Genomic DNA, 288,358 nt, shown 5'->3' with positions numbered 1-288,358 from the left:
TCATTTATGGTCGAACCTACGGTAATTGGTGGCAGTCAAACCGACATTTTGTGATAACTAGGACGAAGTTAACTGAGGCACGGTTAATTAACGTAGAGTTATTACGAACCCACGAACTTTGGTGGGAGTCGAACCCACGACCATTTGCGTTATTAAAACAAAGTTAATTAAGACATAATTAATTAAGACACTCGAGCCCACGACCTTTGGTGGGACTGGAAGCCACGGCGCTTTGTGGAAGTCGAACCCTCGACTTTTGGTGGGACCAAAATTCAATGGCACCAAAATTGATGGGGCCACCATTCATGGCCTAACCCATGACCAATAGGGGAGGGGGGGGAGGTAGAATCCCCGACCTTCGATGATAAGGCGAAGATAATTCAGGCCCAGTTAAATAAGGCACGCGAACTCACGACCTCTGTTGGGACCAAAATTCGATGGCACCATAATTGATGGGGAAACCATTGATGGTCTAACCCACGACCAAAGGGGGGAGGGGGGCGAAGGAGGGTAGAATCGCCGACCTTCGATGATAATAAAGGCGAAGATAATTATGGCCCACTTAAATAAGGCACTCGAACCCACGACTTTTGGTGGCAGAAAACAAGTAATAGGAAGTAACAAAGCGTATGCTAAAGTGACTGTCGACGTTTTATCATTCCTCTAATTTAATTAAGTGCTACAACTAATTTCCCCTATACTGTGTGCGTGTATAATATTATATATATATATATATATATATATATATATATATATATATATATATATATATATATATATATATGTTCTGCTTTGACGCACCTAATGCTGACGCATTAAATATAAGAAGGAGAACGGCGATTGCTTAGCATCCAGCTCCGAGTGCGCGCGTCTACCTCGCTGGGCAACATTGAAATCTCGCGCGGGTGCTGAACGTTGCTCCACCGGAAAGCACGGGGATAACGCGCGTGAAACGGCGCAGTCTGCCGTCTGCGCCATAATCAGAGAAATAAATGCTACTTCGGAAGACAGCTGGCTCGCGAAGAGCGAACCTATTCAATAAGAGTTCTTTGTCTTCAGACGGAAAACGAATGGTTTCTCGTTAAGAGAAAGAAAACAATTAATTATTCAAATAGATGCTCGTTTGAGAGACAGCCGCTCATGATGAACTGGCGTTTCCATGAAAGGCTGTTTCTCTTTTGGCCGACAACTGTTCCTCCTTAAAAGGAAAACAATAATCAATTATTTCGCCGTGTCTTCAGTAGTGTATGGGCACCTCTGTTCTTTTACGACGAACGTGAAATCCATAACTTTGCCGTTAGAGCACCAGGTTAGGAATCGAGAACTGCGTTCGATTGTGTTGCGTTTCGCCTGCGACACGTGGTTTTGCCGGCGCGACTGCGGCGGGGCGGCAGACATTTTGGCCCGATCATCGTCGCCGCAACGCTCATCGGCAGGTGTTTCCAGGCGCGACTGCGGCGATGCGACCGCAAAGGATCACCCTCTCATTCCAGTCATTGTGCCCGAACCAGGCGAAGCGAAAGCAGGGATCATCCTCTCATTACAGTCATTGTGCCCGACCGGCAGCGCTACGACAGGGTGCTACGAGATCGTGCTCGACATGGTGCTACGGCAGCGCTACGACAGGGTGCTACGAGATCGTGCTCGACATGGTGCTACGGCAGCGCTACGACAGTGTGCGTCACCATTAGCCCATTGTACATTCACGTGCTCGTCTTTTGAGGGGTTCCTTCTTGCCCTCAACTGCGAGAGTATAAAAACAGCTGCCCCCGGACGCCAAAAAGGAGGGCTCCGATTTCTTCTGTTGAGTGAAGTGCTCTCCCGTCTCTCTACTTCGGTCAAACCTGACCGCCAACTCTTTGCGATGTTAAAATAAACAAGTTGTTTCGTTGTTACCAGTCGACTCATGCTTTGCCGGGACCTTCGGATGCTTCGAGTTGTACCCCAGGCCGCCAGGCCAACGCTACCCTTGGGGCTTGCGACCCAGGTACAGCCACGGGCGTCAGCGCCGAGTTCCCAACAGATCGTACCAGCGGTGCGATCCAAACATCTGGTTGGCAGCGGTGAGATCGCCTCCGACTTCAAACAACTGTCTGCCAGCGGTGAGATCGCGACAACGGAGGCCAGCAGCGAAGAGATGCAGTTGACTGTATGCTGAGCAGCTCAACGACGATCCGGGAGCAGTGCAACGAGCCCTGTGTGACGACTGTTTGCCTGCAGCGGAACGACTGCGCGGAATTCCTGCCTGCGAGGTTTGGTGAGTGCGGGACTGTCTTCTTCTGAGCTTTGCCAGGCTTTTGTTAGTGTTAGAAACAGAGCTGGTAATTGTGGTTGTCGTTGCTGCCGGGTTAGTTTGCGGCAAGACAATAGTAAGCAGTAGAGAAAGCAGCATTCAGAGCAGCCATGGATTTGAAGTCGTTGCGCAAACCGAAATTGTTGGAGCTTGCAAGAGAGTTGGGTCTGGATGTCTCGGACAAACTCAGAAAACCAGAACTGCTAAAGGCTATTCTTGAGTTAGAGGCTGAGGATGACGAGCTGTCGGAATGCCTTGAGACTATTGAGGAGAGGTCAAAAAGACAGGAGCGCGAACTTAAAGAGCAAAAAGAGAAACAGGAGCGCGAACTTAAAGAGCAAAAAGAGAAACAGGAGCGCGAACTTAAAGAGCAGAAAGAAAAAGAAGAGCGCGACCACGCTTTGGAAATGAAGCGTCTCGAGGTAGAGATGGAACGCGCTCGTAATGGAAGTCAGGCACACGGTGCAGGAGAACGAGTATTGTTCAAAATGACTGACCTGATGCGGCCGTTTAAGCTTGGAGAGGACATTGGTTTGTTCCTGGTTAACTTTGAGCGAACGTGCGAGAAGCAGGGGTTCTCTCGGGAAACGTGGCCACAGCGCTTGCTCACTTTGTTACCCGGCGAGGCGGCCGACGTAGTCGCTCGCTTGGATAGAGAGGAGGCAGAGGATTTCGACAAAGTAAAATCGAGTCTGCTAAAAAAGTACCGGCTGTCTGCGGAGGCGTTCCGTCGGAAGTTTCGGGAAAATGAGAAAGGCAGAAGTGAGTCATATACAGAGTTTGCGTATAGGCTTATGTCGAACATGCAGGAGTGGCTCAAAGAAGAGAAAGCGTTCGGTGACCACGATAAAGTTCTGCAGTGTTTCGGGCTAGAACAGTTTTATAGTCGGTTACCGGAGAACGTGCGATACTGGGTCTTGGATAGGCCAGACGTTTGTACGGTGGCTAAAGCCGCTGAGCTAGCCGAGGAGTTTGTGACGCGTCGGGCTCACGGAGCTAAGGACGGTCAAAAGGGTGAATTTGGCTCGAAGTTTGAGAGGCCGAAGTTCACACCCATGAGATTAAAGGGGGACACGCGTAGTGCGGATGCGAGTGAAAGCAGTCCGACCAAACGTAAAGAGACGGCGGCAGCCAAACGCAGAAAGCGGTTCGAGATGAGGCGTGCGGGCGTTTGTTATACGTGCCAGAAGCCGGGTCACTTTTCGGCGCAGTGTCCGGAAACAACACCAAAAGTTGTGTTTTTTTCAATAGGCAGCACTGACGAGAACATGAAGCTTCTCGAGCCTTACATGCGAGACCTCCTCGTGAACGGGAAAGAGTGCCGAGTGCTTCACGATTCCGCAGCTACGATGGATGTAGTTCACCCGTCTTACGTAGAACCCCATATGTTCACGGGCGAGTGCGCGTGGATCAAGCAAGCCGTGGAAGCTCATAGCGTGTGTCTGCCAGTAGCAAAGGTGCTTATTGAAGGACCTTTCGGAGCGCTTGAGACGGAGGCGGCAGTGTCATCTATGCTGCCACAACAGTACCCGTACCTATTTTCAAACAGGTCCGATCACCTCCTGCGCGAGAAGGGGCTTTTGTTTGGTGAAGCTAGTGTTCAGGCCTTAACCAGGTCGAAGGTTCGGGAGCTCGCTGCAAAGGCGGTAGTTGCGGGGCCGACGTTATCAAACAACGAAAAAGGGTCAGAGGCGCAGCAAGCTGATATTCAGAGCACGCCGGAACTGAATAAACTTGAGTCTGTAACGTTAAAGGCGCCAGATACTGGAGAGGAAACGCCCGACACGGGAAAGTTAGAAGAGCTATCTACTGATTTGCTCATCGCGCCTACGTCAGACGGACTTGATAGGTTGCTAAAAGTCAGCCGGTCGGCTTTGATAGCCGAGCAAAAAAAGGATGGCAGCCTGGAAAACATGCGCTGCAATGTCAAAGAAGGTATCGCCAGGAAAACTGCGCGTTTTGTGGAAAGAGGTGGAGTCCTGTACCGGAAGTATCTAGACCGCCGAGGAGTGGAGTTCGATCAGCTGATCGTGCCTCAATGCTATCGTCAGGATCTGTTGCGCTTGTCACACGGGGGTTCGTGGTCCGGACACCTAGGAGTTAAGAAAACTAAGGACCGTCTCTTGCAAGAGTACTATTGGCCAGGGTGTTTTCGGGACGCAGACCATTTCGTGAGGACATGTGACACTTGTCAGCGGGTGGGCAAACCAGGGGACAAATCAAGGGCGCCGTTGAAATTGGTACCTATCATAACGGAGCCTTTTAGACGGCTCGTTATTGATACAGTGGGACCTCTGCCGGTAACAGCCACGGGGTACAGACACATTTTGACTGTGATCTGCCCAGCGACAAAGTTCCCTGAAGCAGTGCCGCTTAAAGAACTCAGCTCAGTTGAGATAGTTAATGCACTACTGTCCATATTTGCGCGAGTTGGTTTTCCTGCAGAAATTCAATCAGATCAGGGCACAGTGTTTACTAGCGCTTTGACGACAACTTTTCTCGAAAGGTGTGGGGTAAAGCTGTTACACAGCTCAGTGTACCACCCACAGTCGAATTCCGTTGAGAAGCTCCACTCCGTCATGAAGCGCGTGTTGAGAGCGTTGTGTTTTGAACATCAAACTGACTGGGAGCTGTGTCTGCCTGGGGTGATGTTTGCGTTAAGAACCGCGCCGCATGCAGCTACGGGGTTTTCGCCAGCTGAACTGGTGTACGGTCGCTCGCTTCGATCTCCGCTTCGCATGCTTCGAGAATCGTGGGAAGGTAGGGGCGACGACCCAGTCGTGGTGGAGTACGTACTTAAGCTCCTCGAACGCTTAAGAAGGGCACAGGAGTTGTCAGGTGAAGCAATGACAAAGGCCCAGCAGAGGGCCAAGGTTTATTATGATCGGACAGCCAGGGCCCGTCGTTTTGAGGTTGGCGATGAGGTCATGATATTGCGCACATCGCTAAACAACAAACTAGACGTGCAGTGGGAGGGCCCAGCACGAATTGTTCAGAAACTGTCGGACGTTAACTACGTGGTAAGTCTGCCAGGAAAGCGGAAAGCACAGCAAGTTTACCACTGTAATCTGCTCAAACCTTATAGACAAAGGGAAGCAGTGGTGTGCATGATGGTAAACGTTCCTGAAGAGCTTCCGGTCGAGCTTCCGGGACTAGGCTCAGTGACGAACAGGGAAGACACCGGTCAAGTCATTAGTGACCTTATCAGTAAAGCACCGCTGTCGCCCGAGCAGAAAACCGAACTACACCAGCTATTACAAGAGTTTCAAGGTCTGTTCTCTGAGAGGCCTGGTAGGACTTCTGTACTTACTCATGATATAGAACTTACCTCCCCAGAGCCAGTACGATCCAAGGCGTATCGGGTGTCACCCCGCCAGAGCGATATTATGGAGGCTGAGGTAAAGAAAATGCTACAGCTCGGTGTTATTGAGGCAGGTGAGAGTGATTATACCTCCCCTTTGATTTTAGTTGAGGTACCGGGCAAGGAACCTCGTCCTTGCGTCGACTACCGCAGGCTTAATTCCATCACTAAGGATCAAATTTATCCGATCCCTAACATCGAGGAGCGCCTTGAGAAAGTTAGTAGCGCTCAGTTTATTTCCACCCTAGATCTTGTCAGGGGTTATTGGCAGGTTCCACTTACAGAAGAGGCTAGTAGGTATGCGGCGTTCATTTCACCGATGGGAACATTCCGTCCTAAAGTGTTGAGTTTTGGTTTGAAGAACGCGCCATACTGTTTTTCAAGTCTCATGGATAAAGTGTTGCGGGGACAGCAAGAATTCGCTTTACCGTATCTAGACGACGTAGCGATATTCTCCGCATCCTGGTCTGAGCATATGGCACACTTGCGGGCAGTGCTAACCCGCCTGCGCGAAGCGGGCTTGACAGTCAAGGCTCCTAAGTGCCAGTTAGCACAGGCCGAGGTTGTCTACCTCGGTCACGTGATTGGTCAGGGTCGTCGCCGCCCCTCTGAAATAAAAGTGGCCGCTGTGCGAGACTTTCCGCAACCGCGCACCAAGACCGATATTCGGTCGTTCTTGGGTGTCGCCGGCTACTATCAGAGGTACATCCCTAGGTACTCTGATATCGCGGCTCCCCCGACGGATGCTCTAAGAAAAACAGAGCCTCAAACAGTCGTCTGGGACGAGACAAAGGAAAGAGCTTTTAGCGCCCTAAAGAGTGCCCTAACAAGCCAGCCTGTGCTACGATCACCAGACTATACAAAAGGGTTCGTTGTTCAGTGCGATGCTAGTGAGCGAGGCATGGGCGTTGTACTGTGCCAACGGGAAAATGGAGAAGTAGAACACCCCGTCCTGTATGCTAGTCGTAAGCTGACCAGTCGTGAGCAGGCGTATAGCGCCACCGAGAAAGAGTGTGCGTGTCTCGTGTGGGCCGTTCAGAAATTGTCATGCTATCTAGCCGGCTCGAGGTTTATCATTGAGACGGATCACTGCCCTCTCCAATGGCTGCAGACCATCTCTCCCAAAAATGGCCGCCTCCTGCGCTGGAGCCTCGCTTTGCAACAATATTCCTTTGAGGTGCGTTACAAAAAGGGGAGTCTCAACGGTAACGCCGATGGCTTAAGTCGAAGCCCCTAACGTAGGAATCAGCCTCAAAATTGTTTGTTACTGATGTTTTTCTTCCTGAGGCAGGATTTTTTTTTAACATATTGCTTTTGTTTAGTGTTTCAAAGTGATGATATGCTTTCTAGTGCAATTTTTCAATTTGTGGACGCGTTCTGAGTGATGCTAGACTACTGTAAGGAACTAGGCAGTGGTATAAAAAAGGGAAAGAGCCTGGCAGGGCTTAGTGAGGGTTGTGCCGTGCTTGCTGACTGAGCGGTTGAGTTTCAGCGTAGTTCTAACGCTTGCCGGGAACGAGAACAAAAATGTGAACTCTCCCGAAGTCACTTTGCAGTGTCCCGTGCGAACCTGAACGAGAGAACGAGGCCTTCTCTGTGCGCTGCGCTCAAGAAACGTCGAGGGACGCCCGACTTCGGTTATGAGCATCATCGAGCGACATCCCTCCGGACAGCGGATGCAGTCCCCTGTCCATCGGGATCTCCTTCCCCCGGCGGGGCGGTCTGTTGCGTTTCGCCTGCGACACGTGGTTTTGCCGGCGCGACTGCGGCGGGGCGGCAGACATTTTGGCCCGATCATCGTCGCCGCAACGCTCATCGGCAGGTGTTTCCAGGCGCGACTGCGGCGATGCGACCGCAAAGGATCACCCTCTCATTCCAGTCATTGTGCCCGAACCAGGCGAAGCGAAAGCAGGGATCATCCTCTCATTACAGTCATTGTGCCCGACCGGCAGCGCTACGACAGGGTGCTACGAGATCGTGCTCGACATGGTGCTACGGCAGCGCTACGACAGGGTGCTACGAGATCGTGCTCGACATGGTGCTACGGCAGCGCTACGACAGTGTGCGTCACCATTAGCCCATTGTACATTCACGTGCTCGTCTTTTGAGGGGTTCCTTCTTGCCCTCAACTGCGAGAGTATAAAAACAGCTGCCCCCGGACGCCAAAAAGGAGGGCTCCGATTTCTTCTGTTGAGTGAAGTGCTCTCCCGTCTCTCTACTTCGGTCAAACCTGACCGCCAACTCTTTGCGATGTTAAAATAAACAAGTTGTTTCGTTGTTACCAGTCGACTCATGCTTTGCCGGGACCTTCGGATGCTTCGAGTTGTACCCCAGGCCGCCAGGCCAACGCTACCCTTGGGGCTTGCGACCCAGGTACAGCCACGGGCGTCAGCGCCGAGTTCCCAACAGATCGTACCAGCGGTGCGATCCAAACAATTGCCTACTAGACCTGTGGGACAAAACGCTTCTCTTTGTCTCGTACCTGATGATCAGTAACGAACAGTGCTTTGTCAAGATTCTCTCTGCCACGCGAAATCAGGGAAACTGTGCAAGGGTTTTGCTCTTCCAGAGTGGTTTCGCTAACTTCGACAAAGACTGTACGCGAAGCGTTAACCCTTAACTTTCAAAACATCAGAGCTGTAAACGCTGTCCCATATGTCAATGTATACCGATATGGTGAAGGACGAGCCCTGCTTGTGCATTGCATTTTTTTTTTCTCATTACTTGCCGAAAACGTACACACGACATTCATCAACTGATTGCACATTGTGGAGTTAAGCTTAGACGTTAATGCATTTCTTTTATAAAGCTTTACATATCTTCCGATGATGATGATGATGATTTTTATTGGTATTTCCTTCAAAACGGGGCGGTGACAAATAGTCACCTAGCCCGCTTGAGCTAACCAAAGTTGACTACATATATTACCAGCCTTGAATTTTTCCCTATCTCTCCTTCATCTTTGCTCGCTTCGTTAAAACCTCTGTATCTATTTTGTACACTTACTTATGCCTGTAACGACACTGGCTCAATAGATCTCTTCCCCGATTTTTTTTCCACCAGTACTCTGAAGGCGATTTTGTGCTTCTTAAGGACGACGGGCTTGTGCGACCATCTGTGACTATTAATGCAATTTCTGTAAGACCACACACGTCAGCGAACACGGTGCAATTTCCCTCTTTCCTTCCCTCCTCTCTCCCCCTTTCCCATTCCCCCAGGGTAGGGAGCCAACCGGACGTTATTCTGGTTAACCTCCCTGCCTTCTACTTATCTCTTTTCCTCCTCCTGTTTATTTCGACTGCTTAACGGTTAATGTTTCTAAACCGCTTTCATTTGCACCCACTTAAGGAAGTTGTATTTGAAACTCACCGTGGCGTTCAGTGCAAGCTTGTTTTTCAAGCAAGTGTCTTTCATTGACATATTTTCGTCGAGCAGCGCAGGTTTGTGCTGGAGGATGCAGCCGTCAACCTATTACGAAGACTGAATCTCGCCCAGAAGCAATGAAGCCACGAGGGGGGCGTTGGCGCTCCCCTGGTAACCCCGGGAGTCTGGATCTCTCTCTCCATCGCATACGAGGAACTTCTTCCTGCTGCATACACAGCGCCAGCCTTCTTTCTCTGTCCCCTTACCTACCTCCATTTTCTTAGAGAGACCACGTGACATAATCTCCGAAATTCGATCAGTCATTCAATCAATAACATGTCGGGAGAATACAAAGGTGAACCACACATTTATGTATACTTAGTTTTTCCTTTCCGTTCCAAGAAATGAATGGAAATTAAAGGACTTGTCGTTTCAGGAAACCAACCGAGACCTACAGTGTTGACACACGAAGAGGAAAAGGAAGAAAAATCGCCGATAGCTTTTAAGCTCAGCGCCTAAGATGTTTAGTGACAAAACAAATTGATACAGAATTGAGCGGTCAATAAATTTAAATGAAGCCGCGCGAGAATAGCGAGTGGGCGAGAAGGCACACGAGCACCAGTGATTACTCTGCTGCAAGCAGCGCGCCTGGGAACAGGAATGATGTTTACTAACTCTGCAATAAAAATGTCACTCAAGCAGTCGTTGCAGCGCCGATTATTTAAAAAAAACATTCACGTAGTTCTGCTCTACAGGAACAAGAAAGAATACCCAGTGTCGGTTAAAGCATTGGTGCTCACTGTCAACAATACATAATCGAGCGGTCAGCGAGCAAGCTCGTAAAGAAAGCGGTGTTGGAACATTACGGAGCGAAGAACGCGTACGAGGCGCAAACACGGACGAAGGTTAAAAAATTAAAAACGAAAGACAAAACCCCTTGAAGACAAAGAGAAAAGGGAGAGTGCGACCTCGTGAGACGTGGGTCCCGGGAGTGTAATGGTCTTTTATACGCCTCATAAAAAAGGCCCAGACAAGGACGAAACGGCGAGTAGAAAGAAAGTAACTAGGAGGAGGTCGTAAGGAAGCACGGACTGTGTGCACCGCCGAGCAGCAGAAACCATCTTGTAAACTGCCGCTGCTGCTGCTGCTGCCGCCGCTTGCTCCTCGCGGGAGAGGGCGGTTCTCTCGCCTTATACCAACTGAGGTCGGTGGTAGGGTAGTGCAGGGCTGCAAGTTCTGCGGCCGGTCGGCAGCATGCGCCCGAGGCGGAGACGCGGACGGGGCACCCAGGTATAATGGCCCTAATGACAGCGATAACAAGGACGTGGGAGGAAAAGCTCCGTCGACGCTCGGACCCCGAGAGACGGCTACTCAGGGAGAGGGAGTGAACGAGAGAAAGCGAGTGTACCGGGGATACCAAAGCCTTTCGACTACTTATATTATCTCCAGTATACCCACAGATACATTATTTTTTTCTGTCTGTTGTCATTCGGGTCCCTTGGCGTCCTCCGCGGTTAAAGATGGATCGACTAACGTGGTGAAGCGCAGAAATAAGAAGATGAACCGCTCAATAACACTCGTCTAAGTGGGCGCCTCTCTCTCTCTCTCTCTCTCTCTCTCTCTCTCTCTCTCTCTCTCTCTCTCTCTCTCTCTCTCTCTCTCTCTCTCTCTCTCTTTCTTGTCTCTCCTAGGAGTGTCTTTCGTTTGCTTTGATTTTACCTGGTTGCCGGCGTCTTCGCTTCCAAGTAAACCTTCCGACATAACTCGGCGCTGTTCTTCTCGTCCACGTCGCCTATCCTCAACGTCCTAAGATTTCTTTTCAATAGCGCTGGAGTGGTTAGCTACGGTTGCAGCATCAGCAAATCAGGAACGAGTGATCACGCCGCGATGCACTGGTTCTTGCGCAGCGTGCCACACCAGAGAGGTATTCGGAGCACCACAGCACGCTTCGCAGCCTTCTCCACCCCATCTCTCCCCCCTCATTCGACATGTTGCGATTATAGTTGCTCTCCCGTGTTCTTGCCCATACCTTCAGCGTCATTCCTGAAGTACAAAGTGACGTTACATTTGATCTTCCCCCTCGCTCTTTATCTGGTTCTCGAAACGTCCTCTCGCTACCATCTGCGCACTTTTAATTTTCTTTTTTTATTCATTCGCAGTTTCTGCTCCCAAACTCCCGCCGTGTGCGTCGACTACGATAGGTCGGGCAGCTTACCTGTCATATACGTTTCCCATTTTGTATTTCTGTCGTGGTATTACTTCCACAACGTTCCTTCTCATCATGACTGCCCCCCGCGTCTATATTTAGTATTTATACTTTCTTTCGTGCCCTCGTTTTCTTATAGACAGCAGTCAAGGGACAGCCTATAGGACCGAAACCTGCTATTAGGTCGGTGGGCTGCGGAGATGACGCCGGCGAAGACAGCTAAACCAGCAACTGCTCTCTCTCTCTCTCTCTGCCCTCCACAATCCGCTGGTCTCCGTCGGGTGCACGGCGGGTCTTTCCCGGGCACCACCACCACGCCCTTGCCTCCTATTCTTCCACCGTGCGGTCATTTTCGACGTTTTTGTCTCAGGCCTCGCAGTCCTGCGTAGCCTTGCCCATATGCTGTATGCCCCGCGTCGGAATGGCGTCTTTCCTGTAACGCGTGGGGGCGCGTTCGCAGGTAATCACCGCGCATCGCTAGTCCCTCGTTCTGCCATTTTTACTTCGTGCTCGCAGTAATTGTTTGCTTTGGAACAGATCGAAGAGAAGCAGATAGACCTGAAAGGGGTGGTATTCAAATTTTCTTACTTTTGTTCCTAACGTATATACGACCTCACCACTTTGATTCACTTTCTTACGTAGATGCCCTGTATTTTTCTTTTGTTAGCATTTCGGGCGCTTGCCGCACTGCGAAATGCTAACTATCCAAACATCGATCTAATGCATATAATACAGTACACGGTCCATTGTTAAAGGGAGCACCTACCTAACAATGAAGCCACTGTAACTGGGACATTTCTTCACTTTTATTGGAAATGTGGGACTGCATAATGTGCCGAACGCACATTTACACATTGAAAGTTAGTACGTGGGCTCTCTATGCCATATCTCAGCCGCAATCGACGACAGAGTACTAACGGCGTGTTTCCTTTTTTAACTATGGTACACTGCACATTCTAGTGCAGAATAAATACTCATTATTTTCTTCTTTAGATCTAGAGAAGAGCTTACACAGTGCTAACGAGAAGCGGCCAGTGGCAATCGGAGCGCGCGTGTGCAGCAGGGGTCACGAAACCATAGATACTAGCCCGCTCCCCCCCCTTTGGTTTTGCAATGACCCGAGTGAACGAGGCAAGCATTAACCCCCATAATCGCCCGTAAATCAAACACGCTTTCCAGGGATCCTTCGCCTTAGTTGTCTCTCGTATCTGATCATCGCTAAACTGCACCCTTATCTTCGTTTCTATCGACGCCTACGCGGCAACAGACGCAAGCCAGAGAGAGCGGAGCAGGGCCACTTCGCGATCGAGCACGCGCATATGGCAGACCACCCACCTATAACGCATACGGCAGCGCGTACATGAACACCGCATTGATACTCGCTCACATGTACATATGTAAAAGCTCGAGGTCGCCGAAACCGCAGCTCCACTTCATGCAGTTCACGCAGAGACGTGTACGTGCGTGCGCGCACTTAAGCACGTGCAGTGCACAGATTCACGCACGCACAAAGGTCCGCGGCTAAACGGGCGATCAAAACAAATTGCGGGCACGAAATATGGCTGCGCGAAGGCTACGCTGTGGGTCGTCGCCGCGGAAAGATGCAGTGCGCCGGTAAGGGTGGACGAAGGCACTTTGAAGTCGTGCGGGCGAACGAGTACAGATTGCATCGAGACTGCGTTGGCGCTGGCTGCAGCGCCAGAGCGGAGCACGTGCCGGCTTGCGGGGCGAACTGTGTTTGGCGACAGTGCACGTAGCGTACACATAACCGAACGCTCTATACCGCAGGAGCGAAGCGCTTCGTCGGCGAGGGAACGGTGCTTGCGATAAGGAAACACGTGCAAGCGGGCCGAGTCGCCCCTCGGTTTCGAAAGCACGTCCCCCGCTGACATTTTGAAGTATTGCCTCGGATTAGTGTCGTTTTCATCGCACCGCACTGAAGGAGGCAGTCGGCGTCACCGTTATCGTAATTGTCGCAACCCCCACCACCACCATTATCATTATCGCCACAACAACAATAATAATAGTAATAATAGTAATAATAATAATAATAATAATAACAATAATAATAATAATAATAATAATAATAATAATAATAATAATAATAATAATAATAATAATAATAATAATAATAATAATAATAATAATAATAATAATAATAATAATAATAATAATAATAATAATAATAATAATAATTGTGCAGTGAAATCCGCAGAAAACACCTCTGCCAGAGATCTCCAATCATTCCACTTCGCTCGAACCGAACATGTGCCCTCAAATTTCCTAATCTAGATACTCCATAACTTGTTGCCAAGTGCTACTAGTCTTCTTTCCCTTGATAATTATTGTGCAACACTAATATGCCGCTGGCTATCTTTAGTGTCCTTCCGAGCGCGGCACGGTGGCTTTCTGGCTATCGAGTTCCGCTGCTGAGTCCGTGTGGTCGCGGGTTCAATCCTCGACCCGATTCACGGCGCCAACATGGCCATATGTAGGTATAATAGAAGAACCCTCATGTAGTCTGCTTCGTGTGCGCGCTGAAAAAAAAAATACTATATGTGGTCAAAACTAATTCAAAACTATCCCTCCACTACGGCATCTCTCGTAGCCCGACATGCAGCTCCGGAACGTTAAACCCCACAATGTTTAATGTCCTTGCGAGCTTCGTTTGACCCGCTTAATTTCAACTAAGTACATGATTTGCTCGCGTTTGACATTTCGTATTGTTCGTTTAGTGACACTTCCAATACCTGTCCAGGAATTCACCAGTAGCCGACACTGATCCCAAGCTCTCCACAATGGCCTCCCGCAATGTACATCTGCAGCATCGGTACGTAAACTTCCCCTTGAAGCTATCTCGTGGAAGCAGCATCGGAGTCTTCGGCACCTCAGTCTAGCAAAACACCTGGTGTCCCAGGTAACTTGAGCCAGACTTTCAAAATATACAAATGCCACGTAGCTGGACAGAACCAAGGTGATGTTGTTTGCCGTCGCTTGGAGATACTCAGGTTATCTTATTTTTTACATTCCGCCTAATGAGATTACTCGTATTAATTAGTCATCTTCTGAAATATTATAATTAGATTAAAAGTGTCAATGAGAAAATTGTAGAGCAACATAAAAAAAAAAAACTCCCGATAAAGCTTCCTGGTGCTCAATACGGGCTACATAAAAGTGTTTTTCTAAGCATGAAAGAAGCCCGCGAATACACGCAAAATACCTCGAGCGGCCAGTCGCGCGGCAATTTTGAGCGTATTCGCGCGCTGCTTTCATGCTTGGAAAAACACTTTTGAGTAGCATGTATTGAGCAACAGAAAGATGTATCGGAGAGTTTTCCATGTTGCTCTACAATTTCGTCCCTGATACTTCTCATCTAATTACAATATTAAAGAAGTTCATTAATTAATTAAGGCTAATTATGTAGTAAGGCGGAATGTAAATAATAATCTGAGTATCTCCAAGCGACGGCGAGCAACGTTACCTTGATTCCGTCCAGCTACGTGACCTTTGCATACCTTTAATGTTTGGCTAAAGTTACGTGGGACAACCTATATATCTCCCGCCGGAATTATGAGCATCAAAACGTAAGAAAACAAGGAACTACTAAGCGTGTACAGGCGTTCAGCAATCACATTATCTATGAAGGTTATAGTCATTACTATCTGTATCGCGTCACATTACAGCAGGTAAACAAAATTTACATGTAAGTGAACATTTTCAACGCGGAAGTGTTGTATATCGCTGGCGGATCCAGAATCTCGCCTTGGACGCACCATTTCACCTGCCACGTGCCTACCCCCGACGCAACTCGTTCCCGCACTTCTGACACATTACTTGGTTGGTCTTGGTCTTTGCATAAATGTTGGGCAGAAAAATCCGCGTTATGATAAAATTGAGCCTGCAGTGAGACATCCTTCTTCCCCCCATTCCATACTTCTACATTTCTCGATGCTACTCTGGGTCCGCCTCTGAACTAGTAAAACGAAATAACCAACAATAACGTACAAATTATTGTCGTCGTAGCAAAATGAACCCTAGGTCGCCGAAGTGCGTGTAACGTGTCCAGTGAAGAGTGAAAACTTTACAGCACACACAACAGGTTATATAACTGGTTCTTGCGGTACAGTACGAAAACTGCGAAGAGCGGACTGTCTAGACCAACGAGAAGAAAGGGTATATTCCCTCTAATTGGAAGCCTGAGCAAGATGACTGGGTTAAAGACACACAGAAGAGATGATTTGCGCGGGTAGAAGGAGCCCTCACGATGGCCTAAACCGTGTTATCGGAACACGAAATCGAGAAGACAGTCGATCCCTTCGTGGTACAAGCGAGCAGCCACTCTAAATAGCAAATACGTTTTCAGTTCGCGTACGCTGCCAACGGTTCTGCAATGTAGCACATGTAATAAAGGATCGCCATGCTATCGCCTAGTATTTATCCCTCACGGCGCAATTTATTTTCGTGCCTGCCTTCAAGAAGCTGCGATACTGTCTGACGCGTATAATTTAGCCAGTCGATGGGGGTCTCGTCTTTCCGCAATTTCTAGCCTCAAAAAGCAGAACCTGAGACTGTTTGCCCATGAACTGAGAACAAGTACGCGCACGTCACAGAACTTCCCAGTCGCGGCGGAATCTCTTTGACTCCTATAGGAGGCCCACTCTGAGGTTCCCGATCATCTCGATAAGGTTCGCTCTGCTCCGGTGGCTTCCACAGTATTTTTGGGGTGCTCGTTAGACAAAATCGGAGAGAATTCTGATGCATCCTACTCGCATAAATACGTTCCACCCTCCTTCTCTCTGTCTCTCTTCCGGAGTTGTACACGTAATAACACCAATATCCTCCATCCTCCCGATTCAAAGCACGAAACCTCGCTCCTCTGCTACAACACCGCCATACTCCAGTGAAGCACCGAAGAACAATACATCCTTCCCGGGGTCAAACATGAAGGCATCCCAAGCGGTGCATCCTGTTCTCTTCCCTGTGCCGCGAAAGCAAACAACCGGGCATCAAGAAATTGCCGGGGGTTGCCTGCCCTTCGCAATGCGAGAGTCCAAACCCGAACGAACGCATCGCTCCCGCGAGCGGCGGTCTGATCAGCGCGGCGGATCCGAAGGCCGATCTTCCCAACGACGGGGTTCTTGCACGAAGAAAAGGCCGCCGCCGTCACCAGCGCTAGCCGTCACGGAAGAAGCCAAGTCCGAAGCAATAGCCCGCCTGTCGACGCCGCCAAGAGTGCGGGTAATAGCGAGCAATTGGGAAGAAGAGAGCGAGAGATGAGGGGAGAGAGAGAGCATGAGCGCGCGCGTGTGTGCGTGCGTGCGTGCTTGCGATGCTACGAAGTGATGGCGAGATGGTGGTGGGGAAGCGGCCATCCGCTGCCGCCGTACACTCTGTGTATGTGCGCGTACGAGCTGGGCCCCGATGAGAGCCGCCGATAAGACCCGGCCGCTGCACGACGACCGAAACCCGAGAACGTTCCCCGCGTTCTTCTTGCCAACGCCGCCGGTCCCCTCGAGACGAGCGTAGAAGAGAGAGCCCGTTCCAGATTTTAATCGGCGCAAAAGGCACAGAAGAAGGCAGCACACCGCGCGCAACAGGGTTCCCTCCATATTCCGCACGTTCTCGCGCGCTCACTTTGTTGAGTTATTGCTCGCTTTTGTCTTATGCGCCCAGCGCGTGCGCGTTCACGTTATGTAGCCTTGAGAAGCGAAGGCGCGCCAATTACTAGGCAAACATGACGCTCTCTTTGTTTTTTGTTACTGCCGCCCGCTGCCGATGCAGTTGGCTTCTCTCTAAGGTTCCAGAGGCAGCTGTCGGGTAGTTCTATATACCTCGAGCACCGCGGTATTTGCTCTGCCGGGGATGAGGATAAATCCGTGGCCGGCCCGAGTGTCGCAAGCTGATGAGCCGCACTTTTCGTGACCGGCACCATCTGCTCCTCCTCGCGTTCGTAATGTTGAGGTGTGGCCGTCCCGGTAACCCTAAACAGGAGTGAGAGATGCTCGGCCATTCCACAAATCAGGAAGTGAGCCGGTTTGTGCAAATGGCGCATTAATGGCTACAACGATAAGTGGGAGCGCAGAGGTCCGAGATCAGAAGCATGTGCATCGGTTGAGGAGAGAGCTCGTTCGATACTTCGCGCTGGACCAGAAAACCGGCGCAAGACGAACAAGACATCTGTGGTTCGTTCGGTCTCTCTGTTTCACGTCTATTTTGCGCCAGTATTATTTCTGACAGAAATAGCCCCGTTTCTCGACCACTATGGGAGATTTCTACAATGACAATAACCGTTTACAAAATTTTCCTCTTGGTGAAAAAACAACAATAATGGGCCCTCAATAAGAGTCTGGAAGTTCGTCCTTTCGGTAAAGTAGGCTATAGATTAATACGCAGATGCGGAGGACTATGCTGCTATGAGCTGATTTCTCTGAAAACAACCCTATACGCCATTGCTGCAGTGACGCACGGCTTTTGTATAATGAGTTATAGATATACTGAACCATATCTGCGTAAACGTGAAGAATGGAACATCTGTTGTGCACTTAATTACCATCAATACGACGCCCATCGCATCTATTTACAAACCACACTAAACCGATTGGGCTATAGCGGACTGGGCAAGAGACTTTGAAGAGTCTTGGACCTTGCAAGTTTTCCTCCACCATCTTCATCCTCCATAATCAACGTGTTCTCTATTCTATCTTTCTACACCCATTCCCCCTTCCCCCAACGCCGAATAGTGGGCCATAACATCGATACATGCCGACCTCTCAGCTTTCCGCTCCATAATAAATATATCTCTCTGAAACGAAAATTCTTGAGCCCTGGCCGCATCCGTCGCTGGCGCAGAAATATATTCGTGCCCTGGTAGTTTTCGGAACCCACCGTATGTTGGGCTGCTATGCAAGAGGTAGTGGGATCGCATCCCGGCCGCGGCGTCCGCATTTCAATGGGGGCGAAGTGCGAAAACACCCGTGTACTCAGATTTGGGTGCACGTAAAAGAACCCCAGGTAGTCAAAATTATTCCCGAGTCCCCCATTACGGCGTTCCTCGTAATCAGATGGCGGTTTCGGCACGTAAAACCCAACAATTTAATTTTCTTTTTTTCTTTTACAGTTTTGAAGAACATCTGCCTGAGGTACCGATTGCAGTCTTGTTGTGCGTCTTACTTTGCGCCCGCAGTGGTCACTTTCTCCCTCTGTTCCTCTTTCTATTACCCTTATACCCCTGTGTAAGGCAGCAAGCCGGACGCTCGTCTGGTTCACTTCCCTATACCTTTCATATCTTGGGGTTGACGGCCGTGCCAATCGGCCGAACATCGGTGTGCGCCGCTGACCGATGAACGCCATTATTGAAACAATAAGCTGATGCGTCTCACGCGTCGCAAGATTTTTTTTTTTTTTTTTGCTACAGAAGATAGCTAGGCTTAGAGATTAGGCCTAGTAAGCCTGCTGCTAAATCCTCATTCTGTTGGCGGCTGAATATTCATTCGCGTAACAAACAACATTTCACTGTAGTCAAGGCTATTAGCTCATCCCTATCGATGTCTGCGAAGGTTCGTCTCATAATGTTTTACGATTGCCTTCACGCGGGACGTTAAAGCATCGACGGTTAGATTTAACCTTGTAAGCGAACATGTTCGAGTTGGGGTTAATTCACACGTTTAAGAGAACAGACTGGTGGGCTAGTTGGTACTGCATAACTTGAGGCAAAGCGCACAACAGCACGTAGGACAACAGAAGGGAACGAAGACACAGCGCTATTAACCACTGAATATTTATTGCACATGGTTACCCCATATAGAGCATAGTACGACAGGAAGAAAAATAAAAGGTCACTGTCGCAACATAGATTTCTTTCCGCCAAAAACATCCACCATAAGCCGCTACCGTGATAGGAACATGATTTCTTTTTTTGAAAGTGCAACATACGGGCAACTTACAGGGTTATCGTTTCTAATCACTTCGAATGCCTCAATGATCTCCCTAGTCACTTCATCTGGGCTTCTTATTTATCAAATAAGGGTTTACAGTGACTGCTCGCACTGTGTCTCTAAACCCTGCAAGTTGCCCATCTGTTTCACATGAAAAAAAAAAGTTCATATCGTGGTATCGCGGCCTATGGTGGATGGTTTTTCCGGAAATAAATCTATGTTGCGACGGTGGCCTTTTTTTCTTCCTGTAGTACTATGGTATATGTGTGGTAACCACGTGCAATAAAAATTCAGTTGTCAGTAGCGCTGTGTATTCGTTCCCCTCTGTTGTCCTTCTGTTGCTGTTTTGCGCTTTGCCTCAAGTCATATGCTTAGTGGTGCCCGTCAGCGTTTCGGTGGTCGACGCGGCCATAGTGATAAGGTGGCCCGCAGCTTATATTCGCTCATGTAAGCTATTCGTTGCGAGGGAGGACGATGACGTTTAGTGCGACACCTTTCGTCCATGAAAGAAACAACTGGAAACGGCGCAGTCGTTTTCAAGAGCGCAAAACAATGTAATGCAGCAAATTTATGGCTGTGCGTCTCATCACGTTTTGGATAGTTTTTTTCCAAGTTTACTCTAAACTAAGTACTCAATTACAGCTGGACCCACCGACCATAGAGGAGCGAGGGCCTCGAGATCGAGGTGGGACGCTGATGTTCTGTTTTACGGGATTGAGTAATCTATGGTGAGCGCGTGTTTGCTTACAGTTACGATTTGCGCCATCGGATATGAAGCAGGCATTTCTTGTCAGAAAGCTCTCATCGCCAGAAATATGTCACATTTACATATGTTCTGGTTAATGTGCCATGCCGGTCTTATATAGGCGCATAGATATCGAGATTGCCTACCTTCCCATTTTAGAGCGCAGCTCTTATAGGCTACCGTTCCTGAGTTGAACGTCGGCGTAACCGCTCGAACTCGCGAGCGCCACTGCTCACACTTTTGTCCTCGTCTTCTTCCACAGCTGGATCCGATGCCGCTCATCATGACAGCGTACCCATACTCCATGCCTCTCCCTCTGCGAATACGCTGACGGCACTCGCCCACTGCCAGTCGGTGCGGTGATTTCGGTCTGAAATGCTTTGCCTCGATATATCGCGAAATGAAAACACGTAGAAAACTGCGCTCAAATTTCGCGTTAGGGAGTTTCGTAATCATCGGATTTTCTTTTTCCTTCGAAAGCCTGTGGTAGCCAGAGTGATTTACTCAGACAAATAACGACGAAACATTCGCTGCTATCCCAATTACTGTAACTATATGTGGCGGGCATTTCCTTTCCGACAGTGCGGGAGCTAGTAAAACGTAAACTGAAACACATCCGTGCTTGATAGTGCAGAGATGGCAGTGTCGTCTGATTCCGACGACGACCATAAGCAGCCGCCTCGTCTTTGGGTAATCATGGTAAGATGCATTTAGCGTCAGGGTGCTGCCGCCACGCCTTGGAGTGACCTCCGCAGCGTCCTTTGCCTGTGCAGGTTGATGCGAAGAAAAGCGAAGGGTCACCGCGTACGTATTCGGTAGCATGCGGCCCTGTGCGGATTTCCCGTGCGAAAGATGGCGCCTACGCAGTTCGAATAATTCGGCTTAAACATATGCACTGCTCTCGGGACTTCGAACGAGTTAGCGATATTTCGTATAAAGCGATATCGTTGTACCGATAGTTTTGCTGCAGTCCAAATCATAATCACATGACAGACAATACATTTTAAGTGCCTTTCTCTTTCGTAGCTCATTTAAAAGTGGTAGTGTTGAATAATTTATTCTTGCTAAGGAAAATGAGCATGATAAAGATCACAGGGATACCTGCGGCAGACTGGCGACTATAGCTGGAGCTACTTCGCGCTTCCGTTCCTCCCGTTCCTCGCATCGGCCTGCGTTCACCTCGACAACTGCAGGATGCCCCTGATACTTTTCACCCCCACACTTCCTACTCCCCCCCCCCTCCCCCGCCTATCGGAGATTGGACGTACGCCCTACGCGCTGAGAAACAGAGGAAATGGGAGCGGCGCTCTCCGGCAATCTTCTCGTAGCCGCCCCTCTGCTCTCGCTTCTTGGGCGAATGTCACCTGGCCGACCGACGGCCGCGCGCGCTCTCCTCGCGGCCTTGGCAATCCATCATCCTCGCGGCGCGCCAGCCGTGGCTGCTGCGCCGTCGCCTCGCTTCGAGGGATGCCACAAGCCAGCGAACCGAGCCAGCTAGAGCACACGTGAGCGCGGCGGCTGCCGACACACACACACGCGCTGCGTCACGCCGAGGCACCCAAACAAAACAATAAAGAGAGAGAGAGAGAGAGAGAGAGAGAGAGAGCAAGAAAGAGAGAGAGACAACCTGGCTAGCGGAGGGCTGAATTTCGATGAGAGAGCGAGAGAGAGTGGGGATGCCTCTGGGCGATGTCGTTCGCTCGCGGGTCTCTCCTGCGCTTCTTCAGGGCTCTCCGCGCGGGCGCTCGCTGAAATGGATACGGAACGCGAGCGGGCGCGACAGGCGCGCAGATTGTGTCTCCTCTCTCGCCTCCTCCTCCGAGCGCCAGGGGCGAGTCCGTCAGTCTGCTGCGCACGCGATGGAGACGCCTTTGACGCGCGTTGATCGAGGCGGAATTTTCTTTTCACGGGACGGATCGGTCTCGTTCCGATTGGAATGAAATTGCGGGACGGCGACGCGTTGTCTAGACAGGTTCCTTCATCCACTCTTATTTTTGCTTTCTTCCTCTCGCTGAGGGCAGCTTCCTCTCCTCCATTCCGGTGACTCAATCCATAATTATTCGATTTAGCTATTATAAAAAAAAAGAAATCTTGGTATTCCTGGAACGTTTTAGTTGACTGAGAACGTTCGGACCATGGCAGTGCGACTTACACGCTTCACCTGCAGCTCAGGAACAGCTGGTCACCCACCTACGCAACACGCGAGGTTGTGCATGCGTAGCGAAGCGCGCGAGCACGATACGGCAATAGTTAGCCGTATGCAAAAGTTGAGAAGGTGAGTCCTGACTTGCTCGCGTAGGAACCAGTAGTGTGCTACTCAGCGCCACCATATGCCACCTTCTGAAACTGTGTAGCCAATGTCAGCCGCCGCAAAGTCAAACCACAAGCCGGAGTCATATCTTCAGCAAGAGCGATATCGAAAAATGCGCTCTCGTGGAGACGCGAGAACGTCCCGCAAAGCACGCTGAGTCCGCAGCGGACGCTACGCAACTTTTGAAAAACTGCGGGCGCGCGCAAGATACCGCGCGTGTTCCAGCGTACTGCGCATGCGCACTGAGGCCTCCGCGGGTTTGCTGCGCACGCAGAGCTGCTGCGGACGCCCATCTAAAAATTTCTGTTGACATCTTGAACTTATTAAGTACCGAAACAGGCGTGAAAGCTCACATCCATAATCTGGCGACAGCACTGATAGTGAGTATAGGGACTGTAAATTTTGGAAAAGCGTGCTAGAAATGCAACCCTTGCACGCATTCCCCGCAAATCAACATTTAATGTCTGCAGAAACGCGATCGGAAGAGGCACCGGCGCGCAAATTCCATTTTAAGTTTTCGGCAGTGTCCAAACATTACATGGCGCACGTGAATATCTTGTGGTTTAATATGTATACGTCTGGCTGCCCTGTGCAAAAAAATATGATAGTTCATATGGTGCAGTTGACATTGAATATGATTCACTATGTACATAATCAGTGTATTTGTCTTGTCACCGATCACGGAGAGGTGAAACACGTTACACTGCCCAGAATTTGTCGAAACTCTCTTTCAGGGGTCGAAACGTACGCAGAGTGGCTTCGTGCGCGACCAGGAATGGCTTGGTCTTCCTGTAGCGACACCGGGTTTTCAGAAGTCATTGTCATTACGCTTCTCTCTCCTGTACCTGCGTCGAAATTGTCTACGGGCGTGCAAACTGCTATCAAACGCCATCAACCTTGTAGCACAGTATTTAAGATGCCGTTCACCAGTCTAGCGAGTTTTTCTCAGACCATCCTGAAAGAGAGACCGAGACGACGACTGTGGTGAACCCTGGGTTTGCGCGTGCGTCTCGCCAGCTGTCCCACGGCGTTGACAGCTATTCCAGGGTCCTGGTGACAGAGCTGGGCTGCGGCGCCGCAATCACACTCGATGCCGGCGGCGTTTATGGGTTGCGCGACGCATCCGGAAATGAGAGGCACTCGTCGCCGGCGGCTGCCGCACACAACACGCACGCTGAAGCCTTTAAGGGCACCGCCCCCAGAAGTTCTGGTGACACGCGCGCCATCCGCGCGCAGCTCTCTCTCTCTCTCTCTCTCTCTCTCAGCCATAACGCCATAACTCTCAGAAGCTTCGCGCTCTCCTGCCGCTTTTGAAGAAACGCAGACCCAATTTGCCGCAAGCAGCGGGCAGGATACACACATATATAGAACATACGCGCGGTGACGATGTTTTCTCTTTCTTTCTTTCTTTCTTTCTTTCTTTCTTTCTTTCTTTCTTTCTTCTTATTTTTTTTACGGGTGGCGTCATTTGGCTCGTAAACTCTCGCCTGAAGCGTTCACCGGAACGGGTGATTGGGCTGAGAGGGTAGAGCGTAAGAGAGAGAGCGGCACGTTCTTGACACGGTTTCAAGCTGTGGTTAGCGAAGGAGAGAGGAAGGAAAAGGCGCGAAATTTAGAGAGAAGGAAAGCAGCACAGTGCGGCTTCCGTCCTTATACAAAGCGGCACGTTTTCACGCCTTCGTGAGCTCGTGGTAATGAGCAACTATAAAAACGCAGTAATGAGGAAAGGATGCGGCGGAACGATATTAGTCTGGTGTGCTGCGTAATTTTTTTTTTGGCTCCCGGTATATAGCTTCGCCTTGAAGTTCAACTTCTCCTTTTTAGTCTTTGGTCCCAGAGCGAACTACAAATTGCAAGGTCAAGAGACAGGGAAAGCGATGACAAGTTAAGGAAACGCCCCCCCCCCCCCACCCCCCGACTCACGTTCTTACTTTCATCTTGAATAAAGAAAAGAATTGCATAATATGCATATATGCGGTGCGTTTTTACAAAAACTGACGTAAAAGCGTCACAAGCTTAACTTCTGCTACATGAGCCTAATAAAACGAGAAAGTCATATACTCGTACTATACTATTCATCATATGTGCCCTTTAGCATACTGCGATTGGAGCGAAGTAGTTGATGCGATTCCGTGAGACCTCGAAAAAGAAAAGCAGTGATTAGTTCGAACTATTATAAGATCCTGGCGAACTGCTCGGAGCTAGCAAATACAATGTCTCGCAATGGAAATTAAACGCGAACGCTTTATGGAAATACTGTTACGTACCAGTGTTGATTCCATCAGGATGGTCGCCTTTGGGGAACGTGTGAGTGCTGATCCAAGTTCCTGGTTCACCTCACAAAAGCAGTTTTGCAGCTGTCCTTACATGAGCACACCATTGGCGATCAGTTTCCGTGTAGCTATTTTTTTTCTGAGCGCCAACAAGGTTGCGTTCTTTTGACGCACTGGCAAGAATATCTGAAAGGAAAATCACACATGGCCGCATCCGACTGGGTGTGGGCGGCTTCGCATGAATTCTGTCACGTGGTATAGAGGGTGAGGAGGCGCGTAGGCAGACGCGTAGGCAGGCAAGCAGGCAGAGCACATAAAGTCAGAATTAAACTGTTAGTTAGGTGAAGTTGAAGACGTAAAACAGAGACTGGACTTGAAGCCGGTGGTAAGCGGCTCATGCGGTACGTACAAAGCAGTAGTCGAATCGGATGACCGATGGGTGACGGCTCCTATATACGTGGCGTCATTCGCCATTCAAAATGAACTTGTGGTCGCGATAAGTTGCATGACAGAATGATAGAATCGTCGCGGCCAACTTGTTGTCTGATAAGACGGGCCCGTCTTGCGCCGTGACAAGCGTGCGAACGCGGCTGGGCACTCGCGGAAAACTTTAGAATGATAAAATTGAGGGAGCCTATACCTCTAACTTTGATTGATTGATTGATTGATTGATTGATTGATTGATTGATTGATTGATTGATTGATTGAGGATGTCGCATAATGTTTCTGACCTCTTGTGAGTCTAATGCGAAGTCAAGCACGCAAATTCTGTGTTCCTTTCGGACATGATAAATAAATAAATAAATAAATCATAGGCCGACAACACAAGATAAGGGTGACCGTTTGCCTCTGCTGAGATCATCGGCTTGGTAAGGTGACTTCAAATCTGGTAGGGACGAAACGGGGAAGCTTTAGTATATGATCAACTACAGAAAATCGCTACAGCGGCTATCAAAACTTGCGCGGAGGACGAAAAAAAAAAGAACATGTTTGCATAGTGATGCAGTCTCAATATAAATTCTACAAACCTTATGCTGAAAACAATCCATAAGTACTGTTTCGTAGGATTGGTCACGTGCCACTATTACGTACGCTATTACCATTATTACCACTATTATTATTACCACTATTAGTCTTGTACGCTGTAAAGAACGGTAGGAACATGATCTTAGATGAAGTTATTAAAGAGCGGCGGTCAGCAAAAATTTCTGTTTAGACCATTATTATAGTTTCTGTAGCGTCTTGAAGGCGTCAATATCGAGTGGCTGTCTTAAACTTAGACACAACAGAATTGTTACAGTAGTATGAGGCTAAAATAAGAGATTGGATGAGTTATTCACTGTTGGCTCGAAACAACCCCCACGGAGCCCGAAGAAACGAGTTACTGCAATTGAGAAATAGAACACGTAAAATTAATGCATTATGGATGTGGTTCGTTAGGCAGAGTTTATTTTCCCATATGTACACAACATCATTACACTGATTGTCTACTCAACTACACTGCTTCTCACCACAATATCATTTTTCATAACATATGTGAACACATTAAACAAGATGCACTTGGTCACAATTCTTTCTCTCTATCTTTATTCGTGACCCTGCTGCGCGTTTGACATAGTGCGAACTCCGCACATGAGTCACCCTTCAACAGTGGTCAACAGTGGTCAAACGTGAAGACACCCTTCCTGCACGTTTGCTAAAATAAACACACAAACAGCTAAGCGACCGCGGCCACCCGCTAGCTATAGCGTGAATCTCAAACCCGGAACACAATGGCGCTGCACGGAAGCTCCGGAAGGCGAACAGAAGTGTGCTCCCCCCAGCTCGCAATAAAATGAAATATACGATAAAAAATAATAAAAACGCGCGTCATACACACTCACGCCCGCCCGCGCTATTCATCGAAGACGCGCACGCATTTCTCCTCTCCGCGAGAACCGTCGCTGTCTCGCGCCTCGCCCGCTATTCAGCGAACCGCGCAGGTCGCGCTAAACCAAACATATTCGAGCGCGCCGGAGGCACATACACACATCGCGCTGTCAGTCAACGGCCCTTCTTTGCTTCCGATTCGCGCCGAGAGAGAGAGAGAGAGAGAGAGAGAGAGAGCAGAGCACGGAGACACGAAAAGGAGCAGGCGAGAATAGACGAGCGAAGAGCTGGTAGCCTGTCAAATATTTCTTAGCGCACCGGAGCGCTCTTTCTTTCCCCCTTAACCACAGCCGGGAGTTCTTTTCTGCGGCGATAGCAAACCACGCGCGTTGGCAGACAGCCTCTGGAGGGCGACGCGGGAGAACCCAGGAAGCAGCGTCGCTGCCTCGACGCAACGCGAACGTTCACAGCGCGTTCTTCAGTTTCGCGCACGCGTCACCACACACTCGCTTCGACGCGTGTGAACGTCACGCGCCATCTGGCTCACACGGGGATCGCGTCTCCCCCCCCGCGCATCGGCCGCCTAGTCATGCGCCTGGAATGGATGCCGCGCCGACGACGTCCCGGACCTTGCGATTTGCTCACGTGACTCGCGCGCGAGAATCCGCACGTAGGAACGCGCGCACGCACATGGTCCCACAAACACATTTGAAAACGCGTGTTCTGTTTGCCTTCATTACACGGTAACTGTCTATGACTCCACCATTGCCGGTGTTGGCCCGGTGGGGGAAGTCAAGCTGAGAGGTCTGCCGTGACACAGTGTACACCTTCGTCGGCGGGCCGTCATGTACGGTCCGCTTCCTCCAAAGGAGCTTGACTGTCGTCTTTTCATGCACCATGCACAGTGTAGCCATCATAGGTGGCCACATGGATGTCGTGGGGAATGACTGAAGAGGAGCTTCAGTGCTGGTGTAAACACGGGGAGCTGTCATACCGGGTACCCCCCCTGATTTTTTTTAACGCGACAACGTTAAGCGGCCGTGTCGCAAAAAATCCGGCGTCAAAAAGGATTTCAAGCCAAATACCGAACCACGCATACTCAACCATTCTCCTACCACCAAAGTTGCTCATGCCTTGTCTTTCATTGTTTAAACGTTATTCCTCGGTTGAGAGCGGCAGCCCACAAACAACTCTAATGGGAAAAAACACCGAAAGCGGCATATCTTTTATGTTAGCTCTTCTCAGACTGAAATATTAAAACTGCGGCACAATAACAGGAGATCGACTCACGCAAGAGGCCGCGTTTCCACCAGAAAGCTTGCCTTCGTGCATATATCGTTCGCTGCCAGCGTTTTCCGGTAAACGTTGCGGTTACATAAGCTGCAGTTGCCGGGAAGCATGAAAAGCAGTCAGGGTCTTTGAATGCTATCGCGTTCCACTCTTGAAGGCAAAGCTTAATCAAGCGTCCTCCAAATTCTTCTTTCTTATTCTTCCGGCTGCGCCAGATTTTAAAGGATTGCCGAGCCCGATAGCACAATTCTTATCGTGGAGCTTAAATACTCGATGAGGCGGCCATTAATTGTACGATAAATCAAAATGTTTAATTGACTAATAACGTAATTTTATTAATTGCATATTTACGAGTTGTAGCCGGTGAGTTCGCAAGGCGTATCTACCACTTATTGTAACGAATTCTAAGAACAACGCTAGTTTCGAGATAATAATCTTTAAATGTTCCGGCGAAATGCATTGGTGTTCCAGTTACTTTCGCGCTTCAATGCATAAAACAACGTTCTCGTTAAAGAGTAAGTGGAACAAAAGTTCATTTTTAGCTCAAGTTTGACGGCGCATATCTCGAAATTGGTGCTATTCTCAGATATGTCAAGTCGATATGCCTTGCAAGCTTGCTAGCTACAATTCGTAGACTGGAATATGTGCCGTAAAGCAAACAATGAAAACGTTAATTAGTGTAATTATGTTAATTATTCAATTGGGCATTTTGATTTCTTGTACACGTAATGGTCGCCTTATCGAGTAATTTAGCTCAAGAATTAGCATTGTGCCATTTTCTACAGGAAATCTTTAAAAAATTTGGCACAGCTAAAAGTAATGAAAATAACCTCCTATACACGAGTAGCACTACCGGCATCGGTGACACTTGCCTCCGGCAAGGCCGTCCCCGTAAAACTTGCTACGCAAAGCTGACGACATCGATGGAAGTATGAGCAGCGACACGGTACATGAGGGCCCGAACGCGCTGATGTCAGAGGAATAATAATAATAATAATAATAATAATAATAATAATAATAATAATAATAATAATAATAATAATAATATTAATAATAATAATAATAATAATAATAATAATAATAATAATAATAATAATAATAATAATAAAAACTCTAATGCGTTGTGTGCACTTTGTTTTGTGCGAACTTGTTAGTGTCAGTGTGCGTGCATGCGTCTGCTAGGCCTGCCGCCCGACCATATAGTTTCTCATGTTTCCATGAAAAACACCTCTCTGCCTCCCAGAGATTCGTTACCGTTGCGATCATAAGTCCAGACCACTTCTTCCAGTCTAAAGTAAGCAGGAAAGAAAAGTACTTCCACAAAGCATGCAATGCTGCGATTATATACACGTTGAATGAAAGTTTCACCGCAACTCTCGGGGCGTTGCCTCCCCCTTACACACATATTGCCCCCCACACGCATATCCTTCTGTAATTTCTTGTATTGAAGTGGAGACCCTTCGCGCACTTCAATGTCGGTCATTTTTTGAAATGATTGGCCAGTGTATCCACTAAGCAAGATGAAACTCACGTCCGAATACCACCACAAGACTATAGATGACGCTCACACCATCGACGCAAGTATACTTTCGGCGACTTTTCGACAGTTTGGTGTGCCTTGTTTCTTTTTTTACTTTTCTTTAATATCTATGCGCGGCCACTCTGCAGCGATTGACACTATTAACCACAATAAAGAACTCAAATGTGATAAGCCCGGTACGGGCAGCCATATTGCGGAGTTATCCTGTAAATGTTCCTTTATCTTTTCTTCCCAACTACAACATTCATCGATGCCAATCATAGCAGACACCAAAATACCGCAGCGAAAAGCTGTATATGGCTAGCTGATTCGTCCGTCCATCTGTCGCCTGTACACCGAAAACTACTCCGGCGCAAAACCGTGCGCATGCTCGAAAGCGAGAGAGAGAGAGAGAGAGAGAGAGGCGCGCGATTGGTTGCGCCAGTAGTGACGTCGTTGCTCTCCGTCGCAGCCGAGCGCGTGCGCAGCAGTTTCTCTCCGGCTCCGAAATGGGCAGGCTAACGCGTCATACTTACGCCTGAGGAGCAGGCAGCCTTCGATCAGCAACGCCGCGAGCAGAACCGGGAAGGAGCTTGTCTACGATGTACCTATGCAGCAGCCCGGACACAAGAACAGGCTCGTGCAGCCGAGCGCAAGCAGCAACTGCGTACCGAGGATCCGGCAGCCTACTAAGCCGTCGTTTAATGAACCATCGGGATTAGCCCAGTGATAAACACCGGGGCCGCACGTTCCAGCTTCGCTGGTTAACCATCTGTAAGGATTGCTTGGGCGATGATCTTTTTTTCTGTTGGGCTAGTGGGTGCATGGTCGTATAAAAAAACGAACGCTGTCCTCTGGATCACTTTGTTGTTTAGGAGTGCACGGCTTTCTTCCCAAATGATGTAGTAAACACCTTTCACAAGGTGTTCCGCGTCTTCCGTGTTCATCTGGGGACAGCCGAAGGACGGGAAACCGCAAAGCAAGCTATACCCACGGCGGGTAAACAACAAAAGGGCATCGCTGCTTGCGTCGAACAGAACAGGTGAGCGTAATAAGCTTGGATACGGATACGCCGGCGTGGGTGGGAGAGCTGCACGACAGCGCCTGCCCGTCTACGGTTTCCCGAGGCACAATCGGCCGATAACGCGCAGTTGCCGCGGCGGCTAAAATGTCACGTATACTTCGCACGCGATGCTATGGCGGAGTTTGCGATGGTACGCGCGCGCATGCCTCTGTGCTGGAGCAGAGGCGCACTTTCTCAGCTTCCGAAGAACAGCGGTAAACAACATTCGAGAACAGTTCGCATACGAAAGCGGTTGTTTACCAATTATTTCTGCTTTATAAGAGCACTTCGAAGGACAGACAACCTGCTTCCAATCGTCCACAGCCGCGTAAATTTCTGGGAACACTATCCGTCTTGTTTATTTGCTCATTTGTTCTTTTCTATTTCTTTCTAAATTTTTTTTTGTAGAGGGGTCGTTTTATAAACAGACTTTTCAGAAACGTTTCAAGGAAACCGATGCCAAATTAGACGCTTGAATCGTTGTGGAAAATGTTAAGAAACAAAATGCATTCTGCCTGAGGCAGTTATTCATTCGATGCATAAGTTTCCGTATTCTTGCGATGGCACTCATAACCGAATTCCTGTTGTTATTTCTATTTCTCCCAGGGAAATAGGGCAACCCTCTTTATAGGTGGGAGATCAAGAATCGGGTGGTTTAGACATAACAGTAACACTTACAGATGCCAACGGAAATTAAGTTTAACAGAACGATAAAACGAAATGCGCAATTTGTTCAGGTATGATCAGGATAAAAAATTGTTTAAACAAAAATATAAAACAACTTGCAGAGTATCCTGCTTGCTTATCCTCGCCGCAGGACATTCTGCTCGTTTCCTCTTCTCCAACTGTTGCTGTTGCTGTTGTTGTCGTTGTTGTTGTTGTTGTTGTTGTTGTTGTTGTTGTTGTTGTTGTTGTTGTTGTTGTTGTTGTTGTTGTTGTTGTTGTTGTTGTTGTTGGTGGTGGTGGTGGTGGTGGTGGTGGTGGTGGTGGTGGTGGTGGTGGTGGTGGTGGTGGTGGTGGTGGTGGTGGTGGTGGTGGTGTCGTCGTCGTCGTCGCCCAGACAGCATATGGTTCATACTTACTATCTGGGACTGGAGAACAATGCGTTAGATTTTTTACGTGACAAACGTAAATAAACTTCCGGAACTGATATACAGCAAGCTATGCGTAAAGGCGAAATCGCGTGTTAGCGTGAAAAGGACAATAATGACAATTGAGCATAATTAACTCAGAAGAACAAGAAACAAGACAAAGTGACGAGATGCAAATTTAATAGGGCAGTTGGTGGGACTCGAAAAGAAATGTCTGGATGGCCGAGGTAACGTCGCTGTGGCTGAATCCTGGAGTGGAGGCTCTAAAAAAGAAAAGGAGTGCACGATCTGTCAAGTTCAGTCCAAGACTTCAAGGGGTAGTTCCAAGATTTTTTTTCTTAAATTTGTGAGGCCGCTATTCGACAGAAAAGAAGTGGCTAGTTCTTTCGTCCTCACCACGAATATAGCACATAGCGGAAGTCGCCAGACAAGACGTTATAGTGTGGTAAACCCTAAAACTTCCCATAGCGTCTCCGGCAACGCGATTTCGTGAGGGATGCGTCAAGCTTCCGTGTATTGCAGAAATTCCTACATGCCAAGGAAAATAACATGTGCCGGTACCCATTCTTGTGTTACTTGTTGCGCACAGTCATATCATGAGAAGCCAACAAAAACTGACACCAAGGACAACATAAGGGAAATTACTTCTGCTGAATAAATGAAATAAAGAAACGATAAATTAGTGGAATTAAAGTGAATGAAAAAACAACTTGCCGCAGGTGGGAGCCGAACCCACAATTTTCGCGAAATGCAAAATGCAAAATGATCTCAGGCTGGATCCTTTTACCACACCAAGGCTTTATGGCTAGGTAAGGCGGCAACTTATTGTCAAACAACGCGCCAACCAGAACTTTGAACAGTTTTCTAAAACTCGGAACGACAACAGAAACTTTGAACACCCGAGCTACTTCGGGAGATGTCCTAAAGAACGCTAATCAGGGTCAATCTTCATCTTCACGTTCACTTCTGTTGTGAAGCGAACCCATCGTTCACTATTTTTCGGCGATCTTGATGCCTTTGTCTTAACAATGAAGACAGTCCGTCTCTATATATATATATATATATATATATATATCTGTGTGTGTGTGTGTGTGTGTGTGTGTGTAAATATATACATACCACGTGACCAGCTTTCCACACTTTCCAACTTTGACTCTCCTAATGCTAACGCATTAACAATCGGACGAGGCAAATAGCACGTCTGTGATGACAGCAACACGCATACACAGCCGCAGTTGCATTTTTTCCCCCGAAAGCAGGAGTGGTTATGCTATACGAGCTGAAGGGGCCCTAGTAGTGCAATATTTTCAAATGCTTAGAACAAAGTGAAAAAAAAAAATCTAAATGGGGCAGGTAAGACGGCGACATCTCTCCTGTCTGACTTATATTTTACTCAAGCAGAATTTTTTGTAGGGATAGTTGGTGCATGGTATAGGTCCTTTGGCCCTATACACCCCCTCACCCCAAGTTGAATAGGGCGCAAGCCGTTTCGCTTAGGCTTCTACAGACCAGCACATATCCGCGTCTGTCCGTTCTGCGCGAGGCTTACCCCGACGTGTATCGCGGCGACGCCTGCCCCTCCTGCGGGCAGACCTCCACTCTAGCGCACATGCGCTGGGAGTGCGGGTTGACATACCCAAAGTTCATCAAGGAGGAGTGTGACTCGCTTCTGCGTAGCCCCGCTCTAGAAAAGCAAATCCTGGCCGTCCGGCGTACCCGCGACCGGGCCGGTGGGCTAGACCTGCCGGTCCCGACGTGGGACTAGCCGGGTGCGCGACGAGTTCGCGTCCTCGCCGGACCTGCAATAAAGTTTATTCACTCACTCACTATACACCACGTGTCATTGTCGAGTTTCGTCCTCTTTTACAATCGTTTTATCCCCTTCTTGCCTGGTTGCCATGTGAATTTCGATAACGTGCGAGTTGCGTTGCCAGATTTGCGTATACATATTGTGTGTTTATTCTGTGTTATTGTGTATTGCGTGTATATATATTTGTGTATATACATATTGTGAGGTGCAGCGGTGGCGTAGAGGTAGAACAATCGCCTCGCGTGCAAGAGGACCGTGGTTCGAACCCCGGTGCCGCGCAATTTACCACCGGATTAAAAAAAAATCCGCGTGTTGATAAAATTGCACAAAAAGGCTTGGAGTGCGACCTGATCCGGGTGACCAGAACTGGCAACGCACTCCCTCACCAGAGCAAGATTCCCCACCCTAGTGCAGTACTTGGCCACAACCTCCTATATGAATACAACAATCAAACCCCGGCCCTCAGTCCCCAGCAGCCGCGAAGCAACTCACCACAGTGGCGGTCAGATTTGTGACGCAGCAGAGGGTACTAAGAATCCCTGGCTCCGGACAGGCCGCCATTGGAATCTGAACTTCGCAACGCTTAACGCTAGAACGTTATCTAGTGAGGCAAGCCTAGCAGTGCTATTGGAGGAATTAGAGGACAGTAAATGGGATATAATAGGGCTCAGTTGAAGTTAGGAGAACAAACGAAGCATATACAGTGCTAAAAAGCGGGCACGTCCTGTGATACCGGGGCTTAGCGGAGAGACCAGAACTAGGACTCGGATTCCTGATTAATAAGGATATAGCTGGTAACATACAGGAACTCTGTAGCATTAACGAGAGGGTGGCGGGTCTTGTTGTGAAACTTAATAAGAGGTACAAAATGAAGGTCTACGCCCCTACATCCAGTCATGATGACCAGGAAGTCGAAAGCTTCTATGAAGACATGGAATCGGCGATGGGTAAAGTCAAAACAAAATACACTATACTGATGGGCGACTTCAATGCCACGGTAGGCAAGAAGCAGAATAGAGACAAGTCATTGGGGGAATATGGCATAGGCTCTAGGAATAGCAGGGGAGAGTTATTAGTAGAGCTTGCAGACCAGGCTAATATGCGAATAATGAATACCTTCTTCCGCAAGCGGGATAGGCGAAAGTGGACATGGAGAAGCCCGAATGGCGAGACTAGATATGAAATAGACCGTATACTCTGTGCTAAACCTGGTATCATACAAGATGTGGACGTGCTCGGCAAGGTGCGCTGCAGTGACCATAGGATGGTAAGAACTCGAATTAGCCTAGACTTGAGGAAGGAACGGAAGAAACTGGTGCATAAGAAGTCGATCAATGAGTTAGTGGTAAGAGGGAAAATAGAGAAATTCGCAATCAAGCTACAGAATAGGTATTCGGCTTTAACTCAAGAAGAGGACCTTAGTGTTGAAGATATGAACGATAATCTTATGGGCATCATTAAGGAGTGAGCAATAGAAGTCGGCGGTAGCTCCATTAGACAGGATGCCAGTAAGCTATCGCAGGAGACAAAAGATCTGATCAAGAAACGCCAATGTATGAAAGCCTCTAACCATACAGCTAGAATAGAACTGGCAGAACTTTCGAAGTTAATGAACAAGCGTAAGACAGCTGACATAAGGAAGTATTATATGCATAGAATTGAACATGCTCTCAGGAACGGAGGAAGCCTAAAAGCAGTGAAGAAGAAACTAGGAATAGGAAAGAGTCAGATGTACGCATTAAGAGACAAAGCTGGCAATACCATTACTGATATGGACGAGATAGTTCAAGTGGCTGAGCAGTTCTATAGAGATTTATACAGTGGCACCCCCGAGGATAATGGAAGAGAGAATAGTCTAGAGGAATATGAAATCCCACTAGGAACGCCGGAAGAAGTAAAGAAAGCCTTGGGAGCTATGCAAAGGTGGAAGGCAGCTGGGGAAGATCAGGTAACAGCTGATTTGTTGAAGGATGGTGGGCAGATTGTTCTAGAAAAACTGGCCATCCTGTATACGCAATGCCTCATGACTTCGAGCGTACCGCAATCTTGGAAGAACGCTAACATAATCCTAATCCATAAGAAAGGGGACGCCAAAGACTTGAAAAATTATAGACCGATCTGCTTATTGTCCGTTGCCTACAAATTATTTTCTAAGGTAATCGCAAATGTAATCAGGAACACATTAGACTTCTGTCAACCAAAGAACCAGACAGGATCCCGTAAAGGCTACTCAACAATAGACCATACTCACATTATCAATCAGGTGATAGAGAAATGTGCGGAATATAACCAACCCTTATATATAGCTTTCATTCATTACGAGAAAGCGTTTGATTTCAGTAGAAACCTCAGCAGTCATGGAGGCAATACGGAATCAGGGTGTAGACGAGCCGTATGTAAAAATACTGAAATATATCTATAGCGGCTCCACAGCCACCGTTGTCCTCCATAAAGAAAGCAACAAACTTCCAATAAAGAAAGACGTCAGGCAGGGAAGTACGATCTCTTCAATACTATTCACAGCGTGTTTACAGGAGGTATTCAGAGAGCTGGATTGGGAAGAATTGGGGATAGGAGTTAATGGTGAATACCTTAGTAACTTGCGATTCGCTTATGATATTGCCTTGCTTAGTAACTCAGGGGACCAATTGCAATGCATGCTCACTGACCTGGAGAGGCAAATCAGAAGGGTGGGTCTAAAAATTAATCTGCAGGAAACTAAAGTAATGTTTAACAGTATCGGAAGAGAATGGCAGTTTACGATAGGTAGAGGGGCACTGGAAGTGGTAAAGGGATACATCTACTTAGGACAGGTAGTGACCGCGGATCCGGATCATGAGACTGAAATAATCAGAAGAATAAGAATGGGCTGGGGTGCGTTTGGCAGGCATTCTCAGATCATGAACAGCGGATTGCCATTATCCCTCAAGAGAAAACCATATAACAGCTGTGTCTAACCAGTACTCAGGTACGGGGCAGAAACCTGGAGGCTTACGAAAGGGCTTCTACTCAAATTGAGGACGACGCAACGAGCTATGTAAAGAAGAAGAATGGGTGTAACGTTGAGGGATAAGAAATGAGCAGAGTGGGTTAGGGAACAAACGCGAGTTAATGACATCTTAGTTGAAATCAAGAAAAAGAAATGGGCATGGGCAGGACATGTAATGAGGAGGGAAGATAACCTATGGTAATTAAGGGTTAAGGACTGGATTCCAAGAGAAAGGAACCGTAGCAGGGGGTGGCATAAAGTTAGGTGGGCGGATGAGATTAAGAAGTTCGCAGTGACAACATGGCCACAATTAGTACATGACCGGGGTAGTTGGAGAAGTATGGGAGAGTCCTTTGCACTGCAGTGAACGTAACCAGGCTGATGATGATGATGATGATGATGATGATGATGATGATTGTGTGTTCCTGTCAATAAAGCATCAGTTGTTAGTAAGCGCTTGTCCGTGTCTCTTCTTGTGTCGTCTGTTTGGCGCTTGAGTACTTCAGTTATATGTTACATTCGCGTTCTTTTACCACTACAAAGCAAGGTACATAAACTAACTATAGCCTTCCTTTCACCTAAGGTCATATGCTAAGGCCCTGCTAAATTATTTGCTGCATTCATGAAAGGGCGCACCGACCCAAACATTTGTAGGATCGCAAACAGGACGCGCGAGTCTGACTGACCTGCTTACCTTTGGTTCACCTTCTTACCTTTGTTCTCTCGCTCTGTCGCTCTCTGTTCTTTCTCTTGCTCGATAGGACCGACAGCACTGAACACATTTGTATATTTTAATTTGAATTGCAGCTTCCTTTTCTTTTACTCGTAGTGCGTCCGTCACATTCATTTACCTTTATACATCCATCTAACTAGCAATTCTTAAAACAGCGATTTAAAGCTGACAGGGTAAGTTTTCATTAATAAACTCGCGTCCCATGTCCCTCTAAAGCACCAATTGATGGCAAAAATGCGCCAGCAAGGCTTCCTTAATTTCCAGCCACTTTCCGTGCGTTGCTGAGCTCTTCTACAAATGATTGTCAGAAGGAACGTCTCTGAGCTTACACACTTTATCGTGTTTTTTTCCTACTCTCCGCAATGACAGAGCTGTCGTGACAGACCTGCTTATACTAGCACATCCAACGCATGAGGTCTTGCGTTTAGCTTCCGGCTGCGAAGGCAGCAATTCGATGTGATATGAAAGCAGAAAATTTCGAACGCGCTGTATCAAAACTTGGAAGCACGAGGATGAGCTTCGGGTTGCCGAAATGAAGTCCTACCCCCTCCTCCCGCAATTCCTGTGCGTCGGTGCAGCGCCCTTTGAAGCACACGCGTATATTTAGGGTGCAACGAAGAAACAGCGAGGTATTGTGTAAATGAGGCGTTTAACCAAACAATTAATCAATCAGTACATCAACCAATCAGCCATTCAATCAATTAATCAAATTATTCCTTCCTAAATGCGCGCGAACACTAAACAATAAAGCTGCATGCCAGAAGTTGGGCCCGTAGCATCGCTCTCTCTCTCTCTCTCTCTCTCTCTCTCTCTCTCTCTCTCTCTGCCTCGCGTTCTTGCTAACCTGCGCCGCATGAGGGTGATGCACGAGAATACGCAAGAACAGCGCCCTCGCACTACACACAAAGAAATACAGTTTCCGCGGCTCATTTCGCGCCCGGTGGACACACGCATGTACGAGGCGACGCTGAATAGCGCGAGCGCCCGAATACCGGCGTCCATCCATCAGGACCCCTTCATCGATCGAGAAGTAACGATGCAAGGTGCCTCGAGACGAGGGGGGAGAGAGATGGCTACAGTGACGGGCCTCCGATACAGCGAATCTACTTCCCCTGCCTGCCAGTTGCTCGCGTGTAAACGTACGCGCGTATATACGCGCCTACAGACGCAAAACCGACGCCGAGACGGCTCGAGCTTGGCTCATGCCAGCACGCAAACGGCAGCGCCTGCGTGAGGGCGGCACGTCGTCATGGCTAGCTAGCGGGGCACACGCTGCCTCAATTTCCTCGTATGTTTCATTTCACGGAGATGGAAACGGGAGGTGGGGGAAGGGGGGAGGGGGGAGTGGGGCGTAGCAGGTCAGGCCGGACGAAACAAACACGCCACCGACCCAAGGAAGCTTGCGGGGGGAAGTAGCGTGCGCCGAAAACGAGCAAAGAAGGAGCGCTTCATGGGGAGCTTCGCACGGATTCACTAGTCTATAGGGGGGGGGGGGGATGACTTGAGGGGGGTAGAGACGAAGTGAGGAGGAAGTAGAAGAAGCAAACGTTTGGGAGAGAGGAAAGCAGGGGAGTCCCCCAGTGACGGTGCACGCAGCCGCCCGATGCCCCGTCCCGCCAAGCTTGACTGGAAGCGGCACGGCATCTCGTTTCTCCGGCGCTTTTCGCCTGTGTGTGGTGCTTGTTGTTGTTGCTGCTGCTGGCGCTGATGATGTCTCGCCTCCTGTCGAAAAGAGCAGAGAACGACTCTCGGAGGCGAGGTGCAGTTTGGGGAAGGAGGTGGGCTCCAGTTGCATCCCCTCCACCGCCTCCTGCGAGCGTGGCTGTTTCCATCTCTCCGCGGGATAGCCCATCTGGGAATCGTCCTGCAAACGCTTCCTAGAGGAGACGCACGCGCGATGCTTTGGAGTGAGGGTAGCTGAAGGCCCTTACTGCGCAGGGCGGAATCAAAACACGACGCAAAAGTGGAAACGGCGCTACCGTCGGCATTGATTGAACCTGCTAACGCGGAGAAGAAACGAAGGTCAAACTGGGCTGTGAATTCTTTCTTTCAGCTTTTGTCGTGGGCAAAAAGTAATGAAGGCAACATAAGATTACAGATTTATGTGAGATGTATTGTAGTGTGATATCAGTAACATTTTTTTCTGGGCTGTCTCGAAATTATTTCTGCTGTGATATTATCCCTGTCGGTATAATCCTACTCGCAAGACTGGCAGGTGCTAAAGTCCAAAGAACAATTCGCTTCTAAGGATTAGAGAACGACTTCAGCGTAACGCATTTGCGTTTGTCGATTTCTCGCATCACCACGATGCCTAGAATCTTCTAAAGTTCACAGAACCACCTGTTGAGACATAACCGCCAGCTAATCCGCTTTGGCTGGTCGCTGCTCAATATTATATATCTCTTCAGGCTACGGGCAGACCAAACAACCCTCTGAGCCTTTCGCGTGAGCCCTCGTTCGGTGGGCCCCCCGAAAGAAGAGCAGCGAGGCCCCGGGGACTCTCTTCGCAGCCGATTACGCACCATCCGGCGGACACGATCCGTGACAAAAAGCAGATCCTTCCCGCTTAGACCCCTCTTCCTTCTCGGGCCCTGGCTCGTCCAACGCCGTCCCTCGCTCCAGTTCCGCGCAAACTGCCTTTTCCCCCTCGCCCGCACATCGTCCACGCCAACGTCCGCACACACCCTCAGTCCCCACCCCTGCCGTCAATGCGAGCACTCGCGCACCCGGGCCGCCGCGCCACTCGAACTCAGAAACAGTCCCCCTCGAGAACTGCCCGGCTTCCATGTCTGTCTCGAAGGAGGCACTGCGGCCAAGAGAGCAGCACCGTTCTCGTTTGCCCCCCTCTGGAAGCAAAACAGGCGGCCAGCGGACCTGCTGCCGCCGCCGCCGGTCGGCCCAGGGGAGCGAAGGATGGGGGGGGGGGGGGGGGGGGGTCCTCTCGAACTTTGAACGACCCTCGTATATCATCCGCTGCTGCTCTTCCCAACTGCGGCAGCCGCTCTCCTTCGCCTATCCGACCGCGCCGCCCCGCGGCACCGAGCCCGACGCTACGAGACTGATGGTACGTTCCTCAGCTCTTGCCTCCTCCGGAGTCCCTCCGTTGCACTCACGACGCTGCAGCCACGGCCGCTGCTGATAAGGCTGCCACGCTTTCTCCGCATTTTACGGCCCAAAAATAAAGCAGCCGTGGTCGCCCGAGCCTCCTTTAATTTTTTTTTTATCTGCTTCGCTTCTACAGGGCCTCGCAATGCGCGCCGTGCAGCACTGATCGAGGGGGCCGCGGTTGAGCGTATAACCGTTTGGGGCATGATGGGAAATCATTGCTATAGCGAGGGCGTATATCGTACCTGTTGGCAAGGCCGTGCTCCGTGAGTGGTACTGTGAGTGACGATCACTTGAGCGACTCCAGTGTGGCCAGGACTAACACGGGCGGGCATTTATTTCTCTCGAGTAACGAAGTCATGCTCCGGGACAGTGAGTAAGATGCAGCCGTACAAGGGACAGCACAGCCTATCACGATTAAAAAAAGGAAAGAAAGAAAGTAAAAGCAAGACACTCACAAACAACTGGAAACCACAAATCAGCAGACGAACACGCCTGCAAGTGAGAAGGTGGTCCTTCGACAGCAGGGTTTAGTCGCATGTGTAGCCCTCTCACCACGCCTGAGCTTATGTTTTAGCGACGCGGAGTCGTGTCACAGCACGTCCGACGACTAGTCCATGCAGCGCCACGAAGGAATGCGGTGTGAAAGGCGCGACAATTTCTTTGGCGTTATGATTCCGCGAACACTATTTCCGGAAACACTATTTGCTGCTCCCAGGGTTAAAAAAAGAAGAACAAAACCTAATCACAGCCAATCACTACTGAGCGCCTTACATGCGCTTCGACTGCGCACTGCAGAAGTCTACAGACCACGATAGAGTGAGTTTTAACGGAAGTGACTAGGTCCGTGCCCTCCGAGACTGGGTGGCGTGCGACAAAGCGAGCGCACAAAGCCCGATCCTCGGAGGCCGTTCTAGATTACAGCAAATGAACCTATATGTCAGTTGCTGCGGAGCGTGTTTGGGAAACTTTCGAATACCGAATCGAATAGTCTCCTATTCAATTAGGTCTTCGAACTGAACGGTCGCTATTTGTAATAACGAATAGATTTCGATTAGTTTCCGAACGTTTCAGTTAGTCAGCTGTGTGAGATAAGTCTCAAAATTGGAACAGAGAAGCGACAAGTTTCATCGCTGCGGACATAGTATAGGCAGAAAACATGTTAACTTACGTAGTGGAACAGTCTGCGTTGCTCGGGGAGACAGGCTTTACCGGATATCAGGCGAACATTGGCACTCTCCGAGGAGACCAATGTATGCGAATGAGTTTCGTATTCGTTTCCTACGCTCCGTTCGTGCTTATAATAAACAATGCTTCATAATATTCAATGTAATGATAGATACTTGTTAACATTATGTATACGATATATGAATAGAGTTTTATATTAATCCTTAAAACGGTTGTTCATTAATCGAAAGCAATTCGAAAAAGTATTCGATGTTCGATTCTATTCGATTTGTATTCGGTCTCAAAAATTACTCTTCGCACTCCCTCGTCAATTTAAATACGCGTTTCTCGCTGCACACGCCAGCAGAGTAAGTAAATTGTATCTGGAATCGCTATGAGCGAACAAAGTCGTCCATCAAGAGATGGACTCATACGTACTTTGAATTTTAATTATTCAAGAAACAAACAGGCCAGTACAACAGATTCGTTGCAACACTCATACCTGTACACTATTGCACTTTCTGAAGGCCAGTAAAATAGATTCGTTGAAACACTCATTAGACATACCTGGACACTAATGCGCTGTCTGATACACATTCCTTTCGTAATCTTTTTTTTTCCCTCTTGTTCCCAGCCAGACGCCCAGAGAGATATAAAACCCTTCGGGCCCCTTTGGTAACGTTTCTTTTCGTTCGAACCATAATACATAGTACGCCGACAGAAAGTCCCGCTTTCTCCGTACACCGTCATACGTACGCTGTTTGCACAACCATACATTCTTCTAAGAATTCCGGCCAGACCTTTTCCCTTGCGTCTCGAGTCGCTAAAACCAGAAATGCCGTCGCAACTTCTATGCGTGCCGCCCCACAAGCGCAAGGCGACCCATCGCTGACACCCTCTGCCTTCTTTTATTCACTCGACTTCTTCATCGCGCGCCTTTGCTGCAAAGTAATAAAAAAAGAATGTGTGTGTGTAAGGGGGGGGGGGAGGCTACAACAACGGTGTACATAACAGGTGAGCGAGAGTTATTTACACGGTGTGTGGCGCCCGAAGAACACGCGAAGCGAGGCCGTTGTTCCGGATCACGTAGCTCCAATAACTCTTCCGCTTCGAAATCAAAGCGTGTCCCAGTTCGTATAACGACCGGCTGGAGAAGGAGCGAAGGTGCTTTCGAGGTGAGAGGGAGTCGACGCAAGAAGAAACACTTCGGTCGCCATCCGCAACCGCTGAACTTGAACGGCGCGAACCAGTCTATTTCGTTTTTTTTTTTCTTTGTATCGGTTTTCCGATAGGTGCACAGGTGCCTGGCTTGCGATCGTGCGGTCGTGTTTCACCTAGCATTCTTTGCGCGTAGCTTTCCCAGAAGGCCTTCGATCGGTCATACGTACGATTCGATCGAGAAACAAGTTGCGTTAGTGGCTGGCCGTACCTAGAAACCGACGAGCACGTCAAGGACGCTCGTCGAAGAGTTTATGTGTATCCAATTTGTTCTTCGGTGTAACAGAGCTTGTTGGTTTCGAAAGCCTCGCTCGTTTGAAAGAAAACCAGTGAGCAAGAATTAAGCGAGATAGAGAGACAGAAAAATTAATGACTATTGGGCAGGAGACCACCGACGGTTTCTAAACCAATTTAGAGTACTGGAGCGCTCAGTTGTCGCTCGCTGTTAGTGAACACCAAGAGTGTATATATATATATATATATATATATATATATATATATATATATATATATATATATATATATATATATATATATAGAAACGCCCTCGTAGCGACGAGACTATATACAGCTCAACACAGGTATGTATCGGAAACCAGTTTTAAAACTTCGGGTGCAGGTAATTTATTTGTTCGCTTTCGAAATACACACTCCCCCCCCCACCCGTCTTTCTATTCAGAAGCTGACCCTTTCGAGCAACGCGTGCAGCCACCAAAGCCACTGACCCGCAAACGCGGGTGAGAGTTAACGGAATAAAAAAAAATCGCTTATAGACCAAACTAACAAAAACAGAAAAGAAATAAGAAAGAAAGAAATAACCAACGAATCAATGCCGCGTGAAAGAGACGGACCAGTCTGCGGAAGAAACGGCCGGCATCGGGATCGAAAAACCGCCGAGCGGAAACACCCGGTAAGCAGAGTCAACAAAGATCTCGCGGGCCGCACCAGAACAACGGTGCCTCGGCCCCCACACTCTTCTAACGTAGTACATGGGCACCTCAGCCTCCTCTCGCCGTTGCACGCTGTCCGGCCAACTCTCCTCCTCGTCCAAACTTCCCACCCGCGAGGCAGCCCTGCCCGCAGAAAGCGCGCGCGCGCACACAAGGTGCCCAGGGTGCTCGGACTCGAGGCAGGCCGTAAATCTTCTATCTTTAGGGTTTGCCATGTTTTGCAAACGCGCCCTCTCCTCCGCCCTCTCAACCGTGGTCCGTCCGGCCGCCCTCTCTTCGCGCTTTCACTCGCTCCGTCGGCCGCAGCGCGCTGCTGCTGCTGCAGCTCTTCTGCACGTATAGGAAAACGTGCAGCGGTATGTATATATCCTCCCCCCCGCCACCACTGGTCTGTTTTACCGTTTCGCTCCTACCGCGGCAGTATACGTTCCGTGGTTTTTGTTGGCGCGAACGTCTGCGTTCCGGCGATGCCTACGTGGCCCTTGCTCGAAAGCGAGACGCAAATACAGCGCTCTGCCGAAACTCGAAGTACCGATGGCGAACGCCGATCTGCAGGTAGAATGATGAACGAATAGCTTAGAAACGAGCTAATAACTGACCGAGTGATAAAAGGAGAAAGGAACGCGAAGAAATGAAGTGATAAGAGCTGAGAGAAAAGTGTGTGTGTGTGTGTGTGTGTGTGTGTGTGTGTGTGTGTGTGTGTGTGTGTGTGTGTGTGTGTGTGTGTGTGTGTGTGTGTGTGTGTGTGTGTGTGTGTATGTGTGTGTGTGAGAGAGAGAGAGAGAGTGCTGTACGGGTGATGTGAAAACTGTATTGAGTATCGATCGAAGGGGGAAAGAAGGAAACATTGCGACTGACAGCCAACCGCAGAGCTCCTCCTCATATTCTGGTCGGTACTTCGACGCGGAGTGAATGCGGAGGGAGAGCGAGAGAGAGAGAGAGAGAAAGGGAAAATAAAGGAGGCACTAAATGAAAGGCACGTCTCTCTATATTGGCAGCCTGTTGTAGGAAAGATATGAGACTGGGAGAAAGAGCATAATGAAGCTTAATGAAACAAGAGAACGTACAAAGGAATCGCGACAAAGAAATAAAAGAAAAATAAGTATATATTGAAGGATAAAGAAAGAAAGCTTGTACAGAGGCGTGTATACGTACAACAGAACGACAGCGTTACAATGAAGACGATCGCAAATGAACCGCTCGAAGGGACCGTGATTCGTGCTAACGGGGAGCCAGTCCACAACCGCGAGACCGCGTCACACGCGCGCTCTCCAGCGCTGTCCGTGCAGCAGAAAGTGGAGCGGCCCCAGCTGGTGTTCGAGGCGCAGCGGGAACGTCGTTCTGCCGAATGTCTCCTCTTTTTCCTTCTTTCTTTATTTGAGAGGACCGTATATGCGCGCCGAGGCCTCCGCCGGGCGCACGCCGCCTTCGCATATACGCGTCGGTCGTGGGGATCGCTCGCTCGCGCACCTCTTTTAGAGGAACGGGAGGGAGCTGCGTGAAAGGCTTCCTCCCGACGCGTATATTGCAGGCACGCAGGCAGCTGCGACCCCGACACCTTGTCACGGAGAAACGCGTCCGCCACACCACAGCGCCAAAAAAGACGAGCGTTTTGTATATATAATATACTATACGCAGAGACAGGAAGAGAGTGTCCGCGTGCGTGTGTGCGGTGGCGCAAGCGGTCGTAAAACTTCAAGCACGGGCGGAACATGAACGCATACGTGAGGCCGGCGTGCGTGTAGTTTTAACGGAGGCGGGGCGCTGAAAGGCGCCGAGAACCGCGGGAGCTTTCTTTCTCGCGCTGCCTTTGGCTCCCGTTGGATACGCGATGCCGCGTTCGCTATATATACATGTTACGACGAACCGACAGTCCAGGCAGGGAGGGAATCAAAAGCGGTGAAGAAGGAACACAGCTCGTCGATGCCACTTCCAACTATAGGTGTCTGCTCAAAACGCTGCATACGTGTATACGGTATACGCACCTGCTCATAAACGTCTTCGGAATGAGTAAACTGGCGAAAGTGCTTGAACGTACTGCGCGGAGTAGACGAGGAGCCTCGAATCAAATGAAACGCTCGCTGCACGGGTACCCATATGATGAAGTTCGCCTTAACGTTTATATGCCGCGATGCGCTGGAGCTTCGTCGCAATTCCCGCACACTGAAACCTTTTGTCAGCAGGCGTACTTATAGTGTTTAGCTTGTTAAATTCTGAGGAACGCCGACAAGGCCTGCCAATAGATTCAGTGTTTTGTTTCTTTTTGCCTTCTCTCTCTCATGCGGCTTGTGTTTCGTATCTTTTGTGTTCCAGTCATGCGGCACGCCGTCCACGATGAAGTATAATAGAGGATCGTTCGATTCACCGCTACTCTCGCCTCCGTTACTGTGCCACACTGACAAGCTAGCCGAATGCATATAATGCCGGCAGGCACGCTCGAAAGCGACTCGGCAAACAACCTGTTGCGCGCGTGCTTCGCGTGTGTAATGCAACACGGCGTGTGCATAGAACGCTGTATAATATGTGCCCCCGAAGCCGAGATGCGCGGCTTGTGAGACGCAGAGTCAGCAACGTGATAACGTTTCACCTCATTGCGAGTGCGATGGCAGAGCGGCGGTCCTTTCGCTGCAGGCCTCATTTTGAGAGAGTTGACCCATTGTATACACATGCACTCTTGATGCAGTTATATCTCATTTCGTTGTGTCAAGAATTTTCTATATGGAGGTTGTTTCCATAGGCCGCGTGCATCCGTTTACATAGGGCGGCAGAAGACGATCTCAATGATGGAAATACGTAGGCTGCACATCTGCTACATGTGCAGCAATTTTGTTGCAGTATGTGCGCTATATTACCGAAGCAAAATGCAAAATTTACTTATTTTGTTATACCGAAAGTTTGCTATATGGAGGTTGTATCACGTAAACTAACGACGATATACAGTCCCAACGCTCGCTGCACCTAGACTTCACCTCGTCGTTTCATTATCAGCATTTTTAGCTGTATATTAGGCTACTGGTAACCGACTATCTAAACGAAACGCTTCATGCCAACACATCATCGACATTTGAAGGGAAAACGCGCGAGAAAGTTATCAGGCGTAGCTACGCTTTCGCTTCTCAATCGCTCCGCTATAGGACCTGATTCAACGCAGCTCAGTTATATCGGCCCTTTCTTTTTCTCGTCGTATGGCAGTTTTGTTTTGTGGAAACTCAACTCGCAGCTGACGATGCGGCGTCACGGTTCTCCTTTTTTCTCACAGCGCTCTCGCAGACACACGTGGCCCATTTAACACGCGCCATTCCAGTTCTGCCAGAAGTCCCTTTAAAGAAACGGGTCTGGGCAGAGTCGTTAAAGCGTTGAAAAAATGTCACCCTTCAAGTATGCACACTATATAACAGCCACCACAGCGCAGTGCATGCATGCACGGCCGCCGCTGCGAGCGAGACGGCACGCAATTTCCGGAACTCGGTCGTTTGTTTCTCGCGTTATCATTCTCCGTATCGTATGCGCGGGGGTAATTCTTTCTCTCTCTCCTATAGTTCGCACTTGCACCCGAGCGACCGCGGCCTCAAGCGTGAACACATGCGCGCTGCCAGAAAAAAAAAGAAAAGAAAGGAAAATGGAAGGGAGTTGCGAACTCGTAAAATCCACGCACGCAGCGGCGGTGGACTGTTAATCAAAAAAGCAGCCTGCGTGGCGCACGCGGGGCGTACTAATGAGTTCGCCAGTTCTGAAACGTCATAAAAAAAAGCATATATATATACATTAAGACCGATGCCTCCGAGACAGCAAGAAAAAGAACGTTTATCTCCGTCTTTGTTTAGGACGGCAAACAGCTGCCGCTATGGAGCTGCCGTTTCTCTATACGTGGATACTCGAGCGTCGGCAACTTGCCCTTCGTCAGTCCCGCGTGTGGCTTCGGAAAGAGACTCGAATTTGGAGAGGGCGGAGCAAAAGTGAACGACTATTTGAATGCGGAATCAAAACGTAACGTAACTTTACCTAACGTCAGGTGAAGATAAGACACGCGCCTGGCAAGCGTCGTGGGGGCACCGTGGTGCGTAATTTGAGGGTAACGTAAGTTACGTTGAATATGAAAGCAACCGTGCAAACAGGTGACAAAACGAAAAAAAATTATGAGCGTAACGTTAAGATACAGGAAGACGGTGGCATGCATGGATCAAAGAATAAACGGGTGTATCTGGTATTATAGTTGAGAAGGGACGTTAGACAGGTCATGTAATGCGCAGAGCAGGTTATAGTATAATCCGTTAAGTAATAGACTCGGTGGCAAGGGAAGGAAAACGCGGTCAACGATGGCGAATGATTGGGTGGCGTAGTGGGGTTAGGAAATTGGCAGGCATAGGGTGGAGTCGTTCGACACAGAACACGGGTAATTGTAAATCACAGGGAAAGGCCTTCATTCTGGCAGTGAATGCAAAAAAAAAAAAAATTTGCTAACGGTAAGAGTTAAATATGTAAACGCAGTTTTTAAAGCGCTGCTGTTATACTGCAGTGAGAACACTGACTATGATGAGCGACTGAGAAGCACCATGGAGAATATTCCAGTTAATTGTTTCTCTCGCTTACGTTTTGCATGAACCCGTAACTATCCACTGGCTAAGAATCCTTGTACTACTGTCTGCATAATGTGTATGTGTATAATAAAGCATTACTATCTCTAAAACAAAATAAGCTTATAGATTTATGCACACTTGTGTACCTCACAGCTGTGCTTTTTTTGCAGATATGTGGTAGTGAGTTTATTCACAGGGCAAGTGAGTAGCTTGCACATCGAGTTGTGAAGTATTCATATGACGAAAAGTTCCGGGTGCAAAGACAATGTGAAAGCTACAAGAACACGACGATTCGGATGTGTACCGAAGGTTGATGGACTTATGTTCAAAGAACCTCCTAAGTTAAGCGCTTCGTTAGGACAGCCTCCGGGTGGTCGTGACTGCGAAGACAATGTTAGCGAAAACAGCTATCCGATTGTGGTGAAGACGAAGACGAAGAAGGCGCTCTTGTGTCGGCTGTGCGCGTGATCAGTTTTCGGCTACTGCCAGCGCTACTAGACTGGGCCTAGTGCCTCATAATAAATCATCTTATTACATTTGGTGGAAGGTGCTGCACTCCCCGACCTCACCCTGGAACTTCGCAGCCGAACTTTAACATCTGCTCCAGCCGCTACTATGAACGACGCTCCCAATAATCCGCTTGGCGCATCTGCCGTTCCTGTCATGTGCGGCGCCGTGCAACGGCAGCGGGACCCTCCTGTTTATAGCGGATCGTAGAAGATTGGCTCTCTACCTACGAGCGCGTCAGTGAACACAAGTGGGATGACCCGACGAAGCTCCGTAGCGTCATCTTCTATCTTGCTGACGTTGCGAACCTCTGGTTCCACAATCACGAACGGGAACTCCAAACTTGGTCCGCTTTCAAAACTGCATTCGCGGAAGTCTTCGGTCGCCCAGCCTTGCGAAAACTCCGTGCTGAACAACGCCTCCGCCAGCGCGCTCAACAGCCCGGCGAGACTTATACTAGTTACATAGAGGATGTCGTTGATATTTGCGCCCGCGTCGATTCCACCATGCCTGAAGAGGACAAGGTGAAGCACATCCTCAAGGGCATCGAGGACGACGCATTTCAAATGCTCCTGGCGCGGAACCCTACTTCTGTCGCAGCTGTCGTCACTCTTTGCCGGAGCTTCGATGAGCTGCGTCGACAGAGGGTCCTTGCGCGCAGCGCTCTCGCACCTGGCGACTCTCTCTCGGGCCTCACGCTTCGCTCACACACCACGCCAGCAGCATCGCTCTCTGTTGAGATTAAGGATTTCATTCGTGAGGAGGTGGCGCGCCAATTGTCTATGCTGCCTCTCAACGATGGACCTCCCCAGCCTGACACATCTTTGGCTGCTCCCATTAGGCGGGTCATTCGCGAGGAACTTGCTGGGTCTTTACCTTTCGCCCAACCCTGCCCTCCCGTGGCTGCACCTCTGACCTATGCCGAAGTCGCCGCGCGACCTGCGCCGCCGACGTTCTCGTTTCCGGCGCCAATGCGACTTCAAGCTGCACCTCCTCCCGCGTCGCCTGCCGTTCCATCTCGACGCCCAGTTCAGACCCCTTGGCGCACACGCGACAACCGACCCATATGCTTCGCTTGCGGTGTCGCCGGCCACGTTGCGCGCTTCTGCCATCGTCGTATGCCAGCTGCTAACGCTACTGTCGCACCACCTGGATATGCCTATTCCCACGATACCACCGGGCATGCGATGCTTCCCGACCACGAGTTTTCGCCGCCTCCTCGACGCCCTGTCGGCACCCATCGTTCGCCATCACCACGTCGTCGCTCAATTTCCCCCTTACGTCGCCGCCAGTCACCTAGCGAGGGAAACTAGTTGCTGCAGTTCCGCAGGCACGAACTGCAAGCTTCGCGACTTCTACAAGGCCTGCACAGTCGCCACGCAATTTATTGGACGTTTTGGTCGAAGGAACCGCCGCAATTGCGCTTATTGATACTGGGGCTGCAGTTTCTGTTATCGACGTAAAGCTTTGTCGCCGCCTCCTAAGGTCACAATGCCGTTGTCTGGTATGCTTCTAAGCACCGCGACTGCGCAGCATATAGCCCCGCTCGCTCAATGTACTGCAAGGGTGGTCATCGACGGCATTGTCTATGTTGTTGAATTTCTCGTGTTGTCATCATGTTCGCATGACATTATTCTCGGCTGGGACTTCTTGTCTCACCATCGTGCCATCATCGACTGTGCCCGGGCCGAAGTAGCGCTTTTCCCGCTTGCCGATGCCCCGCTGCCTGACCCCTCTGAACAAACAGCCTCCAAGCTCACTATTGTGTCCGATACGGACATACCACCCGACATGTGTGTGCTTGTGCCCGTCTCTTGCTCTACCGCGCCAGACGCTACAGTACTTTTTACACCATCGCCGATTTTTCTACGTCGCAAGGCCCTACCTCTCCCATTTGCCGTACTCACCACTGAGTCTGGATTATCCTCAATGCTTGTGTGTAACCCGTCTCACTACCATGTGACGTTACTGCGCGGCGAATCACTCGGTCGTGTTCAGCCCCTTGACCCGCTTCACATTCTCGATGTTTCCGACGACACGGCCTGTTATGAACTCGACGCCCTCACTTCTCCCGTGCCGTGCACATCATCATCATCATTGTCGTCGTCAGACGTTCTTGAATCTGTCGTAGACGCCGATCTGCCGCCTCCATATCGCCAACAAGTCTTCGCGCTTCTTCAGATTTTTCGCTCGTCGTTTGACTGTGACCAACTTTCTCTGGGGCGTACGGCAACCGTCACTCACAGCGTCCACACTGGTTCCCATCCTCCTTTACGCCAGCGACCATACCGCGTGTCGGCAGCCGAGCGACAGATCATCAACGAGCAGGTCGACGACATGCTGCACCGTGGCGTCATTCGCCCTTCCCACAGTCCTTGGGCGTCTCCTGTAGTATTAGTACGCAAGAAGGACGGGTCAATACGCTTCTGTGTGGATTACCGTCGACTCAATAAGATCACTCGTAAAGATGTCTATCCGCTGCCTCGGATAGATGACGCCCTCGACTCCTTGCAAGGCGCGGAGTACTTCTCATCTTTGGATCTTCGCTCCGGCTATTGGCAAGTGCCGATGGCAGATGATGACTGTGAGAAGACAGCTTTCATCACGCCCGATGGCTTGTACGAATTTACCGTAATGCCATTCGGGCTCTGCAACGCGCCCGCTACTTTCGAGCGTATGATGGACACCATCCTTCGCAACTACAAGTGGAAAACATGTCTGTGCTACCTTGATGATATCGTGGTGTTTTCGCCAGATTTCCAGACGCACCTCGTTCGCTTGCATGAGATACTGACCTGCCTCACCTCTGCTGGCCTCCAACTTAACATCAAAAAGTGCCGTTTTGCTGCTCGCAAGTTAACAATATTGGGTCACGTTGTATCGAAGGACGGCGCGCTTCCTGACCCAGCCAAGCTTCGCGCGGTCGCAGAGTTTCCGACGCCCACTACTCTTAAGGCGCTCCGCAGCTTTATAGGGCTCTGCTCTTACTTTCGGCGTTTTGTGCGCAATTTCGCGACTATCATCGCACCACTGACCAATTTGCTTACCGCTACCAACGGCATCTCCGCGTGGTCAACTTCCTGTGACGAAGCCTTCCAGCAACTACGTCGCCTACTTACTTCGCCACCGATTCTTCGACACTACGATCCCACAGCGCCTACAGAGGTACATACGGACGCCAGCGGTATCGGACTTGGTGCAGTCCTCGCACAACGGAAAGACGGCTATGACGAGTACGTCGTCGCGTATGCGAGCCGCACTTTAAAGAAGGCAGAAGCCAACTACTCAGTAACAGAAAAGGAGTGCTTGGCCATTATTTGGGCGCTCGTCAAATTTCGTCCATACCTATATGGTCGCCCTTTTGACATTGTCACCGACCACCATTCACTTTGCTGGCTGTCCTCGTTGAAGGATCCGTCAGGTCGCCTAGGGCGATGGGCACTCCGCTTACAAGAATATGATATCCGCGTTGTCTACCGATCGGGCAGAAAGCACTCTGACGCCGATGCGCTTTCCCGATCGCCGCTACCTTGTGATGTGGCTTCAGTGTCTCCGCTCTTCGCATCCATGTCAGCCTTCAACGTCGCTGATATGCCGGACGAGCAGCGTAAGGATCCCCTGCTTTCAACTATGCTGTATTTCCTCCACGACCCATCCGCCACACCCTCTTCTCGAACACTTCGTCGCCAAGCCGCTCACTTTACTGTCCGCGACAACGTTCTTTACCGCAGAAATTATTTGCCTGATGGTCACAAATGGCTCCTGGTGATACCACGACACATGCGTTCTGACATATGCGCTTATTTTCATGCTGCTCCTCATAATGGTCACGCCGGTGTTCTGAAAACGTATACTCGGCTAAGGCAGCGTTTCTACTGGCACGGCATGTATCACTTCGTGCGCCAGTACGTACGCGCTTGCACGGCGTGCCAACGGCGTAAAATTCCACAGCGCCCTTCTGGTGAGCTACAGCCGCTGCCCTGCCCGGCTCGGCCCTTCGATCGCGTCGGCATAGACCTATTCGGGCCACTTCCCTGCAGTTCCTCGGGTAACCGATGGATAATTGTAGGTGTCGACCACCTGACGCGCTACGCCGAGACTGCCGCACTCCCGGCAGCCTCTGCGCGCGAAGTTGCGTTCTTCATCTTGCGGAACTTCGTTCTTCGACATGGCGCACCACGCGAACTGCTCAGCGACAGGGGACGTGTCTTCTTGTCCGAAGTCGTCCAAGCCCTTCTCGCTGCATGCAGCATCGTTCACCGCAAGTCTACAGCCTACCACCCGCAAACGAACGGCTTGACAGAGAGGTTCAACCGCACACTCGGTGACATGTTGACTATGTACGTCGCCTCGGATCACAGTAACTGGGACACTGTTTTGCCTTTCGTCACGTATGCCTATAATACGGCCACACAAGCTACCACTGGCTTTTCGCCCTTTTTTCTGCTGTATGGACGAGAGCCCTCGTGTACTATGGACACAATGCTCCCATACCGACCCGACGCTTCCGAATGCACGACTGTGTCTGCAGCCGCCAAATACGCCGAGGACTGTAGGCAGCTCGCGCGAACCCTTACGACCGCTGCTCAAGGTCGTCAAAAGCTGCGGTGTGACAGTGACGCGCTTACACCAGTTTTCCCGACTGGTTCCCTTGTTTGGTTGTGGGTCCCGCCTCACAGCCCTGGCCTTTCGACCAAACTCCTTGCACGCTATGATGGCCCCTACCGCGTCATAGACCGTACCTCCGCTGTCACCTATGTTGTGGAACCTGTGACACCTTCACCCGACCATAGGCATCGCGGGCGTGACACGGTTCATGTCAACCGACTTAAGCCGTACTATGACCCCCTCATCCTACCTACGCCGTAAGTCGCCAGGATGGCTCCTCTTCTCTCCCGGGGGCCATTGTGGTGAAGACGAAGACGAAGAAGGCGCTCTTGTGTCGGCTGTGCGCGTGATCAGTTTTCGGCTACTGCCAGCGCTACTAGACTGGGCCTAGTGCCTCATAATAAATCATCTTATTACACGATGATAAAACAGTCCTTACGAACGAATATAGTCCGATGACATTTCTGGCAAGCTGGTAGGAGGACTTAGCCGTTAATTGCCTTCAAAGTGACGAGTGCTCGAGTTTTGAAGGAAGGTAGATGACAGTAGCTACTACGGCTGGTTAGCGTTCTTGTAGGAGCATTCCTAGATAAAAAAACCTTCGTACGTGTAGAATCCCGATGCGTCATGTTAAAAGAAAGAAAAAAAAAGAATATGACAGTTAATCAAAACATTGACAGTTCGCCATCCAATCAGTTACATATATTTGCTTGATGTATGTATGTATGTATGTATGTATGTATGTATGTATGTATGTATGTATGTATGTATGTATGTATGTATGTATGTATGTATGTATGTATGTATGTATGTATGTATGTATGTATGTATGTATGTATGTATGTATGTATGTATGTATGTATGTATGTATGTATGTATGTATGTATTTGGTTTAGCGTCCCCAAGGAATACTGCGACTATAAGAGACGCAGCTGTGGTGTCCTCCACATGATTGCGACTACCTGTGGCTCCTTTAAGGTACGCCCTTAAATCAAACTGCACCAGCGTTATTGAATTTCACCCCCAACGAAATACGGCCGGCCCAGCCAGCAATCGGGCCCACGAACCTTGCGCTCAGTAGCCAATCGCCGCAGCCGCGGAGCCACCGTTGCGGAGTAAATAGAAGTTTGACATTAATTTCCACCCCTGGTTATCAAAGGCGTTTCGTCCAATGTACTTAAGCTCCCACCACTTTTCTGATCATCATCATCCATCCCAGTAATTTCACTTCCCTTTTCTCTTCCCCAGTGCAGAGTAGGAGACTAGGCCAGACTAGCTCAGGCCGACCTGTCTTGCCATTATTATAATATATATATATATATATATATATATATATATATATATATATATATATATATATATATGTATGGTCAAATTAATGAAAGGAGATCTTAGAAATAATAGTTTAGCAGTCGAAGCCTAAGTTAGTGCTGATATTTAGTGTCACTCTAAAAAGGATAGCGAGAATGCTAGCCTCTGAACAGGTTAGAACGTGCAAACTGAAAAAAAAAAAAAGGAGGGCGGAGGGAGGGAGTAGGCTGACAAAACCAATTCGCAACCGCGTAAGCGCAAAATAAAGTCGGGTGACGTATTTAGGGCATACATGATGGGGGAGGGGGGAGGGAAGGGGCTCAGAGAAGAGATGCTTACATGCGCAGCAGGTAAAATACTGCCACGCGCGACTCGTGCGCGTGTATCACTCGTCGGCCAATCGCCTCAATTTTCGCAGCACCTCATTTGCATATCCGCGAAGCGGAAACAGAATGCGATGGCAGGATGAGAAACAATGGGAGACCGAACGAACACAGACAGACAGAGAGAGGGGCGCGAATGCCTTCGACAGGTGGAACGTAAGGAAAATTGTTGACGTTGCACGTCTGCTGACTGGGGTGTACGAGGAGCGCGCACGCAGAGAAGTCGGGGGCACGGAGGGAGGGGGGCGGGGGGTATAGATGGTATACCTGCCACATCATTAGCCGAACGCGATGAACGCTGCGAGAGTTATTTGACGCGTAACGCAATGACTCATGCCGAAAGCCGCCAGAGAAACAAAACCGAAGCCAAATTTGTGAGGACGAGCACGTATATTGTTTAATACAAGCAGCGGCCGAAGCGAGCGCGGAAATACGAGGCAAGGCGAAACAAGCGAATAGCTATGGGAGGCGGAAGAAGCGATCCGAAGGCGCGGTTCGGCTTCTGCGGCCCAGTAACGAAACGCTTATGCGTGAGCAGTCCCGGTTCGCTCCCCAGAAGCGCCAAAACAAAGGGACGGGACAAAACAATCGAGCATTCAGAGAAACAAACGAAGTACTATAGTATAGAAACGCCTTTTCCGCGGGCAGGGAGGCAGGATGCTGGCTCCTTGACGCGCGGGGCAAGTGAAACAAAGAAACAAACAATCAAAGAAAAAAAAGAAGAGAGAGATAGACGCACCGCGCTCTGGAGAACGCGAGCAGAAAACAAACAGGTCTGCCGGGCGTGGAAGTCTGGCAGCAGGAGCCATCATTCAAAGGCAAAGGCGGCCCTGGAAAATCGTGCGGCTGTACATCACGGGGCCGTAATGAAGGGACACCTGCTTGCTCGCTCGCCTCCTCCTCCCCCTCCTTACCCTGGCCGCCGTCGTCGCTGGAACACGCGTATGCGCGGCAGCATAGCAGCAGCAACTTATAGGAAGGGTCCTTGCTAGCTAGGCCTGCTTTCTTTTCGTTTGGCTGTTATTAGTTGCCGCCAAGGGTGTACACGTCGGCCCGGCGAGGCCCCCGTGTTCCTGCAAATTGCGAGACAGAGCAAGCGCTGCTGCGCCGTGACAGCGGCGAAATGAACCGAGACACAAGGGTTGTACACAAGCCACACAAGAGACCGGGGGCTCCCGCCTCGCCCTTCCATTCTGTTCGGGGCTTGTGTCTTGTGTGCGCAGATGCGCCCCGACCCATGCAGTCCGGGAGAGCGCTCGGCAACTTGGCCGCGCGATATGATGAAGGAATCAGGATCACTGCACGCGCGCAGGGTGTCGCATAAAACCGAGGTATGTAGGAAGAGCCGCTTACTGAACGCAAGACGTATTTTCGCCGGGAATTCGCTGCATTGCAGCGTCCCCTACGTGACAGTTTGCCTGAAAGCTCAAGGCAAGTGACGTCGCAGCAGTGGGCCGACACCGGATTTCGGCGCCGGATGAGCCCTGTGCACCAGCAGCACTCTCAAACACCTGTAAAGAATGAATTAATGGCTTATGCGAAACATGGCCGAAGTTCTTTCGCTCGAGCGACATCTTTACCGTCAACAACAATCCCAGTGTCCGGCTTCGAATAACACATACCATGTTTCCTTTTTCTGCCCTGATGAGCATTTCACCGAAGCCAACCGATGTTTCACCTGCTTATAACGTAGAGAATAAAGTACAAATGCTACAAGCGGCTTCTACCCCCCCCCCCCTTCTTTTTTTATGCCATCATTCTTGTGGGAATTATTGACATGTCAGAGCATTAACGAGACCTCAGGGCTACCAGCATCGGCGGCCCATGTGATGGCGTTGATACGTGCTACTCGGGTGCAGGAGAGGGACGGAATCGAGATAAATGGCGGGAGGACGAAAGCAGCATAAATTAAATATAAAGATAAAGGGGCCAAGATGGTACTGATCCTGCTGATTTCATCGCAGGTGTTACCAAAGCGAACGAATTTCTAATGGAAAGACATTCATTTTAAATGCATTACGCGGAGAGGAAGGGAAGGGTATGGATGATGTGCAGGTGCGTATCTGTGCACATCAAGTTAAACAGAAAGAAAAACTGGTGTGAGGAACGCAAGGTAACAGTGAAACATATGCGAGGCCGCTCGTGCTGCGTCGAGCAGCGCGATGACATTACATACCTGAGACCACCTGCATTCCTGTGGTATACTGATGGCATTACCTATGACGGGATCAATATTCTGCACACAAGCTAAGCATCGTGTCCCAGGTTCCGTAGATATTCGCTCAATAAGCAGAAAGCGTAACCTCACCTTGTCTAATCCTGCACCGCACATTTAGGAAAGTGATTTTCTTCTTCTCTAGAGTACCATTCTCGGACAAGCTTACTTACAAACCTCAACGGGCCGGCACTATTTCAAAGTTGGCAGGAGTAACAATACATCGTCGGAGCTTTCTGCTTGACCGCTGCATCCCGTATAGCTTTGAACTATCTCTGCACACGCAGTCTGCGTGTTAGCGTTACTGACCGGAAAACACGTGATTTCTCAGTCAGCCACGATGTCTCAGTAGCTATATGACGCTCTGTTGATTAACAGTAAGTCGCAGGTTCGACTCCCGGGCGGGGCGACCACGTTTCAATGAGTGCGGAATGCAAAAAAAAAAATAAAGAAATGAAAAACGTTCGTGTACTTCTATTTATGCGCACGTTAACGAAGCGCGGGTGGTATAAATTACCCTGGAGCCCTCCACTAAGGCGTCTCTGGCAGCCCCTGTATTGCTTCGGCACTGTAAACGCTATAAATCAACTGCGTTAGCAGAGGCGAGGCTTGTGCAGATGCACAGAAAGAAAGAAACTGATATACTAGTTGTTTCTTTCTTTTTTCTTTTTCAGCAGCTATTATCTTATGCACGTGTCTTCAACACTTCAGCAGTCATCTTAACACAACACGTATTCCATCGCAATGTAATCCGCGACCGCGATCCTTCCCCTCTAAGATCAAGGTCAACCTCTTCTCCCTGTCACGCGAGAACTTCAGGCTTTTTTTTTATTTTTAGTATTATTTTTTTAACTGCATCACGGTGTACGAGATGCAGTCGTAAACCAGCAACGACACGAAACAAGTTAGGTGATACCGGCTGCTGTCCTTTCTGTGTAGCTGCTGCAAACTTCGCTGAACAACCCAATAACCCCCCTCCCCCCCCCCCCCCGCCACCCTCTCGTTTACTCTCTTTGACCGAGTAGGAGCCGATACCATTCTGTTAACCAAGGATTGTACTGTTCCTGAAGTTATTACCAAGGACAAAATAAAATCAGGTTTTGGGACTTGACTACCCGAAGGCCGCAGCGTGGTTTGTGAGGAATACAGCAGTGGAAGTTGTGAAATAAACTTCACCACCTGTAGTTCCTTAGCGTGCATCCGAATCACGGTATACACGAGCGTTTTTGCATTCTGCCTCGGTAGAAATGTGACCGCAGAATAAAATCCGCTACCTCGTGCTCAACAACACAGCGTCACAGTCAGTGAGAAATCGCGATGGTATCGGAAGCGCAGTTCATGCGTGAAAGAGATGACCAGCAGCATATTAGTGTGGCAAAGCAACGTGACAAAGCTTCACCTCATTGCGATGTGCAAGAAACAGTGGTGGTCATTTAGTTGCCTTCAGCGCTTCACGAGAGCTACGCTATCGAAGGAAAGTACTTTTAGTGGAGTTGTATATCTTGTTTCGTTATATCGAGCATTTGCTATATGGAGGTTCTGTCCTGTACGTCCATATCCGTTTTAGATAAACCGGCAGAAGACAGGATGGGACACGCGAACTCGCGCACTGCACCAGAACGCCATAGCCACTGGGCCAACACTGAGGGTGCGTACAAGGCTATGAATCTGTGCGTACAGTTTACGTACGGCAAGGGCGTCACTAGTACGCGAGGGACGTCGCTATGCCGAATAGCGTGCATTGTGCTTAGCAACAGCGTACATTATTACAATGTGCACTTCTGAAGAAACAACCTTATGCCTTTCTAGCTGCGAAATGACTCGGGGAGTTTCTTGTTGAATATGGTTGCACAACTATATGCATCTCGGGTGGTTGTGTAAAGACTGTTTTACTAGAGCCATAAATTGGTATTGATGAGGAGTACAAGCCAAGAAGTCCTGAATTACCATTTTGCCTCTCGGCCAATGGATTTGCATACCCGCCGCGGTATAGTTCATTGTCCATGGCATTGCGCTGCCAAGCTCAAGGTCGAGGGTTCGAGCAGCAGCAGCCGAATTTCGATTTAGGCGGTATGCAAATACGCTTGTGTATCGTGCATTCGGTGCACGTTAAAGAACCTCAGGTGCATGGTGGAGATTAATACGGAGTACTCCACTACGGCGTGCCGGTTTGTGGATTTGGCACGCAAAACCCCCGAATTTAAGTTTTCATACATGGCTATGCATGTTCGTGGTACATTATACATTACGTTGAAACAATAAACAGTATCCTCAATAGATCGTTTTCAGGTAACAAAACAGACCCCACACATGGTGTCCCACTCTCTCTCTCAGACATTTACATTGTGCTGACTAAAACTAGATGAGTAGGTAAAGGCATTAGCTTTTAAGTGCGAGAGAGGCCCTCCAGTACTGCGTCCATGATGACGTCGGCGCCAATCAGTACAGAAGCTGCAGGGTGCGGCGTCATGTGGATGTACGCACAGTTGGTTACGGCGCATGCAAAAGCAAAGCCACTTGGCACGAGTGCGAAAAACAGCACTGCCCCGAGCATTACCTAAAGGTGATGCGAATATTGCGCGAAAAATTTCCGTATTTTCAGCGGGAGATGTTTGCTAAAGCAATCCTCAATCTATAAATGTCAAGTGATTCGCGTTTTCATTCGTTTAAAAAAAACCCGGCAAGCATTCATTTCAGGCACCAACGAGGATCGAAAAAAAAAAAAAGTTTCTTGTATACAAGAACCGACAGTATACGGGTATGCCAACGCAACGTGATGCCACGGATGGCTTAACCGTTGTACGTTTGTAGAAAGCTGCCAGATTAAAAAAAAAAAAAAATGCCACACAAGGAGTTATGCGCACAACGAACACAAAAATGCGGGAGTAAAAGCGCGCGACGAGCTGTGCGGCGTCGAGGGACAGAGGAGCAGGCTATGACGTCACGGGCAGCTCCTTACGCGGGAAATTCAAAAACGCATAACATGTTCCCACGCATATCGGTTCTAATTACGCTCCTATGACGCCATTCTTTGATCAGTCAAGGTCTGCCGAAAGCGACATGTCATAGGACGTCCCCCCTCCCTCCCCCCCTTTTTTTTTCAAAGTTAATGTTCTGGACGACCACTTTAAGAAGGTTAAGCAGCGAAAAGTAGCGGACTACCTACGTCCGCCCTTATTCCCTCACCACATACATCAACCCACGGCGCAGCGCTCCTCTTGATAATACACATGATTTTTGTCATCAGTGGTAGAAATTAAACAGCCGTGGTCGACAATACAATTCGCACAAGCAATAAGACGACGCCTTGAAAGCAACTACAAGGCTTTTAACGACGGCGAGGAGCTTTTCTATGCAAGCTCACAAATGGGACTGCAATAGTTGGTGATTGAAAACACAGAAGAAACGCATCAGTTATATCAAACAGCATATATTTCGTCACAGCTAAACGGCTCTGTACAAATACGTGCTCGGATCGGGCGCAGCCCAGGTGCTCTGTGCGTTAAGCACCCTACGAGGACTTTTAGAACGCAGCTATGCTATGTATCTATGAAACAGTATGTACAAAATGACGGCTATTTACACTATGTACAAGGGAGGATCGCACGCGACCCTGATGGGCAGATATTCACTGGGGAGCCTTTTGTCGGCAAGTTCTAAATGCAATAAAGGAAGGGTTCTCGCCGCAGCTGCTGTCCTTGTTCCAGAGTCTCTCGACGTAGCGCAGGCAAGAGATGAGTCCGACATGGTGATGATGATGTGTAATCCAAATGGTGTGTGCTAGGCACGTCACATATGGAGAAAGAAAAAAAAAAGAGTGCACTGGCAGGACGATGTCTCATTGTTCGAGGATGATGCAGTTCGCGGCGAGTTTCCACTACCGTCAGACGGTCGTTTCAGAACCGCCTTTCACCCTGAACACACGCTTGTACTGCTGCTTGTCCGCCGACACAGTTCGTTTCAGCATGGGCTTCTGCTGTTGCTGCTGCTGGTAGACGTGAGCGGCGGTGAACACGACCTTGTGCTGCGGCGGCTTGTGCTCCACGTACTGCGGCGACGTGGGCCGCCGGCAGGCGTTGAGCGACGCGCGGCTCGACCAGGTCCAGACGCCCGTCGTGATGCCCACCACGAGCGCCATGAAGATGCGGAGCGTGAACACTTCCACGTTAGGCCTAAGCGCCGAAGACGCGGCCTGCCAGGCGTCGCGGTACGTGTACTCGTAGATGTACGACGCCAGGACGCAGGTGGCCGGAATCATGTACAGGACGGCGAAGATGCCGACGCGGATCATGATCAGTTCCAGCTTGTCGGCCTTCGGCGCGTGGCCCATCGCGATGGCGTCCCGCGTTCGCAGCATGACTATGAATCCCCAGAGGAGAAACAGGGCGCCGACGAAGAGGTAAACGCTGGACGGCAGCACGACGAATCCGAGCAGGGCGGCGGTGTTTTGGTTGCCGACGAAGCAAGTGCCCGTGAGTTCGTCGGCGTCCACGACGCGCATGACCAGGATGACGATGGTCTGCACGGCCGGCAAGACCCAGGCGAAGAAATGGAAAGCGGTCATGTGCTTCTGGACGCGCTCGTGGCTCCAGCGCAGGCCGGCCGACAGGAACCAGGTGACGGTCAGAACGACCCACCAAGTGGCACTGGCCATTCCGAAGTAGTACAGGAGCATGAACACCACCGTGCAGTTGATGTTGTCGAGGCCCTCCTGGATTAGGATGGACACCTCGTGCTGGCTGTCCATGTGACAAGACACGGTCGAGCGGCCCAGCAGCAAACGCACGAAGTACGCCAAGCTGTAGACGTTGTAGCAGCCGCTCAGGTAAATGATGCAGCGCTCCGGGTAGTGGAAGCGGCTCGGGTCTATCAGGAAGCTGATGAGCGTGAAGAGAGTGGAGAAGAAGCAGAAGCAGGCCCACAGCGTGGTCCAGATCTCGGCGAAACGTTTGTTCTCCTGCGTGAACAGGATGTCTCGATCACACAGGTGAGCGCAGCGCTGCGTGCTGTTGATGTAGTAGAAGTAGCGTTCGCCGTAGTGGTATGCGTCGCACAATCCGCGCTGCCGGGGCCTCTCAGGCGGCGGCTTTCGGTTGAGCCGTGGGGGCTTAGGCCGCAGTCCCGGTCTGTAGCGGTCACTTTCGTCCGGCGCAGGGCCGTCCATGCACATGTGCCGATGGTTGTTCTGTGGCGGGAACTTGGAACAGTTCAGCGCCGCGGGCCAAGGAAATCCGAACTCCTGGAGCACGGGTTGACACCGGGAGCGCACGCTTTCGCACAGCGGCCGGCACGGACCGATGGGTTGGGGCACCTTCTCAGTGCACATGGGGACGTACACGGAGCAGAGGAAGAACTTGAGCTGAGATGCGCAGCCGTACTGGACGAGGGGTTTGAAGGTTTGCAGTTGCAGTTGCGCGTCCTGCTGTAGCTCGTGGCCGACCAGGTTGGGCATGCCAGTAACGTTGTATCCGATATCCTTGCACATTTCGATGCGGATGGGTTCGCATATCCGTCCGGTATCGGTGACCGCGCGGCACACGGGCAGGAGTAGAACCACCACCACCGCCGCCACGGCCGCCGCTCGACGCCACGGACTGCAGCAGACGGCGGCGGAGGCCGAGCGCCTCGGAGCAGACGACGTCGCCATGACCGCGCCTCGGAGCAAACTACTGTCGCGATTCACTGCGCTTGCACTGATGAGTTCGGCTATGATACCCGTCCGGGGGCCATCACAGTCGACACGCGGCACACGAATGACGGCACTAACAAGCAGACAGCACCTATATGACGGAGGCCCGGGCGCATTCTTTCTCGAAACTCGAGGGTTCCCCGCCGCGCGTTATCCTCGAGCAAGTACAAAGCTGGGCGGACCAATGAGCGCGTTCCTCAGGAGAGGCTGCGAGAGTGGCGGCGCCAGTGCCCCGCCTCGCCTCCTCTCCACGCGCGCGCCTCCTCGCCTCTGCGTTCGAGATTAACGAGGTGCGTGCGCGAGCGCGCCCTTTTCAGTATCGTCATTCCGTCGATAGATGGCGCCACGCAACAAACAACCTGCTGCTGCCCAAGCGAATGCAGCGCTCCGCAGCGGCCATCCTTCTCACCAGCCCCTCGGGCACGTGCTGCCCCTTACCCCTCCAGGCCCGGTTTGGCGCGAACGAGCGAATGAGTATTTTCGCGGAGAGGAGGGAGCGTTGACAGGCGTGGCGGAATGGAGCTGCACGGTGTTTGCACACGTAACAAAGTGGCGCCGCCGCACACAACGACCAACTCTTGTTACCCCTGGGGGCAGTGTCTGCGTTTTATTTTTTCCCCTGTCTCCTCGGACGAGTGACGCCCTGTCGGAATAATCATGATGTGATAATCACATTCTTGTCGAATATGTACGCTTTGTCATTTCTTAAGCAGCATCCGTGAACAAAGAAGAATGAAAGGGAGGGAGGAGGCAGCGGAACGAATATGTTTCAAGCTACCTGTTGGGGGATTGTCTGTGGTGTCGCGAAAAAAAGAAAAAAAGAGAGATCTGAGAAGTTCAGTCAAGGAAATGCAACGCCTGAGGATTTTACGGCTCAACGTCATGAACTACTATCGCACTTTGCAAATATGTACTCCTTTTGAAACAGAGTATACAACTTTTCAAGAGTAAAGGATGGCTATACGAGTGTAGATTGAAAGTACACTTCCTATACACCCATTATGCACTACATTATCACTTAAAGTATACGTGCTTGTTTTAACCGTATTCACATTTTAGAGAGTAGGGGTAGAGATGCACCTTTTCTGCACCCGTCATCAACTACATTCCCCTTTGGCTAAAGCGCTCGTTTCGAATTGGAGTGTACACTCTTTTCAGAGTAAAATGCCGTAACAGTTTGGAGAGGCAGCGCACACTTTTCTTGTATTCTCCGGTGAAACCTTCTTCTTCTTCTAAATCTCTTCTTTATGAACAGATTTAGCTGGGTACACAGGGCTGCAAGTAGACATCTGTAGAGTTCCTATTTCAGCAAGGATAGAGAGAGTGTCGCACTAGCATGTAGACGAAATGTCGAGCTACACTTGGTGCTCAGAAAAGCAACACTAGTATTAACTAACCTGGAGAAAAGAAACATAGCAGGCTGACTTGCAGGTAGAAATAGAAGCGGAAGTAAAATATGTACTAGTTGTAGCAGCACGCGTTTGCGCATTGTAAAGAAGACAAATTCCAGGGAAAGCAATCTTTGTTTTTCGCAGTTAGGCTTCGATGAAGTACGCCTCTATTATATATCAAGCACTGCAAGGCCTGAACATATCAGGCGCAGGAGGCAACCGATGTGCTTGCCTCAACCGCCATTAAAATCGAAGCAGGGCACGTCCGTGTGCTTATCTGCATCATAAATACATGCGAGCGCTTTAATGCTTGCCGCAAAGGCAACATCCAGCGTCCGTTGCTACGTACACGACCGCTTGTGTAATAATCGCTGACAGGGTTCGCGAACTAGCCACGAAAAATGGTCCAGCAGCGTTCCCGAACTAGGCTGCACGAAAGAAAGAAGAACGGTCTAATGCAACCACTACAGAGAAAAAGAAATAAATATGCAAGCAAGTTGCTTGATGGTTCAACCAGAAAGAAGTTAGCTAAGGAGAGGGTCATTCCTGTACTACGCAGCGCTCTCTCTAGGCGCAACAAAACGCCAAAGGAATAAAGAAAAAGAGAAAAATAGAGCGACAAGAAAAGAATGAAGGCACAAGAAGGGCAAATTTGATGGCCACATTGCTGAAGAGGAAGGAGCCCTTATCGTGGGCATAATTTTCCCGAAGCAGAACAAATACAGGGAGAAAGCATGTCATCATATCGTCCCTGACACTCTAATTATAGGGCAGCGTCACGTAATGACGGCGCCACGATGGGCACAGAGGACGGGGAGAAGAGGTGGAGCAGTTTTGGCCCGGGCGCCGAGAAAACGACGGCGCGACTGCAACAGGACGAGCAACAAGCCTGGGAGCGAAGGATAGAACTAGAGAGAGGAATGAACAAAAAGAGTACGGTGCTGTGGGCGGGGGAAGGTTGCTATCGGGGAGCGACCACCACTGCCAAAGCAACAGCCCTAAACGCAAACACACACGCACACATCGCAAAGTATGCGGCCGGCATCCAGGCGGCAACAAACGGCCGTAGCGCCACCAGCGGCTCGACGTTCGTCAGTGGCGCCATCCATCGAGGAACGTCCGAATCCGCACAACGCCGTCACCTTGACAACACGGCGCCGCCCTCATACAAAGCGTCGGTGGCGCCCTCGCCTCTATCGTACCCTTTCCCTCTTTCCTTCCAATTTCGCGTCCTCGCTGCACCTTTTTTCGAATATCGGCTCGCGTGGTCTCAAAAGTGCGACGCCTCGCTTCTCTCCGAAGGTCTATCCCCACCTGCGATGTTCTGGGAACGCTTGGAGGAGATCACCCAAGAAGTTTGCGAGGGAGAAACAAGCGAGGGCAAGCGGTAATGCTGATGCATGCAGCCACACTAATGCGGGCAGGAGTCATGCGAAAGACTGCCTACCTGCCAGCGCATGGTATCGGCCAGTGCAATGACATAAAATTAGGCCGTACATTAATTTGCACTGCCAGAAAAAAATAAAGAAGAACACTGAAACAGAAACCCGCAGACAATTTGGTGGCTCATTTCGTGACGCTATGCATGCATGTGGATAACAAGGGTATGGCGATCCACTGTCGCAGACATTCTAAATCTGAGCTCAATGCGAACTAGCATTCTGCGGCCAGCCATATGCAGTCGTCGTTTCACCTTGGAGGAGAGTCGTTTTCTACGCAGCCGCTCGCGACGCTAGAGAGAACACACCTGTATGTAACGAATCGGTTTGTGCATGCTACCATTACAGCTGTGCTGGCGACCGGCTCTTTTCTCTATGGAATTGCACAATTAAAAAAGAAAAGGCTGCCTAAATATCCTAAATGGACTTGACTGATTGCAAGGCCCTTTGCTGCGTGCACATACAGTGTTCCCTCTATCCCGCTTTCCTTTTTCTGTTCCCCGTTTCCCTCCCCCACTGTAGGGTAGCAAACCGGACGCTCGTCTGGTTGACCTCCCTGCCTTTCCTCTCTTTGCCATCTCTTTCTCTCTCTACGTCTCTAGGAAGCACGATAGCTTCCTAGAAGCTTTGCCATGAGCTCGCCGACGAGCAGGCAAATATGGCGAACAATAATGACGTGCAAATTGTGTCCATCCCGTTTTCTCGACCAGACACTATAATGCTCTAGTGTATACACTATTGCACGAAAATACTGGAACATATTGGGCGCTGCCGAGTCACCGTCATCGCCGTCTTCACGGACTCGACCCAGACGTACAAGTGGGACGGAGTACGGGACGGAGTGCTACGCGTAGACTGCTCACAATTTTTCGTCGGTGCTGGGTAAAGGCTGTGCGCTCCTATGCGACGTGGAAGACGTCGGCTCGCTTTCCGACGTTGCACCTCAAGCATTAATCTATAGATGTGCCTGGCAAGCTATGACAAGAAGTCAAGAGCGCTTTCCTATTAAAAAAAAAAAAAAAAAAGGAGTACCAGCTTCAAAACTGTCCAGAGCCGTGCCCTTCCTTACTCTCCAATTCAGCAAACTTTGGCTGCTCGACCATGTTCCTGGCGAATTAGATGCGCGGACCGAACGCACGAAACGTTTGTTTCGCGAGTACTCCCTGCCATTGGCTGCCCGCCTTTGTTAATAGGTCCAGCATCAGGATTGGCTGAAATTTTCTCAAGCGAACAATTATAACGTAAGAGATTTTTGTGAGCACAGGTGGCCATGGCCGGTATTCACAAAGCCTATTAGCGCCAATTAGTAAGACACACTCGAGCAAAAAAAAAAAAAAAAAGATACAGAAAGAATGTTACTGGTCCCATGACCGAACATTGATTCTGTTAACGAAGCGAGTCATCGAGGCTCACTCAGATATTTTTTTTTTAGTTTAACGCCGGCTTATATGAATGGGCCATTCAGACAAGAGCGCGTATATAACGAATTTTTACTGCCTATCCTCATCATCCCTTCGCATAGCCCTCTTTTCTTAATATTTCATTTCCCTCTGCAGAGAAGAGTAGAAGGCTAGTGGACTATCTGCGTTTCCTTAGTGTACTCTCTATCTCTCTAACTAAAGCTTCGCTTCACATAGATTTCAGCATGGCTGTTGAACCTGCTTAATTGTTTTGTAGCTACTACGTGTGGCCTGAAAAACAACACGCATAATCTTTAAACACGCACAAGCTTAGAAGAGCGTGTATGTACGTTATATATATATATATATATATATATATATATATATATATATATATATATATATATAACGTACATATATATAACGTACATATATATATATATATATATATATATATATATATATATATATATATATATATATATATATACGTGAGGGAAAGGGAAAACCGAGGAGTTCCATTTTGGTAATCATGATCACATAAAGCCAAGGAAAGCATCGGGGGATATTAACTGTGGTCGAAATTGGAATGTAGAAAATAATAAGGGGGAAACGGGAAATGAAAGTGGGCGAATATATATCTTGCTGCCAGAAAACGTACTTCTCATGTCTCAAAGACGTAACAAATAATGTTACGTATACAATTTTTTCGCACAAGAAACATGTTCGCGGCCTTTTATCTCTATATCGCGTTGTTGCCTGTCATCTTTCCAATGTATTCTGCTTTAAAGTGAAGCTTTTTGGGCGAACCCTTCCGAAATTTCCCGACCACAGCTGGGTGCTGCTGTCTTGCCGAATAGCTCATATGAAAAAAGAGAAAGAAAGAGAGAGAGAGAGAGAGAGAGAGAGAGAGAGAGAGAGAGAGAGAGAGAGAGAGAGAGAGAGCTGAATTACGAGCCTGATGCTGGGATCGAATATCAGTCGGGGGTACCAGGGTCCGGTACCCTCAGCAACCCGACGCTCTAGCCATTAGGTCACAATCGCACGTACAGTCAACCAGAAAAGTTTACGGACCACGGGATCTCAGAAAAACGTTCAATTTCTGAGAAACCTGTAACAGTAGTCAGTAAAAACCCAACACCGCAATGTTGTTTACACATACTGGTTAGGCTGAAATAGCGAAATAGTAAGCTAAATTGTGAGGCTGCGCAGATACTCAGCTTTTTTTCTCAGATCTCGCGTTTCGTAAAAACTCTGCGGTTGACTGCACACTTCTATCGTGCCAATGCCGACTACCTCTTTGAGATTATCGCCGCGGGGGTCACACTGCGTATAGCGCGGGTGAGCGGGAGCAGAGGCGCACGAAACAATTTCCCTTACGCCAAACATGTAGGAATGAAATGGACAAACTTATTAGCATTTCAATAATCCTTTCACGGAAAGCACTGCTTCACATAGATTCCAAGATGTGCGTTGCACCAGCGTAACTTTTTTTAAAAGAAGCCTTTTATGAAGTTTGGTTCCTCTGCCTATATGTGCCGTGAAAAGGATCACCAGCCCTCAAAATAAGCATTGCGCGAGCACTCGGATGGTAGAGCACATGCCTGGCCAATACAGTACCCATGCATAGGAAACCTTATTTCACAAACACGTCTACAAGATGCGTACTCAATACCGATGCACGTGTAATATGACTAGACAGGAAAATACATAACACATTATTACATAAATTTTATTTTCTTGCTTATCAAACAGCGCCAACCAACAGGTTGGTTTTGCGGGGTAGAGGCCACGAATATGTGACGCGATTGCAAAAAAGATTCAGATCTTGCGATCAAAACATCTCCAAAACATTCCAATTTGGGACGACCGCCTGAAGTGCGGTCAATCTTTCCGAAGCGCACCCCTCCAGTTACACCGAAAAATGTGAAGAGACAGAGAGAAGGCTCAATTTCAGGGCTTCTTCACAACCGTAATTTCAAAAATTGTCTATAATAATCGAAGCCTTCATAAGTGAAATGATGTCTCGTCATGTTTACTTGATTTTTCTTTAATTTAGGATTAAGCCATATACCTGACACCAATTTCAAACATCATGGTACACTGATTTTTCAAGCACTGTAGTATACACCTGCCAACTTGTGATCGCTGAAGTTAGCTTCATTTTAACTGCCACGTGTTAGGCGTTTCACGAACACATCACATGTGGCGACACAAGCAAGGCTTTCGTGTTAAATAGGATTCACCATTTCCACAAATATGTAATTCGTTCGAAACTGAATCGCGTAAGGCAAAGTAGAAAATAATCTTACATCGTTGTGTATGTCATGTAATCAGCCAGATTATTTTGCCGCTTTGAAGACTAACATAAGAGTATTGGTATCTTTTGCTGGGCATCGATTTTCCAAGGAAACTTCTTCGACTTCCTGTTGTCACTCCTCTTGGATAATCGACAGTGTGCTAAAGAAACGTCGCAGTTTCACCCGAAAGGCGAAGCATCGATTGCGATAGCAAATTATTAGACAGCTTTACAAAGTAAGGATAGCAGATTCATCTGCCTTATAATCTTGTATATATAAGCATTCATTTACTAACTAAATTAACATGCACGGTGTCACGCGCGCACAGGAAAACACGCAAAAAACTCACCGGATGACCGCGGACACTCGCTATCAAAACGCTGGCGTGAGCAAGCGCGGCAGCAGCAGCGAGCGAATTGACCTTCGTGCTGCCTCTCGCTTCAACGCGAACTAAGCGGCGAGAACACAGCGCACACTAAGCTATCAGCCCTCGGTGAAGCTCGACTCTGTCTCCAATCGCAGATCACTTTTCATACAGGGCCCGCGCGGCCGTGGTCATCGTCGCCGCACCCTCCTCTCAGATTGTTCGTTCGCTCGGTTACGCCGCCGCCGCCTCTCGCCGAGAGCTGCGCTCTAAAACAATCGCAAACCATGAAAATCTAAACAAGCGCGAACGAGACCAAACCAAACAAACTAAACAAGCGCGAGCGAGAGCTGACGCTAGCAGACGATACTACGAAACGAGCGGTCCAGCTGAGGCCAGATACGAGTACGCATCTAGCGGTCGGGCTTACCGCGCGCACGTCACTAAAGAGGCCGCTCCCATTGGTCTTCGCCGTTCGCGGCTGGCTCCGCGTTCTCTCTTTCATCTTTCGCAGTGCTCGTTCACTCGATTACGCCACCGACGCCACCGAGGCTCGCAGCAGGAACGGGCGCCTAAGAGCTACGCTTTAAAGAAAAAAAAAAAGAAAAAGAAAACAGCTCTCTGTATTCACACTGTATTCCGCCCACGGGCCGACGAATCGTGACCGGCATGAGCCGCCATGATGGCATTTCTGCCACAATCTTTTTACTTCGTACGTTATCCGAATCTTCGGCCATGCTGGAAGCGTGATGTCGGTTATATTATTTGGGACATCTCAACCGGCAGGAATGTCTAGAGGGGAGGTGGGAGGGGCATCACGGGAGGGACTTATTATAATAATTCGTTATGTCACTACGAAACGTCGTTATAGTGCTAGGGAAGATAAAGATGTAAACACGAACTGCAGAGGACGCGCAGCGGGTTTTTGTCTCCATTGACTTCCCTAGCGCTGTAACCATGTTTCACAACAGCCGCAAATAACTATCTTAACTTTCAACATTAGTAGCACTATTTTTTGTCTGTTGTAATGTCTACTTCCTTCAACAATCACCATTTACACGTGTCCTGTTTTTCCAAATAGGCCTCGAGCCACCATCTAAATACATTGTTCCGATTCATTCTTGCATCAGCCCAACCCATCGCATGCTTGCAAGTTAGCTATTCTAATCACTTCACCTAATGTTCTGCATTCCTCTTCATTTGACACCCGTTTTGTATACTGCAATAGACAACCGGTTATGTGGTAACCTTCGCCTATTCGTAGTTTTTGAACTAGAATATCAACTAAACGTCCTTTACCTGCCATCATTACTAATGTCTTTCTCTACCTTAGCATTGTGCCTACAATTATCAGCTCCATCCCTTTCGTTGTGTGGTCAATAGTTTTCTTAGCCTGCTTAGTGGTTTTCAACACAGAAAGGGGAAGAATAACCCTAAAATATCTGCTAGCCACACCGCAGTTGCGCAGCCCCATTAAGGCCGGCATGTGGATTCCAGTCAGCAGAAAGTTGTGGGTAAAAGAATACAGAAGGCAAGTCTGGAAAAAAGTACAACGGAGATAATTACGACATGTACCTTATTTATAATGTGTCGTGATTTGGGATATGGCGCGCAAAGATGGCCGGCATCGTACGCATAAACTTGTGCTCAAGATGCTATACGGGCCTTCGGATGTTTCACACGTGCTCCCGCCCTAAAATCAACCCCCATCATAAAATAAAAACATGCATGCACGCATGTACCCCCTACCCAACGCGCGCATGCACCAATGCACGCACGCACCAATGCACGCACGCACCCATACACGCGCGCGCTACACTACAACGCAGAGGATTTGGCAAGCAGCAGGCTTCACCTCTTATAGAGGCTTAGTGTGGAAAAGCCTGATTTACAGAACCCTTTCGAGTGCGTTACGGCAGTAACGCATTGTAAGAACTTCTTTAATTGAATTTGATGCCCTTCACCGGTCAGATATCGGCTATCACCCGGTAAAGAAGAATGAATGAATGAATGAATGAATGAATGAATGAATGAATGAATGAATGAATGAATGAATGAATGAATGAATGGTGGAAATCGCAGTGGAGCAAATAACAATTTTCGTACAACTTCGCGATTTCATTCAAGTGTGATGATGTATTTATATATTAATATTTTATTTAGACATATATTTAGACGCTTGCGCATGCGCGGTTGCGTAAATGGTATTTACCACTAAAACTGTGTTCGGCGATTCACCGCTAGTACGACTATGTATTCTTGTCGCACGCTGCCGCACACTATTCACCCGTGCCAAGCGATTTGCGAGTCGCCCTTCCCTTCCCGCCAGTTCTTCCGCCAGTGTCAGCGTCTGCTTGGGCAGAATCGTTGCGCGCATGTTTGCATATACGCGGCTGCGTACTTTGTATCTATGCAGCATTTGTATAGAAAGAACAGTATAGGACTTCTACACAGGGCTTGTACCGAGGCCTAGCTACCTGCCAGGGCGCGGAAACCGACCAGTCTCCATCTACGTCTAGACCACGCAGAACATTGCACTGGCGAGCACTAGCGACGAACAAATCGCTAAGGAGCTCAGCACGATGACGTATATCGATGACGATGACGTAGTGCCCGGTGTCCCCGGACAATTCGTGTACAGGAATAATAATCATGAAACCGGACAAAATAGCCTCTTCGATAGAGTTCTTAGACCATTTCAGCACGTCGAGTCACAAAATTACCCACGCCAGGACGGTGGGGCTCCTAACACTGTCCCCCATCGCATTAGCCGGCTTACGGTTAGTTGCCCCACTAGGCGATATATTACGGAAGGAAGCGTACATACTTACATACCCCGAGACTCCAAGCCTGTGTAGCATAAGCTTCGGCACGGGCCACCGGGCGGACGTCTGCCCGCAGATTCCCTACCTGTGGCACAGAGAGGATCCAACCCCTGAATACCTAATTGAACCCAGCCGCCTCACGTGCAAACTTTCCCGTTCGACGAACGATCCCAGCAGCGCGGATTAGTCCGCGAACCACTCAACAAATAACGGGTACGGCAAGCCCTTCAACGGAAACAGCAGCAGCCCCACCAGCGACTCTCCCGAGTAGAGAAAAACTAAGGTCCCAGTCCCGTTCCAGACACTGACCCTGGGAAATAACACCAGCAGCCGCCTTCAACGCCGACTTCATAACGAAGGCAAGAAAGGGGGCCGTTTCAAAATCAGCGAGGGGGGGACGTCGCCACCAGTAGTTTCTTCTGGCACCAATTAAGAAAGAGCAAGGAACAGCAGCTTTTCGTCTAGGCCCACGCATGCTAGGGCGAATATGATTGTTTGGCAAGTGGTCTCTGCAATTAACTCCGAAGGTTTACTTACGATTTCCAAACATTCGCTTCAAAAACAACGGAATTTGAGCTTTTTGTAGATCGAACTTCCTACACACGGGAATGTGGGTCACTTTTACACAGGACTACTTTACTGACAACACTACCATGTTTAGCGGGAAGTAAGACGCCCCACGTTTCGTCTGCAAAAGCGCAAGGATAGTTTTATCACAGGTTTCCTGTGGTTTTACACTGACGGAAATTTACGGACACTCGAGGGGCGTCCGCGTCGTCCGCGTGTGGATAGGTTTACAGGGTTGTCCGTAAAGTAATGAGACCGGGTCTGGCAAAAATAATTTATTGATACCAATCGGTTCATATTATTAAAATTCTTCAATACAGCCTCCTTGGGCGTCGATACACCGGTGCCCCCAACGCGATTCCCACGCTTAAAAAGCTCCCTAGAAGTCAGCTGCCGCTGCTTCTTTCAGAGAGGCTGTGACAGCCCCTTGGATGGCGGGAACATCGGTGAAACGGTGACCTTCCAGGCTTCTCTTGAGTTCTGGGAACAGGAAGAGGTCTGCCGCGCTCACATCGGGGCTGTACGGTGGCTGCGGCAAGGATGCAACCCTATCCGGGCGAGGTATTGTTACAAGCACGGGGAAAAGGGGTTTATTTAGGCGTGCGAGAGCAGGAACGGCAGGCTACGAACAACAGGAATGGCCGCTGCACAGTCTTCGTTCTCCTCTTTCTTCCTCTTCTTGATCCACGCGTCCCTTTTACGCGCTTGGACGTAACATATACCTCTCCTCGCAGACAAAGCCCACTGGGCGAGTCAACAAGCTTGTCGTGGCGTGCATGATTTCAACCGTGCTACATGCGCGACTTGTGTCCTAGCAGAACGTCTACCATTGTTCGTGAGGCGCGCGAGAGTATAGTTCACTTCGCTGACTTTGTCGATGACAACATACGGTCCATCGTAGTTTGCCAGCAGCTTTTGGCACAAACCGCGCTTCCTTGTAGGAGTCCAAAGCCAAACGAGATCACCAGGGTGATATGCAACAGGCCGATGTCGTGCGTCGTAGCGGGCTTTGGAGTTTTCTTGTGATGCCAAAGTCCGCAGACGCGCAAGTCTCCGAGCCTCTTCAGCAAGGCATAGCGTATCGGCGACCGTAGGATTGTCGTGGTGGTAAAAAGGGAGGACAGTGTCGAGCGTATACCGGGGCGGCCGAGCATATAGAAGGAAGAAGGGGCTGTAGCCGGTTGTCTCGTGCTTGGCGGTGTTGTAGGCGTAAGTAATAAACGGTAGAACTTCATCCCAATTCTTGTGATCGGACGCAACATACATAGAAAGCATATTTGTGATTGTCCGATTAGTGCGCTCAGTGAGGCCGTTCGTTTGCGGATGATACGGCGTCGAGTGCCTGAGGTGCGAGTTACATAAACGCACAAGCTCTTCCACGATATCCGCCGTGAATTGACGTCTCCGGTCGCTTATAATCACACCAGGCGGTCCATGTCGCAGAACAATAGCGTGAAGTAAGAAGAGCGATACTTCGGTGGCGGTGGCTGATGGTATAGCCGCTGTCTCGCAATAGCGCGTGAAATAGTCGGCGCAGACAATTATCCAGCGGTTCCCCTTAGATGACTTTGGAAAAGGGCCTAGCAGATCAATTCCAACTTGCCGAAAGGGTGAACTGGGAGGTGGCACAGGTTGAAGCAGACCAGATGGGGCAGTGGTTGGGCGTTTCCGACGTTGGCACTGTATGCAGCTGGCGACATACAACTCAACTGAATGTCGCATCCGGGGCCAGTAAAAGCGTTCTTGAATGCGATAAAGGGTGCGCACAGTGCCTAAGTGACCGGAGGTAGGGTCATCGTGCATAGCCTGAAGGATTGCTGGCCGGAGACGCTCCGGCACCACTAGAAGGAAGCGTGCACCCGTGCTTGAGTAGTTCCTTTTGTACAGGAGCCCGTCACGTAGACAGTAGCTGCTTGTTGCACTTGAATGGGCAGAAGTGAAGAGTGGCTCCAATTTGGAGTCTGTCCGTTGTTCTGCTTTGAACGCATCGATTTCTGGAAACGCGGATGTCACAGAAGCGACGAGATGATCAAAATCGTCTGCGTCGCAGTCCGTCGTAGTAAGCGGCATACGGGAAAGGCAGTCTGCGTCAGCATGTTTTCGGCCACTCTTGTAGGCAACAGTGAAGTTATATTCCTGCAACCTCAAAGCCCAGCGCGCAAGGCGACCACAAGGGTCGCGAAGATTCACGAGCCAGCACAGGGAATGGTGGTCTGTGACGACTAGGAATGGGCGTCCGTACAAGTACGAGCGAAATCGCTGAACTGCAAAGATTACAGCGAGGCATTCTTGCTCTGTCACCGTGTAATTTCGTTCAGGTTTGCTTAATGAGCGGCTTGCATAAGCAATCACGTGCTGACGGTCGTCATAACGTTGGACCAAGACGGCACCCAAACCGACGCCACTAGCATCTGTGTGGATTTCTGTCGGCGCAGTAGGATTGAAGTGGCGAAGGATAGGTCGGGAGGTCAGCAGGAACTTCAGCTGACGAAATGCAGACTCGCACTCGGGTGTCCACTCAAACCGTGCGTCTTTATGTAGCAGATTTGTCAGAGGATAAGCGACGTCAGCAAAACCAGGAATAAATCGGCGAAAGTAAGAGCAAAGACCCAGAAAACTACGAAGTTGCTTCACTGACTGCGGCGCACTGAATGCCTCAACAGCTGCCGTCTTGAGGGGATCAGGCCGGATACCGTCTTTGTCAACAAGATGACCCAGCACAAGGGTTTGACGGTCACCAAATTTACATTTCTTGGAGTTCAGAACCAGGCCGGCGTTTTTGATGCAGTCGAGGACAATATCCAGGCGCGTATTGTGCTCATTGAATGTGCGCCCGAATATAACAACGTCGTCAAGATAGCACATACAGATGTTCCATTTTAACCCACGCAGAATGGTGTCCATGAACCTTTCAAAGGTTGCTGGAGCGTTGCACAACCCAAATGGCATCACATTGAATTCGAATAATCCATCCGGGGTTATGAAGGCTGTTTTCTCTCTGTCTGTCGGGTGTATCGGGATTTGCCAATATCCTGAGCGCAGGTCCACTGAAGAAAAATAAGAGGCCGAATGAAGACAATCAATTGCATCATCAATCCGGGGCAGCGGGTAGACATCCTTCTTAGTCACGGCGTTTAATCTTCGATAATCGACGCAAAATCTCCAGTTACCATCTTTCTTTCTGACGAGTATGACCGGAGCTGCCCAAGGACTCGAGGACTCTTGTATTATTCCATTTTTCATCATGTCACTCACTTGTTCCCCGATTATCTTGCGCTCGTTAGGCGACACGCGATAAGGTTTTTGCCTGATCGGGCGCGCAGATCCCGTATCGATAGTATGGCGCGTTCGTGACTCGGGAATCGCGAACGCTTTGTCCGGCTGCGCAAAGTCAAACACTGACAGATGCTTAGAAAGCGTATCCACCAAGGTATGGCGCTCCCTTGTGCTGAGCGACTTGTTTATCATCGACAGAAGCTTTTTGTCTGAGACTTGGCGAGCGTCAGCAGGTTCACACGGCGAGTCTGTTAGTACGGCTACGGACGAAGACGTGTATTCTGTAAAGTAGGCGAGTTTCAAGCCGTCTGGAAGCAGGACGGGTTCTGCCGAGCAGTTGGCCGTCCACAAGCCAGCACGCCCGTTGTCGATGGATACCACACAATGAGGGACAAAAACGTTCTTCTTCACACAATTTAGATGCATTGGCTCTACGGAGGCATCGAAACTGCCTGGAACTTCACCGCGACATACAACCGGCACGCACACCGAGGTGGACGCAGGCACAACAGTATCTGCAGACACACAAAGTTCACCTTGACTGCAAGTCTCCTCTAAGAGCCCGGACGAAACACAACGCTATGGTAACGTGGAATCGCCCGATCGACGATTCCACGTTGTTGGGCGACGATTGCAAAATCTCGCTATGTGGCCCGCGACACCGCATTGGAAACACACCGGCAGATGCTGCAAATTTCGATGTTCTTGCACGTTGTCACGCATGTTGCTGTCGACTGCATAGCCAGCAGGTGGGTCCCAATCATCATGGCTAGGCATCGGCCGCCCGGAGGCGTGCGTGCGGCGAGGGCGTTGGTCGTAGTCATGATCTTGATAGCTTCGGGTCCCTCTCGTTTGTGGGGTAGACCTATACTCGACGGTCGCTGAGTGAACCGTGGGTTGCCATGTGGTCGAAACGGCCGTGTTTCGCATCTCGTGTGGTGAGTACGCACCAGCGATGCCGGGAGTGCAACGGTACAACTCTTCCCGATGGAGCAACTCTTCGCGAACAATCTGCCGTATTGTTGAAGGAAGGTCAACACACGAACTCGGGTCTACACTTGCCACCGTTGTGACATTAGCCAGGCGACCAAACTTCGGTATTATCCGTCGCATCTTCAGCGTCTCAAAGGTCCTGCAGTGGCGAATGACGTCAGACACGGAATCCAAGCTTTCTTTGCCGATCAAAAAATTGTAGACGTCTTCGGCTATCCCTTTCAACAAATGTCCAACTTTGTCCTCTTCAGACATTTGAGAGTTCACTATTTTGCACAGTTTCAGCACTTCTTCGATATAAGTCGTACAGGTCTCGCCGGGAATCTGAGCTCTTTGCGAAAGCGTCTGTTCGGCGCGTTTCTTTTTTGCGCTAGAGTCTCCAAAACACGCTCTGAGCTCCTCTACGAAAAGCTCCCATGACGTGAGCGTGTCTTCGTGATTCTCATACCAGACGAGTGCTGTGTCGGTAAGGGAAAACACAACATTTGACAACTGTGCGGTCGAGTTCCAACCGTTAGATCGGCTCACCCTTCGGTAGTTTTTGAGCCACTCGTCGACATCTTCTCCGGCTTTTCCTCCGAAAGTGAGTGGCACCCGGTAGTATTGCCACGGAACGCCAGGTGCTGGCCTTGAAGCCGCGTCAGAACCTTCGGGAATCTGGCAGGCGTATTCAGTCATGTCAGGTGATGGTGGCGGAAGTCCGGCAAGTCGACGGCTTCGGCGAAGTTGTAGCAGCGTAGGCTCCGTGGTTACGAGGTGTACCCCGCACCGTCCACCAATTTGTTACAAGCACGGGGAAAAGGGGTTTATTTAGGCGTGCGAGAGCAGGAACGGCAGGCTACGAACAACAGGAATGGCCGCTGCACAGTCTTCGTTCTCCTCTTTCTTCCTCTTCTTGATCCACGCGTCCCTTTTACGCGCTTGGACGTAACAGTATATAGCAGTCACGACGAAGGCGGCGTGGGCTGGAGCGTTGTCGTGGTGGAGCTTCCAGCGATCGGCAACCTCCGGGAGCTTCCGTTTCACGGCTCTGTGAAGGCGCTCAAGGACTTCTTTGTAGAACACGGCGTTCGCGGTTCGCCCCGGAGGTACAACTTCTTTGTGTACCACTTGCTTGCCAAAAAAGACAATGAATATTGTATTTACCTTGGACTTCGACATTTTCGCTTTCTTGGGGCGCGGGGAGTTCGTGGTGCGCCACTCCAAACTTTGGCGCTTGGTTTCGGGGTCTTACTGGAACATCCATTCGTCGCCTGTTATTATGCCGTCCAGAGAGTCCCGTTCACTTTCTAACTGCACCAATATCTCACGGTACATTTATTCATCATAACACTTGGCACCAATTTCGAACAAACCTCCCGCATGTTCAAATTTCCAGAAATACTTTTGTGATCCCTTGTTTTGCACATGTTGAGGTCTTCGGCAATTAATCTGATACTCAAACGACGGTTGGAGTCTAGGAGATATTTTTTTTTTTACTTTGGCCGCATTTTCGTCCAAACCACTCGTTGAAGGGCGTCCAGACCGCTCCATGTCTTCAACGATCTCCCGTGAGTTCTTGAACTCACTTAACCACTGGAAAACCTGGACCCTTGAGAGGAAGTCGTTTTTGTAAGCCTCCTTAACTAAGGCAAGCGCCTCGGAAGCTGTTTTGCCCAGGTGAAAGCAAGATTTAATCACGGACTGCTGCTCCAACGAACGCTTCATTTTTCTCACCTTTTCTGCCGTGAAAAAAACTCGAAAGCAACTTTAGCGCCACTTCGGATCCTCACTGCGTCAGAGCTCGGACGCGACCGCCTCCCGCGATGTGTCGACTTAGCTTAGTACCCCCACCAAAAATCGTCAGCAGTCCCCAGCTCGTTAGCTTAGTCCCCACCAAAAAGTCGCCAGCAGTAGCGCGCTCCCCGCCTCCGGGGAGCGCGCTACTGCTGGCGACTGCAACGCCGCGCGGCAGGCAGTCTCATTACTACAGACGACATTATGTAGGATTCACGGGCACCGCCACCTTGGGCAGTTAAACAAACAATTTCTATCTTTTATCAGACGCAAAGTTACGTAACATGGTCGTGAAACGCTGAACGCATTTATACAACTATATTCATGCTTGCGAATCGACTGTATAGTAACGCACACGTAGTCGTTAAAGACAGGGAACAGCAGCGTCAACAGCCCAAGATGGCGGCGCCTAAACGCTTCCGTAATATAGTCTATACGGACAAACCCTTCAGAGGCGCGCAGTGCGTTCGGCTGCAAAAACGACGAAGCCAAGTGGACACGGTGGACACACCCGCACGCTCCACTCTATGGGCTGTAAGATTTGGTGTCGGGCTTGTAGGACGATCGGAGGAACTTGGGGCGACAGGACTAGGCGAGCAGGGTTTATTTACATTATTTACAGTTTAAACAAGACATACATCGACAGTCTAGCGTGACTCCCAAATGGGGCCCGCAAGACAAAGCATACAGCAAACGAGCACACAGCTCACGAGTGCATTTCGAGCACAGAGTACGACGACGAGCACACACTAGCAGCCGGCAACAGCCGCTTATAAGCACTCCGTTCGACGTCATCGTTCGACGTCATCGCAGACTACACGTCTTTTTGGAGGGGGAGGGCTCACACACACGTTCCGCACAGGTTTCAGTACTCTCTCGCGGGCAGACGACCTTTGCAGGGCAGTCGTCGTGGTATCCATTGTCTGGCGTCCCCGAAGTCAGGTGGTCACGCCCGAATCCAGCCGGCGCCCCTAAATTCCAGCGCTGCCGTAGTCCGCAGTTCTCCAAAGGAAGTTCACGGTTGGTTAGCGCTGTCCTCGCTGGTTCTCTGAAGGGCGCCCCCATGCACCCCGGATCGATCGACGCACCTGCAGCGGGCTGAAATAGCTGCAGGCCGATCCTAATAGGGCTCTGCAACAGCGCGGAGGCAGCGTTCCTCCGATTTCCGCTGCCGGCATGAACGTTGAGCGCACACACCGTGGTGCCTACACTGGTGTGGGCGGAAAGAACCATATACGTCAGGCTAAACTATCTCATCATTTCACCGGGCGCCGACAAACGTTGGTACTTTTCCCGTCGGTCTCGCCTCGTCGCGCCGGCGTTGCGAGACACCTGGTACAAGTCGGTGCGCTGTTACGGCGGCGGTGCAGCTGTTGTCTCGGGTGCTGCGTCGGGCTCCGTCGCCTCCGCGTAGCGCTATAAACCGCCCGAGCTCTGGCGCATCGCGGAACCTTGCTAACGCATGAATGCTTCGCATTTGGTCGACACTGCCATTTAAACACCGGAGCTGCTTAGGCTTTCGTTCCGCCGTGGAGCGTTACCAGAAAACTCAGCCCAGCTGTGCGCCGCCTCGCGTTGCCTAGCAACCACCTGCGAGAGCACCGAGCCACGTAACCCCCTCGCAGCCTACACGCGTAGGGGGGAGTTGTGACATCGCAGGCGAGTAAAAGCTCGGGCCGCGGCGTCACGCCTCTCGCCTCCTCTACTCCGTGATGTATCCTGGGAAGACCCAAGAAAGTCAGGACGCCCGAAGCGGCGGCTTGCCAGGAAGAGCGCCGTACTGCCAAGCGATAAGGGATGCGTCGCCGCCGAGCTGATCCGGAACACCGCACCGAAGCTGCGGCGGAGAAGAGGCGACGCAGAGTCGAGGATCCCGAGTTTCAGTCCAGGGAACGTGAGAGTCGGCGACTGAATGCTCGGCGTCACCGAGAAAGCGATCCCGGCCTGCGACTGCTTGAAAATTTCCAGCGTTAAAAGCACGCCGAGATACGAGGGGTGCGAACGGCCGATTCCAGCGCAAATTTCTGGGCATAGAGTTTGGGCACAGCTGTCGCGTCTGTGACCTACAAAGAAGCTCGGTGAGCAGCTCAGCGGGACTACGATCGACGAAGGATAGCCGACCCTGCACATCGCGCCTTGCCGACATACCGCCGACAAAGCGCGCATGCAAAATACTCAAGTCAGAGTATTGGAGGCAAGTCAGATTGTTTCAAGATTCGCTGCGTGTGCTTGTTCTCGGGAAAGAACCGGAAAGCAAAAACAAAGAGATATGATTCCTAAGTAGTCGATGGATTGCTGTATTGTACTTCTAACGTTTCGTGTGTGATTCGGCTTGTTTGACCTACATAAGGCAGACTTGCTGCGGAAGTAACTTAGTTGTGAGTGGCGCCGGTCCTGTCGTTTGTGTCCTTCTTCAGTCCTTGTCTTTTGCGCCTTGCCTTTACTCATTCAAGCATGAACCGACTAGCCCAAGCAAGTTTTACTTGGACAAACTCCATCGCCTGGCCGAGGATACCGATTTTCGGGCCACAGACAACGAACGCTGCCGGCGAATGCTCGGCGCCGCCGGGATTCGGCTCCGGGCCTGCGCGTCGCCGAGAACTTCCAACGCCAAGCCCGTAAATCCATGGGAGGTGCGAACGGCCGCTTCCAGCGCGAATTCCTCGGCATAAGAGGTCGGGCACACCTGCCGCGTCTGTGACCGGCTCTGGTTCGACGTGAATCTCTCCACGGTGAGCTTGGTGCGGAACTTTGAAAAGAAGAGCTCTGCCTTGCTAGTACTTCGTGAAGCCTCCCCGACGCCACCGACCATGACGACGGTCGGACGTCGAGCATGAGGACCGGATCGACGACGATGACGACTGGTACAAAAGCACTGTGCATAATAAATTGTGATGCAGATACTGTGGCTTGTATGCGTGCGACTTAAGTCACACAAGCCTCAGCTTGTGTGACTTACCGGCCTGGCCGTGTATGTCCTCGCAAAAACTTGGCAAAACTTCGCAAATCTGTGAGCATAGTTAAGTCATGCATAACCTCGCAAGACTTAGCAAAAACTAGCAACGCTTGGTACGAGTCTAGCCAAGCCATGCATAACCACGAAAAATGTAGCAAAACCTAGCAATACTTAGCAAACCGGAATGAACTAGCTCTGCTGCGACCCAGCCTTGCACCACTAGTGCAAACTGCCTACATATTTTTATTAGGACGACAGTCTTAGATGGCTCATGGGTCGAAAAAGCCGATGGTCATCCGGCTTTATGGCACCAAAATTCAAGTGCATGCGCCAGTAAACCATCAATTTCGCTATCAATGGCTTATCTCTATTCACATTGAATGGACACCCTTGCAAATTACCAGTGTGGCCAGAAGCGTCTGCGTGTGGTTACCTCAGTTTTGCTCATATTTGCTGAGCAATGTACACATGTCGTATGACGTATTGAGGAGTGAAGTACGCCTGCGGAACTGGAAATAAAGCTGTTGTTGAAAGTTAGCGCTCTATATTTTTAAATTGTGGGGCTTTACGTGTCAATACCACTTGCCGATTATCTGTAGTAAGGGGGCTCCGGAAATTTAGACCACCTGGGGTTCTTTAACATGTACCTAAATCTAAGTACACAGGCATTTTTGCACTTCGTCCCCATTTGAGTGCGGCTGCCATGGCCGGGATTCAATCTTGCAACCTTGTGCTTAGCAGTACTTAAATGATATTGCGCGACAAAAAAACGACACGGACGTGAGAGAAGACACACCTAGCGCAAGTGTGTCACGCAATATCATTTAAGTAATGGATTACCAACTTGCCCGGAATGCGAGAGAGAGAGAGAGGGCTCTTTATTGGAAAAACAGAGAATTTTGCCGGCGCGTATATAACTGCTGGCATGCTACTCTGTATAGGGATGGGGAATGGGATTAAAAGATTCCAGAAAAGAGTTCGAGAAAAAAAGGATAAAAGTAAATATGAAATGTCCGAGTGGACCTGATACTAATATTTACAGGTGACATGGCGGGTAAACTTAAGCTTTTGTATAGGAAGGATGCAATTTTTAAAGCTTTCCTATTTGACCAATTTCTGTCAGGTAATTGAACAATAAATCCAAAACCCGTCGCTGGTTTGAAGGGCCGGGCATTGGACCTAAGATGCTCGGTAACGTTAACGGTTCGTGGCAAATCATGTCCATTTGGTGCTCAAAAAATTGTCTCTCGTCGCGGTACGCGGGGCATTCTAGTAATATGTGCTCAATTGTCTCTAAGTTGCGACAGTTATCACAGTATGGGTTAGTGGTAAGTCCTATGCTGTACAGATAATTGTTCGTGTATGCCACATTCAGTCGAAGACGATGGTACAATGTCTCTAAGTGTCGAGGAAGTGGTCGTGGAATTTTCGGTCTCATTTCTGGGTCAATGTAACGTAGGAAGTTATCTTGAAGCGGCAGATTCAAGATGCGGTCTTTTTCTTGATAGGCATATTTTTTTGCCATGTTTGAAGCATCGGCTTTTGTAAAATATGTTCTTTTGAACTTGCGGTAATGGAGTCCATTTCTGGCGGCTTCGTCCGCTCTTTCATTTCCCGAAATGCCGGCATGGCCAGGTATCCACTGGAACTTTATGCAATGCCCAGCAATCTTAGCCCTGTGGTGAAGATAAGCAATGTCAAATGCTGCTGGTTGATTATTGCAACGCTTGTGCCTGTTCCAGATACTTTGTAGGGCTCCTTTTGAGTCTGTGAAAATCACCCATGTCCTTGGCGGCTGCTGTCGAAGTACATACACAAGGGCCTCCTTAATGCCATATAGCTCCGCTGAAGTAGATGATGTCGCTCGCTCAAGACGAAACGAGAATCGTTGCCCTGTAGAGGGTACAAAAAGTCCGCATGATGAACGATGTGGAGTTGTAGAGCCATCTGTGAAAATGTGCGTTGCGGCTGCGTATTCTTTGTGCATATATTCTAAAGCTATCTGATAAGTCGCTGCCTGAGGCATTTTCTTTTTCGCACTGATTCCAGGTATATATGGCACGATTTCCAGTGGGGACAGTGTCCATGGTGAAATGTTGCGCGGCATAATTTGTGACGCCTGAGCAGGAATCGAAATAGATATGCTTCCGACGGCCTGCCCAAAGCTAGATGTAGCACGGGTTCTGGAAATATCCTTTAAAAAGTGAGTCTTCGTATGAATGACGTGGCGGAGGTGTATCCGAAGTGTCTCCTGCGAACATAGCACTTCCAGAGGCAGGCATCCAGCTTCTGCTACAGTCCCTGACCGGGACGACCCCTTCGGAAGGCCAAGACATACGCGAAGGCAGTTGTTTCGTGCTGCCTCGAGTTTTCTCTTGCTTGTGGGAGATATTTTGTGCAGGATCGGGAGGTAATATCGTAGTGTTCCGTCGACGTAGGCCTTATGGAGGAGCACCATTGATCTACAGTTGCTGCCCCACTGTGTTCCGGCTAAAAATCGGAATACGTGCGACCATGTGAGGTTCCTATCGATCGTCACTCCAAGAAACCTTTGCGTCTTGACGTATGGAAGGGCACGACCACCCAACACTAGTGGGTATTTGTCCATACACCTCCGCGTGAAAGCCATGGCAACGCTTTTGTCGGGGGACAATTTCAGACCCCTTGGATTTAGGTAGGCCGATATATTTGCTAGCGCTCTCTGGAGGCGTTGTTGGGTGGTACTGCGGGAACGCGCCGCACTCCAAATGCAGATGTCGTCCGCATACAGTGAGATTTTGACGCCAGGGGGCAGGTTTCTTTTCAGATGGAATGCTGCTTTGATTAAGTGCTTAGCAGCCCAACACCATAGCCACTAAGCAACCATGGCGGGTAGTTAGTGCTGCATGTTTGTGTAATTTGCCTTTCTGCACCCCTCTCACTCTGCCTGCACAACAAGGAATTAGAAGGCACCATATATGCAAGCTCATATAGCTACCCTAGTCGAATAAAGTGTTAAAGTAAAAATTCATTCAGTGAACCTGCATACGTCTCTAAATGGTTTTCAAAGATTTGCCACAACCGTCCTAATGTGCCATTAACCACAAAGAACCAGTGGCCATGTCTAGGTGACCGGAAAAAAAGAAAAACAAGTAAAGAGAAAACAGTAGGAAGTAACAACGCATTCTAATGAGAATGTCACAGTAATTTAATGAATGTCTTGCAAGCGTGCAGGCTTTGCCTTCATCCTCTTTAGCGCAGGCTAAAGTGACCGTCAACTTCTTCCCGTCATGTAGTGCTAGCAACCAATAATGCTTATGTGTTTTGTGCACGCAACTGCATCTATTTATGATGAAAGCGTGGTACGACTAACTGTAAAGTAAATCAATATTGCATTACGTTGGATATTTTTGAGCAAGTATTCATAATCGCAAAGCATCCTCCTACTACCTTGACTTTCTTGCAGTGGTGTCTGCAGTCAACAGTCCTCCATAAACCATGATCGACACAACCGCTTATAAACCACTACCAGGCACAGCACATTTCATTTACACCTACTACTACACTGATATAAAAAGGAGCCTGGCACAGCCCTGAGGTGCAAGACGGTTCCACAGTGAACAATGCAGCATGGGCATGAACAACTTTTTTTTTTTATTTCCACACCTTGGCTCCACAACCACAGACACAATCGCAATTGCTTTTTATGCGCGAGATCATTACTGGGCTCTCGTTAGCTTTGCACGAATATATTTTGGCGTGTAGAAAAGACCGTCAGCGGGCGTGTAGTGGTGTTCACCTGAAACACTAACAAGATTTGCACACTACTCAATCTGTCTGCAGCCGAGACGTTCTTAGCAGACAGACAGGCTCAACAATGCACTCAAATTATCAAGCCCCGCTAAGGAGAGAAAATAAAATGGCGGGGCCATTGACAATCTCGAGAAAACAAAGACACAGGACACCTGCAACAACCTCCAAACAATGTCGAGCAAGTGTCTGCATGAACACTATGAAAAATATTTGCTTCTAAAACAACTTCCTCGGGGTGGCTGGCCGCTCAAGAAGCACAAAATGGCTTCACGCGATGCCGTTTTCAGCTGGAGGAAAATGTGGCAGTGGCCATAAAAAATTACACTCGAAGTACTTTGGCATTGGCTTCAAGTCTGCTTTCTGTTTCTTCAAATCCCAGATCCACTACATTTCGTGTCAGTGCCAAAACGTATGGCTACTGCCAACATTTTCCTCCGGATGCTTTACAAGTGCAGGGGGTGGCCCCTGCATGCATGATAAGCTGCCAGAAGGATATGACAACGGGATAACACGCCATTTCAACATATGCCATGTGTGAATGAAAATATTTATACACGCATTCACACATATGTATATATATATATACCACTTTACAACCTATATGCACATCAAGACAGTTGCATATATGCCAGACAGGATGGAGGCTCTCGGGTTGCTATCTCTTCTTCCACTTTCCCTTGCTTTGTACAAGACTAAATTATGTACATATCACTACTCTCTCTCTAGGGAGCCCCCATTTCCAGACCTGGCGCACGGCCAAGGAAAAACCTTACTGCGTGACAAAAACACAGTTCCGACATGGCACGCCTTGGTCTACCATTGTACACAGGTGCCAAATGAAAATGAGGAGGCCCCGGCGCACAAAGCCGACAGCTGTCTGTGGCTTTCGTGTAACCAGTGCTACAAAACGAGTGCTATGCACTGACCGATCACAAGCGGCTTGACGCCTCAACAGCTTGTAACTAAAGCAGATAGGTGTAAAGTACAAAGGTGCACACGGAAGAGTCACATTCAGACTTGCCTTAACCCCATTGTTAAAAATAAAATGATATCATCCATCTTTACCAATGCAACTGTAATCGACTACACAGCGAAATTGGCAGCTTCAACTCATACGGTTGCAGAAGTTGCACTTGTGCTTAGTGTGCAAGACCCCATGCGTGGAACTGCTGATGTTGCTTTACTTCTACTAAACACCCTTGGCACGACACCACAATCCGTATCAAACTCGCAATGAGAACATAAAATGCTTCGACGACTGCCCAAGGACAACTGGACAAGCCACACACGCTGAATGCGGCAGGTCAATGAATGTACTGCTGATTACTTTCAGCCTCAAAAAAATGCTCGATTAAAAAAGATAGGCCACACCCATGTTCAATAAATAACATGCTTAAAATTCATCCAGTAACAAGCCTCAACACTGAGAGAAAGAGCAAGAGTACCCACCAAGGGCTGTCTATTGTAACAATTATTTTCCTTCGACTGCTTCTCATATGTCATCACCCATCACGTGGAGTGGCCAATCCAACAGACAAGAGCAGTTTGCGGGTCAATGACCAAGAAAGAAAAGAACTGCGAAGGACAAACATTGTACCAATAGCTGTACTGCGACGAAAAGCAGAAGTGCCACAATGTATGCAAACAACTCGTCAGACTATACAAGATGTGCAAAGCTCTCTCACAACTGTAACAGCAAACAACTGGCAAATTCTTTTAAGACCACAGAAGCAAGAACACCAAATTTATCACCTGGAGATAATCTTACAAGAGTCTTCCAAAACACAGAGCCAAGTCTGGCAATGAAGCAGTGAAGCATTGATGAATGTTACTCAAAGCAGCCACCAACGTCATAACCAGCAACTAACTGTTCAACTCACCAATACAATAAAAATACGGGGACTTGCACATGTAGCCAACAGATTTAACTTTCTGTGCATATCCAAATTTGTTCTCGCCCAAGGTTTTGCACAGAAATGGATTTAAGAGTGTTCTACAGCCCGCTTCCGTCACTTCGATCCCAGCCGAAGGTCCCGACCAGTTGGCCTTCACAGGATAATTTGAATTTGACCAGTTAGCACGCATGCGCCTGACCCTTTCAGTGACCCAGATAGTGATCCAATTAGTAGCAGTGTCCGTCTCGGCAGAGCTTAGGGGATAGGAAATGTGTTAAGCACATGTCATTTCTCGTTGAAAATGCCTATTTTCGCCGTGCCCTAGGAAGATTTTCAAGCGATAACCACAGCTCACAAAGCTTGACTACTGTATTTACCCAATTCTAATGCTTGCCTTTTTTTTTCTAAAAGAAAATTGGACCGAACATTGCCCGCGCAGTGCACTCGGACAAGAAATCAAAACCATCTTCGCAACATTTGCATGCTTTACCGCACGATACTGTAAAGCGGCGAAGCTGACTTTAAAATACCGTGCGACAAAGCTAAAAATTTTTCTCGCAAAAGATAGTGTGCGCACTAGGTTTATGTTTTGTTAAGGAGCTTTAATACTATTTCTACGTCAGTTTACTACTTTGGACGCATTGAAAGTGTGTGCGCGTTTGATTCGGGGGCATGTTAGCATCAGGCAAATACTGCCAAATGAATTAGCGCGTTTTTGCGTTATTTCTGCATATCGTTTAATATGACCAGCCAGATAATTCAATCAATTTAGTCGGTCCCGTCAGGGTCGAATTATTGGAAGTCTACTGTATTTAGTAGAATGCTTTGGTTTGCTTGTATCCATATTATTGTTTAATGAAGAATTCTGGGGCACCTGAGAGGCAGCCAGCAGCAACTATGCCAGTAAATGGCATCCTGTGGCACTCCGTTCAGCCATAATGCATTTCAAGTCTTGTGTTCCATGACTGATCTCATCGAAGGAGAAAAGAAGAACTACGATATTTTAATACTTGGGCAAGACACTAGGTAGCACAGACTAAAGTTGCAATAAGTGCTCAGTGCACTGTGGCTGAACTCTGTATCGGATGCTGGTTTCACTGATGCCAGTAATCGATTATATTACACAGAGAGCCTAAAGCTCTCCAATAAAACATTTGCCGCCGGCAGCTGCCTCGTTTAACCAAATTCCACAGGCAATTACTGCCGTTAATAAACCTAGCCGTGGACGGAGAACAAATTAGTCTAATGCACAGCTGTTACCATCTACTAGGAAAGGAGAGGCAACGGAGCAGAGAATTTGCAGTTCAGTCGCTCCACCTTATCAGATTTTAAGGTGGAAACGGCAGTTAAGTTATGTGAAAGCGCCCCAATGCTACACCAGCTGCAAAGTACAGTGACAGCCTAAAAACAAGAAAACTGGGCAAATTAGTGGGAAGTATTGCAAAACATTGGTGGCAAATTTGGATGGTATGAAGAAGAGTATATCAGCAGCAAGATAACACCAAAATCCAGTATCCTTAATGTAAATGGCTTACATCATGCACAAATCATACTGTTATGAATTACCTATCTTTTATTGTCATCCAAGTGTTCTACGTAATATGAGATATCATTGTACACCCAACAAGTTATGCGTACACCCTTATCTCCACGCCCCCCCCCCCCCCCCCCATGCCCATTACCATGCCTACATACTGGGTCAAAGTAGCACTCAAGTCGCATAATCCAACCTGATTTCAGGAAACAAAGGCTAAAAAGTGTAATAGCTTGCGTTGAATGGTTTGAAATTTACGCCTTCCAAGTACTCTCTGAAACAATTCGGGCTTTTTGCAAGAAGAATGCTACAGGTATCCCACTATATTGGTTCAATTTGTTGATGTGTACCGCAACACATTCTAAAGATTCTTCATGCAGCTGCGCAAGTTGGACAATTCCAGTTACTTTTGCATGACCTAGTTTTCACAAGTGAGTTGAATTTATTTTTTCTGTGTTCAGATGAGTCGAGAAAACACCTACACATCCATTTAATCCCAGTGTAGAAATGAAAATGCGGTTTCAGCTCACCGTGTGGGTGGGAGCAAGACAGAGGCAAGAAAACTTTACTCGGTTTTTGGACAGATAATGTGACAACTCGTCCTAACCATACCTCCTAAAGCCACTAGGTGGTAACAAAAGTAGCCATACGTGAACAAGCAAAACCTGTAAGCCTGCTGTAAGCCTGTAAGCACTGCTGAACTTTGATGAATCTCTAGTCCCAGGTACAATGTTTGCAAGGAGTGCTTTAGAAGAGATGTGCATTTGGGTTTGGGTAAACAGGGTGCCAAACGCACAAAGAGTGCAAACTGGCTGGTACGACTCGACATGTCTTCTGTCAACTGCCATCGAAAAGTTGCCCAGTGGACAGAAAGGACTCGTATGCACTTGGACACCATTACCACAATGTTTTGCACAAAATAGACAGGCCCCACGCAAATAAGCATTTTAGGAGGCGAATGCCCATCATGCATGCAAGCATAGATGCACATATTGAGTTTCAAACATGGCATGAAAATGCTAAAGCAGCACAATATATGTAAGCAAACTTGCAATAACCTACTGTTTCAGTGAATTAAAACAATTACATACTATAGTTTGCCCACTATATGTTCAAAACATTTCTGAACAACCAGACTCAAACTAAAAGGACAATATGCCTGTAGTCCCCAGAAATTCAAGTCATCGCAAGTCAGTTGTACTTGCATGACCATCCACAAAAGCTGAATCAAGGTCAGACTTGGCAAATTTGCTGTTTTTGCAAATCAAGACTTTGCTTGCCTAATTTTTTATGTTCTTAGGTATGCAGCAGAAACAATTATCCTAAGCCATTGAACCAATTAACGCACAACAGTTCTGAAGTAGCTGCAAGTGACAATCCTTAAGAACACCACACCTCTTCTCACTGGCATTCCCAGCTATGTGTTGAAGCGGCATTTGAATGGCATTGGTGAACAATGGCTCTGCTTAGTCAGAGTCATGATTTTGCTCTTGTGTTGCGTCACAATAAAGGTTTCAATGTGGCCTAAGAGTCATAACTTCGTAAACACTGACAGTGAAGCTAATTCTCCAAATACCCCAATCACGTGGGAACATTTAACATCGTTTTCAGCAAATGACATTTGATACTTCAAATCATGTCAAGTTCCACAGGGTGCTAAATGGCAAAAGTGATGTCTGCTATGCGAAGTGGTGACATTGTGCCAGAATATAAGACACAAAGGTCACATGTGAAAAAAAAATGCATGCAAATTTTGATTAGCCTTAGTTTTAGAGTATTATAAGTGATCAAGCTGTACATATTACATTGAAAGTTAAAACAAGACTCAAGCACAACATGGATCCAGTAAGTTGTCAACAACGTGGCTGAAATGGCAAAGCACGATTAATGCGAGGAAGCTTATCAGTGAATGACCAGGTAAAATGAACAGCAGTTTTGTATTCAAGGAAGTAAAACACCCTTTTAAAAATTAGAAGATCATCATTTGCGTCTTCTTTATTTCTTTTCATTAGTGTACTTCTTTTCTACTGGACGCATCAAGTTAAACACATTCGAATGTGTTATCCCCACATGTATCGATTGTGAATGTTTTTTTTTGTCTTATGTACACCCGTGCAGGAGAGACCTGGTAACATTAAACACAAATGTTACTGACTACAAATGACACCAAATTTTCCCACATGAAAGGGGCAAAACGGCATTCGTGCTATGCAAAACAGCAAACATATATTTACCTTTACATTAAGCTGACATTGCATACAGAGATGTGCACCACACAATGCCAAGCAGGAGGTCAAAAGGCATGACTAAATAAGCAATTGCAATCCAGAAGCAGCCGTAGAGTGAGCCACTTGGCTCACAATAAATTATACATACACAGTTCTGCTTCTTGTAACCACAGCAATGCTAGCATTATGCGACACGAAATGCGCATGACAGTGAAACCTCTTCAGAGCTTTACATAGCAAGGTGGCGTGAATGCCTTTGAAATTATACGCTCACAAGAACTGACAAATGAAAGATTAAATGCCAGATTATTTAGCAGGAGCATGCTGTTTCTCTTCAAAGGGCAAATGCAATGCAATTATGGGCAGACTAAAAAGCTTAGTTTCAGTAGCGCCAATATAAAGCAGCCTCCGTGCACAATTTTACAAGTCAAGCATCAGTGGATGCCCCAAACTGTTAGCAAACTGGAATGTTTTTGACACCAGAAGGACAGACAATGCCATATATGCTTCCCAAAAACAATGCTGGCAGACAATGCTTGGAACCAGTGTGGTGCCACCTCAGTGATTGGGGAGCACTTGCAGCATGCTGAAGGCCTCGGAGGCCATGTGGCATTTGCTAAACCACTGTGTCATCAGCTAAGAGGCTATTTAAAGGCTGTTAATAATAATAATAATAACAATAATAATAACAATAATAATAATATGGTAGACAATTACCAGTCCTGCAGCTTTGCCAAGATTGCTTTGACACTGTGTACTACTGTCGTGTGAAAGTGGCACACAAAGGAAAATTTCGTGTGAAAAACAAAGTGAAATTTTGTTGCAGTTGGCCTTTCATAAAAAAAAAAAAGGAAAAAAGAAAGAGTGAACACAGGTGAAAAAGCAATGGGGTAATAAGACAGGAAAAAGAAAAAAGAAAGCAGACGGCAGTAACACCCGCCCAGGTCTGCTAACAGGCACAAATTGACAGCTGTGACCAGCTGCAGCGGCGACGGGCTTTATTTAACCGCGATTGGCTAACACATGCTTCACGGAACTTTTGTTACCTTGCTGGCCCTCTCTCACTCTCTCTCGACACCAAATTTCAATTTGTTATCCTTTTTTTTTTAAACCTTCCAGTAAAGTAAAAGGAGAGGATTTTAAAACCAGGAGAGGGGGGAGGGATTCTGACAAATTGAGCGGTCCTCCAGCAGTGTTAGGAGCGCCGAGGGGGAAGGTGTAGAAATGGGAGTGATGGGGCATTCTCTTCAAATGCTGCTGCTTGCATCAGCAAGAGAAGGGCTTGAGGTTCTCCAGCTGTAGCTCGAGTGAGAGTCTTTCCTCAGTGGCCTCCACCAACTCCTGGTTCAGCTCGGTGTTCAGGAGCATGAGCATGTTGTTCCGCTCGCGGTGGGCCCGCACTGCCTGTTGCAAGCCATACTTCTCGTTTGGAATGGTCCTGCGGCATGGGAATGTAATATTAGAAAGCCACCTTCCTAGACCAGATGTCCAGCACGCAGTCCACTATTTCTCGCACTACATTGTAGTTGCTAGTAGATGCACCAAGGAAGTTGCACGTGACAAACTCTTCAGTCACATGAACATGTCCAACCTCTGCTGGATTTGTGGCGAGTTTTAAGCCAATGGTGGTGGCTAAGCTACTGGAATGTGGTGGTATTTTATGCATTTTAATTTGCAGAAAATGCATTTGTGCACTTTCTGGACTCTGTTAGCCTTGCATAGGTTGACAATATGGGGACTAAAAAGGTTCCAAAAAATTCTGTTAATGTACGATTGTAGTTTAATGATGTTTAATTGTCAAGAGATACGAAAGTATCTTATTGCGGCAAGAATTTCACTGTCTCAGGCTTTTGTTATTGCAGGGTTTGACTGTATTCTGTTGTGTCAGCTTTTTCTTTAGAAAGACTCGTGCATTTTTATGTAAATGACTTCCAAACAGTACTCCTGGTCTCAATGTGCGAAAATGAGTATGCAAGTGCAGAAAAAAAAAAGGGGGGGGGGGACATGAACAAGAGGGCCTTTCAAAACAGACATAGCCACAAGGCTTGGCAGTGGCAAATGCAACGCCTTTCACTTCTAAGGGTTTCATGTTTTCATTCTACCGACACCTAAACGCATGTTCCTAGAACTTCTTAAGCTATCTAGAATTGCTATTTCCTGTGCACTGCAGAGCCGAAATAGTTTCGCTCAGTAATGAATTGGGGCTTATCGACTCACTTCATTTCAGTGGCTGCCATGGCTGGCGGTGCCTTGCGTCGTTTCTTTTTCTCGCTGGCATCATCAGTCTGGTCGACTAGTAGCATTGCACTGTCATCAGTGGGAGCTGGACTAGAGTCCTAAAGGAGGGAGACGAAGCAAGAACATGGCACACTGTTGAAGACTAGAAAGGTAGAACAAAAGCTGATGTCAACAAATCAACGAATATTATAGATGTAACACTGAAATGTAGAAAGATGTCAGTACATGTTAGAGATCACACACAGGCAGAAAACAGCTTTTTTTTGTTAAGATTAGTAAAAACCAGCAGAGCTCACCCCATTGTATAATACACCCAACACATAACCAGTGGTCCATTAGAGTAAAAGAACAGGTGTCAAGGTGCAGTAGAGTTTAGACAGTAGCGGCAGTAGACAGATAGCGATGAAAACAAGGAAATTTGGAGCCATAGGATGTGGTTGGCTTATGCAGGACAGGGATAATAGTGGCCTCTGGGTGAGGCCTTTGGCCTGTAGTGGACTTGACATTGGCTAATGATAATAATGATCATGCCGTTGCTGGCAACAATCAACCAGTCTTTGCGTCTTCCCTATAGATTGCACATCTTTGCAATGCAACTAGGGATTATTCGACAAGAAAATAAGGCTAAGGGAAAGTACATGCCACTACTTTGTAGAATGGCCCCTAGGCGAAAATTCGGCGTACCATCCATGCAAGTCTTTCAAATGGTTTTGCGATACTATGAGAACGCTGGGATAAGTTCAGCGTGTGTTGAACGTGGCTGGACACCTGGCGCAACTGGTCATGAATGAGCAAATATTACCTTTTATGAATTGAGCCTTCTTATGAAATCCTGGTTCTCAGGTAACACATCCAGCGTTACTAAATGCTTGCATGTATTAAACAACATATCAGCTTATTGGCCACCCTACACACAGATGCCAATAAGTTAATTAGCAATACTGAGTCAATAGCAAACCCTGCATTATGCAAATGCAAGCACACATGCACACACACAAAAAATTAGGGTTTCATTACCAAGTCATCGAGGAACTGAAAGTCAGAAAGGAAAAAAAACTCAGTCAGAATATAGCACACACAATCTGCGTTAAAACAGGTTACAAATTTGCATGCTATAACGAAAAGCATTTGCAACATAATGCTATCATCAAAAGAAACGTTTTTTTAATGAGTAAATTGCCAGTGGTGCAATTGACAAGTTGGTGGTCTGATTGGCAAGAAATGTGACAAGTGCAATAAATCAACCATCTATGCCACACAGCACCCAACATTTCAAAATAGCGGTGCTTCATGCCTTAAAATTAACACACAGGTGAATAGATCCTGTCCACATTCGTGGACACCAACTTGAAGGGCCTCTACTATAAAATTTGCAACTAAAGAAAGCAGTCTGGAGTGAGTGAAAACTTTACTGAAAGCAGTCTACAAAATTATGGGAAATGCTCCTTCGGTTTGTCAAACAGATAAGAAGTGGCAATCTCGTGAGGCTAAAAAAACACACACACTTTGAAGAAGTGTGGGAAAGTTAATGTTGCAATGTCTTATGAAATGTACAGCAAGTACCTCTTCCTTCTTTTTTTAATGGTGTCTCTCGTAACAAAAAATGCGAAGCAAAATATTCACATTTACTTACTAAAATAAGGTTAAATAATAGCTTATTTCATTCATGTGACAAGCAGAATGATGCAGGCTATGCCAAAGTTTGGCATCCATGTTTATGAACCTTAAAGCAGCCTCGGCAAAGAGACGCGGTGTCCTTCAACCTGCCATTATTGAAATTTCTCGCTTTCCCAAAGATTCTGAAGTATGAAGCTGAACAATGAATGTTTGATGACAATAGTACCACCAAAGATATTTTGTGCTAAATTTCAAATTATACCTTTTCTGAGGCAGACATATCTGATGTTGGGTGCACTTTACATGGAGTTTCTAAGGTACAGTTACTTTAGAAATGGTTTCGTACAGAATGCTGCTACAAGTATCACTCTGCAGAGTTTTGAAAAATTCACTGACAATTACGATACTCCCTAACACGAAATTTCAGTGCAGCTCTATGTGCAGCTCATTTTGAGATTTAATGAGGCCAAGAATTCAGAGAGACATGTAGCATTGTCGGCGATTGGCGAAAATCTGATCTGCAGGTCAAGCACGTCGGCTTTTATACATGACTCGTCGAAGGTTCCAGTGTAACACCTGGTGCCGCATGGCTTCCGGAAAGTACTACCCAATTTGTGTTGCGCATACAATCAGATCATAATTGCAAACCATGACAATCGAAATGAGCGCGAATGAGACCAAACCACACTATTATCGTCTGCTCGCGTCAGCGCGACCGAGAGCTGACGCGAGCAGACGACAATAGTACGAAACGAGCGATTGGGCAGGCCCGCATGATCCCATTCTCCAACACGCATGTCACTGAAGGGACTGCTCTCCACTATTGGTGGTTTGCGTCTTTCATATCCTGCTCCGTGCTCACTCATTCATCTTTTGCTGTGCTTGTTCACACGACTGTGCCACCGACGCTCGCCGCAGGAACAAGCGCCTAAGACCTGCGCTCGAAAATGTTCCAGGAGTTTGGGGAGCACATGGCACGCAGCTGCCAGAAGTGTTACTGAAGAAGGCAGCGAAGTGTGTGGCATGAGCTTTCCGCCCGATGACACTGAACAAAGCCGTCAAACTCGAGGAGTATCACAGCATGATGAAGTCATCTTGCAGTACAAATGCTTCAACGGACAAAACACCACTTCGTGTCATACTACTCCCTATGAGTCAGAACAGTGAAACGATCGTTAGTATGATTCTTCAATTCTTATCTCTGGTAGTTTGCAACAGCTTGTAAAAACACCTGAGATGCAGGCTGGGGAGCACTTCCAGAAAACCACTCTGGAAGAGTACCATACATAGCCTGATCATATCTGGCAAAACAGCGCCAAGAAAACAATCAGCTAAGCACTGAAAACCGAGAGCCACCATATTACAAAAATGCACCACATCCAATAAGTTGGAATGTATATACAGCAAAGCTTTGTGTGAGTGCATAAAGAGCCGGAACATGTGTGTGTTTGTTGAATATGCCTGCACAAAGTGACACAGAAGGCCTTGTTCAAGAACTGCAGAGAGAGACAGAGAGAGATGAGATATTTCAGCATTTAACTTTCCAAAAATTCGAATGGCGTTTTATCAGTGCTTACATTTTAAAATAAACTTGGAATTTATTGCCCCCTGACTTTCACCACTTATCGTATGTGTGTGTGTGTCTATATTATATATATATATATATATATATATATATATATATATATATATATATATATATATATATATATATACCAAACACAAATTATAACATGTCATTGATTTCCACAAGCTGCTTATGACATCTGCAGCCTAATCTTCCAGGTAACAATGTCTATCACCCAACCTAAAACTTTAGAACTGCATTTAAAGTTAAAGGAGTACTGACACATATTTTCGAAGTTGTAGCAACTCTACAACATGATGCTCACACAAAAAAGGATATCACATATAGTAAAAGGTTGTACTTATGGGATACAATAATTTGACAATAAAGTTGGTCTCGAAACTCCAGCACTGGTGTCCACTGTGACGTCATCGTTATGACAAAGTGCAGAATATTACTGGGACAGAGCGAGCCAGTGTGTGACCACATCAAGATGCACCCCTTTTCCCAATATCAAAACCAGTTCATCGAACAAGTATTGAACCAAATTAATTTGGGCACTCTGATTTATTCCACTTTCTTTTACGGCTTGGAGCGCTTGGACCCCCATTTTAATTAAAAAAAAAAAATGTCTGGGTACTTAAAAGAGTAAAAAACAAAATGAAAGAGGGGATCGTACCTCATCAGAATACTCAGACTCCGACGAATATGGTGATGGCAACACTGAAAAAGAGAAGGGAAGCCAAGATGCATCGCACTTTCTCATCTTGCAAGGAGAGAGCACTTACAAAATGTGACAAACTAATCAGTCGTAAAATATTACAAAGTATACTAGAACTGCAGCAAAGAAGCCTGCTTCTATAGAAGTTTGCTACGCTAGAAGGCTCTGAACTAATGCAACATGTGGCTACTCACTGTATTCAGCCGAAGGCTTCTTGTAGACCTCAAATGCACCAGGCTGATGGAAAAAACAAAAAAACAAACATGCTTTGAATCAAGCTACCAATTGAAAGTACCTAGACAAAAAAAGAAATATGTACAGTAGAGAACCTTGTCGATATGTTTTTTTAAGGGACCACAGAAAAAAAAAAAAATCACCGGCAATTATGATACTCACTAATGCGAAATTTGAGCGCAGCTCTATACGCGTTTTCATTTCACGATATATTAGCTGCCGCAGACAATCTGTCTCATGCGGCACGTTGAAAAGTGAAGCGCGGCGCAACTGCCTTGCTGATCTGGAGATTGTGAGAGCCAGTGTGTGGGTGACGCATGGGCGCGATTCCCAGCAACCGCCGCCAGACGACGCGCACTACTCTAGCGCCATCTTGTAGCCGTCGTCACTGCACTACACTTTTCTTCTCATGCTTTCGCCGTGCCCTCTTCAGCTTTCTGCCTCACGGTTCCACTGCACCCTCCTCTCCGCTTTCCTCCTTGCGTTTTTCATGCCCCGTGGGGCTCCGCGCTCACTTTCATCTTTCGCTGTGCCCGCTTGCTTGGCCCCTGATGCTAATTGTAGGAATGGGCACCTAACTAAGAGCTGTGTTCTAAAAAAACGTAACGGCTGGGAAAACATAACCAGTGACGAAGGACCCATATGGCCACAGCACCTGAGACATACCATGTTTCGTGACTGCAGCATCTTCTAAAATGCTTCACCACATAACATAGCTGCATTGTGGCGAAGCTGACCCTACGGAGCCAACAAGAACAACCATGCTGTGCCTTGCGTACCTGGGACTCACGATCGCATACTTCTGGTGATTTGTACATCCGAATTTGCCTCTGCACTGCTACATTTATGTGATGATGTATTTGAGTGCAATGTAACATGTGGAAATGTTACAGAATGGTGATGTATCAAACGGGAACATAATACATAGGAGTCAATGAGCTTTAGGTGGGTACTGCCAAAACATGACATAGCAGCTGGGACAATGCAACAGCGAGGGATGTATCAACGGGATTAAACTGTATAAAGAAAGAAAAAGAAAGAAAGGAGCAGCAGTTTACAAGGCTACATAAATTGCAACAAGATTAGAAACACTAAGAAAGAAATAGGGATGAGTACTGTGCCTACCAAAAAATAAATATGGTAGCCCACTGTGACCATGACAGAAGTTGCCATAAGGCCTTGTGGCCATGCTGCAGTGGCTTGCACCAACTTGCTTTGAAGAACCCTACAGAACTTTTAGTAACACGGTAAATAAACCTACCCATTTGCACAATCATTTCGGCCAATTACTTCAATGCACGCAGATGGGAGCTTAAAATTTCTGAAGACCTCTTACTGAAGACCTCTTACTAACCCCGTCACTGCTCGACATCCCTGCCACTTCCTGCACTAATTATGGCACACTGATAATCACAACAACAAATTGGCCAAATTTCTCTAGGCTTCATAATTATGCACTGCTTACCCGCGATACCAAAACCAGAGAAATCAGATAAGGCAGTGGCGTCACTTTGTGGCGGAGAACAGTACCACTGCGATAATGCTACGGTCTTCCAAGATGAAGTGGCATGACATATCGATCTTAGAGGTCATGCCGATACCGGTGTTCAGCACCATGATGGTTGGTGCAATGTAGGCATCGCTCCACATTGCCCGAGTGCAGCAAGGCGTTGAGTGGAGTACAGATGACAAACAGGAGGGAGATGATTGCGTAGGTTTGGCAGGGACAGCTCACTCATACAAGACACATTCAAATAGCTTACGTTAGAAAAGACTCATGAGGTAATTCCTTATCATGCCAAAGACCCCCTTGAAGAGTACCAAGGATTTTACGAGGTCTGAACTTTTTGCGATACCAGAACAGGCAAGTGGCCAATACTACAGAGGCGTAGTGGTAAGCAGTGGGCTATAGTACTACAGTAAAAACTCGTTAATTTCAATTCCGAAGGGATGCTACAAAAATTCAAAGTATACAAATTCGAACTAACAAAAGTCAGAAAAATCCGACAAGGCGTCAGCACATTGGCGTGAATAACAAGGTCTATACTTTGAAGCATTGGCACAGCCAGCATAACTGGATGCAGCTAACGCGGTCCAATTTATCCGACGTCGAGATGGCTCTTGCTCCATCAGCACATTCGTCACGCCGACTGGCGCGGAGAAAAAAAACAACTGCCGCAGTTTCGCCTGAAAAGCGAAGCATCGATTGCGATATCAAATTAGTAGATAGCTATATGAAGTAAGGATAGTAGTTTTATAGGCTTTATAAGCTTGTAAACATTCGCTTACTAACTAAATTAACAAGTACGGTGTCATGCGCGCACAGGTAGACATGACATCTCGCTCTATGACCGCAGAAGTTAGCTGAAAAATGTTGGAGTGAGGAATCGTGGTAGTGGCAGTGAGTGAATTGACCTTCGTACAGCTCTCACTTAATGCAAACGGCAATACGCGCCCTCTGCAAACATCGCAGATCCCTTTGAAGATGAGGCCCACACGGGCACGCACTTGGGCCACGTCGCTGATCACTTTCAAGATTGCTTTCAAGCAGAACTACCTTCTAACATGTTTCCATGGATAACCCGACAAAGCTTGACATATCAGATTTGATAACCCCAAGTTTGATACCTTGAAATGCTGACTTAAGCATCGGAAACGTAATGCAAAGCCAGGGAGCGAGCGAGCCGCTCCGTAAACATGCTGGTCGCCCCAGCGTACTGCACGTGCACAGTGATGTCTTCACTCGACCGCTGGGCCCGCTGGCCCATAAAGCTGCTGAGCTATAACTATGTAATAACTAAAGCTTTAAATCTCTGCTAAGTTGCAGACAAGGTGCACAAGGCAATAAAGAAAACCTAAATCAGTATTAGTTGCAACAGAGAATAAATATGGTCACATGATCGCAAATACTTTGGGCATATTGAGATTAAACATTCAAGACACAAAGAGATTGTTACCTGAAGTTGCTGAACCGGACCGCTTGCAACATCACTGCGCGATTCAGCAAACTGGTCAAAGTCTGCAAAGTCTAGTGCTCGAGGTATATCTCCCGTGAAGCTCTTTGTAGCCTGCAAGTGCATACACTCGTTGACACATCACAATGCACAGCGTTTGGAAGGGAAGCAAACACTATAGCAATTTCACCACGAGATGAAGACGACAACTCCCGTTGTCCCTGCTGAGTTATACTGCATAAGACTGCTGCATTAGAGCAATGGCTACAACAAGTGCTAGGAAATCAGGAGCACGATAACCCCATGTTCACATTACAGCACGTGTATGTCTTCCCGTGCATATAGGTCAAATGTGCAAGTTTGTGTGCCATCCAAAACATGACTAGTCGCTGCAACAACCACAGCCAACCATGTTCTAATATTTTCGCACAGATAACCCGACAAAGCTTGACATACCAGATTTGATAACCCAAGTTTGATACCTTGATATGCTGATTTAAGCATCAGAAACTTAATGCAAAGCCCATAGTTGCGGGGCAATTCAGAAAAGCGATCACTAATTTAACTCGCAAAAGATTTCATTATATTTTTGAAACAAATGTACACTTCACAATCATAAATAGAGGCAAAAAAGTTGTTCTAATTTTCCTTGATGTGGAATGGTGTTTGGTCTTTACGGGGTTAGGTGACAGCCGCACTAGCAAAATGAAATTTTTGCCCATAACGGCAAAGCAGTCATGCGATAGCTGGCAAAATATGCCCAGTGAGTCATTAAACTGATGCAGCGTTTGTTGAAGTGACTATTCGCAAGCCAGCAATATCCTGACGAGAAGTGCGAGTCACATTTGTTCGTGGAAGTTGCACTAGGCAGTAGTGAAGTGGAAAGACTCAGCTTTTTTTCCTCCTCCTACCTATCCATACTTATCTACTCCTTTCTACTAAAACAACTCTTACATTTCTTATTACCGAATTCGTTTGGCTTTTCTCAAATTTATGTTTCAGTTACCAATTAATAGGCCTCACGCTATCCTTGAAGAAAACAAGACGATGGCGCCGTCCAGTAAACATGAGAAAAAAAAAGAAGAAAGCTGAGCACTAGACGAAGACGATGAGAAGGAGATGAAGCAGACGTGCCCAATCAAGTCTGGCACTTACAGCTGACAGCACTTGGTGTTTTTAGCACTCTCGCATGGTGCTGCACACTCATGTGAGCACCATGCATGTAGTGGTATCCATTCGGCTCAGACAAGCACGATACATGTGCTTGCGATCCTGTCGTGCAACGCGTGCCAGCAGATGACAAAGAGCGGGCCATTCAGTTCGGGCGCCATATTGCGGCAGACGATTACGGTGGAAGCCGTGTCTTGGACAAAGCTACTTTTACTGCTAGAATCTGGTTGCTCATCAGGCAGCAAGGACGGCTCAACTGATCATCGACCCCAAAGCAGCGAGGCAGCAACGTATGTGAACGATACTGCGCATGTCTTCCCACTAGTGCGACTGTACCTTTGCAGCACAATAACCAGACTACCACATAAATCTACTGCAAAATTGTAAAATACCGCATATAAGAGCTTCAATATAATACAATGGGCTAATTTTTGGAGCGGTGAAATTTGTCTACATACAACCCAACAAAAATACTTCCTTTTCTTGGAGGATGGGGGGGAGAGAGGGTTATGTTGTTACAACATAACACAAGAAGTAAATTTGATGGGTCAAAATACAGAAGACCAGAATTCTACTACCACATTTATATCATTCACTTGCAACCTTAAAACGTATCTATTTCAGGTCACAACACTTGCAGAGTCCATAGCAAAACACAACATCAAGCAAAGGTAAGTAAAGTAAGCAGTGAAACAGCCTCTGCAAGCCTGAGCACTTACAACCTCCTCATTGTCTTCATTCTCCTGTTCCTGAGAGTCAAAAACAAGTAAATCAGGACAAAGACGGCCCTGTGTTGACAATTTGATTGAGGCCACCAGTTCTATCTGCATCTCCGGCAATGTTCAGACTATGTACGAATTGCACAGATATTTTGATGGAAGCACAGACTCAAAAAGCCCGACTATTTTGTTCAATGGAGCTTCAACAGCATGATCTTCACAATAGACAAACTACCTGTTGAGAGGCCTCCTACTTTGTCAGATCCAGATGCAACGCTTCACATGTGGGTAATGAGCGCCACAGTTTTGGTTTTCTTTTTTAGATGCCTTTGTGCATCCCTGCTTAGAGCAACAGAGGGCCAGCAGAAGTAGTGCTTCTGCTTGCCTAGTATTTTTTGTGTATGCGCTGTGTTGGCACTAATTTTTTTTTTTGTGGCTACCATGACTGAGCAGATGATGATCGACAACCTTGTAATGTCATTGGCCAGTCATCCATACTGTGAGACAAGAGCAAATGTGAACGACCAGCAGTGTTCACAATCGTAGCTTTACTAACACCCACTACAGGCAATGTGACAAATGAACATTGTGTGGACATTGCGAACAAAGTCTAAACATGGCTTCAGAATCAAGTGCAGTAATAAAAAATGGCAACGAAGTGTGCATACATTTCCTGGAGAGATCCTTGGGGGAACAGCAGGTGGGGCTCCCAAACCCTGTGGGTTTGCCTTGCCTGCAATGCAAGTGAGGCAGAAAATGTATTCTCTTTTTAACCAGTGTGCATGTTAACATATGCTTTACACATTGTTAGCTGTCACACCGCAAATTTCTCACTAAATTGTACCCCCATATGTGAAGCCTAGGAGAGGTTACCAACCTCGCAGTGAATTTTGATACGCCATAGCTGCCACATTCGGTACTGCTCGGTGCTAATATCATCAGGTTCTTGTGCCATCATCAGTCGCCTTTGTAACCACCCTGACTTCGCAACGGCCACGCTTTGCACGATGTCGGAATTACGAAAGCAGCGTTCGGCTATTTTTAAAAGAAAAGTGATCGTAGCTTTTGAAACCATCGGCAACTATGCTGCAGGGCAGCTGTGATTTGAGGTGTTCTACAAAACCCTTACTGCATGAATTTTTATTTTCATGAGAAAAAGCGAAGCCTTTGGCTAGGGCAGATATACCTAACCAGACTCATTTTTCAAACTCTCAGTTGCAAATTTGTGATTGCAATTTTATTAAAATTCCGTGAAGCTATCTTTGATTGACTATTCGTACTTTCAATATCTAGGCTGAATCATTTACACACTTTGGCTTTAAGTTATTTTTTTTTTGCACAGCTTTTATGAGCTGGGCAGAAAATCAAAAGAAGATGTTCCTCTTCTTCCAAGCTATTTGTTGCTTCTACAGTGAAAACTAGTTAAACCGTAGTTGGCCGGAGCTTGGAAAGTGTACATACTAAACGGTAGTACTGCTTAACTGAAATAGCACGAGATCGGCCCCTTACCTGTCAAAAACAGAACTCTGAGAGAGTGCGATGAAAGGGGAAAAACATGCAGTCTTTATTTACTTTGCACTACAAACGTGTTATTTTTGTTTGATGCCGTGGCGGCCTAGCAGCAACGACAGCAGCCTCAAACTTGCTGAAGCTGTGAGCCAGCTTTTCAGCCAGCCCCCTCTTCTCGGCGAACACTCGCATGGCAGATTACTCATTGCCGCTGCATATTCTCCGTGCACAGGCGCGGTAGCATTGCAGAAGTCGCGGGTCACTTTTTCATTGCGGGGTGCTGTTCTAGTCGCGACGATTGCATTCATGAGGCTGACGTAACGCGCAGCTTCTGCCACTGTCGGGCCTGAATCGCCTGTGCGGTCGCTTTCCGTGTCGTCCTTATCACTGTTGCTAGGCGACACTTCAGCAACAACAGAGGCAACGATGCCGAGAAGTCGAACCTTGTAGTCGACATCTCTTTGCGGTCTCAGCAGCGCTGCTGAGCAACTTCTTTGCATTTCAAATGCCACACACCGTAGTCAACAGCAGACCCACGTGTGCCAGCGCCGACTTTTCATGTCACTTCGATAGCATGAACAATGTCTAATTTTTCTTCTATGCTGAGCACCCGGCGTCTTCTTTATCAGAGTTTCGGCGTGATGTGAATTCTCGCTTGCACGACGCCACAATGCTCTCTGGCATGGCGCCGAAATGATGTTCATGTGGTTTCATGCGCAAATGCACAGGGCGTTTGGAGGCCGTTGTGCTGATCTCTGAGGCTTGTTGTTCTGCCAGGCCGCCTGATGGAGACGACGCAATACGGTGTTTGCGCAACGAAAAGTGGAAACACTACGTGTTAAACGATACGCACGCAATAAGCTGGTACGGTTTATGCGGATATAAAATGCATTATGTTCAATGGCGGCTGAGTCGGGGATTTGACTTTACTACTTTTAAAACGAAACTACTGTTTAAGTGGGTACGGTTTAACGAGGTTTTACTGTATTATTATTAGCACTTGCAACCGAGCAGACTCCATGCTATCTTCTTTATTGTAAATACTGTTGGCATTTTTGTTTTCTTAACTATTTTGCACCGATAATGGTTAGAAGAAAATGTATAGCTCATGCAAACAATAAATCTTGCTGCCAGATGTGTTCTTTTCTGAGGAAACGTATCTCTACCGTCCTCCACAAAACAACACATAACTGCATGCTGTGTCATACATGATACAGCAATTAATGCTTGCCTCACGTAACAACCTAACTGTGTTTCTTGATCGAAACAACACAATCACAGTAGGCTTATAAAAAGTAAAACGGCCTTATATTTTTTGTGAGCTGATTTGAAGTGTATATATAGCGAAAATAACCTCTTTTATTTATGAAATTCTTGCACATTATGTGAGAGTTGCTGCCATAAATTTTGTAAAAGAAAAAATAACACAAACATTATTTCCAGCGCTAAAGTTGCAATGTATTTCATTGCTAGGAAAAACAAATACAGGGTGAATACCATATTTTTGTGTGTATGTTAATAAACCTTAATATAACAAAGTACCGTATTTACTCAAATCTAGGCCGACCCCGATTCTAAGTCAACCCCCTAAAGTCCGAAGGCGAAAAAAAAAGGAAGAGAAAATATATATATATTAGCTCGAATGTAGGCCGAACAAAAAAAGTGAGGACAGCGTTCACAAAATGCAAACAGCATTTATTGAATCGGAACGTGCAGAGCTCATTCAACGTCGTCATCGCTGTGTTCCTTGTCACTGTCACCTTCAGTCTTCAAACAAACTATCTTCTGTACCGTCAAGAGCATTAGATATGCTCCCCTTTTTAAAGGTGCGCATGATCGAAGTACCTGGGATGTCGTCCCATGCTGCAGCTACCCAGCTCGCCAGCTGCAATAGCGAAGGTTCGACAATGCCTCTGCGGCTATCACAACTTTTCGTTTGAAAGCGGCACTGTAGTGGCATCTCCTGCTTGGTGCCATCGCAATAACACCCTGCCACACGCCGATAGGGCTGACAGGACACAGGTCAAAATAGCGACCTCGCTTGTGTACGGTTGGCTACTGGCACGGCTAGTAGCTGCGATACTGACTTTTCTAGATGGCGCTAGCTATGCGCCATATTTAGCAGTTTCAATTAAAAACTGGTGCGTTTCTTAAAATCCTCTTTGAATGTGGAAAAAAAAAAAAACTATCGGCCTAGATTCGAATAAATACGGTAAGTAAAACTGGCAATTTGCTTCATTATATCGCAAGTACAGTTGACGATTGATTTTTCTTACAGAAGAAGGGGCCGCAGAATTTTCCAAATTATCGGGCAATCAAAAAAAGCGCATTTGAAAGAGAAGACTTATTTACTTGTATTTTTTAAACTAATTTTGAGAAATTTGGGAGTCGGCAACAAATGATACAGTTTCCTGCCACGTACATCGACAACACCTTCTTGGCAGTACGAATTAAGTGAAGCCAGCCACGCTTTCGTGTGCACTTTGCCCCCGCAGCTGATAGCGTTGCCCACACTAGCAGTATCATAAAAAATGCCGACAGCGGGGAGCAAGTGCTTCATCTGCCTCTTGCTCCAACAAGTCACCGAAACACGAGATTACGCAGCCTCCAATACTAAACATGCGATAAGGCAGCTTAAATGGTGCCACGCCGTCTATGCACGTCCGCTGTTTTGCACACGCAGCATATTACATCTAAAGCAGGGTGTGCAGATGTGTATGCGCTCAGCTGCACTTAAGGGGGCAATACACTCCTACGTAACGCGCGCGCTCGTCATGGCGACGTTACGTTGGCGAAAACACGACCCTCTACAGTCCGGCGGCATCTGGCGCCGACGCGACCGGCGGCATTCAGCGCGCTCGGACGTCGTTCGGTGCCGAATGCAACCGACTGCATTTCACGCCGACCGCGCCGAGCAAGTTAACGCCTAGCGCTGTCTCTCGTCGAGGTAGAGACTCACTACTCGGCAGGCTGAGCCAGAACGAGATGGCCTCTTCGCAAGGAAGCGTGCCCGACCTGTGCGGCTCCAAAACCGAAATGTTTCTGGACGTCGTCCAGCAACACCCTTGTGTCTACGACACCAAAAGAATGGACTACTGGGATGCGGAGCGGGAAAACAACGTGCGGGAGCAGATACACACGTACTCCGGCCTCTCAAGACTACGCACGTGTGTGTATACGTCTCCGGATATGCTATACAGTCAGCGCCTGTTTGTTTGTCTTGTTTTCCCTGTTTCAGTCGAAGAGTGCCTGAAACTATGGAAGCAGCTGAGGGACCGCTATACTCGTGAACTGAAAGCTATTGAAGCGACGAAAAGGAGTGGCAGCGGCTACGTGTCTGTGTTATGTAGAGAAACCTGTTCCTCTTGCGACGCAGACGACGCGACACACGGTCCGATTCGGTGTCCGATCCGGCGTTCGACGCGCTGGAATCGAAGTGTTTTGCCGTGTTGAAGTGCCGGATCGGACGTCCAGCGTGCGACAAACCGGGCAGATTTTCATAGTCCGACGCGTCCGACAACCGCACTGTCGTTTGGCCGCAGCCAATGACAGCGTGGCTGGCATGTGACGTTCTCTGACGTTCCCTCCACGGAGGCGGTGCCAGCTGGCCGGTTTCTCGCAGTCTTTTTTTTTCTTCCTTGCCTGCTGCAGTTTGTTTCCGAAACGAAATAGTTACTGGTTCAGTAAAATTATCTCGAATGTGTGCCTGTTATGCAAAGCAGCGCCTAGTACACTAGCACCAAGCTACTGGTGCGATCGGGAGCCGCGACGCGAGGGCATTTCGCGGGCAGACAGCACACACCGACTGTCTGAGCGAGGCTGCTCGCTTCGCTTGTACGTTTGCCCTTCGCAACGACTGCGCCGAGTAAACCAATTGTATTTAATTACGGGCAACCTAAGTGTACAGTGTTAATTGTTTTGGCAAAAATAAGCGCTTTTTGACGAGCTCGCGTTGGATCGCCATCGCCGTCGGCCGCAGCGTCCGCCTAGCTAAGCCTACCGGCCCTATCACTGGTTGTTGGCGGAGCCGTCGGTAGACAACGTGCCGTCGTGAAGTGTTCAGTCACTCGCAGCGGCATAATTTTATTGACAGTATTCGCGTAAAGCGAAGCAGTGTTGTGCAGAGTTGTTTGTATTGTGTTTCTCGACGTGGATATGAAGTCAAGCTGGGGGGCTGTATCTGGGCGGAGCTTACGCGCCGCTCGATCTTTCGGATGCACGCACCGTGTGCCCCGAATCGTCGTATGCCGCATGCTGGAGCATGTGGCGCCACACGTCGGATCGGACGCCGAATCGTACCGTGTGTCTCCTGCTTAATGTTTCGTCTTTCGGAATGTGTCTGCATCCGTGCCATCAATGAGCAACAGTCTGGTTCGCGGTCGCAATTGCTACCGACAGAGGAAGCGCGCGAAAGATTTGTTTCGATGTTCCACGACAGGCGCCACGGAGTGGCGCGGTGTTCTGCGCATGCACTACTCCAGCTGCGGCAGGAGCGCGGCGTTGTACTGTAGAGGGACGGATTTACGCCTGACGCGGCGTAGCCGACCTGGTGTGACGTAGCGCAACCACTGCGCGCACATGCGCCGGGTCACGTCGAAGTGTATTGGCGCCCTTAGACATGTGCAGCCACGGCTGAGACGGGCGCCAGAAATCGAGACGCGGGCTACTACAACTCGTTACTGCACAGTGCAATAATTAAACTCATTACTGCACACACAGTAAATAAGTTCTGTAAATACATTTGATATGCCAGAAAACATCAGGTGACTATAACAACACAAAATATAACAAGATTATTCATTGTGCGATGCAACAAATACAAATGTTGGTTAGCGCTCATGTAGCAACATTCCTTGTCACTGTAAGCATTTTTTTTTTTGCTTTGTTTTTCAAGTCTTCCAATAAACAGCTTCAGCCTAGCATCGCTTATGGTCCACTCTGCTCATCATTCTAAGCGCTGATCTTGGCTGCAAACGACAAAGAAGCCAAGTAAATGCAACAGCATACTGCGCTCAGTCGGCTTTGCAGCAGAGCCAGGGCAGCGCTCTACTCGTCCCTGCCCGCAGGAGCTTCGTGCGCGTATGCAATAGCAATCCCGCCGAGCGGCTACATGCAACTTGTTAGGATACCCCACTATGAGTGGAGTGCACCGCGAATGCTCAGCTAAGGCTAACAGAGAAACCTCCCGAGGCAATGAGACATGAAATAAATGACACTGTCGAGATGATTCAAGGCATCTGAAAAGTGTGCACGCACCCAGGTGGTTGAGGTCGAGCGAGGAGCTGCGGGTGTGGTTGCGCTTGGGCCTTGGAGGTGGCGGCGGAGGGGGCTCCTTCTTGGGCGGCAGTTGGCCCTGGGAGCCGACTGGCACCGCACCCGTTGCCCCCGAGAACGAGCTGTGTTGGATACACACAGATGTGCACAGGTGAGGGCTGCTTTCCCAACCATTCCTGCTCAGCATCTTCACTGAGTACTGCCTTAACATAATGCAAGCCAGCGATTTTTACATCCCAGAGCCTACCCCCAGCTTGTGTGAATGGTAGTCATGCAACAATAAATAAAAAAAAAATGCAAATGGTAGCCACATGCTTTCCTTGCCGTGCTTGCAATGAGAATTCAAGGCTATTGACCACGAGACTCTTTTAATTAGTGACCATGTTTTCATCAAAGGAAAAAAAAAAAAATAAAATAAGGATCTTTGTGAACAAGGGACGACCATGCAGACAAAATATGCACATTAATTTCAGGTACTGCTGGTTGCTACCATGATTGGGTGCTTTTGTCTTCGAGATCTACCTGAAATTTCGAAAGACCACACGGCATGTGACCTCTACAAGGTCTTACAATGCCACTGAAAATTTTCTGAGGTTCCTTCTAAGCAAACCTACCAATAATCGTTTGCAGCGCTTCAAATGCCACAGGGTGACTGCAACTTTCCAGTAACCAACAGGTAGTGGGAAATTGTGTGTACTGTATTTTCACTTGAATAATCCTTGCCAAAAATTAAGGAAATTTCGGGAAACGCATACAGAAACTTTGCCTTCAACTGTGCCTTCACAGCAACGCTAGTGCCTTGCCCTGAAGCCATCATTAAAAGGCAACATTTACATAAACATGCGCTTCAAGCCACAAAGATGCAGCACTACGCATCAACAGATAGCAGCAATGGAAGGGGGCAGTCAGAACACACAACGCAAAATCGTTTACGAATATGCGTGGATTTCCTTTTCTTTCCTTCTCCAAGGTTTGTGAATGATGGTGCAAGTTATTTAAAGTGGCAAATCAAATGGGCAGGAAATATGGTAACTAAGAGTGCTTGCCAAACTAAAGCCAAGACTTCTTACCTTCGTCTCAGATCCCTTGTTAGCATAAACAGTTAAAAAGAAGTGCACAGTCAATTTCTCACTTCGGTAACAGTAAATCTTCTCCGGGCTTGTCGCACGCGGCAATCACAGCTATCCCTGCCAATCCTATTGCGACAAGCATTTTTGCCCACCTGTTTAACCACACGTGGTGCCATCGGAAGCGTAGCGTATGCATTTATAGGTGGTAACCGAAACGCGCCGCAGTCCCCTGCTGCAGACTGCGATCATATACATTTTCCAGCCGCTAGATACCATGCAAAAAGGAAAGGCGTGAGGCGCTTGCGATCGAGAGCAATGTACAGCAGCCCATCACGCGTGAAAACGACGGCGCAAAGTTTTTAATTCTGGTACCAGCAAACCTCGGTCGCACCGAGGTTTGCTGCCCGAATTCTGGTCGCGGTCCCGGTCGCACCAGCCTTTGGGCCGACTGTCAGAACAGGGCAGAGACTCTCGGCATGAGCCGCGTTCCCCGAGCAAAAGCGCTGGAGAGGCGGACTCACGATAGCGTTCCTCTTCTTTGCTACATGATAAGCATAAATAGCCCAGAAAGTGGATCGGAAAACGGAGCCATGGTAGCTCAATTGGTAAGAGCATCGCACACGTAATGCTAAGATATGGGTTTGTACCCCATCTGTGACCAGTTGTTTTTTTCATCCACTTTCATTTACATTGGTTAAGGCGAAAGCCTTGAGTGGCTTATACCCCCAATGGCCTTGGAAAAAAAAAAAAAACATGTTGCCCGGTCCAATGGTACAAAAACCATCATCACCAATGGATCATAGCCTCCCTAAGCAAGCAAAAAAATGCAATGCCTTATCCCTTTCATAATGCAGAGGCTGCAAGCAATCAGCAAAGAAGCATACAGTGCATACATTCACGCAATCATGCAAACAGTGCATACCAAAATGCAGCATCTAGTTCAGTTGTAAAAAAAAAAAAAAAAAATGTCCTATGACCTCCATAGCTCATATCCCCCTAAGCAAGCAAAAAATGCAATGGCTCATACCCCCGTAAGACTAAGGCTAAAAGTTCTCAATAAAGCAAAGTAAACAGCCCATACATTCATTAAAAAACACATAGAACAGCATACGTTTAAATACCCTGCTAAGAGGATGCAACGTAAAGTTGAAGAGAAACGTTGTTGGTGCGAGTCTTATCCCGTTGTACACGCATGCAAAGCTGCAGCTAAGTGTTGAAAATGAGCTGAAGAAGCCGAACTGCGAAAGCAGCAACGCAACGATGCGAGAAGGCGCAATCGAAGTGTGAAGCAGGCTTTCGCTTTCACGTGTTACAGAAGTGTAACATGCTGCCAAACTTATAGTAATTTCTTTAATAAAATTAAGAAATAAAAGTAATTTCCCCTATGCTGTCCTTGTTTGTTGGCTTGTTATATGACTAATAAAAATCGGGCCCATCAGTTTCCTTCATTCTCGTTCGTAAATAAATGTGTGTGTGTGTATCTATATATATATATATATATATATATTTTTTTTTTTTCCAGTAACAAACAGTCAACATGCTACGATGCTCAAGTTAACAGCTTCTGGGAATACTGCAGAAGTGGAAAAGGTGTGGCATAAAGCATTGCAAGAGATGGTCAACTTACTTTGCAGCATTGTCTCCCGAGACTTCAGTTGTGACAACATAAGCCAATGTCTGCTGAGGAGCTGTAGGCACAACAGGGCCTTCAAAAGAAAAAAAGAAATGTTTAAAAACATGAAGAGGCTTCCTTGCCATGTTCTGCTAATGAATGTCCTTAGATGGCATTGAAAATGAAGAAAAAGAAAGCCAGTATTTTAGGTAAAAAAAGAAGGCGACGACATGAAAAAGGAATTACTGCCCACTAAATTTAACCCCAAGAAACACATCATAAGTTACCTCTTGTCGAAGTGCGCTCGTTTTTGAAGCGTCTGGCCCCAATGCTAGCAACCGACAGCTGAACCCTGTTACAGCATAATAGTCAACTCTAAATACAGCAAAAATTTGCTTATATTATTGAACAAATGAGCACAAACACACACTGCTCCCAAAAGATATTGTACACTTTTGAAGGTAAGAAACGTGAAGTATGCAACGGTCAAGCCAAAAGAGAAACAGTTATAGTAAACACCAAGCAGCCTTGGAGGTTAGTAGCCATACACGATCTTGCACACTGACCACCGGCCTGAAGTCAGAGCTGTGGGCGTTAGCTAGTAACAAAACCCCAAAAAATGCAGCAGTCTTCTGCAAACTTTTCTTTTAACTGACATCATTAACTGAACTTACTTATACATGTGTAGAACTGATGTTAGCTTCAGACAACCACCCCTAAACAAGCAGCAGTTCTCTGTTAGCGGCCACTGCCAGTTAAGTTAAAAATTTGCACCACTGCAGTTTTTAAGAATGCAATGATGCAAACTGCTGGCTATTCTGTCGACTGAAATATGGGTTTGAAGTAACTCCTCCTAAAGTGAAGCTCCTGATATACAGGGCAAACACTTTGCTCAGTCCCAACTAGTTTACTATTCAGGATTCTACGGTATGCGTCAGCCAACACACAATATGAGTCAACACACAATATGACTAGCTGTAATTCCAGTCCCAAGTGTGAAATGGATTGCCCACACAAGTGTAGACCGTAAGCCAAAAGGAAATTGACAGTCAATGTTTTAAAGGAAGTTGTCATGTTCTCTCAGTTTTGCACAACCCAGCGAGAGAGGTTCTTGTCTTATTTTACTTCTTTTTGCTTGTATCTATTAGCCTTACCGTCTGTGACTACGTGGGCCACAATGACAGTTGCGTACTCGCAGTCGTTCTGCTAGGGGAAAGTGGTAAAGTGCTCCACGTGACCAGCAGATTAAAATTAGATTTAATGTGCGACTATACTTACCCTGATAGCATTGCATTAGCACAAATGCACTCTCACCCGATCGCATGTAAACACGAGCCAGGAGCATTGCATTCACAAGCTTTCTTGACCACTTGTTAAATAAATTTTTCTTTTGTTCTGGTAAATTCGTTTCTTTAGGGCTTTTTATCATTGAGTATTTCGGGCAATGAGTGAATAATATGTCAGCTACTGTATATTGCCTTATATTAATGTGCATTCGTACTTTCTTTTCTTGAGTCTCCAAACTGTGTCCTAGCTGTATAATCAAATAAATAAGATATGTTGAACTGCCTATGACAGAAACAGAAAAAAAAAAGAACCACTCCCCCAGATCTGCGCAATTATTTAGCAAAGCACACATCTTAGAAAGCCAATAGCCTGCCTTTGCATTCCTTCCATCATTTCTTCGCTTGCCCCAACCAGTCAATTTTTCAAAGACATTTCTATATTCAATGCAGCAATGATGAGGAGAGACTTGAGTCTATTTTCGTGTGGCCCTAAAATATGCAACACCGTGGCGACACGCAGTGATTGCAACATAGCTCACAAGTGCAAATGTAGGCGCTTCCAGGATTCATAGTGTGGAACAACATGCCGCACCAGAGATCTTGCTTGTAATATTGAAGCTAGCTATAACAATTTCCAAGGGACTTTATGATCTGTGGGATTAATTCCACAGCACAGTGCTGGGCCCAAAGTGGCAGACCCAGGTTCGAGCGCTGGCTGACGAGAGGTATCTTATATCATGCAGCTGATATCGTGCACATATCCATGTTTCCGTCATACGAAAATTGAGCAACACTGCACAAACAAGTTTGTAATGAAGTAAACATATCTCCAACCCCGCTTAAATGAGGTTAACTGCATCCCTACTTACCAGAAAGCCTTTTCACTATGTTCTTTGGTGCTGCTCCCGACCTGCAGTCACCACATGCATCTGCAACGAAAAAAAAAAAAAAAAAAAGTGGCTATCAGCTGATATTATGATAATTAGAAAGCACTAGAAAGCAACGTTACAAAGCATTCTTCCACTGCTCGCATTCGCTATGAAAGAAATAGTGCATCACAAGTGAAAAGAAAGGTGCAGTATGCTTCACATAATTTGATGTACCATTAAATGCACACTTTCATGTCGCAAAATATGATGCGATTATTACACAAAAGGTGCTGCATATTTGATTTTACTTGCCACCAAACGAGCGGAGTAACATGTTTTTGTGACAAGCGGCGAGAGTGCACCACTCGTGCTTGTGACCAAAACATAGTACACATATCACATATTGCAAGCACAAAGGGGCACAAAACAACGCGATCTGACGTTGCAAGTTGTCCACAAGTTTTAATTGTAATGCACGAAATAATTATTCGGTAAAAAGCCTTGCAAATCAAGAACAATCGCACAGTTAAGTGCATGAAGCGAGACCTCTATGGTAGCACTATTGGCGCCGAGGAGTTACGGAGTCGCCATCTATTGGAAGCGCCTCGCTGGCGTAGTATGAGGGATCACGCGGCGCGACCCTCATAGGTTTTGCTGCCGGCGCTCACTGAAAACACCACGCGGGAGCTCTCCCGGACATTTCTGTAAATACTTTCGAAACGAGAGAAGTTTTTTACTATCTAAATATTAATCTTGGTCAAACTGAAAGCACAGAATCATTTACAGACGCTATCTCTTTACCGAATACGTACAGTGAATGCCACTGCGCGCGCGTGGTCGCCGCGATGGAGTCCCCCGAACCGGCTTCTTAAGTGAAAGGTAGGCAAACGCCGAGAGCAAACCATATGAAATATGTTCATATAGTGTTTGTATAACAAAATGGAGCGTAATAGAATGAAGCCTCAATGCAGCGATCGCACAGGTTCGCAGCGACCGACTGCGTGTCTGCATGCTTGTCCGCGCACTGTTTTGCTTTCGCCGCATGCGCGTTTTCGCACCATGCCATGAACTTTAGGCCACAGAATATGAGCATTGGACAGTATACAAGCAATCATCTTTGCGTGGGTGATATCAGAGCTGTTCAAAAATAATTTCATTGTAGAGACTTCGACGCCTACTCCCCCAGGGGACTGTGATGTGCCGTCACGAAGATTCAATCTTTTTTTTTTCTTCTAAATTCTTGGATGTTTCAATATTATTTCTCGAGTTGCGTCGCACTTTATGTTTATCGGTGTTCTCAGCGTGCGATTTCCCGCTGCTTCTTTTGTAATCCAGTGCATTAATTCATAACACAAACATGACCATATGCCATGCTTTTTTTAAAATGTGCTTCTTACCGCTCCCTTTCCACTCCAGTGAACTTGCCAGTATCTATAGCATCGACAAGTTCATAGGCCAAACCGTCATCACATTAGTCGGGCAGCGGACTCGTGCGAGCGTCTCAGTGCGCGTTTTCCGAACAGTGCAGACCCGGCGCCGTAGCAGAGATCTTTCTCGCGTCTGTGCTTGCTGCATACCCGAGTTGTAGGCAATGACTGTTTGCCGGTTTTCTGTATCGCGAGCCAAGCTTCACGCAGATTGTCTTGTGGCTACGTGTAAATAAGGCTGACACCTAGCTTCGTTGCGTGCGTCCGGCAATGCGGCACCGAGCAGTAGCCTACCATGTTGCGCGCCTTCAAAGGCAGCCACTACCTATTGCAGTGTTTTCAAGCGTTATAAAGGAGACACTCGAAACGAGAAAATCTCGCCACTAATTGAGGACCGCAGTGTTTGAGGGAATTTGAACTCTCGTTTTCAGCTCGCTTCGGCGCTCCCGAAGCAGCCAACGCGGTCGCTATGTCCACGTGATCCCTAATAGCATGTCGCACCGACGGTGGCGCCAGCTTTTCCAGTGGTGGAGCTCGAGGCCAATTTGCATAGCTTATGCAGCATTGTCTGGAGTCTGACACATTACAATTATGGGGTTTTATGTGCCAAAACCACTTTCTGATTATGAGGCATGCCGTAGTGGAGGACTCCAGAAATTTTGACCCCCTGGGTTTCTTTAATGTGCACCTAAATCTAAGTACACGGGTGTTTTCGCATTTCGCCTCTATCGAAATGCGGCCGCCACGGCAGGGATTCAATCTCTCAACCTCGTGCTAAGCAGCCCAACACCATAGCCACTGAGCAACCACGGCGGGTGGAATCTGACACATGGTTTATTTGGTTTAACAGCTACGTCATAGGCCTTGCACTAGCAGTTAAACTAAGCCAGACAAAACATGAACGTTAACAAGACTTACACAATGGAAAGCGAACTTGACTACGATGCCCACCATTCACAAAATTTGCTAGAAAGGAGGGTGAATGATAAACGACGGCAGCAAAGTTCTGATCATAGTCTCACTTTGAGTTACTTTGTATTTTACCATCCAAGTCTTTCGTCCAGGTTCGTGTTCTTAGTTCTATTTAGCATAACTGCTGGTGCAAGGACCATGGAAGTTTAACTACAACAACAACTTTCATGCCATGTATACCACGCAGACAGCATTCAGTTCTCGGATTACAGTGTTAAATATCTAAGCAAAAGTAAATACAAACCAAGGCATGTACTATCATGGTCAAATGAAGTGTGAAATAAAGTAGAACACCCATTATAGGTAAGAACTGAAGAGCAAAATCTTGCACCGCAACTGATCAGGTCAAAGGTTACTAATGATAGTGCAGGACCCAAAGTAAGCGCGGAAACTAAAATCACGCTGATATCACTAAATGTTGTGGAATTGGAAATGGAGAAATGCATTAAGCCAGCTTTAAGTTATTTAGGAATAGCTTGGGGTCATAATCACTTTACAGTGATCTGTTATTACCCAAAGTATGGCACCAACATGAAAAACCAATGTTTTGTTTAACTGGCAAGGTTAGATGCAGATGACAGCGGCACAATGTACATGGATGAAGCAAACATCTCCCCATGTTTGTCCTGCTAAAAACCAGTTTTCTTTGCCTGAACACAACGAAGAAGATGTTAGAATTGTGTAGGGGGTTCGCATGTTGATGCAACATCCTGGATATTCGTCATCTTGTGGTACTTGAAATGCACTGACATTTCTCGTCCTCTGTGGCGACTCAACGGTCGAGTAGACTGAATCAGTGTCAGTTTTCTCAAAGGCTGATGGAATGAAAACAGTTAAACCTCGCAATAGCAAAACAGCGGGGATTGCGAAAAGATTTGCTTTTGCAAGAACTTAGTTGTTGCGAAATGAGACAGCACAGATAGATAAAGCATCGCATAACAAAACTTTACAGTCAAAATTCCGTTGGCCTACTTTACCAAGCTTCCTTGAGGATATTGTCACGTAGTAGTGATGGTGAAAAGCACAGCAGCAAAAGTGTTAATAGCTTAACTAACTTTTTATTGGGTGAACCTGTGCCCACAAAAGCGAATTACACTCAAAGCACAACGATAGCGGCGAACACAGTCGTCAATCGTCGAAATATGATCAGCAAGTCAAGCGTGTCAGCTTTTATAACTCGCCGAAGGTCCAAGTGTAATTGCTGGGGCCCGGGTGTGTAGCAGAAAGTACTACACAATTTTTGTTCCACCATCAGATTATACAAGGTTCCGTGACGACAGACAACGGTTAGTACCATCGATAACATTCAAGAAACTTTCGATACATGCAGGCACGTCTTGCGCTGAGCGATAACATTTAACATTTGAAAGCTGGTCAACCGAGAATGATATACAAATGTACGTGTCAATATGGAACCACATCGCCGACAGTACATAGTGCGCCGTAAGCGCTTTTGGAGATGCGATAACTTTTGCGAGATGTTGCATAACTCGGCACAGGACGCAGAGCAACAGCGCTCCGCGCATGCAGTAGCATTTCTCCAGCGTATGTTGTCGCCTGTAGGCGCCGACGCCTCCGGTGCCGAGCGTGAAAGTGATCGTATCTCGTATACCCGAAGGCAATCGATCGAGATTACGGCCCCTGCGTGCAAATCTACGTCCGGCGCCGAATCTGCATGCGACACCTGTCAGGTGGCACCAAAACCAGCATTCTCGAAGCGAGGGATGCATATTCCTGGACGATAGCTCAATAACGGCTTGATGTGTGCCACTCCATGTTGCAACAGCCACCTCAAGTGCCATAAACAATTCCACATCGGTGGGATGTGTATTTCCTTGTTATTGCTGCATTTTTTCTGATCGAGGCACACATTACGCACTGCACTAGGTGTGCAGAAACTGTCGTCGCATGTTGTAGCGAGACACTTCAAACGGGTGATCAACAAACAAGATGCCGACCATGACGTATTTCCAGTGCATGCGATTGCTTTCGGTGCTTGGTTGTTTTTTGTAAACAAAAACGACGGTGCCCATGCAAATGTAATGTGGTGGTATGTTATGCTATTTTGGTGCAAAGCAATCGCATTTGAGCACATTTCGGAGCCTGCTAACCTATCACAAGTGGGTAATATGAGGGGTTACGTTCAGGCAAATTTCGTTGGTGTGGAATTGCAGTAAAGCGTCATTTTGTTGTCAAGAGGTACGAAATGCCTTGAATCCTACGGCCGTTCACCGGGGATACGAAAACATTTCGTCGTCTCGAGAATTTCGCTGTCGCGGGTTTCGAGTGTACCATTAAACCACTTGCATACAGTTGCACATGCATCATACATCATATCCACTATGAATATCTTACATAACTATTTCTGATACGTATTGTGCCGCCATCACACCACTTGTACAGCGAATCACGTGTGAAGAAGCCTGGTCACGTGTCCATTACAATATGCTGTTTAAATTAAATGGCCAATTTTCATACATGGACAACAAGCCAGGTGGACTACTGTTGTGTCAAGTTTCAGAACAGACTTCCAGTTGGAACCAGTTGTCCTCTCTTCTTGAATACCCTAAAAAGTAAGTGTGCCTCAGTGCTCAGATGCTTCGCGGTCGCTACATGCCTTCGTTCCCGGCCCTCTCCCTTCAGCCCCTGCGTCAGTGACTGCCAACACTACACACAGGCTGCTAGTTTTGAAAGTGGCTACCAGCTTGCAGAACATCCGAGTTCATTTCTAAATACGTGTAACTGTGCGATTACGGATGAATCTCATTCAGCGCAGACCCACAAATCCCACAGCGATATTGTGTGCAACTGTCGCCATGGTCTTTCCACGAAGTGCAGATGTGGCGTGTGGTGGTTTAAGGAGGGATGGGAGTCTTTAGGTTAAAAATTACCAAAAAATAAATTTGTAGGTCATTTTTACAATCTGCTTCTTTTATTTTCTTCATCTGCCAAGTTTCTTATCTCATGCGTTAATATTTCCGCCATAATATATTAATCTTAAAGCTAGGTGATTTTTTTGTTTTCTTCATTTTCACAAAATAATTATTTTGTGCACCCAGCAAACGTTTTACTGTGATACACCAGTACTTATCACAGATACAAGAATATTTTTTTTGCAGCATGGAGCTAGATGTTTGGGGCATACAACATACGGAGCAAATTAAAAATAATTTTGGTATATGTTCTTAAAGTTAATCTTTTGTGAGACTACTTTGAGAACATGTTCGAAACACTGGAGTTCAGGGTGTTATAACAAGAAATAATGACCCAATCATAAAAGTGCTTCTATGATTGCATGTCTTATGCTTTCTAGTATTGATCCATGGGCTATATGTATAATTTTGTGCAGTGGTTATTCGTCCATTGCTCAATTTTGTCTCTTGAAACAATAAACCTACAGAAAAATATAATTTCATTTTTAGAAGCAGGAGAAGAAACTATACAAGCATGGCAAATTTTATAAACTTTGATTCTAAAGCAATTAAAGATAGCTTTAAAACCCGTGTCCGCATTTACATTCCAACTGTAAAGATCCGTACAAGCAGACGTCAGAACCGGGATTCGGATGCCGTTTGTGGAAAGCCCTTGTCTACAAGGCAAACCTGGCCACGTAATATCTCCAGTGTTGCATTCTATGCCCAGCGGCACTCCATGAAAAAGATTGAGTGCCATTCATACTTTCTTCTGGAACATGTGGAACTTGCCAGTATCTTTTTTAGAATTAGGACGGTGTGGACCTCCAGCCAGCGTAAGAAAATGACAAGTAAAAAAATGTCACACCAGCAGCTCTAACAATAAACTGCCTAAGTATAATTTTTGATACACCCAACTTGACATTGCGAAACTCTTATTTAAGCGTGGGAGAGTTAACGCAAACCTAATAAGTAATATCATTTTTTTGTTTCATATGCTAGATCGAGCTTTCAGTATTGGGAAGTTCAGAAAACTAATTATACTAATTATTTACTCAAAAACATTTTTGTTTTGTTTTTTGGTACAGATGTACTCTACATGGCAAGAAACAGAGGCAAGAAGTTTTTAAAATTTTCTTTCATGCAAGATATGCTTAGGGTTCGTGGGGTTAAGTAAACTCCACACAAGGCGAATGTGTACATACCCGCAGACAGGCCTGCCTTGTCCTGCTCATTGTAGGGGAGGGCATGCCCGTCGGGCGACACGCGACGAGCAACTGGGTGCAGTATCCTGGGATCCTGCATGCACAAGCACCCAGAGAGGGAGAGGGAACGGGCAGGGTCACCCACCATAACTGCAAGTGCAGCTGAGAAGGGTTTTTGAATGACCAGAGCTGGTACATAAATATCAACACATTATGCAATTGATGAACATTTTTTCAAAGGTCTTCAAAGTGCCTGCCTTCCGTCATTTTTTTTAAAAAGGCACAGGGAGCAAATTAAGCCACGCAGAACTGACTGCTATGGGCCCTATTCATAGAAATATACTACTGCGTTTTCTGTAAAAGGCAATTTTCAAAATCGAGTCATTTACTTGCTGGGTGTTGTGTACTTGTGCTAAAATATGCAGGTTTAATGACAAAATGTCATTAAAGACTGGTATGACAAACATTACTGTTAATAATTGAATAATAATTTAGTCTGCTATTTGCTCTTTATTAAGATTAGTTTGCTAACAATCCACCCTTATTTAGTTACATTTAATGCTTGCTTCAGCAACAGTACTCATGTCTGCCTCCACATCAATGCTGCAGGTACTATTGTCTCACATTAAATATGGGTATGATGCTGGTCAGGTATACAAAGCACATACATTTCTGCAAAATTCATGACCTAAATTCTATGTTTTTGAGCACGCTGACATAAGAACTCCACTTTGTTTGCACTGTTTACATTCACAGCCCCTGGTTTTCACTGAGCTTCTTCTATGAGGTTTTTCTGCTGCGCTGGTCATAGCTAGTTAAGTACAGCAAAAGAAGAAAAAAAGTTTTGTGCGAAATTCTTTTCCACAAAATCAACCAACTTCACGGCCACATGGCATAGCATATAGGCACTTCGTATATTCAGTCACTTCACAGAACTGCAGCCTCGGTACACAAACGCATACTGCGGCATCGCCAACAAAAGCTAACCCAACAAATGCTAATTTGCAATGACTAGCTCCCTTCACCAGTAGGCATGCAAGTGCAAACATTCCTCTGAATAGAGAAACCACTGTGCCTTATGCACCAATATACCACACATTTATGCAGCAGGCTTCCCAAGAAGAATCAGCAAAAAGGTAGGATAGGCTGCTCAGTTAACAGAAACAGACCCTTCCCAAAGTTCCAAGCTTGCTTTCCCGCAAATGTTTTATGCCAGCCAAATGACGGTAGAGACAAATCAGCAGGCATGCACACAGTGAAATTTAACAGGGTGAAAAATGTTCACACGGTTCCCGTGACGACACCCACAAGCATGCATGGCTGCCAGGCATTTGTGTTCTTCTGCGAATCAAGTCAATTGCCACGCGGCAAAGTGAACTGAGCAGTCGTGGAGAGGGCCCGTCGTATGTGCAATGCTTAAAAGCATGATGCAATATACCAAAAGAAAGACATAAAAAGCAAATGAACAAATACAAAAGTTGACAAATTTGGCTGTTGGTTAAATGTTTGTTACTTGGATTACTGAGGAGTCAAATTTCGTAAACTATCTTGCCTACAACTGTATTGCGAGGCAGTTATTCCTTTAAGCCCATGCAGTTTTCCAGTGTCCTGATGGTCCTGCTGTTTGGGTACCAGATCTTAAAATACAATGTCTGAAGATGGAAAGCAAGCGACTAAATTCCTGTTTTACTACTAATTTGTCAGTAAGTGGCCACATTTAGGTGCCAATAATTTCTGACCAATAAAAATTTAGTTTCATCACATTTCTTCTGCCTTCAGTATCATGAAAAGTGTACTGCTGCAGAATGAATTAAAAATTTTCAATTCTTCAGCAAGTTTTGTCAAATTTACAGAATGTGGACAATGTACATTCGTGAAAAAAAAAAGAAAATGTCGCCTGTATCTACAAAGCAGTTTGTAAGCTATACTGTATATTTAAGAACAGGCACTGGCCAATCCTGATACTAACACATTATTAGGGAGAATCTGGCGAGCCAACTAAAAACCTATGAACTAGGCCCCAGATCTTCTTTTTCACATTAGTTCTCAATGTACAGTCACGAGCAAAAGTTTGGAGATCAATGGTGACATGAAATTTGTTTTTCTCTTTGCAGCCTCGGCCTGCGGTCTGAAATAATGTGGCACATGTAGTACAGCCTGTTCAATCAATGCCATGTATTGAAGCCATTCCAGTGCTATAAGAGATTAATTTTTATTGTTTTTTGCCAACGTTTGCTCATGAGTGTGTTTCCTTTCACAAACCAGCAACCAAGTTTACAGCAAGAGCTTTAACAAAGAAGACAAAAGAGACAAACATGCATGATTTGCAATGCTTGCTGCACTATTTGCATGCGCACACGCTACAAGCACAGACCAAATGATGGCGGTATCGCACAGTGCACCCCCTCACCCCTTCTAAATGCCAATAAGAAGCACAGAAGCTGCAACCTGTTCAACAGAGGCCGTGGAGAAATCGAAATTCACCGGCTTCATGCTGGGAGATGACACAGTGCTAGTAGGGGAGTCGCTGAACTTGGTCCACTGCCGAGGGAGGGGGAAAAGGAAAAAAAAAAAGCACTGTCGCCATGCTAACCAACACACACACACACACGCATATTAAAGGCAGTTAATAAAAACTAAATGCTACTGCATGGATGCAAGTTAAAAGAATGCTAATGGCACACGCTAGGTTTAGCTAGGCTGATACATTGCACTGATCAAAAGCTTTAAAAAGCCCACATGAAAGCCACTGGAGCACACTGAAACAAACACCCACCAAAAGGGTTCATAGCAGCCTTTTTGTGTAAAAAACAATTTTGGAGAGGATTCTTAAGGACTTGCAAGGCCCGGCAAAGCAATTTCAAGCATTAAAGCACCTAGTGCCTGAAGGATTGAAAACAAAACACTAGACAGTTAATCATCCAGCAGCATACGTATGTTAAACGCAAGCATTTTTTGGGACAGTCGAAACAAAGAAACTGCTAGAAGACAGGGTGGCATCTGGTTCCCAGTGTCAAACCTGCCCAAGAGGAGACAATCCTCAAACGCACCTCCTGCTGTTTCTATGCCAAAGCGTCTCAAGAGTACAAATGTCAGAATCAACCAAAGATCTCGCAAACTGGGTGCTTTAGGCACTCACAAATAGCGCTTCAGGTGAGCCGAGAGAAAGTGAAGCCCAATTTTCCCATTTACAGTATAACCCTATTCATATGTTATGGGGGGGGGGGGGGAAAGAGCCAGAAAAACGTACTAACCGGGAGAATGTACCATCCACCGTAACCAAAAATATTGACAGACTCAACTGTGGTTGACATCTACTTAATGCGAAGCATTGTGCGAATTGTTGCGACACGAGGCACGAGACGCCGACGTGCGTTGAGCTGGTGGGGGCTTCGCTGGCCCGCGCCAAGTTCTGTTTTCTTATTGTGTAATGTTTTAAGACTGCGACAGGAATGCAAAACGAAATCGAGCTGTTGGGCCATGCTTGATGCCACTGGAGTGAAACATGACACTATCATCGTGCCTCCTGAAGAAGGAAATGGCAGCGCATTAGGGCTATGGCCTACTAAAAGCATGCAGTACGCTTCCAATGGCACTGTGCCCTATGTACTGTGAAACAGATAGGTGAAGATGCTTATTGCAATAGGGGTGGCAGCGATAGCTGTGAACGTGGCGTGCGATGACCTGGACGGAGATGTGCAGGTGCTGGAACAAGAAACAGAGAGTGTGCCGGCGTTTTCACGTGACACGGGTGGGTGGATGGACACTATTCTCGAGTGCGCAAGTCTCGCGCCTCTTCTTGTTTACGTGGGATCTAACGGCTGGAAAATGTATCATGTGACTGCAGTTCAGCAATGTAGCGAACGATGGCGCTGAGAGATCGTGTTTTTCGGGAACATATGAACCGGTAAAAAATAAGCATAACTCAAGTGGGTCATCTTTTTCTGTTATTGATTGGGAACGTTGGTGCCGGGAAATTGTATGTAGTGGGATCACATCAATGATGTTCTACAGTATTGCCAACCTATACAGTAGAGAGAGCGTAGCCATCAGAACAATTCGATCTGAAGTGGGAGCCATTTTTGCCACCATCAATTTTGCTAAGCGGAAGCACAAGTTCTACTGATTGCTTAGCAGCTCTGAAGGTTTGTCATTGCGCTATGTCATTAACACCCCTTTTACAAATTAGCAACCTTGAAGGAGCCCCAGATATAGCACACACAATTAGTAGTAATGGTTGACCTAATGTACTAATACAATGCATAAAGACTGCAAATGTTAAAATAGTTCAGACTTGCAATGGAAAAGGCGTCTGCAACAAATTTAGCAAGGTTTGTTTCGCTACAACACTACAATTACAACAGATCTTATGCAGCTAAGCTTACAGTCACTACAGCTATAGAGCTCACAAAGAGAGATCCCACTGGGACAATGGCGGAGTTATATACGAACTCAGGAGGAAAAGCTGGGCGAAAAAAGTGGCAACCGTAACGCCGCCGCCATGTTGGTACCTCACAGTCTTGCAACATTACAAATACTAAAAAGTTTATATAAAACCAAATATTTACACATAGCACGTACATGTAAACAAAGAGAAAAACTCATTCTGGATAATTTTCAGAAAGGTCTGATGGCTACTTATAAAATTTCTATGAAAAATTTATGTGTTTAAAGGTGCCTGACCTAGGTGGCGCCACCATACAGAGAGGCACTCGGGATTGCATTGATTGCACATCTCATCTGAATAACATCTCATTGGCTGTGCCTGCATGCCTGCCCAGTGTAGTACCGTACGTAGTAATGTGGGGGCTCCCTTGTGGTTACCAATTTCGATGCATGGGCTCTACGGGGCGCTTTGCCTCTGGATCTAGTTATATTAACTCTATGGACCATAGTTTAGCAATAGAAATGTTAAAAGAAAAACAATTTGACCTCCAAACATTTGCTTCGCTTCAGTTTTACGCACAAGGATACCATGCAAGTTACATGTCATCTTGCACTTTTAAACTAAATTTTCGATTAGTGGCCGCAAAGGTAATTCTTAACTATTACTCAAATAAGTAGCATAATCTGTTAATAACCAAGCTGTACAATAGCGGTTACATGCTTCGTTTTATTAACGTGGTTGCAACAATCACAAAAGCAAAGGGAAAGTGCACAATGCAATGGTAATGACAGGCAAAGCAAAAAAAACTACGCTAAGTTGGCACAGACGACACATGACGTACAGTAGCATGAAGGGACCAGGAATGTTTTTCCGTCTGTGCCCTCCTTACTCAAGGTTATTCTTCTCATGCTTAACATCACCATCAACCTTTTTTTAAGTTCACAGCAAAACGAAGGTCTCTTTTCCATCGATTTCCAATTACCTCTGTACTGCACAAGCTGACAGCATCCTATGCTCAAAAAATTTCCCAATTTGATCACACCGCCTCATTCTCCACCATGCTTAATTGTGTTTTCTTTTAGCAACCATCCTGTTCCAGTAATGGATATACGCCCTTACCAGCTCTACACAATGCACAACTTACCCCCAATATCACTTCTTTTCCTCCTTAGTCTCTACTGCAACATCCGATAATATGAGTCTGCTCTCTAATCCATACTGCCCTACTTCAGCCTTTCAAGAAAGTCAACTGGAATTAAATTCCACTTTGGCCAAATTTGTTATAAGCAAATAGTATAAACCACTGAATCAATCTTGGTAAAGCCACAGAGCTGTCAATTGCATAATTTTTTTTTGTTAGCAGCATTAAAATAGCTACTAAGCGGACAATTCATGCACCTGGTGGCGTCACTGTGATGCAAGGCCCGGCGCTAGAGCTGGCTCGTACAGCCACGGCTGGAGAACCACAGAGACCAATCGGAGCATGCAGTAGCCTGAGTGTCTTACACTGATAGAGGGCTCGAGGTGGCCGTGGTATCTATGCTACGCAGCACTGTGGCTTCCAAGATTGTGGGATCATGACAAGGAACCACGCTTAGGTCATGAGTCCCTTCCAGCAAGCGGTAATCACAGCTTTTTTTCTTTTTCTGTTTGAGTATTTTCTGTTGAGTATTTTAGCAGGCTTTTCGTGGCGTTCATATTTTAAACATCAAATTTTGTACGGAAGCGCCTCTATATTTAGATTACCTTAAACTAGGCTTTCTATGCGGTCCAAAATTTAGTTGTAACTGGCCTTTACCTTTACACCTACTGTTTTTCGTTCCACCGCATGTTGCACAGTCCAGAGCTGCTTCCGAATCCTCTGCTATGCTCAAAGTTTGAGCCCAAAGTGTCAGTACTGACGCAATGCACTCATTGCATACATCTCTTTTAAAGGATAACAGTAACCTGCCATTCATAACTAGAGAGTGCCTGCCACGAGAGTGCTTGCCTGCCACGAGAGTGCTTGCCTGCCACGAGAGTGCTTGCCTGCCACGAGAGTGCTTGCCTGCCACGAGAGTGCTTGCCTGTTAATTTATTCTTGTCTGCCTGGGTATTTCATTCTCACGATTCAGATCTTCACCTACGTGGCCTAGGTAAACATGCTCATTGAAGGCTTCAGAAGGTTGACTAACAATCTATTCATGCTACTTTAGCTTCTTTCTGGTACTCGCCATGCGTATGTCAAAGAATTCTTTAAAAGTGTAGATACAGTCCTTTCCAGACTTTTTTGGTACATGGCACGACGCATGGCAATCACAGAAGGCAAAACGTTGTTTTTTTCTCTTGTTACATGCTGTTGATGAAATAATGACAAAACCCAGGCTCACTTCTTTGTTCTGTGGCGAGAGAGGTTCTTTAGAAGGGGGCGGTGTGTGGCCTTTGGGGCTGGCTATGTGCAAAGGCTGGGTGACAGGATGCGGTGGAACCTGGTAGGCAGTTGCATCCACAGCTACAATGTGCAATAAAGAAAAAGTCAGAACTTTCCACGATGTACGTTGTGACATTGTAGAAGTGACGTTGAAAGCTAGCACATTATTACTCATGCCAGCGCTTTTTCGTGCAGCACCAGTTCTAGAAGGTACAGCCACAAGGCAGTGACAGACACACGACCACAGTCACGCTACAAAGATCTTCAAAGATTAAAAAAAATGCGCAAAAAATTATGCAGGTCCCATTCACTGTGGGAATCTAGGTTATGCAAAGCATTTTGCAGGTACAGTAGAAGCTCGTTAATTTGAATTATACGAAATTCGAACTAATGAAAGTAGGAAAAGAATAGCTCGGTTAACGCACATATATAGTCCGATGTAGCATGCGCACGCGCACGCATGTACATTGGCAAGAGCAACAATGTTTGTAGCTCTGAGCACTGGTGCAGCCAACGTAAACGGATGTGGCCAATTCGGTCCGATGTGCCCGTTGTCGAGATGGCTCCTGCTCCATCTGCTCGTCTGTCGCACCGACTGTGCTGACCCACAATGCACCGCACAGAGAAAAAAAGGTGCCCATGCCACTTTGCTGACAGTCACAGAGAGCTGTTCAAAGTGGCGTGTGGGCCGGGGATACTTCTGCACATGCTCCGAAGAGAGCAGCCGACAGATCGCGTGTCGAAGTCTAGAGGGGACGGCATTTTGACTGGTCACAAGCGACGTGCGCCGAAAATGTCGCACTATAAATGAGCCTTTACGTCGTCGGTGGTCACTGCAGGAACAAGAGCTGTGCTCTAAAATGCGCTCGCGAAACACACCACAGCCTGCTGCGACACTGGTTTCCGTTATATTTTCGTAGCTGCACCGGTTGCACACTGCCGAGTTCCGCTATACATATAGGCAGCATCCAAACGTGTATCCCAGCGATGCTTTCCTTTGAGTAGTAGCCATGAATCTCAAAGGCTATGGTTTTTGGTACTGCGAGCGCCGATAAATGGCACGGACGCCATGTTTTAGACATTACCTGGTGCCGCTTCTCAGCAGAACACCTCGTACAGAAAGAGCATAGCCTCCAAGATGTAACATGATTAAAAGAGAGAGCGAGAGACAGAAAAAAAAAAAAACGAAACCATGTAGCACCGCGTCCGTGTTTTTATCTTTAAGGTCTTGAGAAAGGGAGAGAACAGACCTGCAACAGAGGCATTGGCCGTGCCTGGCCAGGCGCAAACGCATCTCTCTCCAGTCAGGTCTAAACAAAGGACTGCAAATGGAAAGAGCAAAGCTGCGTGGCTTTTGCTCGTGCACGTGCTCTCACGCACTAGCGCTCTCCCCAACCACGATGGCGCGAAGTTAGAATTACCGGAGGCGGTGCGGATTTCAGTGTGAATTAGCGGGATGTGTTACATATTGCTTTCTACATTCTGAAGCCCCAAAGAATTTTCATGCAAGATGTTCATGTTTCTACCTAGTCAATGTTTAGGCATACATGGTTTAAAGGGTTCGACGGTGTGAAGCATGCATTTGTAATTGAACATTGTTCACCTGCCTCGTATCAACCAAGCAACCTGCTGACGGGTCATCAAAATCGACAGAAGATCCTTTCCAGGCCAGCTAGAGCCACCATGTTTGCATTTTTTTCACACAAACCAAACAAACTTTTTCCTTCATTGACGTCCGCGTGTCAGCTTATAACACATCAAATATAACAAAGGTATCTTCATGTCAAATGCGATCTGTATAATGAGGTGAAACTGTATTAAGGAAGAAAACAGTTGGGCAAGTGCCTTACCATCCACACCCTTTGGAGGCATCTTAGGGACCAGACAAGGCGGCAGGGTGTCCGGAAGCTCTATGTTGTTCCTCCGCAGCACCACCAGGTGCATCGCTGTGCAGAACTCCTCGATGCTCAGAGCACCGTCCTTGTCTACATCCGACAGTTGCCTGCACACAGACACGGTTTCTCAAGTCATGCACAATCCACACAATTCTACGCAGGGGCTAACAATGCAGTCGAATCTCGTTAATTTGAACACGCTTAATTCGAACTTCCGGTTTATTCGAACTGACGCCGTGGTCCCGTCGAAGTTATACACATTCTAATGGGTGAAAACGCACGGTAATTTGAACGCTCAAGCATTTGCGACGGTTAATCCGAACATACCGCACTCCGAAGATGCTCTCAACAGTGCACCAAATCAGGTGGCAGCGCCTTCGAACAGCATTGCTCTGACCCTGCCACAGAGGAAAGGCTTAGGAGAAATCCCTCAACGCCGTGTGCTAAAAAACTGTGGCAGAAACTTTACCCTCTTTTAAATGGCAAGGTCGCCGTTTCTGCGCCACGCTGCGATGCTTCAGCCATACTAGCAGCAAAACGTGCGCCATGGGAGCAGATGTTTAATGGCTCACCACGGCAGCAAGCAAGTCGCAACTGGAGGAGACCAATAACAGTGGCCCCTACAGTGACGTATGCGCGGTAAACTGGTATCATGCAGACCTGCCTAACCATTCTATTCATACTCTCGTCTGTTTCAGCCGGACCACTTGTTTCGCACTATCGTCTGCTCATGTCAGCCCTCGCTCGTGCTCGTTTTTTTACAATGACGCGTGTAAACCGAGATGTCCCACTGGAAAGGTTGTCGGAGACAGTGCGCCACATCCGATTCTGTATGACGAGACAGACCCTGAATACAAAGACGTGAAGGCAACACCCAGTACGTCATTCTCCTTTAATGCGGTGATGCAGCAACAGAAGGGAGCACACCAACATGATTAGCTATGATCAGCAGCAACTTCATCATCATCTTGATAAGACAGGACCCGTGTTGAGAATGCAGGACGAAGAAGGTAAACACAGCGCTGATCTGTAACCAGATGAGGGAAAAAACACGCGATCATGCAGAGGGAAGCAACAGCAGAGGCCCAGCCTTGGTCTCGGCAACTCCACTGCTCAGCGCCATCCAGCAAGCTGGTAGGAAAGCAAATTTGCTTCCCTCTCGCCCTTCCTCGCAACTACGCTCCCCACGCCCTCCTTCTGAACTCCCTCATCTTCGACGGTCTCCGTGCATTTTCACCTCTGCATCACCACCGGCGCCGCTAGCCCCGCCGGCGTGGGCAGTTTCGTGGTCCTCACCAGCTGTACGCTTGCGCACTGTTATATTTCCAACTCACACTGTTCGTGCATCGTGCTATGGTGCACAAATACTTCAAAAACAAGTCCTTCTAATTCGAACTTCTTTTAATTCCAACGAATTTTCATGCCCCTTCAAGCTTGAATTATCGAGATTCAACTGCGTTATGATATGGAGACCAGCGATGTCTTGCACGGTGCAACTTTGCACTTGCTTCATACAGACTTGGAAAGCAGATTACTGATGCAGAAGTAGTGCCCATTCTACTTGTCAACGTGAATAGTTTGGCTGCATGCGTACGCTTCTAATTTAATGTCGTAGGTGTAAGCAAGTGTGCTGCCACAGAGGTGAAAAACATTCTCAAGTTCCTTGTGCTAATACAGTGAGCTCTTTAAACGGAACCTGAAGGGACCAGGGAAATTGGTTCCACTTATCAGGAATTCCACTTACTGAGAGACAAAGCTGAATACAACTGCATGAATACAAAACCAACCATGAAGATGGTGTTCCGTTTAAGAGGCAGTTCCGTTTAGGTGATTTCCATTTATCGAGATTCCACTGTACTCAACTAAGCAGGTTTTCATGTGTTCGATCATTACATGAAACAATTGTGCAACATTGGTGCAATTTAATGCCACATATATGATCTCAAATGTAATAATGCAAAAGCTCATTAATTCACAATTTTGGATAATTCGAAGAAGCCGCCAAGGTCCGTCCAACAATGTACATTGAAAGCAATATGCAACTCATCCTGCTAATTCACACTGAAATTCGCACTGCCACCAATAATTTGAACTGCATGGCATCATGGATGGGGAGAGTGCTAGAAAGCATGTTAGCGATGCTGGCGTCGCCGCGCGAGCTGTGCAGATTTGCTCTTTTAATCTGCGGCCCTTTGTTTAGGCCTCATTGGAGAGAGACGACTTTGGCCAGGCATGGCCAACGCCTCTATTGCAGGTCAGTTCTCTCCCTCTGTCAGGACCTTCAAAATAAGAATGCGGACGCAGAGCTACGCATGTTTTTTTTTTTCTTATGCTACATCTTGGAGGCTATGCTCTTTCTCTACGATACGTTTTGCCAAGAAGTGGCACCAGGTAATGTCTCAAACATAATGGCCGTGACGTTTATGGGCGCTCACAGTACCAAAAAGCTTAGCCTTTAAGATTTTTGGCTATTACGCAAAGGAAAGCATCGCAGGGTTACGTGCTTGGATGCCACCTATAGGTATACAGTGCAGTCCATTTATAACGATACCACATATAACGATATATCGGTTATAACGATGGGTCGACATGAGAGTCATTTTATGCATTAGGTCTATGGGGAAAAAAACCATTTATAACGATAGGTTATTCACCGCATATCGGATATAACGATCAAAATTTTGCAGTCTGGACAGCGTTTTCCGTGCCAAATAATCGTAACACTTGCGCTGCTTAGTTTCCTGAAACGAACGATGTCGAGACGAGGCGATGTTTACCTCCGTAAGTTCGTATCTGCCGCCATTACCGCGCAACGCGTCTCGCCCCGCCCGCGCACCGGAGAATAGCTGAGTAGGTGCAGCGTGCCACAAGATGGCGCTAGCTGCTTCATGCGCGTCGGCCACAGTCGCTCCGAAAGAGAGAGAAAGAAAAAAAAAAAGCGACAAGCAAAGCGGCGCGGTGGCGCCCGTCCCACGTCTCTTTCGCGATAGCAGGCTGACGCCACCGGAGCAGCGTGCAACCAACGGTTCAAATGGTTCAACCCAGTTAGAAGATGGCGCCGACAAAGCGCAAAGCTGTGTCGCTTGACACGAAGATGGATATTTTGCAGGACTCTCGATGCGGCTTCAAGGTGAGCGCCCTCGTGAAGTATGAGCTCGTCCAGTTAACGATATCAACCATCTTGAAAACCGGGAGCACCGCGATTGTGAAGGCAGGAGCTATCACGGCCATGCCGATCAGCGGAAAAGGGTTAGAGACCCGTTGTACGCCGATGTTGAAGAGGCGCTTTACCAGTGGTTCATCACCAATTGCTTCAAGAAGGCGGGCTTTGTGCGTAAGGACGAACTTCCCCAACCCGCTGAGACCGACCCGGTGGAAGTCGCTGACATACCGAGCTCTGGGAGCTCGTTCCTACTGGTGACACAGGTGTTGTGTCGAAGGAGGAGTTTTTGACTGCAGACAGTGCTGCCTCGTTCTGCGATGAAGTCACCGATGAGGCGATCGCCGAAGATGTGCTGTCTCGACAGACGGCAAAGTTGTGCGACGGTGGCGACGGCATCAGTGACAGTGACAACGAGATCGACAGTGGCTCCTTGACCCTGACCACGATGTCCACGCAAAGTGCACTGTCGTCGATCGACTCCTTAATTGATGTTATGCATGCTAAAGGATTGCCGCCAGTGTTCGCGCAGCAACTGGAATCCATGCACACCGCGGTTGTGAATCTGAAGCTGCCGCAAAAGCAAGTGCAGATTTCGGACTATTTCGGTGCGCCTAACCATTGACACGGTCATTGGCGCTAGAAATAAAGTTTGTTTTTTACGGCCTACTGTCTACATCATATATTCTTTAGAGTAAGTAGTGAATTGGAGTTCGGAGCTGCGAAGGTATGTTCCTTGTTTAAAAAAAAAAATTTTTTTTATAACTGCAGTCCAGATATAGCGATCATCGGTTATAACGATCATATTTTCCGTCTTTCTCGATATCGTTATAAGTGGACTGCACTGTAGTAGAACTCAGCAGTGTGCAATCGGTGCAGCTATGAAAGTACAACGGAAACGAACGTCGCAGCAGGTTCTGGTGCGTTTCGTGAGTGCATTTCAGATTGCAGCTCTTGTTCCTGCATTGAGTGTCAGTGTCGCAAAGGTGTGTTTATAGTTTGACGTTTTCGGTGCGCGTCCAGTCACGCTAGGCCACTTGTGGTGCACCAGCTGAAATGATGTCTCCTGCTCTCTTTGGAGCATGTGTACGATGATCCCTAACCGGCGCGATGCTTTGAACGGCTGTCAGCGACTGTTGGCAAAGTGGCATGGGCACCTTTTTTCTCAGCGCCACACATTGTGGGTTGGTGCGACAAACGCGTGGATGGAGCAAGAGCCATCTCGAATCGGGCACATCAGACGGCGTTGGCTGAGCCAGTGCGCCGAATTATACATGTTGTTCTCGCCAATGTGACATAGTGTGTGCGCACGCATGCTCAGGCGACGACGGATTATATATGTGCGTTAACTGAGCTATTTTTTCTGCGACTTTCATTAGTTCGAATTTCGTAGAACTTAAACTTTCGTAGCATCCCTGCAGAATTCAAATTAACAGGCTTTTACAGTAAATTATCTTGTGCACGCACACTAGAGTGTGCCTGCCATTAAAGAAAATATTTTTTTGTTGTTGCTGAGGCACCTCTGTCATTTTACCAAAAACTATCAAGAGATTGCCTGACAGTACTTCACAAGTACAGTCGACGACCGTTTATTCGGACCTCACGGGGACTGCGGAAATGTCCGAATAAACAGGTGTCTGAAAAAGCAGATTGAGGAAAAAAAAAAAATGAAATCCTTTATTTCGACGCACTTATTCGGGCTCGGCAGAAGGCTTGGAGAAATCGTGAATGCGGCGCTGCACGCTGTTCCGTTTACGTGCAATCAGATAAGCCTGAATCTCGGAGAGGGTCGTACGGTCACTATAGGCGGCTGAAAGCACAGTCACTGCTTGTACACGCTCCGCATGCGACGGCAACGTAGCACATGGTGCGTCACCTTCTGACTCAGAGTAATCGCCCGGCGGTGCAGCAGAAACCTGGCGAATGATCTCGCCGTCGTCGAGTTCTGTGCATGTCAGTAAAGTAGTGTCAGCACCTGTGAAACTGTCAAATGAGATGGTGTCCGGAATCGCAATGCAACCACTGCGCAGGCCTCGGCAGAACATTTTCCGCGTCAGTAGGGAGCACATCGGAAGGCGACAAATCTTAGGCCTCCCGGCATTCCCCAGCGCAGTCTGCGTGGGCACTGTCGGTGCCACTAGACACTTGACGATATGTTTCCGTATGCCGCGTTGGATCACCAGAATGTCGACACAGCATACAAAGCAAACACCACCATGCCGACACCAGTCACACAAACTAAAAACGTGGCATACCCGCAGCGTTGTGCGCGAAAAAACGAACCAGCTGCTGGATTGTCTTGACCATGACCTACTGAACTACAGACCTGCACAGATCTCCCTGCTCCAGCACGCCCCTTTTGCCGCTAGGGACAAAATGTACGAGCAGAGTGGCGCTAGTTATAACTTGTTCGCTGTCGTCTGCTTCTGCGATTTGTTCAGCGCTTGTCTTGCCATTTCGGCAAGCACAAAGCGCTTGTATTGGCGGTAAATGAATTAATTCACAAATATACAAAAGAAAACATATTTGCGAATGCTTTGCGTTTGAATAGTGAAACTAGAAGAGGAGGAGCGGTGCAAGAAATGTAAACAACGAGCGTAGGTGGTAGCTGCAATGCTAGATCGACGGCATAAATTTCCCTTTCCTAGCCTCCGTAAGAGACTGGAAAAATTGTTTAAAAAGATTCATAGGATAATCTAGCTTTCTTTAGTTTATTACAGATAGCCTAGTGTCGTAGATGACATTAGGATTTACTGCTGTGTGCTGTAGTGAAAAGCAGATGATCTGGTAAAAGTATAGTAAAAGTATTCACGAGTAAGTCCTCCGCCCGAGATGTACAATAGGTTGATCGATTCTATTTCAAGGAAAGGTGAGCATATCTTGTTTTTATTGTCGTTGGATGTATAGCTCAGTAGAAAGCCTGCAAAAGTGATCCCAGTGCTTTAATACGTGCTGCTCTGCAGGCCTTAAATGGTGTCACGGAACACTTTTCAAACTGTAAAGCTAGCTTTTCTGCATGGTACGGCGGCAGCATAACAATGGTGCTTAAGATACGTATGCAGTGAAGCTGTGTGCGTAATTCACTTTTTGAACTCACGACACATTCACGGACAACTTTTAAGAGTTAAAATGAGTGGTAATCGTTTTGTCATCGAACATTGCGGTGGTTTCAAGTTTCTAAAGAGAGCAGAAGCGAATTTTACAACACATACAATGAAACTGTTGTGTACTTTACGAACTATATAAGCAATTTGATTTATAATAATCTGCTTGAAAAAGGCAATAGGAGTGGCTATTTAACGCTTTTTTAGAGAGCAGCGGACTACACGCTCCGACATTTTTTAGGTTCGGGCAGTCAACTTTTGGAGCCAAGTGACCGATCAAAGCCTTGTAACATCACTGTCACTGTGTTAGCAAAACTCGTCAACTACACACAACACAACACAACAGCCTTCGTACCAATTACAACGCTGCACCAGTCAACCATAGAGTAGCGGACGAACAGGTTACAAAAGCGACACCAACGGCCAATGGTTGAACGAGAGTGGGTGCAATTGGCTCCCACAGAAACCGGATACCTGTGCAGGTCTGGAGTTCCAGTAGGTTGTGTCTTGACATGGCTTATTAAGCTGAAACCGGAACTGCTGTAGAGCCACTCTATCGAACAAGGCCGAAATGATGATGATGAGCGGGGATTTGCAGTAGCGCCACTTCGTGGGGCAGTAAGGAGGCTCCATTCAAAACAAAAATGTTGTTCAGCAAGTTGAACCATGCACCGGTCAGAGTCGGTGCATGGTGCTCTCGATCGAGTTAGCTCAAGGAGTGTCCGCAAAATCAGACGAGAGGTTGCAAGGTGTCCAAACTTTCGGCAGTTATTATACATTATGGTCTATGGGGAGAATGACGGTGCCGTGAAGCAGACTGAATAATCGAGCATGTCCGAATTTTTGGAGTCTGGAAAATCAGTCGGTGACTGTAATAGTGTTTCACAACAACAAGGAATTCACTTACCATATTTTGGATAGCTCGTGAACAGGAAGCTTTGACTTCTCAAAGAACTCCTTGGCAACTGCACCTGAAAACGTTTAGAAGTCATAAGACTTCAAGAGACTGGTAAGGAAACCAAATCTAATAAAAAAATTATTACATTTCAGCAAGCATACATAAACTTTTGATGTCTTTGCAATTGAAGTGGGCAACGTTTCAGTAAGGCAATATCTCCAAGGCTTCCCAAATGCTGTGACGTGCACTGAGCGTCAGCATTTATCGAACTGTGTATAAATTGCTTGAAACAGTTTAGGAATGAAGAAACTGTGACACGGTTAGTTGCCAATAAATGCATAGAGCAGAGCATAGGTACAATCGGCCCAAACTGTAATGCAATCAGTAGATGGCATGTTTCTTGCACAGCCTAGCAAGTGTGCGTGAGGAGTCACGATCGGCCCATGAGACGTCAAACATGGCTCGTGACACATTGAGTTGTTTGCAAATCCTGCTGCCCGTTTTCAGTTAGCTAGGCTGCGCAATAACTAAGTGGTCTGCGGCTTGCATTTCAAGTAGTGCGATAACACATCTGCTACAGAATGCGGAAGCTTTGCTGTTGACAGTGCCTCAACGTTTTCCTACTGGTAGCACGGCAAATGCAAGTTGCTAACTGCAAAAATGAACAAAGGAACCTTGCAGAAATCACCGACAAAATTGCCCTCAGTTTGGGCACTGACCAGTGATCTTCCCCCGCAGGTCCGGTTGCATGAGCTGAAACTGGTTAGTGTAGTAGTCGCGCTGGTCGTCTGCGATGCTCCAGACGTCGTGGTCATCGTCGCTTGAATGCCGGTCGCTGCTGTCCTCCTCATTTCCCAGTAGCTGCCGGTGCTCTTCAAAGTGGCTCCAGTTTAGCTGCCCATCACCTGCACCGTACAGAGGGGATCATTCAGAGGAGTACTGACAGATGCTTTCGTAACTGTAGATACTGTACCACACACTTCACAGCTTCAAATGTAACCATCAACATGACACCGGGAGTGGAAGTGGATAAGTGTACTTTCAACTTATTTAAAAGAAAGAAAAAATAAACATGGTTATAACCCCAACTAGGGATGTGTAGCCAAACCTCGATATCAAACCTCGGTATAATGAAGTTATAATTGCAGAGTAAAACTTGGTTAAATCGCAAATTTCATTAATTCGAGGTATCAAAGTTTCAGCAGTAGAACCAACTTCACCAGTTCCCAGAGCATTCCTGGTGGATAGTACCTTGTTAGCAAGCACTTGTAGGCAAATCGCAAGAAGCTCAGGGCATAATAATGCGGTAATCAGCGCCAGTGTGTGCAATGCAGATCGCATGAAGAGCAATGCATCGATGTGGCTCACGGCGTCTCAGATTTGCATGTGCTGCACAAATCTTCGACACCATGGGTGATGGTGCTTGTGTGCCCACAGCCGGTGCCCACAAATGAAAAAGTAAAAAGATACGAATATTCATGCTGAGCAAAACGGAAAAGGTCACAGTTTTGCTAGAAAGGCGGAGCATTGATGGCGACAGCAAAGAGGCAACTTCACGACGTAGGGTTTGTAGTTTTATCAGTGTCACGCATGCTCAGGCAAACATGAACAGATCTCACTAGATGACCACGAACTTGCTGTCACAACGCCAGTGAATGCTTGGCACCATGTCTCAGAAACTTGAGATTATGCGACCACAAACACTACATGGCGCAGAAGAATCACGAAAGTAGGCTAATGAAATTTTGACAATAAAGTTTCATTTTCCATTTGCTGTCTGTGTGGTCTCATTTCACAACAATGAAATTCCTGCGAAAGCTAATTTTTTTCCCTTTCCCCGCCGATTTTGTTAGCACAGGGTTAAACTGCAGACCCTTTTAGCATAGGGTGATGCGTGCAGGCATTGCGGCAATGCCGATCAGGAATTGCCCATCGCTCTATGCTAAATTAACAGGTGTGCGCTGCTTCGCACTGAAGGGCCAGATGAGTGCATGGCAAGCAGCTGACACACTAGCAGCGCAAAGGTGCATGGATGGACATTACTGTTGTGAATAGAAGAACTTCAGTTTGGCCTAGTTGGTGTTTACTGTATATCATATTGACCGCAAATAAAGATGGGGACAGTGGGAGAGAACACATAGGCCCATAGGACCTATACGTATTTCCCAGAAAAGCATTCTTATTGCAGTTGGACTCCTTTTTTCACAATCACTCAAATTCCTTTTCGTTGCACTATACTAAGTCCTTGCTGCTTGCAGACCTGTGCCCCTTGCCACCGAGAGGTTGGCTTTCTCGCAGAGCTCAGCTGACCAGTGGCTGAGCTGACCTTATGCACTAGATTCTGTCATGACAGGAGCAGGTCAAGTGGCCTAAAACTAGGCACACGGGTTAGATAAAACAAACACAGAGAATCACATCTGCTCTTGCTCGGCCAGCCATATATTCAATTTGTTTTGCACATTCACATCATATTGAATGTTTCGGCAATTTTGAATACTTGGTTTTCAAATCAAGAGCAAGTCAAGAGCAAGCCTGAGAGACCACAGATAACAGAATAAATTTTCTTTTTTTCACAGCCTAGAAATGCTGCAAGAAAATGGGTAGCCCATGTCTACACGCATCGCTAATGCAATGTACTGAAAGAATTTTACTTTGCACAGCTGTGGCATATGATAGTCAAAGTTTTTCATGGTCTCTATATCTTTTGCTCCTGAGGTTGCACTGAAAATTCTAGCAGTCCATGCCACAGTTATTTGCTTCGCAATTGCGCTATCTTCACAATCGTCTAACTAGGTGCTACCAAGAGCTTTTGAAAAGCAAGGGCAGAAATAAAACCGCACCTGTCTGGTTAAATTTGGTCCACGTCTTGTCGGAGCTTGAGTGCACTTCGGGAGAAGAGTCCCGTGATTCCCTAGGGGGCACCTGGGGGTAGCCAGCCACAGCTGGGCCATACGGCTGCACCACAGAGGAAGCTTTGTTATGCACTTGCACTAACAGGCAGTGAACAGCTAAACAAACTTAATGAACAGCAAAATTTTGTTAATAATATCTCGGGACCAAAATATAATTGTACAATCCAAAATTGATATAGTCCATAACAAACCAAAATCAAAGCACCAAAATGAAGGCAAGACCTTCTTTATTTACATCGATTACATTAGGCTCAACAAGTCTTTGTTGACTTTCTGGACCTATATTGCCTTTAGAGGAAGCTTTAGTTCAGAGCAAACTCCAATTTTCCTATTTGAACATTGCAAAACGCAGAAATGCTTTTATGAGGCGGCCGCTGGACCAGTTTGGGTAAAATTTGTTGTACTTGAGAGGAAGTTTAAATTTTAGAGGGTCTAAAAAGCAGAATTTTAACTTAAAGCCTAACATTTCTTGCAAAAAGTTCCACAAATCCATAAGTTAAAAAAGAAAATTAAGCACTAGGTTTACAAATACGCAACTCTGCACCAAAAGCAAATACATATTGCAGTTCTGTAAAGTGCATCTGTTAAAGCATCTAAAGCAGACAAACGTGATATATATGAACTTACAGCTTACGTTAACAGTTTACAAGGCTTTTACCAAAGTACTAGAGCTCTGAAATTAGCAGTCTACAGCATAGACCGCTTACAGAATAAGTCGCTGGAGTCACATGTGGACACAAAGCCTAAAACTCCGAACTAAATTTGCGGAGCACCGCTTAAACTGACAGCAGCCAAGGTTGCAAGCGCGATATCTGCACTTCACGACGATGCACATAGTGGCAGACGCACACAAACTGAAGAGCCAATGCCACCAAAAAGCGACAATGAGAACACATTCAGTGTGGAGGGTGCACCACTGATCGGCAACCCCTGTGCACCCGCATCATGCTGCAGTCTTTTTTTTTCCCCTCTCCTTGTTTGTTCGCTCCGTATCTCCTCTTCCTCCTCCGCATCACCCTCATTGCTCTGCTCTACTATCAGCTGGTTGAGAAGCGCAATAGCGCGCGCAGATTTGTCCCACAGAAGGCGCATCATAACCGCTATTTCGTATCGCGCAACTGCACTATAAGCAGTATGCATATAGATGGAGTTCTGCAGAGAGAGTAAGTGGGAGTCAGAAAAGGCCACATTATGGCTGGTTATCCACTACAAGCAGTTACATTATAAGTGGTCTAAGCTGTACTTCAAAATGGTGTATAATACTACAATTTTGTCTGTTTTAGATGCATTATAAGGTGCAGTTTACAGAACTGTGACATTGTTTATTATTGCCAAGTTTCTAACACAACAGGGTTAAAGGCCCCTCATCAGGCCCCATAGCAAATTTTGGTTATATGCTGGAAGCTCTTACTGTCTTCTAAGGAGCGTTGTGCCGCAAAAATTTTTCAAATTGGCTCATTAATAGCCGAAATAGAAATATTTCAGTGCCGCCAACCCGTGGTTTCAAGAGGCGAGCTCCACTACCAAGTGAGACACTCTCTCCACTTGCCCTGCATTCTCCCATACCAGACCTTGAGGATTGCGTGACATATACGTTACGGGCCCTGCCTTCATGTCTTTTTTTTCTCCTTGCCTTCTCGCGGCGCGGCCCACTTCTGCTGACGGCGTCGCGTGTGAGCAGTTGTGATTGTCTCGTTTCTCACAGCACACGATTTTGCGAGCCGTGCAGCAGGATAGCTGACTGGTGGTAAAAGTCAGTACTAGAGGAATACCGAGGCAGACACAAGCGGATCACAGAGCATGATCTTGCACTGGAACACGGTAGAAATTGACCTAGTTTAAGTGGCTGCTCGCGCGACTGCACAATGTGGGAACAAGCCGACGAAACGGAAGCACATGTCTCTTGCTGCAGTGCGAAAACAGAAACATGCAAACATTCAGTTTGTGTGTTTTATTATTTCTCTGAGCTTTAATTCGTCTACTGTATTCAAGTGACATATTACACAAATAACAGATGTTGCCTTGAATAATTCTCGAAGTCACGTGTCACCACGAGCGACGTCACAGCACAAACACGTGTATGCAGGCACACTAGCACGTGTATGTCATCCTCCAGCTTGTAATGTGGCGGCCATGAGGAGAAGGGAAAACAGCGTTCGGTTTGAAATTTCAGATCTTTCTGTGGCGCATAGCGATTTAATACTTTGCAGACACAATCGTTATCGTCCAATGTATGCTTTGCACTTGTCAGCTCAAAATGGCCAGACCTAGTAAGGGGCCCTTTAAGGGCCCTGTGTAGCAGAAAATCCAGCATTAGGCGTTCGGCGTCATTTACGCAAAGAGATTTTCGGACCACCCATACCAAGGTCCTCCATGTGGCACAAGGAAGTTACTGAACAAACTGAATTTCTTAAGCTAAAATACGTAGAATGTTAGTTAGTCTTACTAACACACAACCTACAGACATGATATCGTGGGATTGTCATTTCAATATACGAGAAAATTCTGTTATGCGACAACTGAAAGAAACTCCTTTTCCAGTGTTTCCACCATACATAGACCGGCCATGGCGTCCGCCACTTGCGGGCATCGGCGTGCACATGTATTGGAGGCCACGGAGCGGCGCGCCCTGTTTCTCGCACCACCTCCAGATGGCCCTCGCCTCCGCTGCATCGCAACGAATACAGTCGCCGATTGATTTTTCGAACTCCAAAAATTCGGACATGCTAGATTATTCGGACGCACCGACTCTGGCCGGTGCATGGGTTCAACTTGCTGAACACCATTTTTGTTTTGAACGGAGTCTCCTTGCTGCCCCACTCGCTACTGCAAATCCCCGATCATCATCGTTTCTGCCTGGTTCGATAGAGTGGCTACAGCTGTTCCAGTCTCAGCTTAGTAAGCCATGTCAAGACAATCCAGCAGCTGATTTGTTTCTTTCTTCTTGCACGACACTGCGAGTAGGCCAAGTTTTTTGTTTGTGCGACTGGTGTCAGCGTGACGGCATGGTGGTGTTTACTTAGTGTGCTGTGTCGACGTTACGGAAACATCGCGTCAAGTGCCTAATGGCGCCGACAGTGCCTGCACAGACTGCACTGGGGAATGCTGGCAAGCGGGTGCCGGGAGGGCTAGGATTTGTCGCCTTCCGATGTGCTCCCTACTGACGTGGAAAATGTTCTGCAGAGACCTGAGCAGTGGTTGCATTGCGATTCCGGACACAGTCTCATTTGACAGTTTCACAGGTGCTGACACTGCTGTACTGAAATGCACAGAACTCGACGACGGTGAGATCATTCGCCAGGTTTCTGCTGCACCGCGGGGCGATTACTCTGAGTCGGAAGATGACGCACCATGTGCTACGCTGCCGTCGCATGCAGTGTGTGTGCAAGCAGTGACTGTGCTTTCAGCCGCCTGTAGTGACTGTGTGACCTTCTCTGAGATTCAGGCTTATCTGATTGCGCGTAAACAGAACAGCGTGCGACGGCGCATTCACGATTTCTTCAAGCCTACTGCCGAGCCCAAATAAGTGCATGGAAATAAAGGATTTCTTTCTTTTTTCTTAATCTGCTTTTTCAGACACCTGTTTATTTGGACATTTCCGCAGTCCCCTTGAGGTCCGAATAAATGGTCGCTGACTGTACCAGACAAATACTACACATTTGGCGACAAAGTAGAATGAATTTATAAAGGTAATGGGGAGAAAGACAGGATTCACTCGTATAGACCGCTGACTATTACATCAGTAATATACAGGTTAGCAATGCAGGCAACCAAATTAAAGCTGCAAGCATGGGTACAGAATAATGGCATTTTGGGAGAACTTCAGGATGGCTTCAGAATAGGTAGGCGATTGAGTGATAACTTATTTGTTCTTACTCAGTGTATTGAAATATCAAGAGTAGAAAGCAGACTATTATACGTGGCGTTTTTAGACATTACAGGACCGTATGACAACGTAGACTGCAACATTTTGTGGGATATTCTGTAAGGGGAAGGCTTAGGCGATGATTGTCTATAGCTTTTGAGAGAGATTTACCTAGAAAATACCATTTGTGTTAAATAGGAAGAAATGCGGAGCGAGGAGAAAGTTGATATCAACAAGGGACTAAGGCAGGGGTGCCCTTTATCCCTACTGCTGTTTATGACGTACATGGTGAGGATGGAGATGGCGCTAGAAGTAAATATCGGGTTTAATCTCTCATACAAACAGACAGGTACAGTAGCAGAGCAGCAGCTTCCAGGTTTATTTTATGTGGATAACATTGTGTTGCTAGCTAACAAGTAAAGTGATTTGCAATGTCTGGCTAATACTGTATTTACTCGCATAATGATCACACTTTTTGTCAAAAAAAAATTGACGCAAATTCAGGAGTGCAATCACTACGCGGGCGAAATTTTCCGCGAAAATAAAAGAACTTTTTTTTCATCCCACCTTTGCTGTGGGATGATAAAATGTCAATAAACAGGCGGCTGACGCTGTAACAGTGCAGGGGCCGTATAACGTAAAACTATTCCAACATATTTTTATTCCAATCTCCTGACGTCAAATTTGCGAAACAGCCGTCGCAAGCATCGGGCGGTCACCCACAGGGTTGTCTGAACAAACCAACCAAATGCTCCCTTCATTCATAGGAGATCACTTTTGTTTGCTTGAAAAACGAATAACATTGCCTGTACTGAGCGGCTTGTCTTACCTAATTGGCTCACAAGAGGCGAAGAGCACGCTCAAGTGTAGAGGGATTTGATGGGGCCGAGCTTCTGCACCGAATATCGATAACCGGATGAAGAGGGTGGTGCCGGCATTTGCGACTGGTACGCTTTCTCTTACTTAGCTTGCGGTGGCTCGTCGAGAATCGCGGCGGCATGCAACGGAAGCTTAAGAATGATGCTAAAACGGACGCTATGCAAAGAAGAGTTGGCAGGACGAGGTCGTAAATGTGCCGACAGTTCTCGGAAACATTACATGGCCATGCAAAAAGTTTAATTACACGCAAATAAACCCATGCTCTTCGGCTGGGATGAGTAGCCAGTAACGGTGCGATCAGTGGCAGCTGTCTTTTATTCCTTTCGGAACGGGGCAGCCTGCAGCTATTCAGGGGAAAATTCAGTTTTGTTCGGCATATTAAAGCACTTTAACGTGTACGCATCGCTTTGAAGAGGTAAGTTTTTGTGGTTTTGTGATGTTGCATGAGAGGCAGGTGAAGTGGGTGCAGCCATAAAAATGTTTGACCAACAGCCGAGGGCTAATGGCAAAAAGCCGTCGAATCAGAAATAACTGTGTTTTGCTCGGTCAAATTATGCATAATCAGTGTGTACACGTCATATCAGATGGGGAGCTATCGCGGTTTTCGCGACGTCGCGTGACAGACAGGTGAAGTGGAGGTGGTCCAAAAACGCTTTTGACCAATCGCGGTGGGCTGATTGCAGAATTGGAATAGAAAAGTTTGGAATAGTTTTACGCTATAGTGCCCCAGGACACCAAAACAAAAATGGTGGCTGGTGGAGCAAGCCGAATCTGCTGAATGCAATTTTTTTTCTTCTCGTGAGTACATTTCATGCATTGAAACAGTTTCTTCCGTATCAGTAAACAATAATATTAATATCAGCAAGTTTGCGGCACTAACGTAGCAATTTCCAATTTGAGGGGACAGAAACAGATGGGCGCGCTTGGCTGCCAGTGACATAGAAACCACGGTGGGCATGCTGCGAAAACTGAGCCATTTGTCTTCACTACTATCCTAATATGGCACATTTCCGCTAAGGGTGGGCGAATATCCTAGCTGTGTTACAAGCGTCAGTGTATAAAAAGAGTATACTTCTAACGTATCAGTGTAAACATGGCTACTATCGTTGCCACTTGCGATTTGTTGCGTGCCCACAAGTGCGGACGAGAGGAATCGAAAGGTGCCTTTTTTTTTGTTGTTGTTGACCACAACCATTATAGAGCCTACAAATATTAAAGCCAAAGCAAGTTTGACTGTAGCATTTTTTTTTTTCATGGGAGTGCTGAAAGTTATGAAAGGAACGAGATGGGGCATCTGCTCAAGAATATGGTTGGTGCATACAAACCGCTTGGTATGTCTTGAGTTGTTCGCGTAGCATTCAAAGTTGTAAGCGCAATCATCATTAGCTCGATTCTGCACACGACATAACGCTGCGGCAAGTTCGAGATGAGTTCATTACGAGGGAAAGAAAAAGAAATCGAATTTTAAAGTCAAAATTTAGGGGTGTGATCATTACGCGAGCATGATTATTATGCATCGTATCTGTGGACAGGAAGGCAAGAATTTAGGTTTGAAATTTAGCGTTAGAAAATCGGGTGTTATAGTATTCAATGAAAACAGTGAACAGACAGTGGCAATACAGGGTCAGGAAATAGACCTCGGGTAAAAGAATATAAATACCATAGTATAGGGATAAACGAAGGCAATATATATATGGAAACACAGGAACATACAATAACAGTAAAGGGGATGAGAAATGTAGCCATAATGAAACGCAGAGTGCTATGGGGACACAATAGGTACAAGGTGTTCTGAGGTATGTGGAAAGGTGTAATGGTTCTAGGACTTATATTTGGAAATGCGGTTGTTTGCTTAAAATCAGGGATACAATCAGGACTCGATGGCAACCAAAGGTCAGTGGGACGCCTCGCATTGAGCACTCACGGGAAGACTACAAATGAAGCTGTGCAGGGTGACATGGGCTGGACAAGTTTTGAAGTGAGGGAAGCTCTCAGTAAAATTGATTATGAAGAACGAATGAGGAATACGGAAGAAAGTAAATGGGCTGGGAGAGTGTTGAGATATCTATACCGGAAAAACATTGATTCACAGTGCAGGAAAAGAACTAGGAAACTTACTAGCAAGTATGCGGCCTGTATGGTGAGCAACACAGCAACAAAGAAAATCAAGCGGAAAGCCAGAGATGCTGAAATAATCTCATCGGGGGTGGCAATGGGAAATAAACTTGCCATGAGTAACTACTAAAGAGGGAAAAACGAAATCAGGAAAGAAACAATTTATGATAACTCGAAGGGAAGCTCGTTAGTTTTCGAAGCAAGATCAGGATGTCTTAGAGCACACACCTATAAAGTGAGCTATAAGAAGGAAGAAAAAGCATGTGCTTACGGCGGGGTAAAGCTAGGGAAACAGTGGAGCATGTTTTATTAGAATGTGAAGATATCTGCCCAGCAGTCGATTTAGGCACCACTGGCCTCCTTGAAGCCCTTGGGTTTAGAGAGAGCAGGAGGAAAGTAAACATGTCCGCAATAGAGATTAGTAAGAGGCTATTGAAGATTGGCGGAAGAAAAGCAGGGAAACAACAAAAAACGGAGACGTACAAAAACAAAGTTCACAATAGGGGGTCAGAAGTTTGGTTATGGAAATTCATCTTTTTTTTTTCTAACCTAGGCAGGAAATTAGGCAGTATAATAGCAAGAGTTTGGTGGCGCAACCCACCGCCCCATTCGAAAAGGGACGCTCATAAAATCCATCTATCCATCCATCGCGGCCCACGCAGGAGACCGTGGTTCTACCAGAAAGCCCGTATTCGTGCATAGTGTTTGTCGCCGTTTCCCAGTAAACGTTACAGTTATGTACGCTCCAGTTGCCAGGAAGCGTGAGATGCATCCAGGGATCTTTCAATGCTATCACATTCCACTCTTAAAGGCAAAGCTTAAGCGTCCTCCAAATTTTTTGCTAATTTATAAACTTAATATACGAGTTTTTGAACCCTTATGTGATGTAGTCGAGGGTTCTACGAAAGTTTGTCTAGTCAGCTAACATGACGCTGAAGTTGCATTCGCTGACCAAGCCAAGGTAAAAAACAGACATTTTGGAGCCCGTACAGGTTCCTTGGTCCCAGCCAACTGTGAGCAAGAACCCGTGAATTGTGAACAAGGAACCATGTGGGTCCTGAAATACAGTATGTTTTTCAGCTTGACTTGGTCAGTGACTGCAACTTCATCACAAGTTTTTGAAGATTTTCTACTTTCTAGAACTTTTCTACAAAATTTGCAGCCGAAATAGAAAAGAAATATTTCCTGGAGTCACTAGATTGTAACTTTATGCTCGAAGAAAAAAATTAATAAATTAAAGTGCCCCACAGAAAATCCAGCTTCACAATTAGCAATAAAGGTCCAGTAACGGCCAATGACAGGTGCACCCAGACAGTGTTCTACTATAGGAAGGCTCTATTTCTGGGGTGCACAAAGCTGCGAGCTAGGCATAGTGCACTTAACTGGTGTCCACTGGTGCTAGGCCTGATGATGTTGCAACGTCCCTCCCTCACTCATACAAGCATGTAGGCCACTATTTTACACAAAACAAGCACCTGATGTTGCGGTGACAGTTCAAGGTCCTTGAGGCTTGGCTGCCTGGTTGCCTTGTTGTGGCTTTTTGATGGTGGTGGCGGCAGCTGAGTTGGGTGGCCAGCTAGACAACAAAGGAAAGTCAAAATCAAATCAAGCTATGCAGTTTTGTTTATTCTACTTATTGGTTACTGCCGTCCCGAGTGCCAGGCATCAAGAAGGAGTAGTTTAGAATACATCATGTAATCAATTGAAGACCAAAGAAAAAAGAACACAGACACATAAAAAATGGGTAACCACATTCTCGCCATGAAATCAATACATCAATCAATCTCGCCATGAGATCAATAACATGGTACTGAGTACAATGTACAGCAGTTCAAGAAACAGCATGAATAGAAAGAATAAAATGCAGTACATATCTTTGTACTAAAGCAACAAACTAGCCAATCCTAGTGCACGAGCATTTTCACATTCTGCCCTCATTAGAATGCCACTGCGGTGGCCAAGAATCAAACCTTTGATCTTGTGCTCAGAAGCAGGCCACCCGCAGCCTCTCAGCCACCATGGCGGTCAGGAAAATGAAATACTAAAGTGTAGGCCTACACAAGCTGGTGGTACTAATTGATTTCTTTGTTGGGCACCAAGAAGAGAGGACAACATAGGTTGAGAGCCCCATGTGGACAAGGCGCCACCTGGTTCTCATCTGTCCTCGACTACATTTTTCTTCCCTTGGTGACTATTCTGCAACTCTAACAGAACACTGGTTATATGCTTCCTGCATTACACGGGCTTCCCAACGCCATTTCTTTCCCAATTACAACTAGAATATCAGCCACCCCTGCGTACTCTCTAATCCGTGCCTCTGTTCTCTTTTCTGTTAATGTAAAATATCAGTGCATGTGGGCATTTCCACATACTGAATTCATAAAATTGCAGGCACAATGGCCAGGGTTTGAACATACTACATCATACTTACTGGCACAATGCAACAAGCCATCTAACCATAGGGATAGGACCCCAATGACAAAAAAGAGAGAGAGAGAGAGAGAGGAAGCTACTTTGTGTCATCATTATTTCAACTCACCGTGGTCAGTGGTCCGATGGAACCTTGGGAGGGGAACTTCTACACCTGAAATGGAAAGAATGAAATGTGCACACAAGTCAAGGTGTAACAGCTGCTCATGAAATGCCAGCAGGTCATTTTTTTAAACATACTGCCTTTCTCATACTGACACAGTGGTGCACCATGATGCTGAATCTTTTTACTTCGATACCCAAAAATGGCACAAGGGTCGCTCAAGGGTACTCTCGGGTGCTACGTAAAAATGGTGCTTGCTGACTTAAAGGGGCCCGAACCCCCCTTTGGGCTAGTGAAATAACGCAGCGGCGGGTAGCATACACTGCTGTGAACATCTCAGCCAAGTTTTGATGTCGTGCCCATAAAAGGGTCCCATGAAAGGTACTCTATAAAAGGGTCCTTAACCACCTTTCTTTCCAAGCCTCAAAAACTCCTTAGGATGAGTATCGTGCCTCTTAGGAATATATTACTGTTACATTTTCAATAAGAACTAGTACAAGCGTAGATACAAGTACGATAGTCGTCTTTCTTATTCCTCCTCAACGTCCTTAGTTCTGACAGAGCGGGGCGGTGGTGCCCCGTCTACGGTGTTGCATCACCTGGCTTCAATGTGTCTTCTTTCAGTAGAAACTGACGAGCGCTGTTGGCAACACATACTTCTGGCCACTGTTTTTGACGACCTCACCTTGCCACAAGCTTTTTCTGCTTTTTGGTTAATGACAAGCCCACCTCATCATAGGTATAGACCACAGTATTGTACACATACGTCACGAAAGGGAGAACTTGGTCCCAATTTGAATTATCAGAGGCAACATACATTGAGAGCATATCGCCAAGAGTATGGTTCAAGTGCTCTATCATGGCGTTAGTTTGAAGATGGTATGCTGTACTGGTGCGGCAGACGATTCGGCATTCGTCGAGTAGTGCCTTCAAAGCACTGGAAAGAAAGGCGCGGCCTCTATCGCTCAGAAATTCGCAAGAGGCACCGTGGCACAGAATGAAATGTCATAACTGATATGATGCAACGTCGCAGGCAGTGGCAGTCGGCAGAGCGGCCGTTTCAGCACAGCGGGTCAAGTGATCCACTGCAACAATAATCCAGCGGTTGCCTGTAGGAGTGGATGGTAGCGGTCCATATACATATATATCAACATTAATACCAACACGATCAAAGGGTCAACTAGGGTAGGGGAGGAGTTGTGACGGGTAGCCTTGTTCGGGAGGTAATTTTCGGTGTTGGCACTGAGCACACGAGCGAATGAACTTTCAGATGTAGTTATACATGCCACGCCAATAAAATCGGAGGCTATGTCAAGCGCAGGTCATGAAGAGGCCGGCATGCATGCACTGAGAGTCTGTGTGGAAAGCGTTGCAGATAAAGTCACGGAGATGGCAGGGTATCACAAGAAGCCACTTGCAAACGTCAGAAAGGTCGCAAGCGGCTGGATGCAGCTGTACGAGCGAGGAGGAGACGAGCAGCCCCAGCCAATCAACAGCAGCTGAAATGGACAGTACCCTAGGTGGACTCCTACAGAATACTGCCCCTTGTTCCAGCTCAGACTGACCCAATTAGACAACAACAACAACAACAACAACAACAACAACAACAACAACAACAACAACAACAACAACAACAACAACAACAATAATAAGAAGAAAATGAAGTTGGATTATTACTTCCAGCTCTCTCATCCTATCTTTACTTATTATCTCTACTTTATCACCCCATGAATGATTCACCAATACACTCCCTTTTCTTTAAAATTTTAAATGGGGTTTTATGTGCCAAAACCACTTTCTGATTACGAGGCACGCCGTAGTGGAGGACTCTGGAAATTTTGACAACCTGGGGTTTTTTAACGTGCACCTATATCTAAGTGCACGGGTGTTTTCGCATTTCGCCCCCATCAAAATGCGGCCGCCGTGGCCGGGATTCGATCCCGCGACCTCGTGCTTAGCACTTAGCAGCCCAACAGCATAGCCACTAATACACTTCCCTATAAATTTCTGATAGGACAGTGCTGAACATCGGTAGCCTACTGCAGCAAAAAGAAATAAAAAGAAGGCCCGTCTTCCGAAGTAACACCTGGACTGCAACCCCTAGAACTTGACTCACCCGAAGAGAAGATGTCCATCTTGAGAGGAAGGCCAGCCTGTGCAGCCGCTATCAGTTTCATGGCCAGGTAGAACTGGGGACGACCAAAGTGGCCCAGGCGTTTGGCACCACACAACTCGGTTATCTGGGTGAGAAATTTACAAATGCTAAGTTGAAAAGGCACGACAGGCAAACGTCACACCAAACTACGCTGGCTCTCTCAAAACACTCTTTGCATAATGACAAAGGAGTGGACACAACCTGTGGGCAAATTACATACAAGTGCACTTCGCCATGCTTCACTTGCTCGCAACTAATGATTGCTTTGGTCATACGATTTTGTTTTCTTTGGGAGTTTCCCACCATTAGAAGAGCCTGAAAAGCAACGGAAATGGTGAGAACATTTCATCTACAGTAACCTCCTGGTTGTGCATTCTATTCATGCACTAACCATGATTATCAAACATCAGTGTGTAAAAAACAAGGGATGAATGTAAAGAGACATACACAGCGCATGAATAAGCAACTAGCCAGAATTTCAGCTCTAGTGAACTAACCATGCTTTGCAATTGGAGATTTGGCCACTACAATGATTAGAACTGCAACAGCATGCAGCCACACCATTAAAAAAAATTTTCTTTTCAGGTTTGATGCACATGTCACACCTGTTTGCAATGTCACACCTGCTGGCCTCAATTAGAAATCAATGCTTACCACTAAAATTCCTTCCCAAGTTATACTACAAACACAGTATGGTTTGTAGGTTCATATAGCACAGTATGGTGCTGTCATTTATCATCAACAAACCAAACCGATGTGAAAAAAAAAAAAAAAATGCAGGCCCAACTGTAATGGACAAGTTGCTCTCAGCAAAAACATGGAAGGGCTTAAAGGCTTAGCTGTGAACTGTGCACCACCGCAGTACTCTGCCAGTTGTTCCAAATAAGAGATACCAGCCACAGGAAGATGTAGACTCAATTAACAAAGGGCAAACAAGAGAAGCCTCAGCATGCAGCCAAAATCTCAACATGGGGATTTGTCTTTGTCAGAGAAGACAAGATGTCAAGCTAACAGCAGCCCTGCAGTTAATATACTCAGTACTGTCGCAACCATTGCTTAAAGTGGCCTGCGATGCAGAATGGGCATGTGGTTTGTAACTGCTGTTAGGCCGGCATGGGTCTTGGTGATGCCTCAACTGCAATGACAGCACTGATGTCGGGGCAGTTGGAATTTTACTTGCTCTAGATTACGCATTCCTCGCCAACCTCAATAGAATGAGGCAGTGTGTTTTGGCAGCAGATACAACTAGATATGCTTTTCACTGTGACGAAGTTTTCAGAGCACAAAAATAGGCATTAAAATATGCAAAGGATGAAATAGTGACAAAGGTGGGGGAGACACACCGCCCGCCCCTTAATTCAAAGAAAATTTGAGTTTCCCAGATGCTGCAGTGTTTCTCTCCCCTCCCCTCAAGCATTGCCCCACTCCCTTCCCCCATTTGCATGACCTCGAAGCACAGTGACCCTTGGTTTACCAACAGTTGCCTGTTCTTTCTTTCTCACAAAGGAGCACGCCAAGACCAATGTAAGTCTTCATCATCAGCCTATTTTAATCACTGCAGGATGAAGGTTTCTCCCAGAGATCTCTGATTACCCTGTCTTGTGCTAGGCGATACCAAGTTATGTCTGCTTCTATCCTAATTTCCTCACATCACCCAATTCTGTGGCATCCTTGACTGCACTTATGTACCCTTGGAACCTATTCTACAACTATAATAGACCACCAGTTATCGGCCCTATGCATTACATGGCCTGCCCAGCTACATATTTTCCTTCTTTAAACTGGAATGTTGGTTAACCCCATTTGCTCTTTAATCCACACTGCTGTCTTCCTATTTCTAAATGTTACGTGCAACATTTCTCGTTCCACGACTCGCTATGCAGTCCCTAACTTCTTACGTGTAGGTATGCATCCCCAATGCAAACTGAGGCTGCGGTTGTGGGGACAATGCTACCTTGCTATTGCAAACTTCTGGTGTGCGCTACTTTTACTGGCAACAGTTTATTACGTCACAGGCGAGTGAAATGCGAGGGTTCTTTCTTATTGAACAGTGCTGGTGTGTGTGGCCAGGTTTACAAACACTTCGCCAAAGTAACAGCACAAGTGACTTGTGGTTTTTCATGTTGCTGTCACCTTATTTATTTTTTTTTTGCCCCACTGTACATTATGTAAGTAATTTTCTTCAACCTAGTCTACCCCTCCCAGCTCCATCCCCACTGCTGACAGCAGCTTAGTAGGATAGTTACAATGCAGTCATCAGTAACTTCCTTACCTTCCTTCATTTCATTTAAAAATAAACTGATTTTTACTACTACTTTCCTTTTCATCTGCTTCTCTTTTGAATCGAATAACCGTTGTTTGAATGTGCTAATTCCCGCAATTACTTTTTCTTTGAACTTGGGACTGGACAAAGAATCCTTTTAATAGAAATAACTTAGAGCCAAAATAATGTTGCAGGGCCCCTTTCACCTCGTTCTTTATGCAATCTCTTTTTTTCTGTCTGCACATAATTATTCTTCCTTCCAGCTCCACTGTGCAAGTCTGTTTCATTTTTCATTGACTTCCAGTGCAAAAACTACGCAATACTCTTCATTCAGAGGCAGCAGAAACACTTTATAACACCAGGCTTACAGGTGTGGATATAAAAGTTTGCGTGGGTGTTATACAAAATCACTTATTTGAACCTTTCCATAAGACATCCATTGCTGCCAGCTATAATCTTTTTGACGTAGTTGCCTAGCAATATTTTAAGCTTATAATCATTCTAACAATCTCAATCTCAAGTGCACATTCAAATAATTTTATCATAACAAGTGAAGAACTTCAAAATTTGTTATTTCAAACTTTATCAATTTTTCAGAAACGCAGTCAAGAACAGCTGATTAGGCGAACAGTCCTACGACACAGTCACAACAGGCCCCTGTCTGATATTCAAGCTATTGTGTATGCTGATAGCTACTACTATAATCAGTTACACACACAGAAGGCCACACCACAGAAGCCACAGATACATTTATCAATGCCTGCATCATGACCAAAAAATAGGACAGGCCACATGAATGCATGGAAAGGGAATGCACAACTTGGCATGTCTGCATAAGCTATAGTCAATATAACATATTCCCTCCAAGCAGAGTGATACGTTGCTAGACCCACATTCCTTATTGCACCATGCTGCCTACAGTACATCACATATCAAAAGCAAAGCAGAATACTAACAATATGAAATCTGAAGCAACATTAGCTCAATAAGCTATAGTTCTAATACAATACTTTTCAAAGTTTTCCAGTATGTGACCCCTTTTAGTTGCACCAAACTTCTCTTGACACAACTCCGCCCCCCCACACACTCTCTCTCTCCCCCTTACCCCTTATAAGCCTTCTGAAATTTGACTGCTTTTCAAACATGGGGATACATTTACATTTTAATTTATTCAAAACACGACAAGCACAACAGAGTGAGCTACCAAAAATGCTTATGTTTTTAACAAGGATTAATTTAATTATGTATTTTAATAAGAAGTATGCATTTGCTTTCTTGATACAACCATATTTGCTGAACCCAAATTGTTTTCACACACACACACACACACACACAGGAAACGGCATTGAATGCGTATGGGCACTAAGACTGAACATTCATCTTTGTTATGGCAAGCAGAATGTACATGCAGTTGGGCCCCCCGTGACCCCCAGAAAGAAAGCTCATGACCTGCAGTTGGAGAAACACTGTTCCAATATATAAAGTTGTTTCTATCAGAAGCCATTTCACCAAAAAATTAGCAATGCATTAGATATCTATGATTGTACTAGCACTTGCACAGGTCCCACATAACACAGTTTCGAAGTCAGAACATGATGGATCATCTTTTTATATGGCACTGTCACGATTCTATTAGAATGATATAACATGTTTTTCCAGATAGCTTATTTAGTTTTCCTCCCTTTTATATTCAGATACTACAGCCCCTGCTATCACAGGGGTGGGGAAACACAGCAATGCATACGAAAATAATTGCAAGTCATGAAAACAGTACAAACTTCCAAATGCAATACATACTTTTATAAAAGCAGGTTATGGACAGCATTCAATGGCACTTAAGAATATTTTCAGATATGAACATTTGGTAGTTCCAGTTCAATAATTTAATCTCACAATTAAATTTTTTTAATCTTTTCTTTCTTGTGCTTTTTGTTGGCTGAGATCTAGAAGAACCGACCATGAAACCAAATGGGTGTAAGGCCAAGGAAGAAGGAGTGTTTAGCAGTCTCAAGGGGAAAGAAAAAACTGTACTTAAGTATGTTGGGTGTTCTGAAATGCTTCCCAGTGCTTTTGGAAGTGCACTTTTTATTATGTATTTTCTAGCCGTCACAAAAGCAAAGCCAACCTACTATATGCACTGAGCTAGACAATTGCAGTTACTGACCGATAGCTTTCCTACTGTTGATACAGTACGTATAAGAATATACAAAACATTTCCTTGGCTTCTTCAAAACAATTTTATGTTCACAAACAAAATCGATTACTGCGAGAACCCCTTGGCATCAGTCACTGTGAAATAGGACCAACTATATTAAGTGCGCTAGAATATTTTTATCACGTCACATTATTCAAGTACCCCGTTTTTTGTAAAACTGTGCAATGTATTATCAAGTGACGTGCATTCCCGATCCGGGAATTCATGTCTGTCAAATTACAACTGTACCTTGAGCCACCAAGATTGCGTCGAATGCCTCCTTGCTTTCTCGCATTGCATGATCTTGATTAACAAACACACTTCTCTATAGTCCTTTCATTTTTTTACAGTCAAGTGTTATTTCATGATCTTTCGTTTCTTCACTCCTCTTTTGCAGCAAATATATTATGTGTATTTTGAAGCTTGTTTATCGCTTGTAACCTGATTGTTATTGCTGCTGTTATATTTATTTGAACCCCCCTCCCCCACACGCACATACCAGAAACAATACTGCACCTGTCTCTGCATTCATGTCCTCTACTACGATAGCATCCTCTCAGGGCTGCATCACTTGTAAATAAAACAAAACTACCACCTTACTGTGCTTGCACACTTACAAGCACAATAAATGACGAAAGCTTAACACTCCAGCTCACAAATGTTTTAAGTTGCACTGGCCAACTACGTGAGAACAAGTGGACACTTCGTAAGCACTGATGCAGAACCATACTTGTCTGTACTGTACCAGCCTGTACTTTCAAAGCATTAACATTTCTTAAAGCACATTCGAGAAGCAAATTTTTCACTGCTGTGGCACTTCCCAAGCGAGATACTGCCAAATCTAACAATCTTGTGAACTATTGCTTTGATGCTAGGATCTCAGCTGCCCGGATTTGTTGGCATTGTATAGATGCACAAAATAATAAGAAAAGTACCTTTCTTTCAAAGAAAGCAAAATATCAAACACAGCGCCAGCTGTTCACAACAAAAGCGCGTGACGAGATTGACTGGTGAAATGCGCAAGACGCAACTCATGCTCGGCAGCAAAATTTTACGGATCGCGAGATCTTGAAAAAGGCTGAATACCTCCGCAAATTCGGAACACAGCCTGGTATTTGGATTCCCGGCCTGCACTAGTATATGCGAACGACAGCGTGCTGTACGGTTTTACTGCTCGCGGATTCTGCGTTTCGTTCATACTAACATGCTAGTAAATCAAATGAATGCTCGTCGAGCCTTTGACAACGAAAAAATGGCGAAGCAGAAGGAAGAAAAGAATGCCTTTACAAGATATTGAGCCTCACATTTAAGTGCGCTACTTCATCACAACAGGAACACCGATATTGCTCCAGATTATGCGGGTGCCGTGCTGAACGCGCTAATCATGGCATGACTGCCGAAAAGGTAAACTAAAGCCTGGAAGCAATTGAAAACACCATCGTAATACGCACCAAGGCTTATGTTCCCGACGCCAGCAGCTACTGACGCGAAACTCTTCGGCTGGCTGAGCAGCTCGGCAAGTGGCAGCGAATGTAAATGCAAACCGCGGAAGACGACGCTGCGTCGACAGCTGTCAGAGACAGCGCAGCGAGACACCGCCAGCCGCGGGTGTAACCTTACAATGTAACTAGAAACACACACAGCCAGCAGAAAGACATTTCAGTTAATAATCCACACGCAAGTACGAGAACAAACGTATCGAGATAGCCGGCCTTGATCGCTTGATTACACGGTGAGGCGGGTCATTGACCAAAGAAGTATTTCTCAGTCACGAAGTTTACAACGCTCATAAACGGAAAAAAAAATAAAATAAGTGTGACAAATGCACACCTACCTGCTGCAGCGTTTCCGTTGGTAGCTGTGTTGCCAGTAGCAGCTCAGATGCCTTGGAACCAGATATTTTTTCTTGGCCGTCGACGTCGTAAGCAGAGAACAGCTCGCCGAAATAGCGCTGCTCGGCATCGGTCAGTTTCAGCCCTGGGTTCTCCATCGCGGCTGACAGCTTGTGTGCTTGTAACGGCACGAATGCGCGATCAAATACTCGCTGTCAGCATCCCTGAAAAAGTAGGGGACCCGGACATCTGGCGAATCGTTCGACCAGTACGCTCGACCCGAAAATTAAAAACGCCGCAAGCGGTAAAACTGACGTGCCGAGCACTCGGCTTCTATTTCACACCACCGGCTGCCCGAGCGTCGACGTTTAATTCACGGAGGTGGGATCACAAAACGACATACGTAGAGCTGCAACGGAACCGCTTGACGGCAATTACGAGCCAAACACTCATATGGCATGACAAAAATAGTAGGCCTAGATATCCGGTCTCTGCCGGCTATTTCGGCTCCTACGCATGCTATCGGGAGGTTACAGGGAACCAGAGATTGCGAGGGTGACTCAAAAAGAACGGGTCGTACCTCGCCTGCCATGGAGTTGGTCACCAGTTAGCCTTCCTTCCGAATTTTACGACGTAAAACGAGCACCGCGCGACTAACCCATCCTTCGTCGTCTACCATGCACACACCGGAGTCCGGACCGACATTCGCCCGTAGTAAAAAATTCACTTGTATCTTTTTAGTCGTAGTTGTCGTACTAACAAAAAAATAGTGACACTGACAAACGCGGAATATTGGGAAATAACATTACATAACTTCTTTATTTTCCCGTAAAACACATTAACTGGTATGATGAGCCAGTAATTGCGCCAACTAGCCAATCGCGGATGGGATTTCGTGACTGGTTGGCGGATTTGGCGCGAGTCGGCGAGGGTATGCGCATGTCAGCCGGCATTGTCTCGCTGCAAGAAACCGGCGCCTACTGAAAACTTGTCAAAAAAAGGACTCGTCGGTACAATTAGGACCATTAATCAGCAACTGTAGCGCAGTTTGTTTTGTTGAGCAGCATCTCGAGGCACAGAAATGGCAGACAAGGACGCCGGTGAGTTCATTAAAAAAACATTGCAAGCTTCTTCTCCATGAGCTGTGTGTGTTTAAGATGACTGGTCGAGGTGGTGGCGCGGAGGCCATGTAGCTCAAGTTTGAGGCTATTGCCCTCCAAGAGTACGATATTTGAATCGTTACTTTCATACGCACTCTCGAAAATAACCAGAAATCATGGTTACAGGTTTTATGCAGCATCTATGAGGCATTGGGAGATGTTAGGCTACGCCGGCCAGATATCCTTGGCGTATCTGGCATAATCCGCATTGTGCGCGTGTCGTTGTTGGTGTACAGTTTCGTGCATTGCTTTAGCACGTCTCCTAGTCGGCCGTAGTGGTTTGTCTTTTAAACTCTCGTGGCTTCACTCTCGGGATACCGTAGTTTCCTGCATATTCGCCCTCGTCATTTTATGTGCTTATTCATCTTGTTTTAGTATTGGTGAAACATCCATGCTGCTTCGTATCTGTCACAAATGGAACCGACTGGAGTGGCAGTTTCCTATTTATCTCTCATGTTTACGTTCTCTGGGTGGTTCACAGTATTACTCGCGTAGTCCCCACTGTGAGTTCTAACGTAGCACTGCGTCATGCAACGGCTTCGTAACTTCGGCGGTGACGTAGTTTTCCTAGTGTTTTAAGCGGAACAGCTCAATTATAAATGGAGGTCGTGTGAAATTTTACTCTGTTGTTTCAGTGCGGCATTTTGGTTGCCCAGTGATGCCTTTTCCCGATGGTAATGCCTTTCGCGTTCGTGAGTGATCAAGAGCACGACCTACTGGAACTCCAGACCTGAAATAGCGTTAAGTAGTCGCTCCTATTGCCTTTTTCAGGCAGTAGCAAGCCGTACAGATCATGCACATTACTATAAGCCGCATTGTTTATAGAGTTCGTAAAGTACACAAGTTTCATTGTGTATGTTGTAAAGTTCACTTCTGTCCTCTTTAGAAACGGGAAACCTCCGTAACATTCAAGGACATAACGATTACTACTCATTTTAACTTCTAAAAGTTGTCTGTGAATGCGTCGTAAGTTCAAAAAGAGAATTATGCCTACAGCTTCACTGAGTACTTGTCTTTCGTACCACCATTATGCTGCCGCTGTACCATGCAGAAAAGCTAGCTTTGCAGTTTGTGGCACAAGAGTTCCGTGGCACAAGGCCTGCAGCACAGCATGTTTTAAAGCACTGGGATCGCTTTTGCAAGCCTTCTGCTGAGCTAGACATCCAACAACATTAAAAACAAGCTATGGTCACTGTTACATGAAACAGACTCGATCAACGTATTGCGCATGTCGAGCACAGGACTTACTTTTGAATACGTTTACCAGCTCATCTGCCTTTCACTGCAGCACACAGCAGTAAATCCTAATGCCATCTATGACATTAGGCTATCTGTAATCAACTCAAAAAAGCTAGATTATCCTATGAATCTTTTGAAACAATTCTGCCAGTCTCTTACGGAGGCTCGGAAAGGGAAATTTATGCCGTCTAGCATTGCAGCTACCGCCTATGCTTGTTGTTTACCTTTCTTGCACCGCTCTTTCTCCTCTAATTTCACTATTGAAACGCAAAGCATTCACCAATTTTTGGTTTCTTTTTATATTTGTTAATTTATTCATTTACCACCAATACAAGCACTTTGTTCCTGCCGAAATGGCAGCACGAGCGCTGAACAGGTCGAAGAAGCAGACGACAGTGAACAGGTTATAACTAGCGCCACTCTGCTTGTACACTCTGTCCCTAGCTGCAAAAGGCACGAACTAGACCAGGCGTGCTGGAGCAAAGATATCTGTGCAGGTCTGGAGTTCAGTAGGTCGTGGTCTAGAGATACTCCACCTCAGGTGGAGCATCAAACGCGGCTACTCACGAATGGGAAAAGCGCCGAAAGGCTTTAGCATTGGAAAAAGGCATCATTACAAAATCGCGTCCCAGTGCAGGGTAGAAAACCGGATGTGCGTCATGACCTAGTCTCGCTAACCTCCCTGCCTTTTTTCTCGTTTATTTCTGTCACTCGCTTGGTGTCACTTTTTGCGGTGCGGCTAGTGAAAACAAAAAAATGTTGAGTACGTAGTACACGTTGGGAAATGTTGTCACCTTCACAGAAATTCTTTCACTGCTTTGAACATATGCAAGCACAATGTCTGAACTAGGAGTCTGTTGTCATGATAAAGGCCTGGTGCACTGCTCATTACTCGATTGCCCTGTTATGTCGAGCTTTATGAAATTTGTTAGTGCCACTGAAAATGCATTGCACTGTTAAAATTGCTAGACTGGCCATTGTAATTGGTGCCCTTTCATTACGCCCCCTTCGCAGTGATTCAGATGATGCCTTTGAATTAACTCGTACAAGCAATGTGGCATTTACATGTGAAAGCATGATTAGAATAGCCTAGGGCAATCATTCATGATTTTGCTTCCTATAAACTCAACTGCTGTACTTATTGTTGCATCTTGGGTGTCTTAGTTGAGGTTGCTAACAGTGTGCTATGTGTGCAGTTGAAGAGAGAGTGATCAATGAGGAGTACAAGATATGGAAGAAGAACACTCCTTTTCTCTATGACCTCGTAATGACGCACGCGCTGGAGTGGCCCAGCCTAACGGCCCAGTGGCTCCCAGACGTGACTCGGTAAGTGCCCTGAACAAGTTTTTGCACATGGGCAGATTAATGACTGATGCAAGCAGAAGGCAATAGTTTGGATTTTCCTCTTGCCTTTCTTTTTTGCAGCTTGCAGCGACAAGAATGCCATTGCTAACCATGAAACCATCTCATGAGATTCCTGCTGTGATGCTCTGTTTCTCATTGTAATTTCTTCTGATTTCTTTTGCCATAGCAGGGGTGTAAAGCTTGTTGTTTGAATTATACGGTGCATGTATTTGTTTCAAGGCAATGATGCCTTAAAAAATTTCACCGAATAAGTTTTTGTGTTTACTTAAAATAGTGTGTTGTGCTTCTGTCCTTCTGCACTTAGGCTATAGGATGGCATACTCGCTCACTAGCACCAATGTTGGTGAGTGAGTATCTTCCTATTGTGCCAGCCTATGACTTCCTAAATGTTCTTGTGGTGAGTCACCAAGAAGATGAAGGTCTAGCACTGCTGCTGTATTGCTTTCTCCAGTCAAAAGGACCCAGTTGACCTATAGTATGAGCTGAACTGTTGTTTGACAAAGCAGAATTTTATGTGTACACTTTTTGTGCGACCCATCTGTTGAAATAGAGATCACTGAACAGATAGAACAAAAGGATCATTGTCAAACTTCTTGTGAAATTAAGCAAGAATGGTGCAGAGATTCATCAAATGTTCTAACAGGCCCACGGAAAGGATGCCATAGAGGAAAGAATTGTGCTCTAATGAGTCCAGCATTTGGAATACTGTGAAGAGCTCAAGGACAAAACATCAGGAAATCCCTCGACCTCGTGTAAAGATGAAAACATAAATTGTGGGATTCTCGTCTGCGCGTTGACTGTTGAATGATGTTTAGAATGACTTCACAAGCACTTGATTTAGGAAAGTCATCCATTCACGGGATTTTGAGTGAAAACTTGTAAATGAAGAAGGGTTGCGCCAAGATGGTGCTGAAACTGCAGACTACTGAGTAAAAGTTGTGACAAAATGAATGTTGCATTGATTTGTAAGCTTCAGACAACAGCAATAAATCCTTGCAAAGCAACTTCACGAATGATGAAACGTAAATTTATTAATACAGCATCGAGCTTAAGTCACTGACAAAGGAGTGGAAAACAGATGAGCCAAGGCCATAAAAAAGCACGGAATAACAAAGAAAAAAATTGGCAATGTTGATTGTGTTTATTAACTGGCATAAGATTATACACCATCACTTTGTACCCAAAGGCCAGACTGACAGTGCAGTTTTTTACATGGAGGTCCTGAAGCGACCACATTTGTTGTAAGAGGGGAATTGGTTTCTGCACCACAATAATGCCCCTATGTACTCTGCTTCAATAGTGAGTGAGTCTTTAATTCGCAGTTTGTGGGACTGAAGATCTGAGAAAAAGAATTCTGCAGCCTGGTATGCGGATTCAAATACTTTGCAGTACATATTGTTGCAGCTAAGGTGGCGGTCAGGGCATGGAATCCACCAAGCCCATCGACTACTACGTCATGTTGTAGAAAATGAAGGAAAAAGGGTTTATTTAGCTTAGTGACACGGCTCCAGTATGAAAGTCCACTCCATGCAGGAGCTAGTTAAACGTCTCGGTTCACATCAGGACACCCTGTCCTGACTCTCAAAAAGTCTGTTTTAATGCCGTCGTCTTCCTTAGGCGAGTCGACTAGGGACTCTGAAGACTCTCCATCAGCAAATCGCCATCGTCGAGCATGGGCGTGGCAATACCACGCCCCATGCTCGTCATAACCCGCCGTAACTCCACCTCCGAAGGAACTGGTTTGGCATCTGTGGAAAGAAATAGACTGGCGACAGCTAGTTTGCCGTTACCCCCTCCCCCCCCTTCTTTGTTCTGGCTGCCAGGTGAAGGGCGGGCTGAGGGCCTTTCATAGAACCCTGCAACGGCCAGTGTACACGATGTCTTGACGGCTGGATAAGTGCCGAGGGATGGGTGGTGATTTGTCTCATCTAATTACTGCACTTCTCACTACGTTGTCGGGGTTTCCTCCCTTTCATCCTTTGCTCAGGTTTCCAGGTAATGTTGGGGTGAGTGCACTTCAACTATCAGTGCCCATGCTGCGTTGTCGTCTGGATAAGAGGTGTGGTGATTTGACATGTGGCAAACGTTCAATTACTGCGCTTCTCAATATGTTGTTGTGGTTCCCTCGCTTTCATCCTTTTCTCAGTTTTCCAGATAATGGTGGAGTGAGCGCTTTTAGTCATAGTCCACACCGCATTGACGTCTGGATAGGAGGTACGGTGGTTCGACATGTGGCTTACGTTCAATTAACACCCTTGGTGGTGTTGAGATGTAACAATATGGAAAGAACACACTTCTTCAGTTTTAGTGCCTGTCAGCAAAAACATAAGAAATTCAGTCTTCTCATGGAAGTTTTGACACCAGTTCAGGTATCTTACAGCTTGTTTTCACCTTCCTGATGCCTGCCTAATTTCCACTCTCTGGCTGCTTCATTGCCTTCTTGATAATGTAGTTTGTCCCCTATTGGTAGCAGTCGACAAAATCACTTTTGTCACTCGACACGTCCACCTTGGTTTGTTTGTTTCAGCTGCTTGATACCCTATGCATGATGGTGCCAGTTACCTGGCTTACATAATGGATGGACATGTTCAGTAGCCATGTTGTGCATTCTATCAGACCTGAAATTGTTTCCTTAGAGTGGCTAACAGGCTCTGTTTCTTTTTCCTACTCAGCCCTGAGGGAAGGGACTACAGCATCCACAGGCTCATTCTGGGGACACACACGTAAGTCTTTTTTTTCCTTCTTTAGCGAGAATCTTGAATGCCACTACTTTTGAAGCTTGAAAATGACTTTTTGACGTGCAATATCTCCCGCTCATCAGATCTGATGAACAGAACCACCTGCTCATAGCAAGCGTACAATTGCCAAGTGAAGATGCTCAATTTGATGCAACTCACTACGATAGCGAGAAAGGAGGTAAGACAGTTCTTGTTCTGGTGTGAAATTGTAGCAGTAGAGGGAAGGATTAGTATCTGCATTGAAACGGTGACCTTGTCAGGCATGTGAAAATCCTTGCGATGTACCGTATTTTTGCGATTCTAAGCACCCCCCCTCTATTTTCGCGAGAAAATTCGGAAAAAAGTTTGCATGCGAATCTAAGCACCCCCCCTATTTGTTAGGAAGAGCGCGTAGCCAAGAGCGCCAACCGTGCTTGCTCACTCCGTCATCGAGCCGGAGCCGTCGGAGTCCCGAGGTGGCACGGCGGCCACAGCGCGACTACGCCGTACAGCCGGACTGTACGACTGTACGGTGAAAGCTGCAGAAAGCGTAGCCATCAACCATCGCAAAGTGGATTTCGGACGCTTGGAAGCGGGTCCAACTGAACGTTGTGGTCAAATCATTTAAGAAGTGCTCGATCACAAACCACTTCGACGGAATGGACGACGACCTCCTGTGGGATACCAAGAGCGGCGGTTCGAGCGGTGCGACGAACTTCAGTGGCAGTGATAGTGACTGAGCATCCGACACAAGCGGTGGGCTCACACTCTGCACCAATTTTTCTTTTAAATGTTTGCAAAATAAAATCTTATTTCTCGCACCCATCTCGTCGTGATGTCGCAGCGAAAAGAGGGAGGGGGGGGGGTAATTCTAGATTTTTCGAATCTAAGCACCCCCCCTCACTTTGGGCATCGCGATCGTGAAAAAAAAAGGGGGTGCTTAGAATCGAGTAAATATGGTAGCTACAAAACTGTGCAGTCTTGTCTAGAGCTGGTCCTGCGTTGTGCCACCACAGTAGCTTTTTCTAAAACTGTGTGCTTGCATATCATTAAGGGGCCCTGGCAAGTTTCTTCAAGCCACCATTTTTGCTTTAGATCTATTCTCAGCATGGTCAAAGAACAGAGGGCAAAAAAAAGTTGTGATAAACAACACATGTAAACTGAAGTTATCAATATACAAACGAAATGAGAGTTGCATTCAAGTTTTTACAGCTCTCAATGCCACATTAAACTATCTCATGAAATCGTAGGGTGGCACCAACAGCAACACAACAGGAGTCGATGTGCCATGGTTGCTAAGCTTGCTCTGCTTGTTGATGGCGTTCCCATAGCTTCTGCGATTGGGCTGCATGTGGCACAATCTCAGAGGCCGTGGTGTCACTTTTGTGGTTGCGCGAGGCTGTTGGCACGGCGTATGCTTGCTATGTTGTTGTGTCATTCCCATGGTTGCAAAACCTCACCCGTGGTGGTGTGATAATCAAGCAATACTTACAGTGGTTGTAAAACGTAATGCCATAGTTTTTTTTGCAGTACTCACAATATTCTGTGAACGTAAATCACGCATTTCATTTTCAGCCAATGATCTAGCAGCATCTTTGCATCTGTGGGCAGCGACACAAATCGCGCACACCACTGTTCGCAAGCGAAGCGAAACGCGGAAATGGTGAACAGGCATGCAAAGAGTGGAAAAACACAGATATTTGTGGGTGCATGTGACCGGTCAGGTGGTTTAGTTCCCCGTGAAGTGTTGCCAGCCCACATGGCGCTGCTAGCTGTTTCGTTGAATGCCCATGTTTTGTCAACAAACTGTTTCTATTGTATGAAAACAAAAACAATGGGCATTTTGTAAGATAAATTCCTCTTTTTAAGCAGCCCGCTTTCGCACAGTGTTTGATAGCTATTGTGGAATTACGTGCGCACGGCGTGTGATACTGCCTGCAGCTCGATTGAAACTACTTTGGACCTTGCGATTCTGCGTATAGGTCGACTCTGATTATAGGTTGACCCCCGAACTTTGGAAAGTCATTTAATGGCAAAAATGTTGACTTATAATCGTCAATATATGGTAGTTTAGGAAGAAATAGTAAATTGCACTTTAAAGTAATTGCTTAGTAAAAAGTGATCAAATGCATTCTGGCTGCCTTTCAAAAACTTGTGTGCCCTATGTGTAACAGTAGCAACAGGCATAAAGTGCAAAAAACAAATAATTGTAATTCTTGCATTACTTCCCATTGCATTGCTTTGGCTTGGAAGATGGAACATATTGCATGTTTTAGATGGTTGGAAGATCTTGTTGCAAAATTGGGCATCGCATTTTGTGTGCATGAATGAATGCAGCCAAACATTCAAGCATGTGTTTAATTATGTGCAAAGCATGTAGAGCTTCTGTCAAAGAAAATATCAAACTTTGCTGGGATGTTGTCTTCAGACTTCACATGATGTCAACATCTAGGTTTCCCTAGTTTGTATTGCGTTTGTACATAGTTTTTGGAGGTCCCAGTACAGTCTTCGACTATGGGACCTCCTTATGTATACTACACACATGTAATTTTCTGTATTTTTAGCAATAAATAAAGTCTGAAATTCATATTTGCATCAAGTGCTTGTAGAGGTTAAGACCCCATGGCTGTTGACACTGAGGGAAGAGATTGGTAGTGGCATGCAATTAGAACCAAGTTGTTAGTGCAAGGGAGCTTTCTGTTATAACATTGTGCATTTCTCTGTCTCCTTGTTTCAGAGTTCGGTGGTTTTGGATCTGTCAGTGGGAAGATTGATATTGAAATCAAGATCAACCACGAGGGGGAAGTCAACAGAGCGCGCTTCATGCCGCAAAACCCGTGCATCATCGCCACGAAGACCCCCTCGAGCGATGTGTTAATCTTCGACTACACTAAGCACCCCTCAAAGCCTGGTCTGGCACCCTATCTCATTTTCTTCCTCTTGCACAAAAGTGTTTTGCTGTCAGAACACGTATTTGCGCTGTGACTGCTAGGGAAATATATTGCATGCAGTGTGAAAATTTCTTGTTTTCACCCTTTTGTAAAGGAGCCATTTAGTTAGTGAACCTAAATGAAACTTCATAATTCTCATGGACATCTGGCTCAGTATGTTTAAATGAGAGATGAATGAGTTTACCGAGAGTGTAGATAAGCCTTTTATATTAAACCTTTGTTTCTTTTTCTTTTTCTTTTTCTTTTTCTTGTGACGTTGCCTTTTTCCCCAATGATATTGACATTAGTGTATCTTGCTTCGTTCAATATTTTTATGCATCCTTTTTTTGTCCCAGATCCCAACGGTGAATGTAGTCCTGATCTCAGACTTCGCGGTCATCAGAAGGAAGGGTGAGCATGGCAGTTTTATGCATTACAAACAGTGAAAGCACAGTCCAGTATGCTGATTAACAGTTCAGCATACAACATACAGTCTACGTCTCATTTTTTGGACTATCTAGGGACTGTGAAAACGTCTGAGAAATTGGGCAGCCTCCCCTCCCCCAAGAAAAAGAAAACGAATGCATGCCTTTAACAGCCTTCACGGGCTCAAATTACCACAGCCACATCCGAAACAGCTTAGAATCCTGCCAATAGTAGTATTAGGTGTCTTGGTGCTGGTACTGTGATAGGAGACGGTGGGTGCAGGAACACATTTTAAGCCACGTGACTGTGGATCCTTTTCACTCTTGTTATGCTTCACTGCAATACAGTGTGTATGTTTGACTCCTAAACACCGCTTTTGGGAACCAGCATTATGCATTAGACTCTTGCCGTGCTTTTTGCACTTTGACGCCATCGGTGAGGATGACAAAGGCAGAGTTAGTGCCATTGCAGACAGCGGCGAATCCTTTAAATGAAAAATGCGGCACCAAACAGCAAGAAGCTTGATAGCAAAATGCAGCTAGGCCTAACTAAAGCCTCTCGATGTTTAAAAGTAACACCATCTCCACTACCCGCCCCCGCTTCCTGCTTGTTTTTCAGTCACGCTACTGCAACATAAACGACGTTGCGTATTTCTGGGCACGTCGGGTAGTAACTGGGGTCTGGTGCTTGCAACTTGACTGCAATTTTTTAATATTCTTTTTCCCAGAAATTACATTTTTACACGTTTCCTTTTTATCAAGCGGAAACATTGCATGCAGTGGAACGCAGTGCAAAATGCATTGTACGAGTAGAAAAGCTCTCTGCAAGCACAGCTGTCGTAGCACACCCGTACTTCTAGTTGTGCCTTCTTTGTCATGGTGTACCTGAGCGCCTATTGTGTTTGGTTTTGGTGCACCTATACGCGCTGATTTACTATTCGGTGTCCCAGCACATTCGGCACCCTTGACAAAACTCAGGTAATGTATGACCAACTTTGATGTAAGCTTCAAGATACAGTTGAACCACACAATAAAGTGGCTGAGAATGCGAAAAAATTCGCTTTCACGAGAATTTTGTTGTGAAATGAGACAGCACAGAGGTAATGCGTCGCAGAATAAAACTTTACTGTCAAAATTTCGTAAGCCTACTTTGGCAAGCTTGCTCGAGGATATAGAACCACGTTGCCAACAGTACAAAGTGCGCCGCATGCGTCGATCAGCAGTGGAAGCACTGCTGCCGTGGAGCAGTATTCTTGGTCAGTTGCTTTCAGATATACGATCACTTTTGCGTAACTCGGCACTGAACGCAGAGCAACACTGCTCCACGCATGCAGCAGCGTTTCTCCAGTGCACGCCCCGGACGCCGACACGTCTGGTGCTGACCACAAAAGTGATCGTATCTCGTGTACCTGAAGGAAGTCGGTCGAGATTACGGCCCTTTAGCGCAAATTTACGTCCGGCGTCGAATCCACACGCAATATCTGTCGGGTTGCACCAAACCAGCGTTCTTGAAACTAGGAATGCGTATTCCCGGACAATCACTTAATCACGGCTCAATCCGTCGCACTCTATGCTGCTACTGCCATCTCAAGTGCCATAGACAATTCCACGCCAGTGGCACGGGGATTTCCTTGTTCTTGCTACATTTTTATTGCTACGCACTGAACTAGGTGTGCAAAAACCGCCGTCGCCTGTCTGTAGCCTCGTGTGTGCCGCTTCAACCGGCGATCAGTGAACAAAATGGCGGCTGTGACGTGCTTCCGGCTTGATCGCTTCCGGCGCTTGGTTATTTTTGTAAACAAAAATGGCCGCATCCATGCAAGTGTAATGTGGTGTTATTTCATGCAGTTTTAGTGCAAAACAATAGCATTTTAGCACATTTTGGGCCCTGCTGGCCTTGCATGAGTAGGTAATATGCAGAGTTATTTTCCGGAGAATTTCGTTGATGCGGGATTATAGTAAAGCAATATTTGATTGCCGAGAAGCACAAAATGCATTGAATCCTATGGGCTTTCTCCGGTAATACGAAAATATCTCGTCGCGAGAATTTACTAGTCACGGGATTTCGTTATCGCAGGTTTCGACTGCGGAGCACAATGGAACGAGTGGGTGCTCCGGAGCTTAGTTGCCAATTTCTAGAGGTTTCGTGTATGGCACCTAAGAGATACTCTACGTGTTATTTCACGTAATAGGATCTTAAACAAAGCTTTTATGCAAGAGCAGAGGCGTGTTTAGTTTTTACTTGTTCTTGATAAGTTGTCGCATTTTGTGCGAGTGTGTACCACGCGGTCATTTGTGACGAAATGCCGCGATCCTCACAGGTCTGTGGGCCCGACACTTCTGCGGTCAGTTCACTTAAAGGGCCTCTCACCAGGTCTGACCATTGTGAGCCAACAAGCGCAGTACATAAAATGCAAGCTAACGTGTGTGTGTGTGCTAAGTATTGCATCCCTAGGCGCCGCAGAAAGAGCTTAAAATTTCAAACCAAATGCTATTTTCCCATCTCCTCGCGGGTGCTGTGCTCCTAGCTGGACAGTTGACATCAATCGTGCAAGTGTGCCTACGTACACGGCAGTGTTGTGGTGCCACTCATAGTGACATATGAGTTTGAGAATTATTCTAGGCAACATGATCTATTTGTTTAATCTGTTGCTTCTATAGGTGAATGATAGAGAAATAATAAAACATACAGAATGAATGGCTGCGTGTTTTCGTTTCACTTCATACCATAGCAAACAAGATGTACTTCTGTTTCGTCTGCTTATTACCAGGTAGTGCAGTCTTGCACGCATGCAACGAAACTGTCATTTTCTACTGTGTTCCAGCGCCAGGATTATGCTCTTTCATCTTTTCGCACCTGCCTCAGGGCTCGAGATTGTGGCATTGACTTATACCGCTAAGCAGCTGCTCTCGTACAGAGCACGCAATGTCAGCTGCTTCACAGACGAGACAAACGCAACAGGTCACACACGAGACCATCGCTGGAAGGGCGACGCTCAGTGAAAATGCTAGAGGGAGAACGAGAATAAGAAGGCTGTGCCCGTGACGTATTCGTTATGTGACCCTCCGGCTCGGGTGTGGGAGAACACAGGGATGGAATTTCGCTTGAGGAGGCTAGAGGGGGCAAATTGAGAGTGTCTATGTTGGCAGTGACGCTTGCCTCCTGAAATCATGGGTTCACGGCGCTTCAGGTATTTCTATCTCTGCTATTAATGAACTAATTAAGAAAAGTCATTGTGGTAGAACACTCCCTAGAGGGCGCATAACTTCCAGTGTATAACCAAAATTTGCTGGGTGGCATGGCGAGGGGCCCTTAAAGGGTCCCTCAGGCCCTAAAGAAACAGTCTACTTATCTTTTCTTGAGATTTTGCATGGTGCTTGCATGGCACTTCAATGTATGTGTTTGGTTACCTCACGAGATATGGGGGGCACCTATAAGAAACTGGAATAGCACTGCGCTGGACGGAGCTGTCGTACACATTTCTTCCACTAGGCAAGCATTGGGCAACTTGTTTTGAGATCGTTGCGCCCAGTGGCATCTTCCGGCAAGGTTTTCTCCGGGTACAGTGATTTTTTTGCGTGAAAGTAGTTTCGCGCACTCCTAGTTCGTCGTGATGGCCGATTTGAGGGAACAGCGCGCAGCTATGAAATTTAGTTTCTTGCCTGGGAGAAATGTTGCAGAAACTGTGAAGACGGTAAACACTGCTTGCAAGGACGGTGCTATGAAAAAAAACTCTAGTGTACAGGTGGCCTTCGTGCTTAAAAAAGAATAAAAACATTGATTTGTGACAAATTCGTTCTAAATGTCCATCAACTTCATGAACGGGTGAAAATGTCTAAAAGATTTATGCACTTGGGCTTGAAGATCGACGATGGACCATTGAAGAGCTGGAGAACCTATACGGACCATTTTTGAGCTCGGTTCAGTAAATTTTAACCGATGATTTGGCAGTGAAAAGAGTTGCTGTGAAATTTGTGCCTGGAATTCAGACAGACCAGCTAAAAGATTGAGTAGAAACATGCCACGCTTTGAAAGAATAGCTTCAAAGCCACCGAGACTTTCTTTCCAAGGTTATTAGTGGCGTCAAGACATGGTGCTATTCTTATGACCCCAAAACCAAACGTCAATCAAGCCAGCGGATAATGCCATTGTCACCTTGCCCAAAGAAAGCACGTCAAGCGAAGTCAAATATGAAAACCATGCTCATATGTTTTGTTTTTTATGTGAGGGGGATAGTGCACTTGGAGTTCATTCTACTAGGTCAGACCGTTAATCAAGCTTTTTATTTAGAGGTACTGAAAAGATTGTGTAACAGTGTGGAACAAAAAGCCTGATTTGTGGCACTCGTGAGACTGGTTTTTCCACCACGACAACGTACCAGGTCACGTAGCGATCTCAGTGCCCCAGTTCATGGCAAAATATAGCACTGTTGCCCCACGCCCCTTACTCACCTGACTTCACTCCGTGCAACTTTTTTTTTTTTTTTGCCTCGAATGAAGAACACGAAAGGACTACGATTTCATGACGTAGAAAAGGTGAAGAAAAAGACAAATGGCCATCGAAACAGACTATATTAAAAATATTTCCAAGAATAGAGTCGCAGATTGGACCAAGGTGTTAAGTATAATGGAGAGTACTTTAAAGGTAATAAGGTTGTTTTGTAAGAAAAGACAAATACCTAGTCTTTTAACAAGTATTCCTCTTTTTTTTTTTGTACCCCCTTGTATAAGACGTGCACAGAATCACAGCGCTATGTTCTTCAGCTATAGTCCGAGTTGCTCTGCGATTTGTACAGAACTGTGCTGTTTTGTTTGTGTGTGTGTGTGTGGGTGGATTTGCACACCTAATATTAACCCGAGTTTATTTTGTAATTTTCATGACAGATACGGTCTTTCTTGGAACCCTAATCTCAATGGCCACCTCTTGAGTGCCTCAGATGACCACGTGAGTTGAATACAATACTTTATTTTGCTATGTGTTTTATGTGCGCACAAATTTTACCTTAGAAAAATGGGAAGAAAAGAAATTGAGAAGCATGGAAGTACCCATTCGCGGTAGCCAATTGCATTTTGGGTCACTTTTGTCACATGTTTGCAGCTGAAAGTGAGTTTATAGAGGAAAACCATTAAAGTTCCTCGGAATATAAACTTTGAAGAAAAAAATTCTTCCTGGTCTTGGGATGAAACCCAGTACCACTGTTTTTCTGGTATAGTCGCACTACCAAATGGGCCAACTAGGATGCTAGCAAATAGTAATAACAACAGACAGCAGTATCTAATGGCAAATTCCAATGTAAGGCGACTCTGGGAGAGCATAGCACCTCCAAATGCACAATTGGAATGCAAGCACTGCTACTAGATCAAGGCAGCAACAGAGTACGTATGCTAGTTCTATTCCTAAGTCTCTCGGTAAAGTTCCATGCTTCATGAATTTTGATAGAGCAGCTTCAGGAGCCCCACAGGAGGGATCTCTTTTTGACAAGTACTCATGGTCGGCCATTGGAATGTGTGGGCGCTTCCCAATCCCCAGTCTGCCGCTAGAATGGCCTTGTTCCTAGAGAGTAAAAATGTTGCTCTGTTCATGCTTCAAAAGTGCAATTGCAATTCACCAAAAGGTCGTTAAGAGCAGTATTGCGCAATGTGCCATTTCGTTTTTCAGACCATTTGTCTCTGGGACATCAATGCTACTCCAAAAGAGAATAAAGTGGTTGACGCTAAAACCATCTTCACTGGACACACCGCCGTTGTTGAAGTGAGTGGGCTGTCTGCTTTTGCTGATTTGGTTAAGAAGAGGGGGTTTTAGTGAATCTGTTCTCATATTGGTTGGTTCTTTCTTATCCATTGTGTGTGCGCTCAGGATGTGGCATGGCACCTTCTCCACGAGAGCCTTTTTGGATCAGTAGCAGATGACCAGAAACTGATGATGTAAGTACTTCTAGTTATTCTTTACTCTTATACAGTTGACACAACTCGTAACGCAACTTGCTGCATGCACTGCTCGTTGCGACTTATTTTCTTGTGTTATTGCTTTGCGTGCTTTTCGCACTTCGTCAGTCAGTGGTCAGAGGAACACTCTGCCCACATTAATTGGGATTGGCTGGTTGTGAACGGTAGATGATAAGCATAACAGAATCTAGCAGAAGGCATCACTGCTAAAGTCTCGACCATTGTCACACTGTCACTACATAAAGATGAAAGTACTGTCAATGCATCCACCGAATCGTCATCCCCCGACAACAGAACAAAAGTCAACCACGCTGTGACAGCTGAGTGGTAGCACATTCTTTTGCGACATTCATTGTCTGCCACTTCCTTCATCGCCGCTGTTGGCGCAGCCATTTAGGGTAGAGTTGCCACCACTTGAAACTGCTTGAAGAAGTTGTTTGGGACCGTGTCATTATTTAACACTTAAATTAACAAACTCTGGGTGTGCATAAGGGAACTTGCACAGCAGATTGTGTCAATTGCAAATGCAGCCTTTACACGACTTGGGACTTGACTTACGACTGCGGTTTAGCTGTTGGCTAGGCTTCGCTGGTTTCAGTATGTGTTTGCGGCATATCAAGAGCAAAATCTCACTACCGTATTTACTCGAAAATAGGTCGAGCACAAATATATATCGGCCTCCATATATTGTGCTGTTTAAGAAATAAAAAAAAAATATTCGCGTATGGCTTAACCCATTAGAATTTATTTATTTAAGCATACCTTGCAGGCCCCTAGAGGCATTGTGTAAGGGGGGAGAGTACACTCAAAAGATTGTACAATAATTAGAATGCATATGTGAATACATATACAAAAAATACAGTGTAAGACATGCACTAACATACAGTAATGTGGTGTTAAAATTGTACAAAGGACAGACCAAATGCTTTTGAAAGCGAGAGGTCAGTGAACAAGAAACTTTCACAAAGTAAAATATAATCAATAGAATTGCAGAGCGAGTGGGACATATTTGGCTATAACACAACAGTATTTAAGGGATAGTAGCACAATAATAATGGGGAACTCAAGAAAAAATAACGCATTAGGTATGTAGAGTTTGAAAAATGCGTTGTTAGAAGGTGCTGGAAATCTTCCTGGTCACTCTTATTGGCACGTTGAATCAATTATGACCCTAAATCTGCGTTACTGTATCACCATTGGCATTTCAAAATGGCCGCCTCGTGCCTACTTTGAGCCTAGCTGCCATAGCGTCTTCCATATGCTGTAATACGTGTGCTTAGGCATTAGTCCACCGTCTGTCTTCCCGTTTCCTGCGTTTCCAGAGTTCATCATGATGCCGCGTTTAAAAAGAAAGTGATTGTGTGTGTGGAGACGGACGGAAAGCAGGCCATATCAACGATGTCCGGAGTACCCGAAGCTTGCAAGGTGGGATTGGCGCAAACTGAAGCAGATGGTTTTCGCCAGCAAAGCAACACAGTGGACCGAAGCAGGACGTATTTGTGACGACCCACTTTGGCGATACGGGTGCCTCGGCCCTATCTTGAAAGTGATCTGCGACGGGGACAGAGCCCGCTGCGCACTGTGTTTTCGCCACTTATAGTTCGAATTGAAGCGAGAGGCAGCTGCTACCGCGCTTCCTCGCTCCAACGTTTTGACAGCAAGTTTCCGCGGTCATCGAGTGAGAGGTGTTCATCTTTGCTTGTGCATGTGTGACACCATGCTATTTAGTTGGGACTGTACTGTACGGGTACGCAGTAGTGTACGGGTGTGCATTACAATCTGTGCACATTAGAATGGAGTAAATAAGGTGATTTGTGATTTGCGTGACTGCAGCTTCGATGTATGATATCAACATGCATGGCAGGGTGTTTTGGTTTGTGGACTTGGCCTTCGCAGCTCCAGCGGTGGCTCTGTACTGCATTGGAACTCCATTAGCTCAGTACTTCGCTAGCCTTGATCACGAATATAGGTCGAGATTCTTTGGTCACGGATATAGGTCGATAGATAATTATAGGTAACATTTCCGGAAAAAAAAAAGGTTGACATATATTCGAATACAGTCTTTCTGATTGACTTGGTTGACAAATTAGCACACGGTTGTGCAGTCGTAGTCCAAATTATTGCACAGCACGCTATAAGGTGTCTGAAATGTTGGTCTCCCTTACACATTAAGTCGGGTCATTGTCGATGCTGCAAAGCTGTCTGAATAATCGAACATGTCCTAATTATGAACGGTGACTGTACATGTCTGCATTATTTTCCAGTTCATACAGGTAACAGGCAACACTGAAGGCCAGGGAGTCTTGCTGTTGCATTCGTGACCAAAAAGTAGTGTGTCAAATACAAAAGATATACAGTAGAGCCTCATTGATATGATCCCATTACATACAATTTCCCAGTGCCAACATTCGTGATCGAGAACTCCAAAAATGACCCAACAGAGTTACATGTATTGTTTACTGGTTCATACATTCCTGGAAAGCACGATTTTTCAGCACCAACGTTTAGTAAATCGTCAAACTGTGTTCGTAAGTTACGTTTTCCAGCCTCTAGATCCCATGTAAACAAGACAATGCGCGAGGCGTGTGTGGTCAAGAACAGTATATGCCACCTGCCGTGGCAGCTTCACTGCAATACTCGCCCGGCTGTCTCATGTGAAAACGCTTGCACGCACTCCGTTTCTTATTCCGGTACCAGCAAATCTTCTCCAGGTTCATTGCACGCCGCATTCACATGTCTTGTTGCGATAAGCATCTTTGCCTATCTGTTTCACACTGCGTGGTGCCGTTAGAAGCATAGTGGGGTTTTTTATAGGTGATAACCCAAACGTGCTGTTGTTCTCAGCTGTGGACTGCGATCTTATCCGTGTTCCGGCTGCTAGATCCTATGTAAGCAAAAAAAAAAAAAAAAAAGGCGCATGGCACGCACGGTAGAGAACAGTAGTTGCATGCCGCATCAACTTCCATACAATACTCGCCCGGCTGTTTCACGTGAAAACGTTGGTGCTCACTCAGTTTCTTATTCCGGTATCAGCAAATCTCCTCCCGGGTCATTGCGTGCCGCATTCACAGCTATCACCGCCAAACCTATTGCAATAAGTGTATTCACCTATCTTTTTTACAGTGCATAGTGCCGTAGGTAGTGCCGTTGTTCCCTGCCGCAGGCGGTGCGATGTGAGTGTCACATTTCATTTTGGTAGCATCTGGCGTTGCTCAGCAGCCTGATTGTTTTTCATTGCCATCTGAAAACGCTATGCAATAGAAAAACAACAAAGCTTACTTCGGGCCACCGAAGCCATACCAGCTCAATGCACGTCTCGTACCATTGTGCAACGATTTGTGCAGCGCTTTACACTACTTAGATGTCAACTACAGTAGAGCGTCAAATTTTTTAATCACTTTGGATCGTATGTTTTTCGGTTAGTAAGTTTTGTCCCTGCTTTTTTTTTTCAAGACGTATTAATGAGGTTCTATTGTAGTCTACACACCATGTAATTTGACGTAACATTAAATCTCATATTTTTGCGTTACGCAGTAAGAGGTCTGAAGTTATCTACCAGACCAAATGAGCGGAGTGACTAATTTATGCTACTAACGGCCAGTACACCACTAACGACCAAAATATAGTGTATTGCATACCGGAATCGCAAAGCTGCATAAATAAGATTACAGATTTTATTCTCCATTACAGATTTTATGTTACTTTACATTCACAAGTTGTGGTATATCAACTGGCTCTGTGGAAAGTGTTGCAGATCAAAAAACAACTGTTAGTTTCATTTGTCATCACTATGGTTCAAAATTTTCGCCCTTATTTCTCCATGAATTCTTTGAATTTGCTTCTACTGAACACCAGGAGGCACGTTGATTCTATGAAATTGCTACACCCCCATGTTCATTCATTTTGTCAACTATCTGCTGATGATTATGTCACATCTCTGTTTTTTCAACTAGAAGATGCCACGGTAACAACCTCAAGGCTTTCTTTGCACTCGCTTTCAACTTCAAACATGCATATTCCCCACGAGTTCTCGAATTCTGTTGCATGTTATCCAGTTTTGGTCTTGCACTGCTACCATCTGATTTTTTAGAGGCACCCTGATGATATTGTGCATCTCGGTACAGTATACCAACCCATGTCTAAGTTTACTGTACTGCTTATTTATTCTGCACTAGTACTTGTTTTTTCCTTTGTGCCTGTATGTACTTGTATCCCACTCCAGCAGTAGCCCTGGATAGGGCTGCAGTACTTGAAAAATAAATAATAAATAAACAGTGAATTTCATGTAGTGAAACTTCTATAGCCATACTACTTGCACAGCTGCCACGCTGTTGCATGCTAAGTATGAAATGGATTGTTATATTCATCTTGGCTTGACCAGGATTGCATTCTGCCGTGCAGTGAAGTAGAGCAGTACGAGAGTGGTGACTGTGAAAGTAGTTGAGCATCTTGCGCTATTTGAGGTATCCCTATGCGTACTGAGTGCCTCACGTCTTTCCAGCTGGGACACCCGCTCAAACAACACAAACAAGCCAAGCCATACAGTTGATGCGCACACAGCTGAGGTGAACTGCCTCTCTTTCAACCCCTACAGCGAGTTCATTCTGGCTACAGGCTCAGCTGACAAGGTGCGTGCGCCCACGCCTTTTTTTTTTTTTTCTTCATTGAAATTACAGAAGGAGACTAGTCAGCGTGTAATGAATGATGGCTATTGAAGTTTGCTGAAGGATATACAGAATGTGAAAAGAAAAGGACCCTTGTGTGCAAGTAAAGTAGTGAGCTGACAGTCACTGTGAAATGAAAGGATGTGATTCTTGGAATGGGGCTGTGTGCTTCCTTGTTTAATGTTGGTTTAGTTAGGTGCCAGCACTTTGTGACAACTGCAGCGGGGCATTCAATTGCCATCCAACTAGCCAATCACTGTCTTTCATAGAACAAAAGTGTGCATGCCTCCTCTCCGTCCCTCCCCTTATTTTCCTTAAAGGACCTCTCGCCAGGTCTGGCCATTTTGAGCTGGCAAACGCAGAGCATACAATGCGTGCTAATGATCATGTTTGCAAAGAATTGCATCGCTACGCGCCGCCCCGCTCCCAGCCGGAGAGTCGACATACATTGCACAAGTGCACCTACGTATATCGCACTGCTGTCGCGTCGCTCGTGTTGACATGTGACTTCGAGAATTATTCAAGTCATCATATGTTATTTCTGTCATCTGTTGCCTCAGTAGACGATTGAAAGTTTAGATAAATAATAAAACACCTAATGTCTAATGTCTGCGTGTTCTTGGTTTACTTCGCACCGCAGAAAGAGAGATACACTTCCCTTTTGCCTGCGTGTTCCTACGTCGTGCAGTCGCGCGCACAGACAATGAAAGTACACAATTTTCTAACATGCTCCAGCGCTCGATTATGCTCTGCGATCTGCTTGTTCTGCCTTAGTACCTTTCGATGGGGGCGAAATGCGAAAACACCCGTGTGCTTAGATTTAGGTGCACGTTAAAGAACCCCAGGTGGTCAAAATTTCCGGAGTCCTCCACTACGGCGTGCCTCATAATCAGAAAGTGGTTTTGGCACGTAAAACCCCAAATATTATATTATTATTATTATTGCCTTAGTACCGTATTTACTTGCATAATCGCACTCGCATAGTGATCGCACCCCTGAATTTTGTCGTCAAAATGATTTTTTAATTTTCACGTGTAATGATCGCACCCCGAACTTGCCGAAGCGATGTGTCATGTGCCAACTCTAGCTAATGAAGATCACGCTTACCATCTGTCGAATTCTGTCAAATGCTACTCGAACGACTCTTCAAGACATACAAAGCAGTCAGCGGTAGTGCGCAGCACCGGAGAAAAAAAAATTAAAAAATGGAGGGGCCTGTGATGTGTGCATCACACGATCCGTGAGGTCCGGTATGGGAGAACGCAGGGAAGGAATTTTGCTTGCAGAGGCTAGACAAGTATTTCTATCTCTGTTACTAATGAGCTGACTTGAAAATTTTTTTCGGCAGAACTCTCCCTAGAGGACGTGTAACAACTTCCACTGTATAACCAAAATTTGCTATGGGGCCTGGTGAGGGGCCCTTTAATGGGTGAGGACAAAGGTGTACATAGGCATACACAAGATGGGACAACAGTAATAGTTTAATACAAGAATGTACCAGCTGTATCCTATAACTATATAAAGTATCTCTAGTTCTTCAAATTATGTGGATCTACTAAAGCAGCTACTCACAACAGCAAATGACTGTTCTTAAACTGTCGGCTGAAGTAATAATTCACTTGCTGCTATTCAAAGGTCATGTTACATTGGTTTGGGAATAATAATTAAAAAAAAAAAGACAGTCCTAGTTGTTTACACATAAGTCTTCATCAACATGTAATTCTATTGTGTCAACGTGATGCACCAATGAATTTTCCCATTGGGTGTTACGAATGGCAATGATACACATGGGGTTTCCTTTAGATTCACAAACCCACCACAGAGGCTATAGTGGCTATGATGTTCTACTGCTGATCATGAGGTCACGGGTTCAATTCCTGGCCATAGTGGTTGCATTTTGATGTGGTCGAAATTAAAAAAGTGCTTGTGTACTTATTTGTTTAGAAACACTGTGCTGTCAAAATTAATCTGGATCCCCCCACTACCATGTGTCTCACTGCCCCATTGTTGTTTTGGGGCTGCTTAACAAACGCAATGGCAAAAGCATGAGGGACTCCAAAGGCAAATATAAAAGTTAATGTGGACTGTTAAAATACCATTCCGGAAACTTTGAAGCACTTGTTTCGTGCTGAGAAAGGACCTAGTTACAGAGAATATCGCGACAGAAGAGGCTACAGTCTTCTAGTACAATTCAAATTGCCTGCCATGAACAAGCCGTTGTGATGCTGTATACGTCATGCTGCTTTACTGGCTGTCGATGAGTGAAATGACGGCCAAGAGCAAGCCCTACAGTGTTTTGTGCAAAATGTGAAAAACATGGCTCTCAGAAAACATGACATGGACGAAGCATCCTCTGCTCGTTGTTATTAGTACGAGATTTTCAAGTCAGCGAAACATGCACAGCACTATGCGATACCAAAACTACTAAAACGTGAGAGCGAAGGCAGCACAGGGTTGGGTAACTTCGAGTTCTTTTTTCTAAGAATCGAATAGAAATGGGCAAGTAGCATTCCTTTTCATCTTGTAATCCGATGCCATAATCTTATCAGCGGTTGAGTACTAGTGACAATCATAATGAGGCATTTACATCGTCAGGATAGTACTAGAATGCCCCAACAGTCTCAAATTGTCTGCTACATTTACCTTAAATTTACCTTAGTTCATCACTTACTATAGCTCTGTCTAGGTAACATTGACGCCTTAGACATTTTAGAGCATTAATCTATAATTTAACTTGACAAAATAGTTGCCTTTAGTGTCCTTTAAAGATTGCAGAAGGAATGTAAGGTTAGCTTTTTCACAACATATATATTTCTAAATTGGAAATAGAATATTTTATGTACATAGGGTCACCATATTACATCAAGAAGGGACCTTACTTCTAAACTTTGTGAAGGATACTTTAGGGATGATGCTTTTCGTTGTTGCTGTTTTGTTCAGATCACTCAGTATTGGCACACTCTGGCACAGGATGTGTTTGCACTTTATAAACTGATGCCTTTTCATGCTTTAAATGGCTAAAAACAATGTACTTAGTGTATTGCCCCTGCTCTAATGCACTTGAAAGGGGGAAGAAAAAAGGCTATGCAGGCACCCGGTAACTGATGAATCCATCTCTCTTCAACAGACGGTGGCACTGTGGGATCTGCGGAATCTGAAGCTCAAGCTTCACTCATTCGAGTCGCATAAGGACGAGATCTTCCAGGTGCAGTGGTCGCCTCACAACGAGACCATTTTGGCCTCAAGCGGCACCGATCGACGACTCCACGTCTGGGACCTCAGCAAGATCGGGGAGGAGCAGTCTGCTGAGGACGCCGAGGATGGCCCTCCAGAGCTCCTGGTTTGTTTGCTTACTATACGTCCGTTGGGTGCGAACCCTGCTTCTGTTGCAGTCTTAGTACTCGGGTCAGAAAGTGCAGGCTTCTCGGAAGCTTAACTATTATGGTGAAGTAATGCATGATTTCTGGGACATTTGAGTTGTAAAATTTTGAGATTGAACACAAATTTTTTGGAAGAGCCTGGAATCAGATAATGAAGTACTGAACATTTCTGATTTGGACCTGATGTGTGCAAACATTTTCGTCCAAACATGTCTCTTTCTTTGGATGTACTTCTTGTGACCAAATCCTAGTCATTCCAACAATGATAAGTGACTTGTTCGATGGAAAAAAGAAAAACAAAAACAAATCGTCAGTTTTGCCTGAAGGGTGAAGCACTGACTGTGATAGCAAGGTTTAGTGCTGTGCTTGAACTTCTCGCACGGTGTTCTAACTACAGTGCAGTCCGCTTATAATGATGCCACATATAACATATCGGTTATAACGATGAGCCGATTTAAGAGTATCAACGTATGCATTAGGGCTATGAGAAAAAGCCCATATATCACATGTTATTCACCGCATATCAGATATAACGAGCTAAATTCTGCCATTTTAGCAGCGTTTTTCGTGCAGAATAATCGTTAAATTTACGTTGCTCATTTCCCCTTAACCGAGACGGGGCAAAAAGTTTGCCTACGCGAGTTCCTATCTGCTGCCATTACCGTGCAGCGCGTCCCGCCTGCGAGTCGATTGCGAAAGCCATGGAGAGCATGGCTTTCGTTGGCGCAGTGTGCTACAAGATGGCACCAGCTGTTTCGCGTCCGCGTTTGCTGGCAAGCATCTGAGGGAGAAAAGAAAGGCAAGAAGCGAGTTGTGCCTGCCTTCCCTTTCTAGAATTCCCTCTCTTTCTCGGTAAGCGCGGCACTTAAGGTAGGTGTGCAGACAAAGCACAAAACTGTCTCGCTTGAGACGAAGCTGTAGATTTTGCAAGACTCTAAGTACGAGCTTGTGCAGTCGATGATATTGACGATTCTGAAAGCCGGGAGCGCCAAGATCATGAAGGCCATGCCGATCAATGGAAAAGGCAGGCTTTGTGTGCCAGGGCGAAACCTCCCATCTGTAAAACCAACCTGTTGGAAGCCGTTGACATTACCGAACTCGTGGAGCACATCACTAGTGGCGATAAAATAGGTGGTACTTCAGTGGAGGAGTTTCTCAGTGCAGATAGCGCTGCCTCGTTCTGTGAAAAATTTCCGACAGGCGCGATGCACACCGCAGTTGTGAACCTGAAACTTCTGCGAAAGCAAGTGCAGATTTCGGACTGTTTCAGTCTGTCTAACATTTGACACACTGTTTAAAGGTATAAATAAACATTCTATTTGACGTACTAGTCCTACGGAAACCCGCAAGGTGGAGAGAAGTAATTAATAAAGGGAAAATCAGACATTCACCCGTTCGTACATCAGACATCCTCCCAGGACAAATTTTTCTTCAACTGCGAGGCTTTTCTTTCGAGGAACCTGTATGGGTTTCCTTTGTAGCAATTGCTACGAACAGGTGAATGTCTGATTTTTTCTTTAATAATTACAGTGGAACCCCGTTCATACGTTTTTCACCGGACCGCGAAAAAAAAACGTAACAGCCGGGAAAACGCAACAGTGAGGAAAGGTCCGAAAATTAATGAAAACAGTGCAGCTTTGCCTTGAAACCATTTATTCCGACATCAAGTGAGCTTAGGTCTTAAAAAAATCGAGAATGGTCGATTGCCGTTTTTTCCGCTCGCTGGAAAACACGACGCGTTTCTCGATGGCCTGGAAAGCCGCATTGCTCTCAGCGTCGCTTTGAGGTGCGACGTACCTGCGAAGGAGGTCCAGAGCCGCGACGGTTTCTGCAAAGCTCGGGTCCGCCAACCCCCCGGAATCATGCGGCTCGTGCTCCTCGTCGTCACCACAGTCTGAGGCTTCACTCGCGACCGAGCCTGCAACGATCTCTGCGATACTCAGACACTCGGATGTCACGACAGCAGCATCCACGGCGACGTAGTCGTCATACGTGACTCCCGTGGCACCCAGCGCATTCAAAGCTTCACTCAGCTCTTGATCATCAGAGGCTGCTTCCGTCTCTTCAGCTTCCGTGGCAGTTTCCTCTCCGCCGTCCATGCGAAAGCCACACCGCGCGAAGCAGTGCTGTGCAGTTGACGCGCTCACTGCAGTCCACGCTGAAGCGACGTAGTGCATAGCGTCCAGTATTGAAATGATCGTAGGCTGCTGTCCGCGATCAATACGCGCCAGACAGCGCTTTACGATGGACTTCCTGTACGAGTGCTTTAAGTTCTTTATGACGCCGGCATCCAACGGCTGCAAGTGGCTTGTAGTGTTTGGAGGAAAAAAAACAAGCTTAACGTTCCAAAGAAACGACGGGTCTTTCGGGTGGGCAGCACAATTGTCCAGAAAAAGGACAACACTCCTGCACTGGGAGCCCATCTTATTGTCGAAGTAACGAAGAAATTCTTCGAACAAAGAACCCGTCATCCATGCACGAGTGTTGCTTCTATAGTGACATGGCAGCAGGCGAATGTTCTTTAAGCACCGTGGGTTTCGGTATTTTCAGATTACCCATGGCTTCAGCTTGTCCGAGCCATCCATGTTGCAGCAAAGGAGCACCGTCAATCTTTCTTTGCTGCATTTGCCTCCGTGGCATGCTTGGCCCTTCAGGCTTAACGACTTGGATGGCTGCACCCGAAAGAAAAGACCCGTTTCGTCGGCATTGTATATGTCACGAGGCTCATACCCCTCAATTATGGCAGATAGTGTGGCCTTCCAATCGTCGACTGTTTCTAAGTTTACACTTGCTGCTTCCCCGGATACCGTCTTATACGCGATGCCGTGCCTCTTTCGGAAACGGTCGATCCAGCCATTTGACGCCGCAAAGTCACTGATGCCCAGTCGGTCGGCTATTTCCATCGCCTTCTCGCGCAAAATGCTGCCGTCGAAGTTCACACCGGCAGCGCGGGCTTGTTTAAACCAAGTAAGAAGCGACTCGTCGAGGGTTCCATATTTGGCGCCACGAGCCTGCTTAGCTTTCGGGCCGAAGAGCGCGGCATTCCCTTGTATCTCGGCACGCTTCGAAACGATGCTGTTAAGCGTCGAGGGTGGCAGACCAAGATCCTTGGCGATGTCGACTCTTTTCCGCGCTGGCTGCCTGTCGACTGCGTTGAGAACATCCAGCTTTTCCTCGAGGGAAAGCGCCTTGCGCTTGCGCGACGCCATCAAAGGACGACAAATCGGTCGCGGTGTTAGCGAGGCCCGACGAGGCGTAGGCAGCTTAGGTGTTGACGGGAGGACACGGACGACTCGGATGGGTTGAACCGCACAAACAAGAAAGACTGGATTAGCGAGGCCTGACGAAGCGTAGGCAGCGTAGCTGTTGACGGGAGGACACGGACAACTCGGATGGGTTGAACCGCACAAACAAGAAAGACTGGATTGCTGCGGGCCCGCGGGTTTTACTCGCTTCGGCTGACGAGGCAGTGGCCATCTAGTGGCAATCTCTCCAACTCGCGTGCAACTTTTTATGGCCTCTGAGATTACCTACGCGCGTGCAAGGGTGTAATCTCAGAGGCCATGGTCTTGTAGCCAATTCCGTAGCCAAGCCTGGCCAAGACTCGTCAAAATGGCGGTTGGCGCGCGTTGCCCGGCCGGGTTCGGGGTGCCAGGTCGCAACGTAACATGCGGGAACGTTTTCACAGCTACAACGTAACAGCGGGGTACCCAATACATTGGATCCTATGGGAGCTATGCCGGGACCGGACGAAAACGACGTAACAGCCGGGAAAACGCAGCAGCGAGGAACGTAACAGCGGGGTTCTACTGTACTTCTCTTCGCCCACACGGTCCCTCCGCTCCTGGGAAACGAGACGGCCCACGCCACGGCTCGAGGACTTACATGCCGAGCCGCGGCGCCCGCCGGCAATCCCGACGTCTCGCCCACAGCGAGAGCGATGCGGGAGTGGACGTGGGGGAATCGCATGACCACTTTCAGAGACATCACGCAACACTACAGAATGAACAGATGTAAATACCCACCACCGCACGCCAAACTAAACAAGAAACAGGCGGTTGCCTGGAGGCAATTGCAGACACACACATATCCTAACCCGGCGATCCTTCACCCCTGCTACCCCGACATTTATCCGTCCGACGACTGTAAAGCGTGCGGAGCCAGAGCGACGCTGCAGCACATGCTGTGGGCATGCGCCGGTAGCCAGCAGCAGGAATCCCCGACGAACGGGATAGAAATGGCAGTCTCGAACCGAGGGGCGCGTTGGGAGGCGGCCCTGCTCAGCCACGACCTCGCCGATCAACTGTGGGCCGTCCGGCACGCCGAGGAAGCCGCCCGAGTCCAAGGACTCGAGGCCGTCACCTAGGCTGGGGTGCTTATGGCCCAACCCCGCCCAAATCGCCGGGCATTTTCAATAAAGTTTTCACCACCACCACCACCTCCACTTTGCGGGTCTCCGCAGAACTATTAGATCAAACTCTTGCCTTTGCTTCAAGTTGTTGACAAATTCGACTTCGCCCTGCCATCTGCTAGCCACCTGGTTAGCTCAGATGGTAGAGCGGCTGCCCCAGAAAGGCGGTGGTCCCGGGTTTGAGTCCTGGACCAGGACTAATTTTTTTTCAACTGCAAGGCTTTTCTTTTGAGGAACCCGTATGGGTTTCCTTTGTAGCAATTTCTACGAATGGGTGGATGTCTGATTTTCCCTTTATTAAGCATCTTCTTGTTCACTAATTTGGTTTCGGAGCTAGGAAGGTATGTTTGGCAGCTTTTTTCGGTAGTCCATATAGCGACGACCAGTTTTAATGATGGGATTTTTTTTGTTCTTGATATCATTATAAGGGGACTGCACTGTATACGTGAAAGGGACGTACGCGGGTGTGCCAAACTTGTAATGACATCACATTGCACAGGCGCCACTATGTTGCTCATAAAGAGCCGCGCCAGTAAAGTTGCATCACTTTCAGGTATGAGCACTGATATTGTTTTGTACTTTCATTAACATTTAATAGTTGGAGAAGATTTAAGATGAGACATGCACTGTGAATGTTGTTTAATGACGTGTTCTCAATATTCTGAGGAATATTTTAGTCAAGTATGTAAGACCTGGTATAAGCAACTTTAGGGATTGAAAAATCTCACATTACCCGCATATCTGCCATAGACAAGCATATACAGTCAATAACCGATTTTTTGGACATGTGCAATAATTCGGATGCCTTCACAGCATTGCCACGTATCCCATTGAGGCACTGTATAAGGACGACTGAAATTTCAGATGCTGAGACCTGTCTCTGTCTCACTTTCGTGACTTTTTGCCGTGGTTGTAAGTCTGAAACGGCATTAGTTGAAGCCACCACTGGCGCATGATCTTGCAAATGATCTTGCAACTTCAAACCACTGATCTCGCACACTGACCCTGCTGGCACCGTTACCCACTACGGCAACGCTAGGCCTAGATGCTTCGACATTCACCACCAAGCGTTCTCGCATGCCAATCTGCTGATAGCCATAGCCACCGTGGCAAACCTAAGCCTACCAAGCTACTAGGCTTCTTGCTGTTTGTTTGTTTATTTATTTATTTATTTGTGGTGCTGTGCTTTTCATTTAAAGGATTCACAGCTGTCGGCATAGGTGCCAACCTTCATCATCCTCGTTGATGGCGTCGAAGTTCGAAAAGCGTGGTTCCCTGAAGTCAGCCTCATCGCAATACAGTGGTGTTACACAGTAAAGCATACTCAATATACAGTGGTGAAGCATACTAATAATGGAAAGAGGCCATTGTTGCAGGACACAGTATGTGTTAATTTACATGCGTACACCTGCTGTCTCCTGTCACAGTTTGGGCACCGATACTCCCAATAAGTGTACTGGTGAGCCTTACGAGCTATTTCTGACGTACCTCTGGCAATTTAAGCCCTTCGGGCCATTAAAAAGCTTGCATTAATTTTTTCACAGTACCCAATCTTTCAAATGCTTCCAAGGCACCTTGGAAGCCCCAAAATTGGACGTGGATTGTAGCGTACATAATACCTAAATGTTGGTGGCTTGGATTTTCACGTGCAGTTCATTCACGGAGGCCACACAGCCAAGATATCGGACTTCTCTTGGAATCCAAACGAGCCATGGGTCATCTGTTCAGTGTCTGAGGACAACATCATGCAGGTCTGGCAGATGGTAAGTGTCGGTAACAGTGCAGTTCAATTAAATGAGTTTTTATCTGTGCTCTCTGCTGAGCTGTAAAGATAGTGAAAATCTTTTTGTTGTGTACAAGTGTCTGTGTACTTGTTACATTTTGCACGTGTGCTCTGCACAAGAACAGAATGATGTGCAACTTGGCATAGTTCTAATAGTTGGCCTAGCTTTTAATGTAATCACACACAATAACTGCCATACGTGTCTTATAAGGAATGAGTGCTTACTCTGCTTTAAATGTGTTGATACAACGGACAGCATAGCAAAGCTCACACAAATCTTGTCAATGATCGATATGTATGCTAGTTTGCTTTAAAGGAATTTCGGCTCACCGACGTTTCTAAATTGCCGTTTTTTTATACTTCTAGTAGGAATTGAGCCATAATATTTTGTAGAGACATAGTTGGGACATTAAAGAATTCAAAAACGCAATTTTTGAAAATTGCCATTTTTGACCATTTTTCGAGATTTCAAGACCCGCGTCCCCCCTTAAGTACACATCTGAGAGCTCTGCTGGATAGGCCTAAGGATTGGACACATTTAGCATTGTAGAGGCACGAATTGGTTGCTTTCATTGTCTTCGATGTATATATATTTTTAAAAAATGCACTTGCATAATTACATTTCCACAAGTCCAAAACCCAAAGCTTGAAAAGTGGCATGTGCACGTAAAACCAATAAACGTCTGGGAATATGGCATTTTACATACCTCCTGCTTCCTTTCGAATATTCTTAAGCCATAAAGATTATCTGCTTTGTGATGTAAATTTATCTTGATGATTTGTTTTTTAGGCTGAGAACATCTACAACGACGAAGAGCAAGAGACCCCTGCCACTGAGCTTGAAGCATCGGCATCTTAAATTGGCTGTGGCACTGAATATTGGCTATCCAAGCTGGTGTTGCTACTACCATCAGTGTTTAATTGTACAACTCATAATCACGTCCACCACGTTTTTTGATTATTTTCTTTTGCAAGGTTACATTGTATGGGCACTCTTTAGCTTGTTTTGTTTGGGCAGGGCTACGTCATTTATTCATTAAACAAAAACTTATGTTGTGAATTCGATGTCCGATCTGCTCGACATATGTCTTATTTTTTCACGTGTAGGTTACATTGTAAAAGGGTATAAGCGTGTAAAATATTACCAATTCGCTGAATTTTGCAGGTTACTGGTACATTCAGAAAGAGCGGAGGGTCATTACTATTGTGGCTGGGCCCATTATCCAAAAAGTACATCAGTTTCTCCAAATCTCGCTGCATTTTAAGCCTAATAAATACACTTTCTAACCAGCTGTCTGTGAATTTGTTTTGTTATGGTAGCATTCATATTCTTTTTTGAGGCATGTTTTGCGAAATAAACGTTCAACAGGACTCTAAATATGTTTACGGTTGGTGTAGTAGGTGTGGCATTGTGATGGCTACATGGTGTGTGGTAAGGTGCGGATGAAGAGGCAGGACGCAACCCAAGTGTTAATTTCCAGAAGGTATTTAGTATTTGATGCCAGGACACAGATATATTACATTGACAATGTGCATATGCCATCATAAATGCCATGTGCAATTATCTTTTTTGCTTTTCATACGTGCATAAATACTGTCGAAAAAGCAGTCCTGCTATCAAAGTAAACACTGGGACAGATTCAAATATCGCCTCATTATCGTGCCTTACTTTGCCCATACGGACATTCTTAGTGACAGCTTCTTTCGCTGTGTAATTGAATATTGGAATTTCTTGCCTGGTCCTACGCATGCTCTTCTTTTAAACTTATTTTTAGTTACTATTGAATTGGTAGTTAGTATTTTGATTTCGTCTGTATTGTTCACATTACCTCTATTATTTGTCATTGTTCTGCTTTTCACACTCGCTCCTGCAATAGCCCAATAGGACTGCAGTATGTACAAATAAAATAAAATAAGTCAAGTTCTCAAATATTACAATTACATTAAATGTTTCAGTGAGAAAATTGTAGAGCAACATGAAAAACTCCTGATGCAGTCTTCTGCTGATCAATATGTGCTATGTACCAGTGTTTTTCTGAGCTTGAAAGGCTGCCGCGAATACACACAAAATTGCTGTGCAACTGTTTGCTCGAGGCACTTTGCGTGTATTCGTGAAAAGGTAGAAGCAACTGAAAGAATCCTGAAATGATGTGGGTGACAGAACACACTGGTTATGACACTTTAAGGGAGGGTGAGGGGGGGGGCAGGCTTCGGCATTGCTCTGACCTCCCCCCCCCCTCCCCCCGAAAAAACAGGGGGTTGTGTGTGCACACACACGCATGTGCACACACACATACACACTAGAAGACATCTACAAACCCAGTGCTTTTGTTGCGCCATTATTTTTCCTCTTGCGAACAAAGAATTAAAAACAAGGAAAGAATGTCTGTAGATGCAAGGTTTTCTTTAACAGTCTTGCTTGATAATCAACTTATTGATTTGAGCAAATATATTTTCCTCAATATGTGGCACTCTAAAAAGCAGGCGCACCACCACACCTGCAACCGCACTAGTGCGCCAGTGGTGTGGGTAATTTCTATCCCAATAAAACAGCCTAACCATGCATGCTATGCAACCTCCTTTTGTAGGAATGCTAGAAATGTCACATTTTAGAGCGAATCAAATACTGCCAAAGACTAATCAAATCGTGATTGTTAGATTTGAAACTTGAATAGGGTTATGTTAGATTGATCACTCAAAAAAGTTTTCACTATTCACACACTCCTGCCGTTACTTATTTTAATTTCCGTATAATTTATCCCCACAATACAACTGCAACCTGCTAATTTACAGCTACTGTCCAGTGACGAGAGTTGCATGACTGCAGTATGCTTGGGGGAACAATCAAACGCGTTCAGATTGATTGATTCATTCATTTATTGATACTGTCAGCCCTCATCGGGCTATTACAGGAGCGGAGAATAAAAACAAAAAGAAGCATAGAATGCAGCCGAGTCACAAGCTTTGATTCGCAAAGCTTGTCTTAGAATGGAAAAGTATGAACTACAACATACAAGGGAAAGTACTAAAGAAACCATTCAGTTTGGCACCGCATCGTCATAGACACAATAAGAGTCACACATGTAAAAGTAAATGCATACATATTGGGTAATTCACTGTGTGTTATTACAAAAAATTGTGCTTTTAAGACTTTCCAAAAAGGTAGTTAAGGACATCGAAGTTACAAGAGAGTCTGGTAACAAATTCCAGTCTCTTATCGCCCTAGGAAAGAAACTGAACTTCAAGCAATCATTGCGGGTGAGTAGAGGAGGAATGTACATACTATGACGATGCCTCGTTGACACGTTCATAGGAAGCTCAAAATAATCGTCTGGTTTAATACCTACTTGATTGTGAATAACTTCGAAGAGGAATTTTAATCTGTCAAGTGGTGCTAGATCAGCTAACTGACATAACTCTGTTGGAGAATGAATGCGACAATATTTATTAAACAAAAACCTGGCAGCTAGCCTCTGTATTCGGTCAAATTTAGAACAGTTATGGTGTGTGGGTCCCAAACTATTTTAGCATATTCAATAATTGGTCTAACTAGAGTTTTGTAAGCAAGACATTTAATTTCAGGGGTTGCCCGATTGAGGTTCTGCCTCATAGACCACAGGGCTCTAGGCTATTTGATGCACACATTTTCTGTGTGTGTATTCCAGCGTAAATCTGATGTAAAAGTTAAACCCATGTATTTGTGTTTTTCAACATTCTCGAGTTTGTTGCCATCAATGTAGTACGAGTAGCTAACGGTACGCTTTTTACGTGAAATAGACATAGACACTGATTTTTCAGGGTTTATGACCATTTGCCAATCATCGCACCATTTTAAAATTTTTTGTAGATTTAAGTTCTTCTTGGTCTTGTCTCGATTGAATTTTGTTATAAATGACGCAGTCGTCGGCAAACAAGCGCAACGGTACAGTGATGTCCATTAGGCATATCATTAATAAATACGAGAAATAAGAGTGGTCCTAGTACCGTGCACTGAGGTACACCAGACTCTACAAGTGAGGGTACAGACTGGCAGTTTCCAATTTGAACATACTGCTCTCTGCAGTGAAGGTAACACGTGAACCATTTCGTGATTGCGGGATTTTTAAATATGGCATCTATTTTGTGTAATAGCTTAGGATGAGAAACTTTGTCAAACGCCCTTGCAAAGTCTAGGTACACTATGTCGGTTTGGCCACGTGAATTGATGGTTTGGAGGAGGTCATGTACAATTTCTGTGAGTTCAGTTGTCATGGAGAGTTTTCTTCTGAACCCACGTTGACGGCTGTATAATACTGCATGGTAATCCAGATATTTAATTAAATGTTTTGATACAATATGCTCCTGTAATTTTGAACATGAGGGAAATTTTGCCGGGAAATGGGAAATTTTGAACATGAGGGTGAGGGAAATTGGCCGGTAGTTGTTGGCATCTGCTGTTGCGCCGCCTTTGTGTATGGGTACAATTTTGGCACGCTTCCAAGGACTGGGGAAACAGCCGGTAGTAATAGACGAGTGAAATATAATGGCAAGATATCTTGAAACCCACTCTGCATACCTATATAAAAATTTGTTGGGCAATTCATCTGGTCGAGGCAATTTCTTTATATTAATGTTGAGGAGCAAGAATTCCTTCTTCACTAATTACTATATCCTCTACTGGGACCCTATCGGACGCATCTCTAAAGTGCGGAACCGTACCGTTATGTTGCGTAAAAACAGACGAGAAAAAACCACTAAAGCTGTCAACCTGTTTATCGTTATTTTGGCTTGCATCCACGTGTGGTCGCTTATCTTTAAGATTAACATTGCGCCAAAATTGCTCTCCCGAACAAGTTGTTTTAACCGTTTACTTAGTTCTCGAATGCGTTCCTTATAAATAGTTGACAAATGGCAGGCATTTATAAAAACATAATAAAGGCTTTTTATGTATGCAGATACACATATTCATCATGTCATTGAGTAATACTCATCAGGCCAAGAATAATGCCTTCTTTCACTCCTTTGCGTATCCGCAGAGAATAGTGACACACCAGCAATATCCTTTGGGTTGCATTGCTTGCCTCAAGTGTTTGTCTTGGATCACATCCCACGTCGATAGGGAGCTAAAATCATGCACGCACATGGACTGACGAATGGGAAATAATTTGGTGCCATTACTGCATGCAAGGGGTAATCAGGCCGCACAGACATGAAGTAGGCTGTCGCGTGCCTCAGTTTTGACGAACTTTCTGTTTAGTACTTGTGGCCTTTTCTTGTCGCTAGGAAAAGAGACAACTGCACTACTGGGTAACCCAGCATTCAGGAAAGCGCTAACAAACGCATCCGCAAGGGAGGGGAGGTGGGGGTTGGGCAGTGTCACTCCCAAGCAGGAGCATACTTTTATCCAGCCACCCCCTTGCAAAACACAAGACACAAGCCGACTCTGACTTCCTTTATTTTTTTTCCTTGTACAAATAAAAACAAATAAACACACACATAACAAATAAAATAATTCATGAAAGAGCAAGCGTTAGCTGGCAGAACTCGAGCCAGCTAACAGCTACATGTACATTGTCCCCATCCACCTGATGGTTTTCATGAAAGCCTCTGCACACATTCAGAACGCCTCTAACAAAAAAATAGGCGTCAACGGTGATCCGGTTTAGTCCACCGCTGTAGCGATAAAAAATGAAGTGAGCGTAGCCTGGTGGAATACAGAGTTGGGCGAGTAGATTGGAGACCTGGGAGTAAGTCAGTTGCTTACTTTCTTTGGACCTGCAATAGAGAATGCATACCGGACAAAACTGTCATTAACAGGTCCCTGTGTAAACTGGGGGGTGAGAGAAAGTTAATTTATTCTGGAGATATTTGCCTGGCACTATGCCTAGCTTGCTGCTCCAGATGAATAGAATTAAAAATGAAATTATGAGCACAGTGCACAACTGATACACAACAAACAAAACGCAGCACCTAAAACTCAACTGTAAGAGACCTGTGTCTCTTGGAGAACACGATGGTGCCTTCATTGCGAGAGATACACAGGCAGTTCTAGCTGATGGGCCAAGGAAGTTTCTTAGTTCAGAGGATGACAGTCGGTGAATGTCAAGCGTGAACATTCGGGCCCTACTTTCTAGTGTATATAGCATGCAAGTGCAGAATAGGTGGGCTATATCTTCCCACACTTTGCACAAAGGGCACGGTTGTGACCTAATGTGTTTGATTTTATGCAGGAAATTCTTTGTTTGCCATGTTCAGATTGAATTTGCAGACATGGCCCTATTGTGCCTGTTAAGGCCTTGTGGCATGCAAAACTCACACATAAGTTCGTAAGTGCTAATAGATCTGCACTGCTTTTTCAAATCAGTCCAGACTGCATGGTCCACATACCACGGAAAACCCTACACCAGAGCTGATCCATGACTCCTACAGAGAAAGGTATTGCATGTATCTTTATAGTGTTGTGCGCTGAATCAGCACTATAGTCTGCATGTACAGTTGCAATCAAAAGTTTGGGAACCAAAGGGGCTACATTTTTTTTTTCCACAGCCTGAGCATTCCGGCTGAAATCGAAAGCGTGCGCGTATCCCCACGTGCTTGACCAACATAATGTATTAAACCAATTCCAGGCCATACACCTGTGCTTGAATATATTTTAAGTTTTTTCTGGTGCTATGGTCACCAAATTTTTGATTGTGGCTGTGCATTGCCCACTACACTGCAGTGAGAAGGCAGCCAATGCAGAGCAAAGTTGGTGTGCATACCACAGGGTCCTGTGTGCCGTCTGTAGTAGATGCCTCATTTGACATTTTGGAGGTTCATAAAAACGAATTACTGAGACACACAATAAACACAAGTCGATGTGATTGCGTCCCGAGATCGAGCTGCGTAGGTGGCAGCACTGCTGCCGTATTATTGGAGATAGGTGGTTAGCAGTAAGTACTGAAATGCATACTGCAGCGCTTCTCTGCTGGTGATTTCAGCTTATATTTCGCTAAAGCGTACTGACAATTCTTCCTCCAGATGGAAATCCTTGCTGCAAATGTGCAGAGCATTCCTATATTGCATGAAAGAAGAGCAAACTGTCATTCAACGGGGGGGCTGCATTCAGTCACTTTGCTTCTGCATTTCCTTAGAGCTGTTTGTGCACATTCCGCTTGCTTTGTGCGCAACCCGAAACATATAACTAAAATCCTGTAAATGTGTTAAATGTTAATGTGCACGCTATTTCACAGCTGCTATCACCTTTTGTGTGTATATATGTGAAGTCCAGAACAGCTATCAAGCTTGGCAATTTATTATCAAGTTATGCCCCAACCACTGGCACGCGCCGGAAAGCTTCGGCGCGCGCTGAAGGGTCAAATGCGTCAAAGCGTCGGTCGGAAACGCGGCGAAGCGGAACGTCGCGCAGCGATTATGTCTACTGCCGATGCTAGAAGTTTGCCGACGCGCGGCGAAGCTGCGCCGGCGTGCACCAATGAGAGGCTGCGACGAGTCGCACGCGTCAACCAATCGAAGGCTGCACAGCCTCCGGCTGCTATGCCTGTAATGGCCGCCGAAGTGGAGGCTCCGGCATCAACGATCGTCCGAGTTTTTGGACGCACGACGCGCGCGACAGTGTTCCTAAAAGACAGTGTTGTAATAGTAGACCGACAACGACACGACCGACCGACCGACGACAGTGGGTTGTGGCAGTGCGACGTGGATCCGAAGCGACTTCGAACGACGCCGACTAATCCAACCTGCCCACTGGGTTCCGCCGGGCTCAGTGCGATCGTCTGCTAAAATAGCCAACCGAATCACGATTACCGCAACGTCTGTGCTTGTTGTGTATGTATTTTGTTGTGCCCAAAACGAATGGAAACATGTTTACGAGTTCCGAAGTCTGGATAATCAGCACTCGCCTATCGCCGATGTTGTTTACGTTACGCGTAGGCCTAGCGGGTCCATCGAGTTCGTAACTGACGAGTGAACGAGGCCAGCTAAGAAACTCTGTCGAAGGAAGTGAATTTTCAGGTCCGTTTGGTGCTGCAGTGATTTAAAATATGGCACTCCTGACTTCGTGTGATGTGTGATGTGGTGAATGAACCGTGTGGAAGTTGGGTTGGTCAACCGCGGCGTGTTTCGTGTGGTGTCGGTTGACTCAAGTGTCACGGCCAAGCTCTGCGCTGTTTCCAGTGGTAAAGATAACTTCCGAAAGCGAAATACACTAGTAGCCGAACTATTACAAGTACTTACATAATCAGCCGTGCCGCCTGTTTCAGCTGACACTGCGTTCTTCTATTCGGCATGTGAATCCAGTTCAGTACAAGTTCACTGTACTCATTCACTCACTTCTTTCTAGTGCGTCCGTCTTTTGGGCTAGTTGGGCATAAATCGCTCGTGTAGCAATCAAGAACACTGACGCACTGAAGCATACGTGACAATGCAGTCATGTTTGAGTCAGTGTGTCGTTATAGTTGAGCACTGCAAAAAGAAATTATCTGTTTGCAACGTGTGCCCTGTGTGCAGTGCATAGCAGGACCTGCATCAGGCAAGACCTATGCGTGTAGCAGCGTATACCACGATTGCTTTGATGCCCGCTTCAGAAGCAGCAAGTACTGAGTCAATGAAACTGTAATTGATTTTTTATCTCACTTTTTGCTTATGGAAAGTGTAGATGGTGTGAGTGCATTGTGGGGAAGGTGAAAAGGTGTCGTCAGTGTTTTGTGCAGTCAGTATGCTTAAACTGCTGGAATCCCTTCAGCTTCTACTAAAATGTTTCTTGCTGCGATACTATAAATTGTAGTCAGGACAAAGATCTACTCAAAACCAAGTTACTAATGCATCTGCGCAGAATGTGTTTGATTAACAAGTTAACGCTTCCACAACAACAATATGCCGATGCACAGCATATGTGCTTACAATAAATACATTCCGTAAAGGTGAACGACTGGGATCAAACTTTGTAGTAGCACCGTAAAAAGTGCTGCCATGCGTATCAGCCACAACGAAACTGCTGCACATCCAACCTTCTTCCTTGGAGGCACTTCTATAAAGACTGTTCGGGCCCTTCCCATTCTGGGTGTAGCATTTAGCTGTTCTCTCAACTTTTCCGCATATGTCACCAGCACTGTATGTAAGCACCGGCCCTTTCTTGGGTTTGTGTCGCGTGTCTCCCTTCCCTGATGACCTAAGGTTTTCCGAGCACTCTACACTTCTATCATTCTGTCACGACTTGAGTACTGCTCATCAGTATAGTTCCCGTACCAAACTCGCGACGCTAACAAACTCAAGCTTGTTCAGCGCCGGACAATACGCACCCTTTACTCCCGTCTTTTCGGTTGTCACAAGCTCATGCCAGCCTTCGAGGATTGCCTCAAACCCCTCAAGTAGCACACCCTGCAATACCAGCACAACATTGCACTAGTCTATACTGCAGGGTGCTTGACGACTCTCTGGATAGCACTAATATTTCTTCAGTTCGTCTGAACAAGTGGTCAGCACAGTCTGAGCCCTCATCGCGCCTCTATGGCCCGACACCACAACTCCATGATTATATCTGGCATGCAGAGCTTTCTCTCCACCCCCCCTGGCGATTGGGATTCTCCTTCCTTGGAACCAGACTGAATTGGCACTCGTGTGTGTTGTGCACCTGTGAAATGTGTGCGTGTGTGCCGTGCTGTGTTATTGAGCAAGTGTGTGTGCACATGGAGAGGAAGGAAGTGTCTTCTGCATCCTGCAAATTCCTGCTCTAGATGGCTGGTTATTAGATGCTCTAACATACAGGCATCAGCCTTCTTTTTAGACTAGTGTGCCAAGTTACCACTAAGATTATTATTGTTGTTATTATTATTATTGTTATTATTAGAATCATCACTTTGACCACGTTGATTGTGTTGAAGCCAGCGTGACACATAATTCAAAATATTTCTGGAGCTTTGTGGGCTCTCCTTTCTAAAAAGAGTGCCAAAGATCTAAGTCTTCTTCATGAAAATAGTGGTGTTGTCTCGAACACTGCTGATGCCTTTGCAGAACATTTCTGTTTGCTATATGGTGTGAAATATGCTTCAAGTAACCTTCCTTCTCAGTCTGGCGCAGTGTATGCTAACAGTCAATGAAAACCTCGTTTCCAAGTATATGAAGTGCCTTAAACTTTGCCTTAAACTTTCCCTTTCTTGTGGTGCTGATGGTATTTCCTCCACAGAGCTTAACCCTTTGAGACGCTGTCTACACAATTGGGCACAGCAGGAGCGTGCATCAATAGCAAAAGCACTGATGAAAGTAATGGTATTTAAAATGTGTTTCATACATCTTGAAACACTTATTATTGGAACTGTGCTGCAATTTTGAATAACGTGCAGAATGTTTTAACAAAATGAGTGGGAAGGTAGACGGCTGGGTGTTGTTACTCTGTGTCAGTACGTTGTATGTAGCGAGTTCACTTCTTTCATTGTTTTTTACAATGTCGTGCACCAGGCATAATTGTCAAGTGGCTGGATAAGTGCTTTTCAAGCTTTTCAAAACACGATATAGTACATGTTCTCATATTTTGTGTTCCTGTAGTGAGTTTTCGCATGGAGTCGAAATTTTGTAAACTTGACAAAACTCGCTAAACAATTGAAAATTCTTAATATTTGCTGCAGCTGTACACTTTCTACGATTCTGAGTATGCAAGAGATGTGGTGAAAGCAACTTTTCAATCAACGGGATAAAGTGGTGTCTGAAAGGGTTAAGACGTATGGAAGCATACTTGTTCCTCGTTCTCACAAGCATCTTCAATAGTTCCCTAAAGTCTAGTACCTCTTCTAGCACTCGGAAGGTAGCATGAGCATTGCCCATGCACAAATCAGGTGCTGGATGTGCAGTTACTAACTGCCGACCTATATCTATCCTCTTCAGTGAGTCAGGTGTTTGAATCAATATGGGATTCCTCGCTTTCTGTTAGTGCTAAGAGCATTTTAATAAATGAACAGCATGACTTTGTGTGCCGACAACTTAAGAACTATTTCAGACTGTCAACAGTGTTCACCACTGCATCGACTTCCAAAAAGACTTTTCACTCTCAAACTGGTGCAGAAAAAATAAGTACTCTTAAATGCTTCCAACACTAGAGCATTAAGTTATATGCACAAAACGCACCATGTGAAATTTTGATACACCCTACGTGATGCTCCACTCCTTAGGGTCGATGAAATGAAAGATCTTGGTGTGTACTTAGACAAAATGCTAAGCTTCTCTTCACATAGATAATTACACAAGATGCCCTTCACGCTCTTGGAATTGCTTGCCGTATATTGCATGATTTCCACTCACCTGTTGTGTTTCTCAAATTCTGCTGTGTGCCTCCAACTACTAGAGTATGCCTCTGTAGGAGGGGGGTGCAATGAGCAAATCTAATTCTGACCTCATTGAACGCATCCAGAATAAAATGATGTCTATCTTCAAGCACCACTTTTGCCATTCTGGCAACCACAGTTGAGCCTTCTCAAATATATTTCAACTCGCACCTCTAGATTCAAGTCTTAATTAATCGCACCTTTTGTTCCTGTATAAGGTGGTCCATGACATTATACATTCCTTAAAGCTCGTTAAGTGCACCAGTACAGAGGCTCTCTAGCTGTTCCTGGGCACTACAATGAAAATTTGAATGATTGATTATTATCGTAGTATAAAATTGTGCTTTTTAAGTATGTACTAGTATACTATTTTAGTGCAGTAGCTTTTGTGCAATTAAAAAAAGGGCATGAATTAAGAAGAGAGAGAGAAAATGATAAATAAAAGGTAGGGAGGTTAGGAGGCACGATGGATGCTGACCTTGTTAGAGAAGGACGCCTGTGGTCGTCGTTCTGGCATGAATTAGGAAAGTGCAATAATATGCTATGTGCCTGATCATATGCATTGTGCTATTAATTTCTTCTGAGTTTTAATAATGGCTGGCTACTGTATGCAGTTTTGTGCAATAAAATATGCCACAGCAATTATTGCGTGCCTCGCAGAACAAATTGAATATATCTTTCTCAGTCAAGACATCATAGCAGGCTGAAAACAATAAACTGCAATTTTTCTTTTTGTGGTGACGAAGTGTATAAATTCTGAAAATAACCTGTTTATATATTTCTTATACTATGCAAATGAGCTGCTCCCATACATGCGAATAAGTGCTTCAATAGTACGACTTGGCAAAGGGCAACGAAAGACTCCTATTAAAACCCTCTAATTCTCAAGCTTGTATTATCTGATGGTATGTCATTTCATTAATGTAAAGAAAGGCAAACTTTATATGTGGAAACCAGTTACAATAGAACATGGCCCTTACACTGTGAAAATGTTTTGTAGCAATAAACTCAATGTGAAGGCCTCCAGATGCGGTGTTGATGCATCAAAACAACCTAGAATAATAGAGGTGCTCCATGGGCTAGATTTGGCAGAATCAAGAATTGGGGGGAGACAAGATACGAATTACATACATTTTAGCTATTCTAGTTTTTTTTTTTTTTTTGTGAGTGCTACAGGTGTTTCAATTCTGTTTTGCTGATTTTCTCAGAAGCCACTTTTTCACGTTTCTCTCATGCACCAACAAGCATAATTATATTGACACGGATGCTTTATCTGTATCCGGTTACCGTATTTCACCGGCTTAAAAATGTTAAAACGTTATCGCTCGGTGCAGGATGCGCCTGAACGTATCGGAAGTTTCGCGAATGTTATCGATGGTTCTGTCTGTTGTCGACGAACCTTGGTAATCTGATTGCATACGCGACACGAATTGTGTTGTAGTTTCTGGAAGGCGCGCGGGCACCAGCGAATAGGCTGTAACTTTCGACGACTGACGTATGCAAACGGACGCGCTTGACCCGCAGATGAGATTTTCTACGATTGCCGACATTGCTCGCCGCTATCGTTGCGATTGAGCCGGCACTATTTATTTACCGTCACTACTACGTGGCAATATTTCCAACACAGATTTTTTTCAGTTATAACATTGCACGCCTAATTCTTACATAGTTGGCTGTGCAATAAGCTACCAAAAAATGAAATGGTACAACAGTTTTTTATATATGGCATCGTCGTGCAGGTGTTTGCAAAGCGATCTTGCAGACAGACGACGCGCGAGCGCTGATGTCGATATTTTGTACACTATTGTTACTTCAAAAATAAAAACGAACTGTTGCGGCAGGTGTATATTCATTATGCAAACGTGTTTTTTGTATCTAAAAGCACATACAGATCACAACCTTATTGTTTCAAGCTTAGTTTACAGCAGGCTGTTTTAGGCCGGACTTTGACGGATGAAGACGGAATAGTCCAGCAACAGTGCGCCGCAGCCGAGGAGCGAGCTTCGGCGCGCGTCGGAGCTTGTCTCCAGTGGTTGCGCGCCCTTTCCCTCCAGCCGAAGCGAAGCGACGCGTTCGCTTGCCAGCGCGCGCCGAAGCTTTCGGCGCGTGCCAGTGGTTGGGGCATTATGCCACTCTGACTGACAAAACGTTTTACGACTGCAACATTGATCCACTAGCAGTTATTTTATTGTAGTAACATAAAAACAACGCATCTAAGAACAGAAAGATAAAAAGGAAAGGCAGGGTTATGTGCAATACACTGATGCAAAGAGTTGAAATTATTTTAAAGGCCAGAAACACCATGTCATTTCCTTTATCGAAACAAACAATGGTTGCTACCCTCAATCAAGCTACCACTGTCACACTGAAGGGCGTATAGTACTAGTCACCACCAAATCAATGTTAAGACGTCATATCCTAGTGACTGCCATGTAACAGCTAATCTTTGCTCACGCAACACACTATTCTCACTCTCCTTTTGCAGCAAGAACCAAAGTACTAAACTGCAACAATTTACTTACAAGACAAATTATTTCTTCACAGTGGGATCAGAACCAACTAATAAAGTAACACTCAGGCACAGGCAAGGCTGGTCACGAACGTGAGCTCCTAAGCGATGCCTTAAATGAAGTGTATAGCACTTCTTAATTAAGTTAATTAAGACAGACACTCTTTTCTAATATAGTATGTTTGTGGTATCACAAAAAATGCGGAATCACCAACATATTGTGCAAAAAGTTGCTAAAAGGCTTCACTCTTCACTGCAACATCTACATTGTTTAGAAGGACACAAAATGCATTTTCCGGTATTCTTGAAACGTAAAGCGGTAACAAAATTGAAATGATTGTGGAGAACAGAGGACTTGACGCTCACATATCATGCGCTTGACACATGCTGTCACTGGTCCTCACAATCATTAGCCTGTATTTATGTTCACTGCAGGATGAAGGACTCTCCCAGTGATCTGCAATTTCCCCTGTCTAGTGTTAGCTGATTCCAACTTGTGCTTGCAAATTTCCTAATTTCATTGCCTCACCTAATTTTCTGCTGTCCTCAACTGCACTTCCCTTCCCTCGGCACTCATTCTGCAACACTTGGTCCACCGGTCACCCGCCCTATGCATTCCCTATGCATGGCCTGCTAAGATCCCGTTTTTGAAACGTGAAGTTTTCTTTGCCAGTGTGAGGGAAAGGCCACGTGTAGTGAGGGCGCTCGGAGAACAGCAGCGCACATACAAGGGGCATGGCAAAAGTATGGTTAAGTGCATTTCTGTTCTCTCTGGTACACTGTTGGTAGCAAAGTAGCGGCGTGAGCCAAGTCTCAGGCCGTTGAAAGGTCCGAGGCTAACAACTCTGTTAAAGTGCACGCGAGCGTTGCCAAGTGAATAATTTCAAGCTTCGTCGCAATGGTTAATTGTTCTAGGTGTCGTTTAGAGCTTTGCTGCCCAACCATCTTCACAGCGTAAATCGGAGACATTTTTTTTTAGAATGCGATGCATGATAGCTGGGACGCCCTGTACATACAGGTACACTTCTTTCCACTTTGACCCCCCCCCCATCCTCCCCTCCCCTTCTAATGCTCACGAATTAATATGACTCCCAGCTCCCCACTGCTTAGCGAGGACACAACAATGTGACAACCATCAACCAAGCAAGCGCGCTGGTGGCGATAGTAAAAAGGGGGAAAGATAAACTGGGAGCGCGACTTGGTGTCTGGTTCGACCATTGAGCTGCTGCTGGGCAACAGTAGAATTAGTAAAAAAACAAGTGCTAACAAAGCTCCCAACGCTGTCCCGTTGCTTTATCCCTGATATTTTTGAAATCTAGGTTTTGACATATCCGGAGTCTGGCGCAAGAACCTTTGAGAGTTAAGAGGTGAAAAACACACGGGCAGAAAACCTAATTAATACTCCAAGATATCAAAGTTCAAGTCAAAGTCCGATGTCAATGAGGCGGTACCTTGAAAGGACAAATAAATAGATGCCTGCGGCAACTTACTCTTCAGGAAGGCCGTTAAACCAGGATTGGCACAGGTGCCACAGCCTTTCGAATTGTTGGAATGAGAGACCACTGCCAGTTGTGAAGCCCGTTTCTGCTCTCATGAGCGAATGAGTGGTCTTGGTAGAGAGCTGTCCCCAGGGACCCGACTCAGCAGCTGCATGCCATCCTGCTGATGACAACCTTTGAACGCCTACGCCTGCAAAATTCACAAAGACATTCTCCAACGTCATGGCCTGCAAGAAAAAAAAAAAAGCACTGAAAGATGACACGTGAGGCTCCACCTGTATATGTAGCGATATGTTAATGGCACATAACCACTACGTACATCTGCAGGTTGTACTACTTTGCTGTGTACATTACACTGCAAGGACACTTACGGAAAATGTGGCTGCATTAAGCTACAAGTACAATGGCGCTGAAGTTTTTGGCCTGAGAAAAATTGATGTAGAAAAAATAACAGTTTTGAGTTCGCATACTGCTAAATATATCATGGGAGATGTAGCTTGCGAATACGTGCGCGAGCATTCGCTTGCAAATGCTAAGAGTGCATTGGTCCGAGCTTAGCAAGCAGTTAACGCTCAGCTAAAACTGTCAGTTGTCGTCGGCTTCTCAAGCGCCTACTTCGCTCCGTGACAGTGACATTTCTGCACAAAGTTCAGGAATTAATATCTCGAAACTGGCGCCATCCTGAGAATTAGTTCTAAGTGGATCCACTGTGCAAACGCCACGGCTAGAATTTGTGAATCGGAATATGGGCCATAATATAATTAGTTATAAACTTAATTAGTGAATTTATCTTTATTAGTCGATTATGCATTTCAATTTTTTTTGCAAGTAGTGTCCGCCTGTTCGAGTAGACCAGCTCACGAACTAGAATTGTGCTATCTGCAACAGGCAACTTATAGAAAAGTTTGAAAGTGTTCGCTGAAAAAACCCGGTATATATACACTCAGGTAAATCGCACAATACCACGCCACAGGACTGACAAGAGCGATGAAACAGAATTACACAATTACTGCGCAGGGCGCAGGCCACATGATTTCGATTTTGGCAAGCGCACTAGAGCTCACGAGGTACGCGACGCACATTGCATTATTTTAGAACATTTTCAAATTCATTGGAACCTCTGTGCTTATTCATTTTTAATTTTCATATCAGACACAAAGCGCTACGAACCGAATGTGTGTGTTTTCTTTAACACCTCAGCTTTTCGTACCGCAACCGGAATTAGCCCTGTTGAGCTTTGTTTAGGAGGCGGAACATGGCGCAGCCTCGACGGCGCTGTCGTCTTGGAGAGAGATAGCGCCCACTGGCGGCAGCTCCTTTTTGCCATCCTGGCACATTCAAAAGACGCCGGGTAACATCAGACGTTTGGGGGGAGCACTTCCCACCATTTACGCTCAAACTAACCAGTAGATGCATTTCCCCAGTTGATGAGACGGCGTACACTCGCCCCCTTATTCATTTATTATTTTAACACATGGGACCGATGCAATAGCCCAGTTCTCTTGGCTGCATAATCATGTAACCTAATTCGCAGGACGGTAAACGAAACTATGCATACACTGAGGAAGGCAATTAGTGGGGCCACTCTAAATACTAGCATATGTAGCCAGAAAGCGCATGTTGCACGTTATCCTCGCGGGCTTCCATGGACAAGCGTATGTGCCTGTAGCGAGCGTCCCAAGGAATTACCATTGCATGGCGGGAACTGTGCAAATCGGACTCATTCGGACATTCCGTCGAGGAAAATGGCTAACATATCTAAACACGAAGTGGTACGAAAATTCCGACAAGTTTTGCAGAAGCTGGACATTGGAACAGGGAGCCAGTTTAGATCCGGATAGGGCTTGATCGCAATCGAATGTGCTTGTGTGACATCAGTATAATGGAGCACAGTCGTAAATTAATGGCGTGATGACTAACTTTACACAAGCAAAACACATACAAGACGTGCTGCAACTATCTAGGTAATGAAAAAAAAAACGAACAAAAAGATCTGCAGACATGCCAGCAATTATTTTGCTCAAAATGGGATTGTTTTAGAAGGAAAAAAGACTTTTTGTTGTACTTCTGCGAAGGAGAGTGAATTAAGGTAGCAAAATTATGTGAATAATTGCGTGCCAAAATAAATGGCTACAACAATCATTGGGCACGCACCAACATCCTCATCTCGAATGCGTAAGCCAGTGCATCCGTCGTTAAACATCTGAAATTGAGCACTTTGTCTTGGGGGTCTTTACCTGCTGTCTTTGAAGCCTTGCAATCGTTTTCTGCGGAAATTTGCCCTTGAATATGCATGATGTCCTTTGGCTGTAGAATGTATCTTGAGGAAATAGTACAGATTCCTGCAATACATAGAATGACAGGCAGGAGGTAAGCAATACTGGAGGCTTCAAAGCAATTGAATGTAAACTAATAATAATAAATTATGGGATTTCACGTGCCAAAACCACTTTCTGATTCCGAGGCACGCCGTAGTGGAGGACCCCGGAAATTTCGAACACCCGGGGTTCTTTAACGTGCACCTAAATGTCCTTGAAAACATAAACCTAAAAGCATTGAAATGTCCTTCGTGCAGGGAGCTGTTCATCAGCGACACCGTATGTATCCACGAGCAAGTTGAGTGTAGTATTCGGAATGAGGACTTCGGCGTAAATGCCGCGATCCAGCCCGGGTCATTCGCGTCTTCCGGCGACATCGTATCACCGGTGACGATTTCCATAGCGGTAATGAGTGACTTGCGGTGATAGGCCTAGGCCTACACGCCTTTGCACGCTGAGATTGAAAATTCGAATGCAGGAAATGTTGAGAAAGAGTCCACCCACCGAAATAAATCTGGTATCCACGGAATCCGTGTAACTTGCTGCTTTAGTTGGTATGCAATTCACTTGAATTTGGGGTGAATAACCTCGTGAAATCATTGATGATATCGGGAGCCAATGTTTGCGCGTCCGCACTAGTGGCGCCCCACTACAACCCCCCTGGGGAAGTACAAAGCAGTCGCTTTTCTTTAACCGTTGACGGAAGTTTTGAGTACGTCGAGGTTGTTACAGAGTGAAGAGTTAGCAGCACTGGGCTGCAGCCATGAACTTTAAGGCACTAAAGAAGCCGGAGTTGTTTAAAGGGTGTTGCGTTTCGCCTGCGACACGTGGTTTTGCCGGCGCGACTGCGGCGGGGCGGCAGACATTTTGGCCCGATCGTCGTCGCCGCAACGCTCATCGCCAGGTGTTTCCAGGCGCGACTGCGGCGATGCGACCGCAAAGGATCACCCTCTCCTTCCAGTCATTGTGCCTGAACCAGGCGATGCGACAGCAGGGGCACCCTCTCCTTCCAGTCATTGTGCCCGAACCAGGCGATGCGAAAGCAGGGATCATCCTCTCATTACAGTCATTGTGCCCGACCGGCAGCGCTACGACAGGGTGCTACGACATTGTGCTCGACATGGTGCTACGGCAGCGCTACGACAGTGTGCGTCACCATTAGCCCATTGTACATTCACGTGCTCGTCTTTTGAGGGGTTCCTTCTTGCCCTCAACTGCGAGAGTATAAAAACAGCTGCCCCCGGACGCCAAGAGGAGGGCTCCGATTTCTTCTGTTGAGTAAAGTGCTCTCCCGTCTCTCTACTTCGGTCAACCTGACCGCCAACTCTTTGCGATGTTAAAATAAACAAGTTGTTTTGTTGTTACCAGTCGACTCATGCTTTGCCGGGACCTTCGGATGCTTCCAGTTGTACCCCAGGCCGCCAGGCCAACGCTACCCTTGGGGCTTGCGACCCAGGTACAACCACGGGCGTCAGCGCCGAGTTCCCAACAGATCGTACCAGCGGTGCGATCCAAACATCTGGTTGGCAGCGGTGAGATCGCCTCCGACTTCAAACAACTGTCTGCCAGCGGTGAGATCGCGACAACGGAGGCCAGCAGCGAAGAGATGCAGTTGACTGTATGCTGAACAGCTCAACAACGATCCGGGAGCAGTGCAACGAGCCCTGTGTGACGACTGGTTGCCTGCAGCGGAACGACTGCGCGGAATTCCTGCCTGCGAGGTTTGGTGAGTGCGGGACTTTCTTCTTCTGAGCTTTGCCAGGCTTTTGTTAGTGTCAGAAACAGAGCTGGTAATTGTGGTTGTCGTTGCTGCCGGGTTAGTTTGCGGCAAGACAATAATAGGCAGTAGAGAAAGCAGCATTCAGAGCAGCCATGGATTTGAAGTCGTTGCGCAAACCGAAATTGTTGGAGCTTGCAAGAGAGTTGGGTCTGGATGTCTCGGACAAACTCAGAAAACCAGAACTGCTAAAGGCTATTCTTGAGTTAGAGGCTGAGGATGACGAGCTGTCGGAATGCCTTGAGACTATTGAGGAGAGGTCAAAAAGACAGGAGCGCGAACTTAAAGAGCAAAAAGAGAGACAGGAGCGCGAACTTAAAGAACAGAAAGAAAAAGAAGAGCATGAACCTAAAGAACAGAAAGAGCGAGAGCAACAAGAGAAAAAAGAAGAGCGCGAACACGCTTTGGAAATGAAGCGTCTCGAGGTAGAGATGGAACGCGCTCGTAATGGAAGTCAGGCACACGGTGCAGGAGAACGAGTATTGTTCAAAATGACTGACCTGATGCGGCCGTTTAAGCTTGGAGAGGACATTGGTTTGTTCCTGGTTAACTTTGAGCGAACGTGCGAGAAGCAGGGGTTCTCTCGGGAAACGTGGCCACAGCGCTTGCTCACTTTGTTACCCGGCGAGGCGGCCGACGTAGTCGCTCGCTTGGATAGAGAGGAGGCAGAGGATTTCGACACAGTGAAATCGAGTCTTCTAAAAAAGTACCGGCTGTCTGCGGAGGCGTTCCGTCGGAAGTTTCGGGAAAATGAGAAAGGCAAAAGTGAGTCATATACAGAGTTTGCGTATAGGCTTATGTCGAACATGCAGGAGTGGCTCAAAGAAGAGAAAGCGTTTGGTGACCACGATAAAGTTCTGCAGTGCTTCGGGCTAGAACAGTTTTATAGTCGGTTACCGGAGAACGTGCGATACTGGGTCTTGGATAGGCCAGACGTTTGTACGGTGGCTAAAGCCGCTGAGCTAGCCGAGGAGTTTGTGACGCGTCGGGCTCGCGGAGCTAAGGACGGTCAAAAGGGTGAATTTGGCTCGAAGTTCGAGAGGCCGAAGTTCACACCCATGAGAGCAAAGGGGAACACGCGTAGTGCGGATGCGAGTGGAAGCAGTGCGACCGAACCTAAGGAGACGGCGGCAGCCGAAGCCGAACGCAGAAAGCGGTTCGAGATGAGGCAAGCGCGCGTTTGTTATACGTGCCAGAAGCCAGGTCACTTTTCGGCGCAGTGTCCGGAAACAACACCAAAAGTTGTGTTTTTTTCAATAGGCAGCACTGACGAGAACATGAAGCTTCTCGAGCCTTACATGCGAGACCTCCTCGTGAACGGGAAAGAGTGCCGAGTGCTTCGCGATTCCGCAGCTACGATGGATGTAGTTCACCCGTCTTACGTAGAACCCCATATGTTCACGGGCGAGTGCGCGTGGATCAAGCAAGCCGTGGAAGCTCATAGCGTGTGTCTGCCGGTAGCAAAAGTGCTTATTGAAGGACCTTTCGGAGCGCTTGAGACGGAGGCGGCAGTGTCATCTATGCTGCCACCCCAGTACCCGTACCTATTTTCAAACAGGTCCGATCACCTCCTGCGCGAGAAGGGGCTTTTGTTTGGTGAAGCTAGTGTTCAGGCCTTAACCAGATCGAAGGTTCGGGAGCTCGCTGCAAAGGCGGTAGTTGCGGGGCCGACGTTATCAAACAACGAAAAAGGGTCAGAGGCGCAGCAAGCTGATATTCAGAGCACGCCCGAACTGAATAAACTTGAGTCTGTAACGTTAAAGGCGCCAGATACTGGAGAGGAAACGCCCGACACGGGAAAGTTAGAAGAGCTATCTACTGATTTGCTCATCGCGCCTACGTCAGACGGACTTGATAGGTTGCTAAAAGTCAGCCGGTCGGCTTTGATAGCCGAGCAAAAGAAGGATGGTAGCCTAGAAAACATACGCTGCAATGTCAAAGAAGGTATAGCCAGGAAAAATGCGCGTTTTGTGGAAAGAGGTGGAGTCCTGTACCGGAAGTATCTAGACCGCCGAGGAGTGGAGTTCGATCAGCTGATCGTGCCTCAATGCTATCGTCAGGATCTGTTGCGCTTGTCACACGGGGGTTCGTGGTCCGGACACCTAGGAATTAAGAAAACTAAGGACCGTCTCTTGCAAGAGTACTATTGGCCAGGGTGTTTTCGGGACGCAGACCACTTCGTGAGGTCATGTGACACCTGTCAGCGGGTGGGCAAACCAGGGGACAAATCAAGGGCGCCGTTGAAATTGGTACCTATCATTACGGAGCCTTTTAGACGGCTCGTTATTGATACTGTGGGACCTCTGCCGGTAACAGCCACGGGGTACAGACACATTTTGACTGTGATCTGCCCAGCGACAAAGTTCCCTGAAGCAGTGCCGCTTAAAGAACTCAGCTCAGTTGAGATAGTCAATGCACTACTGTCCATATTTGCGCGAGTTGGTTTTCCTGCGGAAATCCAATCTGATCAGGGCACAGTGTTTACTAGCGCTTTGACGACAACTTTTCTCGAAAGGTGTGGGGTAAAGCTGCTACACAGCTCAGTGTACCACCCACAGTCGAATTCCGTTGAGAAGCTCCACTCCGTCATGAAGCGCGTGTTGAGAGCCTTGTGTTTTGAACATCAGACTGACTGGGAGCTGTGTCTGCCTGGGGTGATGTTTGCTTTAAGGACCGCGCCGCATGCGGCTACGGGGTTTTCGCCAGCTGAACTGGTGTACGGTCGCTCGCTTCGATCTCCGCTTCGCATGCTTCGAGAATCATGGGAAGGTAGGGGCGACGACCCAGTCGTGGTGGAGTACGTACTTAAGCTCCTCGAACGCTTAAGAAGGGCACAGGAGTTGTCCGGTGAAGCAATGACAAAGGCCCAGCAGAGGGCCAAGGTTTATTATGATCGGACAGCCAGGGCCCGTCGTTTTGAGGTGGGCGATGAGGTCATGATATTGGGCACATCGCTAAACAACAAACTAGACGTGCAGTGGGAGGGCCCAGCACGAATTGTTCAGAAACTGTCGGACGTTAACTACGTGGTAAGTCTGCCAGGAAAGCGGAAAGCACAGCAAGTTTACCACTGTAATCTGCTCAAACCTTATAGACAAAGGGAAGCAGTGGTGTGCATGATGGTAAACGTTCCTGAAGAGCTTCCGGTCGAGATTCCGGGACTAGGCTCAGTGACGAACAGGGAAGACACCGGTCAAGTCATTAGTGACCTTATCAGTAAAGCACCGCTGTCGCCCGAGCAGAAAACCGAACTACACCAGCTATTACAAGAGTTTCAAGGTCTGTTCTCTGAGAGGCCTGGTAGGACTTCTGTACTTACTCATAACATAGAACTTACCTCCCCAGAGCCAGTACGATCCAAGGCGTATCGGGTGTCACCCCGCCAGAGCGATATTATGGAGGCTGAGGTAAAGAAAATGCTACAGCTCGGTGTTATTGAGGCAGGTGAGAGTGATTATACCTCCCCTTTGATTTTAGTTGAGGTACCGGGCAAGGAACCTCGTCCTTGCGTCGACTACCGCAGGCTTAATTCCATCACTAAGGATCAAATTTATCCGATCCCTAACATCGAGGAGCGCCTTGAGAAAGTTAGTAGCGCTCAGTTTATTTCCACCCTAGATCTTGTCAGGGGTTATTGGCAGGTTCCACTTACAGAAGAGGCTAGTAGGTATGCGGCGTTCATTTCACCAATGGGAACATTCCGTCCTAAAGTGTTGAGTTTTGGTTTGAAGAACGCGCCATACTGTTTTTCAAGCCTCATGGATAAAGTGTTGCGGGGACAGCAAGAATTCGCTTTACCGTATCTAGACGACGTAGCGATATTCTCCGCATCCTGGTCTGAGCATATGGCACACTTGCGGGCAGTGCTAACCCGCCTGCGCGAAGCGGGCTTGACAGTAAAGGCTCCTAAGTGCCAGTTAGCACAGGCCGAGGTTGTCTACCTCGGTCACGTGATTGGTCAGGGTCGTCGCCGCCCCTCTGAAATAAAAGTGGCCGCTGTGCGAGACTTTCCGCAACCGCGCACAAAGACCGATATTCGGTCGTTCTTAGGTGTCGCCGGCTACTATCAGAGGTACATCCCTAGGTACTCTGATATCGCGGCTCCCCTGACGGATGCTCTAAGAAAGTCAGAGCCTCAAACAGTCGTCTGGGACGAGACAAAGGAAAGAGCTTTTAGCGCCCTAAAGAGTGCCCTAACAAGCCAGCCTGTGCTACGATCGCCAGACTATACAAAAGGGTTCATTGTTCAGTGCGATGCTAGTGAGCGAGGCATGGGCGTTGTACTGTGCCAACGGGAAAAGGGAGAAGTAGAACACCCCGTCCTGTATGCTAGTCGTAAGCTGACCAGTCGTGAGCAGGCGTATAGCGCCACCGAGAAAGAGTGTGCATGTCTCGTGTGGGCCGTTCAGAAATTGTCATGCTATCTAGCCGGCTCGAGGTTTATCATTGAGACGGATCACTGCCCTCTCCAATGGCTGCAGACCATCTCTCCCAAAAATGGCCGCCTCCTGCGCTGGAGCCTCGCTTTACAACAATATTCCTTTGAGGTGCGTTACAAAAAGGGGAGTCTCAACGGTAACGCCGATGGCTTAAGTCGAAGCCCCTAACGTAGGAATCAGCCTCAAAATTGTTTGTTACTGATGTTTTTCTTCCTGAGGCAGGATTTTTTTTAACATATTGCTTTTGTTTAGTGTTTCAAAGTGATGATATGCTTTCTAGTGCAATTTTTCAATTTGTGGACGCGTTCTGAGTGATGCTAGACTACTGTAAGGAACTAGGCAGTGGTATAAAAAGGGGAAAGAGCCTGGCAGGGCTTAGTGAGGGTTGTGCCGTGCTTGCTGACTGAGCGGTTGAGTTTCAGCGTAGTTCTAACGCTTGCCGGGAACGAGAACAAAAATGTGAACTCTCCCGAAGTCACTTTGCAGTGTCCCGTGCGAACCTGAACAAGAGAACGAGGCCTTCTCTGTGCGCTGCGCTCAAGAAACGTCGAGGGACGCCCGACTTCGGTTATGAGCATCATCGAGCGACATCCCTCCGGACAGCGGATGCAGTCCCCTGTCCATCGGGATCTCCTTTCCCCGGCGGGGCGGTCTGTTGCGTTTCGCCTGCGACACGTGGTTTTGCCGGCGCGACTGCGGCGGGGCGGCAGACATTTTGGCCCGATCGTCGTCGCCGCAACGCTCATCGCCAGGTGTTTCCAGGCGCGACTGCGGCGATGCGACCGCAAAGGATCACCCTCTCCTTCCAGTCATTGTGCCTGAACCAGGCGATGCGACAGCAGGGGCACCCTCTCCTTCCAGTCATTGTGCCCGAACCAGGCGATGCGAAAGCAGGGATCATCCTCTCATTACAGTCATTGTGCCCGACCGGCAGCGCTACGACAGGGTGCTACGACATTGTGCTCGACATGGTGCTACGGCAGCGCTACGACAGTGTGCGTCACCATTAGCCCATTGTACATTCACGTGCTCGTCTTTTGAGGGGTTCCTTCTTGCCCTCAACTGCGAGAGTATAAAAACAGCTGCCCCCGGACGCCAAGAGGAGGGCTCCGATTTCTTCTGTTGAGTAAAGTGCTCTCCCGTCTCTCTACTTCGGTCAACCTGACCGCCAACTCTTTGCGATGTTAAAATAAACAAGTTGTTTTGTTGTTACCAGTCGACTCATGCTTTGCCGGGACCTTCGGATGCTTCCAGTTGTACCCCAGGCCGCCAGGCCAACGCTACCCTTGGGGCTTGCGACCCAGGTACAACCACGGGCGTCAGCGCCGAGTTCCCAACAGATCGTACCAGCGGTGCGATCCATCCAAACAAGGGACACTAAATCGAAACAATAAATCAGTTTAGACTAATGAAGCATTGTTTGAGAACCCTGCAGGCAGTCATTTAAAAAAATAGTTTGATTATTAGATGAGAAAATGAAAGTCCAAGTATCAGTATTTGAATTTCGCGCCGAAACCCCAGCGCCAGTACGTCAGCGTGACGTCAGGGATTGCAAAGTATGTTTTCGCATTTGGGCAGCGTTGGCTGAATAAAGGTTCCCGAAACTTGCAATGTTTAATATTTGGTTCCTTTAGAACACAATGTAGTCAATCGGTACCGCTATATATAATCTGTAGGCCTTAAAAGATGCCATCAAAATCTAATACGTCACAGCCCCCAGGTGCGGGAACTATATAAGTAGGCGTCGCCACCCGTATTTCATTCTTGCGCTTTTTCTGGCTTACCAAACGCCTTATCGTTGTAAGAGTGGTGTTTCTAGTGTTGTAGGACGGTTATTTACTGGTGCAGGAGAAATCATTTTTCACTTTAGTGTCCCTTTAACTTGGCCAGAGAGTTAGGCCTCCAAATTGCCGAATCGAAGAGAAAGCCGGAGATCATTGAGGCCATCGAAGCGATTGGGGCAGACGACGATGAACTGAAGGAATGCCTAGAGAGCATTGCGGATAAGGAGGAAGAGCGTAGGCGCCTACAAGAAAAAGAAGAGTGTAAGCGCCTAGAAGCCAAAGAAGAGCGCGACCGTGTTGCACGCGACGCACCCGAAATTAGGCGCTTAGATATTGAGTTTCTGAAGGCTCAAAATACTGAAAGACCTAGCACAGAGGCACGAGAAAGCGAGAGCAGAATGACAGACTTGGTGGCATCCTACGCAGTAGGAGGGGACACAGGCCTTTTTCTGGTGCAGTTTGAGGAGGAGGAGGAGGAGGAGGAGGAGAAACTTTATTATTGCAGAAACCGTTGCGCGGTTTATTCCTGGGTGGTTCCCTCTGACAGGGCTCCACTGGCGATCGCGGCTCGCCGGGCCTGGTCGAGGGTCGCCAGTTTGAGCGAGTGTGTGAGAAGGCGAAATTCGCGAGAAACACGTGGTCGCAACGCTTGCTTACTTTGCTGTCACGTGAGGTATCTGATATCATTGCCCGCTGTAGGAGTTGAGGAGGACTTTGGGATGAAAACTTGGAGATTTATTTACATTATTTACAGTGAGAGTACAAAGAAATTAACAGTCTTAAAGGGACACTAAAGGTTACTATTAAGTCAACGTGGACTGTTGAAATACCATTCCAGAAACCTCGAAACGCTTGTTTCGTGCCAAGGAGAGACTTATTTTAAGAGAAAATGCGTTCTGAAGCGTCCGCGTACCTCTAGCGCAGTTCAAATCGCCCGCCCTCCGATCGAGGAGTACTGACATCATGGTCTCTTAGTGACGTTGCGCCATCGGTGAGTAGAACGGCGTCCGCAGACGGCGCTACGGCTTTTCTACGCGAAACGCAAACGCACGGCCAGAAACAGAGCCAAGACAGAGCAGACAGGAGAGCGAAAGCATGGTGGCTAGCGGGAGAAACGCGCGACCATAAGCTGGTACTTCATTCTATGACGCAAATTTCGACGCTCGTCGCAACGGACCCTGACAACGACAGAATGGCTCGTGATGGTGGGCTCAACTCCAGCGATTTGAGCACTGACGAGCGCGACCTGCTGCTGAGGGCTCGCGCTGCCGGCGTCGTTGCGTACTACGACGGCGGCCTCGACACCGGCTCTCCGGAGCGGGAAAGCAACGAGGGCTTCCCACGACATCACATGGACGTGGCATTCTCGCTGCTTCTTCCAAATGAAAGTTTCGCGAGCCAGCAGAACCCTCACAGCACGACGCGATAACGAAACTACTGAAACTCCAAAGCGTGCCCGGCGCAGAGTCGAGCGAAAACGAAACCTTTCGACCACCCATATTACTGAAGGGTAACGTCAAAATGTTATTTTTTCTTAGAATCGAATAGACGTAGACAAGTAGCATTTTTTTCCGTCTTATAATCGAATGAAATGATATTTTTAATACGAGTAGTTGAGTATTAGTAACACAAATTATGAGGAGTGCTTTCGTCATCGGGCTAGTACCGGAATGTCGCTGGGGGGTCTCAAGTCGTGTCATGCATTTACCTCAATTTCTCGGTTACTAAAGCTCTGTTCGCGATTATATTGACGCCTTAGACGTTCTAGAACATTGCTCTACCACTTTAACGTGAGTTTCTGGTAACCTTTAGTGTCCCTTTAAAGTCATTACGGGCCAGCAGCAACTCGGACGCTGCGGCCCGTGGCAAGAAGCCCGAAAGAGATGAATCAAGGAATCCCTCTAGGAATGCTCTCTTGCTGCTCCCGGTCTGTCTTTTAAGCCCTTCAGTGTCTTGAAGACACGCCACGTTCGGCCAATGGGAGAGCCCGCTCAGGTGACGTCATTTTCGGCCAATGGTGTCACACCCGTGCGATGGTGTCACACCCGGCGGAGAGGGTCGCTGCTTGGTCCCCCATTGTCCGAGGGTTTACTTCTCCCTGCGGTCCTGCCTTGCTGACTTGCAATGCACCGTCACAATAGGCGGATGGGGGCGACGGCGGACCAAGGCGGACAGGGTTTCACGGTGCCTTACAGCCGTCTTGCCTCTGGACCCACGTTATTTGGAACAGTGCCAGGCTCTCGCTTCACTTTCGGGAAGAGTCAAGCAGTGAATAGCTCCACCTGCGGCGTACGAGGTGGGGTCCGCCAACTTGTTTTGCACGTGCCGCGCCTCGGGAATGTGGTATCCGTGCTTCTGCGCTCCTTAATTAGCTGTGGCGCGATTCGATATGGTCTGGTGAACTCGAAGTAGGCTCAGGAAACGGTCCCGTATCTAACACCGCATGGCGAAAGAAGAAGCAGATGACTTCGATAAAGTCAAAGCGAGTCTGCTTAAAAAGTATAGATTATCAGCAGAAGCATTCAGGCGAAAGTTCAGGGAGGTCGAGAAGACCAAAAGACCAAAAGTGAGTCATACTTAGATTTCACATACACGTACCTTGGAGGTAAACCTGAAAGAATGGCTCGGAGAAGAGGGTGCACTTGGCGACGCCGAAAAGACAATGCAGTGCGTTGCATTAGAACAGTTCTTCCACCGGCCGCCAGAAAACATCAAGTACTGGGTTCAGGATAGGCCAGGCGTGGACACTATCACGAGAGCGGCCGATCTCGCTGAGGAGTACGTAACTCGCCGTGCGTTCGAAGGTAAAGAAGCTCCTAAGAAGGAGATGAATAAATACAGACCCGACAAGCCAGAGCGATGATCAAAGTCAAGTCAGTATAAATCAAATGAAAGGTCAGATTCGGTGAAAAATAGTGACGAGAACAGCAAAGGAAAGAAGGAGTCGCCCGAACAGAGGGCAGAAAGGCAAAAGAAAAAAGCTTTCGAGGGAAAGAAACCAGTAGTTTGCTACAACTGCCAGCAAACGGGGCATATATCCGTGGGGTGCAAAATTCTCAAACTAGGGTTGACGTCACTAAGTAGTAACGAGGAAAATCTGAAATTGCTAGAACCGTACATTCGAGACCTCGTGGTAAACGGCAAACCGTGTCGGGTGCTTCGCGACTCGGCAGCCACAATGGACGTGGTGCACCCGTCGTACGTGGAGGAAGGCCAGTTCACGGGAGAATGTGCTTGGACAAGGCAAGCCGAAGAGGCCTGCAGTGTTTGTCTCCTTGTGGCAAAGATTCGCATCAAAGGCCCTTTTGGAGTATTGGACACTGAAGCCGCCGTCTCAGCACATCTCCCGCCGTAGTATCCATTTTTGTTTTCTAACAAATCCGAGGATTAGCTGCGACGCAGGGGAATCGTGTTTAGTGAGGGAATAGTACAAGCCCTAGCTCGTTCCAAGGCAAGGGAGCTCGCGGCCAAGGCAGTGTACGAATGTCCAGTGGCGAAGGAAACAGGTTTGACGGAGGATTCGTCAACCAGCACAAAACAGGACAGCCCTGTAGGGGATATTGCGGAAAGTACATTAGCTAATGAAGAGGTCAAGAAAGCACCGGAGCCTGAAATGTCTCGAGAGGCAGAATGCAGAAGAAAGTTATTGAATGTAAGCCCTGCCACATTGATTGCTGAACAGGAAAAAGATTCTACCCTGCGGAACCTAAGGCCAGACGCGAAAGAAGGTGTGGCCAAACAGAACGTAATGTTCCTCAGGAGGGCAGGCGTCCTCTATAGAAAGTACGCCAGTCGAAAGGGAGTGCAATTTGACCATGCAACTCGCGGTGCCGCATCCCTATCGTGAGCAGCTCCTGCACCTGGTCCACGGGGGCTTTTGTACAGGGCATCTGCGCATTCGGAAAACAAAGGACCACTTACTGCAGGAATTTTACTGGCCCGGCTTCTTTCGAGAAGTGGAAGCATTCGTGAGAAGCTGCGACACATGTAAACGCATAGGCAAACCCGGAGATAAGTCTAAAGCGCCAATGAAACTTGTTCCTATTATCACGGAGCCGTTTCGCAGGCTCATAATAGACACAGTGGGACCATGCACTTCCTGCAACGCAGTCTGGCTATCGGCATATTCTCACTGTGCTATGCCCCGCAACGAAATTCCCAGAGGCGGTGCCCCTCAAAGAACTAAGCTAAGTGGAGATCGTCAACGCGCTTTTGTCTATCTTCGCGCGAGTGGGGTTTCCCGCAGAAATCCAGTCAGATCAAGGATCGCTGTTTACGAGCGCACTGACCTCGACGTTTCTGGAAACGTGCGCTATTAAAATTATTCATAGCTCAGTGTACCACTCGCAGTCAAACGTGGTAGAGAAAGTCCACTCAGTCATGAGACGGCTTTTGCGAGCCCTTTCTTATGAGCTCAAAGCCATAGGAAGGTTTGCTTGCCTGCAGCAACGTTCGCGCTTCGAACTGCTCCGTACGAGTCAACAGGGTTTTCACCTTCAGAGCTCGTTTACGGTCGCTGCCATCGGTCCCCTCTTTGCATTGTTCGCGAAGCCTGGGAAGGCCGGGCGGACGACCCTTCGGTTGTGGCACACGTGCTATATAGCTGTTAGACCGACCGCACACGTCTCAAGAATTAGCAGGGCAGGAAATGCGCAGGGCCCAAAGGAATGCTAAGCGATACTATGACAGGACGGCTCGAACGCGACGCTTTGAAGTTGGGGAAAAGGTAATGATTCTGAAACCCTCATTGAAAAACAAACTACAGGTTCAATGGGAAGGACCGGTTGACATAATTCAGAAATTATCTGAAACAAACTACGTAATCACGGTGCCCGGAAAACTAAGGACACCACAAGTGTACCACAGCAATCTACTTAAACCCTACCGGTAGAGGGAGGCCATTGTGAACATGTCCCTTAACCAACCTGAGGAGATGCCTGTCGACTTTCCGGAGTTAACATCACTAACGGGGGCAAAAGACATTCAAGAGACAATTGACAAGCTATAGCTTGTCAATTGTCTCGTGAATGTCTTTTGAATTGTCTCGTGAATGTCTCGTGAATGTCTCGTGAATTGTCTCGTGAATGTCACTCGACTATAGTCGAGCAGGCGGAGTTGTATCCCAATCAAAGGGCCGAACTGAGGGAACTCGTCTTTGAATTTAAAGACGATATCACGATATGACGGTTCACGATATCGAGTTACCTCATCGGACCCAGTTTGTTCGAAAGCGTTTCGCGTTTCACCTCGTCAACGTCAAGTCATGGCCGCTGAAATAAACAAGATGTTAGAGCTAGGTGTAATCGAGCCAGGAAAGAGTGATTATACCGCGCCTCTCATCTTGGTTGAGGTCCCAGGAAAGGAGCCGCGACAGTGCATCGACTACCCCAGGCTCAACTTAATCACGAAGTACCAGGCCTACCCAATACCGCATATTGAGAAAAGGTTTGAAAGAGTGAGCAGTGCTAATTTCATCTCTATGCTCGATTTAGTCAGAGGGTACTGGCAGGTTCTGTTGACCGAGAGGGCAAGCAGGTTTGCGGCGTTTATTTCTCCGATGGGAACCTTGCGGCTGAAAGTCCTGAGCTTTGGTTTGATGAATGCTCCCTATTGTTTCTCTGGCCTTATGGACCAGGTGCTGCGGCGAATGGAGAACTTTGCACTTCCGTATCTTGATGACATAAAATATTTTCTTCATCATGGGCGGACCATATGCAACACCTATGAACCGTGTTGTGTCGTCTACGAGAGGCCAACTTTACTGTCAAGGCTCCCAAATGCCAACTGGGGCGCGCGGAGGTAGCTTATCTAGGTCATGTAATAAGGCAAGGCCATCGTCGGCCTTCAGAGGTTAAGCTGGCCGCAATAGACAGCTTCCTGCAACCACGCACTAAGCGAGACATCAGGTCATTCCTTGGTTTGGCAGGTTATTACCAAAGATATATCCCGCGTTATTCTGAGATTGCAAGTTCTTTAACAGATGCTCTTAGAAAAACAAAACCACAGACTGTGAAATGGGATGATGCAAAAGACCAGGCTTGCTGAAGAAAGCATGCACTAACGAGTCAGTCAGTGTTGAAAGTAATTCATTCTTCAGTGTGATGCCAGCGACCGGCGTATGGGGGTGGTGCTTTGTCAAAAGAGAGATGACGAAAATGAACACCCCGTACTGTACGCCAGTAGAAAGTTTGCAGTTCGTGAGAAAGCATAAAGTGCATCAGAAAAGGAATGCGCCTGCATGGTATGGGCGGCGCAGAAGCTAGCTTGCTATATCGCTGGTTCAAGGTTCACCATAGAAACTGATTGATCACTGTCCCCTCACATGGCTGCAGTCCACGTCTGCAAAAAACGGCCGTGTTTTGCGCAGGAGATTGGCTCTTCAACAGTACACCTTCGATGTTCGCTATAAGAAGGGTAAACCTAACGGCAATGCCGACAGTCTGAGTCGTTGCCCCTATAGTAGCGAAAGCCTCATGCTCACTATGGTTTCCGTGTCATTTTTACGTTCGGCTGTTTTTAGTGTTTGGGCGGCGGGGGGAGGACTCGCGAAAGGGATGGGAACGCAGTAGCGGGTTTTCCTTTTTTTTTTTTTTGTAAAGCCTGGTGTATCTTGAGGGAGGGTGGCCTTGTGCTCGCTTGCTTTGTGGTTGTGGTTCCGGCACTGTTCTGGAGCGATTGCTTTCCCAAACAGGAGACGAGAAGTTGCGAGACCGGTGTGCAAGACCAGTTTCACCGGACCGGACTAGGGAGAAAAGGCATACAAGAGCGCCACAAAGACTGATGAACGACTCCAGGCGATCCACCAGCTACAAACCAAAGGTTCGTCACCCCTGAAGGAAATTTTGCTGCTGAAACGCTGATCCCTCGTCCAGTGGCTGCTGGCACCCACGCGGCGGGATCTCCCTCCCCCGCCGGAGATGTTACGATTGGCGTGTAACACCCCGTGCAAGAAGGATGATCGAAAGACCATGCCCAATCAAAACGGAGGATGGATCCCTAATTTGCTGTGGGTGTCTCGAGTGGTTGCCGGTATGGCGGGCGCCTCGTAGTGATTACGGGCCCCTTTGTGTGTGGGCGTGACGAGAAGGAGAACCTTTTCCGCGAACTATGCGACTGAGTGGGAGAACCCTTTCCGCAAACTGTGCGACTCAAGGGGAGACTGTCCGCGAGCCGCCCAGCCCCGACGGGACTCAGTACATGTCACGTGACACTGACGCGAGCAAAATCTCGCCTACGATTTTAGCGGGCCTATTTAAGCGGCCCCGCAATGTATTTTTTTATTCATTAATTCTCTTCTTTTCATCCTTCATCAACCATGAAATAAACAGTGCAAGTTTCGCACTAGAAATCGTCTCGCCTCTGCCTAGTCGCCATGGTCTACTGGACGCCTGCAGCCCGCCGACAACGCCACGCTACCCAGAGAGAGATAGATAGATAGATAGATAGATAGAGAGAGAGAGATAACTTTATTTAGTCGCCCAACTAGCCCGTACCCAAACCTTGCTTCAGTTACTATTGGGTAGCGTGGCTAAATGTTGTCATGCTACGCTAGTAGTGACTGAAGTAACTGAATAGTAACCAAATAGTAACTGAAGCAAGGTTTGGGTACGGGCTAGTTGGGCAGCGCTTGTCTTCGTCGTCCTTTTTAACGCGATAGCGTTAAGGAGCTCGTGTCGCAGAAAAGCCGGTGTCGTCGGCGTCGGTGTCGGCGTCGGCGTCCGCGGCGTTGGCCGTGAGCGATAAATCACGGCAGGTACTTCATAAATAAAAAGCAACTTCCAAGATGGGCTGGGTGGGAATCGAACCAGGGTCTCCGGAGTGTGAGACGGAGACGCTACCACTCAGCCACGAGTTCGACGCTTGAAAGCGGTACAAACGCGCTTCTAGTGAACGCGGTGTTGCCTTAAAAACGTGCCGTACAAAGTTATACTGCGGTGTATATCGGTAATTATGAGCATGTAACTTACAGAAGTCGCATTTACACGAGTAGCGAAGTAAGTTTCCGCTACATTTCTTCTGCGCTTACCGCACACGCAGAGCCATCTTGCGGCAAACACAGAAGATCCCCTCCTCTCAATGTACGGCGCTGCCCCGACAGGTGGCGCGCCATGCGCGCATTGGGGCTGTGCGCGGACCGGTGCCAGGCGCGTCGCGGCTCCGACTCCCTCTCCCCTGACGACGCTTCGCCGTGCTCCCACGCGGGTTGCAGAATCAAGCGCCGTTCCTTTCTTTAGATCACTATCTATCTATCTCTCTGCCCGTGCCGATCACGACGTTTGGCTGGCGTAGATCGTTTCCCCCTCCGAGACACCGAGTTCTTTGGTTCGTTCCGTTTGCTCAGGCGCACGTTTCGTTGCCGCGCCGAACGCTGCGTTGCTCGACGCTCTCCGTGTGATAGGTGGCCGCAAAGTCCGATGCGGGGCGCCTCGTAAGTGATCCCTGCGCCGTAGCGCATTGTCTTACACCCCTTGGCGGGTCGATGGGAACGCTGTCGCGTTCCACTCTTGAAGGCGAAGCTTAAGCGTCCTCCAATTTTTTGTCTCTCGTCTATGTATGCGTTGTAAGTGACGATTGATACCAATAGAAACGCCGGTCGAGGTTCGCAAAACAAGCGTCGCAACACCAGGCACCCCTGATCATCGCCCATTAAGAATGAGAAGGTTCAGCTCAAATATTCGCTGAGGTGGGCGCGGGACATTCGTACACGCGCATGTGCTTCTCGCGCCGTCTGGGCATTGCGTAGCAGCCTGTCTACTGGCGGTGGGAGTAGTCATAATATTGAAACACAGCCTTCGGAGGAAATGACACCCTCTTCTTCCACAACGCCTTATTAGCTTCGATCATCATCATCATCATCATCATCAGCCTGGTTACGCCCACTGCAGGGCAAAGGCCTCTCCCATACTTCTCCAACAACCCCGGTCATGTACTAATTGTGGCCATGCCGTCCCTGCAAACTTCTTAATCTCATCCGCCCACCTAACTTTCTGCCGCCCCCTGCTACGCTTCCCTTCCCTTGGGATCCAGTCCGTAACCCTTAATGACCATCGGTTATCTTCCCTCCTCATTACATGTCCTGCCCATGCCCATTTCTTTTTCTTGATTTCAACTAAGATGTCATTAACTCGCGTTTGTTCCCTCACCCAATCTGCTCTTTTCTTATCCCTTAACGTTACACCTATCATTCTTCTTTCCATAGCTCGTTGTGTCGTCCTCAATTTGAGTAGAACCCTTTTCGTAAGCCTCCAAGTTTCTGCCCCGTAGGTGAGTACTGGTAAGACACAGCTATTATATACTTTTCTCTTGAGGGATAACGGCAACCTGCTGTTCATGATTTGGGAATGCCTGCCAAACGCACTCCAGCCCATTCTTATTCTTCTGATTATTTCCGTCTCATGATCCGGATCCGCCGTCACTACCTGCCCTAAGTAGATGTATTCCCTTACGACTTCCAGTGCCTCGCTGCCTATTGTAAATTGCTGTTCTCTCCCGAGAGTGTTAAGCATTACTTTAGTTTTCTGCATATTAATTTTTAGACCCACTCTTCTGCTTTGCCTCTCCAGGTCAGTGAGCATGCATTGCAATTGGTCCCCTGAGTTACTAAGCAAGGCAATATCATCAGCGAATCGCAAGTTACTAAGGTATTCTCCATTAACTTTTATCCCCAATTCTTCCCAATCCAGGTCTCTGAATACCTCCTGTAAACACGCTGTGAATAGCACTGGAGATATAGTATCTCCCTGCCTGACGCCTTTCTTTATTGGGATTTTGTTGCTTGCTTTATGGAGGACTACGGTGGCTGTGGAGCCGCTATAGATATCTTCCAGTATTTTTACATATGGCTCAGCTTCGATGGACGTCAGTAAATGCATGACTGCAATTAAACCATTTTAGATTTACTAATTACCTTTGATTTATTTGCTTTAGGACATGGGTGGCAGTTACACAACTCAAGTCAGTATCTATGACTTCACTTTTGAGATAGTAGTGCTCAAACTCCGACACAATATTCGACGGTGTTTCAGATTCAACTCGTATTGTTTGAGGAAAGCTTCTTAAGAACACAATAAATAAAACGCCAATGACATTTATCCGTATTTCGAGGAGGAATATATCAGAATAATGGGGGATTGTCTCAGAATTTCTACGTTTTGAGATGGTCCGCGGCTTCAATTCTGCAAATGAAACAAGTAGCGTAAAGGAATTAAATTGAGTTTCATTAGAAAATGTTATGGAATATTTATCTAATCAGTGATTATGACACAATTGCTGACGTCTTCTGTGGCTAATAATACGTTGCCGAAAAGAAGAGATAGTTGTCTCTCCTGCACTGTTTTGAAATACTATAGTTAGTCTAAATTCAGCCTCGCGTAACTTGTATACTTCATTATTGTGGTTAAACACTCTATGACGTATAATAAACTGCGTTATGACATGTGTTCTTGTGCACGAGTTATCAAATTTAAAATGGCGGCTTAATTCTTCAGAAAAAATAGCCTTTTGCATCACTTTTCGCAATACTTTCTAGCTTTGAAATATAAACTTCGAGATCATCTGACACTATAATTTCAATCCTTCCAACTTCTACTTTCAGATGATGAAAGTAATTCAAATCAGTTATGCGTTTTATTAAAGACAGGGTTCGCGCTTTTCGTGAGCATTCGAACTATGAAAATTCTCGCAGAATGCACCCAGGCGGGGACGTCAGCTCGGGCCAACGTTCGATACGTATTGGCCGATCCTGGCCCAGTGATGGCCTAAGATTAACAGCGTAGTTCCAATATGGGCTGTGTCATTCTGGCTGATTGGCCAACGATGGCCTAAGATAAACAGCATGAATCGAATATTGGCTGGACCGCTGTGATAGAGATCCAAGGCTGGCCCTGTTTACACATGCAACAAACAATATTGGTCCTGCCATTAAAAAAGGCGGGAAATATTGGACCGACATTCATGTGGATTTGCCAACACGGGTTACTATATAAGCTAGCTTTCTTGGAACAACACAGGGGTTGAAGTAAGCAACAAGGTTAAGCTGACACTATAATTTCAATCCTTCCAACTTCTACTTTATGATGACGAAAGTAATTGAAATCAGTTATGCGGTTTATTAAAGACAGGGTTCGCGCTTTTCGCGAGCATTCGAAATATAAAAGTTGCAGAATCTATACTCTGGGAGTTGTCTATGCGTAAGCGTTCTGTCACTTGCTCACCTCCATGCCACCCGGTGTCATTATCAACGTTATGAAACTTCATTCGACTAGTATAAACCCTTATCAACCCTTTTTGGTCGTTGTAAACCTTATCGGACTATATTTGACCCTTATCAACCCTTATCGTTTGTTATCAACCTTATCGGACTAGATCTGACCCTTATCGGTCCTTACCAAACTTAGCAGAATTGCTCCAATAACCCCGATCGCTCTTTAGCACGTGATCCATCCGCCTCGAACCATTATCAACCGTGATGAGACCCATATAACCTCTCATCACTCCTTATCATCTGTATCAACTCATTGACTGCTTATCTGTGTGTGTTGCGGGACGTGAAGCGCATGAGCCCTCAGAGGTCGGTGTCATTTCGGTCGGTGAAGGAATGCCCCATCGAAAGGCGCTTCCCGATACCGCCGAAACGCATCAGGGATGTGGCGTGCTTGGAATAAAATTGAAACAAAATCGAAATACTCCTAATGTCTACAATGCGCCAAGTCGGCTCTACATGTTGTTAGATACGGGACCTTTTCCTGAGCCCCCTTCGATTTCACCAGACCACATCGAATCGCGCCACACATAAGTAAGGAACGCAGAAGCAGATCTACCCCGTTCCCGAGGCGCGGCACGTGCAAACGAGTTGGCGTCCCCCACCTCGTGCGCCGCAGGTGGAGCTATTCACTGCTTGACTCTTCCCGAAAGTGTAGCGAGAGCCTGGCACTGTTCCAGGTAACGTGGGTCCCGAGGCAACACGGCTGTAATGCACCGTGAAGCCCTGGCAGCAATCCCCCCATCCGCCTTTGTGAAGGCAGTTGCAGATCGGGAAGGCAATACCGCAGAGAGAAGTAAGCCTTCGGACAATTGGGGCCCAAGGAGCGACCCTGTGCGCCGGGTGTGACACAATCGCACGGGCGCCTACCATTGGCCGAAAATGACGACACCTGAGCGGGCTCGCCGATTGGCCGAAAATGGCGTCACCTCAGCGGGCTCACCGATTGGCCCGACGTGACGTGACTTCGAGACACCGAAGGGCTTAAAAGCCAGAGACCGGGAACAGCAACAGAGCATTCCTTCATTCACCTCTTTCGAGCTTCTTGCCACGGGCCGCAGCGTCCGAGTTGCTGCCGGCCCGTAATGACTTTATGACTGTTAATTTCTTTGTACTGTCACTGTAAATAATGTAAATAAACCTCCAGTTTTCATCTCAAAGTCCTCCTCAACCTCGGCCAACTCCCGCACCCAACGGCAAGGTCCAAAAATCTGGGGGACAGCAATTGGGATCGTCCTCCAGATCCAACAACTGGTGGCAGCGCTAGGGATGAACCTTCGTCCAAAGAGATCCAACAATGTGGTCCTAGAAATGGTTTTTATTCCACCGTCACCAAATCTTTCAACAATTAGAGATTTCACGGAAACTATTCTCCTCTGACATTGGTTTTGTACCGCCGGTACGACACACAGTTATGGTTCACATATATTAACATTTTGCAAGTGCGGATGTTTAGCCCGTTGTTGCCTTTTAACGATCCCTGTGGCCCAGCATATGACATGTTCTTGGTACTTGGCCTACATAGCTTTTGGCGCAGTAGAATGTGTGACAGACACGGTGAACCACCGCGAAGCACTCGGCCGTTTTTTTTTTTATCGGGAATCTGCTGCCTACGTTCATAGTGTGTACGCAGCACAAGAAACTGCACCGTACTGGATGCCTTTATAGGACGCTTGCACGTGCTTGCCTGACTTTTGAATGTGTTTTCACTCACTTTAAATTTCTGTAGCGCTTTGCTTTTCTTGTTTTGCTGAATATTCTGCTCCCGTGCATTAGATAGAGAGAAAAAAAAAAGTCGCTGCTCAGCCATGTGGGTAAGATACTCGTCGCCTAAGCGGGGGGTCGTAGATTTGAAACTCACCACCGCCAGCATTTTTTTGTTGCGAATTTATTTTAATTTACACATTAATTTCTGTATATAGATTCGTCTTACATGTCAGACGGACGGGTTTCCTTGTTGGGTTGGCATAGAAATGCTTACACATTTAAAATTGCATTTCGCCCCGGGCTGCATTTCTGACTTACTACTTCGGGTCGTCGCCACGGGTTTGTCAGGCCGCACGGATGCCCACTCTTTCACAGGGCTAAAACGAGTGCCATGCGGTTGTCCTTGAAAGCCGGTGATCGAAAAACTAAAATATTCCCAAATGGGATGCGATGCGAAAAGTTCCCGTCATATATGCGTCCAGAAATTCGCGGTCCCACATCAATTTTGGTCGTCTTGAAATGCGCGGCTGCGAACTAATTATCAGTGCCTTTCGTACACCTAAACACTATTGGCACTCACTGCGGTGCCTTTCCATTCAGGATACACGCTATGTCTGACAAGTTATCGCAATGCGCGCTCTTCGGACGCCGGAGAGCTTACCTGCCAGTCTCGCACAGTTCGAGACTTATCGAAAATACTTTAAATGTACTGGGGAACTTCAATGTTGATATAACCCAGTCTGCTGGTCGACAGGGATATATATATATATATATATATATATATATATATATATATATATATATATATATATATATATATATATATATATATATATATATGACAGCGTTAAGAGTAACTCTGGCATGCTCGGTCACCATTTGACTGTCTTTACCGTCTATAGTCCGTCCAGCCTTCTACGGCTCATCTGAACGGCTAGCACTTCGTTACGAAAGAACCACCGTCGACTTATAAGCGGATCCGGAAGACACCACTAGCTCTGTTGCAGCTGTTTGACTGGCCTCTCGGCGACGCGCAACCCAGCGTTTCTATGATTGCGTCTCATCGCGCAGAACAAACGATGCGGCATTACTCGAGCAGAATGCGCACAAAGCGTTCACGGTCAGTGCCCAAACAGTGCGGCTTCATTCCAACCTGTCATCTCGTGTCAGCGGCCTCGTGTCCTTCTGGCCCGAACCGGCTGTGCTTAGATGCGGCGTCCAGCACTCGGAAGCCGACTTGACCCACGGGCAATCTCATCGTGAGGCTTTGCGCTCCTCCTCCCCGTGATGATCTAAACCCTCGGTGACTTAACCTCTGAACCATGCGGATGACCCGGCACAAGCAGGGGCCACGGTCGTCTGGCGCGGCCGCTCGTATAAGTGATGGGAGAAGGAAGAGTAAGAAGAGCGAAAAGGACAACGGGATACGGCAATATAATTGATCCTGCTGGCCATTTTGTTGCAATAGCGTTTCACATGGTCGTTAAAGGAGCTAGGTTAGGATGAAGGGCGCAGAGCACGCGGTGAGGACAACATTAGGGCTCAAAGAGTGCGCAGAGGCCAGCTGGACAATGACGTTAAAGTATCTTATAAAATACTTAGCCAGAGTGCTTCATTAGCATAACCCATTTTACCTGTCGTCACCTTCGCACTGAAATCGTTTACGACAAAGCCCGAGCGACCTGTAATCAACTTAAATGTTGTTACATAAACACGACCACTCTATCTAATAAGTAGTTTATTATTCGCTTTGATATCATTTTAAAGCGTTACTATTACGCCGTCTCGTGTCTTTGATGATGCCAAGTTCACAGTCTCATACTGCATTCCCGAACACATAAGTGTACGCGATTTGTTTGACCAATACAGTGCACAGCATGCTGTACTTGTGTAAAACAAGTTCCGTCGATTTCAGTACGAAAAATCCTGTGTGAGTGTGAAGCACATGCTATGTGCTGACTGTTCCAATTATGGTCACTTTGTCGCTTATATGGAGGACTGTTCGTGGCCTTCACACAACCTTTGGTCAGCGCCACCCGTTTAAATCTCTGACACTCCATCTACAATGTAGAGATATTGACGTAGCTGAATCTTTCTGCAGAAATATTTCTGGCGAAGAAAATTCCTGTGGAAGGCGTACGGGAACGCTCGACCACCCACCGTTGTCACGCGATCCCCGCATGGAATGCCCTTTTTCTATGGAAGAACTAGAAGCTGCGCTGGCTTTGTGCAGGTGTTCTTCAGCGCCAGGACCTGACGGTATTACATACCGTGCCCTGTGTAACCTAGGAGACCAAGCTCGGAAGGCACTCTTGCTCCTACACAATGACTCCTGGCAGACGGGTAAGGTGCCGCAAGAATGAGAGTCAAGGGGCCTCATTCCACTTCTCAAAGCTGGCAAGTCACCTTTGGACGTTTCCTCATACCGTACGATCGCACTGGCCAGCTGTGGCGGAAAAACAATGGAAAGAATGATTTTAACACGTCTGGAATGGTACTTAGAGTACTATAATATCTACCCAGATGCTATGGCCGGATTGAAGCGTGGCCGCGTTCGTCAACAGACAACGTTGTTGACTCGCTAACGTTTGCGCAACCCCAGAAACCTTGTAAACGACTCTCTGCTGCTCTGTTTCTAGGCGTTCAAGGGGCTTATGACAATGTCACCAATGAAGCCATCCTTAGCGCGTTAGAAGCCGTAGGACTTGGTGGATATGTGGGTGCCCATCTACTTACAGAGGAGATCATTCTACGCGCACACAGAAAATGGCCCGACAACCGAGCATTACGGTAGCCGAGGAATGCCTCAAGGTGGAGTGCTTAGCTTTTCAATCTGACCCTCATAGGATTATTTGACAAACTACCAGGCACCGTACGACTTTCCATCTATGCGGACGACATCTGCATTTCGGCATCAGGTGTAACACGACTTCAGCTTCGCGCTCAGCTTCAGAAGGCAGCCACAATGACATCTTGCTACCTTCGTCAATAAGGACTTGAAATTTCATGCGGAAAGTGCGCAATGGTGGCATTCACGAGGAAGCCAATGTCTGCTTACGGCGTATCTATTAATGGACAACTTATATCATATAGCAGAAGTCACAGGTTCTTGGGAGTCGTAATTGACAGAGACCTGTCTTGGACTCCGCGCGTGAATTACGTTAAAAATCGGCTCACTATTATCTGTCACCTGTTCAGGTTTCTTGCAGGAAAAAGTTGGGGAGTATGTATACACTTTATGTTACAGCTGTACATGATGTTGTTCGTTGAATTCCTGCGGTACAACCTGCCTGCAATATCCAACACCTGCAAGACTAACCTGCGTACGATTCAGAGCACTCAAGCCCAAGCCCTTAAGGTATGTCTTCGCTTAGCACGCGGCGCGTCAACGGCTGAAACCATTGCCATTGCGCAGGATTACCCAATCACAATGCACATTACCGTTGAAACAATGCGTATGCATCTCAGACATTATGCTAGGACCCATTCCCACCACTTGGCGGGCCTCACTGCTGAAAGGCCCTGCTCGACATTTATCGCTACTGTCAGTGCACATCGTGCGTCGTTTACTTCAGGGTACGCACTTGGACGGGGAGGGGGGGGGGTTGGCGGTCAAGCCAGTGATGCCTTCGTGGTGTTTGAGCCGTCCACACGTACATATAATGATTCCAGGACTACAGAAAAAATCAGATCTACCGGCCCCTTGCTCTAAAACAACTTAGCTTGCTCCTCTTGCATGAAAAGTGCAGCAACCACGTGCACATCTATGCCGATGGATCGACTACGTCGTCATGTTTTGGTGGTGCGGTGGTTATACCAACGCGAGCAACAACACTGCAGTTCAGGACGTCGCATGTCAAGACCTCAACGGCGGCAGAATTAACGGCTCTGCGTCGTGCACTGGAATTCATTGATTCTGAAAGACCTAGAAAATGGGCTGTGTTCTCTGACTCAAAACCGGCGTTACAGTGCACACAGTCAGTTCTCCGACGCGGATGTCATGAACAGCTGACGTACAAAATCGTGAAACTTCACCATCACGTCCAACAAAAAGGTCACGAGGTTGTCTTTCAATGGGTACCTGGCCCCATTGTAGAATCAGTGGCAGTGATTCCGCCGATAACGCTGCTCGCACATCACATCAAGAGCACAGCGTTCCAATTCCGCTTTCGAGGACAGACGTCGCAAGGCAGCTTCGACACCAGGCACGCAGTCTCTCACTGACCGAGTGGAACTCGCCAAACTTAAGACTTACACGACTGCATCGATTGAATCCCTCACTGCAACTGCGACCTCCACTCGGACTTCCTCGACGTGAAGCTACGCTTCTCTGTCGCCTTTGGTTAGGAGTTGCCTTCACAAAGGCATACTCTACTTTAATTGGAGTGACCGACAGTGCAGCATGCGAGCTCTGCGGCACCGAAGAAAATATCGACCACCTATATATTCTCCACGGTATGTCCCAGAACGATAAGAACTTGCTAACGCTCTCGAAAAACTGGACAATCGGCCGCTTTCCGTGCAGGTGCTGCTGGAACACCGCTCTCGTCGCCCGTCGGCCCATAAAGCGGTGAAGGCGCTTTTGCGCTTCTTGAGGACGACAGGCTTGCGTGAACGTCTGTGACTATTAATGCAATTTCTATTAGACAGCACGCGTCAGCGAACTCACCGCTAATTTCCTTCTTTCCTTTCCTCCCCTCTCTCCCTGTCATCTTTGTTTTCCGCTTTCCCACTCCCCCGGTGTAGGGTAGCCAACCGGACGTTATCCTGGTTAACCTCCTTGCCTTCTGATTTTCTCTTTCCTTCCTTCTTTCTTTCCTCGAGAAGACGGTTATAATAACCGCCACGCGCGGCACTCCGTGTTGCGACCTCGCTGTGTTGAAGCTGGTGGGGTGACGTATGCTGGCGTATCTTGCTTGTCGTATTTCGTGTACTGTGCCTGATCAGGTGCCCGTGTTGCGAAAAATTACGCAGTGCACAAACGCTTAGCAAAAGGCATTTTTCCGAAGTCGATTCTTGTTTATGTAGCTAGCTTGCCTATACTTGGTTTATCATTCCACGTTACCAAGAACTTCGGAAGCTGCGTGACCAGTGAGTTACTAACATCACGTTAGTATCTATAGCTAGTTCGGTTTTTCTTTTGAAGCGCTAGCCGTCTGCGTTCATCAGTCAAATTTGCTTCGGGCCTCGAGTACCTGTTGGGACATAATGCTCGGTTTGTCAAGTTGGTTGTTCGAAAGGCGTGCGTCTTCGCTTTTGCTCATTTCTTACATTAAAACGGGCTAGTTGCCCGCTCTCCTTGTGAAGCCTTGTAGCGCCCGCGCCGCTTGAAAATTACACTCGATCTGTGTTATTTTTTCCCCCGTGGAAGAAGCCGGCGGGGTGATTAGCGGTAACACAAAACGAATGTGCTTTGATTTACTGATTTTGCTTGCAATCGGCTGACACGGGTCATTTCCACCTGTACAGCTTTGCATCTATTTGCGTAATACACCGGCGTGTTTACGGTTGTCAACAAGAAAGAAAATATATATGTATGCGCAGCTCATACAAAAAGCACTTCGTAACTTAGAAAGCATGCAATAAAGAACAAAATAGTAAACATTTGTATCGTTTTCATAGCACAAAAGAAGCCCACGTTCCCCTAAATGAAGTTTCTTTCACTTCTTTTCTGAACACATCTCACGTCGTAATGATGGTGAGGGACCAGATGGTGCCAGAACTGTGCGTTAACAATCTATCTCTAAGGTGTGTGGGGTAACAAACAGGTGTGCCGTAGTGGCACATCTGGATATTTTTTCACGCCGTAATGTCATGACGACTTTCCGGTGTCAGTGACATTTCTTGTGCATTGGTGTGCTGTCCTTCTTATATATCAATTTGTTGTCGTGAAGACTTTTCTGTCTTAGTGACTCTTTATGCACTTTGTTGAGTACCGTATATAGCATATTTGCAACTTTATGTCAAGCTCTTAGTATATGTAATGGGAGTTTATTTTACTCTAAGCGACTGTGAAAAGTTTTGATTATTTCTTTTTTTTTCTATCTTGATTGTTATGTCACTCAGCGCTCCTTTTTAATGTTTGTTTGTTCTAAGCTACTATTTTGAGATAGCAGGCTTTAGTGTAGCCAGACTTTCCGTACTGTCGCTGTTATAGTACGAGAAACAAACATGTACTGAGTTTGTGATGTTGGTTTGCTGGTATAAAATGGCATACTGGTGGAATGGCGTTGAGCTAAAAACAAATCGTTCAAAGTTCAATTTCACCGAGTCCGCTATTTACTTGTATACCCCTCGTGCTGAGGACAAATGGTTTATTGAACGTTGCGTAAGATCTCTGACAAGAAGTTTTTTTTTTCCTTTTGCGCGATGATTTGGTTTCTTGATAAGTACTCTGGCATCTTAGCTTGGTGGCGCGCGTATTCTTCGCTTCTTCTAATGCGTTTTAACGATGGCATTTGGCGGTGGTGGTACCGTTCTTCAGCGAAGAGAATAGATAAGAGACAAGAAATGGCAGGGCGCTTAACCAGAGGCAATCTGGTTCGGTACTCCAAGCCAAGGAACTAGACATAAGTAGTTAAGGATGAACACGAAGAGGGAGAGAGAGAGAGAGAGAGAGAGAGAGAGAGAGAGAGAGAGAGAGAGAGAGAGAGAGAGAGAGAGACAAGATTTATGAACCACTTATGCTTTTACGCAATCAGGGACGTTACGTCCTGGCGCACTATAGACACCCGCGACAAATCTTGCTGTAGCGGTCTCTGTTGTAAGCTATATGTATATGGGCTCGCGCCGCACCTTGTTCCCAAAGTGGTCCTCGACCGGCGCAACCGTTGGAGGAGAAATGACCACTTCGCTTTGGAGGACGGAGGAAGAGGGCGCAGGGCAGAGCGGATGCGAATGCCCTAGTTGATGACGCGTGCCTGCTTGGACGACTTCCTGCATCCGTTAGGCGGCGGCTCCTTCTTCCACAAGGGCGACGAGGGCTTGGAGCTCGCCCTTTCGGCGAGCCGCAGGGATCATCGGTCGCTGAACCTTTCCGGCTGGCGGTGGCGTGGGTGTGGGCCCCGTATGCGCACAGCGTGAATGTCTGTTCTGTTTCTTGGTTTTTCTTTTCTCCTTAGTTGTTTTTTTATCTTTGGGATTTGTGGGGTGGTTTGAGCGTTTGACCTTTTGAACCACGAGAGAGTGACCCCCAGGGGGCCAGCTATATAGCGGAATGCTCCTTGGGGGACGTTGTTTGATTCGGCGAGCTATAGAAGATGCGTTGTCGTGTGTGTGTGTGTACCCGCTGAAGGCAGTACGCGTATTGGGCTATGTGTTTTTGTTGCGCTTTGGAGCCTAGTGATGCCCGGTGGCTTGAGATGCGTCCTTGACGAACGAACGAAGAGTGCCCTCCCCTCTCAAAGTGTGCGTTCATGCAAGAAGAACGCGGCTGCTCTTTGACGGTATCCGTGTTTTGAATGAACTTAATTCTATTTTTGTATTTGGCTGGCCGCCGCGGCTTAATATACGATGCTTTTGAAAGTGCCAAGGACTCGGCGCAGGCCTTTTGTCAAAAAATACCGGCTGCCTGTCTCGATTTTTCTTGCGTGTCCTTGTGTCTTTGTATAGGTGTGCGGTGCGAAAATTGCACATCTAGTCTTAGTCTCCATTTATAACCTTCCTGCTGGTAAACGGCGTTTTTCTTCACGCGGTTATGAATTCCATTAAGAGTTTGAAAAAAGCTACATTGTTCTTTTTTCTTATTTTCTTTCGTTACTTGTTGAACACACACACGTACGTACGCACGCACACGCACGCACGCACGGACGCACGCACGCACGCACGCACGCACGCACGCACGCACAAAGGCGCGCGTGCGCGCGCGCACGGATGGACGGACGGACGTGTGTGTGTTCGGCGGCGTCGCGAACAGGCGTACACGAGTGCACCGCGTTCACATGGATGCGGTAATCGTGTCGCCAGCGAGCCACTGAGCGTGGCGGTCGGCATGATTCATTGAACGACCGCGTGCAACTGCCGCGTGAGTACGCCTTGTCTGCACGCCAAAGGAGAACAGGATGTGTACTGCTGTCGCTTTCCGCTCGCGTGTGAATGCGGCGCAGTTCGTGCCGACAGTCGTGAATCGGCGGCGCACTCTGCTCACGTATATTTCTTTTCTGCCTCTCTCTCTCTCTCTCTCTCTCTCTCTCTCTCTCTCTCTCTCTCTCTCTCTACCCTACCTGCTTCCGCGTAACACCCAGGGCGAAACCCGCCGAGTGTTACTGGCCCGCTTCGCCTCTCCAGAGGAAGGTCGCAGACTTCCGAACAGCGTCCGTCTCCGCCCGCAGACGCCCCCCCCCCCTCCCCCCCCATGCGTCTCATCGAGGCACGCGAACAGCGGCGTCGTTATTTACGACATTTCCCTGATGTTGCCCGTTCTTTCAGGCGCACTCGCGCCGAGGTAAGGCCATGATTTATGCCTGGCCCTCTTCGCGTCCTACTACCCCAACCCGCCCTGTGGTCGTGAATGTAAAAGTATGGCGATCCTCATTGCCGCCTCCAGTTGTTTTCTCGACTCTTCGTCGCGCTCTCTCTATCTGCTCGTCAAGTCGTTGTCGTAAATCTTGTCTGCGGGTGGCCGCATCCCACAAAAAGGGGTTGGGATGGTCCTGACGCGCTGAATAAAGCAGAGCGGTTTTATTGTCGAAGTCAAAGCGTGGGCTGCCCGGTTTCTTTTTTTGGTGTAGACAAATACTGTATAACGGGCCTGTGTCTTGTCTCTGACAATCAAGGGCCTTCATTCGTGTCAGCTGAACCAGCGCCTCCTCTAAAAAAATAGAGGAGGCGTCGGCTATACACTCCAGCTGGTATGCAATAGTAATAAATATAGGCGTTGCTGAGACGTCTGACATATTCGTAGCATGCGTGCCTACCGCAAGGCCGAGTGCCTGTTCGTAGATTCTCGATCTATTAAACTCTTCTTTTTTTTTCGCTACTTTTGGTTGCGGCGCCAACTTGCAGCAGCGTCAGGGCCACCTTGAATCGAAGTGTCACGTAGTTCTTCACTCTTCTGCCACTCCTTACCTCATTGCGACCGTCACATGCTGTGGGCAGAAAGAGAGAGAGAGAAATAACATTTCTTAGTACTAAACAGACTAAGGTCCCAGTCCTGGTCTCCTGATAGGCTCATGCCTCCTGGCTCAACACGTTCTTGACGTGCTGCAGAAGCTGGGCAGTTTTTCCTACATCCAAGAACATACTTAGACAGGAGGCCTGAGCCACACTGCTGTACAAAAAGCCCCGAGTGTAGCAATAATTTTCTTGGAACTAATAAATGTTATTTCCTCCTCCTTCAACTAAACGTACACGGGAAAGAACCATTTTCAGGAGAAATGAGAAAAGCGTGCGAGCATGAAAGAAACCTACGAGTGTCTCTAACAGAAAATATTTGCGAAAGCAGCCTCCAACACAAACATTTGTTGCTGCCAGCTTAGCGTGAACGGTCTTTGTAAGCAGTGAGATAGCCGAGTGTCTAGTGGCGGTGTTCGAGCGCTGTGTAGCACCGTCGATTGATTGCTGTCCACCAATGCTCACTGCACGCGAAGCTGTAGAATGCGTGCTGTGACACAATCACGCATGTATACGGTGTGCCGCCAGCGCTCGATATGCTCTCCCACAACACAGCTCCGCGCTGCTTTTCGATTTTCGTGATATGTTGCTATTAAAGATTCCTAAAACAGTGTTAAGACAATGAAAAAAAGATACATATGACAGGGTAGGCAAAGAAGCTTGTGAACCCGCTCATAATGCCTCTACCAGCGTCTGTTTGTTAATGTGTATGCGTGTTTTCTTGCCGTTTGTGTAATTTTTTATTCCTCCCATTTCTTCACACTTGAGATTTCCTTAGTTGTCGCGTTTGTGTATGAATATGCGCCTGCTTCCATGTGTGCTTGCATGGAAGCAGGCAATTTCATTGACTCATCTCATTCAAAGCACCAACTCCTGTGAACAGGGCTGGGCTCTTCCATCTCATTAAAGCCTTTCTCACTGGTCTATCTCGTCATCTCAATCTGCCCATTCGCTGTGTTTTATGTACTTGCTTCTTGTGTTGTTGCCGCAATGTGATTAGCCAACTTGCAAAAAACAAAGTTCTATCAGCTATAATAACAGAAAGGTTCACAGATATATTTTCTTAAAAGCGTCACGTGGGTTGCACAGTAACTTTGTCTCTTACCCCTGTTCATGTTTATGCATCAGTGCATGGTGGTGGTGGTGGTAAAAACTTTAATTCGTCAACAGAAATTGATTTATGAGATTAGATGTGGGAAGTCATGATGGCTTCGTGAGGTGGCCGTCAAACTGTGTCTTACGGCGACTTCTAAAGCCCATGTCACGGCCTGCAGTTGAACCGCGGTTTCCGAGCTGGTCACCGCAGCCTTCCACTGCTCTCGGTTGGATAGCTGCCATTCGGCTCTAGGTTTGAGCTCAGGGCATCCGTGCAAGATGTGTGCTAAATCGGCTATGTCGGCCTCGCATAGCGTACATTCGGGGGAGTGTATCCCTGGGTAGACTATGGATAGTTTGTACGGGTTGGGGAAGGTGTGTGTTTGGAGTTGCCTCCACGTCGCCTGCTGGTTTTTGGTTAAGGAATTGTCAGGGGGTGGGTATTCGAGTCTTTCGTTTTTATAGTATTGCGTAATTTCGTGGTAGGTTATCATGCGCTCTTTTGTTCCTCGCAGGATCGGTTGGCTCACTGCCCGGTTGACGAGTCCTCGGGCGAAATTGTGAGCCGCTTCGTTCCCGGGATGGGACGAGTGCGCAGGGATCCAGGTGATTTTGATCTGGCGGGGCGTGAAATGTACTTTCTTTAGAATTTGTAGCGCCGGTTCGTGGGTTCTGCCTTTGGCAAAATTACGCACTGCCGTCTTGGAGTCGCAGAAAATTATTTTGGCTGCGGTATTTGTGATAGCTATTGCTATCGCGGCTTCTTCCGCTTCTTCCGCGTGCCTTTCAAAAACGGTGACAGCGGTGATTGGTTTGAGGTCGTTTGCTACTACCCCTGCGGAGAAAGCGTAGCGTTCTCCGAGTTCGGCTACGTCTACGTAGACCGCCTCCTCGTGGTTTGCGTAGTGTTTCTGGAGTGCTTTGGCCCGGGCCTGTCTCCGTTTGCTGTGATACTCCGGGTGCATGTTCTTTGGGATTGGGTCAACCCTGAGGCGATTGAAGATGTCTCTGGGTATGGGCCCGACGTTTGTTTGAGTGCTCTCGTACGGGATGCTTAATTTCCTTAGGATGTGTCTTCCCGCAGGTGTCTTGGTTAATCTTTCATATTGGGCTGTTCTGTGTGCTTCAACTAGTTCGTCCAGCGTGTTGTGGACGCCCATTTTCAGGAGTCTCTCGGTGGATGTGTATCTCGGCAGGTGGAGCGCCGCCTTGTAGGTTTGTCTTATGAGGCAGTTTACCTTTTCCTTCTCCGCTTTATACAGGTTGAGATATGGGAGGGAGTACACGAAACGGCTGAGCACGAAAGCCTGGATTAGACGCCTAAGATCCACTTCCTTCATCCCAAAGTGTTTGTTGGCAATGCGTCGGATCAAACGGTTGGTTTGGTTCACGCATGCCGTAAGTTTGTTGATAGTCACTGTGTTTTTGCCGTTGCTTTGTAGGTGCATACCTAGTATCCGGATCGTTTGGACCTCGGGAACTAGGGTGCCGTCCACGTATACTTCTATAGGGACTGAGGTTTTTGTATGGCCTCGCGGATTGTATCTCATGACGAGAAGTTCAGATTTTTGCGGGGAGCACGATAATCCTATCTTTCTGGCGTGTTCCAAGACTACGTCTGCTCCAGTTTGCAGTAGGTGCTCGATCTCTCCGTCGTTTCCTTTGGTTACCCAGAGTGTAATGTCGTCTGCGTATAGGGAATGCGATAGGTTTGGTATTCCTTCGAGCAGCTGTGCCATGGATATGAGCGCGACATTGAAAAGGAGGGGTGAGAGTACCGATCCTTGCGGCGTTCCTCTGCTTCCCCGTGTGAAAGGGTCGGATGTGAGTGACCCGAAGTGTATTTCCGCCGTCCTAGCGGATAGGAAGGCTTTGACGTAGGTGTGGGCTCGCTCGCCTACTCCTAGATTTGAAAGGGCTTCCGTGATAGCCTCATGCTTGATTTTGTCGAATGCTTTGGTTAAATCCAGAGCTAGGATTGCTTTGGTTCGTTTGCTGTGAATAGGGTTAATGACCTCCTCCGACAGTCTGAGCATGAGGTCTTGTGTGGAGAGGTGTTGTCTAAAGCCCAACATTGTGCTGGGGAAGAGTTCGTGCTTGTCCATGTCTTCTTGCAGGCGACCTAGAATCACGTGTTCTAGCAATTTGCCCAGGCATGACGTGAGGGAGATAGGTCTCAAATTTTGTATTTGTAGGCTCTTCCCTGGTTTCGGTATGAAGGTTATCTTTGCGTGTTTCCACGCTGCCGGCAGCTTGCCCTTTTCCCAGCATTGGTTAAAGAGTTTTGTGATAGCTTTGATTGATTCCTCATCCAGGTTTCTCAAGGTTCGGTTTGTGATTCCGTCCGCTCCCGGGGCAGAGGATGTGCGGAGTTTGTGTAGCGCCGCCCTCACCTCCGCCGTCGTTATTTCCTCGTCCATTCCTGGATTCGGAGGTCCTTTGTACTCGGGAAGCGTTTCCTTGTCGGAGGTATCTACATATCTGCTCCTGAGTTCGTCGAGGAGTTCGTCGTCTTGAAGGGGGTGTTCGTGTATAACGCGGCCGATGTTCTTGCTATGTGCCGTCTTACAATTTTCAGGGTCTAGGAGGTACCTGAGTAGGTGCCACGTGTCTTTTAGGCCCAGTTTTCCATTCATCTGGTCGCATGTTTGACCCCATTGTTGTTTGACCAGCTCTTGTGCGTGGTGTTCTATTTCTTTAACTAGGCGAGTAATGTTGAGCTTCAGTCTTCTGTTGTGTTTTTGTTTGAGCCGTCTCTTTTGAAGGCTTTCGTGTACTTGCCACATGTGTAGTAGTCTGTTGTCTATTGCGTGTGTTTCTGCTGTGACTGGTATGCTTTTGGTCGCGGTTTTGACGTCCTTGCCTAGCTGTTCAACCCATTTGTCGAGGTCCTCTATGGTGGTGGGTTCGTCTCGTGCTCTGATGAGTCTAAACTTGTCTCAGTCGGTGATCGTGATCTCTTTCCGCCCTTCCTTCTTTAGCGATGTGGCGGGGAGGGTGGTTTCGATTATATAATGATCGCTGCCTAGGCTACAGGCGGTGTTCCTCCATTTCCCTTCTCCCACGTTCTTACTGAGCGTGAGGTCGGGGCTGGTGTTCACTTGCACACTGTTTCCTATTCGCGTGGGTTGTAGCGGATCATTCAGTAATATTAGGTCTTCGTCTTGTATGTAATTCCATATGGCGGTGCCCTTCTTGTTGTTTATTTTGTAGCCCCAGGCCGTGTTCCTGGCGTTAAAGTCACCTACAATTAATAGCGGCTTGTGTCCACAGAGCCTGAGTGTTTTGTTAACTGCCTCTATTATCGGGGGGTGGTTCGATCTGGGGGCGCTACATATGTTGAGAATAAACAGGCTCGCTTGTCCTCTTTTCTGTAGAATTATTTCCACGAGGAGGCAGTCCGCGTCCTTCGTGTCTATTTCGTGTTCGATAACGGTCAGGTTTCTGTGGACCAAGACGGCCGCACGCGGGTTCTGCGCTCCCGTTTTTTCGTACGTTTTATAGTTTCTGAGTTTGGCTTTAGTTAGCGTTTCTTGCAGTGCTATGATGTCCGGTATTTCCGGCTTGTCTAAGTTTTGGATGTGGAGTTGTAGGTCCTCCCGCTTTGGGCGGAAGCCCCTGCAGTTCCACTGCCATATTTTGATTTCCTTAAGGTTTCCCTTCATATTGGTTTGATCTTTGTACCTGAGTGTTGATGAGACCGGATTTGGATAGTGAGATCGCTGCAAGTTGCTCAGCATGATCTGCGAGTTGAGTTTGTATCGTGGCTACGGTAGCCTCTGTTTGGCTTAGTCTGGTCTCGAGGGCGTCCGCGCGTCCGTTTAGCTGCGTAGCTAATGTACCAATTTGTTCCTTCATGTCTGCCCTGATTCTGTCTTTGGTTGCTGCCATCTTCTCCTCCATGCGATCAAGTCGGGTGTTCATGCCTTGGATTAGGTGAATTACAACGTTTAGGGTGGGGCTTTCCACGTCTTTGACCGTTTCGATCGTTCTCTTTTTAGCCGGGGCGCTTCGTTGTGGTGACGAGGCACGCGAGGATGCCGCGGAGGGGGGTACTGAGCTGTTGGGTCTCGTAGAAGGGGTGCGTTGTTTTGAGCTTTGTGTTTCCTTCTGGGGGGAATTTCTACCCTGTAGGTTTACAATGATTTCCTTAAGCTCTTTGATTGTTTCATTTTGTCTTTCAATCATAGCCCTGAGCTCTGCGTTGCCATCTCTCTCTCGGGAGGTCTGCGGTTTCCAGCTCACCTGTTTTGGGCGTCCTTGACTGTCGGCTTTCGGGAGGGGAGGGAAGGAGATGGAGCGGCTCCGGCTTCTCCAGCGTCTTTGGCTGGAGTTGGACCTTTCCCGGCTCCTGGAATGGTGTCCTCCACTGTCTTGTTGTCCGCGTTGCCATTGGCTTTCGGTGGGTTTTCTTCCCCTGTAGTTGGGTCTTTCGAAGCGGGCCTTGCAGCTTCTGGTGCCCGTGAAATGATCTCCGTTGCACAGCATGCATTTTGGGGTGCAGTCCGGTTTCTCCTTGGCCGGGTGTCGCGTCCCGCAGCGGTTGCATAGGTTGGTCCTTTCCCTCGGGCAGACGTCGGCTCTGTGTCCGGCCCGTCGGCAGTTAAAGCAGGCTTCCGTTTTGGCACGGAAGGGGTAGCACGTGTATAGTCCTCCGAACAAACGGATTTGGCTGGGTACCTTTTGGGTTCCAGTAAAGGTTATTAGTACCGATGAGGTCTTGCATAGCCTTCTTGCTTCTGCAATTTGGCACCCTTTGTTGAGGTCCTGGATGTCTTCGAGGATTTCCTCGTGGGTTTGGTCTTCAAGCACGTTGTAGGCGATTCCCTTGATGGCTTCGTCCGGGGCCGCAATGTAAGCATTGACAGGGTATATCTGGTCGATGATTCTGAGGTTTTGTAGACTGACATATTTCTTGACTTTCTCCGCCGATGGAGAGCTCACGGTGAAAGAATTATTGGTTGGGTTGACACGCACCTGGTCTTGCTTTCGAGCTGTAGCGATGTCCGTGTCGGACCCCTGGCATACCGTTTGCAGGAGGGTGGTGGCGGTGTGGGAACGGAGATCGAGGCCTCCTTTCGGTCTGGAAACCACTTTATAATCCGTGACCGGGAGGCGAGGAAGCGGTCTCCTTCTTCTGATTGTTGGTCGGCCAGCGGCCGATTTCTCTTTCTCGGCGGCCTTGCCGTTGCCGTCGTCGGTCGTGATGGATGACGCAAGCGGCGTCGCATTCTTCTTGCTAGGGTGGACGTGGTCGTGGGCCTTGATGGCAGAGGTCCAGAGCTTTTCGTTGTTGTATTCTTCTGGGGAGATATCCTCCCCATCCACGGTACACTTCATTCGGGCTCGGCGCCGGCGGCGGCGGTCTTCGCCGGCGGCGGCAGGGAGAGGCCCTAGTCGCGTTAGGCCTAAAGTAGGCCCAGCACGACTACGTGCGGCTCGGGGGAGGAGTGCCTGAAATCTGGCTATGAGCAGGTCTTGTCTCCAAAAACGTAGCGGTTAGGTGCACAGCACCCTCACTGACCTCGGTGTGATGTTCCCGGGTCGTCGCAGTCCGTAATGTTGCCAAAAATCGGTCGAAAGTCGGCAGCCCATGCGAAACACGTCCGCACTGCTCGGCGGCAACATGGCGACCGCATCAGTGCATGCGGCAGCTCGCCAGAAGTGAACATGAAAGAGTGCCATATTATGAAACAGCACCTTGCTAGTTGTTGCATTTTTCACGTTCCAGTCGTAGCAAACAGACGGTTTCGCTGTCCGTCGCATGTGGTGGTACAAAGTTTCAACACGAATAACATTGTGCAGTGGGGTGTCATTTCCTGTCAGACGATATCATTGTTACAAAGACATTGTTCGGTGAATGGATCCCAGCAAAGCAGCGCACTGAAAGCGTTTGCAACTTTAACCTTTTATTACTTCACCAATTTCATTGTCTCAATCTGGCCGTCGCTATGCCTATGGCTTCATAATTAAAAAAGAGCCTCAATAAAACACAGTCAACTCTACTCAGCATTTTTTAGCACAAACAATGCTAGCAGAGTTATTCAGGATGAATAATTGTGCATGAATTCGCGTTACTTGCCCAGTCAGATAAACAAATTAAACAATGGCTACGGCATGACTGCGATTTGAAGTGCAAAACAGATAACGGCTCCTTTCAAGCGTGCCCCCGACTACTGCTATTTCACCAAGGTGCCCATCAAGCTCGACGGTGGCTGCCCAAATGAGTTTTCTGGGCCTCACTAAGGAATGATGTTTGATAATTGTTCTCTTATTCGCATTACTTTCCAGAGCCAGATAACCAAAATAAACAATGCAATCACATGAATATGATTTGGCATGCAAGCTGGCAACAGTGGTTTTCAATTTCGCGTTGAATACTGCCGTTTCACCAGCAATGGCTACGACAGGACTGCGCTTTGAAGTACAGACAGCTAACGTTGCCTTTAAAGCGTGCCCTCCACTACTGCTATTAATAACTTCCCGAATGAGTATTTTCGGCATCACTAAGCTAATGATGTTTTATAATTGTTCTCTTATTCGCATTACTTGCCTGAGCCAGATAACCAAAATAAACAATGCGACAACGTGAATGTGCTTTTCTTTGCAAGCTGCTAACAGTGGCTTTCAATTTCGCGTTGACTACTGCTGTTTCACCATAGGGCGTGTCAAGGTAGACAGCGACTGCCAGAATGAGCATTTGGGCCCCACATAGTTATTCGGCTTAATAATAGTGTTTGCATTCGGATTAGCCAACATTCAAGCTTGTTTCCATGCCAGTACTTAAACTGAACACGATCTGTGCAGGACGTTGCTTTTTCAGAATTGAGCTTCCATTAAAAGGAATATGCCACCACGTGAACAGCTTATTTATTTGAGAGGTCACGGTACAATGGTTGGCTGCTGCGAACCCACCGGCAAAATTTTGGTAGCTCTAATAAGGGCTGATATTTCGTTAATAGGAAGCTGTTACACTTCGCCGAGTGGCTGAATGCTGGACAGCTCGCAGTCGGAGTCGCTTTCTTCAGTGTCATCTTCACACAGTTGGATGACGATGGGTTCGATGTGGTCACTCCCAGACGTGTCAAGTCTGACCTTTGGCTCCAGGCCCATCACGTGGTGAATGTTCTTCCTGCAGTCTTCTGCCGTTGCGTGCTTGATTTTTTCTCTCAGGACGTCTTCGACCGTGGACAGCTTGAAGTCTCTGTTGTCCGCAGCGATGCCATTTTTTTAACCTTTGCCCACACGAGCCCGATGGGATTAAATTCGCTGTTGTACGGTGGGAGCCTGAGTACAATGAAAACGGCCCTTTCAGCTGCATTGTCTACGATGTAGCTCAGAAAGCTCGACTTTACAGATGCCACCAGCTCAAGCAGCTGCTTTTCCATCATCGTTTCACTGTAGGCGATGTTCTTGCTTTTGAGCCACTCCTGTGTTTTTTCCTTCTTCCAAGTCGTCGTCGGCAGTGTCTGTTCTCGCCGGATACGGAGAGGTGCATTGTCCAAAACAATGACGCTACCAACTGGCAACTTCTGCAGAACGTCATTAAACCGTCCCTCGAAGCGATTGCCGTCCATTTATTCGTGGTAGTCGCCTGTTTTTGGCATCGGAATACATGCAAGCAGCCGTCGACGAAGCCATCTCGCTGCCTATGTGCGTCACAATCATGCGCTGGCCTTTTCCAGAAGGTCGTTTCAGACCCGTTGAGAGGCCATTTGCTCGAGCGTGCAGGCATCGGCGCTTCTGCACCACGGCGTCTGTCCACACGATCGACCGAGTGTGTCCCGCCGTCACCCATGTCTCGTCCAGGAAGATCTTTCGGCCTTCCGCCTGGTAGCGCTCCACGTCACGAAGGTAGAGATTGCGCCATTCAGCGATGTCATCCCGCTCGATAAGCAGCGAATTGCGGCTCTTCTTCTCGTGCTTGAATCCGATGTCGACAAGCAGGTGACGCACAGTACACAGCTTCAGTTATGGGAGATCCGTACGCTTCGAGCACTCGTCAGTTATCTCCTCGACCGTCGGTATCTCGTTGCAGCGAAAGGAATCGTGCACAGACGATCTCAGCGCGCACAACGTGAAGCTGTCATACTTCGTGCTGCGTCTTCTTTTCTCCGCATTTCGTGGGTGCTTTCGCGAGGGCGTCGACAGTTTGCCACCCGAAATATCCGAAGCTTTGACCTCCCCCCTCACCTTGAACACTGTGCTTTCGCTGACACCGAGCACCTCGGAGACAAACTTGGTAGTGTCCTCCACGCTGCCTTCAGACTTCGTGTTATATACACCAATACGTGTAGCAGTGGAGGATCATGTTGCGTGAATCGCTATTCAGGATGTGGCCACTCTTGGCCACTCTTGTCCTTGGTCGCTGTGGACATCGAGGCGACACAAGGCTCGTTCGGCAACAAAGGATGGCATTCCGATGTCACCTCGCTGGGCTCAATGGCGGAAAACTCGCACGGAACACCTGGCGCGAACTGGCGAGATTGCAGGCTTGAAAAAAAAAAATCCGTTTTTGAAAACACAAAACCAAAGAAATATAAATTTTATGCTATTTAAAACCAAGAGTATTTATTTAAACCGATAAACGAATTATTTTTGTACTTTTCCTGCATCGGTTGTCTTTTCGCCCCAGGTTTGTAATGGTTTCGATAAATGCTTTTTTTTAAGTGCTTGGTAAAGAGCAACTGATTCATTTTAAGCTGGGAAAAATGTGCCGTGTACATGTAAACCAGCGCAAAATCCGTGCGGAGCAGCTCTTTCTACTTTTGTCCCTTGCAATGAAGCTCAAGAGCAGACGACGCGCAGCGTTGTAAAATGCATGGGGTTATTTTTCTCTCGCGATTTGGCATGTGCTGTAGCATTCCAATTACGAGAGCTCTACCAAACCAGTCACCAAAATACAAAAGTCTTCGTTTATATCGAGAATTACGCGTTTTAGAAGCGCGATTTCTTGAGCGGGACCATTTTAGTCGCGCAGGCAATCGGCTGTCGCGCTCCGGTCATATGGGCGTGACCTCCCCTTTTTTCTAAACTTGTACCCGACTATAAACACCTCTTATGACTTAGGAATGAGAAAGCGTTAATGTCCAATTGAACGCCGCTGAGCGGTCCTTTGAGTTATGAACTCGAGCAAGCAAGTGCATTGAAAAGGTTGACTACCGCTGACGTATTTTCTTTCGAATTTATTCTGCTTTTTTATGAATTTATTTCTCTGTAGCGATTACCGAGGCGAAGTTAGAAACTTACGCGGACGAAGAACGCGCGGATGACACTGGCTTCCGAGATCGAGAGAGAGGGTGACGTGGCGTTGTGGCGATGCCCTCACCCAACGCCTAGCGCCCCAGCGCGGAAGCAGCTGTACCCTTTCGCCCGTTCTGCGCTGCCGAGGCGCACACGTGAGGTGGCGTCGCAGCCAATGGGGAATTTAGGTGCCGTTTCCCTGCAACAGACGCTGGCTTTCTGGCTCAATGGGCTATTTGATGCTTTGACATCAAAATTATGGTAATGTATGATTATCGGTATGGTATGGCAGTGTGGTAGTATGACTGTTATGGTAGTATGACTCAGCATGACTGTCGACGGTAATGCGATTAGCATTCGAGCAATGTAGCGACGCACCATATCTATGACGTCACGTTTATTTACAATCCGTATAGACTTCCGTTGCTTCATCATTATGCGACGTGCTAAATCAACGAAACGCGATTTCAAGAAATCAGATGCATGGTTATAAACGTGAATTAGCGGCAATGAGTTTCGAACCTGCGACTTCTTGAATCAATGTGAGGTGTTCGGCGACTTTAACGCGGACGTCTTCAAAGCAGTCGACAACAACAAATGGCTTCCCGATTGCCTAGAAGAAGTCTTTGGATTACGACTCGTAACCGACATCGGCATCCCCACATCGAGAGGAGACAACGTCATCGACCACGTCTACGTACGAGGTTTCCCAAACATCACGCCATTCAATTACGGCGCGTGCTACAAGTACGCACCATGGGCAGTGCCCATCCTTCTCGGAAGAAGCAGCGGCATCCGAACGCAAGGCGATTTAAGATGGAGAAGGAACGCAAGAAGAAGAACTAAACAAAATAAGAAAGCAGTGTACATAAAACACGTCATAAAATGCTGTACGTTTGCTTAAAACAAAATGTTACCCAGTCACGCGTACATGTATACTTGGGTATATATAATGTACGTGAACATTTCTGCTACTCGCCTCTTCTTCGCCGCGTTATGCTGGTCCAATTAACATCACGGCGTCGCGATCGCGTTTCTACGTGTCTCTACACGGCTTTCGCTGTGTTTCTCGTCATTATACAAAACACAGCATGCACACGCAGACAAAAAGCAGGCGATTAGCAGCAAATGCTTACGCATGTTTTAGATTACTCCCAGAGGAGTTTCCGCATTATTTTTTTTTCCAAATTACGCATGTCTCAATTTCGTGGCTTGTCCTGCTACATGAAAAAAAAAATTGATTTCTTTCCCCCTACAGCAGTAAACAAGGCAACAAAAGCAAATTGAAGCACCTCTTATTACGCGCGCACAGTCGTTGTTTTGCTTTTTAGAACAAATTTATTCCTGATAACTGGAAGGTAGTAGCAAGACGTAAGCTTCTTGCAACCTCGAATTGCACCCTAGTTAACCTTACGCTCGACCTGTCTGTCAAAACGATTCGGCGTAAAAATAAATAAACGAATAATAAGATTTACGCGATACCAGAACGGAAGGTCCTTGATATTTTTCTTCTTTCTCCTCGGCCGTATGTTTGTACCTGCACCAAGTGCAAGGACACGCAAGGGTCGACGACCTCATTTTTCAGTGCGTAATTTCCCGTTGTCATCGGCTAATCGCTGCGGAACTGACGTAGGTCGGCGTCGCCCAGAGCCTCGCACGGTAGAAGAAAGAAAACAAAAAAAAGTCCTGATGTCAGGTGGTTCACCATGCACTAATTTTAATTAGCATACCCTCAAACACGCTATGCAACGTGCTTGTACTTTGATTTTGCGCTGCAAGATGCGCCCTCAACAACCACTTGTCTCTTTTTTTTTCTCATTTATTTAGGTTTGTGTAATTCGTCGCTTGGTGTTAAAGGCCGCGAGAAAGGCCCGAGTAAGGAGCTTTTGCAGTTTACCAATGTTGCCGACGTCGCTTTTGCTTTGGTGGGTGAATTAAAGGGCTTTAAAGTCTGTTATTAGCGGCGACCGAGAGGAGCTAGGACATGGCGCATACGATTTCTGACGATCGCTTGTGGGCTGGGTCGCACAGAACGTCCACGAATTGCTTAAAAAAAATTTAGCTGTGGCATCGTGAAATAAGTATAGCGTCCCGCCGTGGCTGGCGCTTTCGGGGCAATTTGGGCGCTGCTCGGGGATATTATGTGCAACGATCGATAGGATCACCAACATTTTGTGGTTCCTTAACATCCCGCCGTTTATGAACCACGGGGAGTGACTCGCAGCCATAAATATGTATAATCGTGCCCTGTTATAATCTTAAGTAAACCAATGTCCCTCGTGAAAGGGCGCTGAAACTGTAGCTATGCACGCCTATATAACTTGCAAATTAATAGGAAACGTTTCAGAATCGTCGACGTGGTATCATAGTTACAATAATAATTATTCAATGATGGTTAAATATTGAGAAGCAGTGGAAATGGCGACAATATGGCGGATGCTGATGTGCCTTCGTCTCGTATCAAAACTTTGCTGTGAGATCTGCTATGCATTGTATATCTTTTGGCAGCGAACGCATTGTTTGCGGAACTATTAAAGTACAGAAAAGACAAAAAAGGTTTACGAAGCAAAAAGAAAAAAAAAGTTACGCAGCTGCTTCAGGAAGAAATGTCAGTTGCAAACGGGAAAGTCCTGCAGTAGACAGTTTTTATACGCTTCATGCATGTAAGGTAGAAGAAACCCCCACTGTTCCTTTGTTTTCTTGGTTTTACAGTAAAGTGAGAAAGAGACAAGAAATGAGTAGATGTAAGTGAAAAAGTAGCCTTGGCAGATTTGTGCCACCTCTTTGGAACCACGTGTTTAGAGTGGCAGCAAAAAACTGGGCCTCCGCACGGCCCCGTCAGCTCCCGAAACATGTTGCGGCCTGGTGAACGCCACGCGGTTTTCTGCAAAGATTTCAAACAGAAAACCTGGCGCTTCGATCGCTAATATACCATGGGTGTGATGGTTAGTATACATAAATTTGTCTGATATTCGTGCTAGGGCCTTTGGGTATTCTTGTGGAGTTCTTGATGAATTCTTTCAACACTTCCCAATGTTGCGTTTCGCCTGCGACACGCGGTTTTGCCGGCGCGACTGCGGCGGGGCGGCAGACATTTTGGCCCGTTCGTCGTCGCCGCAACGCTCCCCGCCAGGTGTTTCCAGGCGTTTCCAGGCATGTTCCGATGCCACGTGTCTTCATGTGCGTGTGTGAGTGTATGTGCCATTGTGCCCAAACCGGGCGATGCGAAAGCAGGGATCACCCTCTCATTCCAGTCATTGTGCCTGAACCAGGCGATGCGAAAGCAAGGGATCACCCTCTCATTCCAGTCATTGTGCCCGACCGGCAGCGCTACGACAGTGTGCGTCACCATTAGCCCATTGTACATTCACGTGCTCGTCTATTGAGGGGTTCCTTCTTGCCCTCAACCGCGAGGGTATAAAACCAGCTGCCCCCGGACGCCAAAAGGAGGGCTCCGATTTCTTCTGTTGAGTAAAGTGCTCTCCCGTCTCTCTACTTCGGTCAACCTGACCGCCAACTCTTTGCGATGTTAAAATAAACAAGTTGTTTTGTTGTTACCAGTCGACTCATGCTTTGCCGAGACCTTCGGATGCTTCCAGTTGTACCCCAGGCCGCCAGGCCAACGCTACCCTTGGGGCTTGCGACCCAGGTACAACCACGGGCGTCAGCGCCGAGTTCCCAACAGATCGTACCAGCGGTGCGATCCAAACATCTGGTTGGCAGCGGTGAGATCGCCTCCGACTTCAAACAACTGTCTGCCAGCGGTGAGATCGCGACAACGGAGGCCAGCAGCGAAGAGATGCAGTTGACTGTATGCTGAGCAGCTCAACGACGATCCGGGAGCAGTGCAACGAGCCCTGTGTGACGACTGGTTGCCTGCAGCGGAACGACTGCGCGGAATTCCTGCCTGCGAGGTTTGGTGAGTGCGGGACTTTCTTCTTCTGAGCTTTGCCAGGCTTTTGTTAGTGTCAGAAACAGAGCTGGTAATTGTGGTTGTCGTTGCTGCCGGGTTAGTTTGCGGCAAGACAATAGTAAGCAGTAGAGAAAGCAGCATTCAGAGCAGCCATGGATTTGAAGTCGTTGCGCAAACCGAAATTGTTGGAGCTTGCAAGAGAGTTGGGTCTGGATGTCTCGGACAAACTCAGAAAACCAGAACTGCTAAAGGCTATTCTTGAGTTAGAGGCTGAGGATGACGAGCTGTCGGAATGCCTTGAGACTATTGAGGAGAGGTCAAAAAGACATGAGCGCGAACTTAAAGAGCAAAAAGAGAAACAGGAGCGCGAACTTAAAGAGCAAAAAGAGAAAGAGGAGCGCGAACTTAAAGAGCAGAAAGAAAAAGAAGAGCGCGAACACGCTTTGGAAATGAAGCGTCTCGAGGTAGAGATGGAACGCGCTCGTAATGGAAGTCAGGCACACGGTGCAGGAGAACGCGTATTGTTCAAAATGACTGACCTGATGCGGCCGTTTAAGCTTGGAGAGTACATTGGTTTGTTCCTGGTTAACTTTGAGCGAACGTGCGAGAAGCAGGGGTTCTCTCGGGAAACGTGGCCACAGCGCTTGCTCACTTTGTTACCCGGCGAGGCGGCCGACGTAGTCGCTCGCTTGGATAGAGAGGAGGCAGAGGATTTCGACAAAGTAAAATCGAGTCTGCTAAAAAAGTACCGGCTGTCTGCGGAAGCGTTCCGTCGGAAGTTTCGGGAAAATGAGAAAGGCAAAAGTGAGTCATATACAGAGTTTGCGTATAGGCTTATGTCAAACATGCAGGAGTGGCTCAAAGAAGAAAAAGCGTTTGGTGACCACGATAAAGTTCTGCAGTGTTTCGGGCTAGAACAGTTTTATAGTCGGTTACCGGAGAACGTGCGATACTGGGTCTTGGATAGGCCAGACGTTTGTACGGTGGCTAAAGCCGCTGAGCTAGCCGAGGAGTTTGTGACGCGTCGGGCTCGCGGAGCTAAGGACGGTCAAAAGGGTGAATTTGGCTCGAAGTTTGAGAGGCCGAAGTTCACACCCATGAGAGCAAAGGGGAACACGCGTAGTGCGGATGCGAGTGGAAGCAGTGCGACCGAACCTAAGGAGGCGGCGGCAGCCGAAGCCGAACGCAGAAAGCGGTTCGAGATGAGGCAAGCGCGCGTTTGTTATACGTGCCAGAAGCCGGGTCACTTTTCGGCGCAGTGTCCGGAAACAACACCAAAAGTTGTGTTTTTTTCAATAGGCAGCACTGACGAGAACATGAAGCTTCTCGAGCCTTACATGCGAGACCTCCTCGTGAACGGGAAAGAGTGCCGAGTGCTTCGCGATTCCGCAGCTACGATGGATGTAGTTCACCCGTCTTACGTAGAACCCCATATGTTCACGGGCGAGTGCGCATGGATCAAGCAAGCCGTGGAAGCTCATAGCGTGTGTCTGCCAGTAGCAAAGGTGCTTATTGAAGGACCTTTCGGAGCGCTTGAGACGGAGGCGGCAGTGTCATCTATGCTGCCACCCCAGTACCCGTACCTATTTTCAAACAGGTCCGATCACCTCCTGCGCGAGAAGGGGCTTTTGTTTGGTGAAGCTAGTGTTCAGGCCTTAACCAGATCGAAGGTTCGGGAGCTCGCTGCAAAGGCGGTAGTTGCGGGGCCGATGATATCAAACAACGAAAAAGGGCCAGAGGCGCAGCAAGCCGATATTCAGAGCACACCCGAACAGAATAAAATTGAGCCTGTAGCGTTGAAGGCGCCAGATACTGGAGAGGAAACGCCCGACACGGGAAAATTAGAAGAGCTATCTACTGATTTGCTCATCGCGCCTACGTCAGACGGACTTAATAGGTTGCTAAAAGTCAGCCGGTCGGCTTTGATAGCCGAGCAAAGGAAGGATGGTAGCCTAGAAAACATACGCTGCAATGTCAAGGAAGGTATCGCCAGGAAAAATGCGCGTTTTGTGGAAAGAGGTGGAGTCCTGTACCGGAAGTATCTAGACCGCCGAGGAGTGGAGTTCGATCAGCTGATCGTGCCTCAATGCTATCGTCAGCATCTGTTGCGCTTGTCACACGGGGGTTCGTGGTCCGGACACCTAGGAGTTAAGAAAACTAAGGACCGTCTCTTGCAAGAGTACTATTGGCCAGGGTGTTTTCGGGACGCAGACCATTTCGTGAGGTCATGTGACACCTGTCAGCGGGTGGGCAAACCAGGGGACAAATCGAGGGCGCCGTTGAAATTGGTACCTATCATTACGGAGCCTTTTAGACGGCTCGTTATTGATACAGTGGGACCTCTGCCGGTAACAGCCACGGGGTACAGACACATTTTGACTGTGATCTGCCCAGCGACAAAGTTCCCTGAAGCAGTGCCGCTTAAAGACCTCAGCTCAGTTGAGATAGTCAATGCACTACTGTCCATATTTGCGCGAGTTGGTTTTCCTGCGGAAATCCAATCAGATCAGGGCACAGTGTTTACTAGCGCTTTGACGACAACTTTTCTCGAAAGGTGTGGGGTAAAGCTGCTACACAGCTCAGTGTACCACCCACAGTCGAATTCCGTTGAGAAGCTCCACTCCGTCATGAAGCGCGTGTTGAGAGCATTGTGTTTTGAACATCAAACTGACTGGGAGCTGTGTCTGCCTGGGGTGATGTTTGCTTTAAGGACCGCGCCGCATGCAGCTACGGGGTTTTCGCCAGCTGAACTGGTGTACGGTCGCTCGCTTCGGTCTCCGCTTCGCATGCTTCGAGAATCGTGGGAAGGTAGGGGCGACGACCCAGTCGTGGTGGAGTTCGTACTTAAGCTCCTCGAACGCTTAAGAAGGGCACAGGAGTTGTCAGGTGAAGCAATGACAAAGGCCCAGCAGAGGGCCAAGGTTTATTATGATCGGACCGCCAGGGCCCGTCGTTTTGAGGTGGGCGATGAGGTCATGATATTGCGCACATCGCTAAACAACAAACTAGACGTGCAGTGGGAGGGCCCAGCACGAATTGTTCAGAAACTGTCGGACGTTAACTACGTGGTAAGTCTGCCAGGAAAGCGGAAAGCACAGCAAGTTTATCACTGTAATCTGCTCAAACCTTATAGACAAAGGGAAGCAGTGGTGTGCATGATGGTAAACGTTCCTGAAGAGCTTCCGGTCGAGCTTCCGGGACTAGGCTCAGTGACGAACAGGGAAGACACCGGTCAAGTCATTAGTGACCTTATCAGTAAAGCACCGCTGTCGCCCGAGCAGAAAACCGAACTACACCAGCTATTACAAGAGTTTCAAGGTCTGTTCTCTGAGAGGCCTGGTAGGACTTCTGTACTTACTCATGATATAGAACTTACCTCCCCAGAGCCAGTACGATCCAAGGCGTATCGGGTGTCACCCCGCCAGAGCGATATTATGGAGGCTGAGGTAAAGAAAATGCTACAGCTCGGTGTTATTGAGGCAGGTGAGAGTGATTATACCTCCCCTTTGATTTTAGTTGAGGTACCGGGCAAGGAACCTCGTCCTTGCGTCGACTACCGCAGGCTTAATTCCATCACTAAGGATCAAATTTATCCGATCCCTAACATCGAGGAGCGCCTTGAGAAAGTTAGTAGCGCTCAGTTTATTTCCACCCTAGATCTTGTCAGGGGTTATTGGCAGGTTCCACTTACAGAAGAGGCTAGTAGGTATGCGGCGTTCATTTCACCAATGGGAACATTCCGTCCTAAAGTGTTGAGTTTTGGTTTGAAGAACGCGCCATACTGTTTTTCAAGCCTCATGGATAAAGTGTTGCGGGGACAGCAAGAATTCGCTTTACCGTATCTAGACGACGTAGCGATATTCTCCGCATCCTGGTCTGAGCATATGACACACTTGCGGGCAGTGCTAACCCGCCTGCGCGAAGCGGGCTTGACAGTAAAGGCTCCTAAGTGCCAGTTAGCACAGGCCGAGGTTGTCTACCTCGGTCACGTGATTGGTCAGGGTCGTCGCCGCCCCTCTGAAATAAAAGTGGCCGCTGTGCGAGACTTTCCGCAACCGCGCACAAAGACCGATATTCGGTCGTTCTTAGGTGTCGCCGGCTACTATCAGAGGTACATCCCCAGGTACTCTGATATCGCGGCTCCCCTGACGGATGCTCTAAGAAAAACAGAGCCTCAAACAGTCGTCTGGGACGAGACAAAGGAAAGAGCTTTTAGCGCCCTAAAGAGTGCCCTAACAAACCAGCCTGTGCTACGATCGCCAGACTATACAAAAGGGTTCGTTGTTCAGTGCGATGCTAGTGAGCGAGGCATGGGCGTTGTGCTGTGCCAACGGGAAAAGGGAGAAGTAGAACACCCCGTCCTGTATGCTAGTCGTAAGCTGACCAGTCGTGAGCAGGCGTATAGCGCCACCGAGAAAGAGTGTGCATGTCTCGTGGGGGCCGTTCAAAAATTGTCATGCAATCTAGCCGGCTCGAGGTTTATCATTGAGACGGATCACTGCCCTCTCCAATGGCTGCAGACCATCTCTCCCAAAAATGGCCGCCTCCTGCGCTGGAGCCTCGCTTTACAACAATATTCCTTTGAGGTGCGTTACAAAAAGGGGAGTCTCAACGGTAACGCCGATGGCTTAAGTCGAAGCCCCTAACGTAGGAATCAGCCTCAAAATTGTTGGTTACTGATGTTTTTCTTCCTGAGGCAGGATTTTTCTTTAACATATTGCTTTTGTTTAGTGTTTCAAAGTGATGATATGCTTTCTAGTGCAATTTTTCAATTTGTGGACGCGTTCTGAGTGATGCTAGACTACTGTAAGGAACTAGGCAGTGGTATAAAAAGGGGAAAGAGCCTGGCAGGGCTTAGTGAGGGTTGTGCCGTGCTTGCTGACTGAGCGGTTGAGTTTCAGCGTAGTTCTAACGCTTGCCGGGAACGAGAGCAAAAATGTGAACTCTCCCGAAGTCACTTTGCAGTGTCCCGTGCGAACCTGAACGAGAGAACGAGGCCTTCTCTGTGCGCTGCGCTCAAGAAACGTCGAGGGACGCCCGACTTCGGTTCTGAGCATCATCGAGCGACATCCCTCCGGACAGCGGATGCAGTCCCCTGTCCATCGGGATCTCCTTCCCCCTGCGGGGCGGTCTGTTGCGTTTCGCCTGCGACACGCGGTTTTGCCGGCGCGACTGCGGCGGGGCGGCAGACATTTTGGCCCGTTCGTCGTCGCCGCAACGCTCCCCGCCAGGTGTTTCCAGGCGTTTCCAGGCATGTTCCGATGCCACGTGTCTTCATGTGCGTGTGTGAGTGTATGTGCCATTGTGCCCAAACCGGGCGATGCGAAAGCAGGGATCACCCTCTCATTCCAGTCATTGTGCCTGAACCAGGCGATGCGAAAGCAAGGGATCACCCTCTCATTCCAGTCATTGTGCCCGACCGGCAGCGCTACGACAGTGTGCGTCACCATTAGCCCATTGTACATTCACGTGCTCGTCTATTGAGGGGTTCCTTCTTGCCCTCAACCGCGAGGGTATAAAAACAGCTGCCCCCGGACGCCAAAAGGAGGGCTCCGATTTCTTCTGTTGAGTAAAGTGCTCTCCCGTCTCTCTACTTCGGTCAACCTGACCGCCAACTCTTTGCGATGTTAAAATAAACAAGTTGTTTTGTTGTTACCAGTCGACTCATGCTTTGCCGAGACCTTCGGATGCTTCCAGTTGTACCCCAGGCCGCCAGGCCAACGCTACCCTTGGGGCTTGCGACCCAGGTACAACCACGGGCGTCAGCGCCGAGTTCCCAACAGATCGTACCAGCGGTGCGATCCAAACACCAAGTAATCATATTTTTTCTACTTCTAGCATTCTTTTTCTTATTTTGTGATAACATACGAGCTTCATTGTACATAAGAAGTAACTGTGAAAACTTCTTTCTTTCTTTCTTTCTTTCTTTCTTTCTTTCTTTCTTTCTTTCTTTCTTTCCTTCTTTCTGTCTATCTATCTTTCTTTCTTTCTTTTTCTTTTTTTAGGCTGCGTTTACACTGGGCTTCAGTTGTGCGCGCGTGCGTGCGTGCGTGCGTGTGTGTGCGTGCGTGCGTGTGGTGTGTGTGTGTGCGTGCGTGCGTGTGGTGTGTGTGTGTGTGTATGTGTGTGTGTGTGTGCGTGCGTGTGGTGTGTGCGTGTGTGTGTGTGTATGTGTGTGTGTGCGTGTGTGTGTGTGTGTGTGTGTGTGTGTGTGTGTGTGTGTACGCAAATCTTATTTGCGTAAATTGCGTTGACTGTCGTGCGTTCTCGTTGAGTGCGCGTCTAAACAAGGGCATTCTAAACATTTATAATTAGTCGCAACATGGCACACATAGCAACTACGTGGTGAATATAGATATGGAACGCTTGTTGCTAGCTCCACGGGCCTATCTATAGGAGCTCCGTGACGTACACGTCACTTGTCTAGACTCCCAGTTAAAGTCCCAGGGGTCGCAGCTGCGTTGCCAACTGAAGAGACGTCGGTTTATGCCTGTAAACCCCATGTGATGTCACGTTTACTTGCTTTATTTTGCTGTCTTTAAACTCGATTATCTTTCTCCTCCATCATGCAGTCTTATGTCGAGCCGACAGTCGTAGACGGAAGGCGAACAGACAGAGAGATAAGATTGGAGGTTGGTCAAGAGGGACTGAAGAATATAGCTGCGGACCTTTTGACGAGACCTTTGTAGTCTGTCGTGATCTTGCCCTCTTTAGAATATTTCTGTGGGCGCCTGATAGCATAGCAAGTCGTTTACAATAAGTGGGGATTTACGTGTAGGTGTTAGGCCATGAAAAAAGGGTCACGATGAACGTGAACTTCATCGGCGAAGTGGCATTTCCGGTATAAGTAAGGCTCAAATAGAGGCGAGGTAGAAAAAAAAAAGATCGCAATGTTGCTTATTGGATTTGTTAGTGCACTGCGAACGCGAGAATAAACCTGGAACAGTTACACGAGACCAAAAACTAGACCGTGCACCAGCGCAGATAGTAAGATGACAAAAAAAGATAAAGAAAGATAAAGCTTATTTACAAGAGCTGTACCTTCTGTTTTCTTCCCAGTTTGTTCCCTCAGATGAGCGACTATTTTCCTCCTGTCACACTGAAGAATGAACCGTCCGCCAGAAAAGCCGAGCGGGGAGTGTTCAGAAATCTTCGACCCTCGCTCTGCACATAAGCAGAAGAAACGCCGTTCGAAAGACAACCTCGGCCGGCTTCGGGCACGCAAGCGTTTAATTATAACCCGACAGCGGCGTGCTGAATAGCAAATAAAGGCACTCTTTCGGTGTCCTGAATAGCGTCACTGTATTAGCCCCGGCTCTGGTTTATGCGCTCCCCTACCAAGAAGGAAACGTCCGTTTATGAATTACTGACCGCTCGGCGTAATGGACATTACAGTGCAAACCGTAACACATCTTCTGCGGCTGGCGCCAGCAGTGCCAGTTGACTTCACCGTAATCACGCAGTCTTTTCATTATATTTATACATATAAAAGATGACCACGGCTTTGATGTGATTGCAGCGACCCCAGTATACACTGGTTTCAGGCGGCCAGCTTGCATTGCTTATGCATAAGTCTGAGCAAGTGGCCTTGTGTGCGCGGACAGCGACGCGACCGCCACGCTGCATGCAAGTATGATGGATTTTCCGGTGACCCAGCTGGGGTGTCGCACGCGGCGCTACCGGAATTACCGTGACGCGGTTTCCGTGTCCCGCATGATCAATGACGCACTAAACGCGGCCCAATCACACGGCACCTTTGCCGCTCGGTCGACCTCCCACCGAAAAGATTGCTATTCTCGACGTCTGGATTCGCTAATTGACGACAGTCTGGCCGCTATTTCGACATCTGGGATAAGGAGCCAGCTGCCACGTACTGTGAACGAAAGGAGCGGCGGCGACGCCACAACGAGCACGGGTGGGTGCACGCAGCGTTTTGTTTTACACCGAAGGGTTGCCGTATACGCAATTTGATGTAAACTGTCCTGCTGGATGTATGTGCACCAAGAAACACGCACATGTATACACTAGCAACGGTGAACATTTAATGGCGTGTTTCTTCCTCCTGCCACTTAAGATATATGAAGTGGCTACAGCATAATGGGCCTGATTCCCATGCTGCGGGATTGCACTGCTGCTCTTCTCGACTTCTTGCCTTCTATTCGCCGCTGCAGAGGCGCTGTAATGACGGAGCCTCATGGGGTTGAAGCACTTCTGCTTACATACTGATGTGCACTGCAGTCCGCTTTTAGAGGGGACATGTGTGGGCTATTTTTTTTTCCTCTGGAAAGTGTACAATTGGCCTGTTTTGCAGTAGGTGGCTCGTGGCTGTTGGCGCTGACACCTTTCTGCACACATGCGCGTGTAAGCCCGTAGACTCAGTCGCCATTTGTAGCTATAGAGTGCCAGAAAAGTCGGAGCCACACGTTAGAGTGTTGCCTTTAACAGTAGACCGCGCTGTACCTTGCTACAGGGTACTTAGTTCCGCCTCGGTCAAGGTTCGATAGCGGCGCCTGCCCTTCTCGTATGTTTTTCCTTATTTCTTTTCTTTCCGTGGCTGCCTGAAGACAGGTTGTGGAGCCCTGCCAGGTCCCTTGGTTTGGTTTGACCTTGTTTCCCTCCTAATATGGCGCCTATCTACTATGGAGGATTGGTAGAGAATCGGATAGATTTTGTTCGGTTCTCTTCAAGGTCAGAATAAAAGAACTGACACAAATCAAACAAACACACAATAAGCTGGAGCGTTATTGAATCAAATAGAATCAGAAAAGACATTAGCTGATCTGTATACAAATAAAACGAATTGTTCGAGTCTTCGTCCAACCACGTGCTCTTCTTCGTCGTCGTGTTCCTCTTGGTTGTCTTTTAAGTCACTTCTAACAAATGTTTTTTTCTCCCTGGTTGTATCAAGTCCATCTGACTTAGCAGGTATTTCAATGTTTTAGGTGCTTAGGAATTCTCACGATTTTCCTTATATAAACGCAGAATATTTCATATAGTTTTGTTTGCGGTATCATCTTTTCTTACACCCTGCTTTTACGCTTTGAAAACTCGGACGGCAGTTAGTGGGGGAAGTGTACGTGAGTCGAAGGGGAAGAACTTTCAGTGTGTACAACTACTGTTCGCCGCGCATTTTGAACTGTGTCACCTCAAGCAATCGCTACAGTTCTCTCTCACTCGATGCTGACTAACTGCTACGAAATTTTAGACCACGTGAAAAAAGAAACTAGCTTCAAATTATGTAGACATAGAGCAGGCCTCCGAGAGAAATTTTAGGTTTATAGTAGCAGTGAACGCGTCACGAAAAGCTCGCAAGAATATATGTTTTTAATATAGAAACTGGAGAAAAAAGATATGCCGCCGTTACCACTTACCGGAAGTGACGCATGACCGAGAACGCCCGACTCCTCGGCATGCCCTTCGAGATTAGGCAGCGCCACGTCGCTGCCCACGGCACACCAAAATATCTCGGAGGCGACGTGCTGGAACGTACGTCATATCCGCTAACCATGCTTCAGGTGTACGCGTCGCCTGCTTAGGTGCTGTTCAATCACCGTCAATAAGAAAATTAAAAATTTACCAGCACAGAAGCTTATTCAAGATTGTTCCAATAGTACTACGTATTACTCATTTAGGTATAACCAATTTAGAGAAAGTGACATTTCGTTGAGGTGACCTTTAATTCATATTTGCGTACTACACAGATTGAAATACCTGTGTGTTTAACAAAGTTACAATTACAACCGCCATGAACGCACATTGAGAGTTACTGGAAATTACACGCGATTTCATGTCATCCCGGAGCATATCTCTGTGATGGCACCCATAGGCGTTTGCGAAGAGACTTGACCGACCGCGGTAAACTTATGGCATTCGAAACGGAACCTATAAGAAAAGAGCTAAAGATTGAGTTTTGATTGCCAATTTCTTGAAAGAAAATCGCGGATACGATAAAAGACAATGCAGGGTACCAGTTCGTCCATCGCTTGCTTGTGCTCCAGAGTAGGCGGATTGTAACAGTTACTCTTTCTAGTCCATGACTGCAAACAAATGCGCCGTCCTAATTGAGGAGCGTGCGAAAGCGGGCGCTTCTCGGTCATACTTGGTGGAAAGTTATTGCTGGCAGAACCGAAGAAGAACCTGAATCCCACCGCGACTGTCCTGGTGGCCCATTAATTGAGCATAAGTAGAGAACTGAACAAAAAATGGACAATGGCTGTCATCCGAAAACCACGTGGGCCATGATATAGTGTATCCGTTTCGTGTACGGTTAGAAAAATAGGGATAAACGTTTACTGATGGATGCCCAAGTGTGTACTGCAATTAAACCGCACGCTTCTTTCTTTCCACAGAGCACCCTTTACGTATGTCAACTTCTATAGAACCCCCCCCCCCCACACACACACACACACACACACACGCACACGCACGCACGCACACACACACGCACACACACACAAATACACACGCACGCACGCACGCACGCACGCGCGCGTGTGCGTGTGCGTGTGTGTGTGTGTGTGTGTGTGTGTGTGTGTGTGTGTGTGTGTGTGTGTGTGTGTGTGTGTGTGTGTGTGTGTGTGTGTGTGTGTGCGCACGCACGCACGCAGAATCTAACGCTATAAAGATCGTTTGCAAGAGAAAATTTCAAACAATCATGATGCTGGTCTGCTGTGCGCTGGGCATAATCTCTGCCTCTGATGCAATTGCCGCGAGTAATGTTGCCTATAGTCGGTGGCAACCTAAGAATTACAAGGTGATACGTACACTGTGTCACGTTTGTGTCACTGGTTTAAGTAACGTGAGATCCGAACCTCTATAGGCATATTTTATAGAGCATCCTGATGTCACTGAGGTAATATTATACCTTGAAACTAGGTTTTTTAAATTTTCTACTTAGTCTAGCATTTGCCTACCAAATTTATTAATCTGTGAGTGGGATCCCATCTGGTTCAACTTTCTTTCAGAAGTGAAGAGCAGGTCCACTGCATTTATGTGGGTGTAGCTTTGTAGTTCCTATGTTTTCACCGACTATAAATATGCTCTTGTCAACGACCTTGATGCTCGCACGCATGCAAGGAGACGGGCACTCTTGAATCCAGGGCATGTGACCCTCGCATCACATTCAAGCTGCCGCAAGGTTCGAGGAACCTCCCTTATGTAGGATGCAGTCAGCCTCGTCGAAACGTCCGAGGCATCCGGACTGTGAACGAGTGTGCTTGCTTACGTGCTAAGCTAGACATCCGTGAACAAGCAGCGGCGAATGCGGCCAAACGAGACGGTCCCCTTGCTTGATATATTGTCATGCGCGCGTTTCTTCCCCCTCTTTTCTGCCGGTGATAACCGAGTTTCACCAAATTATCACTATGAAGGTGAAGAATTGTCGTCCACCCGAATGTAGCACGAAGCTACAAGGGAAACCCCTACGGGTTTTTCATAAAGAAATCTTCGCAGTCTAAGAAAACTGCGTCGTGGTCCGGGATTCGAACCCGGGACCAGGGGCTTTCCGCGGCAGTCGCTCTACCATCTGAGCTAACGAGGAGGCTAGCACAGCGCAGCAGGAGGGCGAAATAATCGACAACTCGAAGCACAGGAACACAGAGATTGGCAAATCAGTTCTGCAAGGTGGAGGAAGTATCATAGAAGGGAAAAATTTTCGTCCACCCTAATTCACCCATTCGGGTGAATTCATTCATGATGCTTCCTCCACCTTGCGTTATTCTGCAGAACTGATTTGCCACATTATCACTATTATCAAGCATGGTTCAGCGCAAGACGCGACTACAGTGTAATAAAATTGTTGAATGTTGTCGCGGATTCTAGAGCGAAAAGATCTTGTAAAATTCTGACAACTATTATTGACCTGAAGTTTGATAATTTCAGATCAATAATCTTCAGTCATTCAATAAGAATGGCTTGCTTTTAGTGAGCCTATATACGAATTTGTTCCTATTTATGATTTGGCCTTGCCTCACCCTATTCGCATCCATTTAAAACAATGTCCAGAGCTGTATAGTATCACATTTTTCTGCTTCAACGGACAAACACCGTACATGCACCTGTTAATATGCTGCTCCGTTGTTCCATTACAGTCGTGGTCGGGATGCCCGAGGTAATTGAAGATAGTTGTTCATCATATACAAGCTGCTCAGCTATTCGGACGTCTAATAGCGACAGGTATTAATTCATGTGTCAATGTGTAAATCCTTATTTCTTTTTTTTTTCACAATCCGAACTCCACACAAATTTTGTAGTTGATGTTGCTTCAGAAATGAGAGAATATTAGTTATTACATTCGATATTCGGTGATCGTTGTTGTCGAATATTTGTTGATTTGTGTAATGAATATATGGGTGCACCATGTAAGTGTAGATTTCTGATAAGATTTCTGAACTTCTGATAAGACGATCCCACAAGTTCGTCATAACGGAAGTCTACTTTGGCAGCGGCGGCAGCATCTAGCGAGCATCACTTATCTTGTTATTACAATTGTGCAGATACAGCGACTTGCACTCTATCCCGGATCGTGAAACGCTGCCCGGTGAAGGAGCCATCGGACGTCGCGGGTTGCTGGCTTTTCCTACCGCTGGAACCGTCGTGCTGCACAGCAGTTCCGAGAGCTGTGTCGACCTGGTGCCTAGCTGCATACGCAATCACCGCTGCAATCAGCTGCGCATGGAATCACCTAGCACCAACTGCGACTGCGCACCTGACTAGGGAATCGACTGCCTATAAATCACGAGCACTTAGAGGGGCGGTCATTTGGCAATGGCGGCAGCATCCAGCGAGCATCGCTTACCTTGCTATTACAATTGTGCAGGTTAGTCTGTTCCCCTATTCCGTAGTGTAAGGGGGCTCGCGCTGCTGTCGCTGCCAAAGACTTGTGTATCTTGCCTTATTGCTGGGTTTGTGGTTGTTGTTTTGCTGGGGCGAAAAGAATGTGTGATGTCTGCTTTACTTGTGATGAGGAATTTCATGAAAATGAAGGGCATGTAACTTGTTCCGAGTGCGCGCACGAATACCATCTTGGAAAGTGTGCGGGAATAGCAGAGAAGTCGTACAAAGGGAAGTCCGCAGCTCCAAAGAAAGCATGGCGATGCCAAAATTGCCGGCGCTCGGTACCAAGTGTTAGCTGCACTGGTGAAAACAAAACAGACATGGAAATAAAAGCTATCCTTGTATCTATTAATCTAAAGCTAGAAAGCCTACCTCCCCTCATAGCTCGAGTGGAAGCTATGGAAGAATCTGTAACGCTCATGTCCGTAATTTTTGAAGTACTAAGAAATACAAACCGTGTGGAAGGAAATGAAATTAAAGTACTTGGAAAGCAAGTGCAGGAACTAGAGAAAAAGGAATATTGGAGCCGATCAGTTCAGGCTCAGCTTCGGCGAGAAGTGAACGACTTGGAATTTCGAAATAGGCAGCTGAATTTGGAAATTCATGGGGTGCCTTTCCTGCAAGGTGAAAACTTGCACAAAGTGATAAACGAAGTTGCAGACCAGCTGGAAACGCCTCGTGTGGTTGAGCATGACATTGCCTCAGTACACGGGCTGCCCGCACAGAAAGATAAGGTACCTGGAATAATTGTGCGTTTCACAAGGCAGGCGATCAGGGAATCGTGGTTGAACAAGAAGAGGAAACTAAAGGATAGCCATCCGCGCATCTTCATTCAGGAAAAGTTCACCTGTCACAACAGAGACCTGCTACAAGCAACAAAAAACTGGGCCAAAGAAGCTGGGTTTAAATATGTTTGGTATGTGCATGGAAAGGTTCTATTACGAACGTCTGAGGGGGCCAACACAATTCACGTTAGATGCCGCGAGGACCTTGACCGCCTTCAGCCCAGATGATATGCCCAGCCAGTGCTATTCTTGACCAAATAAATGCAGGGATGAATGACCGCGATTTCCATTCCCCAGATGACTTGAACAGCATAGTATCTAAAATTAGATCCCATGCGCTGAAATGTGTGCATATAAACGCCAGATCTGTTCGGAATAAAGCATTTCTTCTAGAAGAATTCTTTAGTCAATATTCTTTCAATTTCTCAGTTATCATGCTCAGTGAAACATGGAGCAAAAACGAGAGTGACATCTTCAGAATGGAAGGTTATAATACACATTATCTCAATCAACCTTGCGGTCGTTGCACTTCTAACTTTAGAACAAAGGAACTGCGAACTAGTAGATGCTTTTAGTATTGTTACACCCGATTACGAAGTGTTATCTTTACGTGTAGATAAAGTAATATATTCTGTCTTATCGACCACCGAGTGGGCATATCCAAACATTTCTCGAATTTTATGAAAGATTTCTTTTGTTTGTTGTAGAAAGCAGGTGCATGTTGGTTGCCGAAGGTGATTACAACATTGATATGGGAATCAATACTCCTGTCAGTACGAATTTTAAAAATATTCTACTGTCGAACGGGTTTGATAATGTTGTCAATGTACCAACAAGAATAACAACTGAATGCCAGTCAGTATTGGATATATTTATAACAAATTTCTCATTGCTAGAGGTAAAAGCTGGTGCCTTATCATGCTCTATTAGTGACCATCTTCCTGTTTTTTTTGCCTAAATGATGCCGGCATTCCTAAACATCCGCCTGCTGAAAGCTTTCACCAGCCAATAACTGACACAGCCCTTAACGCGTTCAGAAATGAGCTGCTTCAAGTACACTGGTGCAGGGTGCTCAATTCGGGCGATGCTGACAACGCCTACAATGCATTTTTACATATCTTTAAAGGTTTTTACCAAGTTCACTTTCCTGTTAAAAGACGCCGAAGAAATAGAAAAATTCGGAAACCGTGGGTAACACGCGACCTCTATCGACAAATGAAAACAAAAGATAGGCTCTACAGACAATTTCTCAACACTCGTAATCCTGATGACTTGACCATTTTCAAACAATATAGGAACAAGCTAACCAAGAAATTGCGCATTGCACGTAAAGAGTACTTCTTCTCTTTCATGGATGTCACTAATGTGCCGAGCAAACTACTTTGGGACAAATTAAATACACTACTACATCGCGGTAGTGGTCGTAGCTGCATAATCCAAACTTACCATTAAAGGTAATGATTTGCATGGGGCGGATCTGGCTGATGCTTTCAATGCTTTCTTTACAAACGTGAGTACATCAGGTAGTTCCCCAGATGCATGCCAATATGTGAACATGAGGAATGATAAGTCTTTATTTCTGCAGCCAGTCACAGTACACGAAGTGATTTCGATAATCACAAATTTAAACAACAGCAGCAGTAGGGATATCGAAGAAATTCAAATAAAACCTGTGAAATATGTCGTAGACGTAATTGCCCCAGTTCTTGCGAATATGTTTAATACCTGTCTGACTACACCAAGATTTCCAATAAAAATGCAAATTGCCAAAGTAGTAGTGCTCTTTAAAAAGGGGAATCGAAATGACTTGGGTAATTACCGACCGGTATCTGTCTTGCCAATTTTTTCAAAGGCTCTCGAGAAAATAATTCCCTGTAGGGTCTTGAACTTCGTTGAAAACTCTAATGTACTAACACCTCACCAATTTGGGTTCCGGAAGAAGATGTCAACAGAACTAGCCTTGCTTCACCAAAAGGAATATATTTTAACACGATTTGAACGCAAGAAAATTGTGATTGGCTTACTTGTCGACTTCTCCAAGGCTTTTGACTTGGTGAATCATGAAGTTTTGCTGGATAAGTTGTATATTTATGGTATACGTGGGTGTTGGTTACATTTACTGAGGTCATATTTATCCCATCGGCGACAAGTTGTCCAATTCAATAACTCACGATCACAAGTGCTTCCACTGCATTGTGGTGTCCCACAAGGCAGCATATTGGGGCCCTTGCTATTTAATCTATATATAAATGATATTGTTATTATTAATCAGAATGCAAAATTTATTATAGATGCAGATGACACTACCATATTTTTTTTCTGGTTGTAACGTCGATCACCTTATCTCTAATTGTAATGATACTATAGTTAAGTTACAACATTGGTCCTCCTATAACTCTATAAAAGTTAACGAAAATAAAACAAAAGCAGTGATCTTTCGGGTCAGGAATAAGCCAGTCCCTACTCATGCCGATATTATTTTAAACTCTCATCCTGTAGATATTGTTGACCATCTTAAATGCCTCGTTGTGACATTTACTGCACAGATGTCCTGGGAATCCCATGTGAACTCACTAGTAACAAACCTTGCTCGAATAACTGGAATAACTGGTCGTCTCAGATATATTTTTTCTGAAAAACTTAGAATACTTATTTATAATTCTCTTTTCTATTCACATGTTAACTACTGCCAACTTGTCTGGGGTACAACTACATTATCGAAGCTACAATAAATTTACGTTATGCAGAAACGATACCTACGCCACGTGTACAATGCTGATTTTAATGCAACAACTGCAGGTTTTTTCCATAGAGCGCATATGATCACGGCTTATAAATTGTACCTCTATCGTTTAAGTACTAGATTTAAATATGAAGTGAGATATAACGTACCTAACCTAGGTAAACTGGCACAATTAGAAAAAAAAATGAGCACTATTATGCTACCAGACATGGAGAATATTGGAACGTTATTGCACCCCACTTGACCTCTGGCATGGAACGTCAATGTTATTCTTTGCCATCACTGTTAAACTATTATCAATCTACTAATTCTGACTTATTTATTTGTTCTACTGCTAAACTTAGATCTATGTTTGCAGAAAAAGAAAACTGATTTAGTTACCCTGGCATTTATTTATTTGTTTTAATGTTTTCGAATCATTGTGTTTTACTTTTGTTCTGCACTGATCAAGTGTTTACATTTGTTTGTTGACTGTTTTTCATTGCTGATGCCCAAACGCCGCTCATTGCGTGGTGCTGCGGACTCGTCAAGCCGCCTACTGGCAGCTTTTTTTCCGTTGTCCTCCATCTGTAATGTACGTTGTGGAAATAAAGGTTTGATTTGATTTGATTTGATTTGATTTGATACTATAGCTGTCGTGAATACGTAAACTTTATCACGAGGACCCGTATAAGTGCGTTTGAGCTCGCGTTTTTGCAAAGCTGACAATGTGACATGCTTTCCTTGCACAGCTGAAAACGTTCATTAGGACACTCTGTCGGTAATATTGGGACAGTTAGAAAAAAGAAAGGAGGCACTAAACGAGTGACACAACCACATAGAAAAACGAAAAGACAATGCAAATGAAAACAAATATTTAGAACGAGTGAAACCCGCCAAGCGGCGTTATGGGAGATTGCGAGATCAATATTAAGAAACAAAATAGGCATATGCAACTTAAAAACGTACGAAACATCTTGCCATATTCAGGTGAACAAACGCACCCTTTTTTACGTCCACCTAATAGGCCTTCGAGCTAATCTTGAATAAAGGCGTTTTCATCATTATTTAAGCTGCGGAATCTAGAAAAACGGAGACGATGCCTAAAATTTTGTGTGCTTTGTATGACTACCTTTTACTTTCTTGAGCACGATCGTCCAGAGGGAGGGGGTTGCTTATATTTGTGAGGTGCATATACATCTGCGCTGATGCAGCGTAAAACAAGAGACCTACCGTCTAACTAACATCGTTAGCGACATTTTGGTGCAGCGCTTCAAGATCTCTCCAACTAGGCAGTGACACTGGTTGTATTCATGGTGATTGTTTCCGCCTCCTTGAACGCACTGTCGAGGATCCCTCAATACGCAGTTCACTATACAACCTTACCATTACCACGCGAGTTCAATCGATGCCAAAGGCTTTACGAAAGCTGTCGGCATCTACTGAATTCGGGTGGCAATGCCCATCCACCCCGTCCGCGTCTTCGTGCTTGCGTCGTTCGCGCGCTGCTTGTTTCGTCTACACAGCTGACGAGGTCACTCGCACCATTACTATAACACGTAAGCGCCGTGCGTTATGTGGCAGGAAAACAAGAGTGGGCCGGAACGCGTGAGCTACTCGTGCGTGAAAACGGTGCGGATTTTTCGAGGGTGCAGCGATTGTGTGTCGCGTGAGCCCGAAAAGAATTCAGGACGGACCCATGAGGAAGAACCGCAAGCAGGCCCGCTGTCCTGTACACAGCAACATCCTGTTGTACTCGGAGCCGTCTATCAGGAAGAAGAAGCACAGTACAACGAGGGGAGCGAACACGCGTCGCTGGACGTTGGACGAAGATGCGCCGTATAAGGCGGATTCCGAATAAAATGGTGCGGGCCCGACCCGTCTTGTCGAATTCCGAGGCACACGCTGGTGTAACGGAGTGCGATGGGATTGCTCAGTGGCCGACGAGGGTTTGTGGGGATGTTTACTTGTTTTGCTAATCTCGTATTGTGTTGCATAAGTTATTCGTTGTTTCTTTTTTTTTCTGTTTTGTTTTTGACAACACGTAAAAACGGAGAGGATATCATGCAGATTGTCCCATCTTCTCCACTTTATCTTTTTTCCGCGTTTTCACCCCCACCTGTGTAGTGTTGCCCACCAGGCTCAGTTTTGGTTAATCTCTGGGCTTTTTCTTTATATCTTACCGGAATGCCACTGTCTCTTTATTGCCATAAGTGACATTGACTCTTAAAGGAACCAACATTTGTGTTCACATTGAAGAAGACACACAGACCCTGGCTCTAAAAAATGTTGTGGGTGTTGAAGTCCAAGCACGATACACCCTGGCGATTTTGAAAACCCGCATGCAGCAATGTTAAAGCCTGCAAGCATATAGCGAATGACCGTTCGTTGTGTCCACCATAAGCGATAACGACGCGATAATATAGCGGCGGTACGCGGTATTCGTGAGATACGCGTGGGTGCTTATGGGCATATCATATTGACTCCACACTCAGCGACGATATAGGATATAAGCGAGGAAGCGCCATCAAAGTAAAGAAAGTTTAAACGCCTTAATTACTAGCTCGTAAATGTTCCAAGTAACGTACTTTAGTTTGCAGTCCAGCATCTTCAGTTTACCTTGGACTTTACGTGCGTCTTCTCGTCAACTAGTCAGGCCACCGTTAAGAGTACTCTGTAGACTTTTAACAAGCATGTGCACCCACTCTCTTCACTCCCAGTGGTCGTTTTTCTGCAGCCTCCTGACACTGAAGAAGTATAATTGCATGATATGCAGTAAAATGGCCAGCTGTTTGTATAAATAATATTTGACAGCGCGAACTTAGACAAAGGACGCAAGAAAACGTGCGCCATCTCCTTGACAACGACTGGTGTCGGGAGTTTGTGTTATGTCATTGATATGAGCTAGTCTCACTGAGAAATCACGCATTTGCACCGCGTATATATGTTTGCTTTTTGTCGGAAATTAAAATCAGTTGGAAGCCAGCGCTTGTCTCCGTTCGTCGCCTCTTTGGCCGTCCTTTGTCGAAGTTCGTGCTGTCAAACATCATGGATCAACACAACCTAGCCCGATCGTACGCTGTTTGTACAAAGCCATGTGCAGAGTGCGCTTCGCCCTCTGTTCCTTTGCTAATGGCCATTCCGCCTCTACCTCCGTATTCAGAAATGCAACTTAACTTGAAGCTCGTGCTTCACTTGATATAAATAACGCCTGGTGCGAACGCGCCGAAGACGCTAATTGCGTTTCTTTTGGTGCGTTGACGACAGGCGTCGTTCAAATCTAGCCAAGCATGGGCTTCCAATTAAGATGCATTTCTGAATACGGGGATAGGTTTGCTTTAACATTGTCCTTGAGCATGCAGCGTGTTATATTCGGTTAGGTAAACCGTCTTCCTGTTTGAAGAGTGGAATAATAGATTCGGCGGTATGATCTATTACACGAACAAATTATGCAATAAGATTGTGATTTGGGGCGAACTGGCAATCCAGCGTTACGGTATGTAACCACGCACAAAAAAGAGAGAAAGAAAAAACAGCGCTGGTGGTGCGTGTAGTTCTTCGTATCCGTCCTGATTTTTGTGCTCTGTTATATACCAAAATAACGGATTATGATTTCTGGAGAACTTGATCGACAAAGGACAACGCACAAAGACGATACACCACAGAAAACCGTACGCACGCCGCACAGTGGTTGCGCTTTTACTTGTTCAGCCTTTCATGACTCAATATACCATAGATGACATTGACCTTTAGCGTACCCTACTTTGTGTTCACATTGACAAAAAAAAAAAACAACAACAACAACATGCAAACGCTGGCGCTAGGAAGTGTTGCTGGAGTTCAAGAACAAACACGATAGACACAGTTGATTTTGAGAGCCCACATGCGGCAATGTAAAATCTTGCGAGCAGATAGTAGTCATCTCAGAATCAGTATAGAATCCAAAATGCGAAGATGTTCATGGGATTGTGTTGCTTGAAGTTTGTTTGCTGGTGGGTAATAACATCTACAGAGTCAGTTGTACGCAGTGCGTGCTGCAACATAGAAGGCTAGAACATCTCCTGAACGGCTTGTTTACACGGGAGGCTGAGTAAGTCGGTAAGCCTTCACGATTAAAAATCCAGTGCGAAAGCACACCGCCTGAAGAGAGAAAAGCAACACGTACACGCAACACGATCGCTGACTTTTGGACGGCCCCCCCGCATTTTTCGATTACTCGATTATGTCGATACCGAAAGCAATGGCTTTAGCCAGCGCGAACCGCGAGCCATCCAAGAAAACACGCGATGTGGCGCCACTCATTGTGACCGAGCACCGCAAATGGCATTCCGAGAAATGTGTTAGCATCACGTCGGTTCATCACCATCGCTCTTGCTCGTCGCAGCACACTTCCAGTTCGAAGCACTCCGTCGCCTCCCGACAGAGTGCGCCCTTCGCTCATTCTTCGCTCATTGATTCGACGTCGCCGTCATCAGCGGTCGCGGCTTCCGATCCGAAACGTCCGGTAATTGGCGCTGCTGCGGGGTGCGTGTACCGCGCAATCGTCTTCGCGCACGCCAACTCATGACCAGGAGCGATGATTCGGACACGACGATGAAGAGAGAGAGAAAAAAGAAAGGAGATAGAGAAATACTGATACGTATCTCAGGAGCGAAGCATCCATGGACGCGGAAAAATGGAGGGCGTTGAGCGTGAGGAAAGGGCAAAGCAGAGAGATGGTGCATATAGCGGCTTCCGTCGCGCTTACGTGAGAGGCGTCGACGTAATGAGGTGCGAGGCGGGGTAGGGGGGGGGGGGGAGGGCGGAGGGATGACACGAGGCAGCCATGCAAGGAACTGAGTATAGAGGAAGTGTTGAAGCAAGGTCGCATACGGAGAAGCTGCCGCGGTTGTGTAATGGACCACCTGTGCATCCGGTGTGCGCGCATGCAGTTCTGCATGCGCCTCGAGGAGCAGCGCTTTGAGCACGGCTAATAGTTGTGGCGCCCACATGTTTACTTTGCTCTCACACATCACCGCACTTCACTTAGATGTTGTGTACCGGTGGCATAAAACGAGATAGATAAATACCGAAAGAAAGAGAGAGATGGATTCTTTAATGCATGCTGGAGAAGTTTGCCTGGTTATGTGCCTAGCATATTATGCTCCAGATTGCAGGGGTGATGCGTGAATTGACCCGTGAAGTACGCACGCACACAACATACACGGTGCGTACAAGAACAATCGTTAACAGGCAAGTGGTGCCTGGTTGAGACCCCTGTCCGTGGTGAACGTGGTGGGACTTGGAGTAGCAACAACGTAAACTTAAGGCAGGCTTGGCAATAGCTGTGGTGGTCGGAAGGTTTGTGTACACGCGCAGAGATGGGTGTAAGTCGTCGTACACACTTCGCAATTGCATATCACACGGTGGCGAAGACGTCGTTTGCCGTACGGCAAAGCATGACTTCAGAAATTGGTTTCAGCGAATTTCCGCTACTTCATGGAGGGTGCGCTGTGTATATCAAAAAGGGCGCAGAGGAACGCAAATTCGTATTTCAATTTTGTTTATGCTGAAAAACTAGGCAAGAAACAGTACTAAGTATTGTACTAAACGACCCGGACCATAAAATACGATTTTGCTGCAAAATGTGACCAAGTACAGATCATTGTTTTTGATGATGCGCTGGGATAAACGCAGTCTATGTGTACGTATTTGTGTATTCTCCGAAGACATAGACCTAATTGGCAAGCGTTAGCCTATTTCAAAGAATACAATCACCTCTGCTTCACCAGATTATATATTCTCTCGCTTTCTTTCGCCCTCCTCCTCCTCCTCCTAGGGCCTTTCTGTCACCGATACCCTTCCCTATGCAAGTAGCACGTAGGCACCTACAAAATATACGCCGGCAGAATTCTCTGTATTTCATTAAAGAGCTTTCTCTTTCTCCCTCTTTCTATGTGCGCATATCAGCTCACCTTCTCGCCGCGTCGGCCGAGAGCGTCACCCGTGTCTCCACACTTCCTAACTCTCTCTCTCTCTCTCTCTCTCTCTCTCTCTCTGTTTCTCTCTCTCTCTCTCTCCCTCCCTCTCTCTCTCTCTCTCTCTCTCTCTCTCTCTCTCTCTCTCTCTCATGCTGCTCGGTGCGGAAGTGAAGCACGCGTGGCAAGCCCGGCCCTGCAAATCGCGGGAGTGACACCTGGGCAGCTCAAGGAGATTTTTGGCAGCTCAATGTCATCGCTGCCCGCGGCGCGGTAATTTGCAGCTCCGCGTCGACGGCACGCCCGACGACAACGCGTCGAATGACCGAAACGGGCGCGCGCCGCGCGTGAATGAGGGGACGACGCCGAACCGTAGTCAAATGAACGGGCTCGCGCGCTCGACGTGACTTCGGTCCGTCTCGAGTGCGACGACCCCGGCGATTGTATAACGAGCTCCTCGGGTGGGTGCGAATGCACACTTCCGCAAACTTTGTTGAGTCGAAGACGACTGGGCGCGACGCGTCGCACTCCTCCTTTGTTCGTCCGGACCCCACACCGAAGAGCGCCTCTGCATCACGGACTACGAATGCGGAAGCAACGTGATTACGCAGTCAACGAGCTGCGTCTCTTGCTGCAGGACGACATGACATTAGGGGAAAAAAAAAAAAAGACCCTGCCTAGGAGGGGCGCGTTTTCTATCGCGCGGTAATGTTGCGTTAGCTTCAGTGCGCCAAGTAATGAAGAGCTCGATTTAACGGGAGAAGAGCTTCCGCGATCGCTGCGCGTCCTAGTTGAGCAAGATTAAGGACGTGTGTGGTATGCGTATACCATCAAGCACCTATATAGCCGCACGCAGAGGCGTTGCGCCCGGTTGCAGTAACGTTCTGCAACACACTGCAGGTACTGAAGCACATTTCTGTTTTTTTTTTTCGCACGTAGTCGTTCCTCGCTGCGGAAACTAGCGCAGGAATCATCAGACGAGACTGGATGGAAGGAGAAGCACGAGCGAGATAGACATATTGAAATGCACAGTCAACGAGACACGTTCTAATTCTTTGTCCTCTTCCTGTGTAGCTTCAGCGTAGAGGTGTGCACAGTGGCCCACAAACGCTTACGGGACGCGGGGCTGCTGAAAGCGCTGTATACCAACTTTCTCATAGAAGAAGGCACGGAAGAACCGTAGTACACAACCGTACGTACGCGCACATACGTACATTAATAACATCCTTACGAGCTGGGGAACGGCGCAGAAAGAAAGAACGAAAGAAGGAAAAGAAAAGTGAGCGATATCGAAGGCTAAATGGGAGAAGGATGCGACAGAGCACCGCTGTGCGAGAACTGAATGCCGTCTTTCTCTGAAGTGGTTGTATGCAGAGCGTATCTTCTTGGCGAGCGACAGCCAGGTTTGCGCGAGCTATTCGCATCTAGGCGGCGCCAGCGGTCATACGGCCACAGGTACGGAAGTCTTTGGAACAGTTTGTGCCAAAAGCTTAGTGCCAACTAATGCGCTGTGGTGAAGCACGCCTCCCTCCTCCCCATTTCCCATCCCCAGCCCACATTTTTGTTTGGCATACACGCCGCTTTCTCTTTTAGAAAGGCAGAAAGAAAACAACTATTAAGTACTTCTCAAGAGTATCAGCGTTTTTCTCTAAGCCGTCCATGCCTTTTTAATAATAAACCGTTTTCAATCTCTTGTACATGTGTTTAAATTTTGACCAAGCGTGAGCATCGATCACCTGTGTTCGTCAATTTTTCTTGGCTGTAATAAGATTGCACACTTCTGTTAAAGGAAAGTGCTTTGCACAGAACGCATGACATGACAAAAAAAAATAATATATAAATATAAAGTAAAACGTTTTGATGCATTAGACGACATCCTCGGCTGCGAATTTTTCAAAGTTCGGTAGGAAATAAATTTGAACTTCTAATAAATTTCAAACTTGTTTCACGGAAATATGGTAAAAATACGGGATATTATTGAATAAGGCACTATATACGTACACCCGTGAGCAAGAGTATACGGACCAAGGGCTGCGCGATAAAGCCGTTTTTTTTTTCTCTCTACCTGTGAACGCAACTGGAAAGTGCGCATTGCAGTCCAAACTTGGGGGCATTACGAACTTTTCATGCGAACTCGTTAATTCCAGTTTAAGTTTGTTAATTACGAAGAAACTCAGTTTCTTCGGCGACCCCGTGGTCCGTGTACTTTTGCTCACGGGTGTGCATACATATATCACAAAATTCCCTTTAACTTAATCTAACGACGACAACAACGACGACGACGACAACAAGAAATCAACAACAAAAATAACAGTAAAGGAATGAAAGAAAAGGCTCCTACTGCCCCCCCCCCCGCCCCCCGTCCTTCTTTTCTTATTTATTTGCTCATACACGCGCTCCTGGTGAGCACCATGCGCATTGTTCAGTACACGACATAAACTAAGAATCGCAACTGTATAATTGAAAGCGTCAACGAAGCGCTCGTGTCCACATCGATGACGGGTCGCTGAGTTGACCGCAAGTCATCAGTTCCAAATGCACGCGCACAGACCTATGGAGCGGGGTCCAAATTGATTACCGCGATTTGCAACCGCGGAGCCATCCAGTTAACTCGCCGATCGTCGAAGCGAGACTCTACGAGAACGGTTCACGCGAGTCTAATTGCTAATCTCACACGCACACACGCACACGCACCCCGCACGCGATGCAGCCGCCAAGCGCATACGGGCCGCGCGGTTTATCGACGTGCCATACAGCCACCGCCGCCGCGCCTTTGTGGAAACAGGCTTCTCCCAGCAGGGATTAATCGAGATAGAACCAATGTCCCGCATCTATCTAGCATGCAAGCGAGAGGATTGAGAACGATGTGCCTCTTCGTCCCGTTCTTCTTTTTTTCGCTCTTGTTCTTGTTCCTCTGGCGAGCGCTGGCAGACGCTGGCAGACGCGAAGGAACGCGCTGATTCAAAGTTCGTCCGCGCTTGGCTGCGTCGAGGGCTGCCGCTGTTGGCTCGAGGCGCTAGAGTGGCTTAAATTAATGTGAATGGATTAATAGGAGCATCCGCGTGTTCAATGCAGAACGCTTAATAGACGCAACTATATGGCATGCGTGCACAACGGGGCGCATGCATATATATCTGCGTTGTGCTCTTTGCATTCTTATTTATATCCCGTGCTCAGGGAAGTCATTATAGATGTATAGGCTGCTAAGCGAATTATGTGGGCTTGCCAGTCACGTACGCAGGCTCGAAGCCGCATTCCCCGATATTTAGACGGCAAACGTTGTGCAATGAATATTAAGCATTTAATGTGCTCGGTTTATCATATATATAATTGAGTAACTGAAACATGTTTCATCTGTGTAAAGAAAGAACGAGATCAAAAGGGAGGTTAACCAGAAGCGCGTCCGGCTTGATACGTTACACCGAGGAAGGGGTTAAGGAGCGAAGAAGAAAGAACGAGGAGGGAGGGCGGACACTATATATATATATATATATATATATATATATATATATATATATATATATATATATATATATATATATATATATATATATATATATATATATGACCAGGGCGTCGGTGAGAACGAGCAGCTGGCTTTGGTGATGAATCAACACTTAGAACAGCCACCAAAAAGACGCAGTTTCGCCACCTACGCACTCACCTACACGTGGAATGTGCTTATCGTTCCTGGTAGCCCCTCTTGGGTGTTTTCTACGATGCGAAGCAGCATAGAACTTGCGTGCTTGCCATTGCTGTCACTGCTTCACCCTATTCGAGCGAAAGCGTAATTATATAAAAAAAAGGAAACTTCGCACATTTATGAACTTGTATTTGTCCAATGTGCACCAACGATGTGACTGCTTTTTACAGCGAAGCTGTCTAAGGCTAGGACCCCGGGATTTCTACATGGCGTGGTGGTGGTGGTGGTGATAAACTTTATTGAAAGGGGGAAGGGTAAAGAGGGACGTGGCTGAGGGTTTGGGCTCAAGTAAGGCCCTGGGCCTGCTTGGCCTTTTCCGCCCAGTCCACCAGTTCAAGTTGTCGGTCGACGTCCCCGGAACTGAGCCAGGCTGTCCAGTCAGTCTCGCTGCTGACGGGGGGATGAGAGAACGGGAGCGAGGTGCATTCCCACATTATGTGTGTGAGTGTTCTTGTTTCTGAACAGAGCCTACATTTGTCGCTTTCCCTGCCCCCTGTGATTTTGTTAATGTATTTTGGGTGTGGGTATGTATTTGTCTGAAGTCGCCGAAACGCGACCGCTTGCGTTTTGTCGAGTTGCTTGGCCGGTGGTGGGAGCGCGCGACGCCTCAAGCGATACATAATAAGTCTCGCAGGGTTCCTCGTGTCTCGCCTCCTCATTCACGCCGTCCGCATCCGCGGACGAGACTCGGCGCGCGAGATCTCGAGCCAAACTGTGAGCCGACGCGTTGCCGGGCACAGCCGCGTGAGCGGGGGTCCACACGAGGGTAGTCAAGCCGCTTAGGGGCGTCGTGTGAGGACATGGTACGCCTGTTTGCAAATTCTACCACGGACGAAATTGCCGATGGCCTGCTTGCTGTCGCTGATTACGGTATTCGCTTCCGCATGCATGGCCATGGCAATCGCGGTTTCCTCCGCTTCCACCACTCGGCCAGCCGTGATTGTTGTATGTTCTATCAGTCCTCCGCTGTGATCAGCTACCACCGCAGTCATGAAGTCGCCGCGAGGGTGTCTGGCTGCGTCTGTGTAGACCACTCCATCTTGCGAGCCGTAGTGTCGCCAAATGGCTTCACTACGGGCCTGCCGACGGCCCTGATGGAACTCGGGGTCCATGTTGCGGGGTAGAGGTGGGGCATAAATATGCCCCCTGACCTTTCGCGGAATCGTAATGTACTCTGTAACCTCGGGGATAGCCTCGAGACTGAGCTTCCGGAGGACAGTGCGGCCAGCCGGGGTTAGCGAGAGACGACGGACTTGGGCTGTGTGGTGAGCGTCTAAGAGCTCCTCGATCGTGTTATGCATGCCTATCATCATCATCATCATCATCATCATCATCATCATCATCTATGGCTCATACCTCCAAATGCAATGGCCCGTACCCCCGTGAGGCAGTGGCTACGAACACTCGGCAAAGTGAAGCGAACAGTGCATGCATTCTTTCGAATCACGCATACAACATACAGAAAAGCATACGTTTCAATAGAGAACATTATGAAAACGATCACCGGAACCACATAACTGATGACAAGGCGCTCCTACGCATACATTCAACGCGAAGCACGTAGCGCTCCCCGCACACGATTCCCGGTAAAGGAGGAGTAGTAGGTTTTAATAAAGAGAAAGGAGGAGAGTTGCGCAAGCTGCCGCGACCATAGAGTTTCCTACAAAATTACTAGAGGGAACTCTGGCGCTAGTGTCTACGTGAGCTACAATGGGAGCGGTTGTCCCAGCATGGGAATTATGGGAAGTACATGGATTTGCCTAAACTTCGTCCTTTTGGGCTTCAAACGGCTTTGTGACTTAGTAAACTCGTCATTTTCAACAGTTTATTGCGTAATAAATAATTAAATAAACATCATTAAAATTGCCCGACTGCAGGATTCGAACACAGGGACTCTAGTACAGAAGCCTGATATTGAAACCATTAAGCCACGGATGCATGTATCGACAAGCGAATGAAACGCACTTATGAATTTATCGCGGGCATGCCAGTGCTTTGAGACGCTTGGTGCGTTTCGATTTGGGCACATAAACAAGCTCAATCATTGCAATTAATAGCAATTGTACGCGTTCCCCGGCGTCTTCCACACTTCGAAGAATATAGATTGCGCTGAAATATACGACAATAAGATTTATATAGCGTAATATACAAAGCCACAAGAACGTCTGAATCCACAAGCACGAAGATCAGACAAATCCATGTACTTCCCATCATTCCCATGGTAGGACAACGACTGCAGCGCCAGAGTTCCCTCTAGCAATTTTGTAGGAAACTCTATGGCCGCGACGATGGAAGCTTTACTGCAGCATACTGTGGCGTAACTACTAATTCGTATCTGTGCTACCACGCCACATTTGCGTATTGTTGCGCAACGACTGACGCTGCGGACACTTAGGACGCTACAGGTGTCGGTAGCAGGCGATAAAACGCGGACGAAAACATTTTGATGTGTTAGCCTTCCTCATTATCCGAAGTGTCAGCGTCTACAGAGCTGGAACGGGCTTCTCATGCGGATTGTTAGAGTGCCGTGTACGTTTTTTATACCAGTTACCGTGGTACACTCTAAAACACGGTCTTATGTCTTCGCTGCGACTACGCCTTTTCTTACGGCGAAAATCCGACCACGTCATCATCACATGCGCGCTAGTTTTGAACCTTCTGAATATATTAAATGTCCCCTCTAGCCATTTAGAACATCAAGTGCAAGCAATGCACCAATCACTCACTCGAACGAAGTGGAAAAGAGAGAGTAAGCGCGAGAGTGAGGAGGTCGGTGTAAAGAAGAATGGCCTGTTGATACCTTGTAACCTTGTTTTATCTATAGGGACCTTACCCTCCGCCCTTCAAGCCCGAAACACTAGTAGGAGGTTGAAACTCTAGCGTTAGCCTCAATCTCCTGCGCCTGCGCTCTCTGTGGTGGCGGACACGTTCCGCCATTGTCAAAGTGAGTGAGCATGCCTCGGTCTCGCTGCCCCACTCTGACCCCACATATCAAAGGCAGGGGTGCCATAACCGAGCAAGCTTCAAATTTCGGCAATGAATTGCACACTTGTAGGCCTTGAATTTAACACACGATACCCGCCGTGGTTGCTCAGTGGCTATGGTGTTAGGCCTATGGTGTCAGTGGCTATGGTGTTAGGCCGCTGAACACAAGGTCGCGGGATCGAATCCCGGACACGGCGGCCGCATTTCGATGGGGGCGAGAACACCCGTCTGCTCACATCTAGGTACACGTTAAGGAACCCCAGATCGTCAAAATTTCTGGAGTCCTCCACTACGGCGTGCCTCATAATCATATCGTGGTTTCGGCACGTAAAACCCCATAATAATAAAAAAATAAGCATGCGATGACCTACCAGCTTGAGTTTCGTGGTATATAGCTATTACGGATCAGTGAGCTCGCTCAATCACGATCATTCTTTATTGGATGGTCAAACGTACTGCCGAGCTATGCCTCTCTGAACGCCGCGCGCGAGGCTGAATTTCGCTCCACTTACATCATGCGTGGCCCGATAATGGTGCCATGTACGCACACGATGCATGTCTTATCGACTGGTGCCTTCTTTGTCATACACAAAGATACGGAGTAAAAGCCCTTGACATTATTTAGTCATTAGAAAGCTTAGATAAATAACTTGTGACACAACCAGTGTGGTGCTCCTACTATGTAATCTTGCAGTCGTGCTCGCTCCCTATTCGTGGTTTACCCGCTGCGTTCAAAGGTTGGTGAGCGAAAATTGGCATCTCTGTAACTTGGTGTCCCCCAGTCTCTTGGAGCCATCTTTTGACCCTACGTATTGTACGCGGCCGCGTCATACAATCGAGAAAGGGCGATATTTTTTTTTGCAGAAATTGCACAGATCTGTAGGCTCTGGATGAGCAGAAGTTCGAGCTTGATAGATTATGCCTTCCATATATGGCTGAGTGCGCTCCCTCAACCGCGAGCACTTCCGCTCGGATCGACAAACGTACTGCCGAGCTATATGTCTCTCCTAACGCCGAGCGTAAAGCTAAATGTGGATCCGATTGCGTCGTGAGCGGCGCAACAACGTACGACACATGCGTATTCAAGTAAGGGCTTCTTTTCTCCACAGAACGATACAAAATTAAAGACCACGTATAGTAGGGTTGCAGAACTACAAGCGATAATACTATAGCATGTTTTCGTTGCACGTGGTTCTATAGCAAGCGACCCCACTGAACCACTTCAAGGACGTTTCATGCCAACATTGAGAAGTATCGATAGAGGGAATCGAAGGAGGTAGCGAGGGTGTTGCAAAGGAAACGACAAGCGATAATACTATAGCATGTTTTCGTTGCACGTGGTTCTATAGCAAGCGACCCCACTGAACCACTTCAAGGACGTTTCATGCCAACATTGAGAAGTATCGATAGAGGGAATCGAAGGAGGTAGCGAGGGTGTTGCAAAGGAAACGACTTGTCGTAGCATGTTGCGGAGAGATGGCGCGCTAGTTGCAGTTCTTTGCCGCGAAAGCGCCAGTGTAACCGAGGTGGGGATAAAGCCGCGGAATCTTTTATACTCACGCGGGCGGAAAAATCTCCTTTCTCGGCAATCCCTGCCCCAATTCGGGTAAGGCTGCTGGCATTTCAAAGAAGCTAACGTCGTAATGACGAACAAACTACTCTTACCTTTCTGCGAAATTTTAATTGTACGCGTGGCTACAAATTTCTCCCGTTTCGGGGAAACTCCGCACATGGTGTCCAGTAACCCCGACTTCCCGCAAATGGTGTTATTGCGTAAACAGAAAAACACAAAAACAAGAGAAAGTACAGGCTTACAGCATCCCGTACTAATTGCGTGTTTCGGCCGTGTACTAATGATTTCGGCAGTGTACTAACAGATACACCTGAAGAAGAAAACGTTTATGCATGCAAAAAAATTACGTAATCGAAACCAAAATATTTGGCTCTCCACGCGCGGTATTCAGCAGTGCGAGCAGTGGTCGTGCAAAATTGTTACTCATAACCGCGTTACCAAAAAATAAATGCGGTCATAACTGAAATCCTGGGCTTTAATACATGAGCTTGAATCTTTTCAAAATGAACAGATGGATATTTCGCAATTTAGGAACACATTCTCCCCCTCGTAAGATCTCGAACATGCACATGATGGAGAAAACGAAAGTAAATGCTCCGCCAAACTGCTCGACTAGACAAAAGCGCGATTTTTCCTCTGCCAGCATCACGCTGTGAGGTATTATAGACAATTTGCTTGTATTTCATCGGCATAGTGCGTTCATCTAGTCACGACGCACAATGTACGATCAATGCGCGGAAGCTTTGGACGTGCAAGAGATGTCCAGATTATAAAGACATTCGACGTCCTTTGAATGAACCTCGACTGCTATGTGCTAGTGGAACATATTATATATGTGAACTGGATGTTGTTAAATGTCTTGGATATGTGGTTCTCTGTGGTAGTACAATGGATATTTTTGATTTGCTGGGTATTGGGGAAAGAGCAAAAATAACATTTTAGAGAAAGAGAAAATACTGTGGGATGGCAGAATAACAGCCGCAATTTATTACGTTTTTGTAATTAGGACAAGCGGTCAGAAGCGGCTCAGCTATTTACGCCTTGTCTGTAATATTATTGTTTTCATTGTTTCATAGCGCTTCGTATTGTTGAGAGAATATTCAAGCCGTAACACCAGTCGGTTGCTATGACGAACTGAATCCTCTAAGGCTGCACCCAATTCAAGGGCGCAAAACAAGGCAACTTGAGAACATTGAAGTGCTTGCACCAAGGGCTACAATGCGGCTCCATGATCATAGCCGCTTTTCCTGACCGCACCCGAGCATTTACGCTTGTGAAGAATTGGGCATCGAACGCCCGCCAAAAAATACTGCACGCTAGTGCGCCGATTAATGCAGTCAGTCCGCTCGTGCCTTTTAGAGGTTTAGGCGTGGGGCCTCGAGTTTGATTTGTCTCCTACATATCCCGTACTTTTTCAAGAAAGGAAAAAAAGTCTCAGCGTCATTCTGTCAAGGGAAGTTTAATTGGCCGACGTTTGGACAGCCGGGAGCGAAATGAGGGCCAACGAAATGAATGACGCATAAGCGCTTGCCTTCCGCTCCAATTTTATTCGTGGTCCAGGCGTCACAAAGTAAATTTCTGGTGGCTCGAACAAACCTCGCCCATTATGTCCACATACCGCGGCTTCCCGATAATGGTGTTATTGCGGGATCTGAGCAACACACATGAGGACATGCATGCGTACGTAATCTCAGTGTATTAAAGTCTGTCATTTCTCCTTTCCACTCCCCTTTGTTTCGACGACATGACGCGCAGAAGTCTTAGGTGCATTGGTGTTTGGAGCGCCAAGGTGGGAAAACGAATCGCGATTAGTCGCACTAGACTAGGGAGGGCGGCAATAGTCAGCAAGGACGCGTTAGTGCAGGACGTATGACTCGGCGAGCCATGTCACACTTACGTCTGTTGTTTGCTGTGCTCTGCGTGTTGTTGCAGTGCACACTTCTCAGGGGTCGGAAAGAAGGCTGTGTCGCCTATGTGGATAGGGAAGAACTGCTGCGTCGTTTTGTTTTAAAAGAAGTGAACGTTGTACTGGTCTCGTTCCAGTCTCACTGGGACGACGAAGACCTCGCGTGGTCCAGACTCCTCCCGTCCAAACAGACCTCATGGCATTTCTTCAACGAATATTTCAGGGATTTTCTGAAAACTGCTGCAGGACAGAGCAGAAAGACGCTGGCCCTCGTACCAAGTCTGAAGATAGGGCTGTACGTATTTCTCCGTTTAATCGCCTCCAGCTCTGCACACCATGCTGGCGTCCATTGGGTCCTCATCCGAGATAACGCTGCGCTCAGCGACGAGAGGAAATTGTACACAGAAATAAGGTCTTCTTTGAAGGTATCAGTTCTCGGTCGATGTAAACGTGGCATAGGTAGTGCATTTATTTTATCTGACCGATCCCGAAATCCCGTGTTCTACACAGCACGAGGCCTTGCCAACATCAGTTCACTGGCAGACTTTACCTGGAGACCAGGTCTGCATCGCTTCTCCGGGGATGAGCTCTCAGTCGCTTGTGTGCAACTCTTTCGATACAAGAAATACGCCTTCACGAAAATAATTCAACCGCAGAATATTTGCAATGAGAGGCGCTACGTGCTCTTGCTATTTCTGCTGGCAAAGAAAAACCTGTCTCTCACATATACACACCACTTGAGCTTTGATGACGCTCTCGCATCCGTGACAGGCGGACAAGCTGACCTTCTTCTGAGCTATTTCATACTCGCTGGTAGCATTACGCACTTCGTTTCCTTCGCTGACACGAATGTCGAGCACGATAGCTTTTACGCCCGAGCAAACGAAACCCATATCGTCTCGGTGTTCGCTGTCTTGTCTTCTTCCGCCTGGGGCGTAGCTTTGACATTGCTCTCTATGGTTACGTCCGTGCTCGTTTTGACATCATTGAATTCTGTTCGCACGGGTAAGCTATTCGTACAGAGCGCAACTCGGGAAGCCACCTTTCTCTTGGCGTCACTTCTGGCCACCTCGACTCCCGAACCACGGCATCACAGGCGCCCTTGGACTCTGCGCGCTGTTTACGCTTGCTGGTTGGTGGCGATACTGTCGCTCTCCGTCTATATTCGCAGTCAGATGACAGCAATTATCACGGCGACCCAACCAGCCGATCACATGGACACGCTTGAAGAGCTCGAAGAAGCTTTGGACGCTGGACATGTGGCCCCCGTAGTGGTCAACGGCTGGTCGAATTTGGACCTCCTGGAAACTACATCTCTTCATTCTTTTCCGCTGCTGAGAAAGCTCAGTGCCGCCTACAAACGGCACTCGAGGGAACAGCTAGTCGTGCCAACCCTGGCAGACTGCATGCTGCAGGCCGGGCGGCACGACAGGGTCTGCTATTGTCCTGTCCAGCACCGCTGCCAGCCACAGATGATAGCACCTGGCATCCGGCCGTTCCGGGAGCCCTTCACAATGACGCTGAACGGTATTCCTGTTCGGCATGAGTTCCCCTACCTCCCGGCTCTGAGAAGGCTGTTTCTTGCGGTGCGCGAATCATCCTTGGATCGTGAATTCCACGTTGGCTGTGATCTCGACGCAGGAGTGCCCGACGAGCAGAGCGTTGAGCTGGTGAAATTCGTGCAACACTACTTGTTGCTTCAGCTTGTCGCTCTCACGGTCTTCATAGCGGAGTGCTTGATTGGCCGCTTCCTGAACTGGTATCGTCCGCTTCACGGCTAAAATGTGTGGTAGTTAATCTTTCTTTTTCGGCGTCAATGCCACAGCTGATCCGAGGTAGTTTGCGTGTTCCATGTCCCCCCTGTCTTGAGTAGATTAGATTTACCTGCCAGATGAGGTGCCATACGTGATAAATAAGTGCACTTCCTGTAGCTTCTGCACTTTTAGATCGGCGCAGGCATCACGAGTCCTAAAATTTATTTGAAAAGAACGATCAACATGGAAGAAAATACAAAAAAAGTGGAGGACGGAACGTTAGACTCAGGCGTGAGCATGAAAAATATTAAGTATCGTGTGTTCGGACAGCTTTCAATCTTCGCCGTAGGAAGATGAAAATGTGTAAATGGAAGCGGACTGTAGTCGCTAGTTCACGATTGTCATGTGCCCTGGACACCTTCACCTCGGCATAAGCGAGAATTGGGAGGGCCGTATGTGGACATTATGAGAGTGCCACCGTGAGTATCTGAGCATTGTATTTAATTACTCAGTCAGCAATAAGGGACTGCAGCCGGAACTTGTGGGCGATTTTTAAATAATTGTCACAAGCATTCAAAAGACTTATCGAGACTAGTCTTGGCAGGAAATGACGTTTATATGCTGATTCCCGAAGTATGCCTGCTAAACATGTAAACAACTGCAATTAATCAGTAATAAAGAACCTGCTAAATGCAGAATCGTTTATTTGTTTATAACTGTCATAAAACAATCTTCTGCGACTGATGCCTCCTAAAGGTGCATTTAAACATCATGTCGCACTTGAAGGAGTTTGTTATCAGCTGCTACTATTCCTGACGCACATCTTCGATATGCTTGCATAGATCGGACAAAATGCCTTCTGTGTTGGGCTAGTACCAATACAAGTATGCCCCCTTTTAATAAAGATATAATCAATACCATAAATTGTACTGTAATACGTAATCTCCCTTCACTAAGTCGAAAGCACAGAAGTCGCAGGCAAAATGGGAACAACATAATGGAAATGTTACACAATGGAGCCGTCCTTCATTTATCAGTTCAGCTATCACTTTCTCGCATTTACGGTTTTGGTGCAATCATAAGTTCACAGTTGCTGAGTTTCCAGAGGCCAACTCACCACTTATGCATCACTCCTTCACGGGCACAACGAAAACAGAGTACATTGTTTTCGTTTCCGAGTTCTTGAGCTGTTGTGCATTAATTAGGCCAAGAAATAGAGGCGTCATGTGACAGGCCAGGAAGCCATCATATATGATTTTTGGCCTTGTAAAATGAAATTGAGGCAAGAAACTGTAGACAAAGAGGTCATTTCAACCTGACGCTGATTTCGAGCCATGAATTAAGACAATGTACTATCTAGAGCGCGTATGTTCAGGAAGTGGGTGTACCTGTCATCTCTGCTAGCATAGGTAGACTTCTCATGTCAGGGATGGAAGTTAGCCTTGAAGACTCCCGCTAGACTGAACGCCGTCAGAGTTTGTTCGGAAGGACAACACCAATGACTACGCACTGCACTGCGTCATCGCTGCGTCATCGTTGCAACGGCGGTAAGTAAGCTGAAGCTGAAGCTGCTCGTAGCGAGCAGCTTCAGCTTCGAGCTCTCTGCATTTTCTATTTTATTTTCTGTGATCTCTGCAATCAGTGACAAGAAAACTGGGGGACGTCGTCCTCTGCAATGGGGGACCCAAACCCCGCCCAGCAGTTTCGTCCTGAACGGCCAGTTCATTATGCCGGTGACGTGAGTGACCGCTTCGACCCCAGCATGGTCCCGATTGAGTCATCTGATGGCTCCTCTACTGATGAGATGGGCTCGGACAGCGATTTTACCGTGGTGTCAAGCCGACGTCTGAAGAGAAAGATACGAAGAACATCACCGACCAGTCGCCAGGCGACGAAAAAGGCAAGTGGCAAGCAATCATACACCATTGCATATGTACCAACAACGACAACAGACAACCTCAACTCACTGAACAGGCAGAGCCTGTCGGAATATTTTGAACGAACTGCCCATGGTCAAGTAGAAGAAATACGTATAAACGCTCGAAAGAACATCCTCTCGGTGGAAGTCAATACGCCGACCATACTGGAGACACTGAAAAACATCACTCAGTTGGGAAGCATCCCTGTTCGCGCATTCCCCACATACGGCAAGGAAGCGACGACAGGCGTCATCTACGATGTGGACATTGACATTACAGACACTGACCTGGCCAAACTACTATCATCGTCAGCTCCTGTGCTCAGCTTTCACCGTTTTGGACGTTCCCGATGTGTGAAATTAGTGTTCCAATCGGAAACTTTGCCAACACACGTCAAGGTTGGATATGTGAGGCATCCGGTACGTCCTTACGTGCCGAGGCTTTTACAGTGTCACAGGTGCATGAAACTTGGGCATGTCAGTGCAGTTTGCAAGGGTGCAATAACATGCAAACGATGTGGTGGACCTCACGGAGACAGCAATTGCAACGTTGCTGCGAAATGTCCAAATTGTTCTGGTGCTCATGACGCAACGTCAAAAGAGTGCCCAAAGATCAGGAAGGAAATGGGTATTCTGAAGAAGATGGGTAGAGATCGTTCCACGCACAGGGAAGCGGCAAGGGCTATCCGCCACCGCAGACGTCGTTCACGAAACCGACATCAACGGGATCGCAGCCCTCCTCGCGTTGGAGGGACGACAGCTCAAGTGCAACATCCACCCCCTCTTCGTCTCAGGAATGAAGAAGCACGTGCCTCAAAGCCTTTGTATGCCGCGAAAGTACAAGGCGACCCATCATCGGCACTAGCCACATCGGAGACTCAGTGGCCCTCGTTACCATCAAGGCCTGTGGGAAATCCCTTATGCACCGCTCCTACACATACTGAAGAAAATGAAAAGATGGATGACATTGACGTCACGAGTATGGTGAAAAATTTGATGGGCTCCATGCGCAGGATTCTTTCCGGCCTAAATACCCCGGCTGCCAAGGCTGCCGTGCAGCTACTTGAAGTCTTGGAACCACTGCTAGTGGTTCTTCACTAAGCAAGTATGGCGATAATGTTTGAAGAACGGATGCATCAATCGTTTGTTATGCAATGGAATGCTCGCGGTCTGCGTGGTCGTTTGTCGGATTTCCGACAGCGGGTATTTAAATACCAATTTCCAGTTATTGTTATCTGTGAACCTAATATGGATTCTTCTTTCCGTATTTCTGGTTATGTCCAGATGTGGTCTCGTAACGACCAACCCTCGAGCAAAGTATTAGTTTGTATACGTCACGACCTGGTGTATTTCAGACATGACGTCCCATCGCATACTACTAATGATTACGTATGCCTCACCATAAAATACAGATGTCGCACGGTTACAGTGATTGGAGGATATATCCACCCAAGAGCGAGGATCGATTGCTCGCACCTGATGTCTCTGCTGCAAGCATCGCAAGGCCCTCATATTGTGATTGGTGACTTTAACGCGCACCATCCCCTGTGGGGTAGCACTTCGATGAATTCTCGTGGCAAATACTTGGCTGACTTTATGTGTAGTCGGGGACTAAATGTGCTCAATGACGGGTCTCCTACATTTATTCGTGGCACGTCCTACAGCAGTTGTCTTGACCTAACGTTTGTATCAAGGAGCCTTCTGTCTTCAGCATCCTGGTCGACGGATCTAGAGACTCATGGTAGCGACCACCTCCCCACTTACGTTCACTTTAGCTGGTTTCGCCGTTCAGCCTCACGTTGCATTCGTCAAACAGACTGGATTGCATTTAAGACCTCTGTCGACACCACCTGTCAGAGTATGACATCTCCATCCGAAATAGAGGACATCATTGCCTCTACCCTGCGGGACAAAACTAGAGAAGTCAGCATACCGAGGCACAGGTCATCGGTCGACATACAATATGAGGCCCTTCGTGCGATCCGTCGCCGCGCGGAACGGCGATACAGAAGAACAAAGTCACCGTCCGATCTTTCGAGCAGTCGCCGAGCTCAACGACATGTTCTTCGACATCTGGAGAAGCTTGACAGACAGCGTTGGAGGGCTTTCTGTGGATCCCTAGATCCAAGACAGCCTCTATCTAAGATATGGCGGGTCATACGAAGTCTCCAGGCAACTCCACAACAAAGACACCCATTCCATGCGGTGGCTCTACATCAACGCCGGACCGAATTGGAGGTAGCAGAGGACTACTGTAAACTGATTGTGGACGCTTCTAATGCAGTGACTTCATCCCTTGTCACCATCGCACCCCCGTCACCTGATGAGCGGCTCGAAGTACCGTTTACGATGCAAGAGCTTGACGCTGCGCTTTCAGTTTCTCGACGCTCCTCGGCACCAGGACCAGACGGAATCACGTACGCTGCACTCTGCCATCTTGGCACCGAATCACGACGTCTTCTCCTATCTTTTTATAATGCGACGTGGGAGAAAGGAAATGTTCCAGATGGTTGGAAATGCAGTCGCGTTGTAGCGCTGCTTAAACCGGGAAAGTGCCCCAACGAGCTTTCCTCCTACAGACCGATCGCCTTAGCCAGTTGCGTCGGCAAAGTAATGGAAAGAATGGTTTTGTCAAGACTGGAATGGTATCTAGAGAGAAATAATTGCTTTCCTGATTTTATGCACGGATTTAGAAGAGGCCGTTCTTCGATTGACGGAGTTATCGACTTGGTCTCCACTGTTGAACAGGAAAGAAGTCGACGTCGGTTAGTTGGAGCTGTCTTTCTGGATATTAAGGGTGCATACGACAATGTACTGCATTATGCAATCCTTGATGCACTGGAAGATTTAGACATCGGTGGCCGACTATATACATGGGTTGTTAGCTACCTCAGTGGCCGCACGGTGTATATGTCGACAAGTGATGGCGACACCGGACAGTACCATATACATCGAGGTGTTCCACAAGGGGGAGTTCT

General features: G+C 47.1%; 4 protein-coding genes and 1 long non-coding RNA gene across 10 annotated transcripts in view; 1 reads left to right on the top strand and 4 right to left on the bottom strand.

The window, feature by feature from the left end:
• LOC142585130 (uncharacterized) overlaps nucleotides 1-25,253 on the bottom strand; it is a 55,920-nt gene extending 30,667 nt beyond the window's left edge. Inside the window, exon 1 of the mRNA XM_075695655.1 lies at nucleotides 24,481-25,253. Coding sequence (XP_075551770.1) covers nucleotides 24,481-24,495 — 15 coding nt within the window. The 5' untranslated portion in view covers nucleotides 24,496-25,253. The remainder of the gene's footprint in view (nucleotides 1-24,480) is intronic.
• Nucleotides 25,254-60,301: 35,048 nt separating this feature from the next.
• On the bottom strand, nucleotides 60,302-62,780 carry LOC142585129 (frizzled-4-like). The gene has a single exon (XM_075695654.1). The coding sequence runs from the start codon at nucleotides 62,536-62,538 to the stop codon at nucleotides 60,775-60,777; it is 1,764 nt and encodes a 587-aa protein (XP_075551769.1). The 5' UTR covers nucleotides 62,539-62,780; the 3' UTR covers nucleotides 60,302-60,774.
• Nucleotides 62,781-87,965: 25,185 nt separating this feature from the next.
• On the bottom strand, nucleotides 87,966-158,008 carry Reps (RALBP1 associated Eps domain containing). Of its 6 annotated transcripts, none has more exons than XM_075695646.1 (23): nucleotides 157,855-158,008; nucleotides 157,277-157,498; nucleotides 150,947-151,070; nucleotides 148,837-148,881; nucleotides 147,773-147,873; nucleotides 139,367-139,481; nucleotides 137,246-137,431; nucleotides 136,536-136,599; nucleotides 129,320-129,471; nucleotides 127,429-127,550; nucleotides 123,121-123,213; nucleotides 120,673-120,766; nucleotides 114,157-114,216; nucleotides 112,017-112,095; nucleotides 109,302-109,441; nucleotides 103,205-103,269; nucleotides 102,537-102,566; nucleotides 100,651-100,761; nucleotides 97,654-97,696; nucleotides 97,418-97,461; nucleotides 94,572-94,586; nucleotides 93,534-93,652; nucleotides 87,966-92,754 (listed from the first exon to the last, which is right to left on the bottom strand). In XM_075695646.1, exons 2-23 carry the CDS (start codon nucleotides 157,430-157,432, stop codon nucleotides 92,583-92,585), a joined length of 2,130 nt encoding a protein of 709 aa, XP_075551761.1. In that variant the 5' UTR covers nucleotides 157,433-157,498; nucleotides 157,855-158,008; the 3' UTR covers nucleotides 87,966-92,582. The 6 variants fall into 6 exon arrangements, with proteins under 6 accessions (XP_075551761.1, XP_075551764.1, XP_075551762.1 ...); XM_075695649.1 differs by having other exon boundaries at nucleotides 123,157-123,213; XM_075695647.1 differs by lacking the exon at nucleotides 94,572-94,586.
• Nucleotides 158,009-158,188: 180 nt separating this feature from the next.
• On the top strand, nucleotides 158,189-188,585 carry Caf1-55 (chromatin assembly factor 1 p55 subunit). The gene is made up of 13 exons (XM_075695652.1): nucleotides 158,189-158,374; nucleotides 160,870-160,999; nucleotides 163,711-163,761; nucleotides 163,860-163,954; nucleotides 166,493-166,666; nucleotides 167,042-167,096; nucleotides 171,995-172,055; nucleotides 172,770-172,862; nucleotides 172,968-173,035; nucleotides 177,558-177,684; nucleotides 180,848-181,060; nucleotides 187,164-187,274; nucleotides 188,085-188,585. Exons 1-13 carry the CDS (start codon nucleotides 158,356-158,358, stop codon nucleotides 188,151-188,153), a joined length of 1,266 nt encoding a protein of 421 aa, XP_075551767.1. The 5' UTR covers nucleotides 158,189-158,355; the 3' UTR covers nucleotides 188,154-188,585.
• Nucleotides 188,586-192,710: 4,125 nt separating this feature from the next.
• On the bottom strand, nucleotides 192,711-205,240 carry LOC142585126 (uncharacterized). Its single transcript, XR_012829034.1, has 3 exons — nucleotides 204,834-205,240; nucleotides 202,588-202,823; nucleotides 192,711-193,048 (listed from the first exon to the last, which is right to left on the bottom strand). It is a non-coding gene; the product is annotated as an uncharacterized LOC142585126 (long non-coding RNA).
• Between the last annotated feature and the right edge of the window lie 83,118 nt (nucleotides 205,241-288,358).

Source organism: Dermacentor variabilis, chromosome 6, assembly GCF_050947875.1.
Source record: "Dermacentor variabilis isolate Ectoservices chromosome 6, ASM5094787v1, whole genome shotgun sequence".
In the NCBI taxonomy this organism is placed as follows: Eukaryota; Metazoa; Arthropoda; class Arachnida; order Ixodida; family Ixodidae; genus Dermacentor; species Dermacentor variabilis.
The sequence above is the reverse complement of the archived record's forward strand: the minus strand, read 5'-3'. Positions and strand labels throughout refer to the sequence as shown.

Excerpts from the sequence above, each read along its gene's own strand:
- Caf1-55 (XM_075695652.1), top strand. Across the intron at positions 172,056-172,769 it reads TGAGTGCCTCAGATGACCAC|ACCATTTGTCTCTGGGACAT; the intron begins GTGAGTTGAATA and ends TTCGTTTTTCAG. Across the intron at positions 181,061-187,163 it reads ATGGCCCTCCAGAGCTCCTG|TTCATTCACGGAGGCCACAC; the intron begins GTTTGTTTGCTT and ends TTTCACGTGCAG.
- LOC142585129 (XM_075695654.1), bottom strand. The coding sequence starts at position 62,538 with ATGGCGACGTCGTCTGCTCCGAGGCGCTCGGCCTCCGCCGCCGTCTGC.
- Reps (XM_075695646.1), bottom strand. The coding sequence starts at position 157,432 with ATGGAGAACCCAGGGCTGAAACTGACCGATGCCGAGCAGCGCTATTTC. Across the intron at positions 136,600-137,245 it reads CCTGCGGGGGAAGATCACTG|GTGCAGTTGCCAAGGAGTTC; the intron begins GTCAGTGCCCAA and ends AAACGTTTTCAG. Across the intron at positions 102,567-103,204 it reads CAAGGATCTCTCCAGGAAAT|GAACAGGAGAATGAAGACAA; the intron begins GTATGCACACTT and ends TTTGACTCTCAG.